General features: G+C 40.0%; 10 protein-coding genes across 36 annotated transcripts; 5 read left to right on the top strand and 5 right to left on the bottom strand.

Moving 5' to 3' along the window:
* Positions 1-96,003: 96,003 nt before the first annotated feature.
* Positions 96,004-105,970, bottom strand: LOC101162575 (cytochrome P450 4V2). The gene is made up of 11 exons (XM_004065956.5): positions 105,704-105,970; positions 105,515-105,627; positions 104,380-104,465; positions 103,840-104,030; positions 98,807-98,876; positions 98,577-98,703; positions 98,313-98,486; positions 97,865-97,967; positions 97,389-97,523; positions 96,949-97,128; positions 96,004-96,870 (listed from the first exon to the last, which is right to left on the bottom strand). The coding sequence occupies exons 1-11, from the start codon at positions 105,894-105,896 to the stop codon at positions 96,692-96,694; spliced, it is 1,551 nt and encodes a 516-aa protein (XP_004066004.2). The 5' UTR covers positions 105,897-105,970; the 3' UTR covers positions 96,004-96,691.
* Positions 105,971-108,713: 2,743 nt separating this feature from the next.
* On the bottom strand, positions 108,714-151,412 carry LOC144981247 (toll-like receptor 3). Of its 4 annotated transcripts, none has more exons than XM_078950977.1 (5): positions 151,279-151,412; positions 114,055-114,521; positions 112,720-112,914; positions 110,732-112,590; positions 108,714-109,373 (listed from the first exon to the last, which is right to left on the bottom strand). In XM_078950977.1, the coding sequence occupies exons 2-5, from the start codon at positions 114,508-114,510 to the stop codon at positions 109,142-109,144; spliced, it is 2,742 nt and encodes a 913-aa protein (XP_078807103.1). In that variant the 5' UTR covers positions 114,511-114,521; positions 151,279-151,412; the 3' UTR covers positions 108,714-109,141. The 4 variants fall into 4 exon arrangements, with proteins under 4 accessions (XP_078807103.1, XP_078807100.1, XP_078807088.1 ...); XM_078950974.1 differs by lacking the exon at positions 151,279-151,412 and adding an exon at positions 115,378-115,447; XM_078950962.1 differs by lacking the exon at positions 151,279-151,412 and adding an exon at positions 114,944-115,105.
* On the top strand, positions 126,770-175,157 carry sorbs2a (sorbin and SH3 domain containing 2a). 22 transcript variants are annotated; one of them, XM_078950881.1, is made up of 29 exons: positions 126,774-127,278; positions 131,870-132,032; positions 143,699-143,754; positions 145,054-145,143; positions 145,992-146,018; positions 146,144-146,268; positions 148,121-148,537; positions 150,335-150,461; positions 151,316-151,491; positions 152,386-152,452; positions 152,944-152,994; positions 153,087-153,300; positions 154,103-154,217; positions 155,597-155,668; positions 156,996-157,052; positions 158,274-158,323; positions 159,964-160,139; positions 160,447-162,276; positions 164,009-164,088; positions 164,238-164,335; positions 164,700-164,814; positions 164,954-165,082; positions 165,694-165,888; positions 166,059-167,081; positions 167,709-168,182; positions 168,440-168,520; positions 168,765-168,802; positions 168,959-169,065; positions 173,427-175,157. In XM_078950881.1, exons 3-29 carry the CDS (start codon positions 143,745-143,747, stop codon positions 173,486-173,488), a joined length of 6,006 nt encoding a protein of 2,001 aa, XP_078807007.1. In that variant the 5' UTR covers positions 126,774-127,278; positions 131,870-132,032; positions 143,699-143,744; the 3' UTR covers positions 173,489-175,157. The 22 variants fall into 22 exon arrangements, with proteins under 22 accessions (XP_078807082.1, XP_078807007.1, XP_078807034.1 ...); XM_078950900.1 differs by having other exon boundaries at positions 126,783-127,278; positions 148,351-148,537; XM_078950908.1 differs by lacking the exon at positions 148,121-148,537.
* Positions 175,158-178,862: 3,705 nt separating this feature from the next.
* On the top strand, positions 178,863-199,084 carry LOC144990980 (PDZ and LIM domain protein 3-like). Its single transcript, XM_078944517.1, has 7 exons — positions 178,863-179,069; positions 192,794-192,945; positions 194,019-194,103; positions 194,194-194,381; positions 196,411-196,538; positions 197,048-197,159; positions 198,722-199,084. Exons 1-7 carry the CDS (start codon positions 178,878-178,880, stop codon positions 198,909-198,911), a joined length of 1,047 nt encoding a protein of 348 aa, XP_078800643.1. The 5' UTR covers positions 178,863-178,877; the 3' UTR covers positions 198,912-199,084.
* Positions 199,085-206,486: 7,402 nt separating this feature from the next.
* On the bottom strand, positions 206,487-208,526 carry LOC144990979 (neuropeptide Y receptor type 2-like). The gene is made up of 2 exons (XM_078944515.1): positions 208,324-208,526; positions 206,487-207,730 (listed from the first exon to the last, which is right to left on the bottom strand). The coding sequence occupies exon 2, from the start codon at positions 207,701-207,703 to the stop codon at positions 206,618-206,620; it is 1,086 nt and encodes a 361-aa protein (XP_078800641.1). The 5' UTR covers positions 207,704-207,730; positions 208,324-208,526; the 3' UTR covers positions 206,487-206,617.
* A 13,683-nt stretch (positions 208,527-222,209) lies between these two features.
* On the bottom strand, positions 222,210-223,642 carry LOC144990978 (lecithin retinol acyltransferase-like). The gene is made up of 2 exons (XM_078944508.1): positions 223,033-223,642; positions 222,210-222,482 (listed from the first exon to the last, which is right to left on the bottom strand). The coding sequence occupies exons 1-2, from the start codon at positions 223,516-223,518 to the stop codon at positions 222,327-222,329; spliced, it is 642 nt and encodes a 213-aa protein (XP_078800634.1). The 5' UTR covers positions 223,519-223,642; the 3' UTR covers positions 222,210-222,326.
* A 199-nt stretch (positions 223,643-223,841) lies between these two features.
* LOC144990977 (lecithin retinol acyltransferase-like) lies at positions 223,842-225,729 on the bottom strand. Its single transcript, XM_078944504.1, has 2 exons — positions 225,087-225,729; positions 223,842-224,339 (listed from the first exon to the last, which is right to left on the bottom strand). Exons 1-2 carry the CDS (start codon positions 225,618-225,620, stop codon positions 224,187-224,189), a joined length of 687 nt encoding a protein of 228 aa, XP_078800630.1. The 5' UTR covers positions 225,621-225,729; the 3' UTR covers positions 223,842-224,186.
* Positions 225,730-235,581: 9,852 nt separating this feature from the next.
* LOC144990974 (fibrinogen gamma chain-like) lies at positions 235,582-239,018 on the top strand. The gene is made up of 9 exons (XM_078944483.1): positions 235,582-235,742; positions 235,818-235,865; positions 235,947-236,133; positions 236,270-236,354; positions 236,822-236,952; positions 237,216-237,349; positions 237,436-237,620; positions 237,779-238,056; positions 238,149-239,018. Exons 1-9 carry the CDS (start codon positions 235,680-235,682, stop codon positions 238,325-238,327), a joined length of 1,290 nt encoding a protein of 429 aa, XP_078800609.1. The 5' UTR covers positions 235,582-235,679; the 3' UTR covers positions 238,328-239,018.
* An 859-nt stretch (positions 239,019-239,877) lies between these two features.
* Positions 239,878-246,148, top strand: LOC144990971 (pleiotropic regulator 1-like). 2 transcript variants are annotated; one of them, XM_078944474.1, is made up of 15 exons: positions 239,878-240,092; positions 240,275-240,381; positions 240,681-240,817; positions 240,913-240,966; positions 241,054-241,147; positions 241,243-241,324; positions 241,409-241,507; positions 241,614-241,706; positions 241,897-242,046; positions 242,195-242,296; positions 244,507-244,609; positions 244,721-244,829; positions 244,915-245,054; positions 245,410-245,603; positions 245,691-246,148. In XM_078944474.1, the coding sequence occupies exons 1-15, from the start codon at positions 240,084-240,086 to the stop codon at positions 245,748-245,750; spliced, it is 1,533 nt and encodes a 510-aa protein (XP_078800600.1). In that variant the 5' UTR covers positions 239,878-240,083; the 3' UTR covers positions 245,751-246,148. The 2 variants fall into 2 exon arrangements, with proteins under 2 accessions (XP_078800600.1, XP_078800602.1); XM_078944476.1 differs by having other exon boundaries at positions 239,939-240,092; positions 240,916-240,966.
* A 1,052-nt stretch (positions 246,149-247,200) lies between these two features.
* LOC144990969 (protocadherin-23-like) lies at positions 247,201-283,812 on the top strand. Of its 2 annotated transcripts, none has more exons than XM_078944464.1 (20): positions 247,201-249,041; positions 254,705-254,896; positions 254,998-255,229; positions 256,186-256,422; positions 260,926-261,951; positions 262,019-262,206; positions 264,020-264,113; positions 264,207-264,367; positions 264,443-265,280; positions 265,751-265,990; positions 269,937-270,071; positions 271,029-271,238; positions 271,401-272,261; positions 272,354-272,467; positions 273,404-273,615; positions 273,702-273,853; positions 276,826-276,956; positions 277,021-277,307; positions 277,501-277,642; positions 280,994-283,812. In XM_078944464.1, exons 1-20 carry the CDS (start codon positions 247,332-247,334, stop codon positions 283,582-283,584), a joined length of 9,753 nt encoding a protein of 3,250 aa, XP_078800590.1. In that variant the 5' UTR covers positions 247,201-247,331; the 3' UTR covers positions 283,585-283,812. The 2 variants fall into 2 exon arrangements, with proteins under 2 accessions (XP_078800590.1, XP_078800582.1); XM_078944456.1 differs by having other exon boundaries at positions 264,014-264,113.
* The last annotated feature ends 4,546 nt before the right edge of the window (positions 283,813-288,358 follow it).

Raw genomic sequence — 288,358 nt, 5'->3', positions numbered from 1 at the left:
AAGAGAGACTGATAGTAACACTACGTAAATCAGAACTTAGTGCAAAACTTGGCTGTAAATTGAGATGCTCATAATGGCCAAAAGTACTGTTAAAGGTAGACTCCACTCAACACCCTCCCATGTGTGACTGAAATGCCAAGAGTTTCTGAGATCAAACTTAGAGAGCATGGTTGCACCCTGCAACAGTTCAAAGGCAGAGACAATGAGTGCCAGGGGATAACGATTACGGACCATGATTTGATTATGGTCTCTTTAAATCAATATAAAGCTTAAGTCCTCCATCTTTTTTCTTTACAAAAATAATACAGCTCCAGGTGTTTTTGCTGCATTGCCTAATGCTCAGGTCCTGACAAAGAGTACAGATGGCCAAACAAATGTTAGTTAACAGATCTATTGCAAAACTGAAAGGTCTATGAAAGGGTCAAGAAGTTGCTTTAGACCACCTTAGAGATTTTAGATTATTGGTATGCCTCCTCCACTTTTATATTTGAGGTGTCTTTATAGCATTTAAAAAGCATAAAAATCTTTAATAATTCAAGGGATCCCAACATTGAATCTTTTAAGTGAGCAAATTAATCTGTATGTTGTGTTTACAGAGCATGGGTAGACCAAATGTCACCCAAAGATGCATGAAGAGGATTTGGCTACAGAAAGCATGGTTCTTCTTTTTGTACCACAAAAGAAAGTGGTTAGAAACTCCACATACAGTAACTTTTGAAGGTCTTCTTCACACCTTTAGAGACCCTAAAGGAGCCAACCAGTCCTCTCTCCATACGATCCAAAACATGATTCAGCCACCTCCTTGCTGACATCACAGCCATGGTGAGAATCGACCAACCGCCCACTACTCCATCCATCTGGACCATCCAGGGTTTCATGACACGCACCAGTGAAGAACACTATTTGAAAATGAATCTTCATGTATGTCTGGACCCACTGCAGCCATTTCTGCTTGTGAGTATTGTGGCCGAATTGGTTGTTTACATATTACTGCAAGCCTCTGGAGGATCCTGCACCTTAATATTTGTGGGACCCCAGAGACACCAGCAGCTTCAAACACTGCATGTGCTTGCTGCTTTGTAATGGTATTTTACCAGCTGCTCTCTTAATCCAATGTAGTTGTCTGGCAGAAACTTTCCTCGTTGTGCCTATATCTGCATCAACCCGTCTGTGCTCTGAATCCGCTGCAAATGTCTTGCTAGTACGATGACCATGCTTAAGTGTTTGGGAAATATCCAAGGTTTTCATACGTTGTCCAAGGCATTTAACTCATTTAACCACGCTATACTTTTAAGCAGTAGAGATCCTTTTTCTTTCCCATAATGCTTAAAAGGTTTATCTGCTTAATACAGTGCATTCCAAATTATTGTGCAAATTGCATGTAAGTGTCAAAAAGATCAAATTATTTGTTTTTTTTCAATGTTCAACGTGGATGACATTGTGTCTTTGGGCTCTTTGGATCACTGAAAACCAATCTCAGACACCTGTGATGATTAGTGTGCCAGATGAGCTCAATTAAAAGGGATGGCACCTGTTAGAGGTTTTGGAGATAAAGTCAGAAAGGCCAGACTGAGATGGTTCAGACATGTCCAGAGGAGAGACAGTGAATATACTGGTAAAAGGATGCTGAGTCTGGAACTGCCAGGCAAGAGGTCTAGATGAAGACCAAAGAGAAAGTTCATGGATGCAGTGAACAAAGACATGGAGGTAGCTGGTGTTAGAGTAGTGGTTGCAGAAGACACGATTAGATGGAGGAAGCTGATTTGCTGTGGCGACTTGGAAAGGAAAAACTGAAAGGAAAAGATGAAGATTATTTTTTATGGGTGATAAATTGAATGTAATGATCTTTTACATGATTGGTGCATGTGCAGCAAAAACAACTAAGAAAAACTATTTGGCCCTGCAGTCTTGCTGCTCACTTCTCGTCTAAACAACCTTTTAAGCTATGATTTCTCCAAAGCAGGGGTGCTCATTACATCGAAGGCGATCGACCAATAGATCTTCAAGGACATGAGGGTAGATCGCAGGCCAGGATAAATTACCAAAAAAAATGAAAATGTACTTCTAAAAAATCCACCAGCCAATCAAAATCCTCACCGAAAGGTACTGGGCTTGATTGACATGCAGAACGGCCAATCGAACATCCTCTGATACATACGTCACTGTGCATGCGTGTTTAAATTCACTGAGCGCAAAATCTGTCTGTCATCAGTAAGTCGCTTTCTGCCTAGCGGCACGTCAAGTCCAGGGCAGAAGACCACTCCGGACAACTGGAGTGTTTATTGAAGCCCGGGCTACTCCGCGTGTCTCTTCCTGCTATCAGCTCTGCAGTTCCCGCCCGATAAATACGAGCTCATTAAGAAACCTGTGTTTTCCGTGGTACGCGCTTCGTACGGAGCCACCAGTGCCTTTGAAATGCCATGCTCCCCGCATTGCACGGTTTACAACAGAGCATGAAATATAATAGCCGCTGCTTTCTGTCTTTGTAATAAAACGCCTCATATGTTAATAAAAAAGTATCTTTGTGTAATCTTACTGTGAAGTTTTTAATAATCAATCACATAAACAACAATGTGCAAATAAACATGTAACTAATAAACATAACTAACAAACATGTACTAATAGTATAAATATTAAAAAAAATAAAAAAAAGCCCCTCTCACCCTTCCACGGGTGGTTTCTCACCCAAGCTCGGGTCCTCTACCATGGCCTGGCAGCTTGAGGTTCCTGCGCGGTATCTTGGATGTACCTAGCACAGCGCTTTTCTGGACTGAGAGGTCTGAAGTCTTTCCAGGTATCTGTTGTAGCCACTCCTCCAGCTTGGGGGTTATTCCCCCAAGTGCTCCAATTACCACAGGCACCACTGTCACCTTCACTTTCCGGGCTTTCTCCAGTTCTTCTCTGAGTCCCTGGTGTTTCTCCAGTTTCTCATGTTCCTTCTTCCTGATGATCCCATCCCTTGGCACTGCCACATCCACCACAACGGCTTTCCTCTGTTCTTTATCCACCACTACAATGACTGGTTGATTTGCCATTACCATCCTATCAGTCTGGATCTGAAAGTCCCACAGGATCTTTGCCCTTTCATTCTCTACGACATTCGGGGGTGTTTCCCTTTTTGACCTTGGGGTTTCCAGTCCATATTCTGCACACATGTTCCTGTGTATTATTCCAGCCACTTGATTGTGGCGCTCCATGTATGCTTTCCCTGCCAGCATCTTACACCCTGCAGTTATGTGCTGGATTGTTTCAAGCGCCTCTTTGCACAGCCTACACCTTGGGTCTTGTCTGGTGTGGTAGATCTGAGCCTCTGCTTCAGTGCTTTCCTGTAGGCCAGCCCTTTCTAGCCATTGGTAGGACTTCTTGATACCAGCCACTTCAGTTATGGTCCGGTGGTACATCCCATGCAGGGGTTTGTCCTCCCATGAGGATCTGTCCTCCAGCACTGCATCCTCTGCTCTCCATTGCTTGAGACATTCACTGAGCACATTGTCAGTAGGGGCCTTGAGCTTGATGTATTCATGGATCTCAGCTGTTTCATCCTGGATAGTGGCTTCTACGCTCACTAGTCCTCGGCCTCCTTCCTTACGGCTAGCATACAGTGTCAGGGTGCTGGATTTGGGATGGAACTCTCCATGCATGGTGAGGAGCTTTCGTGTTTTCACATCCCTGGTCTGTATGTCTTCCTTTGGCCATCTTATTATTTCTGCAGGGTATCTGATAACTGGCAGTGCATAGCTGTTTATAGCACAGGTGTTATTTTTGCCATTGAGCTGGCTTCTCAGTGCTTGCCTTACTTGCTGGAGGTATTTAGCTGTTACAGCTTTCCTTGTTGCCTGCTCCAAGTTGCCATTTGCCTGCGGAATTCCAAGGTACTTGTAACTGTCCTCAATGTCTGCTATTGTTCCTTCTGGGAGTGAGACCCCTCCTGTATGGACTACCTTGCCTCTCCCTTGCCTCTCTTTGTCACCATCCGGCTGCATTTCTCGAGCCCGAATGACATCCCAATGTCAGGACTGTAGATCCTGGTGGTGTGGATCAGGGACTCAATGTGACGCTCGCTCTTAGCATGTCGCTTGATGTCATCCATGAAGAGGAGGTGACTGATGTTGGCCCCATTTCTGAGTCGGTATCCATAGCCAGTCTTGTTGATTATTTGGCTAAGGGGGTTCAGACCTATGCAGAACAGCAGTGGGGACAGAGCATCACCTTGGTATATCCCACATTTGATGGACACTTGTGCAAGTGGCTTGCCATTGAGTTTAAGGGTGGTTTTTCACAGCTTCATTGAGTTTCCCATGCAGGCTCTTAGAGTCCTGTTGATGTTGTACAGCTCCAAGCATTCAGTAATCCACGTGTGAGGCATTGAGTCATAGGCTTTCTTGTAATCAATCCAGGCTGTGCACAGGTTGGTGTGTCGTGACCTGTAGTCTTGAGTGACTGTTCTGTCAACCAGGAGTTTGAATTTGGCTCCTCTGGAGTCTCTACCAATGCCCTTCTGTGTGTTGCTCATGTAATGATCCATGTGCCTATTTATCTTGGTTGCAATGATGCCTGACATGACCTTCCATGTTGTGGAGAGACAGGTTATTGGCCGATAGTTGGATGGGACTGCACCCTTTGAGGGATCCTTTTGGATCAGGATCATTCGCCCTTCCGTTAACCATTCGGGGTGAGTCCCATCTCTTAGCAGCTGGTTCATTTGTGCTGCCAGGCGCTCGTGGAGTGCGGTGAGTTTCTTTAGCCAGTAGGCATGTATCATGTCAGGGCCCAGTGCTGTCCAGTTATTCATACCTAAGGCTCTTTCTTGGATTTCTGCCACCGTGATGGATACTGGATTCTGTTCAGGGAGGTTTCTATGTTCTTTTCTCAGAGAGACCAGCCACTGGGCATTGCTGTCATGTGCTGTCTCTTTCTCCCATATACTTTTCCAGTACTGTTCAGTTTCTAGCCCTAGTGGGTCTGCTCGGCTGTTTTGACCCTGCCACTGAGCGTACACTTTCGCAGGTTGAGTTGCGAACAGCCTGTTTATCCGTCTGGCTTCATTGTCTCTTGTGTGCCTCTTTAGGCGGCTGCTCAAGGCTAAGTGCCTTTGTTTGGCAGTTTCCAGCACTTCCAGATGCTTCAGGTATGGGCATTTGGGTGTATCTCTTAGGTACTTGCTTTCTCATTGTACCTCTTTGAGCCTCTGTCAGCTTACTCACATCCTTCCAAGTTGCCTCGATTTTGGCCTCTAACTGTTGCTTCCATGGTGGTTATTGTTTTCTCCCATGGTGGCTCTTATAGCCAATCATCTCAAAGATCACTGCTGCTGAAGTGTAAACCAGTTCATTGGTTAATGTGATTGTTGTGGTAGGAATTTCCCTTAATGCTTCATTCACAGTTTCCATAAGACTTTCAGGCGGTACATAACTTAACCATTGTAGCTGGGGTCGGGGTTGCCTAGTGTTCATTCTAGACATGGTCTTGTCTTTCAGGTCAGTTTCTGCCTCACTCAACAAATCTGTGGTTGTTGGGGCTGTGTAAGCTAAGGGTAGGAGTGTGATATAGCCTCCTCTCTGACCTGCTGTTCTGGCTCTCCCGTGGTATTGCAATTGTATTGTACCGCTTCAATCTCAAGTTGTGATAGTAGTTGCCGTTTGAGGATGTTTGAGCATTGGGCTACCCGTTGTTTGACAGTTAGCCTTGATTGTGGGTTTCGAAGCATCCATTCATTCCACAATCTCTGCATGTAACCCCTCTGAGTGGGATCACTTGAGTAGTAGCATTCTAACAGAACCTTGTTCTCACATCTAGTCCATTTCCGTCTTGTTCCAGTAGCCCACTTTCCATCAGGTTGCTTTGGTCCCCCAGCACCTGACGCAGACCTTGTTTGGCCGGGCGACATCTGAGCCGGCATGACATGTGGTTCATTGTCTCTCTCTCATGTTGTGAGGTAGGCAGTAGCATTAAGGGTGTTGCCCAAGGATCCTCACTGGGTGATGTTAATTGCTCACAATTGTTATGGTAATTGCCCATTTCCATTGTTATGGTAATTGCCCCATTTCCATTGCCATTAATTGTTCATTCCACCCTGGTTTCCTGGTTTCCTGTATGACAGTCCTGCACCTTACCAATATATATATATACACACACACACACGTCGCACACACAGGTAGATCTTTAAAACATTGTCGACTCAAAAGTAGCTCACATGCCAAAAAAGTGTGAGCACCCCTGCTCCAAAGTATCAAGTGGTCTTCTCAAACAAAATGCAGCATGGTAAAAATCAGGACTGAAGTTTGAATAAAGCTATATAGTGCACTTCAGCATGTTAAGCAAGACTTTCTTTGAGCAGGACAAGGATGGGTGGGGCAGAAGATAGAGGTGGTTGGAAGCAGCACTCAGGTTTGCTTCTACTGGAGCAGCACCCAGGTTTGCTTCGACAGCAATACACCCCTGGGAAGTACTGCAGCACCCTTTCTTTGCAATGATGACAGCCTGGTTATGCTCCAGTCCACCCGTGCCCCTTACCATAATGAAGTAGGAATAAATGGATATTTCCGGAAGAGATTCCTTTGACCTATAAGACAATGGACTTAAAATGTGACATTATATTTCCTTAGGTTTGAAAGTATCTCATTTCTACTTTAGAAAAATATGTAATCTGTTAAGCAAAGTTCATCCTGAGTCCTTTATTGTAAAGATTGTGATTGCGAATGATGTTAGCATTCTTTGCCTTTTTACCTTTTTTTTTTAAAAGCACATTTAAACTTTTAAAATTTTGTGTAGAAACTGCGATTCCTTTTCTGTTTTGCAAGTTGAACAACAGTAGTGAATACAGTGAATACAGCTCTGGATGAGTACAGACCAGGACAAGCCCATTTTACATGTGTAAAGGGATCTGGGCACATAAACTTACTTGCAAATACTTTGATGTTTACAGAAACCAGTCATAATAATAAAATTACATTCATAGAAGAACAAGTTCTAAAAAGGATAATCTAGACTTTTTTATCAAGTAAATTTTGAAATTCAGCCTCATGGATGAGAGAAAAATGTCTTCAGCTAAAAAGTCTGTGTCCACGTGACCCTTTTTAAAGCCTTTTCTGTTGTGGAACTATCCCCAATGAATGATTCTTTACAGATATTCACACTAGATCCAAAATCATCACTGCAACTTTTACCTCTTACAAATACAGCATTTTGTTTGTCCCCTCTATAAATAGGTGTAACTATTACTTTTTTTTACCCAGCCATGCTTCTTACATGCTTCTGTCTTACATGTGATGCATGGTAATAATGCTGTTGACAAAAAAAAAAAAAAAAAAGTCCAACCGATGTTATTATAGTCACGTTTAAATTATCTTGGGTTTTTGTTCCAAAAATAAAGTGAAAAGCCGCTTTATGTTGTTGTTTTTATCTTTCTTGCACGAGCCAGAAAAATAAAAACAGTAAACGGTGGGTTAGATAGGAAATAAGAATAGAAGTGGAGGGATGGTTAGAGGCTGAGGGAAATTATTCTGAAACGTGCACGGGAAACACCTCTATTTTTAGCTCATCTCCTCAGAGAGCAAAACAGTGGCATGAGCTGAATGATTCTGGTTGAGGAGAGTGTGTGTGTGGGGGGTGTAAATAAATAAATAAAACTGACATTATTTTTAGATCTGCTGCATTCAGACTTTCGTGATTCTATATAAAAAATGTGCCGCTCGTTGCCTTCAGCAAATCGCATCCACGCTTTTGTTGTCGCTTGCCGTATTTGACCATGTCACACAAAGCATCTTGATGTGAGAAAATCCTATCAGTTGTGGCAGGTTAAGAATTCACGTGTAAAGACTCACATGAAAACAAGTCTGTGTGTGCATGAGTATGTGTGGGGATGCAAAAATGTGGGCACGAATCCGTGCGTGCTGGCTTATGTGCCCACATCTGTAAGAGTGACAGAGTTGGTGTGTTGCTCCACTGTGAAATATCCTGAAATGGCTTGCCTTCGGGGGGTTTGTCAAAGTATGAAGCAAAACGTGACTGTGTAGCCAGTGTTTCATGACTGAATGGAGAGTAGCAGAGCAGGAAAGAAAAAATTGAATGAGAGGACAGGTAAAGGAAGAATGGGGGGATGAAATGAATGAGACGTGATGTTAGGGAGGCAGAGGCGAGAAACAAAATCCTCAATGAGAAAGCTGAGGATGGACTGATGGAAGATAGATGTAAGAAGTTGGATTCACTGAACTGTGGAGGCAAAGCCTGTCACGTGCAGCGCTTCTCACTTTGTCAGTTTCTGTGGCACCAGTGAAGCTAAAAATAGAGGCTCTATTAATAGAACACGTTTTTCTTTTTCTTTTTTTTTCTGAGAAAAGCACAACACTGCTGCAGAGTATTACTTTAAACAGCTCCTCTAATGCTGCAGATGTAATTTATCAAAACAATCTATTAGATAAATATGATTTTTGGTGTATATTTTACTGATCATTTAACATAATGGATGGAAGGCCAAATAGACCATCTCATTAGTTGTGGGTTTTTGTTTCAGAAATCTCATTAAAATATAACTTTGTGAAACATAATACTCGTGCTGTTTACCCCTTCTTCAATCACTATGAGGAATGTATTAGGTTGAGCGATAACAGAATGCAATGTTATAGTCCTGCTTTGCCATGAAGGGTAGAAACTACAACATACCCTTCTTCATCCCCAGTAACATGGTAGGGATGACACAGGGGAATCTTGTTCTTCATGCGGGACAAGTCATCTGTAAAAACCGATTAGTCAATTCCCAGGTGCAGCTTCACCCTTGTCCTCCCAAATGAAGAATATGTCTTCCATCTGGCCCACAACAGTTAAGGCTTGGAAGGTATAACGAGGAGGTGTCACTATTTAGTGGAATAAACAAATGTCTAGTGTACACAAAATGACATGTGACTACAAAGTCTGTAAGGAGGCAACATTGATTCCAATAACTAAGAAAGTAAATCAATTCAAACATTCATATTGGAATACAGAGAACAGATGGCTTCAGTTACTTTCCTCAACACTCTATTGTTTCCATTCTTCACAACTCTTTTCACACACTCTGCTTCTCTTTTTGGTCTACTTTGGTGTCATGTATTGGCACAACCCAGTGACAGAGTTCACATAAGGTGAGTGTTGGGAATCCTAAAGCCAGTTTAACAATGATTTTGTCATGGCGCTCAAGGCGTGAGAACCCAGATGCTGGAACCCAGAGGAAAGACAGGTGAGTATTTGGTGAGAAAGGATTTATTGATTCTCCAAAGCTGGTAGTAGTTGTGGATGAATGAGGTCCGGTCTTGACGGCGGCTGATGGCGTGGCTGGAGGGCTTAAAGCGGTGAGTGTGATCCGGGAGGTCTTCAGATGATCCCAAGAGCCACAGAGTGGAAGGCAGTGCTGACGTCACTCGTGAGATGTGGGTATCCTGAGACAAAGGAGCAAGAGTTAGTGCAAGGCTGGGAGCAAGGCATGAGCATGAGCGCTTAGACTGTGAACCAGGCTTAGTCACCATAATGGGCAACGAACTGGCGTCGAACTGATGAGTGAGGTCTCCTTTTAAGCAGCATGGCAGATGAGGTGAGTGAAGTCAGCTGGTGGCAATCAGGGAGCAGAGCAGGCAGGGCTGGAGGGGGAGAAGTCTGCCAGGCACCATGACAGTACCCCCCCCTCAACGACCGCCTCCAGGCGGTCCGGGGCGCCGATCCGGGTGCGAACGGAAAAAGTCAGAGATGAGGGTAGGGTCCAGAATCAAAGAACGGGAGACCCATGAGCGTTCTTCCGGACCATAACCCTCCCAGTCCACGAGGTATTGATGGCCACGACCCCGGCGACGGATGTCCAAAATCCGGCTGACGGTATAAGCCGGGGCGCCGTCAATGAGCCGGGCGGGCGGAGGGGAAGCGGACGGCGGGCACAGAGCGCTGTCCATCACAGGCTTTATTTGCGAGACATGGAACGAAGGATGAATTTTGAGGGCAGCTGGGAGTCGGAGGCGAACACAGGCGGGATTGATGATTTTGTCGATGGTGTATGGACCTATGAAACGGGGGGCAAGCTTGCGAGAAGTGGCATGAATGGGAATATTGCGAGAGGAGAGCCAGACCTTTTGCCCAGGATGATAGGTGGGTCCCTCCACCCGGTGACGGTTAGCTGAACGACAGTTGCTCTCCCTGGTACGTTGCAGTGCTGCCCTGGTACGATGCCATGTGTCCTGGCAGCGGCTGAGGTGTTCTTGCACCGAGGGAACAGCGAGATCCAGCTCGTGTGAAGGGAACAGAGGTGGTGCGTAGCCTAGAGCAGCCTCGAACGGGGACAATCCTGTAGCAGAGGATGGGTGAGTGTTGTGGGCGTATTCTGCCCAAACGAGGTACCTGGACCAGTCGGATGAGTTCTGGTCGGCGACACAACGGAGCATGGTTTCAAGTTCTTGATTTGCCCTCTCTGCTTGGCCATTCGATTGAGGATGGTACCCAGATGTGAGGCTTATGGTGGCTCCAAGAGCACCACAGAAGGTCTTCCACACCTGGGAGATAAACTGAGGGCCCCGGTCAGAGATGATATCAGCCGGGATCCCGTGGTGACGGAACACGTGCTGGGTGAGGATCTCTGTGGTTTCTGTGGCTGAGGGTAACTGTGGGAGCGGAATGAAGTGGACAAATTTAGAGAATCGATCGATGACTGTGAGAATGACAGTGTTACCCAGTGAAGGTGGGAGACCAGTGACAAAGTCCAGAGCAATGTGGGACCAAGGGCGGCAGGGAATGGACGGAGGATGCAGAAGGCCAGAAGGAGGTGAGTTCGAGGACTTTGAGCGTGCGCAGGTGGTGCAGGCGGCAACGTACTCCTTCACGTCCTTCCTCATAGTAGGCCAAAAGAACCGCCGACGGAGGAGGTTGATGGTCCTGGTGACTCCTCCGTGGCAGGCAATGCGTGAGGCATGGGCCCATGTGATAGCGTCGGACCTGAGAGACCGGGGAACATAAAGAGTGCCGTCAGGGGGAACCGGGTGACCAGGATCCTCACCTTGTGCCTGGAGGACTTTATTTTCGATATCCCAGGTGAGGCTTCCAATGATGCAGGTGGGAGGTATGATGGTGGCCATAGTGTTATCCTGGTCGTCAGAAGAGCTGTATTTCCGGGAAAGGGCGTCCGGCTTGCTATTGCGGCTTCCAGGTCTGTATGTTATAGTGAAGTTGAACCGGTCAAAAAATAGACACCAGCGGGCCTGACGAGAATTTAAACGCTTGGCGGAACGGAGGTATGAGAGGTTCTTGTGATCAGTCCAGACAATGAATGGGTGGACCGCACCCTCCAGCCAATGACGCCACTCTTCGAGTGCTAACTTAATAGCCAGGAGTTCACGGTTGCCCACGTCGTAGTTGCGCTCCGCGGGAGTAAGTTTCTTGGAGTAGTAGGCGCAGGGCTTGAGCTTGCCAGATGTCTCCTCACGTTGGGACAGGACGGCCCCTACGCCAGAGTCGGAGGCGTCAACTTCGACTACAAATTGTCTGGTGGGATCGGGCTGAATCAGGATGGGAGCGGAGACAAAGAGACTTTTGAGGGTGTCGAAGGCTTTTTGAGCAGAGGAATCCCAATGATAAGCCCGAGCAATGGAGGTGAGTTTAGTCAGGGGGGCGGCAATGGCACTGTAATTACGGATGAACCGCCTGTAAAAATTGGCGAACCCCAAAAACTGTTGGAGTTTCTTTCGGGAGTTAGGGGGTTCCCATTTGGAGACAGCTTCGATCTTTACCGGGTCAGGACGGATGCTGCCTGCCTCAAATATATAACCCAAGAAGGGGATTACTGTGGCATGGAATTGACATTTCTCTGCTTTGACGAAGAGATGATTCTCAGATAAACGTAGAACCTGCCGAACATGTTCAGGATGTTGCTCAGGGTTTTTGGAGTAGATAAGGATATCGTCGAGGTATACAAAAACAAACCGGTTGATGAAGTCCCGAAGAACGTCATTAACGAGACGTTGAAAGACGGCAGGAGCGTTGGTCAACCCAAATGGCATAACCAGATATTCATAGTGGCCAAGAGGGGTATTGAAGGCAGTTTTCCACTCGTCACCTTCCTTAACTCGAACGAGGTGGTAAGCGTTGCGCAGATCAAGTTTAGAGAAGATGCGAGCTTCCTGAATGGAATCAAAAACAGAACTAATCAGAGGGAGAGAGTATTTATCCTTAACAGTGATCTGATTAAGTTCTCTATAGTCAATGCAGGGTCTGAGGGTTTTATCCTTCTTCTCGACGAAGAAAAACCCCGCCCCGACTGGTGAGGACGAGGGACGGATGTGTCCAGAAGAAAGCGCCTCCTGGATGTAACTCTCCATAGCTACTTTCTCAGGACCGGAAAGATTAAACAGTCTGCCTTTAGGGAGAGGTGCACCATCGAGTAGCGTGATGGAACAATCGTAAGGCCGGTGCGGGGGTAAGGTGCCGGCCTTAGTTTTGCTAAAGACAGCGCGGAGGTCGTGATAACAACTAGGTACTTTAGAGAGATCAATTTCTTCCGGGGAGCTAGACGGGGAAGAGCTGACAGGCGGAATAGCAGATTGCAGGCAGTTAGCGAGACAAAACTCGCTCCAACCAGTGATACGACGACGCACGTACGTTGGAGCCAGGAAAACCCCAGCACCACAGGATTTTGGGGGGTACGAGTAACGAAGAACCGGGTGAATTCCCTATGATTTCCGGAAGAAACCAGTAGAATAGGTTTGGTGCTATGCGTAATGATAGAAAGCTGCTGACCTCCCAACCCAGCCGCTTTAACCGGCGAAGGAAGAAGTTCAGTGGGCAAAAACAGACGAGAAACAATACTATGGTCAATAAGGTTTTGTTCTGCACCAGAGTCAATTAAGGCGTGGAGGTCCAAAGTTTCAGAGGCATGACATAGCTTGACAGGGATTTGAAGAAAGTCTTTAGGGCATGACCTGAAGGTACCTGCCCGTGGCCTGTCTTCTAGCGGGGGGGTTTGTGAGTTTAAACGTAAACTGCACTGGTGTACCTGGTGTCCTGACTGTCCACAGTAAAAACACGCCCCCTCGGCCCGTCGGCGCCGTCTTTCCTCTGCAGAGAGCTTAGAATGGCCGATTTGCATTGGTTCGTCCAATTGGCTGTGGGGGGGTTCAGCTGGAATCACTGGTGGAACGTGTGATGTAGTACCTTGAACAGGAGTAGATGAGTTCTTGCGAGTAGGCGGAGGTCTCTCGTGTTGGGCAGCAGTGACGAGTTCCTCAAATGAATGGGTTTCCGGTTGTGAGCACAGGTGGTCTTTTATGGCTTCATTCAAAGATTGGTAGAAGACCCCTCGTAATGCTGGGTCTGTCCAGCCTGCCTCCACCGCCAGTATCCTAAAATCAATGACATGATCGCTGACTGATCGGTTATGCTGTTTGAGGGCGAGGAGCTTACGTGCGGCTTCCTCCTGTTTGCGAGGTTGGTCAAACACCAGCTTGAATTCCTCCAGGAAACGATCATAGGTTAGATGTGCGACAGGATGTATGGCCAGAAACGCCTGGGCCCACTGCAGAGCTTTGTTACGGAGAGCATTAATGATCAAGGTGATTTTGCCAAGATCGGAGTTATAATACCTTGGGGCTTGCTGAAACAGCAGGCGACACTGGAGAAGGAAACCCCCACAGGCTTCGACGTCACCGTAATATGGTTCGGGCTGTGGGCGGAAGTTTTCAGGCGAGGGAGCGGAGGCGGAATCAGCGACGACACCGGAAGCAGAGGGAGCTGCTGCGGGGGGAGCCATCTGACCTGAGAGATCCATTAGTGATTGCGTTAAGCCATCCAAACGCCGAAAAAGTTCCTGCTGGGCAGAAGCAACTTGCGACAAGGCGTCGGTTTGGCAGCCCAGGGCGATACCCTGCTGATTGATGGCGTAGCGAAGTTCTTCTGGGTCAGCTGGGTCCGGAGTTTGGCCAGTTCGTTCTGTCATGGCGCTCAAGGCGTGAGAACCCAGATGCTGGAACCCAGAGGAAAGACAGGTGAGTATTTGGTGAGAAAGGATTTATTGATTCTCCAAAGCTGGTAGTAGTTGTGGATGAATGAGGTCCGGTCTTGACGGCGGCTGATGGCGTGGCTGGAGGGCTTAAAGCGGTGAGTGTGATCCGGGAGGTTTTCAGATGATCCCAAGAGCCACAGAGTGGAAGGCAGTGCTGACGTCACTCGTGAGATGTGGGTATCCTGAGACAAAGGAGCAAGAGTTAGTGCAAGGCTGGGAGCAAGGCATGAGCATGAGCATGAGCGCTTAGACTGTGAACCAGGCTTAGTCACCATAATGGGCAACGAACTGGCGTCGAACTGATGAGTGAGGTCTCCTTTTAAGCAGCATGGCAGATGAGGTGAGTGAAGTCAGCTGGTGGCAATCAGGGAGCAGAGCAGGCAGGGCTGGAGGGGGAGGAGTCTGCCAGGCACCATGACAGATTTTCTGACATCCGTGAGTCAGTTCTTGATTCCTCTACTTCATTTTTTTCCCCACTTATATACAGCTCAGGTTTAGCAGTGGCCTTTAAGGTGTTTTAGCTTCCCAGCCATGTCTTACTGAAATGTAACTTTTGTATAGTTTAAATGCCTTTCTTTTAAGGTGTGCCTGTCCATGCTAGAAGGTGTGTGCTTTGTGAACACATATTATTCCCCAGTAAAGGAATGTCTCAAAGATCTGTTAATCATCTGCAGCCATTGTTTACAGGTAGGGACCATTAATGTTTGTGCAGTCATCTTCCTGGTTAGCAGAGCCATTGCTTCCTCATGGGTCTTCCATTAGATTTAAGATCTAGATGTGGAAACTGCCTCAGTGCTTTTGATAGGAGGTACACATTTATGGAGTCGTTGCAACCCTGAATAGCTAGATAACAATAGTGGCCCAGAGCTAATTTTGACAGTGCATTATGGTGTTATTTAGTGCGAACATAAGCCTTTGTCAAGACAACATTTCTTTAAAAACAGATTTTAGTACAAAAACACTTTTATCAGTCAGAGTGGTCACACAAGCTTTTACTCAACCACAGCAACACAATGATAAGTTCAAATCAAACAACTTATAAGAGGATATGTTCAAAGTCTGGCCGACAAGACAAATCTGGCTGAGATTAAAGGGTTAAATAAGAATTTTATCAATCCTGTGCATTCCTTATGGAGTAATAAGAAATTACACTTCAATAAACTGGGGGGAAAAAACAACCAGTCCAACAATGTTTACATCCACCTACAGTCCTAGATGGCCTATATTATGCTTTTCTTAAGCCTTTCATTGTAAATCCATGTATATGATAATACTTTACCTTTGGCACACAAAAGAACACATTTTTGATTAAAAATTAGTTGAATTATTTTCCTACCCGGAAGTAAGACGATCGATCTCTGAGGCACCGCCTTTCACTGCATGTGGGTGGCGCCCATTTCATGATGCCAACCTAGAGTTGGTCTTGATAGTGTGTCTGCATTTTACCCATTGAAAACAAACAACATCTAAACTTTTGCAAAGTTGGATGTGCATATTGTGCATATAAAAGAAAGTGTTTTAGTCGATCACCGCTAGCTCTGCAGGGAAAGTGGGTGTGTCTGTTAGCCTGGGGGCGGTGCTGGCAGCGCATCTTCCTTGTGGCGTCACAATGTGAGAACCCACTCATTTCGTGGATTGGGAGGGGCTGGTGATCAGAGAGCAGGCTTTTTTAGAGGAATACTCAGATCAGTGAATGGATCAAAATACCGCCTTGGGTTGTTTTTCGTGAGGAATTATCATTATGAAAAACTGAAAAGCTCAAAAAGTTGATTTTGAATGATCTAGGTCCGTTAAGTTGAAACTTGTTTATAAAACTTTAGAAACTCTTTAGAAAAACTGGCACAAACTCTGAGTTCTGTGTTGCAACAATAGTAAAAAAAAAAAGGCCCACAAGATCCTTGAGCCTTAACACCAAATCTATTGTAGTTTAAGTGGCATTTTCTATGTTTTGCAGATTTGCTCTTTAGATCCTTTGTAAAAATGGATGAACTATTGCGGTATGCAACTACATTAAATGTTAATTGGTAAATGGCGTATACTTACATAGCGCCTTTCTTCCTACAAGGACAAAGCGCTTTACAGTCACGGACCCATACACCCAGTCACACATTCACTCACACATTCAGACACTGGTGGCCGCTCCGCTGCCAAACACCAGAGGCAAGGTGGGGTTCAGTGTCTTGCCCAAGGACACTTCGGCTCATGGGTGTGCAAGGCGGGAATCGAACCTGCAATATTGCAATCATGGGTCGACCGCCCTACCGCTGCACCACGGCTGCCCCATAATTCTGCATATGTATTGTATCACTCTCCATCAAGACGAAATGTGACATAGTTACATTGTTCATCTCAATCAACTGATAAGTCTAATGTAAAGAGGCCTCTTTCATTTAAAATCACAATCACAGTTATTCACATTTTAAAATTGATTCCATAGTTTTAATAATTTATTGTAACTTTTTCACAGACCCTCTGCGCATGTCTCACAGGCCACCCTAGTTTCAGAACTGTGGATTTACTGGACCTCGGCCCATATTAGTCCAGACACTACTGCAAAGAGAAAAGCCCACAAATCGCCACTTGGAAACAAGGGAGAAGTATTCACACGGTGTGAAAACAGTCATTGTACCTCTGGGAAACTTGGAAATAAAAATTCACCGCCCCACCATATGCTTTATGCAGGTGGCATCCCAGTGTCTGTTTGCATCTGCTGGTAAGGGTAGCAAGATGGGGGCGAATCATCCATTTAGGGATGAAGAATACAATTAGCAAAATGGCAGATGACACTTGGGATGGAAAAGGCAGATTTAGCATAAACTCAATACGGCAAATGTTTTATTTTAGAGGGCAAACCAACAGACACTTCCTAAACAAATTAATATGTTATGAAGACAGCACAATTATTTTTAATCTGAAAGCCTCTTAGGCTTACTATATCATTGTTGTTGGCAATATTTCATCCTTGAAGAAACCTCTTAGACACCTAACGCCCTTCACTCAGTGCTGCAACTGGTTTCAGTCCAGGGAGATTTTTTTCTGGCACTGAACCATGCCATAGGCTTTCCTCTGTGCAGCCAAGGTGTGTGATTTCCTCATAATTGTGATGCTCCTTGTAGTTCCTTTCTAAAATTGGGAATCACCAGTCAAGTCAGCCATTCTGTTTGCACCAGTTTGACCTCTAACATTTTGTCAGCTCTATAATCTTCAAAGCGTTTGCAATTTCACGCTGAATCTGCACACACCTGGTGACTTTCTGCTGAGGTTTTCAGTTATCTCTATTGTTAAAATGACACTGCTGAACCTTCCGGCGGGTCCTGTTCTCCACAAAGAACTTTGTGGGGTTCAGGAGTTACACATAGTATTCTTTTGATCACTTGACAATAACACTCCACAGGGGTTTGTTCTCCTTTATCCAGTAAGAATAAAAAATAGTTTTGTTCAGGTTTACAGTTATAGAATATAAAAAAGAAAAAAAATTCTTCAATTGCTCATTAGTGGAAATATTTGAACATCCAAGGTTGGTCATGTGGCAGACTTTTGTCAAAATTGTCTTCCAATAAATAAAAATAATTTAAGTTTATTTGTGCTGCAAAAATAGTTTCTAAATGTCTATTTAAAGCTATGGTTAGAATCTGATTAGTTCCTTTAATATTTAATAATCGTTTTTTCTGATATATTTTTTTGTTATGAAATGCAGCAAAGTCTAATAATATATAGTTATGTTTTTCATTCGCAAACCAGGTTGTCCAGTCCAGCACGCCTCTGTCTGTCGATGTCAACAGGCTTGAGGCTGCTACACCAGACGCTTCTGCAAAGTGTTGAGGGGCATTGTGCTGCTGCCAACAAGAAGCAGACCACTGCACCTTCATATCAGGTGGGCCATATGTCTGGCTGTCCACTGCCAACCTGCTGCTTCTTGTAGAATGCAGGAAACTGGCACCACCGCTTTATTGGTCCCTTACCTGGGACCAAGGGGGTCAACCTAGTAGCAGTGTGGCTCCGGTTACCCCGACCTCTCCGTGTGCACCCCACATTTCATGTCTCATGTCATGACATGTATGACGTAGCAGACCCAGATGCTGGAATCCAGAAGAAAACTTCAGACGAAGTAGGGATAAACAAAAGGATTTATTTTTCTAGATGGAAAAGGTCATGGAGTCTTTAGAGTTCGGAATTTGGATGATGGCTACCAATGACAACAGTCTTGCCGTAGCTGCAGTTTCTTCGTGGTTGGATATAAAACGAGGCGAGAGTCTTGGTGTGGCTGGAGCATGGATTAATTTTATTCTCTACCTCCCTCTGGAGATTCTCCTCCTTTTCTGGCTGTGACTCTTGTTTACTCACATCCAGACAAGAGATTAGTCACTACTCCATCTTCATGACAGTAAGCCACAGTCGGGGTTAAACTCTTCAAAAAGAACTCTCCTTCTTGTTGGCCATTGCTCACCTGTTCCCGATCCAGAGTTCTGCACCTCCTAAAAGCTAGTGGAGGTTACTACACTGACTTACCTGATCATGCTTGCCTCCTCCAGTTAAAATAAAAAATTGTCACCTACTCCTGGATCTGCTCTCTTCCTGCTTGTCCTCCAATTCACCAACCCTGACATTTGTGTGCTGGAACTAATAGGTGAAACAGGGGAGGGGAACTCAAGGCCTTGAAAGCCGGTGCGTCTGCACGTTTTCCAGGTTTCTTTGCAAAACGCATGGCTGATTACCTGGATCAGGTGTGTCCAGCCAATTAGAACGTGGCAGAGGAGGGTATGTTGGAAAACCAGCAGGAAAGCTGCCCCTCAGTCCCTACCTCTGAGTAAACAACCAGCACTAAAGCTTTTTGCATTAAACTCCTACCCATGACATGAATAATGTGAGAGGCCATCATACTGTTGAGGCTACATTGAACTGTTCAAAGAAAACAACACTTTCCATGTAGAAATGCTTTTTGAGAAAGAATGAAACTGCTGTTAAATTTCTTGATGTTCCACCACATTTGGAGAAAATAAACTAGCCATTGCCATGAGATGCTCTGGCTAAAGATTGGTTCCACTCCCACTAAATTGGAGTGGCTTCCTTTGGCTACAGCTCAAGTGTTGGATATTTGACACCACTAGGAGAGATGGCAATGAAGTCAGTGACCCAGTTTTAAAAAATCATTTAGAAGAATATGTCAAGAAAAAAATGCTTATCCAAAGGGACAGACAATTTCACAGAGAGAAGAGAGAGGGAATGTGAAAGACACATTTAAAAGTTTGATTATTTTTTTTTAATTAGAATTTTACCGTCTGGTTTTCTGAGTGACTGTTTAATATATGAGCTCTTGGAAAAGTCAACAAATACTGATACAATCAGAATTATAAGTTTACTCATGCCTATTTCTGTCATCTTTAATTTTATACAATAACTGCAATACGTTATTTTAATACTTTAAAAATACAGGTCTCATGATACATGACATCCATTATGACTAGGAATATCACTTATCTGTAAAAAAAAGAAAAGAAAATCTAATGATTTTGGGAGAAGTTTTTTAAAATCAATGGTAGTAGTCACATTGCAAGGAGAGTAAGCATTTGAATTCATCGTAAAAACCAGATTGCTTGAGAGCAATGAGGAAATCGACCCAATCTAAAACACACTTTTCGACAGTAAGAAGAAAGTGTGTATGTGTGCATGTTTGTTCTCACATTTGTTATCCAACTAGGACTCACGTGGTATATTGCCCACAAGGATCAGTGGGCTTTATAAGGACTTTTGGTCATACCCAATGCAGAGTGGTGGATTTTTCAGAGATCTGATTATTATAAATGCTATACTGTGAAAAGAGGTTAAGACATTGTTAGACTAAATTTAATAACATTCAGGGCTTTACAATAGAATGTCAGTTCTACAGTGGAGGAAATAGGTATTTGATCCCTTAACAGTCAGTGATCCTAATGGCAGGTTCATATGAACAGTGAGAGATAGACAATCACAAAGAAAATCAACCAATAATCAACCTGTCAATTGAATTGAATACACCCATTTGAAGTAATGACCAGTATAAACTTGTCAGTGTCACTTGTCCAGTGAATCAGTTTGCCAATAAACACGTTCATGATTTGGAGAGAAGGTGCTGTGGTCAGATGACACCAATATGTAGCTCTTTGGAACTAAGAGCTACATTAGAGGAAGAGAAATGCTGCATATGACCCAAGAATACCATCCCCACTACCAAGCACATAGAGCACATTATGCTTTGGGGTGTTTTTCTGCACAGTGTTGATGGGAGGATGGACGCAGCCATGTGCCATCGAATTCTGAGTGAGACCCTCCAGAGAAGCTGTGTACAATCATTAGAAGTTCACAACCATCGCAAAACCCCCTTTTCTGTCGCTAACACAAAGCTGCACTGCTCCTAGCATGTGTCTCTTAGCAGCCGGACACACGGAGAAAGCACTGACATCATCGCCCTGCCTCCCCGCTGGAAATGCTTATTCGAATTGAATAATGCGACAATGTTCTCAGGGTGAATGTTAAAATGAAAATGCAATCCCCTCTTTGCATTTTCCTTTTAATTATGACACAGAATAAGCGGTTTTTAAGTAGATAATGAAAAAGCATTTTGAAGTATTGATTTTTCATTTTAATTTGAGTCAATTGATTCAGTTACATTTTGAAAATTAAAAAGCATTTCTGTTAATCCATTTTAATAGTCAAATTAGACATTTCCAAATGAATTTTGCTACACATTTACCAGAGAATTTTTTGAAAATGAAATGTCAAATACCATTTTCATTATCATTTTAAGTAAGTGACAGAGTAAGCGGTGTTGAAGTAGAAATTGTAAAAGCATTACGGCGGATTGCTTTTTCATTTCAATTTTGAGTCAAAAAATGCGGCTTCATTTTGAAAATGAAAAAGCATTTCTGGTTTTGAATTTTATTTTTAATTATGCTACAGAATCGCTTCCATAGATTTCCCACACTAAGCCAACTGAGCTGTCCAACTGCTATAACTCAGAAGGAAAAAAAATGCCTAGAGCAAGATTTGCGAAATTTGCACGAAAACTCTTCCAACTGTTGGTGGCGGATATACACAAGTTAACAGTTGCAAGAAAAAGCAACAGGACACTGCTTCTTGCTTGTATATTATGAACACCATATGCTAAAAGCAGATTCAAGAATGCGTGTCGCATGCCCATCTTCAACGTAGCATGAGAGCTGTGAAAAAGATGTACATCCTTTATGTGTCTATTTTTTCTCAGACACATCTGCACAAAAAGTGGTTGGAGCATCAGTGCCCTAATCTGTAATAAAACCAAGTAACTTAACCCAAGTCAAACTGTTCAGCATTCACAGAGGCCAGTAAGTTTTTTCCAAGTGCCAAATTAATGGAGCTGTCAATCACACATTAAAGATAAAGCCCATGGGAAGTGGAAATATGGGAGTCTTTCTTATTTTAACTGTTGGGATTCATTTGCATTCAAGGCACTTCTAAAGGATCTAAAAAAATGGCATGGTGGCTCTGCTGCTCTGACAGCCGGCAAACTTTCTATTGTTTGAACATCTATAGTTTGAAAAATGTGAATAAGAATTAAGAAATCCTTAAGAATTGACAAGACTCCAGATGTGAGCGTCTATGCCTTGAATTTGAAATTGATTTGTCTGTTTTTTTATCTGGTTAATTGTTTCTACATAATTTTAATAAACTCACACCAACTCTATCAATTAGTTCTATGTACAATTATAGTTAAAGTATTATTCTTAGAATTATTTTTTATAAAAGTAAGATTGTGTAGGCTGAAAGTGTAATTTCAGTTTTGAAAAAAAAAAAACTCAGCATCAAAGCCGATGCTCATCAAAGACAACCACCTATAACTTGTTAACTTTTTGGGTATAAGGGGCTGTAGAGATTTTATACCGCACTTTAAAGTTTGCCATATTATTCTGTAAAGTAAATGCTTTCAAAATATTTGTCCTAAAATGCAGCACAACTGTGTTCGTTCAAAAGATAAAGGAAATCACATGGGAAATCAGCACAAAAACTGTTAGGAGAAAAGCACGGAAATGCCATCTGACCCCGTTTTTTCAATCACAATGCTGTTTAAATTTTGGCAGCACTGGCTGGTGGGGGTCTGTGTTCAAACATAGACCTTCATGCAAAGCCACATCTGAGCATTGAATGCTGCTGGCTCTGTTCTATTTGTACACAAAACTAAATGTTTATGTGTGCGGAAGGTTATTAATTGAGGTTAGTAGGAGGCAACGATTTAATACATAGATATGATTACTTATGAGCTAGATCATTTTATATTTGAAAGGATTAATATGTTCCTCATTCTTTGTTTTAAGGTGGAAGTAGAAGAACAAATAACAGCTATCGTTATTTTTTATTTTCCTGCCTTGGAACACCTCATTCTTACCCTGATGCCGTCAACTGCGTCAAGACATTTTTTGACCTGGCTTGTGTCACTAATTATAAAACAGAAATAGCTCTAGTGCTGACGTTAATAAGTAAGTGTGGCCAGAACTGTACACATATCTGAACACTGACACACTACGTATTTCCATAATGGTTGCCTTTATTTCTGCCTTCCTGTGTTGCTTAAGAATTTGAATTCTCTGTTCTATTTTTAATAAACCTTTGAAGTAAATGTTTAAATGAGGAAAAGAAAATTTTAACTTCCAACTATGCATTTCATATTCCTGCTTTGTCCCATGTAGGGTCATGGGAGGTGCTGGAGCCTATTCTAACTACTTTAGGGCAAAGGGGCCCTACTGTAGGGCACGGGCAATGGACTGCAGAGTTCGCCAGGATTAAGAAAATGTTTAGCAGTTTTACGTTTTTCCAGCATTTTTGATTGTTTTTGACAAGATTTTTGCACGAAGAAAAAACTTCTTGGTCATTGTTTCCCGAGGCAAATTAATCTCATTTAGTATTACTAAGTAGGGGCGTAGGAAAAAGTAGACCCCCGACTGCTAGTTAGCTGCACTGAGCCTCTTTGAGCAGCTCTATACCCCACTAAACAAGATCACGCGAGAATCAGCTTGTGTTCAATGTTAAATGTTCAGTCAGCTTTGCAGTTTTGTAATGTTATGAGACATGTCCAACTTAGATTTTGCTTGGGATGGATACCGAACCGAAACTCTGTGCCACGTTGCTGCCATTACTATATAAAACACAGATTGTGGTGCTTTGTAGTGGGCTCCAGACGAGAACCAGGGACAGTTGATGTATTGCGATACATATTGAATCATATATATATATATATATATATATATATATATATATATATATATATATATATATATATATATATAATTGTGATAGTTATTTGTAAGGAAAAAATACCATTGCGACTTTAAACAACGGCAGTTCCAGTTGTTTTTAAGCCTTGAAAATAGAGCAAAAACTAGACTATGTTCAAGGTTTTTTCCATACAATATGTATCCTGAAGTTCTGACCTTTTTCACTGTCATTTCAATTGAAATAGTTAGGGAAATGGGAAAAAATGAAGCCTTATAATACGTCATTGAATTATGGAATTGAAGGTACCGGTAGTCAAGTCTATGTAAAAACTGCCAGACACTGCAACATTTCCCACAAAGTGTCAGTTTAAAATGTGTTAAATATATAGAATAAAAGAAACAATTACACTATGTCTCTATTTACCATTTTCAACAAAATAAAAAGCCAAAATGCTGCACTTTGCAGCCTTCCTGTACGATCGCATTCAATCATCAATTCCGTGGATAAAAAAAATCTATCATCGTTTTTTGCACACTTAAAAAAAGTTAAACAGCTTTAAAAAACATAAATTAGAAAACAGCAAAACACTACTTAATGTAATTATAGCACACACATCACTAACCTTCAAACTTAGATCTTATAGTGAAAAAACACAAACATGACTCCATGTTTGTGCCAGCTGTTGCCATGTTCAAGTCTGTGAACTCTGCACAGCTTCATTCTGCACCTGATTTCAGCTCAAATAATGCATTTTTATAGTTAGGTCACAAGTTAGAGAGGGCGCAATAACCACTTCTCTTCATTTACAGACTTCACTCTCACAAGTGTTAAAAAAACAACACTACACTTAAAAAACTAAACAAAAGCTGTTGTTCAATTTAGCTTTTACAGAGATACTCCTCTTACATGTGCATGTTACCTGGCAACCAATATAGTTTCCATCAAACTGCGCTTTGCAAACAAATAATACTGAAATTTCTCAAAGAAATTCAATTTTAACTTGCATTCCAACTTAACTTCTTATTAGGGTGTTAAAACAGCTCTGTAAAACTTGACTGTTAAAGTCCTGAATGATACCAACACACCCCCAATTTGCCACAAAACAGAAAGTTTAAAAATGGGCTAAGACCTTTTGTATAAAAGAACACATTTTTTGGTAAAGTCAGCGTGAAATAATTGAAATAAAGTGTTGAAGTTGGAACATTTTCTTTTCATTCGTATTAATGTAATGAAACATAGCATTCGTGTCAATAGTACTGAGGAAATTAAGTGTATTTGATTTAAAAATTTTTACACTGAAATCTTTCCTTACATTCCTGAAATCTTTCAGATCAGGAGTGGGCAAACTGTGGCTCGAGGGCCATATGTCACCCGTTAAACTATTTACCAACCAAAAATAAAATCCAAAATGTTCTCTTTCTGTAAGTTTTTAATGTTGTTTTGTTAAATATATATATTCATTTTTAATCAAAATTAAAGCATGTTTTCATCCAAATTTCATATTAGTTTTGTCTCTTATGAGATGGATTACCAAATAACTCCATGCATCTGCTCCTGGTCCCGCCCTTTTGTCAAATTTTAGAACTCTTTGAGGCCCACAAGGAAAAACCCTGTTCTAAATTTCCATTTCCACGTTTTGTCAAATCCAAGAATTCTACTAGTGCCACCATTGTCTTCTAATGTTGGTCTCTTCAAATAATGCTTTTACGCAAAAGTGCTTTCTGATGAAATTGAATCAGCCCAATAGCCTATGATTTTGTTATCACTGGATGTCTCAGCTGCAGACTTTAAATAGAAAAAAGATTTTGGTTCCTTATTGCAAGGAGCATACAAAAACTGTTTTTAAAAGTGTGCCTTTTGATATATATTCCCTCTATTCTGTTCTTGTGATTCAGTATTTAAATAAAAATGGTTTCAACAATGAATTTACATTTTTACCCTTCTGCTCTCGTGGCTTTTCTCTTATTACTTGGTCCAGCTCTTCTTGTGGAAGCAAGGATGTTCTCCAAGGAGAATAGATAATCCCTTTAAGCATGTTCAACCTCAGAACTTTACTCCTAGTTGAATATGCTTTAACATCTTAAGGCATGAAGGAGACTTCTGAGGCCCCAAATCACAACATGCCCTTTTTTAAAACAACAAAGAAGTCCTTTGATATAAAGCCCTCTTTATGTCAGAGCTTTTTTACCCATTCTTAATAATAAATTAAATAATAAAGTAATTGTTTCCTGAATAATTATATTCTTGTGACAGGATTCAGTTTTTAACAGGAAATGAAAGAACAGTATACTGTGATAACATCACCTGGATGACTGAGAACCTTCGTAGATACATTTTTATGAAAACAGTGGTAAAACGCTAAATGTATAGAGTTTGAATGATTTAAAAAAATAATGTATTGCATAAATGTTGGACACACGATAGCAGTTTTCATTTCAGACACCATGAATTTTAATTAAAAATCTAAAAAAAATCTGCTAATAACTGCTTTCCGGCGGGCAAAAATGTCATGTATCTGTATCTTTATAGTGCATGTGGTTAGATATTTTACATTTTTTACATGAGTTTTTAATTTGGGCCACCTAATAGTCGTGCTGCTCTGCTGTTTAATCTAGTACCTATTGCATAACCTTTGGAGGAGTGAAGGAAATGAGGGGAATGGACGTTTTTAGAATTTAATCAGCTGTGCAGAGAGGTGGTCGTTACACACAGAGAGAAAGCCCTGATTCAAATTCTGACTGGGTCCTTTCTGTGTGGAGTTTGCATGGAAGGGTTTTCTCCGGGCACCCCTGCTTCCTCTCAGTGTCCAAAAATATTTTTCATAGGTTAATTGGTGACTTTAGAGTTTCCCCTTAGGAGTGAGTGTGTAGCGAATGTGTGGTTGTCTATGTGATCCTGTAATGAACTGACAACTTCACCAGGGTGCACCCGGCCTTTGCTCTAGGATAGGCCCCAGCAATCCCCATGATCCTAATCAAGATGAAACCCCTATAGATAATGAACGAATGGATGTGTAATCAATTACCATGGGGAAGGGTATATTTTTAGACATTTTGAGGAAAATTCACTTTACTTTAATTACAAATAATTATCAAGTTGTTCCATAAAAATCCGATTTTCAAAACCTTGTGAGATCCATAGCCAGACAGAAAGAAATACAAAAAGAACATGAAAGTTCAGTATCAAAATAACTAAAATTATGTTGGGTCAATTAATGGTGCAGATGTGTTTCTTTGCTGACACAGATCCTCATTGGAAACAGCTGCTGATGATAAAAAAAAAATGCCCATCTTGCCATCGTTCCATTCATCTACTCATGTCAGCTCTCTCTCTGCCCATGTGTGGTTGGCTCAACATCAAAGTCATAACCAGACATAACCAAAGCATAAAGATAACCTTGTTTTGATACTCCATACAGTTATGTCAACAAAAATAGTAAGACGCTAATTCAGTGAAACATATTAATATTATTTGTGTTTGATGAATTTCTTATTTAGTAATCAATCAATAAATATAAAAATCACAAAATATAAAATGCATGTATCAGGATTGCGAATGTAACTTTTGGACCTCAAACTAAAAAAGTCAGAAAAGCGTGAAAGTCCCACTCCAATTGTATTTTAATTTATTGTAAAAGTGTTCCCAGTGGTCTTTTAATTATGATTATGCCATTTTTAGCCAAAATCAAAAAACCTGTGCCGTTTTCTAGGACACCGTTTCTGCAGAGCGGTAGGAGTTCATTTGTCATTCTGAGTTGTGGGCGTGACTGTTGGCGCGGAGTAAAGGTGCACTCATTTCCCATCATTTGTTTGTACACACTGTCACCCTAGTTTACAACCCCTTACAACCCCAACCTAACACTACAAGTGCAACAATAATGGCGAGTAATGATCCAGCTTTACAATTTTTAGTGAGGTACCAGCTAGTGCGAAGAAAACAAAGACGTTCATTGATCATGGTAGGTGGATGCATCCAAATGGAGCGGAGCAAGGAGCTTGTAGGTCAATTGTTGCACCAACATCACAGCTAAAAGTTTTTTTTAACTGCAGGATTTGTTTTTTTCCGTTCCTGATTCACAACGATTTGAAAAATAAATTATCAGAAATACACTTTGTAATGTTAATTGTCTTTATATGTGTCCACCATCATCAGAAAACGCAACAAGAACATGTCTATGAAGACTCTCATTCATTTCCGGATTATAAGCCACTACTTTTATCACACACTTTCAATCCTGCCGCATATTCAATGATGCAACTAATTTATGCATTTTTTCTGGAGGTGCTCGATCAGAAATGGTAAGCATTAGACAGGGAGAATACGGTATGTGTGTGGAAATACTCCTCCCTTTAGGCTCTTGTTCCTTTTTGTCTTGTTTTCTTGTATGTTGATATTTGGTGAATGCCCAGTTGGGATATCTACAGGTTCGGAGGGCTAGATGTTGCGCTTCTTTCTTCTTTTCGTCAGAGCTTTTGGGCACCTCTTGGGCTCTGTGTTGTAAAGTCCTGATAACGCCTAGGTTGTGCTGTAAAGGGTGGTTTGAATCAAATAACAGGTACTGATCAGTGTGAGTAGGCTTCCTGTACACTTCAACTTGGAGCTGTCTCTCATCTCCAATGATCACTGCACAGTCTGGAAAGGCTAGGCTGTTGTCCTTTGCGTCTTCCCTGGTGAACTTGATGTTCTTGTCGACCGCGTTGATATGATCTGTGAACGCCTCCACTTCCTGGATTGATCTTGACCCAAGAGTCCACGTATCTGAACCAGTGACTTGGAGTAGTACCTGGGATTGTGTCCAGGGCTTTTCTCTCGACTTCTTCCATGTACCAGTTGGCCACAATGGGCGAGATAGGCAAGCCCATAGCACAGACGTGCCTTTTCCTGTAGAAGTTTCCCCTGAATTGGAAATATGTGGAGTTGAGGCACACTTCCAGCAGTTCGCAGATGTGGTCTGGTGTCAAATTGGTTCTTTCTTGTACCTTAGAGTCCTGCAGTAATTTCTTCCTTACTGCAATCACTGCCTCGGTGATGGGAATTCAGGTGAAGAGGAAAGTTACATCATAAGAATCCAGCTGAAGATGTTTGACTTTGTTCGTAAAATCTTGTGAATTCCTGACATGAAACTGTGTGTTTCCAACCAGAGGGGCCAGGATAGTAGCCAGGTGTTTAGCCATGTTGTAAGTGATGGAGTCGGTGCTGCTGTCTAAGTGGTATTCCTTCCTTGTGGATTTTTGGGATGCCGTTGATGCAGGGAATAGTATTACCCGGGTACATTCTGTAATGTAGTGGCTTGTCGATGACTTGATCTCTCTCTAGCCTTTGTAGGCAGTTTATGACCTTCTTCTTGTAGCCGCTGGTTGAGTCTTTTCTCAGTGCTTCATATTGTGGTGTCACTGAGTAGGTTGTTGATTTTGGCTTCATAGTCCACTGCATTCAAGATCACAGTGCATCTACCCTCATCTGCTGGTAAAATGTTGATACTGTGGTCCTTCTCCAGAGCTCTTAAGGCCTTTCATCTGGGGAAAGATTGGAAGGTGGTGGTTTGGCACTGGACAGAGCAGCAAAAACTTTAAGCCGTAATTCTTCAGCTTGAGATACAGTCAAATTGTTCCTCTTTATGGCCGTTTCTGTGGCTGTGATGAGGTCTACCATCCGTATCTAATTGGGTGTAACCGAGAAATTCAGCCCCTTGGATAGTACCTCTTTCTCCGTTTGAGTCAGCTCGTGGTCGGAATTATTCTCTACACAAGCGGCTACACAAGCAGCTACACAAGCGGCTTTACCAACATCGCAGAGCCAACTCGAGTGGACCTGAGTCTTTTTTATCGGTATGGTGCACTAAATTACCAACTGATAAATGGGGAGCAGACAGAAATTAGGAACAAAAGCTGATACTCCTGATTTAGAGAATAAGACCTGCATCTGGAGGTTCATGGATGTAGTCAAGGAGGACATGTGGGGTTCGGTGTGACTAAGGAGGATGCAGAAAATATTGTTTGATGGAGGTGAATTTTCAGAGTTCACAGACATTGGTGAGATGTCATCCAACAGAGACCTGTTCACTAAGCAAGCAAAAAGAATATGGTTATTTTTAAGGCGTGTCTTATGGCTTGAACTTAGGCCCATCATTTTTAGATGAGCTGTAGCATTAACAGGAAGTCATATTTTAGCATATTGTAGCTACGGAAGTCATATTTTAGAATAAAACATTCATTCAAAGGGAGAGCTTTTTTAAATTGGATTTTTAATGTTGAGAAAATGATTATTTAATGGAAAATTATTGTTTCTTCTTATGATTAGAGTACAGTTGATAAAAAGAATCAAATCTTAGAGTAATTTACCTTTACTTGTATGGCTGATAAGATTGTTTCTAACCACTAAAAAAACAAAAAGTCATTCAGTATGATAAGTTTCATATCAATGTTTTTTCAAGGTTTGATTGTTCTTATAAACTCCTCTATGGATATGTGTTTCTGGTTGTGGTTCCAGCCACAGATCTGTGCACTCTCTGCACATTTACTACAGCACTTTCTTATTTTGTCCTATTCAAGGTTCAGAGGGTTGTTCTGTTGCAACTATCATCAAGCAGGAGTAGATGCACTCCTTAGACAGGTTTCCTGTCTATTCCAGGGGTTACAAAGTGACAAATAACTGCATATTTTCAATATTTTTTCTCTTTAACTATGCACTGATGCTGCAAATGTTGTAGAGCATGCACATCATCCACTTTCAAATTCTTCCATTCACATTTATTTTACAATCCACAATCACAAAATTAAATCTTTTACCGATTTCTTCTCTAGATACACATAAATACAAACTAACAAGACAAAGTAGCTAATCAGACCAAAGCATGCTTTTACATTATAATTACATTGACATTACAGCAGGAAACGCACTGGTTTTACAAGTGCTGAGTCGGCTGCTTTTAAATGTATCCGTGCATGGTGTTTTGCAGAGCTGTTGTCATTTTTAATAAAGAAGTAATGCATCAGAACTTTATAGCAGTCTCTACTGTAGGCAAGCCAACACTATTTGTAAAGTAGCTTTTGTACACAAAATCGATCTGAGGTGCTTAAAATTATGCAAAAACTTTCAGCATACAGCAAAATAAATAAAAAAGTAAATACAAAAATATATATACTGTACATGAAATAAAACAATAAGAGTTCTTCATTTTGAATAGAAGCAACTTCTCCTAACCTTTAGTTTTAGTAAATGTTGGTGATCCAGAGTGACTTTTGAGCTCCGAGTTGATTTTATTTAGTTTATTTCAAAGATATCTGTATACTTATAATCAGCAAAAATCCAATATTGTGTATTCATAGTTCTTTTACATATGGTACCTCATACAATGTGCCCTGAAAATTAAAATAACCATGCACACACCTTACAAAAACACTTCATAGTGCAAAAAAATAAATAAAATAAAAAAACTTAACCAAGCAAACAGTGAGTTCAATCTAGTAAATGAAATGGCTACTGGGTGTGTGGAAAAAATAAGATATGCCGTGCACCAAAAAGACACAATTACTCAATAAAAGAAAAAGCTGCAGTTAATCAAAATTTGACATCCATAAGTTATAAATAAAATGAAAAATTATTGTCTGCCAGTCCAAGTTCAGCTTTAAATCTTACGGCTTAATACCGCCCCTACCATTATTCTTTCTCCACTCATCTCTTAAATTGGCACATTGCATTCAGATGAGACATTGCTTTGATTCAAATAAGTTTGGCTCTTTCAACTATAACTTCTTCAGTGCTCAGCAGCTGTCGGGATGAATGAGTTATGTTATTACAAGGACCCAATCAAAACACACAAAGACATGGGAAACACTATTTTACATCACTTGACTTCATGCAGCATCTTACTATACAGTGATTCAAATGAGAAAAGAAACACAAATTACTTTTTGTTTAAAAAAGAGAATTTTCATGTAGTTTAAGAATTATGACATCTCAGACAAAGGTCTTGTTTCTTGGTTTTGATCACTTCTAACAAAACAGTTCATCAGTTGTATCAGTGTGTATAGAACCTTCCTTCTTTAAAAACTATTTCCCCAAGACCATATGAACTCACCATCACTTGGTCCCAAAAGGTGCTCCAATGATGCTGACTTGTACTAAAAAAGTAGGATGAAATCTTCCCCTTCCAGGCTGCCTTTTATTTGCTCTCCCTTCATCTTAGAATTAAATTTAAGTCCTCACTGATTGCTCTCAAGGCTCATAATGGCCAAGCCTGGTCTGATATCAGAGACTTTACTCCCTGGCACTCTACTCCAAGTTTTCTTTGATCGGCAACAAATGTCTCTTTTTATGACCCATAGTCAGAACTACAAGGTTGCAAAGCTTTCGCAGTTGCACAGATTTTCAAGATAATAGATCCTTAGAGTCTTTTTTGTTTTTGAATTTGGGGTAAAATGCATTCTAAAACCTGAACCCTCTGTCTAATTTCTGTCTGGTTTCTTTCTTTATAACCATAATGAAATTAGGTTTGGTCAGTACATTTTATTTTATTGTTGGAAAAATCATTTTTGCAATCGGAATATTTACTAAGTCCTTACCTGTCCTTTAGTGCACTTAACTATATGTTCAACAACATCTTTTCATATTCTCAATACTTTATAAGCATGTCTGGGATGTTTGCTGCACCAATTGGCCAAATATCCTGATCTTAAAATAAACAAATGAGTCCAGTCCAATAAGAAATGCGTAGAAATAATAATCATAAACCCCCATTGTAACAGTAAATCTGTCCAACACAAGAGGCCTTCAGCTCTGATCTGCTTGGTTGGCTGCTGGAAAGGTAATAAAGGTGTATCTTTTAGAGAAGTTTGACAACGTTTTTACACCACTTATCATGCCACAATTATCAACAGCTTGAAACCTTTTTCCTATTTCTTTTGGCCAAATAAAGTTCATTTTGTGGTTTCCTTAGCATCTGCGTCATGTCCGCCCTAATATCAAGGTAGAACTTTATTTCCTCATGGCACGATGTTTGTCCACCACTCTTGGCTGTTAGTGTGACTCCCACAGCTGATCATTCTCTTAGAGGCCTGCCATGGTAGCTTGTTACTGTCACGAGGGTGGAGTTGAGGGAAGCACCCAGGTGCAGAGCAGAGAGGAGGAGGAGGCAGAAGGTTCCAGGAACATGGAATCTTTAATAACTAAAACTAAACTACCGTAAATTCTGGACTATAAGCCGCTACTTTTTTCCTGCGCTTACAGCCCTGCGGCTTATTCAGAGACGCGGCTAATTTATGGATTTATTTGGAGGCCGCCTTGAACAAACTTTTGATCTCGGAGCTGGGGTTTGATCGTGTAATCCAACTCCAAGTAGCAAGTCAATTATTTTCCAACACACCTCTAAGCTGACAAATAGCATGGACTTGACTTCAGGTCTTAGACACTTCAGTCATGGTTCAACAAAAAGAAACACGCATGCCCAGCCGCATCCCAGAATCCTTTGGTGCCATTAGACCCAACGTGCACGTGATTGCCACTACAATATGACGCAGCTTTCTAGTTAAAAGCAATCGTTAAAAGCAGCGTGAAAAAATCCACCATCACCAACGGGTTTGGAAAAGCCGGTCAGCTGCGTGACAGAGAGAACAGCGCATGCTCAGGAGTGCATTTACATCAGAGTCACAGTGACACTAGCCCATCTATTAGCAGCTCCGTAATATACGAGATGATCTTTTAAACGTGCTTTTATTATTGTTATGGTTGTCATGAAGCACCTGTTTGCTCATTTTATTTTTAATCTGTGTGGTCAGTGCTCTTTAGAGGCAGAACGAAGCCGGAAGAACGGTTAGGTGAAGGCTAAGAGGCGCTAACAACATTTAGCCTGGATGAACATGAATCGATGCGGGAAAAGCTGCAATCTGCAGCTTGGCTGAACGTAAATATGTGGAAATAACATCAGACTTTATTTAGTCGGGACACGACTGGAAACACAAATCCATGTGATTGTTTGAACTGTTTTTTAAGGATTGAGTGACATTCTGCTTTGAAAAGCTCACACCGCCCCACAGCCGCCGTGTGAACTGGAGACAAGTTCTCCTGCTGCTTGTTCACATAGAGCTGTGGGACAGATGGCAGTCTGAAGGCTCCCACACATAACAATACATCCTCTCTCGCCCTTCATCCACAAAACGTACAGTATTAAGTCCGATTGCCCTGCACAGACACGATTCGCTCCGTCCGCCAGCAGCCGCGCACAGCGACGGGGCGCCACCCAGAGGCGCGCGCTTTTCAGTCGCCGCTGCTTTATTTTATTGGTGTGTTTTTTTAACCAGCCCTGTTACTACCATAATGCTGCCGCGATACAAGCGGAAGGAGAGCAGCTCTCCCGTTCGCCCCTCCCACCACCGCTGCTCCTTGCTTATTCTTTAAACACTGACAACAGTGTGGTGACCCAGGGAATAGCCCCGCCTTAAGCCCCTAAGACTCATGGGAAATGGGGAATCGCGGATGTAAATTTCCTCATCATAACTGAGGGATGTAATGTTGATTATATGGTTACTGTTTGTAATTTTATGTATGATACCTCAATTGTCAATAAGTAAAAAAAAAACTAAACACACACACAAAAAAAAAACATAACTGAGGATCTTATGAACAGGAGTGAGTTGCATGCTGTTTGTCAGATGTGGGTATCTTCAAATACATGAGCTGACACTATGCTGACTCCTCCCGCAGTGAGGTTTAAAGTGTCATTCAGTCTTGGAGTCAGGAAATGCTTTGACAGTCGGGCCGCGTTGCTTATTGCATGCGGCTTGTACACTAATGCGGCTAATGTATGTTTGAAGCAAGCTCAACACGTGAAAATGAGTGGGTGAGGCTTGTAATCGGGTGCGCTCTATAACCAGGAATTTACGGTAAACAAAATACCAATGCAGCAGGCAGGCAAACTTGAAACTCAAAATACAAGACACAAGAACTACGGGATAGCAAAACTAACTGCAAACTACAGACAATGGAGCAGCACAGGGCGAAGGGAAGACAGGACTTAAATGCATACAGACAAACGAGACACAGGTGGAAACACTCAGGACAGATGGGGACCAAAAGCAAAACTCGAAACAACAACAAAACAGAAAACTATACAAAATAAAACAGGAACTGAACTCAAAAAATGACAGAAACAAAATAGAACCAGAACACAAAGGCAAAGAAACTGAAACCGTGACAGTTAGTTCCAAAAAGGTTGCTGACTTCTAAAATTTGGCAATATCAATATCAATCAATATCAGTTCGATACAACAATAAAATCGAATCATAGACTAACTCTTCAGACTGGTGTGATTTGTCCACAACCAATTCAGTTCACACTCGGTAATGACCAAAAACTCAGGTCCTCGATTTTTATTTGAATTTAATTTTTTTTAACCAAACTGAACATTGCACTTGTGAATACATTCATACACTAACCAAAAATATAAACGCAACACTTTTGTTATTGCTCCCATTTTTTATGGTATGAACTCAAAGATGTGAAACATTTTCCACATACAAAAAATAACCAGTTCTCTGAAATATTGTTCACAAATCTGTCTAAATCTGTGATAGTGAGCACTTCTCCTTTGCCAAGACATTCCATCCAACTTCGCAGGTGTGCCATATCAACATGCTGATTAGACAGCATGATTATTGCACAGGTGTGCCTTAGACTGGCCACAAGAAAAGGCCACTCTGAAATCTTCAGTTGTATCAAACAGCACAATGCCACAGATGTTGCAAGTTTTGAGGAAGCGTGCAATTGGCATGCTGATAGCAGGAATGTCCACCAGAGCTGTTGCTAGGGAATTGCTACGGAATTGCGGAATTCCTAGAATTTGGCAGCACATCCAACCGGCCTAACAACCGCAGACCACGTGTAAGAACACCAGCCCAAGACCTCCACATCCAGCATTTCCACCTCCAAGATCGTCTGAGACCAGCCACTCGGACAGCTGCTGAAAGAATCGGTTTGCATAACCACAGAATTTCTGCACAAACTGTCAGAAACCGTCTCAGGGAAGCTCATCTACATGCTCATCGTCCTCATCGAGGTCTCGACCTCACTCCAGTTCGTCGTCGTAACCGACTTGAGTGGGCAAATGCTCACATGCGATGGCGTCTGGCACGTTGGAGAGGTGTTCTCTTCATGGATGAATCCCGGTTTACACTGTTCAGGGCAGATGGCAGACAGCGTGTGTGGCGTCGTGTGGGTGAGCGGTTTTCTGATGTCAATGTTGTGGATCGAGTAGCCCATGGTGGTAGTGGGGTTATGGTATGGGCAGGCATATGTTATGGGCGAAGAACACAGGTGCATTTCATTGATGGCATTTTGAATGCACAGAGATACCGTGACGAGATCCTGGGGCCCATTGTTGTGCCGTACATCCAACAACATCACCTCATGTTGCAGCATGATAATGCACGGCCCCATGTTGCAAGGATCTGTACACAATTCTTGGAAGCTGAAAACATCCCAGTTCTTGCATGGCCAGCATACTCACCGGACATGTCACCCATTGAGCATGTTTGGGATGCTCTGGATCGGCGTATACGACAGCGTGTTCCAGTTCCTGCCAATATCCAGCAACTTCGCACAGCCATTGAAGAAGAGTGGACCAACATTCCACAGGCCACAATAGACAACCTGATCAACTGTATGCGAAGGAGATGTGTCACACTTCATGAGGCAAATGGTGGTCACACCAGACACTGACTGGTTGTCTGAGTCCCCTGACCCCCTCAATAAAACAAAACTGAAGATTTCTGTGTGGCTTTTTCTTGTGGCCAGTCTAAGGCACACCTGTGCAATAATCATGCTGTCTAATCAGCATCTTGATATGGCACACCTGTGAGGTGGGATGGATTATCTTGGCAAAGGAGAAGTGCTCACCATCACAGATTTAGACAGATTTGTGAACAATATTTCAGAACTGGTTTTTTTGCGCATGTGGAAAATGTTTCACATCTTTGAGTTCATACCATAAAAAATGGGAGCAATAACAAAAGTGTTGCATTTATATTTTTGGTCAGTGTAGTTATATTCATGGTAAATGGTTTATACGTATACGCTTTACTACCTTCTTAAAAGACCCAAAGTGCTTTACAGTCACAGTCCCATTCACCCATACATACATGTTCACACACTGATGGCGCCAACCTGTAGCTACCTGCAGCAATTTGGGAGCCAGTGTCTTGCCTTAAGGACACTTCGACACATCACATCATATCAACCTTTATTTATATAGCACTTTTACAACAACGCATGTCACTCAAGGTGCTGTGCATAAAAACAATAAAATTTAAAAACAAGATGACAAGATAAACAGTGCTGACAACCCCCCCCAAACACACACAGACACACATCATGATAAAAAAGTGATAAAATGATGGGTTGTAGAAACCTGGCTTCCTCCTGAAGTGGGGAAACGATATTTTGGGGACATGTCTACATCAGTGACCCCCCACCCAAGTTCACGGAGAACACTACCACAGGACCCCCCAGATCCGATCAAAAGAGTCAGACCCGGGAGATCCCATTGTACCGACCCCGTTCACTGAGAAGGGTCAGTCACCGATGTGGAGGATCCCTCAGAGGAACATACTGGAGTTACAAATAAAATGTAAAAGGAATGAAATTAAAATACATTTAAAACATGAACAAACATAAACTTTAATAGACATATAAAATAGTGTGACTAAAAAATTAAAAATAAATAAAATAAATACAAAGAAAATTAATAAATAAATGTATGTACATGCACACATAAAACTAGTAAAAAGAGAAAATAAATAATTTAAATATCAAATAAATTCCTAAAATTCAACTAAAAGCTCAATTTAAAAGGTAAGTCTTAAGCCTTCCTTTAAAAACATGAACAGTCTCTGCGGCCCTGAGGCTCTCTGGGAGGCTGTTCCTCAGGCGAGGTCCGTAAAAACTGAATGAGGCCTCGCCGTATGTTTTAGTTCTAACTTTTGGGATAACCAAAAGGCCGATATCAGAGGACGTCAGGGTCCGCGAGGGCTCATACTTTAAAATCATGTCAGATAAATATGAAGGCCCGAGACCATAAAAACATTTTATAAACCAATAACAGAACTTTAAAATCAATTCTGAATTGCACAGGGAGCCAATGCAGCCATTTTAAAATCGATGTAATGTGTTCCCGTCCCCTGGTCCTCGTCAGAACGCGTGCTGCTGAATTTTGCAGCAATTGAAGGTTTTCTAATTCTTGTTCTGGGAAGACCAGAGAGCAGGGCATTACAGTAATCTAGTCTGCTGGTAATAAAAGCATGCATTAGCACCTCTGTACTGGCAAGAGAGAGAAATGGGCGGAATCTGGCTATATTTTTTAGATGATAAAATCCTGTTTTCGTGATATTTTTAATTTGTGGGATGAAATTAATCTCAGAGTCAAAAATGACACCCAGGTTTCTCACACACTGAGAAGTTTTGTAATTGTTTAGTTTAGATAAAACTATCTCTCTCTTGTCCTCAGAACCGATCACTATAACCTCTGTTTTGTCCTGGTTTAGCTGTAGGAAGTTCTCTGCCATCCATGACTTAATGTCTAAAATGCATTTTAAGAGTGTGTTGACCGACTCTTCGTCATCAGGAGACAGCGATGTAGAGTTGTGTGTCACATGGGTGTTTAAGGCGGGGAAGCAAACCTGCAATTTTCAGAGGTCGACCGCTGTACCTCCGCACCATGGCCGCCCACTTTTTTAAGTTTCAATTTTCACAGATTTTGGTTTAGGTTTAAGAGATAAAATAACATCTTAAATTGCAGGATGCACTGAGCTTATTCTGACCACACAGTCTTTTGTTTGTTTTTCTTCTTTGTACAAAAGACATTGATTAGATCAATTACAGTCTATTAGATTACAACATGTTTGTAACCCTACAGCAAAACATATCAATACAGTTACCAGATATGATCCTGAATATTTAAAGTCATATTAAGATGCTACTACAGCTGCAGCTTGCTGATCCAGATAATTAGTGTTCAATGTAAACCCAATCACATACTTGCTGAAAAGGTGCAAATGTCAAGTTCAGAAACAAGCCTATTTCTGCATAGAAACAAACTAGCTAGAGTGAGGGGGAAAGCGAGGAAGAAATAATTAACACTCTTTTGAGACTTTTTGTTTCAGATGTAGTTATATCACACAAACTGACTAATGTATTCTAACCATACAAGACACAACATATCTCATGGCTCCAGGGCTTTGGCACAGGGCTTGGTATAGATCTACTTCTGTCAGGATGCGCTTGTGCATGTATGGCCTTGTGCATGCATGTGAGTGTGTGTGGGCATCTGTGGGTGTGTGTGTGCATCTGTGTGTGGCCAATTCAATACCCGGAACAGATAGAAAGTTGGCTCTAGTTTTTCTGCTCTGCTGTGCTGGACTCCAGAGTCTTTGAAGCCAATGCCATGGTTTTCTATCCTTTCAGGGACATTTATACCTACCATACAGTCTAGCTCTTTGATATTTACTAGCAGCGCGACGAATCTTTCATGATGGCACTTTCTATAGAAAATCTAATGTCGACATTTGTACTTTGTGTGACACAGAAGTGAGCTTTTTGATTAGTTTTGCTGGACACATTCTTTTAAAAAGAAAGTCTGTAAAACTGCACGTGGCTGACTTATATGTCATTTCAAGTCAAAAAAGCACGGTAGCCCTGAGGTACAAATCACACCAACAAGTCACTCTATGGAAAAACATGTTGAAGATCACATGTTCATCACACAGAGGGAGAAGAGGAGGGCTTTTATTTCAGGGGACAGAGAGGAGCAGAGGAGAGTTCAGCATGAACTCAAATAAAAAATTCAGATGGGCCAAGAACAGCTACAAGAGGAAGTTGGAGGAGCGGCTGGAGAACAACAACGTTCGAGGTGTGTGGAGAGGTCTGAAGACCATCACTGGTCACGGACAAAAAGCAGGCAAGGTGGCATCTGATGAAGACTAGGACTTGGCCAACGAGTTAAATCTGTTCTTCAACAGGTTTGACTCCAGCCCTCCCCCCTCCACTTCACACATCTCCAGCCCAGCAGCTAAACCAACCCCCACCCCCAAGCACTCTCATCACTGTACACCACCCCCATCCACAGCCATACCATCCCTGCCCCCCACCTCCACCCCCCTTTGCCTCACTTCTGATCAGGTGAGGAGAGAACTGAGGCGACTTAAAGACCAGGAAAGCTGCAGGTCCAGGCTGCATCGGACCCGGACTGCTCAGGGACTGTGCTGACCAGCTCTATGAGGTGGTCACTTCCATCTTCAACCTGAGCCTGAGCCTGGAGACGGTCCCAGTCCGGTGGAAGACCTCCTGTGTGGTTCCGGTTCCTAAGACGGCGTACGCTAAGGAGCTAAACCACTACAGACCAGTAGCCCTGACCTCCCACTTGATGAAGACCATGGAGAAGCTCATCTTCAGCCACCTTCGCTCAGTGGTCAGCACCATACCAGACCCGCTGCAGTTTGCCTACATGCCGAACATCGGGGTGGATGACACTAGACTGGATGTCATCTACCTGCTGCACCGGGCACTGACTCACCTGGAGGACGGCGGAACCGCTGTGAGGGTCATGTTCTTTGACTTCTCCGGCGCCTTCAACACCATCCGGCCAGCTCTGCTGAGAGAGAAGCTGGAAGGGGCAGAGTGGACGGAAGACTGGCTGCATGGACGACCGACTACCTCACCAACAGACCACAGTATGTGAGGCTACACAACTGTGTGTCGGTGGTGGTGGTTTCCAGCACTGGTGCTCCTCAGGGGACGATGCTCTCACCATTCCTCTTCACCCTTTATACATCAGACTTTACAAACATCATTGGCAGTTTCCACCTCCAGAAGTTCTCTGACGACTCTGCCATTGTTGGCTGTGTGTCGGGGGGGAACGAGCTGGAGTACAGGTCAGTCATCAAGGACTTTGTGGACTGGTGTGAGCTCAATCTCTTGTCCTTGAACACCAGTAAGACAAAGGAGATGGTGATTGATTTCCGGAGAAGAACATCACTATACACACCGGTGAGCATCCAGGGCTCGGACATTGAGGTAGTGGACAGTTTTAAGTACCTGGGTGTTCACCTCAACAAGAAACTGGACTGGACTCACAACACCGATGACCTGTATAAGAAGGGCCAAAGTCGCCTCCACCTTCTGAGGAGACTGAGGTCGTCTCGTCTCATCTCGTCTCGTCTCGTCTTATCTTATCACAATGACAATAAAAAAGCAAGAAAAACCCCAAAACTTTAATGTGATTTCTGGACATTGCTTTTATTTTCCAAAACCTTTTTTATTTTTATTTTGTTTTTTTTAATTATCGTTTTGTTTTTTTTGTTTTTTAAATTGTCGTTTTGATCTTAAGATCTTTGTGTTTAGTGAATTGTTGGTGTGATTTCAACTTTAGGGCCACCGTACAAAAGGCAACATTAAAACCTTAAGCAAAATGTACATCAGCCATACACTCATTTTTATGTGTAGTCTGTTCAAATAATTTGAATGACTTGCAGCCTGCATGGTGATGCAGTTGTTTCCTCCTGAAAAGCTCTGCCAGGAAGTCATGCATGACTGCATTTAGTTTCTTAGCATTATATTTTATATACTGCATATTTTATATTTCAGGACTGTTGTTGACGACAAATAACCTTGGGATGGGCTTAGTGTACAAAGCAGAATAAGGAACTGAAGGAAATGCTTGTGATTTTTCCAGAAGTTATATACTGCAGAGAAAATGGAATGTCAGTTGGAATACACTTAACAGTCCAGTAATACTTACTAATTCCCTTAAAAGTGCTGCTCTCTGGGGAGAAGCTGTCTCAGCTGCTCTTCAGGTATAGTGGATTAGAAATAGAATTTATGCCAGATTCTGCCATAGGAAACTGCATGATGTTATTCATGCTTGCAGCTCCATGAAAAACTGTTTTCACTAAAACTCCCTTGTATGCTGTTTGGGTCTGGGTTCGTTTTTAGTGCATAAATATAAATAGATTTGATGCACCAATAGATATGGTATTTTATTGTACAGAGAGGATGTCACTGAAACTGCATGTTTTTCATAGTTTCTCCATGTTGGGTGTTATTGGCAGGACACTCGTTATTACCAGCTTGACAATATTGTTGACAATCACAACAAAACAGCTTGGACAAAAGATTCTCTGCTTGGATGACCTTGCAGATGATTCTGGAACAGAGACACTTGGGATGACGGACTAATAGGTTTTGGAATCTGAAATTGCATTTTAGGAAATACAAAGTTGGGAAAGAAGTTGTTTCCTGAAATTATTATCATAGTTTAAATGTATTTTTAAACAATAACTCAGATTGACCTTTTTAGAAACAGTTCTGTTTTTTCATTTGCTTCTTTCCCCAGCTAGGATCAGGGTGTTTTACGACACACTGTCCTTAGCTGATAAGGAATGCTTTTGAACTGAAAACCCTCCCAAATAGTTCATTATACGACACCCCTAATTAACTTTTCAGTTTGTTTCTTTGTTTGGAAATTGTAACCTCCTACTTGGATTCTTAATGAAAGGAACACGAAAGCAGTCCTTTGAAAAAGAGAAGGGTGCTGGAAGACCTTCTTCACACTTGCTTTTTCTCCCTTGTGCACAAGATACTTACTTGTTGTTGTGGTTTGTGGTTTCTTATTGTGTTTTTCTTTATTGTCTAGATGCATTTATCTGAAAAAAGTACAACCTAATTTTTTTTTTAAAGAGGTGCAATGTATTGAGAGCTATTTATTTTTGAATGAAAAGAATATCTGTCAACAGCCTGCCCGTCTCCAGTTAGCAAGTGAAGAAATATGGATGTCACAAAAAAAGGGTAATTGAATGGTTTTCTTGCAGAAAGGTTCTGGCCAATCTGCATGGCTGCCAATTTGCAAAGGATGCAACCAAAGCAGACATGAATAGCAATTACAATGTGCAGGACATCATACCTTCTTCTAAAATGTATTTAAAAAGTAGACTAAAAACCCTTTTAGATGTCTATCTTTGATTTAGATTGTAATGACTGTATTTTCTGGTCCAAACTGTGAATAGATTGAGGTTTTAAGGAAACCAGGGTTTGATTTCCAGGGAGTGCAATGACCTTAATCTAGTGTGGTACCTTGGGGCAAGACTTATTGCGTTACTGCCTAAGTATGTTTAAGAAAGGTTTTATCAAATAAAAATATCTGGAATTTTTTTTACATTTAAACGTTTCCACCAAAATTTTATTTTTTCTTGTTCTGTTGAGTTTTAAGAGAATATAAAGTAGAGAGCAAATAATAAACAATGTAAACAAATTTTAATATTTATTTCATATTTTATCCATTATTGAGATTGCCTGAAATATTTGTTTTTTAACATTGCCCTCATTCTTTACGTCATTTTTAAATAATTCTCACCACTAGTTGCCACTCTGGACTATGCGGTTTTACCACCAGAAAGCCAGCTGTAATAAATGGAACCAAACTGTGACTTTGACAAAATTATTGATGCAACTATTTGGTTCCACCTGCATCCTCGTAAAGGGAGTGGACAGCCAGTACAATGAAAAAGATACAAAGAAAAGTGGAAAATGTTCTTAATAAAAAGGGAAGTCAATTGGGAACCAATTTTTGTTTATGATGATAATCTTACACTACGAATCATAGAATTAGTAAATTTCAGAGTTTAGAAGAAAAAAATGGTGAAAATACTGGAGTCCTAATTTAGGAAGAATGGTAACTGTCCCTGTGAGGCAGTTTGATACCAGCAGATCCCACTTCTGACACCACATGTCACGCTGGTTTCCACCAGGTAAAGTTTTTAACCCTTGTGCTATCTTAGATGACCCCACCCTTACATTGACATGGTCTCCCTACCATGACAAAGGTGGATAAAGATGGAAAGATTTCATGCAATCCATGGACAACAGTAAAGATCACAAATCATTGGAAAAAAAAAGGTTCAGCGCACTGTCTAGTGGGTCTAGATGACCCAACTCCCAATGTTAAAGTGCCTAGGATAGCACAAGGGTTTTAAACATGGCCCTGGATGACCTTACAGAGCAGGATAATGTTCCTTTGGTGAGGATTTGATTATTTGCCTTTTCTTCCGGCTACCCAAGTACACTTACATGGATAATTGATTAAACTTTATAGACACAAACCAAATGATAACAGTAGCATGATCAAACACAATAAAAATATTCAAGAAGAAAATGTTGGCCCTTTTTTCCGGGCCCGGCGGTGCTCTCTCGCGCGGGGAGAGGGTTCACATTACACCTGAGCCGGGGGTGTCCATATCCCTGTGGGGTGGGTTCTGATCCCCGCCAAATTTCCAACTGTGGGCGAGCCTGGTCGGGCCATGTTTACAACACCCCTCGTGGGCCCCCTTTTTCCCCGGGGTGCTCCCCTCCTGGGCGGGGCCGCTGGCCCCTGCCTTGCTCCTTCCTGGACCAACTGTGGGCCGGGTGGGTGGCTGCCTGGAGTGCGGAGCGGGTCTCCCTTGGAGGGTCCTGGCTCGTCTGGGGCTGTGGGCGCCCTTCTCGGGTGGGGCCCTGCATTGAGCCCCCCCGCCGCACCGGGAGGGCTGCTCTCCTGGTTGGGCTGGGGCGGCGCTCTCTTTCCCCCCATGCCTCCCTGCCTTTTGGCTCTGGGGGCCTCGCGGCGGTCCTGCTGGCCCTGGCCTGGGCAGGGGATGTGGTCGCCCGGGGGGCGGTTGTTCTCTGCCTGCTGCCATGTGCCATTGGGGGGTTCTGGCTGCCGCTGCAGTGGGGGTCTTGGTGTGGGGATGGCTGGGCAGTCTCCCTCCTTCTTTTCACATTCCACCATCCATTTTAGAAGAACATAAACACTCATCTGAAAACAGGTGTTAGCTCACCTTTGCACTAATAGTTTGCATGATTGAATGAATGAAATATTTCACACTACTTGGTTTGAAGGCATAAGTATGCGTGTGTGAACACTATCTGTTTTGTGTACATGTTGACATGTGAACATTTTTGCAGCTAGCAGGTGTGTGTATGGACAGGCCCCGTCCTTTGAGATTTGTACTACATTTGAACCTTACCGTGATGATAAACAACCAGTAAACTTGTTGCTTTATGCTGCTTCATGGTCTTATCCTCCCTCCCCTCCTATTATCACCCTCCCCCCCCAACATCCCTCTCTCTTCTTCTCTTCTTTCCTTTCCGTCCGGTCCAACACCAAAGATTTTCAAACATGATTGAAATTAATAAAGTTTAGTCTCAATTACAAAAGGGGTTTATTCAGACATACTTCTGGTTTGTCTGAAGATTAATAATCCCTCTTGTTAAAGTCAAATATGTCCAACACAAGAGGCCCTCAGTCCTCATCTGCCTGCCCAGCTGTTGGACAGGACAAGTAAAAAAAAAAGAAAAAAAGAAAATGTTGGCATTTTTAAATTTTGTTCTTTTTTTATTGCCAAAAGTCAATCAAATCCACATGTGAAACAACAGACAAGATCCACTCTAAAGCAATCTGTGAGTCTGGATTATAGGCTGTGCAAACTCATATGACTTAAACACGTATTACCTTTCAAATCATGTCTTAGCAATCCAAAGGTGCCATGTGTCCTTGCATCTCACAACCTAGTGTGCAGCATGTCTTTTTGTCTGTACACCCAGATGCTTTCATTTCACATTGTATCCTACATGTTGCCTCCAACTTGTCATGAGGAAAACTCACTTAAAGATACGGAGAAATCAAGTGTCCATCCTGCAGCAACCATTTCCACCAAAAAGGGGTTTGATGGATCTCATCAAAAACTGACAACTCTGGCAGCTGTTTTTGCATTATAGAATGACTTTGAGAAGGCAATTTTTTCAAAATCCACGGATCTTTCCTTCAAAACACAATTAAGCGGGTGATCTCCATCACGTTTTCACATTTCCTCAGGGGATCCATCTGCATCTGCAGCCGAGTTTGCTTATAAATTATCAGATTTAGCAAAGAATTTGATCATTAAAAATCTGATTGTTAAAAATCTGCAAAGACAGAACTTATTGGCAATCGCAAAGAAGGAACATATACGGAACGTAATTTAAGTCGGTTTTTGCTGCAGGCTTCAGAATGTTTTCAAAAAATTCAAGCGAAAAACGCTGAGCATAAATGCATGCAATCCTCTCTTTTGATGCCCAAGCTGCTGCTTCACCAACCTTTAACAAGGAGGGGAAATGAGCTCTCCCTTTCAAAGATGAGTCTGAAACAGCTCAGCTTGTTGGTAAATGTGGATGCATGCGGATGCAGGTTCACTTCACACTCAGATGACGGAAGCTGTCAGCTCCAAACACCAAATCTGGAATGCATTTTGCATCAAATCATGCTATTGTTGTGAGTCTTTATAAAAAGTCAAGTTTACAGCCTTATCTTAAATTTTCAAACTTGCTCTCAGGGTTTTGAGTTGAAAACATTTTTCAGTTTTTTATATTTTTTCAAAGTTTCTAACTTTTCAAATTTACCATCTGCATCATTATTCTCTTTAAGAGGATCTTGATTTTATCCCAGTGCTGCGTAAAAACATTAGTGTGATCAAATCTTAGTGTGTAAATTAGTTGTATATCTGGTTACATTTTATTTGTTTGTTTCGTTTGCTTTAGGGACCCTGAAAAAACACTGAAGTCATCTTCAAATAATGCCAGATATTAAAAAAAAAAAATCATTCCAATCTAGATGCTATCAGTTCCCAGGAGACCGAACACAAGGCATTTTGGATAACTCACCAGGCTGCAGCAGACAGTGAAGAACATTTAATTTAATGTTTCAAAACTTCAATCGTTGTCTCCATTTAATCCAATTTTTGATGTATAGGTGACTGACTTCCATTCAACCCACATTAAATGGTGACAGCGAGTTGGCAATGGATGTGCTGTCAACCATCAATGCTGACTGAACAGAAGAGAATCTGGAGTGTTCTGTTGCCTGGATACAACAGGAACTCTTCCTCTCTTTATCCCTGAGGAGGATGACAGAACAGAATGGGTTACTGCTGGAACGGCAAGAGCTATTTATCCAAGTGTCTCACTTACATATGCTGTACTGAAATAACAGACAGCCCTGGTAAAAAGTTCAAACACCTAAAAAGTTCTTCCTAAACTCATGACTAAGACTGTATCATGTAGCAGGCTTTGACTTTTCCTGACAGCAGTTCAACTTTGTAATTCTTGCATCAGCGATATCTGCAGCTTTTTGTTCAAATCAAGTCAAAATGTATTTAGACTTTACTTGAAGATGATATACAAAAGGATGACCTTATTAAACTCCACTCACATTTATAAAATCATTGTTAAAAACCACAAAATAATGCTGTTGTTCCAATGTTTTACTGTAATCCCATCTTTGTTTTTTTTCTATCCTTTATCTGGGTAATTGCCTTCCTCCCTTTGAGTCTATTTTTAGGGTAAAAGCTTTATGCACAGGGCCGAAAAATGAACGCCGATTATAAGGGTCACAAAGTAATTTGATAAACTAATGAATAGCGTCGATGACCTTTGCTCAAGCTACTTCAGCAGAAAGTTCCCTGTCCTGCTAGGATCACACACCCTGCAAATACTGGATGAAAGTAAAAAAAATAAAAAAATCCTGCATCAGCCAATCTGTCGCTGTTTCTTCCAGACTGGCATGACTCAGTTCATTCTTGCTTATACGAGCCAGCTCTTCAAATCGTGCCTTCCAGGAAGATTACTGACTTTTTCATGCATTTTGTTCGTAAATTAAGGAGAAAAGTAGTAGCATGTAAATTGAAAACAAAGAAAACTAAATAAAAGTGGTCTTAAATATAAGAATTATTCATTTACATGTTTCACTCTATATGCAGAGTCTGTGTTTTCTGTTTGAAGAAGAACTTTTCATAAAAAACATACATTGTCGTGGTTGCATTGAATTCCTCTCTCAAAGTTAAAACGTTTGTACTTGATCAAATATGCAGCTCTATTCCGGTGTATGAAAGACTTGATTTCATATATTTCCAGCTGGCCACACACAGCAAATACTAATTTCTCCTTCATGATCAGTTTATAAACGGTTGGCTCTTCGTGAATTAATAGGGACGCCATCCATATGCCTCTCCCAAATCTTGATTTGTCAGAGTTCAGCCGGTTTAACTTTTAACGCAAATTCACTGGGTGTGTGTTTTGTAGGTAGAGCCTGAAAACGAACATAAAACTTGCGCACTGTAGCATGAACGTGAGAGTTTTGATCACGGTAGCTCGAAACGCGCATATGCACGCATTTATATAGAATTTTTATTGGAAGTGGTCACTTGAACGCATGATTCCAAACCCAGCTTGAATGTAGCAGTAGGTTGCAGACCTGCTGTAATAATTTTGTCCACCATTTAGAGCCAAACACATCCGTCATCAAGTACTAAACCACACAAACATCTTGGACTTCATACAATTTGCTTATTTTTATGAGCGAACTTACTTTTGTTTATAATTTTGATGATTTGATACAACTCAATCTTTCCAGTTACTCTGCAGCGCTTACCTAGCTGGTCCCAACACTGTGTCACCTGAAAAACCATTTCCTCATCTTCATCAGTGCAGTGGCCGGCAAAAGAGCTGCCATGATCTCCACTCATTCTCACTATTTCACTCTGATTTTTTTTTTTTTTTTCAATATTAAGCCAACTTTTAAGGAAATATAACTGAACTGCCAAAATGTGAAAACCTCAAAAGATTTTCATCAATAATGAAAGTTAATTTCTCATTCAGGCTTAACCAAAAATTAAAAAGCAAGAAAGAGATTTGAAAACTTTCATACTATCCATTCATCTACTATCTATACCCGCTTCAATCTGAATAGGGATAGAGAATCTTACCTTAGCATATAATACTCAATTGTAACACAACATATAGTGGTCGATAATGATATGGTTGAAAGTGCAGAACTGCACTAAAAAAATGTTTTTTTGAATAAAAATGGATGGAAATGGCTCATCAGACCAACATCTTCCCTCCTCACAACAAGCAGATGCAGGGTCCTGATTCCAACATGCTAAAATGCAACGCTGGTCTACACTTCAGTATGCAAACTGTTTTGCAAACTGGCGCTATTTTTTAAAACCATGATAATGTATGTCCATATTTATGGCTAGTTTTCCAAGGCAAGGTAGGCTCAACATAAATTCACTTCTGTCCTTCATGTGTGGATGCTCCCCTGTTTATCCGGATTCATTCTTCTTTGGTGTTCTCAAAAATATGTTGTTGTTTTTTAAAGAGTGTGATATTTGATTCAGTTGGAGTTATGCTTACTGAGGCACTCGCAGATCTGGATCCGAGCCGGGTCTGAACACTGGTTCCGCGACTGCCTTTTAAAAGTTCACATTGGGACAGGAAACGTTCGGCCTTGAGGCCCCTTGTATGAATCGATATCAGGAGCAGGTAGAACAAAGATTAACCCCGAGAGCATCTTAGTTGTGCAGCAACTGTAAAAAACCTGCTTATTTGCAAGATTTATTATTAAAGAAAAAACATTCCCGGCCACTTGTACATCAAGCACTCTAGCCTGAAAACAACTTTGCCTACATTGAAGCAGATTTCAAATAAAAGAGAGCAAATAATAACAGTTTTGAATCGCCCAAGGTCCTTCTGATGAATACAAAAAGGCCAAAATGCTATTTCAGGGTTGATTATCCTTTTTACTACCAGCCTTCAGCATCCTACAAAATACAAAACATCAAAACAAAAGACCTGGTATCTCGTTTTTAAAAGTGAGGCAATCTGATTAAACTGTGAATCAGTGATGATTTATTCGAGGCTTTTGCACCAAACGATGTTGCAAAAATGATAAAATATCTCACTGTCACATTGCATATGTTAGCTCAAGTCTTCTTTGTGAACAAAATACATTATCCTGTAATAAAAAGAGCAACTCTTATGACTGATGGACTAGATTTTCATGCCAAAGCCTAATCAGGAAGCTTTTTCCAATGCGCTCATCTGAGTTAAGCTCCCATTTACTTTCTGCGATGAATGGAGAAGCATCCAAGCAGAACTCGATGGGATTTCCAGTGATGGGTGCGGCAGGAGGAAAAATTTAATTCAGTGAACAGTAAGTCCAAATGTCTGCATGCTAAGCAATTACACCTAAAACGATAGATTTAATCCTCCATCAAAGAACTGATCACTAATGATAATGTTGTGTGATTCTTTTAGAAATCGGAATTTGCTGATAAAGTCTAAATTAACTGATAAGTAAACTAATTAACTTGTCAACAAAGTATAACATGTCAAGTGTGTATTTATGTTTTACATATTTTACCGTCAACCAAAATCAATCAGTCATATAAGCTGCTGGCTTTAAATTTCCACTTAGTCCATTCTTGTTGAGCCCCTGTGGAAGATCAAAGTGTTCTGACAGCTGGTCATTATAGTGCTGAAATGTTTCTGTCATGTGTGCTCGCATGTTTTGATGCATGAGGTCATTGGATCATCCACCGCACGTGAGCTTTGGGGCCCAAGCCTACTAATACCCGCGCCGTGTAAACATGAAATCACGTGTCCCTGCTCTGATTCTCACTCCTCATGCACTCCTCTGTTTCCCAAATAGGCTCCTGCTCAGCGTGGCCTCACTGTATGGAGCCAGCTTTGATTTCATGAAGGGCAGTCTTAATTAAGTGGGGAGTATGGAAGCAGGTACATTTATCAGTCGCAATGGATACTTAGATGCTGCCCCCCCCCCCCCCCCCCCCCCACCTGTTGACTTTAATTCCTTAAATCTCACACAGTCTACTGTGACTCCTCATGATGAGTTTATGTTTCTACAACAGCTGAACAGCCTTAGATCAATCATCTCCGAGTACATTCATTCTGAAAGGAAGGCAACAAAAAAACACCACAGACAAAAAAAGTCCCAGAAGATTTCCGAGTAAAACACAGTGCATCCCTTACATCGCAATCAAGCGGAGTAAACAAAAAAAGAAGAATGTGTTGCAATGCAAGATGTTGCTCTCTTTAGTGAATGTAAACAGCTGTTCTCCCATTCAGCCACGACTAACGATTTTTTTTTAATTTTTTTTTTTTTTTATAGCAACTGATTAGGCTGTGAACTTGCTGGATTTCATTGCTAAGCTTGATTCGCTTTTGCAGTGTTTACATTTACTTGCAACTTGAGACAAACGTCACTGCCTTCCAAAACAAGGCTCAGAAATGCTACCTGGTTTGGATCAACTAGTTACAAATGCAAGCTAAATGTATGGGGAGAAACAAGGCCTCCTCAAATGGACTTTAAAACCTGTTGTAATCATTGTTTATTCTCAAAATTTAGCTTTTACTTAAAATCTTAGTCACATGTACTTATAAATGGAGTTAACCTGTAAAGGTGCTTTGGGGGGTTGTAGAGAGTAGCAGCTGCATCACTGGCGGAGCACAGGTGTGTGCTGCAGTTCCCTTGAAGCTCATTTGCCACCTGAAGGGATTTCGTGAGAATGGAAAGTATAATTGTGGTATGATTATTGTGTGTGTGTGTTTCATGAAGTATCTTAGGCAAATGTAAGTTGCACCAGTTTAAGACGTACAAGTAGCACTGTCGTACAGCGCCTTTTAAGGACGGGTACCGAGCCTGGTATTGAACGAGCCCCGGGGCAACATTCTTCAAGACCGCAGTATCGTTAAAATCTGACCTCATTTTTTCATATTGTTAAACCTAAAAAATTCAGTCCAAACAAGCTGGGCCATGGGCATCTTCTAAAACAGTAGTCGCCAACTTTTACAACATTACAACATTAAATATTTTTTAACATCCGTTTTTTCGTAAAAACCTATTTTTCACATTAAAATGCTACTACAAGTAATTCAGTTTAAAAAAATCTGAAAACAATAGTTTTTTTTTGTATTTTTAATTTGTGCAGATGACAAGGATTCGGTGAAGAAAAATAGTTGATTTGTCGAAGTTGTTTCTGATTTGTAAACATTCAATAAAAGCGACATTACAGCTTTGTATTTATTTATTTATTTTCCCATAGAATGCGATTATAACACTGACAACTCAGCCCATGCTCAGATCATCTTTCAGAGCAAAAAGATTCTGATTCTTTGTGTATTTATTTTTAAGTTTCTTAGCTTTCCACCTAATTCACCCTTAATCTCCCTTTTACTAGTTTCTTCAGATCAGAAACTTTTCAGCAGGTCAGCAACTTTATTTGATTGAATCTTCATTCTCTGTTTATATGTTTGCGGCTAGTTTGAAACTTTTTGATGAAGATGAAGATGTCAAAGTGGATGCTAAAAACCAGATGCTAACTTTAGTTGTAACCGACTTTCAAGGTGTGATGGGTTCATTGCGCTAAATAAAACAACACAACTGTTGTAAAACTGGCATTTTCTAAATATAATAATAAACACAAATTGATCCTGTCTGCAACTTTATTGTCTGCGAGTGTGAAACGATCAAGAATCAGTCGCCGCATATTAAGCAGAGCAGCTTCTGGTACGTGCGAACAACTGTGTCACTAAATACGTATTTGGAGGAAAACTCCTGGTTTTGTCTGTAAATAGCAGCTTTCTTTTTCTTTGAAGTGGACGGCTCTTCTTCAGTTTCCTTACTGGCTCTTTTCTCCCCAAAGAAAATTCCCAAAAATGTTTAATTGTAAGGGTTTTATTCGCTTTGGGCAGAATCGTTTTCCAAAATAAAACTTCCTTCAGTATCAGAAAAAAACCAGAATGGAAATAATCAAAGTGTCTTTTCTGTCTGCGGACCGGTACCAAGTGGGCCCCAGGTTTAAGACCAAGGTCCTAAAGGACCAAAAAGTTTGACAAAAGCTCTTCTGTAAATAAAAACGTTTTTATCTTTGCCTTTGGCCACAAATTTGCTAAAGCAGCTTTCCTCATATAGATATGTAGTTTTGCAAACTCTAGCATTTTACTTAATCAAAAGTAATTCATTATATTGCTTTATTACAGCCTATCAAAATCTTCACTTCATTTTTTTTTCAATATCTGAAGGAGCCTGACCTGATACATTTATTCTGTCTTACATTTTTATGACTCATTTTTTGGCATCATTTAACTCTTGAGGTGGAAAGTTGTGTTTCCGTTGTTAATCAAACGCTTTGGTTTTCATTGTGTTTGGGCCCAGATGACTTGCTGCTGTTCCTGCTCAGCCTTTGCTCTGAAATGGTCTTGGAGTGCGCTCAGACACACTCTGCTGCCTTGCTTGGGCAAATGCCACGCTCTTCAGTTTTAGCTTCACTCAGCCCTCTTTTTCCCTTGCAATGGGCCTGTGTCACAAAACAGATTCCCAGATATGACACTGACAGTACTGCCGCCTTGTGGGAGCGCTCTCCTTCCTTCACACGCAGCCCTTAACTGGTTTCAGCCAATCTTTCAAAACAGTAATTTCATTTTAAAGTCAGCTTAGTTCAGCTTTATTTATCCAGCTCTGAATCCTAACAAACCTCGCTCCACGGTAATTGGAAAAAAGATCAATTTAAGAGCAACAGCATGCAGTCTAATTCATTTTCATTCAATTAATTTAATCCAATTAATCCTGTTGTTCTATTTTTTATCTCCAAGTCAGTGCTTATAAATAAATAGAAATGGAAAAGTTATTACAATATAGTGCGATAACATTACTTTTAATGTTTGTCCTTTGTGGTAAATTTGGTTAAAAAAGGAAAAACAAGTGTGCAAGTTTGTTGATTTGGAACCATGATGTTTGTAACTAAAAGGTATTGGGGACATGAAAGAAAATGCAAAAAAGCTTAGAAATACAAAAGCTTGAATATGCTAAACAGTATTTTGGAAAAATGGAAATTGCATGCATTTAATAGCGCTACAAACTATTAGACACTAGCAAAGTTTTAAAACCTTGTTTCTCTGGACATTTAGGATATTTTACTGGGTTTGAAGTTGTTTGTGCGAATATTTACTTTACACCTTTCAAAGCTTTTCACAAAATCAGCAGAATTTTGGATCTCATTAAAAGATAGGATCTATAATTATTGTTAAAATGAATCAAAATCTTTCTACAACAGAAAAACTTTATTTAGGATTCAAAAAGCTTAAATAACACTACAATTTTTGGTTTAATGTAAAGAATAATGTTTTAAAATTCAGTAAATGTTGATAATTGAACTGTTTTTCATTATTTTGGATGCAAACATTTTGATTTCTGTTCAAAGAATGAGTGCTAGTTTTCGATTTTATGAGGATTTATTAAGATGGAACTTGTACTAAGATCAAATTCTTAATTTGTTCTCATTTTGTTCTTAAATGAGTCATTTCTACTTACTTCACCAGTTTTTGTCACTGTAACTAAAAGTAACTACAAATAGATATATTAAAAACTAAGAAATAATTGTTTGCTTTGAACTAGAATAATACTTATTATTCAGCTATATAACATTCAATTTGAAATACTTCAAGCAGGTTTTTTTAAGCTTAATTTTATCTTTCAATGTCTGTGTGGAACTCCTTGTCTCTAGATTTTTACATCTTATTTTCTTCTTAAGAATGTTGTTTTTTGGGGTTTTCTTATTACTATTTTTAGGCTACCCATTTTTGCAGTGCACTTGTTTCTTGACATGGTGGAAATAAACGAATTTTAAAAAATGTAACTGCACTGACTGTTTTGTTGTTCAGACTTTTATAACTGTATTTTGTAAACTGGGGTTTCACCTTCATGGGAAACTGAACAGAGAATTCAACATTTGTGGGAAGTTGTTCCAATTCTGACTGACAGCTCTCACACAAACTAAAATTAACTTACTGGAAATGAAAACTTGAGTTTGTTTTAGGCTGAACCAAACAACTGAGATCCAGTTTAATCACTTTCCCACTTTCTGTACCCACTTCATCTAATTCAGGGTCATGTGGGTCCTTTGGATTGGCTCCAGCCTGTCCGTCACAGGGCCACCCAGAGACAAACAGCCACCAACACTTATTCCTAAGGGCAGTTTAGAACCAAAAGCGAGCTGACATGTATGTTGTTGAACCTTGGGAATAAGCCAAAGGAACGCACAGAGGCTAAATGAAATCAAGCAAAGTCCCACACATGAAGAGTCCACATGGGATTTTACCCAAAACCTCAATGTAAAGACAAAACACCCATCATGCCCAACAATTACTGTGCAGTCATCAGTTTGATTTAACTTTCAAAATGTTCTGATGCTAAACGAGTTGTGATTTTCTGAACCAGATAATTGCCGCAGCCAAAAGTAACGGTACTTCTAAATATGTTATAATTATATTTCTTGTGTTTGAATGAAAGGGCCAACATAGTGGAAAGACTTTTGCAAGGATGCGTGAAATGTGAATGGAGCAATAATTTAGTGTGGCAAGGCCAAGTCAAGGAGACTGCAAAAGAAGGAGAGCTGAGACAGAAGTGAATAGCAAATCCTGTGCTAGCATCTCGCCATCTGGGTAGTTTGTGTTCCATGAGCATTTTTAGCACTGCATCTTTGTTCCCATTGCCACCAGTCTCATCCCCTTTGCTCCAAATCTTAGCTCAGATGTTAAAATTAAAGAGAGCAGGAAAAGCGGTGATGTGTGTGTTTCTAGTCCGTCATCCTATTTGTGACCTCTGCTTTTCCACCACTGCGTTCAACCAGATTCACTGTGTTCATGCTGATTCACCTGTGTTTGCCTCGGTCTGTTACTGCAGCTTTGCCAGTTTGCAGTCCGTTCTAGCCTTCTGTTTGGTGTTCCTTGCCAGCCCGTTCCGGTTGACCCTGTCTTAAAATAGGACCAAGAGTTTTTGCCTGCTGCCTTTTACTTTACATTGGAAAACTGTGAATTTTGGCTTTTTTTTTTTTACAAAACAAATGGATCAATACATGTACTGCCTGTCATCTTGTCATCGGAGAAAAAGAGACAAACATCTGAGATGGAAAATGTATTGTACAGGCAGGAAAACCTAAAACCCTCACTGTCAAAACCAAATAAGTGTCATCCATCGTAAGTGCTCTTACGATGCTGCCTTCATCTTTTGTTCCCAGACAGACATCGCTATTCGTTTAAGAACGTTTACTGAAATAAGGAAATGTAAGCAAAACAGTGGAACGAATATTTCTATTCGGCTGCAGGATTTTGGGTTGTCAGGGTGGGGCGTCATAGATGAGTGCAGCAGCATCTTAACCCTTGTGCTATCCTATGGGGTCCACTATAGGGTTACATTGACGTGTTATGCCTACCATGACACAGGTGGATAAAGGTGAAGATCACAAATCATTGAAGAAAAAAGGTTCAGCGCACTGTCTTGTGGGTCTAGATCAGTGTTTTTCAACCTTTTTTGAGCCACGGCACACTTTAACCTTGACAAAAATCCCGCGGCACACCAGCATCCAAAAAAAAAAACCAAACAGAAATTCATGGTCTGTATTGATCGACAGCCCCGCCCGCAATCTCACGTCCATTTTTGTGATAATTGTGGCCGGAAAAGCAGGAAGTTGCGGCTGTTTTTTTCTAAGAGATGAAATGAAAGTTAAATTAGAAAATTTAGAAACTGTTTGTTCGGGTTTCAAGGCGTTTCGCAAGGACAACTCATTGTGCACTGGCCCTTTAAGCCAATGCATCATGGGAGATGTAGTGTGAAAACTGCCGAAAACTTGCAGAAAGACTCGCGTCAATGAGCTTCATTGTATTGTCCACTTGTTTCACGGTCTGACACCGGACTCTGTGGAAAGCTACACCGCTAAAGAAGAGCTTTAGCTGGTATTTTTGTTAGAACTGAGCGACTTTATCAGCAGAATTAAAAACAAGGAAGTGAAGACTTTAAGCACTTCTGATTGGTCAGACTGATGACATGTGATTAAGCCTTCAAGAATGATTGGTGGAGACAGTTAAAGGGACGGGACTTTTCCGCAAACTGTCATAGCTGCAGCTAACTCGCAGTACCGTCATTCTTATCAAAATTTCTTTAATAGAATTAAATAAACACAAAGAAAAAGTAATTTTAAGATCTTTTATATTCCTAACTACTCAGTGTTTTATCAGGGCCTGTTTGGATGATCAAAGAGCTGATATCCTGGAGATGGAAAATGTTTTTAGATCAGTGAATGATTAATGAGGGCAATTTCTCCACGGCACACTTGACCATCTCCCACGGCACACTAGTGTGCCGCGGCACACTGGTTGAAAAACACTGGTCTAGATGACCCAATTCCCAATGTTAAAGTGCCTAGAATAGCAAAAGGGTTAAGGGGGACCAAGGTGTGTCATGAGGCTCGTGTGCCATTCTTAAGGGATGTCATGAAATTGTTGTGCATGTGGTAAGTGTATCGTAAAGTATTTGTAAGGATATTGTAAGTTACATGCACTTATGACATATAGGTGATGCTTTTTACATGGGGTGCACAGCGCCTGTTAGATATTTGTAGGGCACCCGCACAAACTCTGTTCCTGTTGTCTAATTTCCTAAATTTTAACAGTCAGACTGCAAGCACAGGACGCACAAGGAGAACACACTCATCATTTGAACAGTACTAACAGTCCAGATGGGCAGTGAACAGGTTTCAGGCGGTTTGAAAAAAGAAAAATGCCTATGACATGCCTGGGTATCACCTACTTCACGATCTTGATCTGCGTGCCTCGCAGTTTGCCCATGCATTTTTCACCCACAGACAGCCTGTTTGCATCAGGTGTGACTAAGGCTTAACTTTTCAACTTCTTTTGTCCTTTGGTGAGGATAGGTTGCTGGTTTCCCCTGTTGAATTGAACCAGCTGTCCAAGAGGGACCTGTCAGACAGGATGTCGCCGGACATTATCAGCCAGAAGGGAAAATTATACAACTTACCCCAATCCTAACCCAAAAGTGTTGATAACTGTAGAAAAAACGTTAACTAAAGCTTTAAATGGGAAAAACCATAACTGTTAGGGTTGCCAGGTAAAATTAAAGCTTTTTTTGAGCAATATGCATTTACCTGATTCTTAATAAAACGTTAAACTGTTACCTCTGGGGGCTTTGAAATCTGTACCCTCCACTGACATTCAGGAACAGGTAGAACGTAGGTTTAATTTAAACTCCAGCATAAACTTACAGTTATTGTGGACTTCTTCCATTTATTTTAGTCTTCTTTGTGAAAATAATTTGACATTAATGTAAAGTTTCTTGGAAAACGCTAAAAGCAAACCGCAACATTATTTTTCCGCCCAAAACGCCTATTAGCAGTAATGAATGTGTACGATTAAAACAAGTGTAAATTACTGCTTTTGTGTGACGCAGAAACAGAGCGGAAATAATAACACATTCATTAGAAAATGAATTTCAGAAATCTCATTAGTTTTCACCATTTGAGAATTAGACAGGGGGGTTTATTATTAATCAGGCCATTAAGCAAGGAAACCCTCAGTCTTGTTCTGTTCCTCTCCCTACTCTTTAAGCCAATTCCTGTTTCCATGTGCTTGATTGACATTACCAACGGGTGTGACTGCATGAAAATGGAGGCTCAAGTGCGTGACCTTGGCACAAACGGAATACTAAAACAAAAAGAAATTCTTTTAGAAGGAGAAAGGTTGGATTAGCGATAGGATATTTAATTTAATGGCCTGCCTTTTCTTGGATGAACTGCTGTCATTTCAGTCACGCTAACGATAATTCCAACACTTACTGAAGCTCACATTAGCCAGTAGTTTTTGGCACTCTGCCCCTTTAACTTTTGTTTCAGGTCGTTACCCAGAGGCCTTCACTCTTATCCAGTCACACTACATTATGAATTAAGCCTCCTCAGTTGTCTGACCTGGAGCTTTTCTGCTGTTGTCACAAAGTAGTTTAGTGGTGCATGAGAAGTGAAACACCAGAACATGGAGGTTGACTGGAGGAGAACAAGCAGCTGAAGGGGGAAAAATGTTTCACAGGACAAACGAAAACTTATTAAGAGTAATCATAAACCAGACTTTCAAATAGAAAAAGGAGAGGAAGAAGAAGAAAGAGAAGAAAGAACAATCAGGGAAGAGTATTTAATCCAAATTTGCAATAGTAAGAATCTCATTTTTCAAACTAAGTGTCCAAAAACATGTCAAAAGGTAAATACTACCTATGAAAAAAAAAAAGAATTCTGGAGGCAAGAAAACCACAACATTGCAACTAAATGTTTATAATCAATCATTATTATGTTTAAAATCATACTAATGATTTTAATATGATACGAATTAGGTAACCTTGCAGAAAAACATTGTAAAAACTAAAAGCAGACAGATATTCTTACTCCAGATGGTCTTTTAGATGAACTCAAGGGATGTAACTCCATGTACAACTCCACGTAACTTTAAAACACTTTTAAAAACTAGTCAGTGGTAAACATGAGTGTGAAAAGTGAGATTTTGTTAAATGTTGTTTGCTTTATTTTTAGTGTGAATATTTTCGTTTTGGAAAACAAAGATAATAGTAATTAATTTGACTGAGGTTTTTCTTTTGCAAGTGAATATTTGTTGCAGATTATTGATGGTCTTTGTTGGAATTTGTCTCAAAGAACTATTTTCTTGTTGACAGAAATGTAGTAAGGATAGACTCAATAACCAATGTCTTTAGCCTACAGGGTTCAGTTGTAGTGAATGAATGTGCTTTGCAGTGTTGTTAAAGAGGTGGTGTATGCAAAGTGTTTCAACAATATAAATGTACATATCTATAATGAGACACATATCAACATTTCTGATGCACTTAGAGCAGTTTATAGGGTGATTAATTCCAATTTTGGTTGTATACATGGAACATTGCTTGGTCAAAATGTATTTAAGTAATATGACTGCACTGAAATGGGCATATATCTATTTAAAGAATCGGTTTTCAGAGTAGTCATCCCATAAAACCCTCTAAATTATTCTTCTATGAAAAGCGTTGGTTGGAAATGTTCATTCCACCATGTCAGATCACCTTAACAAGCTCTCCAAACATATATATTTGTTTCATCTTTTCAGTCAAACAGAATGATAAAGATGTGCTTACCTTGACATGTATAACCTCTTGTCTGCAGTCCCAACTGTAGGGATGCAACAATAAGATTCGTCTCAAACCTCAAATTTTAGGTCATATATATATATGACCAAGAAACCAAGAAATGCAGTGATAAATAATAAATCCTTCCCAAATTTAGCACAATACACGTTTAAAACTTAAAACCTAGACCCAATGGAATGCAGTAGCGAATAATAACAATACCCTTTCCCCACAATTTGGTGTAACAAACGGTTCAGCTTTTCACTGAGAATTGAGGCCTTCCTAGTCCGTACTGCGTGAAAGTTTCGGATAAGTATGTGCGACATCCTTTGCCACCTGGAAAAGTTGGATAAGAATATGGCACAAAAAGCATCTTAGATTCCATCTGGAATGCAGAGATATATGTGAGAATGAGACAACAGAGACTCATAAGATCAACAAAAGAAGCAGAGCAACAAAGCAGCCTGAAATGTCAAAAAAAAAGCAAACAACCACATCATGGACGGGGACAACACAAAAGTAACAGGAACAGAAGCAAATTACTTTCAAAGTTGGATCAAAGAAGCCATAGTAACCAAGAAATGCAGAAATAAACCACCAAGACCAGAGATAAGGGGGCATTCACGCTGTTACCCAAATGAGAGGCTTTTGTCTGAAGACCAAACAGAGGGGGCGTGGCCTCTCAAATAGACCAGACAGGTTTGTCCAACAGGCCACACCCATCTCAGACAGCTCCTTGTCACAGTAAACTAAGTCTTTATCTTTTTACTTGTCTGACAAAAAGTAAAAAGAAATCCCACACAAGTGGAAGGCAGACAAATAGATTTCTCTTCAACAAGCCCTCCCTTAGGGCAGGAGAACAAAGACTATGAGCGCCTGCATGATAGCTGCACTCTTGACCCGGTAAAAACCCTCAAGACTAAATGTCTGTAAATATGTTATTCAATTGTTCTGATCACTTATTTTCCTCGTAAACAAAAATGAGGGCTAATTTCTGTTAACTCACGGCTTTGATGTTTTTTACTTAGCTCTCAGCAGCTCCCAGTTTTCTTCTCCACCTACTCCTGAGGAAGACTCTAAGATGCTTAAACTCCTACGTACACCAAAAACTCCAACTCATTCCTAAACCAAAGCCAGAAGCACACTCTTTTTGACCGGTTTATTTTTTCCCACTGATGTGTTGTTGTTGTTTTTTCCATTTTGAAAGCAGTTCTTTTTACTCAAATGATAAACTCATTTTTTGCAGCTGCTAAAGAAAAACTTTGCTGGCAGCTTTTCAAGATGGCAGACTGTTGGCAGGCTCTCAACTTCTCACTGTGTGTGAAGTTTTCAGCAAAGGCTGAAGAGATTTGGTGTTACTTACTCACTGAGCTTTAGTGCTAGCAGGTGTATTTCACATGTAGCGTTCAAGTTAATGAGTATAGCTTGAGTTTGGATGCTGGTATGGACGATCATTTGCCACACATGGAAAGCAGGTGTGCACATGCAAAAATGATGTTCATGCAATGTGACTTTAAACCCTTCAAAAAACTGCATACCAAAACACAAAGCACAAGAACAGAGGTCTCAGTGGTTCAACTCACAACAAAGTCCTTGGCTCAGATCTAGCCTTGCATTACTCAACTCATAAAAGATAATAAAAAATGCCGTACTCAAGCTAATACTCAAGGAAATGTGTATTTAAAAACAATAAGAAATTGAATCTTCTTTGGTAATTTGATTTTATTGATTTATTTCAAGCATTGTAGTCAAAAAAACAAAACAAAAATGTCACTTAAATCATATATGCTTAATTAAATTCAGTGATAATTAACTGAGGTATAAGTAGAGTTTGATTTATTGCTTGAAAAGGAGTGGGAAGAAGCAAGCTTATATAATCCCACCCCTAGTAATGAAGAGCTTATGATTCTTGCCTTTAAACGCAAATATTTTATAATATAAAGGCATATTCAGGGGTTAAGTTTGGAAGTGGAAAAACATACAAGTTTTTTGTTTTTTAAATCCCCACTCTAACTTTCTATTGATTTACTGTAAAAGCCAACATAAAAAAACTTGTCATTTTCTAAGACATCTAAGACAATTCTGCAGAGCACTAGCAGGTCATTGGAAATTTGCCTCGGAGTTGTGGGCGGGACCAGAACTTCCACTAGCTTACAGCTCCTCATAAACCCAAGCTAACATTAGTGGTGCAACAAATATGGACAGCGCAATTGAAGCTATCCAGCCGTACAGTTTAGCACTGCAAGTGGATGCATTAGAATAGAGTGGAGCGGGGAGCTTGTCACTCAACAATTGTAGTTTGTGCGTTGCAAAATGGCTTTTTTTTTGTCTGCTCCTGATTCACCATGATTTAAATAAAGAAATACTCAGAAGTACAATCTTAATCTTAGTTTTCTTCATACTGTATATGGTGTATACTTGTATAGCGCCTTTCTTCCTACAAGGACAAAGCGCTTTACAGTCACAGACCCATTCACCCAGTCACACACACATTCACTCACACATTCACACACTGATGGCGGCTCCGCTGCCAAACACAAGCGCCTGCCTACCACCAGAGGCAAGGTGGGGTTCAGTGTCTTGCCCAAGGACACTTCGACTCATGGGCGTGCAAGGCGGAAATCGAACCTGCAATCTTATGATCATGGGTCGACCGCCCTACCGCTGCAACACGGCCGCCCATCATGTCTTCTTACCAGTCTTGATGCACCTCAGTCTATTTTTTAACTCTGACCATCTGCTCTTGTGCTTTACACGACAGTGGAACATCATGCAAACATCATTACACTTTGGGAACGTTCAAGATGCTGCAGGCAGATGTTCATACATCAATAACACTTAGTGTCACAACAGATGATTATGACTTCAAATGCAGTAAAACATAAGACCCAGTAAATATCAGCAGTATTGGGTTTAACATTTAGGTCCAGAGATGCAGCTGCTTGCAGGACTGCCAGGTTCGGAGCTAAATAAAGGGATTAAAATGGCCAAGGACATTTGCAGATAATGGATACAGAACCAGTCTAATATCATGGACACCGGAGGCATGTGGTAAAGCATCTGAGCCATCACTGACCCAGGATGCTCTGTCCATCCCTGCAGTAATGTCACTACAGCAAATGACCTCAACAAATGAGCATTGCCTGTTTATAACCTGGTAGCCACTTTCCACATGGATGAGTGGAGGCTACAGAGGAGAGCAGAGCCTCCACCACAAGGTTCAACAGCATATGGGACACTGCTTTGATTGTGACCCCCCCTCCCCATTTCTTGATCCTCCCCATCTTTTTTCCCCTTCCGTGTTTCCATACTTTTATGTTCCGCAATCAGACTCAGTTTCTCTGCCCATTCTAGTTTTCTTATGATGCCTCCTTCTCATCTGCAACCTTGCTTTTGCCGTCCACCATGCTCCACCTACACAACGCTGTATGCTTTTACTCTCTAATCTTAATATATTCTGTTCATTTGTTTATTATTAATACATATTTTGTTCATTTATTCCTGGGAAAACAAGCAAGGTCAAATAGTAATCTCCTCTAATAATCAATAATGGATACTGTTAGGAACGTGTCCTCTTAAGAAGTTTTGGGGGGCCCACATTTCAAAATATTTTTGATGGACCTGCAACACCATCAACTATTTCTCTTCTTTCTAAGAATATAGACAGAGTTTTGCCCTTTCTCCATCACTGAGTGCATTTTAACATATTGCATCTGTGTGCCTCAACAGCTGTACTGCAGCTGCCTGTGGAGCGGTACAGCAGGTGGTACCAGCAGCTGAGAGAATCATTGGGGTGCAGCTCCCAGAGCTGCAGATTTACCACACACGCTGTCTCATGCAAGCATGGACAGTTGGCAAAGACCCCACACACCTACTTCACACACACTTTGTACCTTACATTTGTGCTCCAGCCTTGAACACAAAATATAGAGAAACAGCTTTCATATTTTGTGTGTTCTAAATACTGTTTCCTTTCTGTAGAAAGATATAGATTCCCATAAATATGACTATTAAATAAGACAATTAGAGAATAGATTTTATAGGTAAAAAACATTTCTTTAACAATTGCATGCTGCTGATGTTATTTATTTCATCGATATTTTATCAAGATAAATAATTCCTTTTACTTTTGTCAAGCTTAACAGTGCAAAGGAACTGAAGGACACCAAAGGAGTTATTTTTATTACGCTTAAAAAATTTTTAAAATGTGATTTACTGTAAAGTCCTACCCGAATCACCTTTGGATCGATTTTAAAAGCATTCCCAGTGGTCTTTTAATTATGATTATGCCCTTTTTAGGCCAAATCAAAAAAACTATGGTTTTGATTAGGAATTAGCTCCTGCAGAGTGGCAGTAGGAAACCAGAAATTTGCCTCTGAGCTGTGGGCAGCATTGTCGATGTGGATTAAGCCCACCTCCATTTCCCATCTATTATCTATTAACACGCTCTCCCGCTAGTTTACAGCCCCTTACACCTCCGGCCTATCATTACTGGTGCAAGAAAAGTGGCGAGCATTCTTGGAGCAATATCCAGCCATACAGTTTTGATCTAGATTTCAGCTCAGATGAGAAAACCAAAAACGTACATGGATTTATATGTGGATCTAAGTAGATGCATTAGAATGAATCGGAGCAGGGTACTTGTGGTTTGCTGTAGTAACTTGCACATCATACTAGAAGGCTTTTTCCAACAGCATTTTATCATCTGTCCAGATTCACGAGAATTTCAATTAACAAATACTCAGAATTGAATTTCAATCTTAAATTTTCTTTTACATATGTCCTCCATCATTAAAATAATACTACAAGAACATTTTACAAACACCAAAAACACAATTTTCATCAGAGTGGCTCTTTACATTTTCTCTTTTCACAGGTCTTCATTTGTGGTAATGCCTTCCTTTTGTTCTGAGAAATAACCTAATTTCAGTCAGACAAAAACTCTTGCAGTAGAATACATTTATTTCACATACTTAATTTACATCTTAGTTGGCATTAACAAACTTTGATTGGCATAAGGCTCCGTACAATTCCATGAGATAATTTCCATAAACTTTAGGGTAAGAAACCCCGAACGGAGCCCACAGGTGGAGGTCGGGGAGGAGGGTGGGGCGACGAATGCAGCGCTGCGGTAAGAAAGAGAATGAACGGCTGCAAACCCTTGACTTAAATAGAACGCTGAACAGGTAAGTAATTAACTACCGCCCTAGGAGGGGGGAAGAGACTGCAGAGTTTTTGGCTGCCTGAAAGGCGAACTCGTTCGCTGTTTTGCATTGTAAATCTTGAAAGGAAAATCTAACTTCTGAAACTAAAGCAGAACCAAAAGTCACATTTTTTATTCAAATATGTCTCGTATAGATAATTTTGTAAAGCCTACTCACTATAATTGTGTCCATAATTTAATAGACGTCATGTACATAAATTTTAGTATGTTGTGATGTTGTGCTTCCACAAAACAAAAAATGTCCCAAACCAACTTTTTAAACATATTAATACAATTAGTACACTTGAGTGGCTACTCATTATCATCAGATAACAATTAATGGTAACTGTTCAAAATTTTTGTGGTGTTGAGAAATTTAATTTGGACCAGTAATTGGGAGAATTCTTCTTTAGTTTTGTAGTTGAAGCGGGGTTTTCCTAAAGCAAATATTGATTCTGTGCCCCTTTACCTGACCGTGTACATCATCTTTTGCTCGTCTCTGCTCCTGTTCCTACACTTGGTTGTGGACCCTACCTCTGGCTCGTCTCCAGTCCCCAGCCATCCCCTAACTCCATCTGGATGAAGCCCATCCACTGGACTATTTAAACATGTAGTTGTAGAGTTAGATAAGTTAATTATTCTCTAAAAGTTCTTAGACATCGCCTGTCTGTCCTGGGGGAGGATCCCTTCTTCATGTGGACACCCCCTAAGATTTCTTCTTTTTTTCTGGAATCCCTTCTTCATTTAAGAGTTCGCGTTTTTCCTTACCGCGAAGGAGGGTTTAAGGGCAGGGATGCCCAGTTTAGTTTAGTCTGTTTAGTTAGTTCAGTTTAGAATTTTCCTATTGAATTCTATGTATTCATGATCCCCATGATTTTATGTTTACTTCAATTACCGTTACGTACCCCACTGAGACGACTATTGTTGTGATTTTGGGCTAAATAAATAAAACGGAATTGAATTTAATTGAATTCAAACTAGTGCCAAGACTGAGCAGGCTATGACCTTTCCATCAACCTTTTTCAGAGTCAAAAGTTTTTAATTCAGACAAGAAGAAAGACAAACTACCTGTGGCCTCCAGTTGCACCCACCTTTTTTTTTTGGGGTCTGTGAACCACATCATAACCCTAAATCCAAACCACATTATTATGACTAAATGAGTCACTTAACAGCCAAAATAAAGACCTGTTTGTTCATTTCTCTTCCAACACAACTGCAGCATCTTCTCTAAGCAAGCTAGGCTCGTCAGATTAATGCCTCTGATCTCCCTCCATTCTGTGCTTGCTCCCAGAGGTACCGGTCCAAATTGGCAAACACAAGCTGTGATGTATATTCCCACTAAGTTCAAGCTAGTAAGCAATCTCTAGTTTTCATGCACAGCTGACAGAAGTGCATAACATATCCTAGACTTTTTTTTTTAATGAAAATCAGATGCTTCTTTACAGATAAAATAAACTTGGGTAACAGGTTTCAGGGAATTTATGAATTAAAGAATTCCTAAAGCACTGTAACAGTGGTTTGAATCTAATCACATATTTTGAGTGTGTTTACTTTACTTTACTTGCTTCAAAATTGATTTTGGGGGTTTTCAACTTGTTCCTTCTTTGAAATTGTATTTTAATAAAGAACAAAAACCCAAAAGAAATGCTAAAGTTACACATTTCTGACCTGAATAAACAACTAGCAAGAAACTGTGGAGAGTCAAGATGTGGGAAGCTGTGCAGGGAAAAGAGAAATACATCAGACAGATTTACCAGAACAAGTTTCTTTGTCTGTTTTGAATCAGTCTAGCCATATCAAGGAGACAACAGGAAAACAGGGAAAGCCTCTCTCGAGTGTGACCTATTGCTTGTGCCTCTGGTGTGTCTCCTGGGTGTAGCTTAGGTGACCGGTTTGGGCAGAACACAGGGACAAAAAAGGGAGCTTCCAGTTGGAGACAGTGAGCATTATTGCATTTATAGTGAGAAGTAATCATAGAAGGCCAAAGTGATTAGGGCTATGGAGAGAAAACCAAGGGAATGATCATAAGACATGTATGCAACAAACCTATCCAGCATCGAAGCATTGGCAAAAAATTATTTTACCTTAAACTTTTTAAAATTAAAGCTTTAACGGGAGTTTTGTGTTGTGTAACCTTGATACACAGAGATAAACTTATAATCTTATAACAAGGTTTGTGCAGACATTTGTTTGTGCAGACACATGACAGTTCCAGAAGGGGCAGAAATATAAAAAAGAAATATAAAATAAGCAACTTGAATTTTTTTTTCCCAAGCACGTTCGGTAATATATCATTCTTTGACGATAGTTTTTTTTTTAACATGGTGTTGTTGCATTTTCTCCTTTTAGAGGACATATATAGCAAAAACGATGCTTAAAATTGAATTGCTGAGTATTTCTCTATTTACATTGTGGTGAATCAGGAGCAGAAAAAGCTTGTAGGTGTAATGTAGAAGGTACAGCGATGTGTAGCCACAGATTGTCAAAGAGAATAAATTCAATGAAGCACTACGGTCAGCACCGGGGCCTCACAATGCTTTGTTTTAATTAAACAGTCGGATTCCTCTGGTCCGCACCGGTTCTAAGTCAGTTGCTGGGTGTCAGCCAAGGCAGCTCGTTTGGAGGGGGGGGGACTGAAACAGGGGACCCCCGGCAGGAGCTGCAACTGTAGAGATCCTCGAGAAGGGCCAGGCGTACATCCAGAGTCACATCCGCGCCCAGAGACCCACTTCCACGGTGTCCCGGATATCGTCCCACCGAACACTGCCCGGACCATCCCCATGTCCGGATAAGCTGTACCGGGGTAGCTACCCAATTGGTGTAGATTGCCAAAGAGGTGAAAGATCGGCCGATTTACATACCCATCACACAATGCGACAAACTTTTTATTACTGTGAGCAAAACTCTCTACCTGCTTTGGTTATTTAGAACAGACGTTTTGTACCAAATCAATTTTTCCCCACTTTGTTCAGCCTGACCCGATGTGACTTGAAGCGGCTTTTTCAGGTATTTTATTATTCTATAGCTATCTAAAGCTTTCTAGTGTGCATGTGCAGCCGAATAAAACTTTGATGACCTGGGAAAAAAGACAGAAAGAGAATTTGTCACACAGATGAAACCAGAAAAAACTATTTCATTAAAAACTCAGGTCTTGTCCTTTTTTTTCAGGTAACAGCAAACCCGTCACCCCAAACAACACAACAAAAGCACCTGGAGGCTGGTATAAATTATTCATAGTTCTCTTCACTTTTCAAAAATTTGTTGGGATTAAACTCTATTCATAATTCACAAAAGATCACTTTGTAATTCATTACATGAAATGTTGTTTTCATGAAATCTCTTGCTTTTAGGCACAAGAAGAAAAAGCTCTGAAATGTGGCAAATTGAAGTTGACATAAAAGTACAGCTATTAATTTGATAATACTTTTAAAGGTTGTGTAAATATCCTTCTTTCACTCATTCATTTTCTCAACCAGCTGTATCCCCTTTGGGGTCACAGGGTTGCTGGAGCCTGTCTTGGCAACCGTTGGGCAAAGGCAGGGTCCCCCCTGGACAGGTCGCCAGTCTGTTGCATGGCCAAACACATTTAAGTGATTTTTAGGTCCCAGCTAGGAGTTGAACCAGAACCTTCTTACTGTGAGGCGAGAGCGCTAACAACTCAAACTAGGACATAGAAATCAGAAACATTTTTTGAAGAAAAATAACACCAAAACAATTAAGTATTTTTGGTTGTTTAGACACCTTTAATGCACATCCACAAATACAAATTCTGCTTCAGCACCTCTGCGGTATTTGTCAGCAGAATACATGTTTTCACATCAGTATAGATTAAAAATCCCATATGCCTATTAAGGGATTCCTATTAGCACAACTCACATGCAAGCATTTCCACCACAGGAATAATGGGATCTCCAATGATTCCACGGTCACCTTCCAAAGTTCCACTGCCCCTTTGCTTTCGATTTGAGGATTACAGTGGCCAGCTGTGTCTTGCACAACATCAGTACGGAATGATGATGAGGGAATGATACTGTTGCTTTGCAAATGTGTGTGCATTTCACAGTTAGCTTGTGAATTATTAGTTTAGTGAGTCAGGTGATGGTTTGATGTGTTACAGGTATTAATGTCTCCAAAGAATGTAGCCTGGTACAAATGTGATTTTATAGCATGCATCTTTCATGGCACACATCAATCATTTGTCAGAGTTTGATTGCATTAAAGATTTCTTTATGTAGATTCATGTTTGGTCAATTTCCACTGAACTTCTGGGATTTTTGCTCATCTCTTAAGGCTATCCGCATTTGCATCTAATTACACAAGTAACCTTGACTAAGCCTGTTTAATTTCAGGTACATCTGCATAGTAATGTGATTTTAAGTAAACAATTTTCTTTCCTCAACTATCCCTTAATTGACATCACAAATGGTGTAGTCGGGAGACTTTAAATTATTTTATAATTGGCCTCTGTGGTAAAATGTTTGCAAAGTGAAAAAGATGGCAGAGAAAATAGTTACAAGGATCTGGGTTCCTTCTGGCTCCAATGCTTCAACCTGCACATGGAACGAAAGTGCAGTCAGGTTAGTCCAGTGTTCTTGACTCTCAGTGCCAATGTCTCATCCTATAGTGCTAGAATCCTCTGTCCGTTCTTTGTAATTCTATTCCATTTTCAGTTTCTTCTCACCACAGATCTCCAGATTACATCAACCAGCTCTCCAACTCTTATAAATAGCAGGCCCATCCTTTGCGGGCAACACACGCTCTTTGGCATATACTATTTGACCGTTTAGATTAGCTTAAAGCTTAATGTCATTACACATGTGCTAGTTCAGGGTAACTAAATGCAGTTTGTGTCTAACCAAGATGCAACAAGCAGTAAGTGCAGGAAAACATTTTTCAGTTAAGTTTGAATATAGACTTGTGGTGCATATGGAAACAATAGGATAGTACAAGCAAAACAGTTATGTGAAGATTTACGGAATCATAGCTTGGCTGATTAGAAATGTATAGATATAAGTAGGGGTGTAAGGACAAATGGAATTCTATTCCTACAATCCAACCAGATTGATCTGTCTGAGACAAATTGTTAATCAAATCAAATCAACCTTTACCATTGAAGAATTGCTTGAAAATGGTATTTTTCAATAATTTTACTTTTACGTAAAAGTGACCAAGTTCCATCACAGTGGACAATAAACATGAGAGCCATCATCAGTCCATCATTCCAGTCCAATGTGGGGAAACACTTTGAATTTAGCAAAGACGTGACCATACAGTGAGCTAGAATGTTCTAATAATGATCCCTTTGGATTATTTTGATGTGGGAAAACAACAGTGGGCTGAACTTTAGGAAACTGAACTGTGAATGGATTTGACATCAATTCTTGTTTGCTTGTTTGTTTGTACACATATTTAATTTACACTTGATTATCTTGCAAGAAATTCAAGGAATCTGGAAAACTTCACCTCCACTGCATTTTTGGCTAAAGATGTCCTGGATCAATTTTAGGTCAGTGAATTGGATTGTTCAAAACAAACCAATATTAACTATAATTCATATCATCAAATTATGATATGAATCAAATCATTGTTAAAACAAATTGTTACACCACTTGGTATGGGGGGGCCGTGGTGCAATGGTAGGGCAGTTGACTTCTGATTGGAAGATTGCAGGCTCAATTCCCACCTTGCCCTGCCCATGTGTTGAAGTGTCCTTGGGTGAGACACTGAACCCCACCTTGCCTCTGGTGGAAGGTTGGCGCCAATGTTTGGCAGCGGAGCGGCCATCAATCAGTGTGTGAATGTGTGTGTTATTGAGTGGAACTGTAACTGTAAAGCGCTTTGGGCCTTCGAGAGAGGTAGAAAAGCGCTTTATTTTTTACCATTTGGCATAAGTACATACTTGCATATGCAGATTAATGAGTGTAATTAGTGTAGTAGTATATTAGCTATATGTGCAGTAATAAATAGTCAGATATTGGACAGACTGTATGAGTGGGGGAGAGAATTAGTTTACATGATCAAAGTGAATCAGCTGATTTTGACACAGAGAAAAGTGGATTTTCATAACAGCATGCACCATAGCGGTGGGTGGAGTGTCCCTGCCCCAGGTGGAGGAGTTTCAACAACTTGGGGTCTTGTTCACGAGTGAAGGAAGACCAGAGCATGAGATTGACAGGCGGATCGGAGCGGCGTCCGTAGTTATGCGGTCGCTGTATTGGTCCGTTGTGGTGAAGAGAGAGCTGAGCCGAAAAGCAAAGCTCTCAATTTACCGGTCGATCTTCGTTCCACCACTCACCTATGGTCATGAGCTATGGGTCATGACCGAAAGAACGAAGTCTCGAATACAAGCGGCTGAAATGAGCTTCCTTCATAGGGTGGCTGGGCGCACCCTTAGAGATAGGGTGAGAAGCTCTGTCACCCGCGGAGAGCTCGGAGTAGAACCTCTTATCCTCCACATCGAAAGGAGCCAGCTGAGGTGGCTCGGGCATCTAGTCCGGATGCCCCCTGGAAGCTTCCCTGGAGAGGTGCTCCGGGCATGTCCCACTGGGCGGAGGCCCCGGGGAAGACCCAGGACACGCTGGAGAGACTACGTCTCTCGGCTGGCCTGGGAACGCCTTGGGGTACCCCCAGAGGAGCTGGAGGAAGTGGCTGGGGCGAGGGAAGCCTGGGCATCTCTGCTCAGTCTGCTGCCACCGCGACCCGATACCGGATAAGCGGAGGAAGATGGATGGATGGATGGATGCACCATAGTGTTGCATACCGACACAAAGCCCTTTTCTTTGCAACAGAATCAGCTAATTTGTTCATAAGCACTTCACTACAAAAAGGGTTGCATATCAGTTCAAGGCTGATTTTCTCTGTTTCAGAATCTGCTGGTATAACGTTAACTGCATCAATGGTTGAAGAGTTACGGTAGTGGAAAGAATGTCAGCACTGGAGCTAAAGATCTGGTGTTAAAAGGCTTAATCTACAGCATTAACAGAACAAAAAGAAGGAGTAAAACACCAATAAGGACACATCAATGACACAAATGAATTAAGTAATTCACACTTACAATAATATTTATCATATATATCAAAAAGCTTATAAATAACATATCACATATACTGACCTACCTACTCTTTCACAAGGGGATGGCAGTTATATAAATGAATGCTTAATGTTGACAAAGGTGTGGTTAATTAATATGCCAAACGATCATTAAGTTTTCTTTTTACTGCAATAAGATCATCACATTTAAAACTAAACAGTATTATATGGTGTCAAATTAGTGTCTAAAGTATTGCGAATCAAAACAGTAAAACCGCGCATCAAAACCCCAAATCTGCGAATCAAAATGCATAAATTGAGAACCAAAACCCACGATTTGCAACCAAAAGCCATTCCCCAAAGCACAATCCTATTTCTCAGCTGCCGATTTGTTTTCTCTCCATTCTGAAATCCTGTTTTTGAGTTGCAGTTTTATTTTGAAATTATCTTTTTGAGTTGCGCTTTTATTTTTTGAGTTGCGCTTTTATTTTTTTGCGGTTTTGATTCTAAAACCTGTCGACACGTAAAAACAACAAAAAAGTCAATTTTTCCAATCCACAGGCAATTATTCCCAGGTTCGACATGACCGATCCTGACACTATGTTAAAAAATGGACTTTGTTTAACCCATAAAAGTCATGAAAAGAGCTGGAAACTCCGCTAGCATTGAGCTAGCTAGCATACTAACACAGGAGAACAATGGTGATAGTTTGTCATGCAACATCTAACTTTCTAACATCTTTTTCACTAGCAGCTACTGGTGGAGCTCCTTATCTGACTGTGCTGGCGTCCTCTGGTTAAATAAAGAACAAGTTTGATAGTTTAATATAGTAAAAGAAATGAAAAACATGAAAAACTTACCGGCACATTCTAAACTGGTCTGTTGACGTAAGACTCGGTGTTATTCGGCAGCCAATAAGCTTCTGGATATCAGGGATGTCCCGCCTCCTCTCTTTTTGACTGACATAACACTGTTTTTACGTGTCGACAGGTTTTAGAATCAAAACCGCAAAAAATAAAAGCGCAACTCAAAAAATAAAAGCGCAACTCAAAAAGATAATTTCAAAATAAAACTGCAACTCAAAAACAGGATTTCAGGATGGAGAGAAAACAAATCGGCAGCTGAGAAATAGGATTGTGCTTTGGGGAATGGCTTTTGGTTGCAAATCGTGGGTTTTGGTTCTCAATTTATGCATTTTGATTCGCAGATTTGGGGTTTTGATGCGCGGTTTTACTGTTTTGATGCGCAATACTTTAGACGCTAATTTGACACCATAGTATTACTCATAGCTGAAAGTAAACAGTTAACATTAAAGTTTTGTTTGTGTGAAAATCAAAAGAATAAATGACTTCTAAGTAACATACAAGAACCCTTCCAATAGAAAGAAGGAGAACATGATCCGAGAGTGGAAAAAAAACACTGTGCTTGTCCTAAAAGTACACAAAAAAGGTGAAAATTGTGTACAACTTAAAATCAAATAAACAAAAAACAAAAATTTGTAGTTAATAAAAAGAAGAAGGACATTGAGGGGAAAGATGTGTGGTTTATTTGAGTTGATAAATAGAACAATAACGTTTGTGTGTATTCTTTCTGCTCATCATGTCAGATTTTGGATTTCCATTTGTTTTATATTGTTGTTTTGCTCATGAAAACATACATCAAAATCTGAGAGTTGGGGAATTGTTTACCGTTTTTGGATTTAAAGAAAGTTAAAAAATGTTTGCTTCTTTGCACTCAAAACGGCAATACCTCGAGTATTGCTTAATTTTTCTTTTTTTTTTTTTTTTTTTTTTTTTTTTAACTTGTCCTGTCCAACAGCTGGGCAGACAGACGAGAGCTGAGGGCCTCTTGTGTTGGACATATTTTGCTTTAACAAGAGGGGTTATTAATCTTCTGACAAACCAAAGGTATGTCTGAATAAACCCCTTTTGTAATTGAGGCCAAACTTTATCAATTTCAATCATGTCTGAAAATCTTTGGTGTCGGACCGGACGGAAAAGGAAAGAGGGGAAGAAGAGAGAGGGACGCTAGAGAGAGGGGGGGGTAGGGGGTGATAATAGGAGGGGAAGGGGGATAAGACCATGAAGCAGCATACAGCAACAAGTTTACTGGTTGTTAATCATTATGGTAAGGTTCAAATGCAGTACAAAAAGGGCGGGGCCCGTCCACACACACACTCAAATGTTATAAACACACCTGCTAGCTGCAAAAATGTCCACCTGTCGACATGTACACAAAACAGATAGTGTTCACACACGCATACTTATGCCTTAAAACCAACTAGTGTGAAATATTTCAGTCATTCAGTCATGCAAGCTATTAGTGCAAAGGTGAGCTAACACCAGTGCTCAGGTGAGGTTTTATGTTCTTCTAAAATGGATGGTGGAACGTGAAAAGAAGGAGGGAGAGTGCCCAGCCATCCCCACCCCAAGACCCCCTCCGCAGCGGCAGCCGGAATCCCCCCAACGCCACACGGGAACCGGCAGGGAACAACCGCCGCCCGGGCGACCAAGCCCGCCACCCAGGCCAGGGCCAGCAGGGCCGCCGCAAGGCCCCCAGAGCCAGAGGCCAGGGAAGCACGGAGGGAAAGAGAGCGCCGCCCCAGCCCAACCAGGAGAGCAGCCCCCCCGCCGCGCCGGGAGAACCCAACGCAGAGCCCCACCGGAGAAGGACGCCCACAGCCCCAAACGAGCACCCCACCACCACCCAGGAGAACCGGGCATCCCCCCGCCCCAACCCCAGGTACGAGCCAGGACCCCCCAAGGGAGACCCGCTCCGCACTCCAGGCAGCCATCCGCCCGGCCCACGGTTGGTCCAGGGAGGAGCGAGGCAGGGGGCCCGCCGCCCCCGCCCAGGAGGGGGGAACCCCGGGGAAAAAAAGAGGGCCCACAAGGGGTGTTGTAAATATGGCCCGACCAGGCTCGGCCACAGTTGGAAATTTGGCGGGGCCCAGCACTCAGGAGCATGGACCAGAACCCACCCCCCAGGGACCAGACAACCCCGGCTCAGATGTAATGTGAACTCCCCCACCGCGCGGAGAGAGCACCGCCGGGCCCAGGAAGCCGGCACCCCGGGAACACGGCCGCCGTTGCAAAGGGGCCCGCACCCCCCACCAGGGAAGAGGCAGGGGACAGATGGACCCAGGTCCCACCTTCCTTGCAAAATGTGTGTGCGTGTATGTGTGTTTGAGATGGTGTGTGTGTGCATGTGTGTGTGTTTATGTTGGGATGTATATATTGAGGGGGGAGGGGTGTGTGTACTAAGGGGGGTGCAGTTAAAATTGGCGTGTAGGGCACTAAGGGGACATCTCCTGATTACTCACAGTGACGTCCCCTCACCCTCCCCACCAAGGGGCCCAAAATGTCTAAGGTGCGGTTAAAATTGGCGGGTAGGGTGCTAGGAGGACATCCGCTGCTTGCTGGCAGTGATGTCCAAGCACCCCCCCTACCAAGGGCCCTACATGTCTAAGGTGCAAATAAAACCGAAAGAGGGGGGGCCCACTCCATACGGCAACCATAGGAGGGGGGCCACTGCCTAGTAAACCCCCCCCAAGGCTCATCGCAGGCTAAGCCCCCCACCCCCTCACCCTATTATGAGGTTATATGAGGAAGGGGGTAAGTTGGGGACAGCTGATAGACTGTCCCCCGGTGGTCAAACAGCTGTCCCCCGCCCCCCCCCCCCCCCCCAGCAAGGGGGCCAGGCCCACCCAGCCCAGGGGCCCCACCCCCGGAGGCGCCGACACCCCAGGCCCAGCACCACCCCCCCCACACAGAGAGAGAGGGGCCAGAAAGCGCCGGCCCCCCCCGGAGCAAGCCCAGGCCCCCACCCCCAAACGCCGGCCCTAGAAGAGCGAGGCAGCCAACCGTGCAGCCAAGAGTGGACCCCCCCCCCTCCCCCAGAATGCCCCCCCACAGGTCAGGGCCGACAAGACCTCCCCCCCCCCCCCCCCCCATACCCCGCAGCCGAAGCGGAGGACACCCAGAGCGACCGGGGGCCCCAAGAGGGTTGTCCCGTCCCGCCCCAGAGCCAGGGAAGGGCCGATCCCAGCCCCAGGCGTAGATGGGAAGCCCATCCAGCGCCGCTGGGCCCCCCCCCCCGAGCAGCGCCCCCCGCCAACCCCCCCCAGCACAGGCAAAGGGACCACCCCCCCAAGCCAGGCCAGACCACCACCCCACCCCCCCACCACGCACCCCCACACCCAAGCCCAAAGGACCACGCAGCGCCCCAGCCCGCCCCACCCAGGCGCACGACCCGATCCCCCGACCAACGGAGCCCCCAACAACCCCCGCCAGGCACCGGAGGCCCCGACCCCCACCCCGGCCCACGGCAGAAGGGCAAAGAGCAGCGACGACCAGGCCCCCCCCACCCCCTAAGTCACGGAGTTAGCTATGGGAGACCAGAGAGACCGAATTCTTTCGAAGTTACTTGAACTTTGGGCTGACATTTTTTCCAAGCTGATATGATCAAGCAGCAGATTTCTGTGTTGACTTATATTTATATTTTTTTTGCTTTTCCAATTTATTAAAATAGTTTTTTTAGCAATGCAAAGAGTTATGAAAATGATAGAGCCTAATCCTCCTTCTACATCGATGGCACTCATGTCACCAAGCACACAAAGTGACGGTGAAGCTGTGATTGAAACCTTAAGCCAGACTGATAGATCGGCACATACCTGCCGCCAGAGAGCCTGGACAGGCGTGCAGAACCATAGTGCATGCATGTAATTGTCGGGTAGATTACTGTCACAGTGCTGACAAATGTCTGAGTTACTGAGACCCATCTTGAACATCCTCTGTCCAGTGTAGTAAATTCTGTGAAGAGTTTTGAAATGGATTAGCTGCAGATTTGGACTTTTTGTCATTTTAAAGGTGTTTAGACAAAGTTCTGACCAAAAACTTTCATCTGTGCTGATGCTCAAATCCGCATCCCATTTTGTTGTCGGAAGTGAAATATTGTTATCTAAATTGCATAAAAGTTTGTATATTTTGGAGAGAGTTTTATTCATTGAGAAATTGATCAGAGTGGTAACTACATCTGGTAGCTTTAAATCGTTGTCTCTGTATTTAAACTTTTTAGTAATAATTGATTTAAGTTGCTGATATTCCAAAAAGTTATATATTCCATGTTTGTCTTGAAGTTCCTGGGGAGTTATGAATCTTCTATCAATAATTATGTGCTCTAGTTGTTTTATGCCCCCTGCTTGCCAAGCTGGGAAGTGGATAATTTTTTTGTTTATGAGGATGTCTGGGTTGTTCCAGACGGGTCATTTTGCACGGTTGAATTGATGATTTTGATATTTTGAGAAATTCCCACCAGGCTGTTAAAGTGGCATTTATATTAATACTTTTGAAACAATCCTGTTTTTTAACTATTTGGCTAATAAATGGAAGATCTGACAGGTTGATCTTTCCACATAACGCCTGTTCCAAGTCTAACCATGAGTTAGTTTCTGGATTATTTTTTAACCATTTTAAGATATATTGTAATCTATTTGCAAGAAAGTAATTGTGGAAGTTAGGTAATTCTAATCCTCCACAGCTTTTTGCAGATTTTAAAGTTTTTAGACTAATTCTTGCAGGTTTGTTGTTCCATAGAAAGCTTGATATGGATGAGTCTAATGTTTTGAACCATTTTAATGGCGGTTGTGTGGGAATCATTGAGAAGAGATAATTAACTTTGGGTAAGATTTTCATTTTTACCGTGGCTACCTTGCCCATAAGGGACAAAGGCAGGTTGGTCCAGCGTGTTAGATCGTCCTGTATGTTTTTCAGTAATGGGGTGTAGTTTAGCTGCACCAGTTCTGAAATTTTGGGGGAAAAATAAATACCTAGATATTTTATATTGCCTGATTTGACTTGTATTGTGAGTCCTTGCTCCGCATTACTGTTCAGTGGTAATAAAACAGATTTATTCCAATTAATGGAGTAGTCTGATATAGAAGATAATTCATTAATGATTGTTGCCGTTTCATTTACAGAATGTATATTACTTAAAAACAGTAATATGTCATCTGCATAGAGACTAATTTTATGATGGCTGTGTTTGGTTTTAATTCCTTTAATACTCTCATTCTGTCTTATTGCTGCAGCTAGAGGCTCGATAAATATTGCAAAAAGAGAGGGGGAGAGTGGGCAACCCTGTCTAGTTCCTCTTCCAAGAAAAAACCTGTTGGAAGTCTGTTTATTAGTTCTAACTGATGCATTGGGGTTGTGATATAATATTTTGATCCAATTGATGAATGATTCTCCAAACCCAAACTTATGGAGGGCAGCAATGAGGAACTTCCAGTTTACTCTATCAAAGGCTTTTTCAGTATCCAGTGATAGTATAGTCATTTCCTGGTTTTTGATGGTGGCAAAGTCTATTATGTTAACGAGTCTGCGGACATTATCATCCGAGTGTCTGCCTTTGATGAATCCAGTTTGATCAAAGTCAATTATGTGAGGAGTGACTTTTTCTATTCTCTGTGCTAGTGCTTTGCAGATAATTTTTACATCTGCATTAATTAAAGAAATGGGGCGATAGCTTGAAGGACTCGTGGGGTCTTTGTCTGGTTTTAGAAGAAGGATAATGTTGGCAGAGTTCATGTTAGGTGGTAGAGATTGGCTTTCATTGATAAATTTTACCGTTTTATGAAACGTTGGTGCCAGTTGTTCCCAGAATTCCTTATAAAACTCTGCAGGAAAGCCGTCAGGCCCTGGTGCTTTACCATTAGGCATAAGTGACAGAGCTTCATGAAGCTCAGACAACGAGAGCGGAGAGTCTAAATTTGTGATTTGATCTTCGTTTAACTTGGGCAGGTTTATATTGTTGAGAAATGAGTTGATGCTTTGTTCTGATGGATTGATCTGTGGAGTGTATAAGTTTTGATAAAAGTCTTTAAACGCATTATTAATTTTTACCGGGTCATGGGTGACATTCCCTGTTTGGTCCATAATAGAAGTGATTGTTGATTTTTCTTTATTAATTTTAAGCTGATTAGCTAGAAATTTGCCAGATTTATTTGAGTTTTCGTATCTTTCCAGTCGAAGCCTTTGTATCTGGAATTGTGTTTGTTTATTGATGATGTCATTTAACTGCAGCTTTAAATTTTTCATGTCGCCCAGTATGTGTTCCTGTGCAGAAGCAGCATAAGCAGTCTCCAGGGTTTTGATTTTATTTTCTAATTCTAATAAATCTGCTTTCTCTTTGCGTTTTTTATGCTTTGAATAAGAGATGATTTTCCCTCTCATGACTGCTTTTGCTGCTTCCCAAAGAATACTTGGTGATATTTCAGAAGTATTGTTGAATTCTAAGAAGGTTGCCCACTCTTTTTTAAAGAATTCAATAAATTCCTGGTCTTTTAACAGAGATGTATTAAACCTCCAGGTTGAACCCGAGGGTCTGGGTACTTCCCTTGAAATAGTAACAGAAACTGGTGCATGGTCACTGATAATAATTGGATGAATGTTGGAACTTTTAATTTCTTTCAAAAGGGAGTTACTGACTAATAAATAATCTAAACGAGAGTGTGAATGGTGAACTGGAGAAAAAAAGGTGAACCCCTTAGTGCTTGGATGACATGAGCGCCAAGCGTCGCAGAGACCCAGATCATTCATGTACTGCTTTAGAATACTTGCAGACTGCCATGTACGCTGATTTGCTGCTGTGCTGAGTCTGTCAAGTTCAGGGTCCAAAACCAGGTTGACGTCTCCTCCTATAATGATTGTGGAGTCAGAGTGAGCTGAGAGTGAGGTGAAGAATCTGTGAAAGAAGGAAGAGTCTTCAACATTAGGGCCATAGATACTGGCGATGCAAAAGTCCTTATTCTGAATGGATATATTAATGATTACAAATCTGCCTTCTGGGTCAGTAACTGTATCCTTATGAGTAAATGTAACATTTTTATTAATCAAAACTGCAACCCCTCTTTGTTTGGAGTTGAAACTGGCAGAATACATAACTGGATACTGGGAACAGCACAGGAGTTGACCAGCTGATAAAGATAAATGGGTCTCCTGCAGCAGAGCTATATCTGCTTTAAGATCATTCAGGTGATTTAACACTTTCAATCTCTTTGGCCCAGAACCAAGTCCACGCACATTCCAGCTAACGATGTTAAGACTGTTCATAGCTGTTCTAACCGGGAGAGTGCAAGGCTAAATAGTGCGTGTGCCCGTCCGTGTGCGCGTGCACGCTGTGCGTTCCTGCTACACTGACAAGCGCTGTGCGTTGTGGGTGAACGTGTCTTGGCTATGAGCTGCATGTTACGTGCGTCCTGTGTGAGCCTAAGTGAGGTTTTTGCAGTTTATCAACGTGTGTGTGCGGGATCGCGTGTGCATGCTCTTATGCGCGCGCGCCCGTTCCGTGCATAAATAAATACTCACCGTGGTTGCGTTGACTTTACCTGATTCACATATGAGAACATGGGAAGGGGGGGGGACAAGAGAAAAGAGAGAGGGAAAGAGAAAGAACAAAAAACAAAAACAACGAAACAACAACAGAAACATGAATGTGAGAGAAAGAAAAAACACTTTTCCTGAGAGGTGTGGATTATTGATGATCCGATTATTTCCTATTCAATTAAATAAGTTTGCGGGTTTCTTCTGGGCACCGCAGATGTCAGTGCGCCTCTGAAAGCCTTCAGCACAGCCAGGGTGTTACCTCTGGGTCCCGGAACAGCTTGCCATTCACAAAAAGTTTATCAACGGCAACCACCGCACGGGCTCCAGCAGACAGGTGCTTCCTCCTCAGCGGGAAGAGGATTTTCCACCGGCGGAGGATCTCGCCTGGAAACTGATCATTCACGCTATAATGTGTGTCTTTCAGCTCTCGCCCTCTGCTTTTTACCTGCATCTTTTGTTTATAATGTTCAAATTTAGCAACAATAGGACGGGGACGCTGATTGTCCGGCCTCTTTCCTCCGAGCCGGTGAACCCTGTGGAAGGAGATCTTCTGGACTTCTTCCTTGGGGAGTTTCAGGTGGACCTCTATGAAGGACTTAACAATGTTCTCCGGGACTTCTCCTGCCTCTTCTGGAATCCCTGCGAACACTAGATTGTCCCTCATGCTCCTCGCCTGAAGATCCAGGAGGGTTTCCTTGATGGATCGGTTTTCCTCAGAGAGACGGGCGGTGTCGTGGCCCAAGATCTTCACGGTCTCTCTGAGGGCCTGGTTCTCCGCTGCGAGCTCCTGCACCTGCTGTTGGCTGAACTCCAGAGACTCTCGCAGACCTTGGAATTCCTTATGGAGGATCTCCAGCAGATTTAAACGGCAATCAAAGCTGGAGAGCCTTTTATCAATTGAATCCAGGATGTCACTCATGTTGCTGCCTGGAGAGGAGACAGCCCCCGGGGAGTCTTCGGGACGGTTGCGTTTGGTGGACGGAGTGGCGGTGTTGGATTTCTTCATGAGGCAGGTATTGAAACACTCGTCGATGTAATTCTCCAGATCCTCCAGGTCCTCCAGGTCATCCAGGCTGGCAAATGCTTGACAAACTTTTTCAGATTTTTATTTTTTAACTTTCTGGATTATTTAAATATGGCGGTGTAATAAAATAAATCAAAAATGTTTGTATTGCTTAACTTAACTTACAACTCAAGAGGGATTTTTTTTTTTTTATCTGTTGTTTATACGTTTATTAAAGTTGAATTTCTAGGGTAAGAAAAGCTGCTTGTGGGCAGAAAGCCCAGTTTAAAACGATGGAAATGTGATCATGACCTTTAAATTAATATCACATAAATAATTCATTTTAAGCTCTTTAGAGCCCCTGGAAAAATAACAAATAAATAGTGTATAAAGGGAAATTGACTCAGAGTTTTCTGTTGTTTCTAAGGCTCCTTATAAAGCCAAAAAGTGTTTCTAGTGATGTCTGCAGTGTGAAAGTGTGATGAGATTTAGAAATGTTAATTTTTCTGACAAGATGATGCTTCATTGGTGTAAAAGAACCCGCAGGGACTCATTTTGGATCTGCTGGCACAGAGCGTGGTCACAGACACAGCACTGAGTCCAGATCAGAAGAAAAGGAAGCTTTTTTTCTTGTGGAGGGCTAAAATCCAGAGCAGAGACATATCTCTTCTTCCGGCGTTGGGAAGATTAAGGCCAAGTGCCCATCTGTACCGTTTCAAAACCAACACATCCAGTTCTTGAGTCTCTCTGTCCTACCTCCCAAAAAACAGCTGAATTTTATCTAAAATATTTTCTGAAGCACTTTTCTTACCAAAAAAAACAAAAAAACGCTTTTGTTAAAAAAGATTTCGAAACATATTTGACACATTTAACCAGTGTGCATGAAACAAACAAAAAAAAATGGTTCCACTTCAAGTGAATTCAAGTGAAATGTAAGACATGGACAGGAACATGAATGAATTGATGTATACCACAAGCCTCAATTCTATATTGCAGAAGTAAATAATAAATGTTTACATAAAGCACCTATTCTTTTTTTATTATTTGTTGTCCATCTTTATTTAAGTTTCTTCAAAGAATGTAAAATGGGCAGAAAAATCTGTTTTTCCTTCTTTTTTTAAATTTTTTTATTAACCGGGTATAAGAACTTTTGTTTTTGTTGTCTTAATGAAATGAAAGGAAATAAAAATGTTTGATAAATTAACCTAGCAGACATGACTTGAAAAGAAGAAAAAAAACAGGAACTCAAACCAGACCATGTTAAAAACCTAAAAAACGATTAACCAGTAAAGTTGGGAGTAAATTATATTGCAGTGAAAAGCAGAAATAATCAAGCTTTTCAATGCACGGAGTCTTCATAAATGAACAGAGGGCAGCTGTGATAAAAACTTTTGTGACACCAAGATCATACCTGAGTATGATATATAAGTCAATGAATAAATAAGCTAACTTCTATATAAAAAAAACAACCAAAAATAAGAGCACAAAATGTCATAGTATATTTACTAGTCTTGGATAAAAAACTTAAAATTTATAGTACGTATCACACGACATTAACCAAACTCTAACCTTTTTTACTGTTTCATCTTTCAAGAAACCATGTGATTATATCTTCACAATTTGTAGTAAGTTATAAAAAACAAAAAATAAAGAGTTTTGCTCCTTCGAGTTTTAAACCTTTTTTTCCGTGCAAGAGGGCTTAAGAATTTGTTTTTTAATATTTAGAGAGCCATTGTTTTTATTTGTTTGAAAAAAGCATTCTTATTTATTTGGAGCCTTTTGCTTTACTTATGTGGGAAAGGACATTGAGGCCAAACGTAAATGCTTGTAACAATAATTTTTGCATGATATGTCAAACACAAAAACAGTACAAGTATGTTGGTCTGTACTTCATAAAGTACCCAGTTCTACAGTAATTGAGTAAATGAAGCTCCCACAGAAACTACTTTAGGTGTCTTTTAGCAATTTAGGTTAAGGAAGGGACTTTTATTTCATTAGGTTTATGTTGTGATAGCTTTGTTTTCTATCTAATCTTAGAGGATGCTGTTCTGCTAAATAAACAGTTCAATGTTGAAGAGCGCTCTTCATCCTCCCAAGTCGATTGGTGTGTTGCAGGAACCTCCAAGGACACTGCTTACAGGGTATTTAAGTGGTACCTATACGGTACAATCATTGTACCTACTGGCTACTTTCATGGTACTTGCTGTGTATTTATGTGGTACTAGTTGCACAGTTAAATCTCCATGGTTAAAATTAACCCAGGCTGGGTTGTTTTTAATCCCACCTTGGAGTTTAAAAGGGGACTGACTCAGGAAAAAAAGGGTTAAAATGAAATTGATATAACCCCTGAAAAAAGTAACCAAAAAATATACCCAAACATATAAATACCACTTAAATACCCTGTAAGTAATGTATTGTAAAAGGAAGCGTTACTTCAATATCAATGTTGCATCAATCAGTTTTAGAAAGGTGAAATTTCTTGTATTTTCATTTTTTACCAAAAATCTAGAAAGGTATTTCACATTATACACACTGGTTTCAAAGTAATATCTAAACGTTTAAGAACAGCCTTGTCTTTTAGAAAACCCACTGGGTCAAAGTTAGGTGCTGTTTTTTTCTTTCTTTCTTTTTTTTTAAAAACACACATTTCTTTTTACATTTTCTTTATACATACATATGAAAAAATACCAGCTGTGTAGCTCGGTTAGTAAGGTGCAGGACTGGGTAGCTGGAATCCAGGGTTTGATTTCTGGGGGGGGGTGAACAATCAATGGCAAGCAATGGTAGCGTTACTGCCTACCTCGTAATATGAGAGACGTCGCCTGGCCACACAAGGTCTGCAGGTGCTGGGGGACCAGAGCATCCAGAACTAGACTATATGTGAGAACAGGGTTCTATTAGGTGACCGAAGACTAGTGAGCGTGGAATCCACTATCCAGGATGAAACATCCAAGATGCATGAATACATCAAGCTCAAGGCCCCAACTGACAGTGTGCTCAGTGAATGTGGAGAGCAGATCCTCTGACCTCACGGGAGGACAAACCCCTGCATGGAATGTACCTGACCATTACTGAAGTGGCTGATATCAAGAAGTCCTACCAAGGGCTAGAAAGGGCTGGCCTACAGGTAAGCGCAGAAGCACTCATCCTGGCAGCCCACTGTCAGTTGGGGCCTTTTCGTACTTTTCACCTCTGAAGGTGGTAGAGAATGAGAGTGCAAAGATCCTGTGGGACTTCCAGATCCAGACTGATAGGATGGTAATGGCAAACCAACCAGTCAGTGGTGGATAAAGAACAGAGGAAAGCCATTGTGGTGGATCTGGCAGTGCCAAGTGATGGGAACATCAGGAAGAAGGAACATGAGAAACTGGAGAAAAACCAAGGACTCAGAGAAGAACTGGAGAAAGCATGGAAAGTGATACTGCGCAGGACCCTCATGCTCCCAGGACTCTGGTAGATGACCCGAGCTTGGGTGAGAAACCACCTGCGGAAGGGTGAGAGGTGCGTTTTTTTGTAAAAAAATATATATTTGGCCTGGTAACTGCTGCCATCGAAAATGAAGAAACAAAAAAAGTAACGTTATAGGCCCAGCAGAAAATTGGAAATTCAAACTATTCTGGTGTTCAAAAGACAATTATCATCTGAGTTTTATGCAAAACTTGTGAAATGTTAAGATTTGGAATAAAACCTAAATTAAACCAACTGACTTGTTGGTTCTTTTTTTATCAGACACTATGATTTTTATTGCACTAAACAAGTTTATTTTTTTAGCTTTCACTAAACAACCCCAAAGGAAAATTTTGATCTGGCAGTGGCTCAGGCGGCAGAGTAGGTTGGATCCCCGCTCCCCCCAGCCAGCTGTTGTTGTGTCCTTGGGCAAGACACTTCACCCTGCCTGCCTCCATTGCGGCTCCCTGGTGTGTGAATGTGTACAAATGTCCCGGTGTTGGTCAGAGGGGCCGTAGGCGCAAACTGGCAACCAACCCTCTGTCGGTCTGCCCCAGGGCAGCTGTGGCTACATCAGTGGTTACCATCAATGAATACCATGGATGAATAATGGACACATTGTAAGCACTTTGAGCACCACGAAAAATCCAATCCATTATTATTATTATTCGTTCACACATATCTAAGAACTGAGAATGAGCAGGTTCAGACTATGACGTAGATAAGAGAGGAACAGCCCCTTCCAGGAAGAGTCTCCTCTGTTAGCTCTGAATGGCTTAGGAAAAGCATGATACTGGCCCTTTAACAATTCTATGAAGCTAAAATAACAAAAATAAAAGCCCTACATACATTTTTTTTTACCTTTCTTGGTGAAACTAAGTTTAGGATAAACTCACCTGAAAATGTTGTCACCACATTCCATGAATAAACACATCTCTTTATTATATAAACAAGACCATCTTGACCTCATGGCTTGACCTTTTTAATCTGTTAAGTAGCAGCAACAACAAATGATTTAAATGTATTTATACATTTTTTTCACATCTTGGATTGTCAGGTTGAGCTGTATTCTTACTAAATTATTATGTGCTATTTTTTTAACCTTGGAGAATCCACATGGTCAAGTTATTATTATTTTTTAACAATTTCTTATTTTTCTAAGTTTTAAAATGTAATGTACGCTTCATTTTTTTATTGTTTTTATTTTTGACCACTGTTAATTACTGCTTTTCCAGAAAATTGTTTGTTGAAGCCAATTTTCTTTCTTATATAATAATTGTAATCCACATAATTTTTGAATGCACTTTTCTTTTAAAATGCAACCCTCAAACTATAGGATTAAGGTTGCAGCTGTTAAGAAACAATGAATAAAAAAATCATTGAAATGTGGAGTTAAAAGACAAAGAATGCAGTGCAACGGTCTTAAACTTTAATAATTCTAATCTTAAATAGTCCTCTTCATATCCTCCAAAAGGTTCCCAAGATTCATTTTGAACATATGCGATCAGTTTGCTTTAATTATGTTTGTCGGCATAATGTGAATAAGATGTCCTGGATTTGTTTCATAGCTGACCTTTAAGTCCAAACACACTGGAAATGTAAATATGCACATGGAGTTCTGCGGAATGTGAAATTAGGCTCAGTGGATTCATGTAGTATGCATGTCGTGTCACATGCACATCAATATTGCAACAAAATTTCACATAAACTAAGCAGCAGTTTGACATTATTTTTTAGTATCGTCTTTTTTTACCTATAAACAGACAGAGAGGAAAAGTCTCTAATTTACGAATGTGCCGGATGTGAAAAGGTAAAAACAGTTTTAATCCTTTTAATGGCTGCACATTGTGTGTGTCTAACTACCCCAAGGCAATAACAAGCAGACTTTTTTTTTCATTGATTTTGTCTTGGTTGGGTAGTTAAAGGGTTAGAAATGTTTCTTATTGTGTTTGTTTTTTATTTTAGAAATAAAAGGTGCAATCTTCTGTTTCTGTAACTACAGCTGTCACTATCCCATATCACTGGTCATAGCTCATACTTCAAGTTGTTCTAGGATTCAGTTGTTCCTGTCATGTTTGCGGTGTTTCTCACAAATCCAATCTAGAGTCAGAGTGACAGATCTGAAAAGATTCAGTCTTAAAAAGCCTATTTATTATTGTTTCCTTTTAGAGAGAAGTATCATAATTATCTATTTAACCCTTGTTCTATCTTAGATGACCCCACCCTTGCATTGACGTGTTATTCCTACCATGACAAAGGTGGATAAAGGTGGAAAGATTTCATGTAATCCATGGACACCAGTGAGGATCACAAATCAGTGAAGAAAAAAGGTTCTGTCTAGTGGGTCTAGATGACCCAACTCCCAATGTTAAAGTGCCTAGGATAACACAAGGGTTAAATATTCAAATCCACTTATCTGTCTTGCCTCATCTTAGCAAAGGATGTCACACAATCAGAAATCTTAGGGCATCACTTGCGGTTTTGACCAGAAGGATCGAATAAAGTTCTCATAGTTGGTTGCATCGTTGCCCACTCCGTTCATCTTTTGATCAATTTTAAAATTGTTCCCAGTGTTTTTTTAATTAGGATTATTCTGTTTTTAGGCTAAATAAAAAACAAACATGTCGTTTTCTCTGTCATATTTCTGCAGAGCTGCAATTGCTCATAATAATTTTGCCTCTGATTCATGGGCGAGATCATTGGTGAGGAGTAAGCCCTCCCTCATTTCCCATCATCCCTTTGTTTACACGCTCCTCCACTAGCTTACGGCCACTCACAACCCCAATCTAATATTACTGTTGCAAAAAAAAGGCGAGCAATATTGGTGCTATCCAGCCATAGAATTTTGAGCCAGATGGCAGTTCAGACGAGGAAAACATCCTCCTTCATAAAAAAAACAGCATGTTAAAAACACCAAAAACACAATTTTCGTTGGAGTGGGTTTTTAAGATTCTAAAAGATCATAACTAAAATTAATTTCTCCTCAAAGTGAGCAAGAAATGCATAAAATAGTTTTAGCCAAAAGAAGATACCCTCACACTAATTTTTGTTAGTGTCCTTTTTGTTTGTTTGCATTGATATCCAACTGAAAAACCTCCTTAAATCTGAAGCTGCGTTTTTGGGTTGAGAATAATCTCAGAGTTTTTTTTAAGAGAGATCGCCACCATCCCCTAATCTTCGGATAATCTTAGCTAGGAGACATAATGAGCCAGAACCGCACTTCTGTGTGCCTCTCTACTTATTCAAAATCGCTGAGAATCTGATCACTGGCAATTCTGTGGGCACTTTCTGGCTCAGAGTATGCAACTTGCCTGCATGTTTTTAGCAGATTTTCAGCTCTGCCTCTGGTTCAGACCTCCTTTTTCACTTCAAAAATATTTACCTTTCAAGACGGAATACCTGTTTGGTTTCGCTTACGTCTTTGTAAATTTTTGGTGTTTCATTTAAAACCCTGCACTTTGAAAAACATGAAAAACAAGCAGAACAGGAACTGGAATTCAAGCACAGGGCGCATGTAAAAGACTGAGTGTGCGGACATAATGCCTGTTAGTGTAAAACGGTCACGACAAGGGAGCATCTCAGGACTCGCAGCCAGTACACATAACAGCATTCATAAGAAGAGACATCTTCCTCGCTGTGATTCCAGATGTGGGTCATCAAGAAGGACGTCCAAAAACACTGCTTCCCTCATTCAAATCTTTCTGCTGGTTTTCAAAACAGAAAAAGAATCATTTAAAATGCCTGGAAGGGAAAAGGGGCTGTCACAACATATCAAATTCAGATAAATAAAATTGAACACAGCAAAAAGTCCCAAAACCTGACATATAAATCCATGCCAAACTTAATTCTCATAAACTGAAGAACTCTTTTAAAAAGTCTGTTTTAGCAGACATGTTGGTAATTGGCCACAATGAAGCCTTTTCATCTTTTGGTGCATCAAGAGTGGCGTTGAAGCACTGCCAGGCAATCTGTGAATGTGGTTGAAGTACTTTAGTGGCAGATTTAAGAGAAATTTGGCAGTTATTGAATTTACCTCCATAAAATGTGGAATTCTTTAGAGTACTCCATAAATGTAGTTTGTAAAACTGAACAGAGTTTGAGCAATACTGGTGTTTACATTGCAAATTACACAACAGCAAAGTTTTATTCTTTTACACATACATTTGTAAATGGCCCTTGACTCGTATGATTCAGATAAATTGGCTTAGTGACGAAGCTAAACTAAGTCTAGCAGATGCAGGCAGATCAGTCCTAATAGACTGCAGCACATTTGCTCAGCTTATGAACTGCTGTAAAATGTAAAGAGTATTTAAATTTATTTAAAGTTTGTCTTGGGTTTTCAAAGCACAGGCATTATTGGAATCTATAGGAGCAGTGATGATATAAGGAAAACATGTTTGTTCACTGTAAATCAGTGATGGGAAAGGCCATTTTCAGAATATCCATATTTGGAGAATAATGAAATCCTTTCATCAGGAGTTCAGAATTGAAAATGAGAAGAGTTTTTTGTGCCAGTGGTATCTTCAAGACATAAGTCTGAAAAAATCTGAATCTGATTCAAGCATCGAATATTGCTTCAACCTTGGTGAAGCATTAGCCTTGCCCCTTAATGTCACGCTTGGCTGGTAATTACACCACTCTGCTACTCTCCTCTGCCCTCAAAATGGTAATCACCCATTGCTTTAATTCAGGTCAATTTTCAATACTGCACCATCCCTTCCTCATGCAATTCATGTAATTTGTTAACTCATATTTTTTGCCAAGGGGCAAACCTGAGGGGTTCATAAAGAAGTCAGTTGTCCTTGTGAGGAGATCCTGGTAAGTTGCACAATCTGTTAGCATGACCTCTCAGCCTCCTTTTAGCATTGTCATGTAAAAGCATTGAAGTAAATTGGATCTTGTAGTCGGTAAATGGCCCAGTTTGGGTTTATCTTGAGCTACATTTCACTGACAGTTAATAGCTAAGGTTGCATGGCCATTTTGTTAGTAATTAGTGGTCATAATTATTAGCACAGTAGTGCTTACATTAGGCCAGACTACTAATTATCTTCAGTGTCACTATTTGCATAAAATACAACAGGTAAGTCAGTCTTTTCTCAGAAGTTGGGTTAAAAAGTGAGGCATCAATACGTTTATTTTATTTTTTTTCCTATTAATCAAAGATGTAATATAAAAAAAACTGATGTATTGGTTTCGAGAGATTTGCAGCCGAAACATGTTATGTTTAAGAAACTAACAGTAATTACCTAATTTTTTCCCCATTGTCATATACAGTCTACTTTCTGTATCATGTTATTTCGTTTTTCTAGAAAAATTCACTTCACTGTTTTTTTTAAATTTTCATTCATTCATCTTCTTAACCCGTCTTTTCCCTTTCGTGGTCACGGGGCTGCTGGAGCCTACCCCAGGCCACTTGCGAACAAAGGCAGGGGACATCCTGGACAGGTTGCCAGTCTGTCGTAGGGCCATAAACAACACACCCATGCACACTTACATTCACACCCTATGGACAATTTAGAGTGACCAATGAACCTATGAAGCATGTTTTTGGACAGTGGGAGGAAGCCGGGGCGCCCGGAGAAAACCCATGCATGCATGGGGAGAACATGCAAACTCCACACAGAGAGGTCCCCCATTGGTGTTCTGTTTAGGGTCCCCCAGCCGGGACTTGAACCAGGGCCCTTCTTGCTGTGAGGCAAGAGCACTAACCACTGCACCACCATGCAACCTGTTTTATTTATTTATTTATCTTTTTTTTATTTTATTTTATAAAATAAATATATATATTGCAAAAATAATATTCACCAGGAAGTACAAAGAGCACAAAAATGACCAAATCTGCTGGAACTCTGGTGAGCATAAATCAATTTGCACCCTCGCCTTTTCTCTGTACCAGGGTGTCCAAACATTTTTGCAAAGAGGCGCAGTTTTAGGGAGGTTAAACTGTGACCAACCAATTGGTCTGCATTCTTTAACCCTTATAAATACATTAAATGCAAATGAACTTTTAAATAAAAAACATTTTGCCACAGATTTAACATAATTCTGTGTTTTACTTTAGTTTGTACCCAAACTACAGGCTGATATGAAGTAAACCCTTTTCCTGGGAAGTGAAAACAATCTTGCTTGCAGGGTATCTTCCTCATGAGTTTCAGGGTGTTGAAGCTCATTCAAGTAACACAACTGAACATGCTGACTTGTTTTTATGTGATTGTTGCAAAATAGAGGAGCACAGAAAACCCATGCAACGCCAAATGAAAGTGAGATGTTTTGGTTCCAGAACAATCTAGGTGCTGTCCTGACCATTTGCAATAAGCAGTCAACTGCTTCCATGAAATGTTAGCAACATCACAGACACGAGACGCTGCTCTTTATCTTTCTAATCCCTTCTTTATCCGCCTCCTCCATCCTCATTTTTATTGCTGATGACTTCAGCTGCTTATTTACAACCACGATGGGAGCCATCAGCTCTCACTTCTCTGCCAGAAAAAGACAATCTGTTACCTCCAAACATCACAACATGTCCCTACTCCTGTTTGATAGAGAAAAACACATCAGGACTTGTTCACTTGACCCCTTCAGTGCAGTTTCCTCATAAAGCTCCAATTCCCAACTGAAGTTGAGTCCAGGCGCAAAAACAATACAAGAACAAATTTAAAAAAATCAAAATATAACGTCTAATATTGCTGTAATATTTAAATGTATTTAAAAAAAACTGATGATTGTCATTATCAAATTGTCTGGTTATAACAAGGCATTGGTTCATCCCTCCAAAACAATGCTAGTTGGTCCCAAAAAAACATTGACTTAACTTCCTTTCTTTGCAATTTTCACAATCGGAGCTTCATTTTTATCAAGAATCAGAAAAAAATCCAACACTTTTGGTTGCCTCTCGTGCCCTTGCAAAAAAAAAAGTTTTCGGCTGTGCACTTAGTCTCTCTTGGAGGTGATAATTTCTTCTTGTTGCACTGTAGTGGAAACAACTGAGTGGCTGCCGGTGTGTGAGCATTCTGGTACAGCTGTGCATTATGTAAGCGTTAACAGACAAACATGCCAACACATTTTAGGCCACATCACTCAGATGTGGTAGTCACCAGCACCGGTAAAAAAAAAGAAGAAAAAAAAGACTGAAAATATGCAAAAAAAACAAACTGACACGGTATTGAACTGTGATGTCAAAAATTCATTGGGCTTGTCGCACCTTACAAAAACAGTCATGGACCACTGAGATTCAATAAACATTTTCCGATGTATGTATACGTATTTAAAAAATATGTGCTGGGTTTTTCAAAATGAACTAAAAATCTGTTCTGTAGCTGCTTTTTGAAAATAAATCACACCTCATTTAAGTACAATTGGAAAAAATGGCCTACATTTCAAATGGTTGCTCTGGGAGATTAAAGATGATTTACTTCAAAGGAAGCGTAGAACACTTGTACATGACGCCTCAAGCAAAAAATCCTCAAAGTTGGTTGGCTGAGTTGGCACCCCACAAGTTATTGGGGTTTATTTTAATTGTTCAAGTTTACAGTCTTGGTTATATTGCTTTATTTGTGCATTGCTTTGCACTAATCCTCAACCTGAATTTGTCCTTCCCTCACATTGCTGCACACACAGCCTGATACCTCATGTGATTTCCCTTCAATCTATTTCTAGTCACCTCCTTTGAACCTCTGTCTTTTCTCACCCCCTCCGTCCCCACCCCATGCCTCCATCCTTACCAACATAATTGTGATTGTTTCTAAGGTTTCTAATGGGGGCATGCACCTGATGTGAAAATAAGAATGGGAGCTGATGGAGAGGAGCGTCGGACGAGTGGGTGGTTTAACTGTGAGCGCGCCAGTGGTGCCTGTGCATGCATGCATATGTGGGAGAGAGACTAAAAGCGACCAATAGAGTTAGCAGCGTGCTGTGGAGCTCCAGCACTGTGGTCGGTCAGATTGAGGGATACTGTCACATCCTATCCTCCTCAACAAATGTCTATGTGCTCCGTGGGCCAGCGAGGTCTACAAGACATCCAAGAGATTAGGATATAAATACTACTCGCTACACCTTCCTCTTGTGCCTTGAGGCAACTGTGGCTTCAGTCTGCAGAATCATATTGATTGTAAAGGATTGTTTGGCAAATGCGTACTGTTTGGAAAGAGAATCCTTTGCAACCTTTCAGTTTGCCTGACTGGCATAAGGGGGAGGCTGGTTTGGGATAAAAGCCAGAATATACATGTCCATGCAGATCTTCCACTGACACACAAAAAAAACATGACATTTTCAAAGGGAACATCTTATGTGCCTCCATCGAACAGCAGCTTTGATGGCTTGAACTCACATTTTGTGGTACTAGTCTGATATAGATTTTTATAGATCTGTTTCTATTTGCCGTTAAAATGTAATGAATGCACCATCCTAATGTGTGACAGCAACTATGCTGAAACTATTATTAACCCTTTTAGAGTTTTGCATTTGTTTCTCTGCCATATGATTCTCAGGAGAAGTAAGAAATCAAGAGATTTGCGCTAAAAAGTGCACACGTGCTGAAGAAGGCATCTGTCACTCCGAGTAAAGCTGTGGAGGACTGAGACCAAAACACCAGATAACATTCTGCCTCACTCACTGTCACTGACACACGCTGCTTACACCGGCTTTTGGAGACATTTAGCAACTAATACACTGCTGCCACTCTCTGGAAGTTGGCTTGAACTGCACTCTGGTGTAAAACAGTCTGCTCCATCAGGGGTGTCAGGCTCCAGGCCTTGAGGGCCACCATCCTGCTGGTCTCATCTGCTGCTGGTTACCTGGATCAGGTGTTTTCAGGCAGTAAGGAGCTTCACTGGCAGGTAAGTTGGAAAACACAAAGCACACCAGCCCTCGAGGCCTGGAGTTTGACACACCTGTGATCAGACTTTTTCACTGATCTGCGCAGGCTTCATGCATCTGGAAGCACATGGGGGGAGGGGCAAGGGAGGGTGCTCCGTTAAGCAGTTCACGTTGCCGACTTGCTTAATAAATGTTGTTGTGTGCATTGAAGTTAACTAAGGCTTTCAAATAGCATCTCTTACTTAAAGTTGTTGTTTTTTATTACCAAATTGGATGTACTGTCCTGTTTTTTGGTGTGCTTTGTTCAGAGGTTTGTAACCTGGACCGAAATGACATAAGGCTTCTTTATCTCTTCATTATAGAGCTAATGCAGAGATAAGGAAGATAAAGAAAATTGCTAAAAATCAGGACAAAAATTATAGGTTTGTGGTTCATTTGTTTTAGATAGTTAAGTTTTTCCATTTCTGTTTAGATGCTTAACATGTCAGATAACTGTAGAAATTTATGGCAAAAATGGTCATTATTAGAACAGAATTACAACTCAAATTTTTATCTTCTGCAGCACAACAAAGTTTAGATACTGTTCAGAGGCAAAGTTAAAAGGTAAGTTAAAAAAATAGGAGGAGATAAAGTATAAAGATTAACCAGAATTATGACAGAAAACACCATGTTTGACTTCTGTTTCTTGCGTTTTTAATTCAAGTAAATCTGTTGCAGGATGGTCCAATTTGACGCAAAGTGTATTTTAATTTGAAAGGAATTAGTATGTGCAGCTGTCAAAAGTAAAATAAGTTAAAATTGTTAAGCACAGATAAACAAAAATAAATTGTTTTTTTTTTTCTTTTTTCTATATGAGAAACTACATCAAATGGCTCTTTTAGTGTTAAAGGCTGCAAATCTCTGAATCTTTTTAAACAAACAGTTTATAATAACTTCACATAATCCCAGCTCAACAGAAAACATGAAGATTTTACTAGTTCAAGTGATTTTTTTTTATTTTTTTATTTTTTTTATAATGGTGAAACAAATTATGTGGGCCAAATTTTCTCGTTCAGTGTTGATTTGACTTCTTTTAGACAGTTAAAAACGGATGCAGTGGAGTGTCATTTTTTCAAAATATGTATGTTCTTGTTCATTTTTATTTATTCTGCAAAAGTTCTCAGCCATTGTTTTGTAGACATGTCTTATCTGTTAAAGCCCTTTGTAATATCTCTTTACCACAGAGACCTTTTAAATTTCTTCCTCAACAGATATTTTAAAGATTTTTTTTTAAACTTGAGAACTGCGACACTAACTGGAACAAACAATCTTTTGCCCTTTTACTGAAGAGTTTTTTCCCCCCAAATTCATATTTTCAAAAACTTTGTAAATGTGGTAAATTTTACCTTTCAGTTTTTCACAATAAAGTGCTGTTTGACCCATTTGACCCAGTTTGACTGTGACCTCCAGCTTTTGAACGAGTGTAACCTGAATTACACAATGACTTTGAACATGCTGCTCTGTTACTTTAGGTCACTTGTGTCTGGTCTAATATCAGAGCCAAAACTTTGTACAGATAAAGCCAAACAGCAATCTGATACCCTTGTACCTAGATAGTTATCAAATATTGCAACATGGCAAAAAGGGATTACTCAACAGCATTGCTGGAAAACATTTAGCCAGATCAGGAGGAAACTGTTTACACAAATCATTTTATCAAAATAAAGCTACTTTTTAAAAATCTTTTACTTCATTACTAATAATGTGTCCCCACGCCAGTTGTAGTTTTAGTTCATTTTTAGTTGTTTTTCTTGCAGAATGTCCTAAAAAGCTATTGTGAGTCACCTGCCGCCCCTCACTCTAAAGCCCCTTTATCTGTTCAATTTGTTTGAGCCATCGACAGCTGAGAGAAGTGGTTCAGCCTTATTTGCAGCACAGAAGCCTTGGCTCTTTGCAGCCATTGATTAGGAAAGCGTTCTATAATTCAAATCATAGTGTAGGAAAAGATCATCCAAGTCGTCATCAGTCAAGTCATTTTGGTGTTAGGCAATGACCCTTGCAGGCACGCCCTCTAAATCATTCTGTGACATAATGAATGGGTTCATTTGTAACTCTGTCACGCTCTCATTAGCTGTTCTCACAGTTGAGTCTCCTGACCTCATTGTGACTCGATGAGGAAAAACTTCTGCACTTCGCATTCTGACAGAAGATTCGCTGAAGGGCTGACCGCACAGCTGAATGTGGACAGCTGTTTAAACATAACCACAATGCTCTTGAAAAGACCTGAGCTTAAGCACCAGCGCTGTTGCATTTACCGCTGAACAAAAAGAAGGATTCTGGGAGAGTGACCAAAAAAATGAACTTCATTGGAGGTGAAGCATGACAAAGCCTGAAGTACATCTGCATTACATAAATATGCTATTCTGGGATTTGGAGGGTTAATGCACCAAAAATAGGACATCCTGAGCATTTTTATCAATCTTTCTCTAGTCCGAGTTCATCGCTAAATCCTCTACGCTGCACGGCTCTGCACGGTATTTTCAAAGCAGCAAGTCAGAACACACTATCAAAGGAGAGGATTTTGCTGTTTGTGTGTCACTGGTGGTTCCTGTGCCCCAAAGCTGTGAATTCACAGCTGTTAACAAGGTGCTACAAGAAAGGCCCCACTGTGTTATCAAAGTGAGTTTATGTGAAATGAACATTTTGGATGGATGGATGGATGGATGGATGGATGGATGGATGGATGGATGGATGGATGGATGGATGGATGGATGGATGGATGGATGGATGGATGGATGGATGGATGGATGGATGGAGGTAGGTAGGCTAAAAAGGGACAAACTATTTTTGTTTGATTATTTAACCCAGAAACTCAGGAAAAAAACAACACATTGGGTTACATTAAAAGACTATAACCCCAAAAAATTAGTCGTGCTCCAAAAAGTAACCCAAAAATATGAATATGAATAACTCAAGAACTGGATTGAAGAAAAAAAAACATGTGTTTCGTCTTTAATCGTTCATCAAAGAATTGAGTTTAGATCTTGAGTTTAGGGCATACACTTTATTCTCATGCAGTTTCAAAAATCAGTCATCAAGTTGTTTCATCAGGCATTAGATTGGACGGAGATTTTAGGAAAGGGGTAAAAGGTGAAGAGGGATTGCATAGTCTGCAAACAATTAACTAAAGTGTAATCGCTGAGATGTTAGTTTTTTGTTTTTTTTTTCATCTCAGAACACTGTGTAAAAGAGAGCTACAACAAAATCAAGAAAAACTCTGGTCTCGTCAGTAGGAAAGCTGTCTTGATATCAACATAGAGTCCACTTAATGGTTCAGAGCCATTGGCCTCTTCAGAAATGACCTCTGATGTGTAAATACCTCTAAGCGTATTGATTTGTTGCGTATTAAACTGTTGGTTTTCAGCTTCCGTCAGTGCAGGAGAGGATTAGCTTTTGTTGCCTGAAAGTGTGACTCATCATCAGGTAGAAAAACAACATTCATATAATTAGTGAACATTTTAATGATATGTCCAGCTTCCCCGCAGCTTGGTGACTAATTTGTGCAACTTTACTATTTATTTATTTTCAGGAGCAAGCTATTATTACGGTGGAGAAAAGGGTTTAAATTGGACCAAAAAGCTTACTATTGGTGCCATCTAGTGGCATTGGGCATCAAAGCACCTGCAGCTTTGTCCTTTTCTTGGGGTTTGCATTCCAAAAAAGATTTAGATCCTAGTTAGCTGAAGCGGGACACCCCCTCTTCTCCAGTTTAATTTCAATGCCCCTCTCTGGTCGCAGAATGAGCTCCCCCACTGGACGAAGGTCTTCTCGAACCTGACAAGCTTCAACATTGAACTTCCGCAGAATGGATGACAAGACAACCTTTTCTTCCATCAGCGCAAAACGCTGCCCTGAAAGGTGCAAAAACGACAAAGGAATGAATGCAGAAAGAATGTTGCAGATGCAATAATCCTCTCTTCTGTTCGCACCTATGCAGTTGCGGAGTCCTGCTGAGAAAGGGACGTATGCGTATGGAGGCCTTCCAGCTGCATTCTCCGGTAGAAACCGCTCTGGCCTGAATTCCTCAGGCTCCGGGAAGTACCGTGGGTCACGATGAAGAGTGTAGGTTATTATGATTGCATTTGCACCTTTGGGAACCATGAAACCATCTAAAAGTGAAAGCATAAATTACATAGTGTCACCAACAGGTCAGACGTTTGAAGACTGAAAAAGCAGCAAGTCATATTAACAGTGTCACCATTGTTTTTAACATTGTTAGAAAGTTCTGATAGCAGGAGTGAAATGATCCAGGCTCCTCTCAATTTCTGATTATTCGTGCTTTTGCAATTAAAAAAGGAAGAGGTCGCCAGATAGAGGTACCTCAACCACAAAAGAATTTAAGAGAAAAGCTTCCTTCACGAGAACTCACTGATGTGGCAGTCCTTGCCCAGCCGTCGGGCAAAGAAAGGCACAGAGGGAAACAGCCGTAACGCCTCTTTGATCACACATTCCAGGTATTTGAGCTTCTTCAGGTCCTCTGTCGTTGCTGGTCGGTCAGACGCACCTTAGCAACAAACAAAAAATCCCACTATTCAGTCTTGATGTTGCAGCCCAGATTATTTGAATAATTTTAAAACCCTCCAAAAATATAGAGGGTGTTTAAAGTTATTTATCACTGTTTTTGCCTTTGAATTTTATTATTTTAGATTTCTTTTCCCAGAAATGTTTTTTTTTTACTTACACATTCTAATTCTTCGTCGTTTTAAGACAAAAATTCACTAAAAATGGCCTACCAACACATATCATAAAAAATTCAAGCTCTTAAATTTTAAATGTATCCACAGTGAACAGGTAAAGTGATATAAAGAGGTGTAAACAGGAAGCAAGGACAGCTGTTTCTGTTACCGAACACCTCCTGCAGCTCCTCCTGAGCCTTTCTTTGAACCTCAGGGTGGGAGCCGAGCAGATGTAAAGCCCAGTTCATGGAGGCAGCTGTGGTGTCATGACCCTGCAAAATGGAGCCAGTTTAATGCCATATTTTCAAGATGGCAAATTTTCATCCTTGCAAAAACATTCACCTCTACGGAGCCCCTCATTGAAGAAGAAGAAAGAATAAAAAATCAAAGTAAAAAATTAAAATAATCTTTTTTTTTGTTTTGTTTTTTTTGCTTTGAATTATCTATTATTTTTTTTGCTTCTATTTTTTCTTCTACTTCAATGCCCTTTAGGGGCTCCGTTAAAAAAAAAAGAAAAAAAAAAACTATCTGGTGCGCACCGGTTAGGTTTTTTACTTTGATTTTTTTTTCTTCAATGTCTATTTAGGGGGTCCTAGTTTTTCTTTTGTTTCACCAACCTCAAACATAAAGGTATCCACCTCCTCCTGAATGTCCTGGTGGCTCAGCTTGTTGCCATTTTCATCTGTTGTGTTCAATAGCATGTCTAGAAAAGCTTTGCGTTTCCTTGAGCCCCTGTCAGACTCACCGTCAGATTCAGTGTGGGACAGGCTCTCTGACCTTTCGTAGATAACCTGAACATACCAAAAAAAAATGTGCAGAAATATTTATATGTATTAGATGCTAAAGATTTCAATTTAACAGTTTCAAAAGTTCCAACTTACTTTTTTAGTAAAGGAGTGGAGGATCTTGAGGGCTTTGTCGTGCTCTTTACCCTCGCCAAAGAAGTAGTAGAGAAAGTCAGGCCAAAACCAAGGTGCCCTTTGTCTTCGGCTGATAATGTCACTCATTCTGCGTTTGAAAAGAAATACTACTTGTTACTACTGCTACTTGTGTATTTTTCTTTTGAAATTCTGACAATGAATATTTTAAAAATCAAATGGGGAGAACTCACTTGTAGACACTCTTAACATACTCAGATTCAGAGTTACTCTGAGCATAGATTTTCTTGCCCATTGCTGTTTCTGAAACAAAAAAAAAAATACTTGATGCCTTTAAACCCCAGAAAAAAACATGAAACAGCAACAAAATCACTAACAGCACTTAATTTAAAATGTTTTTACTCTGAGTGTCCAGGCATAATCTAGCCACAGGGGTTGCAAGCCAGTAACTTCTGTGCCGGTCCCAAGCCCGGATAAATAGAGAGGGTTGCGTCAGGAAGGGCATCCGGCGTAAAAATTGCCAAAATAACCATGCGAATCATCCACAACACTTTAGACATACCGGATCGGTCGAGGCCCGGGTTAACAACGACCGCCACCGATGCTGTTAACCTACAGGGTGTCGGTGGAAATTTGACTACTGTTGGTGGAAGAAAGAGGGGAGGCAGAAGGGTCCGTTGCCAGAGAGAGAAGGGAAAAGGCAGGAACATAGGTTTGAGAATAGGGACTCTTAACGTTGGCACAATGACAGGGAAAGGCAGAGAGCTGGCAGACATGATGGAGAGAAGGAAGGTAGATGTACTGTGTGTGCAGGAGACAAGGTGGAAGGGCAGCAAGGCACGTAGTATTGGAGGAGGATACAAAGTTTTCTATCATGGTGTTGATAGGAAGAGAAACGGGGTAGGAGTGATTCTGAAGGGGGAGTTTGTAAACAGTGTTCTAGAGGTGAAAAGAGTCTCAGACAGGATGATGAGCCTAAAGTTAGAAATTGAAGGGGTGATGGTGAATGTAGTCAGTGGGTATGCGCCACAGGTTGGCTGTGAGTTAGAAGTGAAGGAGAGATTCTGGAGTGAGTTGGATGAGGTCATAGAGAGTTTTCCCAGAGGAGAGAGAGTTGTTATTGGAGCAGACTTTAATGGGCATGTTGGTGAGGGCAACAGAGGTGATGAGGAGGTGATGGGCAGGTTTGGTGTGAAGGAAAGGAATCTGGAGGGACAGATGGTGGTGGACTTTGCGAAGAGGATGGAAATGGCTGTAGTCAACACTTACTTCCAGAAGAGAGAGGAACATAGAGTGACATACAGAAGTGGAGGTAGGAGTACTCAGGTGGACTACATCCTATGTAGACGAGGTCATTTGAGAGAGGTTAATGACTGCAAAGTGGTGGTAGGAGAGAGTGTAGCCAGACAGCACCGCATGGTGGTGTGTAAGATGACTCTGGAGGTCAGGAAGAAGAAGAGAGGGAAAACAGAAAAGAAGACCAAGTGGTGGAAGCTACAGAATGAAGAAACTTGTGAGGAATTTAGGCAGAAGTTGAGGCAGGTCCTGGGTGGTCAGGATGAGCTTCCAGAGGACTGGGAAACTACAGCAGAGATTATCAGGGAAACAGGTAGGAAGGTGCTAGGTGTGTCATCTGGAAAGAGGAAAGACGGTAAAGAGACTTGGTGGTGGAATGAGGAAGTACAGGAATGCGTCCAGAGGAAGAGGTTGGCTTAAAGGAAGTGGGATGTAGAAAGGACTGAGGAAGGTAGACAGGAGTACAAGGAAGCGCAGCGTAGAGTGAAAAGAGAGGTGGCAAAGGCCAAACAGAAAGCTTACGATGAGCTATATGACAGGTTAGACACAAAGGAAGGAGAGAAGGACTTGTACAGGCTAGCCAGACAGAGAGACAGAGATGGGAAGGACGTGCAACAGATAAGGGTGATTAAGGACAGAGATGGAAAGGTGCTAACAACCCAAGAGAGTGTACAGAAAAGATGGAAGGAGTATTTTGAGGAGCTGATGAACGAGGAAAATGACAGGGAAAGAAGGGAGGAAGATGTGGTTGTTGTGGAGCAGGAAGTAGCAGAGATTGGAAAGGATGAGGTTAGGAAGGCTCTGAAAAGGATGAAGAGCGGAAAGGCCGTTGGTCCTGATGACGTACCTGTGGAGGTATGGAAGTGCTTAGGAGAGACAGCAGTGGAATTTCTAACAAGGTTGTTCAATAGGATTTTAGAGAGTGAGAAGATGCCTGAGGAATGGAGGAGAAGCGTTCTGGTTCCGATCTTTAAGAACAAGGGTGACATGCAAAACTGCAGCAACTATAGAGGAATAAAGTTGATGAGCCACACAATGAAGCTGTGGGAAAGAGTAGTGGAAGCCAGGCTTAGGAAAAAGGTGGAGATTTGTGAGCAGCAGTATGGTTTCATGCCCCGTAAGAGCACCACTGATGCCATTTTTGCTTTGAAAATGTTGATGGAAAAGTACAGAGAAGGTCAGAAGGAGCTGCATTGTGTGTTCGTAGATTTAGAGAAGGCGTATGACAGGGTGCCGAGGGAGGAGCTGTGGTACTGTATGAGGTCGTCTGGAGTGGCAGAGAAGTATGTCAGAGTAGTTCAGGACATGTATGAGAGAAGTATGACGGTGGTGAGATGTGCTGTAGGTCAGACAGAGGAGTTCAAGGTGGAGGTGGGACTACACCAAGGATCAGCTTTGAGTCCTTTTTTGTTTGCTATGCTGATGGACAGGCTGACAGACGAGGTAAGACAGGAATCTCCCTGGACAATGATGTTTGCGGATGACATTGTAATTTGCAGTGAGAGTAGAGAGCAGGTGGAGGAACAGCTAGAGAGGTGGAGGTTTGCTCTGGAAAGAAGAGGTATGAAGGTCAGTCGTAGTAAGACAGAATACATGTGTCTGAACGAGAGGGATCAAGGTAGAAGCGTTAGGTTACAGGGGGCTGAGGTGAAGAAGGTGCAGGAGTTTAAGTACTTGGGGTCAACAGTTCAGTGTGATGGGGATTGTGGAAAAGAGGTGAAGAGGCGAGTGCAGGCAGGTTGGAGCGGTTGGAGGAAAGTGTCAGGAGTGTTGTGTGACAGAAGAGTGCCAGCAAGACTCAAAGGAAAGGTGTACAAGACAGTGGTGAGACCAGCTCTGCTCTATGGGTTAGAGACGGTAGCAGTGAGACAGAGACAAGAGGCTGAGATGGAGGTAGCAGAAATGAAGATGTTGAGGTTCTCCTTAGGAGTGACCAGGTTAGACAGGATAAGGAACGAGTACATCAGAGGGACGGCTCATGTTGCCTGTGTTAGCGACAAAGTCAGAGAAGCCAGACTGAGATGGTTTGGACATGTTCAGAGGAGGGATAGTGGATATATTGGTAGAAGGATGTTGGAGATGGAGCTGCCTGGCAGGAGGGCAAGAGGACGGCCACAGAGGAGATATATGGATGTCTTAACAGAGGACATGAAGTTGGCTAACGTTAGGGTAGAAGATGTTCATGATAGAGTGAGGTGTAAAAGGATGATTCGCTGTGGCGACCCCTGATGGGAAAAGCCGAAAGAGAAAGAAGAAGACTCTGAGTGTCCAGGCATAAGCATTTTATCATATTTTCTTTCTTTTCTTTAACTTGTCTTGTTCAACATCTGAGCAAACATATAAGAGCTAAAGGGCTCTTCTTGTGTTGGACATTTTACAGTTACAATAGTGGGTTATGAGTCTTCTGACACACAAGGTGTTTAATTTGCATAAACCCCTTTTGTATTTTTTATTTATTCATTTTTTTACAAAGGGAAGAAAGGGGGAGAAAATCTGTGAAAATAAAAAAAGGAAAAGAAACAAGGACGGGGTGACAGAAACAAAAGAGAGAGAGGGAGAAAGTGGGAGGATAAAAGTGCCAACCTGCCATAAATTGACATGGTTATGGTTTTGTGCTTCACAACCTTTTAGCACCTTTTCCCGAACATCTTAGAGTTTCATTATCCAAAATAAACAGGTTTACTTCATCTGTTTTCAGATCTCTATTTTGTTCTGTTCAGACTCATTTGTGGAAATTCTTTATTGTATCAATGAATCTTGACTAGGAATCGTGAACTGTTGGAACATTTGCCAGATTTGTGAAGCATGCCTATGCAGGGAACACCTATGAAAAAAGAACCAAATCTACTGCTAAATATTGTCTTTGCTCTTCCCTCTTGCTTCAAGCTTTTTGTAGTTGCATGAGTTTGCTGAACCTGGAAGCAAGATCTGGGGTCAGCAGGTGTCTGCTACATGAATGCCATGTTTGATTGGTCTGGGTGTTCAACAGAACAACTTCAAGCTGGTGTAAATTTTTTGTGACACCTAAACGCCAATCTTGAAAAACGTGTTTGGCCCATCGTGTTGACACTGGATAGGTAGGGAAGGGCTACTTCTTCTTTTTCGACTGTATCCAAGCGCATGTCTGCCCCCTGCAGCTGCAAGAGGCTTGGTGCGAAACGTCAAAGCTGTACAAATCTGGCAAATCTGGCTTCAGGCTTTTTCTTTCAGAGCTCTGTTCTGATAAATGAAAGAACTGATGTCACATAATTCTGTCCAGGCACAAACTGAGCACTCCCCTGAATTAATGTGGACGTAATCCATTCCCCATTACAAAATCCAAGTGGCTGATTGCTCAAAGTTCGACCTGATTTTACTTTCAACACGAGTTCAATGGCTGCGCATTTTGTACATAGAGCCCGGAAACGGTCCTAAACATGTGAGCGGCAGAGCTTTGAACATAGAAGCCCGAAACGCCTATTTTCCCACGTTTACATAGACTTCCCATGGAAGGTTGTCACTTGAACCCCTGCTGTGTGAACATAGCTTAAGACTGCCAAGAATCATGTCCTTCGGATTTTTATTTTTAAATTCTGTCGCTCCACCTATTATTATTTTTACATTACTGTGACGACATCACAGCGAGAAGGCCCTGGTTCAAATCCCACAATGGGACCACGCGTGGGTTCTTCTCTGGGCACTCCGGCTTCCTCCCACTGTCCAAAACCCTGCTTCATAAGTTAATCGCTGTCTCTGAATTGCTGCTGGATGTGCATGTGTGTAGGAGTGATTGTGTGCCATTCAACAGACTGATGACCTGTACAGGCTGCTCTTGCCTAACAGTAACTACGACAGGCTTTAGCATCCCCATGACCCCAATACAGTGAGTTAAGAAAATGGATGAATAAATGTCAATGTGTATGCATGAACAGTCTTGTTTCAAGCAAATGGCACTATTACGCAACTCTAAGGTACATCTACATGTACTTACCACAGATAATATCAAGAGCACAGAGAGTGACGTGACTGAAGCAGTTAAATTGACCTTTTCCTGCCAACTTGTCCAGCTTTTCCACCAAAAGTTCTGCTTGCTCGTTCATCACCTCCAGGAAGTCCGTCAGGATGGAAAAGTGGAAGGTCGGGGTCAGTATCCTCCTGCGCTGCTTCCACTTTTTCCCTGTGCTAATCAAAGAAATTCAGAAGGCTTAGACATGGGATTCTATAGTTCAAACCGCTGTTATCTAAGCTTCAGGTCTGAGTGCACAACGTTAAGGGATTTGAAGCTTCATTTGCTGAGATTTGTCTTTTTAAAGGTAGCTTACAAATATTTTTTTAATCTAAAACAAATACTGATCCATTAATTTCTCCCTTTGTCCACTCATTTTCTCAAGTACAAAAAGAAAACAAAGAGTTCATGACTTGGCAGACTTAATATCAATGCTTACTTTCTTAATACCAAAGCAATGCTTCTTTCATAAATGCAAACTATTGCAAAAAATTAAACATTTGAGAGCATCTTCATTTAAATTACCTGGTTAGCAAACCAGTTCCAAGCCAAGGATGAAGAAACGTGTACGCAAAAGACTTGTCCAGGTGAACAGGGTTACTGAGAACCTTCTACAAAACAGAGAACACATAGTTTTACTGGCTGGTCGTGGCAAAACAAACTTTGCATTACCCACTTTATAAACATGTCCTGTTCACTTTGAATGAGGGACTAATGATGTGGTTCCAAATTGGATCTAAGGTGTTTTTCTTGATTTAACATTGACAGTCTTTTAACTTCCAATGAATACCGTCCCACATCACGGAAAAACATAATTTCGTGCACCACAAGCATCCATGTAGATTTAATAATAATAATATTGGACTGAATTTATCTGTGCTTCTCCAGATGCTCAAAGCACTTACAATGGACTGTATGTCCATGATTCATTCACTCCTCATTCATATTGGTGATGGTGAGCTACTGATGTAGCTACAGCTTCCCTAGGACAGACTGTGGCTGTGAGGCAGGCTGACGGGGGTGTGGCTGCCAGAACGCACCTACGACCCCCATCATACGCATTTGCACACCAGTGGAGCCACGCTGGAGGCAGGGAGGGTGAGGTGTCTTGCCCAAAGAGACCACAGCGGTTGACTGGGGGTCGAGCCGCCAACGCTTCAATCAATTGCCAACCTGCTCAACTGCCTGAGCTACACCTGCCCCTTATGCCTGGAGCAATGCATTAGACATGCATAAAATGTATACAAAATAATAATAAATATATAAAATGTATGCATAAACACGATTTATGTACAAATTTTATTGTAACCCTTAAAAAATAAAAATAAAACCTAAATGGTCCTGAAATAACTTGGGACGGTAAAAATCAGGCATAATAATAATTATATTGTAGTTCAAAAACAGGCTTGATAAAATCCCTGAACAAAAGTGACACTACCCATTGAAAGGACTGAACACAACTGGACCATAGGGACATGAGTTCCCTCTAATTAGCATCTGAGTTACGACATTGTGAATCATAATTTCTTCTGGGGATATAAAACCATGATAACAAACAAAGCCACTAAACATCAATCCGCACAACATCCTTTATTGTGTTATGGCAGTGACACAAATTATGTGAGAGTAAGGAACAGGTGTCAAGGCTACCAGTACATACCTCTACCGTTTCTGAATGAAAGAGAACCACAAATGGAATTGGTCCAAGCCAAATTTTAAACAGTGGTTCATCTCTGAAGGTATCGCAAAACTCCAAAATTTGATTGAAGAACTCTGGAACAGGATGCAGTAAAATGGTCAAACAGCATCAAAAATAGAATTTTGACTCACACTGAACCCGCTGCCTCACCCCCTGCGTTTGCTTTAAAATACAGAGAATTCCCAATGATCGGATAGGTTTTCTCCAATCCAGGAATGGGCTTCATCTCGAACCATTTCTGCAGGTGGTCGCTCAGCAGCTTGTAGGTGATGTATGTCAAAGCAGCAATGAAGATGCTTACTCCAACAAAGGATAAACTGTAGCCTCCAAGTAAAAGTGACATGGCTTTTGCTAGTGTGAGTGCAGAGTTACTGAGACTCCTATCAATGAGCAGGAACTTGCATGTCCACAGCAGTAAAGGCTCCTCCCCTTTTGCTGCCAAACAAGATAAAGTCCAGTAGGTTGAAGGCAAATACGATGACTTCAGAAATATAAGAAGCAAGTGTTTTAGATTACGCCAAAAGAACCAAATAGATCATGCAAAAATGATAGCCAGCACTGTTAGTTTTATTTATCAAATTTATGTAAGTTGATAATCATTAACCACCAGCCTCTGAGGCTAAACGTCTCTAATAATAACCTTTACTCTTATTGCTGTCTCTTTCTATGCAAAAACATCACTATACTGTTGCGTGTCAAACCTAGCTGGTTAATAAATGATAACCTTATCTTGGTGCCATTTATCTTTTTAGATGAAAATATCTTTGTAAGTAAGCTACAATATTTGTTGATATGGGAATAAGGTCACTATTTGTAAGACTTGATAAGCATGTTTTTATTGGTCATTACAGTATATGACCTGTTTTGCTGCAGAAGAAACAGGCATACTGCTGTTCTTTATAACTCACAACCACAAGAAAGAAAGCATGGAGAAGCATTGCATATATTTTATATGTCTGTGGAAGGAGGTGTGTATTTGCTGTGCCATCATATTTTGATATTAGGAACTATTAACTGTCTATAAACCTGTAAATTAATGGGTAAAAAATCAAAAATTAAAGTGCTGATACTAGTTTAACGTTGACTTTCTTTGCCTGAATTACAAGGGAAAGCATACAGCGGTCCACTTTTTCACCATTGTTTTTCACAAATTCAGATTCTGGCAAAAATGTCAAGTTTTTCTGAAAATGTATGACAGAAAATACACAAGTAATGGTAAAAACCCTGTTTGATCATCTGCTGGTAACTGCCACCTTAAAATTATCATAAAGTTACATTAATTTAATGTAAAACATTTGTAATGCAACTGCTTATTATTGAGAAAAAGGCCACCACACAAGATCTGACTTCACAATGCCAAATCAACATATTCTGCAACTTCTAGTCCTCCCCCCCACACACACACATGCGAGAACCCTTTAGTTTAACCCCCACTGAGACCAACATAGCACCTTCTCTGACTGTAACAACTAGTCGGGGGAGACAGCCAGAAAACATAATCACAACAGAGATTTAGATCCTGATGGCTCAGGATTTATAAAGTCTCTTGCTTCTCAGCTGTAGTGTCTTGCAATACACATTCAGTTTGTATGTGATGGAAACAAAAAGTACCGGTGCCATAGAAAACATTCTGTGCAGTACTATTACCAAACAAGGATACCCCGTCTGATTTGATCTGTAAGGCTATTGAAGGTGTTGGAGCAACTAGTTATGTAGCACCTCAAACCTCTGGTTAAATTTGCTTTGGGTGTGGCACAAGTTGCATACCTGTCTCAAATCAGAGCTGATAAAACAATCATATACCTCATGCACTCAGTTTTAGATGGATGTAATGCCAAAGGACAATATTTTTTTATATTTCCACTGCACTTAGCACGATACAAGTACTTCCACTAATTGAGAAAATCTACATGATGGGAGTGAACAAATCTGTTGTGTCTTATCAAATGGGGAGTTTACTGTCTGACATGGAGCACATCTGGGGACTGCCCCTTCTCCATATCATAAAGGAACTCATGGTGACATCAGTGTAACAGAAAAAAACACGTGAAATGTGATCTGTGGTCCACTTGGTCTGCAACTCCAAGTCCTCCCACCTACAGACATTTTGTAGTTGACGATGCAGTGTTGGGCCGCTTGAGAGACAAACAGGAGATAGAGAACAAAGGGCTTTCAAAGCACTTTGCAGGGTGAACACTATATCCATTTAAACACCATAAAAAGGCCTATGTTGTGGATTTCAGGAAGAGAAAGCCTCAAATTAAACCCATTAATGTCATAGATCTAGATTAATGGATTGTGGATGGATAAGATTGTTAACCACAACAAATACTTGGGAAAATGCTTGATTAATAGACTTAACTGGGCATCTAACACCAATGGTGTCACCAAAATAGGGCTGAGGGAGCTTCATTTCCTGAGAAAGTTCAGATCATTTGTTGTAAGCAGCAAAATGCTTGCGCTGTTCTGTCAGTCTGTGGTGGCCACTGCATTGTACAGTGCTGCAGTCTCCTGATGTACCATTAATGCCAGGAATCCAAACAAGATTATCCTTGAGACAGAACAAATAATTATACATCGGCTGGACAGACTGGAAATGGTGAAGAACAAAATAGCATTGAACAAACTCCAAACAATCATGGTAAATCCATCACATCCACTAAATGTCTCTGTACAGAAGCAGCAACTCCAGTGCCACAAAGAGATTTAGGAGATCATTGTTACGGTTTGTTATTAGACTGTACAAGACTCACCTTTAGGTATTGGTAATCTGTAGAACTATACTGAAAATGGGACTGTCACAATGAAAACATTTTACCACAAGTGTCTGTTATTACAGTTTGTGCATCTGTATTGCATGATAATAATGTGCACATACACATCTGTATTGGATTTTGATTTCTGCTGATGTGCAATACTTTGCTCTCTTTCTTTTTTTTACTGCTTTTTCTTCGTACTGTTTGTTGCTTGTCATACAAGAACTTTACTCTCAGCCAGGATTAATAAAGTCCATTCGATTGTTTTCAAAATTATTCAGGAAATTCCATTTCTCAATGAATACAAAACAATAGGGAATAGAGAAATACAATACTTTACACTGCAAAAAGTCAAATCTTTACTGGTAATGTCTTCATTTACAACCCTCCAACAATTTCTTTAATATTGTATAATTGACTTTAATGGTTTGAATTCAGGAATTACAGAAAGGGACAGAATTTCAAAGCAAAGAAACCCAGCAACATTCATTTATTACAAAATGTATCAAAATACAAAATATCCAACTGTTTATTTAGTACATGCAATCACTCACACACAGACATGCACGCAATGTTTAAATGAATAATCTGAAGATTGAGCTTGTATTTCTCAAACAAAATTATGATTTTGTTGAAATATTTATGATGCATTTTATGTCTTTCTATAAGAAACATGTAAATAAGATTCTTTTTTTTAAATAAGCTGCACATTTTTTAGGAGAGTACTCACACACAGACCAAAACACCCTCCTAGGTAACTCCATGAGAAAATCAGTTAAACAGAAGCAATGGTAATGATGTAAAATAATATGAAACCTTTCATGATGCACAGTCAGTCTTGCAGTCGATTTGTCATGCCAAGTGCAATAAGCAGCTTCTGATGAAAGGCAGGAACTCTCTCCCTCTGAACAGGCCACTCAAGAATGCAACGGGGACGCAACATGCCCCTGCGGAGGAATAGTGAGCGGGACAGTTTGTAGTCGTTGACGTCTTGCAAGAAGACCAAAACAACTGAGTCTCTGCTTGCTTCGATGACCTGGTGAAGGGCATGATGGACCTTGAATCTGAATGAGGAAAGAAAAAGATTTAGGAATAAAAAATAATGTTTGTTTTAACCCTTTGACAACGCCACCAAGAAAAAGAAATCAGTACTTTTTTCCTTACTGTCTTAGGTGAATAAGCCACATTGTCAATATTTTCAAAAATATGTTTTCACAAGTCCATCCAAATCCTGCCTGTGATAATATCAACAAGTTAAGACTCGGCCCCCGTAAGAATATCTTTTGGGGTCACAAAATCTGACTGCAGTACTTTACAAAACCTAGGGGTGGCACAGCAATGCAGTTTGACCTGACAGTGACATACTAAAAGTAAAAAAAAAAGTTAATATTGTTTACAAGCCCAAAAGTTTCAGTCTCATGGCCTACTCATAGATGTGGGTCCAGATCTACATCTCTGATATACGGGGAGGCAAAAAAAAGTATTTAGTCAGCCACTAATTATGCAAGCTGTCCCACTGAAAAAGATACAGGTACTTTCAACTGTGAGAGACAGAAAGGGGAGGGGGGGGGGGGGGTCCAAGAAATCACATTGTGTGAAATTTAATGAAATAATTGATACATTTTTGCTCACTTACAAACTGAACTTGCCATGTGTAGAGGAGAAAAAAATTGGTAGCATTCAAAGAGAATACTTAGTGTGAAAGGTGGGGTTGGTAGCATCATGCACTGGGGCTGTTTTTCTGCAAAGGGACCAGCATGATTAATCTGTGTAAAGGAAAGAATAAATGGGGGGGATTTTGAGTAAAAAGTTTCTTTCAGCAGCAAGCGCACCCAAGATGAAATATTGCTGCATTTTTCAGCATGAAAATAAACAAACACATCACTCGGGCAATAGAGGAGTGTCTTTGTAAGATGCATTTCAAGGTCCTGAAGTGACCTAGCCAGTCTCCAGATCTTCACCCCAATGAAAATATTTGGAGGGAATAGTTGTCCATGTTGCTCAGCAACAGCCCCAGAACAGCACTGCTCCAGAGAAGATCTACAAGGAAGAGTGGGCCAAAATAGAAGCTACAGAGCCTGAAAATGTTGTAAAGACTTGCAGAAAATATTAGAGCTCTGTCATTCCCAACAAAGGATGTAAAACAAAGTATTGAGATAAACTTTTGTTACTATTTAAATTTCACCATATTTGTCTCCCATAGTTGAGGTATACTTATGATGAAAAACTACAAGCCTCTTTCATCTTTTAAGTCCACAAGTGGTGGCTGACCAAATTCTTTGGTAGAGAGAATGTGTTGAATAACTTACATTCCCCCATTAAGCAATTATTTATAAAATTGTTGCTGACATCACCTTTAACCAGATCTAAGTCTGTTATTTAAAAAAAAGAAAGTGTGTGTATGTGTGTGTGGTTGACATACCTTCTACACCAAGGATCTTTGAGAAGACTTTCTGTCACCACAAACAGAATTTTTCTGGACTTTCTCATATTTTCCATAATAGATTCCAAATAGAACATTCCTGGGATTGAATCTCGCTCCTCCCAACAAAACCTGTATTTTGCAGACTCCAAAGGGGTCATTTGTTTTGTCACCCAGCCAGCATCCTCCTCAGCATGTATAATGTAGGCATCATACTCAAAGCCATTGGCCTCTTCCGCTGTGGCGTCACTAAATCCTAAAGTACGATTGATCAAAACGTTCCAGTAAAACTGAATCCTCCAGCCTTGAAAGCGAACCAGGAGTGCGCTGACCATCATGATTAAAACTGCTGTGCTGCTCAGCATGTATAGAGCCTGAAATGGGGTTTTATCTTTGCACGACATGGGGTCAAAATCCATGATGGAGCGGTTAAAATACATTAAAGGAGTGTTGCATTTGTAGTTGTCTTTCAGACCGGGCACACTGGTTCCATTAGTGTTGTTCAACCTGGTCACAAACCAAAGGATACCCTCACAGGTGCAGTCAAAGGGGTTTTTGTCCATCCAAAGCACGCTGAGGTTGCTCATGGGAGTCTGGAACACTTCCGGCCTAACATTTGTGATCAGGTTCTTTGCTAAAGTCAACACACGAAGAGACTTCAGATCATCAAAAACTGGGTTCTTGAGATTGTTTAGGAGGTTGTTACTGAGGGTTAGCACACTAAGTGACGTCAAACCTTGAAGAGCCCCCACTGGAATCTCATCCAATCCATTGTAATCCATTTGCAGGGTTTCTAACTTGTGTGTGTCCTTCAAAAACAACACAGGGCCACCTAGGTTAGCCATCTTCCACAACCGGGCTAGGTTGTTGTGTTGGAGTTTCAGCACCTTCAGGTCCGTAAGCCCCTTCAGTAAGTTCGTCCTGATGTTAGCAATGTTGTTGTTGCTGAGATCCAGGACAGTGAGGTTAGTCAGGGGCCATAATGGAGAAGGATCCTTATTTAGGGCTTCTGCTTTAAGGCTCTTACCCAAAGTCAGGACTCTGACACAAGATACATTCACAAATGACGAGGAGGTCAGGTTAATGGATTGGATGTTGTTGCTCAGGTGAATTTCCTGTATCTGAGAAAGACCTTCAAACTCCCTGCCTGTTAGAGTCTGCTTGATAAAATTGAAATCAAGGATGAGAACAACAAGACTGCTCAGAGCAGAGAAGCTCCCCGGTTGGAGCTCAGTCAGAGCGTTTCCCGCCAAGTTCAGCTTCTTGAGAGGTGAATCTTTAAGTGAGACAAAGGTCTTGTTGGTGAGTCCTCTCTGTGGGGTCTGCGTGTAGCTGCTCCAACTCAAATCTAGCTCTGTGAGACTTGTCAGGCCGGTAAAGGTTTTCTCTGTGATTTTTAAAAAGGCAGTATGATCCAACATCAAACTTTTCAGGTTGTTTAAGGATTGGAAAGCGTAATCTTCAATGACAGCAGGAGATGTATGTTTTTTCCCCAACGCGCTCGTCAGCTGCAGTTTCTTCAACGTTTTAAGTCCCTGAAATGTTCCTCTGGTCAAGCGCCTTAAGTTGTTGTCTGACAAAATTAGGGATTGGAGTTTAGGAAGCCACTGAAATGAGCCGTCTTCGATATTGGTCATTCCATTCGCAGACAGATCCAAATAGGTAAGATTTGTTTTCTGCAGTTCGGCAAATGTCAGGTTTCCGAGTGCAACCAGCTTCATCCTCTGCAGAGACAGACTGTCTATGGCAGTCGCTGACAGCGCTGACAGCAGTTTGGACATTGCCTGAGAGCTCATATCGCTCCCATCCAAGATTAAAGTACGCAGACCTGAAATTGGCTGAAAGCATCTACTCTCAACCTAAAATTAAAAAACAAAACAAAAAAACAATGAGACAAAAAGGAGAAACAAAACAACCAAAGGGCAAGATGCTGCAAGTGATATTCTTAAAACCTCTTTTCACTTCCTGTTTCCAGGCTTGAAACTTACTGTTTTCAGAGACACGTATGACAAGTTAAGAGCTTGCAGAGACGGGGATGAACTGAGGTAAGAAAAGTCCTCACTCTTCAAAGAGGTGAAAACATTCTGTCCCAGGCAGAGACTCCGCAAGCTGGGCAGCTGAGGTCGCGAGCCCAGCTTTGCCGACTGCAGCTTGTTCTTCGACACATCAAGATGTTGTAGGTTCTGCAAAATGTAGAAAGAATTATCTAAAGAATCATTTTTGCTGACTTTCCATTACTTCCTACTATGGGTTCATTCAAACACATTATGACAGATTTCAATTCTGTCTAAATATTATAATAAGTAAAAAAGAAAAGAAAAAAAAGCTAATTTTGCTTCTTGTCTTCTATGTCTTTTTGTTTATTACTAAACCGAAAATTAAAAGTTTAACCCAAAAATAAATGTAACTAAAGGAGATTTTGAATAACTTGAAGTCATTTTAGCTCACTAACCTGTCAGCATTTGTTAATTTAAATTTTACAGGTGCAATAGAACTGAATAGAATTGAAAATCTCTGTATCTGTTGAAGTAAAAACAGAAAATTGCATTCTGGAAATATCTCAGAAAATATTAAAAACACATCATAAAGATTAAAATGAAGAAAACATCCAAAACCTCAAACATGTTAGAGTACATTTTGTGTTAATCAGAACCATGAGGTTTGGTATAACTCTGCTCCTGTGACTTCGGGCGGGAAAGATCCTCTGAGCTTTGAACTCACATGAACCCACAGCTCAGCTCACTGGTCTTTACAATGTGATGCTCCATTAAGCTTTTAGAAAAAATATGAATCTGGGTGTGGACACCTGGTTCTATGTCAGGGTGTCTCATCCAGTGCTATCAGGACAGTGTCACCTGACCATAACACAGGAGGCCAAAATTATTTATTCAGACGTAAATTTGACAGTTACTCAGTTACTCAGTTACTTCAGTAGGCTTCAGTTTTACCAATTTTAAGTACATTTGCGATCCAGAAGACTCAAACAAAAGGGGTTTGTGTACTGACAGGAGGATGCAGACTGTGAAATCTGTTCAAATATCAGGTTCCTCTTTTATGGTTTCAATGGTTACATGAATAATTTGAAATACTATTTATGTCAGAGTTGCTTTGACAGAAAAAATATATTGTGAGCATTTGTACATAAGTAATTTAAATTAGACTTCATTTCTAGAAAAAATGAGATAAGAAATTTTGATTTATATGTAAAAAGTGTCAAAAAACACTTGCTATATATTTCATTTTTAATTTTTTAACTTGTACATTTGGTTTTAGTAATGTGTTATACCCCCGGAATCAAACACTTCGATGAAAGGCAGATGTACCTGCAGACCAGAGAAGGGTTCTTCCTGCAGCTTCAGCCTGTTATTAGCTATATTTAACCAAGTCAGGGTGGTGCATTGGCCCAGATCCTCTTTTTTCAACAAATGCACTTGATTGTGCTCCAGGTTCAGCGTTTGCAGCAGAGGCAGACTCTGGCATAAGCTTTCATCCACCCTGGCGATGCTGTTGTAACTCGCGTTAAGGTGGATGAGGCCTCTGTATCGGCCAAGAGAATCCCCGGGCACCTTCACCAGTTTGTTGTGAGACACATCCAGGCTGGAGATGTTTGAGGGCAGATCTGACGGGATCACCCTCAGACTGAGGTGACTGCAGTCGGCCCTGCCACCTTGGATGATGCAGGTGGATTTTTTGGCAGAGGCCATGCACGGATACGGCCCGCCGATGAAGTTGAAGATGAAAAGGCTGCATGTCAAGAGACAGGAAAGAGGGGCAGTCATGGTTTCAAACCCTAAAATGAAACAAAAAAAATTAGAATGTCAATCAAGAAACTTTTTTAAGGTCATCATTGGAATACGAATAAAGTAAGTGATGAGAGGGAAAAGCATCGGAGAAATTTGTAGTCTACTTTCTAAAGTTATTCTTTTTTTTTTTAAGGAAGGCGTTCAAATCCAAACATCAAACCTTGTCATTTAGTTTGTTGTACCAAAACGCTGTTATACTCTACAACCCTTTAGAAGTGTGGAGTGGAAGTTTCCAGATCAAAGTGGGACATTTAAACGTCTTTAGCGTGTTTCTTATTGAAAAGAATTAAACTTTCAAAACAAAAAAAAGAGGTGCGAAAAGCCGCTAAACGCTTAACATCTGCAAAAATAATCAACTGAAAAGGGGGCGCATGCGCGCTCCAACACGATAAACCAATACATGTATTACCTGCTCTGAAAAGTGCTGAAAGTTTGAAATATCAGTGGATCCGTTTTTAGTCCATCACGACTCATTCAAGAAAGAAGAAGAGAATTCAATTCGGCGTGTTTAGCGAGCTGCTGCGCAAAAAGGAGGAAATGCCACAGAGGCAGAGTCCGGTTTCACTTCTCCGTCTGTTGACGATAAGTATTTCACGCATGTTTGTCTGTAGCGACGGTAGTCAACAATAGTGCACCACAAACCGAGGACTTGTTGGAACAGGCACTGACTAAGCAGTGGACTAAAACATTTGTGCTAACTGTTTATTTTGTATTTAAATATCTAGCTTATTATATAACCACACAGAAAGAAAGTTAAACACATCTTTAAGCTGGCACAAAAAAAATATAACAAAGCATTTTAATAAAATGAAACAACAATCTTTAATAGAGCTATCCAGTTACCTTAGCACCTGGTTAAATGGAAAAATCCTCTGGGCAGAATAAAAAAAAAAGCAAGGCAGGTCTGACAGGTTAATACAAAAAGATAGGGGTGTGTTCATTGGATTTTTTTGTTTTTGTTTTGCTCTTTTGTTAACCAAAGGAAATCTCCCACACAAGATTTACCCACACATTTTATTTAATTTTCTTTTATTTTTTTATTATTATTTCAAATTTGACATGAGCATTATTTTTATTTGTTTTATAGAATAAAATACATTTTGACCATTGTTTAAACAGAAGCATCATAATTTATAAAACTTGTTTTTGGCTTACTATTTACATTGTTACTGTCAAGGAAATCTTTTTTTTTTTTCATCTTGCAGAAGAGTCCGAAAAATGAGCAAACTTCCCCCTTGATTTTTATCATCACAATTATTCATATTGGGAGTCATTGTCCTTTGCATTAAAGAGGTCATTCTTATGATTCGTATGTTTCTGTTTATTTGCTGAGTGTGACCTTAAAATGGCAGAAAATGGAAAATAAGACACACAAAAAACTACAAACAAACACAGATAATATTGAAATGGCCACTAGAGGGCAGCAATGCATGTGCCAGTGCAAGTTTCAGTCTGTCTTCTGTTTTCTGTTTGTTGGATGTTGTTGACATTTTACAGTATTGATCTTTACATCAGTATTTTAGAAAGGATATAACTTATTCTGCCTCTGGATTTGATCATCTGAAAACCCAAAATGTGGATAGATAGTTAAATAAATGTTCATTCTTTAGATTATGAACATGAATTAAGTTGATTTTTACAAGATTAGAGAGAATTTGGAATAGATTTAAGGTAAAACTTCACATAAATGTATAAAGAAAAGGAAAAAGCTCTAAATGTAATACATGTAATTAAGCAATTTTGCGTCCGCTTGTGAACCTGCCAAGGCTAAACATGCTGTTTAGTTTTATTTTCTGTTTTTATCTCTACTTTATAGTCATTCATTCATCTTCTAATCCATTTTATCCCTTTTGGGGTTACAGGGTTGCTGGAGCCTATCCTGGCCACTCGCGGGCGAAAATATATCTCCATAATTTATCTGTGTTTTTTATGATGCAGGATAAAGGTAAATGGAAACATGGATTTAAAGCACTTAGTTTGTTGGTGACATCACACTTTTTGTTGAAAGTAAGTGCATTAGTGCGTGCACAGCTCAACTAATGTGTTAATAACTCCATCGGCTGGCGTTTTAAAATGTCAACACTAATGGAAAAGCAGAAATGACCCACTGTGGTTGTTAAATGTGTTAGTGTAAATTTAAACCACAATGGCTCAGTAAAAGTGTCTCTCTTTATAGTGTTGTTTTGATCATCACTAAATTCTGTACGGTCTGTACCTAATTGAATTTCACTTGAAAGCACGCTCACTTTGTCTTTTTAATATGTCCACAGTCTTATAGCTGAGCAATTTTTGAACTGAAATATTCTTTCTGTTGTTTGAAATCGACATTAGCTGTCAGGCTGCAGAGCCCGCACTCCATCATTTCTCATTTCTCTGACCTTGTTTGTTCCTTTATTCGGGCTCTGCGGTTGAGAGAGCAAAATTCTATTTCTGCTTCTAAAAACCCTTAGGAATATAGTCTGCCACTTGTCCAGAATGAAATCAAGAATAAACTTATTGGTCCGTACCATACTGAGTCTAAAGAAATTCTCTGCTGGACCCAATCTTTCATTCTATTAAGATGGACCTTTAATGTTTTGTTGTAGTGATAAATTAAGTCAATTTTACAAAAATGTTTTTTGTCAAAACATCAAGACGATATAAATATGACACATATGGTGCAAAGGAGAAATTAACTGCTTCTTTTTAGATGATTTTTTTCAAAAAATTGGCACCTTAAGTCAAACTTTTTGATAAGAATTTCAAATTCTAAGTCAAATCTAAATGCATTCATACTTATTTCACACTTCTCTCGAAATCAATGCTGTCAGAAAGTTGTATTACCATTCCTATCTTTCTGGCACGACTTCAAATTACACATCAAATATATAAGCACAAAGTTAACAGTTAAAAGCATATTGTGTCTTGAGTTTGCAAATGATTAAGGACCCATTCCGATGAAAATCGTGACTTTACTAAGTTCTTGTAGCATTTTTCTGATGATAGAGGATAGATATATATATAAAGAAATCTAAGCTCAAAATTGGATTTTTAAGTATTTCTTTGTTCAAATTGTGGTGAAACAAGACTAGACAAAAAGCTTGTGACGTAGAAGCTACAATTGGCAGGGCACAAGCTCCTTGCTCCTCTCCATTCTGATGCATGCACATGCAGACAATAGATCCAAATATTTCTTTGTTTTCCTCGTCAGAGGTTGGACAGCGTCAGTATTGCTCACCAGTTTTTGCACCGATGGTTGGTCTGGAATGTGGAGAAGATGAGTGTGTACACACATGGGTGATTGGAAGTGGGGTTCTGCCTACAACTTATAGGTGAATGTCTAATGAACTACTGCTGAAACTGTGTCCAAGAAAATATGTATGTGTAAATACAGCATAAACATAATCAAAAGACCACTGAGAAAGCTTTTAGCATAAATCAAAGGATGATTGGAGTGGATCTTGAACAACAAAATACTAAAATTTCTCTTTTCCTCATATTTAAAAGATTACATTAAACCAAGCAACCCATTTCTCCATTTACATGAAAGTAGCTTGCATAGCTTCTCACTAGACTTCTTCCTTTGCCCTTTATCCCTTACGCAGATTAATAGGTCAGACCTCTAGGTACCTGATTGGTTTAGCCCCCAGCTAAGCTAAGGCAGCTTACCAGTAGCTGGATTGCTGAAGACGTGTTCAAAGTGGAGACAGTATTTGTGGGCAGCACTGTGGTTGTGGTTAAGCTAATAATGCTGTAACTGTCGAGTTGTTCCTGCAAGACAGGGGGTACCAGTCAAATCAAATAGTATCAAAAGCACACAAAGTAAATGATGCAGCAGGGAACTGTTGCAGCTCTTTCCTGCCAGGTTACTGGATAAATCATTCAAAGCATCGGGGGGGTGGAGCAGAAATCAGATTGAGGTCTGAGTCTCTCCAGAGGAATAACCCTGTGGTCGGAAGATGGATTGTTTGGAGTGAGAGGAAACCTATACTGTGCACAGAGCAAGTGGTATTGTAATACGGCTGCGGTGTGTGTCAGGCATGTGTGATTGAACCCACACGTGCAAAATGGACAACTGAGAGGAAGCTCCATTAATGGGAGTGTGTGTGCCAGATTCTTCATCTCACCCACTTGGATAAATCTCCTTCGCCTCATTTGCAGACCAGACTTCTGGAGTGTTGGAATGCCTGGCAACAAAAGGTGAGTTTACCCTCCCAGCTATTCAAGGCTATATATAGAGTGTATGTTAGCCTATGCTATATAATCCTTAACTCAGACAGGAACTTTATTTTCTGTGCCTTTATATTCTCACAAGATGCAGACAGGAAATCTCGCTCAGAGAGATAAAGAAAAAACAATCAAAGATGTTTTCATTGGGATCTTTGCTCATTTCCTTAAACACGTAGAAAAGCAGAATTTGTGGCTGTTTAGTCCTTGACATGGTTTGTGGGGGAACAGCAACTGGAAAGTGAGAAAAGTCAGAGGAACTGCCCCGACTTTTTTAAACCAGAGTGAGAATGGTCCGTTTGGTCGGTGATGCAGAAAGAGATGGATCTGAGATGGGGAGATGTGTTGGAGAAGAAAAAACACATAGACACACAGAGAGGTGTGGGCAGTAGTAGTGCTGTAGCATGTTTTGCCTGCCCTCTGCAGAAGAAAAGACACTGCAGTAAATCTCCCCCTCCCCAGTTTGCTGACCAATGATGTTTGGAGGACGCAATCCCAGATCTGTCACTGGTGTCAGCCTTTGACTAACCGAGCTCTTCAAGAACACCATAGTTCTTAAACCGGGGGAAGAGGGCGGGGCAGATGATTATCAGGAATCCATACGCATTTCAAACCCAATCCCACACTTTCAAGGATTCATTTATTTTTCTGTTCTAAAGCAAGTAATTTAATCTAAACATTATTCTGAAATTAAATGACTGGTATTTATTCAGAAAGGTCTTTACAAATGAATGAAATTCTCATCTGTAAGTGCTGTAAGGCAACAATAACACCCATGGTTTGGTTTCAGTTCCGACATGGCATGTGTGAACACTCCTCGGTTCTCAGTAAGAGCTGACTCCGGTCTCTTCTCACTATAAGTGGTCCCAAGGGGTGACAGAACATCAATACTGAACTGGGATCGGCTGCATGGGGCTACTACAGAGCTGCAGTGCTGTTTACTGAAATCCAAACATTGAATGAAGTCCTCGAAGCTTCAAATGTGCCACTGACAATGTAAAGATTTACTCTGAGGAAATGAAGATGTGCTTTCATTAAATAAACACAGTAGATGATCTGAATAGAAGCTGCTATTTTTGCGCTCTTATGTAGCAATAATGAACCCAAATTCTCTACAGAATAATTTTGTTTTTGACAGTTATTCTTTTGAAAACTGTTAATTGAACAAGTTAAGCCTCTTGAAATGGTCCAAAAACACGTTTGTGACCAACAACAAACCTTTTGTTATGTTTTTTAATATCTTTACTGTTCCTTCTATGCTTGATACGGAATCTGCTGGTTAGGAGGTATTAATATTTCGAATTATGGCAACTATTATTTAAGCATTGTTTATTTGTTTTAAACTTTTTTGTCCCTTTCTTTTTAAATAAGAAAGTACATTAGTAATGTTAAAAATGTTTTCCTGGGAGTTAAAGAAAAATACTTCATGTATCTACCCAATCATGTTGACAAAACAATTACTTTCAGGCTATCTCATTAAAATATCAAAAATTTTCTCAGTTTTTACATTTAAAAAAATCAATTCTTTCAAACAAAAAGGTTTTTTACCTTAGAGGGAGAAAACCTTAAAAAATCCCTGTAGAAAGAATTAACCTAAAGCCATGCTTTTATTTTTTACTAAGAGAACAATCATATATATATATAAAACTTACTTCATTTGGTTTATTTAGACTTACAAGATAAAAGACAAACATTTTTTTGTCATTGTCCACGCTTTCCCCAATTAAAAATGAAATTATTCAATCGAAGTATTTCTTTTAGGAAACAGCATTTTGTTCTACTTCTGTTACTTCTGTCATCTGGAACTTGGATTTTTAATATTTTAATGAGATCTCTGGTCAATATAATTACTTAAATGCATGTTAAAATGGACCTTTTGAAAAATAAGAACAAAAAGATATTTCTGTCAACTCAAATTGATTGAAATCCCCCTTCAGATGTCCATACTTGCAGATTGTGCAGTTTTTCTCTTAAAAGAGCCCAGCTTTAGGATGAACTGTGAGGCTATGTGCACACTGCCCTTGGCAACATGGGCTGAAGTGGCCATTTCCAATGAAAAGGCCACGTAAAAGCACACACATGCCCATTTCAGGCTTCTGCGTTCAAAAGTCTCATGCACATTTTATGAACAAAAGATGCATCAATGGAATCTCACAATGAAAGTTAAACGAGGTGGAACTTTGGCCAATCAGGGACTCGGATTTGGTAGTGACATGCGGATGGTGTCCGTTTAAATTCAAAGAAGTGCCAACCATTGTAGAATTAATCATGAAGGAGAAATTAATATGGTTTGTGTCCAGATGGAATTCTTTGGCATCAAGTCTTTCATATATTGGAATAAAGGTGGGAAAGAAGAAGCCTGGAGCGGCATTCATGACATTTGCACATTTGCTAGTAAACAGTAGAAAAAGAAGAAAAAAGAAAGCCCTCCTTGCTTGTTCATCATCACAGGCTCAATGTGTGTTCAAGAACCTGCGTTTAATGTGTTCTTGAACGTGCTTCGTATGCACAAGTGTGAATGTAGAATGAAGGCTCTAAGCACAACACACGAGTTTTTAGAGGAAGAATAACTACAAACAAGGATTTTGAGAATCTACCATAAGTCAACATTTTTACAGCATCTTTAGTGCAAGGTTTGCAGATCTATGGCATCTGCTTCAGTTTCCTTTATTGCAAATAACAACAAATCCCAACCAGAGACTGCATGGTTTTAAGTTGAAAAAAATAAAACGCAAGTTTGGATTTTGTGTGGGAACATTACTGTTGGAACACTACGTAATTGCAACATACCCAGTTGCAGCAAAGATTTATACAAGAAAAACATCATTATGGAAAAATGCACAACACTTCTTTAAAAAGCCTCAATTTGTGATTAGATCTTCAAATGACCAAAGAAGCATGGTCTGTTAAAATTTGACAAAAATGGTGTGGTCTCGTGGCTTCCTGCCCTCTGTTCTAAATGCACAAATATTTCTCAGGGTCATTCAGCAAAAAGTGATTTAAAGCACTGGTTTCCTTAATGTGCTGAACCAAAGCTGTCACTATATAAGGAAAAGGAAAGTCAGAGATTGAGACAGATTGCTGAGCCATGAAGATGACAGAGTGGAGGGCAGAGAGAGGGTCAGTGCCAAGAAAAAAGAATAAAAGAAGCAGACTTTGATTTCTGAGAGAATGTGAGAGTTTTTTTTTATCAACTGTTCTCCAAAATCTGAATTTTTTAGTTTAGTTTTAACAGATAAACAACTGTCATTAATATTAACCTAGGATATGTGAGAATGGTTTATGCTGAAAATACTAAAGCAGTTTCCCCAATGCAAAAAAAAAAAAAAAATAGCCGAAGAAGTGGAAGTTTGAAAAAGACCAATCAAAAATAGCTTGTCAATGGAAAAAATTGCCTGCAGGAATCAAGCGGAACGTTCTGATTCTAAAAAAACTTTTAGTTTCAACTGGGATCTCTAAGCTTTTCAGTAGGGATGTGACTCTTGAAGATGGACTCAGTTTCAAAAAATCTCCTAATGGAATTTGTACAATACCAGTTCACGTTTTATTGCTATTTTCAGATCATTTCTGGATTTATAATTGAAGTGAATGGAGCTGACTACTCAGAAACCTGCAGTGGTGACATCTTACTTTATCGTGTGAGGGGGGGGGGCTTTTGGAAACAGTTCCAATAAGCTTCAATAAAATGCTTTTTAAGTCCAAACCTTTCTTGACTTCATTATACCTGCCATTTGAACTGAAGATATGAAAATTTGCTTGAAGGGAGTAAAAATCTCCCAAGTCATTGGTTTGTGTGGATTCTTAGCTCAACTGAAGAAGAGCTTCATACTTACACTTTTCAGGTAAACTTTTTTTTTTTAGGTAAAAAGAATTTCAATAAATAACATAGATGTTTTTATGTTTTTCTAGATCTGTTTTTTTATAGTCATCTTAATATATAGTCATTTTACAGATGTATGCATCAACTCTCTCCTACATTTAAATGTCCAGTAAAGCATTTGCCCTATTTTGTGCTGCTGGACATTTTCATTGTATTGTTTTCCTAAAAGGAGTTGAACTGAGTGAAAACAAATCGGTGAGTGTTGTGGTGCTATCATGCTCCTTTAGCGCCCAGCCCAACAAGCAGACTGTAAGTGAATTCCTCTGCCCTCAGATAACCCAAATCATTTGACCATGGCCTGCTCCCCCGTTTTAATGGCTGCCATTCAATACTTGTTGAGACAGGTTCAGCACAAAGTGAGAGCCATTGATTAACAGTCACACTGCTGTCAACTGAAGCACGACTCAACCTTTAAAAATAAGCAGAACAAAATGTAAGAATTAAAGGTAATTTATGGAGTTTTTCCATTAAAAACGTTTTTTTAATCTAAAATTTTAGAAAATATAATAGAAATGCCACGAGAACATGTAAAATGCCCCAAAAAGACAATTTTCATTGGAGTGGGTCTTTGAAATAAATCTTATAATTTAACTTGTCATACATTTCTCTTTGATTAAGATCATTTAAAACAATTGTCAGCTCAAATGCTTGTATGTGTAATGAACTGAAAGAAGAATACCAACAAGGAGGCTTGTTGACTTGCTTTGCAACAGATTTCAAAATGCCAATTTCAAAGAACAGTCAGTTATAATTGCATCAAATGACATGAATAATGCTCCGACTGCACTAAAAGGAACTGCAAAATAATATTTTGTCCAAACGAAAAAATATCAGCATGACCTTTGACAAAAAAGTCAACTTAAAGCAAAGACAACCATTTTTGCAGCTGTTGTAGATTTCTTCTTGTCATCTTGAAAAATCAGACAATGTGATTTTTCTTGTTTTTTTTCTTGTTTTATCTCTTATAGTTGAGGTATACCTAAATGAATTTACAGGCATTTCTCATGTTTTGAATACTTCTTTGTCCTACTGTAGATGCTGAACATGAGTATCTCATGCAGTCCACACACTTATTAATTCATAATTTTTCACATTTTACATTTTACAAACAAATTACACCACATTTACAACAACGCAGTAAAACATATATAGGTTTCATAGAAACATATATGCAACATGTTTTCCTTCCTTCCCTTTCTGCTCCATAAAGCAGTCCAGCCTTAGCTGGTGTGATATCAGTTCACAGCATTGACAGATGAGTTTGGATGTCAAAGTCTGAAAGAAAGAATTTTGTCTGTGACTATTATCTCCTTACTTTCGTGCTGTCATTTGTTATTCGCTGTCATCCTTCAATGGTTTTGACGTTTTTCTTCTTTCCTCGCATCAGCTCCTCTCCCTACTCTCTGCCAGCAGAGCTAGCTTTTCCTGACAGCTTTGATGCATGCGTGGCATTGACATTTTCACAGGGCAACGTCGACTTTTTTTTATTGATGCAGCACATCAGCAGGCCAAAGGTCACAGTTGAAAAATAAAAATGCTTTAAATAGACTGAATAAGGTAGGCGTATAGCTTGTTTAAGATAAATCCATGCTTGGGTGTGTCTTTTTTTATACACTGCAAGACGTTCAAATGAAATAAAAATAATTAGACCTTATGGTTAGGAATATTACATTTCTAAAGAAGGTTTTTGATAAGCAAAGAGAAAGCTAAATCCATGCAGTCTAACAGAGCTGTGCTGTGCAGTCCAGCTTCAGCACCTCTCACAGATTTGCTTGGACTTTTCACCTGGTCAGCTCTCAGACATCAAAAGATGTCTGGAATGGATGTGGGGACCACACCATGATGTCATTGCCTGACTATGTCCTCCTGTACTCAGATGCCACCCCCTCAATCAGCACCACTGCACTACTTTAACATTGGCCAGATAAGAGCACCTCAGTATCAGCTGCTCCAAATGTGGATCTTTGGAAAGTTGTGAGAGGGCCAATGCTGAGATAAAATGGTCATTTTCTCATAAGGATCTATAAACTAGGGGGATGGGATTTTATTGAGAGCTATTCTAAGAGTGTGCTGTGATGGGGTTTGAACATTAGATAATTGCATTTATCAAATGGATGTGACCTCAAGAAGGTAACTGGAGGACAGCGCTTGGATTAAGGTTTAGCCCTGAGACTGAAACTCTGTGTGAACTGTGATGTTGTCATGTTTCAACAAAAGCCAGATTGGGTTTTTATAAATCCAAGGCGAGCTTTTTGGATTACACACATTTCAACACGTCATTCTGCTAACTGAAAAATGAAGAGTGATTAAATGCTTAAAGTTCATACTTCTGTGGGTTTGTGGTCCAGGGATTCCCAGTACCCTGGTGCTGTTTCCAATGTGGTCCTCTAATCTGCTCTTTGTATGTCCACACCTGCATCACCCACAGATTGCTACATACCAGACATAACATATCATCATCTCCCCTGCACTTTAAAAATACATAGCTGATAGTATGTCTGTGGATAACATGGCACCATAAAAAAAAAACCCTTCTTTGCAACATTCAATGACCGTCCATTCTGCACGTAAGAACTAGTGATGAAAGACCAAACACATGCATGAATGCATTCCTGCACATCCACATAAACACATACGCACACACACACACTTGCAGATGGGGTCTTGCTGGCACCTCTCAAAGGTCAGCTATCAATACCGGTCTAAATTTGTTCACCTTTAGAGTTGACAGAGGAAAGAGCTCTTTATGGTTAACTTGACCATTAAATACCACTGTTGCTTTAATAAATAGAATGATATTAATGTGCCATTTCGCAGACTGACAACCCAAATGACTCATTTAAAAAGTTCAAACATCTTGAAACTTGGTGAACTTGTGATGTATGAACTGCATAAATCCATGCTGTGTATATAGCTTCTGAGTTGAATCAAAATGTATGCTTTTTTGTTTTACGCTTTTTAACTTTTTTTTTAATCATTACATAATGTTCTGTTTTGACAATTAGCTGTACGTTTTTGAATTAAAATTCATAAATGCAAAATCATATAACAGCTTTTTCTGTGGTTTTGTATCAAGTCACCGAACCTCTAAAAGCTACATATTAATGATGAGTGATAAACAGACACAAAGATGCCTCGTTATGACATATTATGAAGATGGTGTTGTTATATTCTTAAAGTTCCACTTCAATCATCTTTCTATGTAGTAAAAGCATTCCAAGTGATGTTACACCGCATTTAGCCCCCCCCCCAAACAAAAAACCCGGTTGTTTTCCACAGCATAGTAATAGTTGTGCCACCACGTTGCACACAAAACTTTTTAAGTTTCACATAAAACTTTCTAAGTTGCAAGTGAAAATATTAAATATTTGCTTTTCAATAATTTTTTATTCTGCTTTGATTTGGGTTTTTTTTTTTTTTTGCTTTCAATTTTTGTTTTTGTTTTACTCCATACAGGAGCTCATCAGAAATTATGCTCTGGGTTGTGGGTGAGAGTGTTTGCACGCCCTGCGCTCATTTCCCATCATCCCTTTGTTTACACTCTGGCTTGCTGGCTTACAGCCCCTCACAAGCCCAACCTAACATTTGCAGTGCAACAAAAATGGTGAGCGATATTGGAGCTACCCAGCCGTACAGTTTTTAGCCAGATGGTAGCTCAAAAGAGGAAAACAAAGACGTACATGGATCTAGTCGTCTGCAAGTTGATACATCAGAATGAAGCACGGCAGGAAGCTTGTGGCCCGGCTATTGCCTCTGCTTAACAACTACAAGCATTTTTTCGTCTGCTCCTGATTCACATCAATTCGAACAAAGAAATACTCAGAACTGCAATTTTGAGCTTAATTTTAAAATGCAACAAGAACATGTTAAAAACACCAAACATTTTAATTGAAGTGGGTCTTTAAATATTTCAGTCACTTTGTCTGAGTAGAGAATAAACAAGATGTCCACATCTTGAATGGATGGTCTGTCTGTTTTTTTGTACATCATAGAAGAGCTTTAACAGACTCTCGGTCCATCATATGAGGTCATTCCTTAAAGTGTCTATGCTGCAAACAAAGGGCAAAGCACCACTTTCTATTATTTTCTGCTGTCGGCCAGCACTGATTGAAATGGCGTTTCCATGGTTACGCGGCGACCCAATGAAGAGCTCGCGCTATTCAGTTGCTGAATGAAAAAAAAAAAAACAGTGGCCATTTTGCGCCGCGGCATCATTGACTAATAGCAGACGGAAACGGAAGATTCAGCCCATATCTGGACGGACGCAGGTGCTGCAACCTCGGCGGAGTCGGGACCTCGGTACCGACTGGCGCAGGACAGCGCGGGACAAGCATGCCGCCTAGCCGCCTTCTCCGAGGCCGGTTATGCCGTGAGAAAAGAGGTTAAAGACAGCGTCAGTGCGTTGCTATTCGAGGCCCATTGACCCCCTGGAGAGGGAGCTACTGACACAGGCAGAGTCAACGCGCGAGGGGAAAAAAAAAACAAAAAAACAGGTGTACGGTTTCATCACAGGGACGCCCCCACCCGCTTCAGAGCCGCTGTCGCTCTCGCTGCTGGTGCTCCAGCCGCGCGCGTCGAACTGACAACTTTACTTCTGTCACTTGGAAGACAGCCGCATTGACGGGGAATTTTGCAGGAGGCGGTCATTTTTTTTAACGGTAAGCAGCAATATCATAGAACCGTGCGGAGAGGAATTGCATAAAAAAAAGTTCCGAAGCTGGACTGTCTGTCTGTGCGTGAAGGAAAGGCGTTCCTGTGTGGAGTCTGCAGAAAAAAACGAGGTGGCTGCATCAGCCCCGCAGCTTTTTCTGTGCATTCCTGCGGACTCACTGCTGGTCCTTTTCCATCAAAGGAAGATGGGAAACCAAACGCTGAAAACATAATTACTGTGCATTGACTGTAAAACAAAGCCTAACCAATATAAGGAAGGATGCAGATTTCAAAGCAAGCATGGAATAGTGGAAGCACCCCCATCCGTCACGCTGATCTCTATTGTTAGACTAGATTTGCTGGAACACTGCTTCTTGGGTGTCTTGGCTTCAATAAATGTATGCTTTCTCCTTTGTAGTTTTGTAGTTTAATCTCAGGAGATTTTCTATTTTTCCTCTTTTGCTGTTAAATTGAACGCTTTAATGCTGTTAGTTGAGTTTCTTTGGAGCCGATGCATCCGAAGTCCAGAAAAAAAAAGGTTAATTCCTGCTTTGAGTGCTCTGCATCTCCAAAACATTCAACTTTGAAGGGATGATGTCAGGAGGAAACGATTCAAGAACATAAAAGCTGGAGTTGATTTGATCTGGATGGCTAATTTGAATGTTGGGTGAACATGGGAGGGGAGGCCAACAGGCTTCAATGTGTAATATTATCTTTCTGGGAACCTCATACCACTCCCACCCCGGCCTGCCTGCCCTACAGGTGCACCTGAGTGGTGCTTTTCTATTTACATCGGTGAATACCTGGCTGAAGAGCGGAAACGCCACAGCTAGAGAGGCATTGATGATTAATAGCACAATCCCTGACGGAATTCAAGTAATTCCTAAATTTCTGAATCAAATGATAATTTCCCCAACTCTAATATCTCCTCCTTTTCGTTCAGTACATCCGTCGGTGCTTCCCTTCTTCATATGTCTTAGTTTCGCTGCCGCTCTTCAAACATTGATGTCATGACTCAATTGACGACGTGATAAAGCTGTCTAACACAAACGCCTACAGGCTCTGCCTGCAGGATATGCCAGCTTTCTTTCAAGAGACCTTTAGCACTCGTCTTTTCATCTACCAACATTGGTCTGACATCAAGATTTTACTCAGGGCTGCTTGCCAAGTAGTAAAAAAAAATCAAATACATTGGTTTAAATGTGATTGTTTTTATTTGAACAGCGTAGGAAAATAAAAATTGTCTTTGTAAAATGTTTAGCTCTTATGAGATCGCCAACTTATTGACCACAATCGCAGCTACAATATGAATATGAGGCAGGGTGGACCCTTTTTACACTAATCTTGAACCTAAAATTTCCTATTTTTAGAATCTTGCAACAGAAGAAGAAATCTGTGCATTGCAATCTCCATTTAAGTTTAGTTGTACCTCTTTTTTTTTTTCAACCAGCAACAAAGGCATGAGTATCGTTCTCTGAAGTTGTAGCTACTGTAGCTTCCTGTCAAACAGACTCTTTGATGAGCTATGGGTTTGTGAGGATCCTAATTCTTTAGGACTTGATGTGGACTCCACCTGTTTTCAAGAGTTCTGTTTAGGGCTGCGCAATATGAGGAAAAGTCGCGATATGTGGTATTACATACTTGTGCCAAACTCCATGCTACTGTGACAAGGAAATTTCCCATTCGTGGGATTAATGAATCTAATCTAAATCTAATCTAAATTAGTGATCAATATTGATAAATATGACGATGTAACTTGTGGTACATGAACAAAAAGCAAAACAACCAAAAGCATTTCTATTTCACTGCAACAGTTTAATTCAAATAAGAGTCAACATAACTTAAATTATGCATAAATGGATTTTTTTTTTGAATTTGTTAAATACTTCAAGCTGCTATAAGATTGTTTTAGCAAATTTAAGGTAACCGTTGATTGCAATTTTGCCGACTTTTGGGATATGCATAGTGGACAGCTTGATATTGCTATGATGATAATTTTTACGATTTTTTTTTTGGTGCAGGCATAGTTCTATGGGCTGCATGAACAGAGGAAAACTTGTGATGTGAGAATTTAGTGACCAGTATTGCTACGACAATACATGAACAAAAAGGAGAAAAAAAAAACCCAACAACTAACACATAATTTCTATTTCATTGCAACAGCTTTATTTAAATAAGTCAAAATAAATTAAATTATACTGTAAATGTAAAATGTTGGTTGTATGTTTGGAAATGCAGAGAAAAGAATAGTTATCCACCATCCTGGTAGTACTGGCCAAAACTGATATGGACAAAATTAAGAACAATGTAGATAGTGTGCGCTTAGCCTTTTTCGTTTTGAAACATCAAGGTTCCTCTGTCTATGCATGTCTGTAAACATTCAAGGTAACCATTTATTGCAGTTATTGCTGTCTTTGGCGATATGCGTATAGCACAGGCTGATGATGCGATAGCAATACTTTTGTGATTTGTTATGCAAGACTTAGTTTCATGAAGTCATCAAATAGTTTCCATTTCTGCTTTGTGCTATGGTCACTAACAAGTTGAATGTTTCAGCTCTCAATTATTAACTTTTAAAGTTGAATTTTGAAGTGTTTTATTTTTTTTTTTTAGAATATTACTTGCATTTAGTAAACAATCATACATTTGGATAATCTTCTCATTCATTTATAATCTTTTCAAATTCAAAATAGCCCCGTTTTTGCTGTTTAGTTTGTTCTTTTTGATTGACAGGACAACCGTTTGATTAGTCTCATTTCCATTTCCCACCTAAACAAGTCATGTGTGTGGCTTTCTTCTTTTTTTTAAACCTGTCAAAGTGATGTTTCATGTATTCCAATCTCCTTCTGTTTTTTTTTTTTATATCCTGCCACTTACTTAACTAGAAATAGCACAGACTTAGAGAAGCTGATAATGAATTAGGTGTTGAAACCATACGAGTGAGACCATGCCGACGTGAATACTGTAGTCTGGAGTTTCTCAGAGGTCAAAGTGTCAGTGTGTTTGAGTGCAAGTTTGTCAGTTACTGCAGAAGTTTTTAAAAAAAAGTCTGCTCTGGTACTTTAATGATGCCATTCAGGAGCTCATGTTGGAATTGTTTATTTGAAGTTAAGCCTTCGATGGCAAAACCTAGTCAGTCATGTCAATCTCTGATGGAGAACATTCACCAGCATTTCCTGGTATTTGTCAGATGTTGGATGCATGCCTCATCAGGACATGTTTTTGTTAAGGGGGCGCATTAGGCTGCAGGATACAAGCATCTCATTGATAATATTTGTAATAAGAGTGAGGACGCGGCTTTAGAGCAGGAGTTTATTGGTCCCCTGATACTGCCCTGATTTTTGGCCCCAAGGTTCCATCATTAGCACCTGTCACTTAGCAGCTTTTCACCATCTCTCTGTGATCCTTGGCACGTGATCAGCAGTTTCTGGAGGACAGCTGCTGCTTGATGGCCGGTGCAAAGCACTCCAAAAACTAGGATTGTGGGTAACTGGAATTCTTAAACTTCCGCTTCATCAACGGCAGATTGAAACAGACTCATCTAGAACAGCTCTACATATATAATATTAGAGTTGGGATCTGGCAAGTCTTGGATTTTGGTTTAGGAAATGTTTATGTGCGCAAGGATAAGTTTTGGATGAAAACCTGGTGAAAGATGTACGATTTGTGGGTCAGTGAACAAGTTTAATTGGAGTGGGTAGATGCCATCCACATAGCATTTGCCCGGTAGCTGTTCTGCTGGATTTAGGTGTCTCTGCCCTAAGTATGAAAAGCTAATTGCAGTGGTTACGTCATCATTCTGGGAATAGCTGGGAGTCTGGGGTCTGACCTCTCTCCTGTGTATCTTCGGCCTGTTTGTGCATGTGTGTGGTCACTTCCAAATATACATTCCTATTTGGATTACACAGCAGAAAGACGAACAAGGGAGTTGACGGATCCTTTATATTTTCGGACTTGACATGTAGCTAACGGGACGTTTTTTTTACCGATGTTCGTGAAATGACAGAGTTTGACGTAGAAGTCATTAGCTGAGAAGGCCCCTCCTTTTAGTCTGGAACTGACACTTAGACAAATAAAAAAAGGAGCGGAAAACCTCAGCTGAGAACATTCCTGCTGGTGTTCGTGCAGAGACGGCCACTTTTACATCCTGACACTTTGACATTAAAACCTGAGAGGATAGACTGGAGGACGAAAGCTCTCCCACATGCATCCCACGCCTGCCACTCGTGCTGTCGAAAGTCGAAAGTGGGTCCCACCTGAAGTAATGTGCACTATGCAATTACAACAAGCATATACGTATTTCTGTATGCTGTAATAATAGACGGCAGACAAAGTCTTTCCGCACATGTGCAGGTGCATATTCTAATGCGTGGTGTGCATGCATGCAAACCTAGAGATAGTGAGCCCTGTCCCATAGCCCCCACCCTTTAACACAGGGGGGGATATTTTTCCAGTCTCATAGACGAGCATGCCTCAGTCTGAAAATAACCTTATCTGATCACAGCTTCACCCAAACAGGGAACTCTCCTTCCTCGTCACTCCCTCTTTTTGGCTCCCTCTCTTAACTTTTGCCCTCTCTGTTGTCTTGTTGCTCTTCAGGCATTAGACGGCGTAACGTCTGGAAATTAAAGAAAGGGGACTCCAAGTTTAGGAAGGAAAGAGGAAGGAAAATCATTGGAGAATAAAGAAACTTGGACTCGCAGCGCCTCATCTTTATTTGACCCTTTAGCAAGCAATCCTTCAGCTTTTTGGTTTTATGAAGGTAAGTTTCCATTTTTAATATATATTTTTTTTCGCTTGATGCATTGTTTTTATAAAACTGAAGGCAAGGACCATGAGGGCACAAGCTATTTTTAATGGCAAAACAGCAAAATAATTCAAATTGTATAGTTATTTTATTTTCTGCCGCCTCATTTCTCTACCTGCCCTTTCACTATGAATTCCGTGGTACCGCCACCTGCTCAGTTATTGTGTGTCTTTATTTCCTTGCTTGGGAAATTTGATGCTTGACCAAAAATGCCAGTTAAGACATCTAAATAGATTTTAAAACCCCTTACAGCAATAGAGAATTGGGTTTACCTTTTTCTGCCAAAACCACAATTACAGAGCAAGTAGAGATTTTTTTGTTTGTTAGTGAAAGTGGACAGGGGTGCTGTTGTCATAAAAATCCGAAATAGCTTCAGGAAATGCCTCCTTTTTAAGAAAAAAGAAATCCCCTGCTTTGTTTAATACTTGTTTTGTAACAAAAATAAACACAATTCAGCTTTATATATATATAGTATATATTTACTTTAATTATATATATTGAAATAGATTATGGCTAAATGTAAATTGAACAAGTAAAAAGCGACACGACCCTTCAGAACTTCCCAGAGTCTCGTTGTAATTCAGGTATGCCCCAAAATCTCATTTTTCTCTTTTGCTGTTTATACTTCCAGTGTCTGGTTACACCTTTTTTCGTGGTTTCTCATTTCCCATTCAACAGAAGCAATCCACCATTCTCGACATTAGAGTGGTCTCAAAGGTGTTGTGGAATGTCACCTTGACTCTAGGTGAACACAAGAAGGGATGGCCCTCATTCTTAATGCATCCAGAAACTTTGTGGCCTTTGAACAATAAAAAGAGCCTCAATTATTCTATTTGTGAAATAGATTGCAAGTTTTTCTATCAATTCGTAAACCACGTTCAATGGGGGACAGGTCAGTTTCAGCTGTTTGTAACAAGTTGCACAAAAAAAGCAACTAAAGCCTTTTTATCTCTTTTCAGTCACGTGTTTTTTTTTATCTTTATTGTCTTATTTCTTCCATCTGAAACTGAACAGTGAAGCAGGCAAACTGGTTCTTATGTCAGAGCCTGTCAATCCTGTATAAACTCTTAAAAATTATCATGGAAAGTAATTGACATTGAAAGTAATGAGTAATTTCTCATTAGGACTGCCAAAGGAATATCCCTCACATACATCAACTAACGGTTGTGGAAACACTATCTGTTAATTGCCAGGCATTAAAATAAAAATGACGTCAAATGTCAAAGATCCCGGAGCTTCTTGGAAGTAGAGGGGTCCTGTCCTATGACATCAAATATGGCACCTCGGCTAATCGAGTTGCTGTTATCTTCAAGCTCAGCACTTGACACTGGTACCTGGAGAATCCAAACTATGTGTGGAGAATGTAATCTCTGCTTGTTCTGATAGCTGGTCTGCGTGTTTGTGTCGTTCGTCAAACAGATCCGAAAGGTTTATTTTTCTCTGTGACCTTAAAACTTGATCAGTACCCAATAAAAAACAGTTGTTTTTTAAATTTAATTAAAGAGCTGTAATTTGTTTTGGTTTTTTTTTCTTTATATATTTTCTATTATTTCCAATTTCTCCTGTCTTGTGTTGATGTGTGTCATTTATGACATAATGCTAGATCTCTCCTAGCTCCTGAATCAGATAGTAGATATTGTAGGTTTGAATTTGAACATTTTTACTGTTGTGAGTGTGATTAGAACGCTTACTATCCTAAAAGCTCTAAAAAAAACTTCATGTGTAGGAAGTTTGTGTCTATGGCAGGCCATTTTAACATCAAAAGGCTAAGTTTGACTATCCGGAATGAACATTGTAGATATCAGCAACGTATTTCTGACTAGTCGTAATTACATTTTGGATAGTTGGAATTGTAATTCAAGATATCTGTAACGTAATTGTGACTAGTCGAAACGACCGATAGAGATATCTATAATTCAGTTTTGCCTAGTCAAAACTGAATTACAGATATCTGCAATGACGTCATTGAAAACGACATTCAACTCGTCACACATCTTAAATGACAATTGTAGATATCTGTAATTCAGTTTTGCCTAGGCAGAATGACAGTTAAAGATATCTCAAACGTCATCATCACTGGCTCCTCCTGCAGAATGACAGTTAAAGATATCTCAAACGTCATCATCACTGGCTCCTCCTGTCTTGCACGGGCTGCAGCATTAAAAAGACGATTAAAAATCGCTTCGCCCGCTGGCTGCTCTACGACGGAGATTTAGGGCCACCAAAAACAGTAAAATTAAAAGATTTTAAGTCCTAAATTAAATTTACGATATTAAGTGGAAGTGAGCATGATGAGCAGCAGGTGAACGCCACACAGCAGCAGCAGACCGACTAAACTTTGTTGAAGAGGTGAGCTGAATGTTTATTGATAACGTTCTAAATGTTTGGAAATTCGTTAGTTTGATTTATGATTTATTCATGTTTTATTCATTGATGGGTGGTTTGCAGGATCTCTGCAGCCCGATGAAGCCGTCAGTGTCCCTGCAGATGTCCACCTGAATCCTTTCTTTCTCCATTAAAGACAAGATCTCTACGTTTCTGTGAAGCTTCCGTCTATGGAGGAGCACTTTTTGGCATTTTCAACGTTGTAATGCTAATATAACAGACTATTTTCATTCCTCTTTATTGTTTTATGTTGGATCGGGACGTTTCATCTGGAGGAGAGGTGTATGTAACACTGTTTACTTCTGCATTGGTGTTGGGATGACAGGTTCATGACATTAGGTGACAGATGAACTTCAGGATATGTGAATGAAAAGGAAAATAAAGGCAGCAGCGGTTCTCTGCACCCACACGTGTCTCTGAGCTCCTTATTAAACAGATAAAACTCAGCTTTACCGACACCGAAGCCCGGAAAGCCCGCTCCACTGACAATAATCTGATTTTGAGTCGCCAAAAGGTTCAGAATCACTTCGGTTAAAGCTATCCGGAAATAAAGCAGCTAGGCTCCGATAAACGGAAAACTTTGGTGTTTTTCTCTTTTCTTTTCTCTCTTTCCGATCGCGGTCAGAAGCGCAGGGGAGATTTCCTCCGCCGAAGGCGATTCTTCTTCGGGGTTCACTTTCCTGATCGGAACCCTAAGCCTCCAGTGCGGATTAAGAACGACTCCAAAACAGTTATTCTGGGGGGGGGGGGGGGGGGGGGGGGGCTTCTCTTTATTATGGTGCTCCGTCCTCCGAACACACAGTATCAACGCACACACCTCCGCTCCGTACTCCGTACTCACCCCCATCTCAGCACACACACACGCACGCATGCGCGCGCGCACACACACACACACACACACACTCCACAACACTTTTATCTCCTAAATTTACGAGATAAAAGTTGTAATTACAGAAAACAAAACGTTTTTTGTAAACTAGTCCTAAAACCCCGTCGTACTGCTGCAACATGGTGCTAATCAGTGCTAATTACAAGTTAGCAGGTGCAATTTGAATGATTACAACAACACGCTCTGCTCCTCCCCTAAAGTGCGATGCGGACCTAATTTGCATACAGATATCTGTGACGTCATTTCGCCTAGTCGAAACTCTAATTCAAGATATCTGTAATTACATTTTGACTATCCTGAATGAACATTACAGATATCTCAAGTTTCAGATATCTCTATTCAAATTTCATTTCAAGATATCTGTAACTTGATTATAGATATCTACAATTAAATTATGACTATCCCTAACTCCAGTTTGAGATATCTACAACGTCATTTTGACTAGTCACAATTCCAGTTACAGATATCTACAACGTCATTTCGCCTAGTCAAAACTTAATTTAAGATATCTGAAAAGGAACATGTAGATATCTTAAATTGACTTGAATTAAAGATATCTTTAACTTGAGTTTTGACTAGTAAGAATGAAATTGTAGATATCTGAAACTTGAATTACAGATATCTACAATTCAGTTACAGATATCCGTAATTCATGAAGTGGATATCTGCAACTGAATTGTAGATATCTGTAATTGTAAACCCCATACAAATGAATGGCGAAAGTGATGTCATTTGTCCTAGGAATAATATCTTTGAGGATATCTAAAATTACGATTACGGATAGGAAGAATGTAGTTGCGGATATCTGAAATGTTCTTTTTGACTAGGCAAAACTCAAATAAAGATATCTGCAACACACATCCAGTCTAGCCTTTTAATGTTAAAATGGCCTGCCATATGTGTCTACTACAGTATTCCATGAGCACTAAAAGCAGGAGAGGTTATTAGTCATTTCTGAAATGGTTTGACATCCATTTTCACAATGCAAGTATCTGTGCATTTGCTGGTTATATTGTGTCCAAGTTAGGGATGGTCGATAGATGCCAGTATCGGTATCCACAGATATTTGCATGATTGGAGTTTATTGGTATCGGGCCGGTATAACAAAAATAAAGCTGTATGCTTCTGTTTTCAAAAACACTTTATTTTTTAAATGTATACTTTTTCCTAATAATTTGGGAAGCTTGTGTTTACAGTTATTGTCAGTAATTGACTGTTTTCAAGTAAATGTTATTTTTGATAGGTGTACATGTTGTTCCTAATAGATCCCTGGCAATGGGGAGCTCATGATTTACATGAATGGTTACAGATATATTTATATGAAAGTTTTAAAGTGATACTTGTTCCTTTGAGATCATTTGCTGTATGTTAAAAAGGTCAAGTACAATGTGATTGTCTAGTAAAAGAAAATTGTGCATTTCAAATAAATAAACAAAAAGGAAATCTAAACTTTGTGTTACTGTAGACACTTAAGTATCTGTATCTGCAAATATCGACTATCGGCCACAGTTGCAGGGGAAATACCGGTTATCGGTATCGGACAGAAAAATTATATCGGCCCATCCCTAGACCAAGTAATTGCTTTTGCAATGTATGAAGCCTGGACATCTACTGTGATTTCAGTCATGTATTACAGTTGGATTTCTGTCGATAGTGCTTCCCATAAGATGCATAGACAAATGTTTGCTGTATAATAGCTACTTTTTTGTGATGAAATATCCATACACTCCAGTTGGCAAAGTGCTAAGTTTCCATGTCAATTTACATAATTTCTCTTGTACTGGTCATGAACATTAGAACTGTCCCCACTGGTTTCATTTTAAGATCTAAGCAAAGAGTAAATAACAAACTCCCCAAGTTGTCACATTGGATTCCATCTTCCTTCCCTCGAGCCCTGACACACAGCACCAGAGCTTGTGTTACATAATTGCATTAGCGCTCTCAGGCCAATGGCTCTGCTTGTTAGCGGAGTTGTGATGCAATCTGCAGAACACATGGCCCTCTGTTGTTTGCGGCATGAGCAGAGAGCGGGCATGCGGGGTCAGCATGTTGACCCGGTCTATTCATTCTTAGAGACAGAGGGGGGTCTACTAATGAGTGGCAAGGTTGAACAAACAATGCTGATAACGGACACATTGTTGGAGGTAGCTGTTGTTCAACTAGTGGCAGTAATGTGCTGGTGGAACAGTTACAAAGCCCCGATGAAGCATTTCCTCAAAACTGACCTACATCTAACAACAAGCTGCTTTGTACTTGTGCAAAATACAGGTGCAAAGGAGTGTTCTGAGTTAAGACCCGTTAAGTCCATTTGGTAACTGTATCAAAACAATTGTACCTTCAGATCGAGTACATTTTTGATATGTTTTTGAGTGGGAATGTAGAATTTTTAAACCCAGTTTAAAAATAAAAGGAAATACTTGCCTTTAATTTCCTTTTTTATTGAGAGAAACTAAAAAACCATCTGAATTTGCAACCTGGTGCATGAGTAATATCAATGAAGAGAAAAAATATCTATGAATTTTAAAACAGGAGGTTAATTGGTCTGTGTCCAGTTTTATTCAATTGCCATATGATCAGATGTTCAGAAGAATTTAAAACTCTTAAACTATATTTAAATAATCTCAAACAGTCAACCAAATAACTTTTTGAGCTAAGAAATGTTTAAAAAAGGAAGAAATGTAGTCCCATCTCTGGGGTGACTGACCACACAGATGGTATTTGACCTTAAAGGAGGTCAAATGAACCCTCGCTATGTTAAAACTTCGCTGTAATCTAATGAAAGATGGAGATTTTTTATTTTTTTATTTCCAATGGATGACAGTAGAAGAAAGTAAAAAGGAAACCCAGGTCACCTCCCTGCTGTATTGTCAGCTCAAATGACAATTTGGAAATAAAGGCAAGAAAGGAAGATGTCAACTCAGGTGTCAAATATGCATTAAAGAGAGCCAGAATGAATTTCTTTTACAGATATAAAGACTTTTATCATAAATTGATAAAAGTCAAAGGAATAAAATTGCTTTTCTACTCCTAAATATTGCAGTAAAATGAGATAAAAAAAATAAAAATAAAAACAGATCCACCATTGCATGTACTTTGATAAAAGGAAGAGCCATTATGTCATTTAGTGCTGCCTAACATGAACAAATTGCAAATGGTGCTAGTTAATATTTTTTAAAATGCCAATTTCTTCAGTTCGGCCTCTCTGCTCTCTAACCTTCTACACATTTAATCTCTGATCACCTTAAATGATTTTGGTACTTTTAGCCTCATGGCCAAACTTCATAGATGACATACAACCAGTTTTGTGCGGTACATAGAAACATAAAGATACATTTACACACATATAAGCAGCACACCATGAACTTCGCTGTAGTAAGTCTAAATAGGAAATGGGCAAAATACTTTCAGAGCATTAGCAACCCAGTAAAGTTCAGCTAAAACTTGTTGCTGGAGCCACATTATTGTTTGAATTAAAAAAGTAAATGTAATAATTATGTGACCCATTACTGTGGATGTAGTACATTCATTAAAAAATTAGATATTTTAGTCAAGTTGGTACTTTTGCAGTAAATTAACACTTCTGTGACACGTTTGGCAGTTAAATGAGGAGCCAAGTGTTACTGTACTGTTATCACAAGTGTGTTGATAATGATGATGATGATGATGATGATGATGGGCTGGAATGAACTGGAATGATAATGCAATATGCTGTGTGAGGAAGCTTAACGATTAGCTTACTATTGAAATAAGAAAGGCCTTCCTTTGAGGAACAATTAAGGTCATGCTTCTTAAGTCTAATGTGGGATCAAATGTATGGAACCAATCAAGTATCAACAGTTAGTAACTAAAGCCAAAAAAAAAATTCTTAATTAATGTGGTTCAAAAGGAATCCAGGTTCAAAACGTAACAACAAAATGTGTAAATCACTTTCTGTAGAAAGTCATAGAACATTTTTCAAATTCCTTTCATTCAAGTTATTTTGAAGATACTGACAACAAACATTATGTCAAGTATTAGGCTATTAATTTTCCTAATATCAAGCAAAATGGGCATTTCTTAACACATACAGTAACCTTCGTTCCTGCATCTTTATTTTTCTGTCTCTTTTCCCACCACAAGTCTGCACTCCCCCACATTTTTTGCCACAAAAATGCATCACTAAAATAACTTGGCTCCAGTACAGTTATTGAAGAATGAAGCAGATCTAAAGTCTGCCTTTTAAGGATGGATCTTTAGTCCTGTGAGTTTGATCTTTTTTTTTAACTGCTAAAGCTTAAGTTTATGCTGCATCTCCAGGGACATTTTTCTTCTTTCCTTTTAAAGAAAATAACCAAAAAATTGCTTTCACTAATTTCAAAAGTTAGATTTTACTGAATTGCTGAAATTAAAGTATTACAGAATATCTGAACTTATCTTGTTCCGTTGAAATTTTAGATTATTGCAACTCAAATTCCTTTCAACCAAATGCCCTACATTGTTTTTTTTGTTTTTCATTTTGTTGGACACATGGAAAAATGAAGATGTGGTGTTCTTTGACATGTTTAGATCGCTGGCCTGCAGTTTTCCTCAGAAAGCTTTTTTTTTATCGGAACAGAAGTGAAAAAAAGAAAAGAAAACATTCGTTCAAACATATAGAGTGAGGGCAATCATATAAATCAAGGAAGGCAGATACAGCACCATAAAAAGATAAGGGGGCATGTCTGTCGCCCACTTGTTGTTCCCTGAGGACCACAACCAGACTGAGGGGCCGGTGGTCACTTGTATAGAGCTATGTTTGTCCAGTGGAAAAGCCCATCACAAACAGCTGAAGGTGACGCATCATGAAGAGCAAGAAACATTTCTGGATAGACTTTATCTTTATCCTTCTGTTTGTCTAACAAAAAACTCAACATATGGAGCTGAAAGAAAAAAAAAGTACTTTCTCTGTGATGTAAAATGCCTTTGTGATGACTTCTGTGTCTTTTAAGTCCGTAAATAGATTTGCTAAGGAGCTTAATCTGTTGACAACTTGTAAGTATGTCTCATTCTCAGAGTCGCCTGTCCATGGTCAAGACCCCAGGGCCCATTATCTCTCCAGTGTCGGCTCACTTCCCACTGATGGTTTAACTATTGATCAAAATAATTTTATTTTATTATGAGCCCCAAGTACAAAATTTCCATGTGTTGTGTTTTGAAACCTACATGCACCTGCAGTACAGTCAATGAGAAACTGACATGGAAAACTATCCTAAATTCATAAAAGACAAGACACTTACCTTAGGACTTTTATTATATTTATTGACAAAGTAAAAGATTTTTTTTCTAGTTGGTGCAGAAATGTGGACTAAAAATTTATGTCCCATTGGACGATTACAATGTTTTAAGAATTCTGATTATTTTTGCAGCCTTTCAAAATAAGTCATCTATGTAGAAACATGTTCCTGTCATTAGGAGTGAAGCATGCACAAGCTGAAATAATGCATTTATAGTCATTACCCTGACAGTACAGCGCTGCAAGCGTGGGAAGAGGCTTTGTCTTGCAGGGCACAGGATGTTAGAAAAAAAGTCCAAGTAATCTGATTGAGGGTAGGTGGGATTTGTTTGCTTGTACTGTCTCTACCAAGGCAGCCTGAAGTGACTAATGGCATCCGTTCTAGCTTTTTCAGGGCATGAGTAAAGTTGTTTTTCTTTTTCATTCTGAACATTCTTTTTAGTAAAGACAGACAAATTTAGTACTTAATTTTCTTGTTAGATGTGCTTTAATCCCAGCTTTTTATGGTCCGATGTAGGTGTTCCAACTGTACCTTTACAATGCCTCCTGAATTGCACAAAGGGACAGGTTTCACTTGGACTTTTTATATGAAATTACTGACCAAACCGAGAGATCTCTATCTTCTGAGCAATAGCAACAATTAAATCTCTATTAAATTTTTTCTGGTTTTTGACAACTATCAATGTCATGAAGGGCAGCTAATCTGACAGTTTGTGGCTTTTATATTGTTTTTTTAACAGGCATTGCTACAGGTCAATCTTCCTAACCCTAAGAGTATAATCAGTCATTTTAAAAACCTTTAGGACTCATAATCCAGCCGTTCTCTGAGTTCCTCAACAGACTGAAGTGGCTTGATGGGCTTGAGGTTGGATTTAACCGGAATTTCTTGGGCTTCTTTACTCAGTTGTGTATTTTGCAGCTCCTCAACCAGACAGCCAGTGATTATAAACACTGCCAGTTTCCAAGTGGCCAACTTAAATTGTAGGCAGGAGATAAACCACAGAAAATATATATATATATTTTTTAAAGTACTCCAGAAAAACTTGACCCTTACGAAGTGCACTGGCCTTCAAAATGATCATGATATCAAAGAAGAACGAAGCGTGTTTCATTTCTGTTCTTTGAGAATCTTTCTTTTTTTAACTTTATCACATGAATGGTAAATTTCAAAGTATTTATTGACACTTATACCCGCTGCTTTCCTTGTAAATAATACAGTAAGCAATTTTCAGAAGCACTTGATGAATATTAATGGAACATTTTCCCTCCATACGGTAAATGTGCATAATAAAGTGCATGCAATCCATCCACCAACTTCAGAGGGAGTTGCTTAATTTCTCTTTAAAGGTCCCGCGGATCCAAAGCAAGTAAGCCTGAAGCCTTTTTCTTCCCGTGCCTTGCCTTAGCAGAACGCCATGGTCACAGCTGCTGTGTCGCCGCTGATCTGTCCCAAAGAAACATGATGCTGCCTATAATCTGACCATCATTTGGACGCAGACAGCTTGCGACGCCAGAGCCATGATTTACCAGTCTGTGTGTGAAGTGTGCGCCTACATGGGTGTATGCGTGTGTGTGGTCGAGTATTACTTATAATATGGGGATCTAAATCTGTTTATACTCTCTCGTTGTGGGAACTTGGCTTCCTTTTGGAGTCAGAAGCAAATCCTCAAATTGTAAATCATATCCTAAAGGATAGAAGCATTTTAAGATTAGCTAAGAAAAAAAAACTAGTTTCATTAAATCTGTAGAAGGCAAATAGTGTAACTTTCCCAGAAAGCATATCAACACACACACAGACACAGTTATGTGAGTGTCTTGTGTCTTATTGACAGATTTATGAGGGCATACCGTGAGTTGGGGGAAGATGTCTTCAGGGAAAGAGTCCATCACAGGATGTCAACTTGGTGAACAAGTTGGGATACAACTTGTTCGGCAAGAGAGCATGCCAATTAGCTGGTCAAAGTATGTGACTATATGATAATTATCTAAAAAATTAAAAACACTGAATAATGTTTTTTTCATGCTGATCCTCAATGCCCCTCATTCTGTGTTTTTGTGTTCATGTTCATTGGTTACTCTGAAATTGATGTAGAATGGATGTGAATGCGAGTGTGTAGTTTAACAAGCAATCCGTCCAGGGCAGACGTGGGCACTGAGGGCCGCATTCCTGCATGTTTTCCAGCATACCCTGCTCTGGCATGTTCTAATTGGCTGGACACACCTGAAGCAGGTAATCAGCCATGAGTAGGGCAAGATTATTGGCTGGACACACCTGAACCAGGTAATCAGGCATGAGTAGGGCAAGACTATCTGGAAATCATGCAGACACACCGGCCCTCGAGGCCTGGAATTGCCCACCCCTGGTCCAGGGTGTACCCCACCTTCAACCCGCTGTAGCTGGGATAGGCTCCAGCAGCAAACGCATGACCTCAAAAGCGATTCAGAAGATGGATAGATGGATTTGAAAAGAAACGTGCAGAAAAGTGGTGCGGTGACCGAGAACGGGACAGTAATTCCTACCATTTGCTACTAACTTCCCTTTGTAAAAGCAGTATAGATTCTTTAAAGATATTAAAACAATTGGAAAAAAATAATAGTAAAGCTAAAAAAATGCATGAACTCACCATAAAGCAGAAATAAAAGGTAAAGCAGACGGAAAAAATAAACTGTTGAATGTGAAAAAATGTTTTTTCAGGGTGGTTTCATAAAGGCTTTCTTAGATATATTTTAATTAAAAAAGGGGGCATTGAAAGCATTCATCGACTTAAATTCTGTGTAAAAGAGTGCAAGAAATTCTCCCGTTTGTCTTTAAAAAAAAGTTGAATACTCAGAATGCTTCATCATGAGGATGTGCGCTAGTTGTGAATAATTTCATACTAGCTAGCTTATTAGCTAAAGGTTGCAAGTGCCAAAAAATAAGACAAGTGCAAAATTGAACGAAACAAAATAATATTTTTGTGAAGACATACTATTACTAAATTATATTTTTCACAAAAAAAACTCCAGCTTTTTTACTCCTGTAGATAATAGAATGTTCTGACTCTAAAAACGTTTTTTTTTGTTTCTTATATTATCTTTTTTGTCTTTGTTTTGCAGGAAAGTGTGTTCCCCTGCAGTAAATCAGTGAGAAGTGCTCTTCATTATGAATACAGGTATGGATGCCATAAAAACCTCAATCTTAATCTGTTAAAGGCTTTTGTTTTCCTTTTTTTGAGGATGTTTTTCAATATTTTGGTTCACTTGGGGATTTTATTAACTTGAGTTTAAGCTGCGTTGTCTCATCTATAGTCATTGTAAGTCTGCCCTTATTTTACCAATTTGGATTTATCGTAGAGTGGTTTGCAATCTTTTTTTGTTTTGTTTTGTATTTTTAGTCTACCTTGTCTTGCGCTCACACATTTCCAGCAGGCTATTCTCAGATTTGGCAACCATGCTGGAGTGACATAAAAAGCCAGTGACGAGTCAACCAGCAGTGGCTTCTAGTACAACACGCAGCAACAGTATACCACTGACTGTAAAAACTATGGACAGCTCAACCCCTCCCGTCTCGGGTTCCCAAATAGGGAGCACCATTGCTTCCTGATATGGGCGCCGCCATGTTGAAACCGATGGACAGCAATTGATCCGAGTCGCCATAAGTCATCGTATCTACGACAACTAGTGTCGCAATTGCCATGGATGCGATGACTCAGAGCGACTCGGACCAATCACTGTCGATCAGTTTCAACATGTTGGCGCCCGTATCAGGAAGCAATGGTGAGGGATTTTGCGTCATTTCGCTAGAGCCGGAGGTAAGGCATTTTCTATGGATGACGTCGCACCTCGATTGGTCGATGTTTTTTACAGTCTGTGCAGTATAATTATGTCAGTCACTTCCTGGTTTATTTTATTCATGTGCTTATGTGTGCATTATATATGACTTTTTTGGAGAGGGTTTTTGTCATATTTCAAACCTGAAACACTTGGTTGTCTGTTTTTCTGTATTATTTATTGTAAATAGCGGAAAAAAAACCTTCATTATTTTTGTTTACCTTATGGTATTGTTATAGAATAACCCAATGAGGAAAATTTAACATAAATCCATAAAAAATTAATTTTGCTTAAGAATTACGGTAACAGTTTTTTAAAATTTAAATAAAGCATTTACTGCTTTTAGATGTTGGGTAACATAAAAAATGGTTAGTTTAGATGATTATAACTTAAGTATTCTGGCATAACTGATGTTTTCTACCTGTTTTGTTGTTATTGGTTGTGTGCTTTGCCTTTTGGGTTGCTTTCAGGCACAAACATTTTATTATTGTAAGCTGTTAAAAATGCATGTTATTTTCCCTGTAACCGCGGTGTTTCCTTTTAGATTTCATCTCTTTGTGTGTGTCATTATGGGGGTGCATGTGCATGTTTGCTTCTGCTTCTTTGGCCTTGCTGATCATAAAGTGGCTGTGATTCCTCAGATAGTGGAGGATGTGCTCGCAAAAGTGTGGCCTTGTCACTCATGCTCTCCCCCATGAAGAGGGTCCAGAGCTCACCCAATCTGGCCACAGGTACTAACACTCACAAACACGGATCAGAGCATGACGGAACATGATGAAAGCTTTGTTCAGCGCTTGAAGAGCCCTCCCAGAATTCACTTTTGGTCAGAGCATGAGGGTCACTCAAATTCTACTTTTGGCTTTACCCACATCAGTGAGCATTTTGGACTGACAAAAAAGCTGCAGCTGCCTCGTTGAGCTCAATTAATTAATGCTTTAATTATTATTATTATTTGCTGCTTTATTATTGTAATTATCATTAATTGCTTGCTTTATTTTGAAAATCAGCCCGTTAGTGATACTTAACATGGACGTTTTCATCTGGTCAAAGGTTTGAGTTGGTTATTGTTGTCTTTTTTTATTTGCTTTGGCTGTTGTGTCTAATTTATGGTTAAATTTAACAGAGTTTTCAAAGAAATCTGACAGATGCTGTAAATAATTAAAAAATCTTCATAAAGTTTTTTTTAAACTCTTTAGCATTAGAAGCAGATCAGCTAAGAAGTCTACAATGAAACATGATACCTTTGCGATTTAGTCAGGAATACCATTTAGTTTGCTTCAACATAATGTAATGTGATTGTTCCCGTCATTTTTCAGAACAGATTTTCTCGCATGTATCCATTTGAGAGACTTTGGTCAACTTTCTATTTCTTCAGTTTGCTGAATATGGATGGACGTTTTTGTTTTGCCTGTGTCCTCCTTTTGAAAATATGAAATTTTCTTCATTCAATTATAGTTTCCCTTTCTCCTAGCTGATAGTCACTGACATTATCCAAAGAGGAGTAGTTCAAGTCCTAATGGGAATGAATGCAACCCCCCATAGAATCAGTTCTTATTGTTGTGTACTTTCTGTTTCTCAGGTAGTGAGTCTCATTCGTCAGACTTGGGTAAGTGTTTGGGCTTTCTGGTTAAGATCTTCACTCTGACATGAGAAATCTGAAGTTAAATGAATAAAACCGTTCCAAGGATTCAGCAGAGAATTAATTAATTAATAGGATTAATATCTCCCCAGAGTCTTGGCGCTCTCGCAGTGCCACTGACGGTCTTAAAAATGGAGATGCCAGCAGCTCATCTCTTGCAGCCAAAGGCTTTCGAAGTGTCAAACCTAACCTGCAAGACAAAAAGTCCCCCACACAGGTAAGATACCTCTCATACTGTATGACTGAGAGCTCATGTTGTTGCTGGTAAGGAGCTATGGACACAATCATCCTACTGAGACTCTTTATTAAGAATCATTTTTTTAAATCTTTCAGTTCTGCAGAATTCCAAACAATTTTGTGACGTCTATCTCTGCTGCTGCTTATGATCTTCTTGTTTTGTTGTGTGGACTTACATGGCTGCTGCTTTTTATTGTCTAATAAGGAAATCAGTCCTGTACCACTGCCCCCCCTCAGAAGAGAGAGTTTTCACTTCTCTCCTTCTGGCACTAATCCTCCAGATTACAGTCCCATCATCACTCTGGCTAAAGATCTGAATCCTGGAACGCTATTTTTCACTAATAACGACAAAGTGATTCTGAAGGAGTCATACAACATTAAAAGTAGCTCCTCTTACTCTTACTCGGAGACCCGCACCAATCCTGTTAGACCGGATGATCAGCCCATAAACACTGCTAACCCCCAGGAGCGTAAATTCTCTTCCCTTAAACTAACCCCTGTCACTATCCCTGACCCCCCCGCTCACCTCAGCACTCACCCTGATACCCACCCCCAGAGCCAGAGCACAGGCTCCCCTTCACCAACTCCCCCACCAACAAAAAAGGAACCCCACCTTTTACAACCCATAACAATTACAGCCCCCATTCCTGTCAACTTGGGAGAGGAGAAACAGAAAAGCTCAGCGTCATTGAAGCCCGATCCAAAAGTGGAACTCAGGGTCTCAGATCGGGCCCCCACAACAGCTCCATCCCAAGTGGAGACTCAAAAGCATCCGTCTGGAACATCACCAAGACCTTCGCCTGCAGAACTGTTGGTACATAGCTGACCACGCGTTGTTGACAAGAGCGCAAAGTGCTGCTGTGAATTGTGTGCATGCCATCATAACACAAGATCTGCTTTCTTTGTGGCATCTTGAGTGACTAAAGGGTTTCATACTGGCGACATTACATCTGATCTTTTTCAAAGTTTTTGTCATTGACTGTATGTGAGAATTGGACTGAGTATCACATTCTAAGTAGGAAGTGCTTCTATAGAGAAATACACAGCTTTTATTGCTCTGCTACCTTTTAAAATGTTTTTTAAAATCCTATTTTTTTTCTGTAGTACAAATTATTCAGGTTATAAACTGACCAATCAGATGCCTCAATCAAAGTATGTGGTGCCTGCTGGACCCACATTGAACATTTGAAATGTTTGATTCTGTGTAGCCAATGGCGAGTCTGCCTTTAAGTGGTTGGGATGTGGTCCGGCAACAAGCTCCCTCCTGATTGGCGAGAGTGGTTGCCATGGAAACATTGACTCAGACTGACTCCAATCACTGCCTCCCAACGATGTCTGGCTCCAACATAGCAATGCCTGTATTGCGAAAAAATGGCAACTGAATTGACTTCATTTGGTTGGAGCCAGAAGTAAGCCATTTTCTGTGGATGATGTCACACTCACTTGGTCCAGTTCTCAAATACGGTCAGTGGTTTTTGTTAACATCAGATGCTGCCCTTTGGTTTGGTCGGCCTAAAGCTGCTATAGAACAGACAAAACTGATTCAATATTTGTGTGAAAAATCTACTGCATGAGTGCTAGCTGAATTTCCTGTTACTCATGGATTTGCATTGTGTTTGAACTAACAGAGCCTCTTCAGTTCACAGTTCTTGCTTCAGAGGATGATGCTACAGCCTCATGTCACTTTGTGGCGTCAAAGCAGCAGTTTCACCTCAGCTGGGCAAATGTGTTACTTCCACACCCTTTTGACAGTGTGGCTAATAGGTGATATAACTAAGCACTGGCCTATTTCCCTCCTTCTTCTGTCAACTCCTTGTTACCCCCAACACTAGGGCCTTCCTTCCCCTGACCCCATGGCAGGGCGCTTTACCCATCGCTGCCAGAGCTCTGAATCCCTTGACTATGCGTCTTGCCTAACGCCCAAGGCTCTGTCGCCTACCCCATACGTGGCTAGTGGAGCTGGCATGAAAGCCGGTGCGAGCAGTGAGCCAAGCCACACCGCCATGGGCGTCAGTGGTTTTGCGTCACCCTCAGCTTCCCCCGTGACGGTTTCTGCCCTCAGCCACTACTCATCGTCTACAGCGGGTCTGCTGGATGAGCTGCAGATCTGTGGCCTGGACTCACCTGGTGCTTCTCCCACGCCATCGCCCACCCTGAGCCACGTCTCGGCCTACGCATCCACTGTTGGCCCTGATGATGCTCTAACAACCTCTGTGGGCTCCACTGCTGCAGCAGGCACTGTCACTAATGTAATTATCCCAACAAGGCACCTCTATAACACACATGGTTGAATGAAAAAAAGCTGTCCCTAAACCAAACCTCTATGCAGTTTTATATACAATCAACTTTTTTGTCTTTGACTAACCACACTCTGTTCCCTTACCTGTTGCATCTGAAACTTCAATGCAGCCTGTACTTTTCCCTTGTTCATGAGTGCACACTATTGGCTTGTCTGTGTGTCTCTCCTCTTTGCACTACCCTGTCACATTTGTTCAACTTTTTTATCTATTTTTGCACTTTTTGATTAAAAAGATCTAAAGTTAAAAACGTATAAAGAGTTTGAGATAGAAAAAAGTTCAGTCTTTATCAAATTTGTGTGTGTGTGTGGATTAGGGCTAGGGTGTGGTAACGGCAGTTCAATGGGTATGTAAGGTGTATCACAACAGGTAAAAAAACACAAACAAAAATCCCCTTAAACCTTTTTTTTAAAGACAGAAAAAAGGAAATACAGTCCAGGCTTAAGTTATAGTTAAGTTATCTTTTTGTTTTCCCTACTTTCTTGAAAATGAAACATTTTGTGTTTACATTGATTTTCTTTCTTTATAAATTAATTGTATTGGTAGTTTAAAGACAAGGGTTAGTGCATTCTCATGTTTTTTGTCTGAGTTTGTGAGTCTGTGTGCAAAAACTACTGAAACGGGTCGTTTAGTGAGTTAGATGAAGCTTTGAATAAACACCAACCTTCTTTCTTCAGCTCTCATTCGGTCATTCCTGATGTAGTCACGTCGGGTGTGTGTCCACTTGCCTAAACTTCTAGCCTTGGGTCAGCAAGTGTTTGGAATTGGCTCAATATTTGTAAAGTGACTGAATTTATGGGGCAGTAAACTGTTACAACCACATCTTTGTGCAACATTTGAGGTTTTCTGGTTTTGATTTTGATCAGACAACATGAATGTGTCCAACACTGATCTCAGCTGAGTAAAGAATATGACTTTACAAGCACTTGTTCAATACTGGACTGAAGCTAAGCTTCTGTGTCGTTGTCTTGAAGAAAACATTAAGCATTTCCTTTGTAAACAAACTCTATTTCTTCTAATCGTCCTGACATTAACTTTAACTAGACGTGCTCATTTATTTATGGCTGCAGTGTTTGTTTTTTAGATTGTAATGATCATCTTTTTAGTGTTTTATATCAGTGGAACAGTGGATAAAAGTATTTAAATGAGTTTATAATATTGTATTTCACTTGTGCTGGTGCGAAATACAATCAGATTTTTTTTATTAATATAAAAATAGTTAACAAATATTGGATTAAATGAGGTGCTAACTTTTTGCCTATTGTGCATATTCATTCATTTTGAAAGACATATTTTTTTGCAATTATTCACCTTGAACTTGCATCCTTTCATGTTAAATTAAAGTAAAATGGAAAATCACACAAGTCTTTTGTCCTGGTCTTATCATGTTTTGTATTGTTTGTATAAACTAATGAAAAGATGTGATTGTTTTTCTTTTGTTTTTTTTGTATTTTTGTACTCTTGTTGTTTTAAACATGTCCTTTTCGTTTAAATTAATGTGATTAGCTAGTTTCCCTTAACCTCACTAACCGTTCTTAACTCCTAAATCAGTATTTTTGAAATAACAAGAGATGCAGATATGGTAAATGTGGAACTGTTTCTGCTTCCTGCTCTGTTTGGCTGCTTTAAGAATGTTTTAGTGGTTATAAAGTCTATCTCTCAACTGTTCGGGTACTAAATCAGCAACATTTTTTTCTGTGCATCTTATGAAACCGTTAGTTATTATTGTTGTGTACGGGTCATTCGCAGGGCCAAGTCCTCTCTCATGCCATGAATGGAAGCGCTGGCCCTCCGCAGAGACCCATGTCCCCCCCGTCATATCCTCCACCCCCCGCCTCACTCCACATTGGGCTCCAGAGGCAAAGCAGAAGTTCAGGTGAGTTATGTCATTTATTTAAGCTTAATATATATATATATTTACTTTTATCTGTTGATTTAAGGCAGGGGTCTGCAACCTTTAATGCTAAAAGAGCCATTTGGTCCAGTTTTTTACTGACCAAAACCCAACTACAGCTGCTAAGTCCCACTTTGCCGTTTGGAAAAATACACTTGTTTATGTTTGTGGCCATTAATATTACTTACAAAATAATTGAATTAAAACGGTGTTCTATTTTCCTATATGTTGAACAATCTGAATGTATTTTTCCTTTAGACACCAGCTCCCTTTATTTTTTCAAAGCATTTGCATTTTTCTTTAAAGAAAAAGAGCCAGAGTTGAGGGATAAAAGAGGCCTTGGAACCAAAGCCTGCAGACCCCTGATCTAAGGGATCTCAAGGAAGTTGCAGCACTTGACTGCTTAACTGCTTTCTTATATTTATTTTGGACTTTACAGCTGGTTTATAATAACTGCAGCTATATTTTGTCCATGATCACTAAAAAGAACAATCAAAAAGGTTTGGCCTTTGCTGAATTGCTTAGCATAAGGTGTTTTGATTTAATGTGTGTAAATCAATGAAATATTTCACACAAAAACTCTGAATAATTCTTAATTTTTTTTTCATGAATTAGTTCAGTCAAATCCTAAATCCTTATTGGTAAAATCAACCTCCAGAAAAGGAAATTTCTTAGAGTAATACAGCCATCAGTAAGAATACTAAGACGTTTTATCTTAATCTGACTGGATTAAGATAAGAACAAGCTAAATGCATTGAATACTGGACTAAGTTCTTGACTATAGCAAAGAAAAACGTACCTTCTTTGTATCTTGTTTCCCTTCTTTTTCTCTGCAGAGGGGAGTGAGTCGATCACCAGAGAGTCCGTGGTTTCAGGTCACACCAGCATCAGCAGCACTGTCCCCATTGCTCGCTTCTCAGAGGAAGAGAAGAAGGTGTCGGTCATTAAAGCCCCTCATTACGAAGGCATCGGGCCCGTGGACGACTCGGGCATCCCTATTGCCATTCGCACGGTGAAGTCTCTCTTTAGCCGCTCGGTTTGTGCCTCATGTGTGTCCTTTGTAACTTTTGTGTGGTCCTTGTATGTGATGCACTTACAGAAGAGACATCACTCTCAGCTGCCAGCAGCTTTTGACTCCAAATTAAAAGCTCTCTCTATGTATTTTTTTTTTCCAAGTATTGTCTAGTGAGCTCAGAAAGTCTCTTCCTGTCAAGAGTTTGCAGGGTTGTCTTTGTTAAGACTTTACCAGCTGTCATTTAGAAGCTTCTTGACATTTACATGCTGAACTACAAAATGGGGGGAAGAAAAAAAGAGAAACCGGAAGAATAGAAAGTCAAAATAAGAGTCGGGAAAAGACATAAACAGATGCTCCTTCTTGTAAGCTGACAAGCATTTTTGTGGCCACTGAGTTGGTTGTCATGGTGAACCAGGCAGTAATTAACCCATCTTTCGTCTGTGCCAGTGCTGCGTGCACTGTCGCACGCACTTTTGCCTTCTCTGTGTGAACATGGAAGCCCATGGTTCAGTGTTGGTGGAATAATCAAATAAAAAGCAATAAAAAACATTTCATGCAATTTTAACCCCTTCATGCCTGAATTTATTTAAAAAAATCCTTTAGTGTTCAAAGTCAACTTTATCAAAGTCAACTTTATTGTCAATTCTTCACATAGTGTTCTTTTGTTCAAGGTAATGCTAAATTAATGTGGACTAAATTGTTCGTTGCAAATTAGTGGCAAACAGCGTGAAGGAGTGAAAGTTTAAATGATTTCAAGGTTGAATCAATTCACTGTTAGATTTTGTAACCATTTCTCATTAAAAATGGTTAGTTCTTAGCTGATCTAATGGCTGTGTTTTGATTTTTGGAAACTTTGAGTTTGAAGAACTATTTTTTTTTTTTTTCCTGCAGACGGTGGACAGGCCCAAAGATTGGTACAAAACTATGTTCAAACAGATTCACAAAGTTCACAAAGCAGGTAAGGCTTAACTGCGGCTCCTTCCTGAACCTGAAACGCCGTGGACACAATGATCAATTGGGTTAGGGTCGATTGGTCTCGCATGCATGCAAGTCGCCGGCCTGGTTGTGTCTTTTGTGTCTGTGCGTGTCGGCTCTTGTAAACCCAAACAACGTTGAGCCAGAACTCATTAGAAGTAAAAGTCTGGAGCAGTAAAGTACGAGAGGGAAACCTCTAACAAACCAGGAGCTGTGGGGCTAAGCTGCTCTCATTTTTTGTTGTTTTTTGGGGGGGGGGGCTTGAATAGCTCAGACAGCAGAAGGGCTGATTGTTCTAAACTGTTCAGGCATTTTAGAAAAAACACAAAGGAAATCCAACATAATATCATTAATTATGTGTTGGTGACAATTTCTTCATTTTATGGGCTGACTATGAACACTTGTGCATGGGAGGGGGATTGCATCGCTCAACCAAACTGCTTCCACACTATCCGTGTCTGTGCTCTCCTACAGATGACGACTACTCTGACACATACAATGCAACGTTCGCTCTGATCAACAGCGGTGAGGCCTTCTCTTCCTTTAACAGAGTTTGTGCGTCAGGCATTCATTTCTTCTCAACTCACTTCTGGCCTCCTTTTTGCTGCCATCACCAGACGATATGCGCCTGTCGTCCAACACCACCATGGCCCATCCACCAGCACGGACTCACACCTACAGACCGCTGTCCAAGAGCCCCTCAGACAACAGAGGACAGCTTGGGGCTCGGGAGCCATCACCATCCCCTGTGCCTCCACCGCCTCCACCTATGCCGTCCCTCCTCCAACTGCGGGCCAGAGACAGCGACCGTGAGAAGAATGTACCAGACATGTAAGTTGAAATCACAAAGAACACTTTGGTGTATAAATCAGTCAGAAATGAAAATGCGTTGGTGGCAGCTAACTAATATAATCACAGATTATTGTAGAGTCATTAATATTAACATAATATATTTCCAAATGCCTGGTATTTCTTGCCAAATAATCAGGTGTTAAGGACATATGTGTACAAACAAACAAGTAAAGAAGAATTAATGATAAATTCATTTACATTTTAATTTCATTTTAGTTCAGCCCACTGTTTTTTTTTTCACATTAAAATAATATAAACAGAACATTAGTAGAACATTCTAGCACACTATATGGTCGGTCACATGTCTTTGCTAAACTGTTTCTACACGGACCGGAATTGATGACTTGAACATTTTTTGCTGCCATCATGTGTTTGTTATCTCCTCTGATGCACTTGATTGTTTTTACATTATAATAAAATAGATATACTTATGCCTCAATTGGTATTTTCCAATAGCGATTATAATCGATTTCTTATATTTTGAACTGATTTTATTATTGGTATAGGTTAATTCATTTAATGACTTGCCTCAGAGAGATTGATCTGGTTAAATATATTGATTCATCATATGTCACAGTGTATAATTGAGAAAAAACTGTGATACTGTTGTCAAACTGCCAGCATGCTATTTCTAAACAATAATAAACCACAGTGTGGATTTCAATTGGTAGAAATGACTGAAAAAATTCCTGCAAAGGTGTCTTCTATGTGTGTGTTATGTCTAATGTACCTATGATAAAGCCTATGTCATTTCCTGTTTTTATCATTTCCCCTGCTTCAGGAATGAATGGGGTCCTCCTGACAGAAAAGTGGACACACGGAAGTACAGAGCAGAGCCCAAGAGCATTTTTGAATATGAGCCGGGGAAATCCTCCATTTTGGAGCATGAAAGACCAGTGAGTATGGTTTGGATCCGCTCTGTGAATGGGTTAAAAAACCTATTGCTGGCTTCACATTTGGAAAAATGTTTTCTTAAAGGGATTGGGTGATTAATTTATTTTTGTGTCAGATTAGTTCCAGCTGGTGTTCATTTTGTGTCTTAAACTGCGGTTTCACATACAAAAAACTGCATAAATCAAACTAGAATAAGAAGTACGTTAAAATAATCCAAGGCAGATAGAGATCTGTCAAAAATCAGCAGTTTTTCATGGTTACGGATAATAGTTTTTCTGATGGCTCCCCATCTGTCTGAAGCATCGGGAAGAACTAAAGTAAATGTTTCCTAAGTGTATGACTGTGAACTCTTACGATGGGTGATCGGCAATGCAGAGTGCTGCAGCAAAAAATAAATAAACAGTGAAACAGCCATAAAAACAACATGATGAAGAGGAATGTGGGATGGAGAATTGGTTTAAAAGGTTTCTTCTTTTGGTTAAAGGTTCAACATTTAGTGTGATGTCTGCAAAGAGCACTCTCAGGGCAATAACCCATGAGTCAGTTCCTGACAGAGGCAGGTAAAAAGAGAAAGCCGCAGCCAGCCGGTGTCTGTCCAGTCCCTTCTTCCCCTCGTTCAGTCAAAGATAAAAGGTGTCTCTCTAATGCACCTAGGTAGGTAGTAGTAGTAGGTGAGACTTTTTTTGAACAGGTTTTTAGAGGGTTTTTTTTTATTCAGCACTTCTGTTTTTGTTGCTCCTTATCCAAGCCTCTATTTTAATAATGAGGTGACTCATGTGTATGGAAGCATAGGACTCTATTTAGCAGGATAAATCTGGAACATGTCTCCCAGTAGCCTTTGACTTGGTATCAAGATATATATTTTCATGCAAGAGTTGGAAAGAGAAACAAGGAAAAATCCCATTTAAGAACAGTAGTATAGAGTAATACAATTAAAGTCATGCCTAAAAAACAAACAAACATAAATGTCTTTGTTGCAGTTTCTAGAGAACATCATCCACTGTCATACGTATTTTTTTTTTACAGTTGTCAGTTTTTTCTTTTTATTTGGATTGTAGGTCTTTAAGAGTTAGTCAACTACTTTTGAAAGGATATCAAATATAAAAATACTCTAAAGGTAAGGTATTGCTGACACTGCTTTATCCTGTTAATCAAATGGAAACCAGCGAACAGCAGTGCTCCGTTGTCTCCACATGAAGCCAAATAGCTCTGCAGCCCCGTTTCTGTTTGAACCAGCCTAAATATCCATAATCCTAGTTCATCTCATGCACATCTCACTTTGCCCATCCTTAACCATGAGATCCATGTCTCTCTTTGTTTGTGACTCCCCTCCACACCTCCTTTTTTCTTCTTCTTCTTCTTATCTGTCATGCTTTCCCAGACCTATGATGACATAGATTTAGAGAACGAGCCTTGGTATAAGTTCTTTTCTGAGTTGGAGTTTGGGCGGCCGGTAAGTCAGGGCTTAGCTGCTTCCTGGACTACGGCTCTGCTGTAGACATAGACTCTTAGAAGGGGTGGGGGCTAGTTTTGTCCTTGTATTTTGGCATGTGGGACTTGGTGCAGTGATGCCCCCCCCTCCATCCACCCCTTACACACACAGACACACTTGCAACAGGTTGTCATATGTGTCTGTGTTGGTTTTGGCTTGGTTTGTTGTTGTTGTTGTTGTTTTTTTGTCTAGCTACTAGCAGGCTCAAAAATATTTATTAAAATAATTTTAAGGGTTTATAAGAAATGTTTACATGTCGTTTAAGGGCAATTTTATTTAAATGCCACATGTCAATGAAATCTGTACAGTCTAGATACTAAATTTGCCATGAAAGTGCATATCATTTATAAAATAACTTTTTTCATGTAAAAAACACTATATATCATTTTCTCAGCATTTTATAATATTCAAGCCTGCTAGTATTTAGGGTTGTTTTTTTCTTTCTTTCTTATTTTTTGTGTGGAGGAATGCTCTGCCTGCTCCAAAGCTAAACACTGCAGCACCCCCTACTGGATGCTGATGTTGACAATGTGCTAGTGGCCAAAGTCGGGGCTTCTGTGCAGCCTCCCATGTGGGGTCAAGTTAGCCCAAACTGGCTGACCCGTGGTGTGGTAAAGCGTCACGAGGACCTGCCTCAGTGTCTGACAGGTTTCTAGCACATGACATCAGGTTTGACCTGCTGTTCCGGGTTCTTGTGGGTGAAAATTCCCGCTGACATGACACGTTGTGAAGTCAAAGCCATGTTCAGCTGGATTGTAGCTTCTACCTGCACACTTAGAATGTGTCCAATCACAGATAAACGCTTCAGTGCAGAGGATTTTCCTGCATGCAAGTGTTTATTGAGGTGATGAGCCACCATGATAGGTGTGTGTAAGTTTAATACAGGAGGAATTCATTTCAATTCACTTTGCTTCTTCTCACATTTTGCACGAGTGTGGTCCATAACTGCATTTTTGTGTTTCTGTGTTGTTGTTTTTTTTTTTTTTGTTTTTTTTTTTCATTGCTTAATACATTCTTTAAAGATGGCAGAAATACTGCACCTCAAATGTTAAAATATCAATCTGAAGGAATATTTCTCAGTTTCCATTTGCTTTGACTGTTGTGAGATAAAAGGGTTTTCTAGATTCTAACTGGTTTCGCTTTTTCCAAATGTTTCTTATGCTTTGGTTTCTCCCCATGATGTCACCACTGCTTCTCGTCCTTCACTTCATCTTCACCCTACTATATTCCTCCTCCTCCTCCTCCTCTCTCCCCCTTCCCTGCTCACTGCTGCTGATTGGGGCTGAAGCCTCCTAAAAAACGGCTGGATTATAATCCAGACATCTCCACTCGCCAACGCATTGAGGTAATGTCACATTCATGATCAGTCACAAAGTGTTCTGAGTTTCTAACATGGAGTAACTCCTGATGTGTTAGAACCTTTCATATTTTTCATTTTAAGAAGTACCATTTCAGTCTTTATTTATTTATTTTACTTAATATACTGCTGTTGGACAAATAACTTTACAATTATATGTAAAGTGGGTGCTATTTCTGAACTATAAACGGTTTTTTTTGCTCCTAAATTTCATCTGAAATCTACGACGGAGTATTAGGGCCACCAAAAAAAAAAAAAAAAGGTCAAATTATGGGTTTTTATCTCGTTAATTTAGGAGATAAAACTCGTAAATTTAGGAGAAAAAACTCGTAAATTTACAATATTTGAAGTCGTAAATTTATGAGAAATAAACTCGTAAATTTAGGATATTAAGTGGAAGTGAGCATGCAGAGCAGCAGGTGAACGCCACGCAGCAACAGAGCAGAACGACTAAACTCAGTTGAACAGGTGATCTGAATGAGCTTGAACGTTCCAAATATCTGGAAGCTCATTTGTTTGATTTACACTTTATTAAAGTTTTATTTATTGATGGTTGGTTTGCAGGATCCCTGCAGCCCGATGAAGCCATCGGTGTCCCTGCAGCTTTCCACTTCAATCCTTTCTTCCTCCATCAAAAACAAGATCTCTACGTTTGTGTGACGCTTCCGTCTGAGGAGGAAGATCACTTTTTTGGCACTTTCAACGTTCTCATTTCTCGTAAATTTACGAGAAAAAAATGTTGTAATTTTACTTTTTTTTTTTTTTGTTGGCCCTAAAACTCCGTCGTAGAAATCTCATCTTCTGCAGTGTGTAATTGTAAGATTGCAGGCCATTGTTGGGATTCTGCAGGTTTAGAAATCTTTTTTTTTTTTACCATTCACCTCCATTCCAGTAGGTCCACGCCAGGTTTTGCAGACATTTACCCGCTCAAGCTGAGCTCATAACGTCTTTTGCAGCATCACCTTTGCCCATCATCCCTCAGAACGACCCCAAAAGAAAAGCCGGCAATATCGCTGGTGCGCCCCAGTGGACTTCGTCTTGGCAGGTGTGCCATGTGGAACCAGCGTCCACTGCACCTTTCGCTGAGGGAGCATTTAGAGTGTGGCACAGCAACAACCGCATGCAGGCTGTGCATTGTGAGCCGCTCTGCCTTCAAGCCTTTGTTCATCTGGAGCTGACTTCTCTCTCCTTTTGTCTGCCCCGTTCCAGACATCCCTCAACATCTCTCCCATTGACAAGGCTTCAGAGAGACCTGCAAGGTAACTGCTGTTTCCTTTCTTTCCCTCTGCATGCTCCCCTCCCCCCAGGCTCCCAGTAGCAGCCCCCCCCCCCCCCCCCCCCTTGTTTTGTTTCAGCACTGTGTCATTAGGTTGCTCCAGTTTACCTTGTGTGTGGTGCAAATATCCGGTGGCTCTTAATGATTATTTGCAAGGACTAGCATTACCCTTTATTTTCCCCCGATTCCTGCCTGCTTTCTCACTAACTAACTGAGCCAGAATAAATTAACCCCCACAAGCCTATTGACTCCACCACTCGGTCCTCGGCCCTCCCACCCCCCTTCTTTCTCCTCTGCTTGCTCTCCTTTTCAGCCCTGGCCTGCTCTTACAGCTGCCTTCTCTATGGTGAACAAAAAGGACCGAATAGAGATGGGATGAATAGGCCGTATAACTCATGTCAGTGACTTCAACTTCTCTGAAAATCCAAAAGCCTATCCCCCCCTTTCCCCTTTTGATCGACTTAAAGTGAAGCATTTACAGCGGCTGTCGACAAAAATTCAACGTAATGGGAGTCTAAGCTTAATTTCCCCAAAGTTGAACAAAGATTAGCAACATTAAACACATTTTTTGGCACATTGTCACAGCCTGTTTGGATTGTGGTTCTTTTTTTTTTTTGCGCATCCACTTGCAAGATAGTAACGGGGGGAAAAAGGCACACGAAACATGCCATTGTCCACAGTGGGACAGCCGACACGTCAGGGATTCCTGAAATCACGCAGTAATACTGCTCCTGCTAGAAGGGTCATCACTCCAGCACCCTCTGCCGGAGGCTGGTGTTAAGGGAATACTGAAAAACAATGTAGAGAGTTAAAGAAATGCTTTAAAAAAATGGTCAAAATCGTCCCAGACATCAACTTTTTTGCATTGTAGCTGATATAAATAAGCTTTTTTTCCATTATATTTTCCTTTTTGATTTGTTTTTAAATTGAATTTAATTAAAATGTGAGGTTGTATTTACCCTTTACTAAAACTTTCTGTGATCAAATGTACTTCTACTTGCATAGGATTTAAACAAGTAGATTAACAACTAACTTAATACTTGATAGAATAAAGTCAAATACAATATAACAAAATAGAACTTTTTTGACACCACAAAGGGGGAATTGCATTGTGACCATAACTCTATCATAAACAGTGGATAGATAATAAATAAATGTAAAAATACACTTTTAAAAAATGATTAATGATAATAATTAGTGTCCATTGTCTATGAGGCGTTGTAGAGACTAATAGCTAACGGGAAAAAGATGTGTGAAAGTGTTCCTTCACCATGAGATCTTATGGTCTCTGACTAAAGAAGTTTCTCAGTGCATCCATGGTCTCATGTGGAGTCTGATGAGGATTGTTCACGATGGATTCTAGTTTCTGTTGGATCCTCTTCCCTCCCACCACAGCCATAGACTGTAGGGGACATCCTAGCATAGCGGGATCTCCGCACAAGTTAGCCGATCCCCTCGTCTGTGCAGGAATTGGGTGCAGATGTAAATGTTTACTTTTTTTCTGGGAAGGCTGTGTGCTCCAAGTCTCTAAAGCATGTAGCCACAAATATTTCGATTCCTTCTATTACCTTGTGACGTTCAGCAGTGGATCGACTGCAGCCGTCATTGATGTTTGTTTTGCAGTGCTTCCAGCGACTACAGGAAGAGGAGGAAGTCAGAGCCATCGAGTTCGCAGGCGAATCCTCAGCCTCAGAGCAGAACTGTAACTTCCCCTAAACCAGAGGATGCATGCAAAGCTGGCAGCAGCCTAAAGAAGCCTGTAATTCGTTCTTCACCATCCTCACCCTCCAGAGCCAAAGGTAGTCTGAAGAATCGAGTTCTTTTTATTGGATCTCTTTGTGTGTTTGTGTCTTCTTCCCTGGTTGTCTCTCCAGACTCGGGTGTTTATTGTCCTTTTTCTACCAGAAATCTAAAACGATTTTCCTTTGTTCTAAGAAAAAATAATGTCTGATCTGATTGTAAGTTCTTCTTCTTTTCCACCCTTTTTTCCTCACCAGTTATTTTCCCTCCTCTCCAGCTCGTCCACCCTGTCGCTCTGTTTTGTTGCTTAACTTGCTTTCCTCCTTCTTCTCTCTCATCACGCTGCTCTTGTTGGACATCTAAAAGGTGGGGACGCATGCAACATGTTTTCCAACAGTCTGACCCCTGCAGGTCTTTATGAGAGCACCTCCCTGCCCCCCATCCCTTCTGGCCCAGATTGTTGCCAAGAGGATGCCAGCCAGGAGGGCAGCTCCTCCTCAAAACAGCCTGCCTGCTGTGCGAACAGCTGGCCGACACAAACCCAGGAAGCTGAGAAGAGGAGCGATGCGGAGAAGGGCCCACCCTCCTCTGGCAAGCTCAAGTCACGAAGCTGTGATGACTTACTAACTGATGGGCATTCTGCCTCTGGGGGGCACAACACGACCCGGTCAGAAAGCGCCGGGTCTCTGGTGTGCGATGGGAACCCTCCATCTGTATCAGCCTCCAGTCATTCACTTCCTCCACTTCACCGCCGACGCGCACATGACTCACCAGGCTTTCTCCAACTGTATCGTAAGATGCATCAGATTGACCGAGCTCAGCTCATCTCCTCCGATGTCATCCGTTCCGTCCGCACTCGTATCCTAGAACTAGAGCGCCAACCTCATCTGCATCGGCATCGCCTTTCCCCTTGGGCACCATCCTGGCGTGTGGAAGTGCCACGGGACACGGTGCCAAATCGAATTTCTGAATACGAACGTCTGATCCAGAAGTCCAAATCCTTGCCCAACTTGGGTGACGGAGAGGTGCCCTCGGGAACCACTACGCCAGGCGGCTCATCATCTCGTGCTAGCAGTGCTGGTGGTGGAACTCCCAGTTTACCAAAACGCCGCTTTTCCATAGAGTCATTACTAGAGGAAGACAACAACGACCTCAGCAGAACTGCTCCACACAGTTTAGATCACCTACATGGACCTCGAAGCCCACCTGAAGGCCAGCCTCGAGTTGGGCCAGAGCCGGGCCGAGGTCAGTCTTTTCCTGCTCCCGCCGTTCCCCAAACCCCTCAAGCCAACCAGGACTTTTCTGACAGCGAACCAGACGCCATTGCATCTGATCTCAGCGATTTCATTCAAGTAGAGGGTTCCTCTTTCTGCAGTGAAAGTGACTTTGATCATTGTTCGCTGACCTCCTCTGAGAGCCAGTACGGCCAGTCAGCCCACCACAGTCAGCACCTGCGTCATCACCACCACCACCACCATCACCACCATTCAGTTCACCAAAGTCTAGGCCAAACCCAGGGCTACCAACATCGCCACCTCATCAGCACCTGCAAAGGTCGCTGTCCGGCCTCATACACCCGTTTCACCACCATGCTTCGTCACGAGCGGGAACAAGCGCGACTGGAGCACCACCGACCCGCACAGCAAAGCCGCAGCGGCCATTCCCGAGTCCAGGACTCACAGTCCCAGCAAGCGATGTCAAAGCTGGCCTTTTTGGTCAGCCCAGTGCCTTTTCGCAGAAAAAAGGGCTCCCCACCTACCTCGAGAAGAAGCGGTGGTGCTGGAGGTCGAGGTAGCAGACCCAAGTCCAAACAGGCCATTTACGAAGCACTAGATGCAGCCTTGAGAGACATCTATGAGCACATTCAAGCAGAACGAGGCCACAGGAGCACCAGGCCGCCGGATGATAGCATCTTGAGAAGGATACTCGCTGAACTGCTGCCAAGCGTGCCTGAGAGAAGCTCCTCCCTGCGGGGAACGAGGGGCTGTTGGCACGGGGGGCACTCCTCTGCGTCCTTGTTCCCAGATGGGAGCCCCACAGGGTTTGCTCCGTGCAGAGCAGAGCCCTCCACACCGAGGCTACAGTCACCTCGGGTCCAGTCACCGATCAGTGCCTGTTATGGACGGCATTCCGAAGCCTCAAACGTGAATGAATACGCAGAGGAGCGGGGCAATGGAAATAGTTTCTGCTGTTCAGGTGGAGATGATACACGTTTCTATTAAACAGCATGCAGACGTACTTATTTATTGTCATCAGTTGTGTCTCATCAAAGACCTTTGGATGCATGTATACATGTGTACATGCATACAATAAGAGAGGAGCACAGGTTAGAGCCCAACTGGTTACGGATGTGTATTTATTCTGGGACATTTTCATTCATAAAGTAGTTGGGCATTAATGCACACTGCCTTTTCTCTTGCAGACAGGTTTACTGTTGTGCTTTCTGCTGGAAGATGAGAAAACACCGTCTTCAGATAAACTTCTTCATATTTTTCTGTCCGTACTATCAGTTTGGCTCTAACACAGCAATGAATCCTCATTTATTTATGGAGACATCATACTATTGCCACCACTTTTTCAAAATTCTGTCTGTTTTTTTAACAGACAGATCCATTACCATGTTAATTCTGTTCATATGTATCAATACTGATTTACAGTAAATTCTCAAATATCCGATTTAGAATTTAACCTGAGATGGAATTTAGTTAATAAAACCAAAACAATCTATAGATATTTCACTTTAAAGTCCCACTCCAATCATCTTTTGATCCATTTTCAAAGCTTTCCCAGTGGCTTTTAACTATGATTATGCCATTTTTAGCCATCTTCAAAAATCTTTTGTCGTTTTCTAGGAAATCGTTTTTGCAGGGATCGTTGGTGCAGAGCAACCATTTAAATTAATAAAATACTCAGAAATGCAATTTTAAGCTGAATTTCCTTTATATATGTCCTCCATCATCACCAAAATGCCACAAGAACATGTTAGAGACACCAAAAACATCATTTTCATCTGAGGGGGTTTTAAAGTGGAGCATTATCTGTCCTGACATTGTGAAAGGCTCCAGGAAAAACAAACAAACAAAAACTAGTATAAAGAGGAAAACCAAACCAGAGTACAATGAGCATATTGTTTTACCTTTAGACAATGTATAAAAAAAGAAATGGTGGAATATTTAAAGATTAATTTGGTTAAAAAAAAAAGTAGTGTGGCTACAATGCAACAGAGGTAAAACAGGAAATGGCAGCAATAATAGTAATATTTAAGAATTTACTGTAAATATTAGTCTGCTTGCAGTTCTGTCTCTTACATCTTTACTTTGCGTACATGACTTATTTTCTCAAATTTGCAGCTTAACAGTCCCTTTGGTTAAATCATTATATATAGACAAAAAGTTCTACCTCTAACTATATTGCATTTTACAGATCAATCAGGTTTCAATTTTTTTAATGGTTTTACAAAGTTCATTTTTTCTTTGCTCTATTAACTTTCAAAAGCTCTTTTTAATCTACTTGTAAAGTTTAAGAGACAGACTTGCTGGTTGGAGTCAATTTTGATGCTTTTATTGATTTTTTATTGGTTACTTTGAAAGATTATTTAGTGTTTTCTTCCAAATCCACTTCTTTCTTTCAGCCATTTGCTTGTACCTTTGTGTTTGTTTTTGTTTTGTTTTTGCCTGTATTCCCCTTGTTTCATTTACTGTTCCAATAAATCTGTGCATGTGCCTGTTTTGTGCCACGTTGTGGAAAAAAGTATCCAGTCTGTGATGGAAATAAAACATTTCTTCCGACCCAAGCTCTTACTCCCTCATTTACCAGTTGGGGTGGCATCACATTATCACTCCGTGCTTCCCAAAATCCCATTTGTGTGTTATTGTCAATAGGAGTTACCGTGGTAACACCTGTCAACTTTTGTTTCTTCTAATCACAGACCAGGATGTCTCAAGAAGTTACTCCACCCTGGATGGACGCCACACTCCTCAGAGCCGAAGGCAGACCCCAGACAGAGAGGTAGAGGGTTTCTGTTATTATCGGCACTATTATCACACCATGACATATATGTAGATAGTAAGTTACAACCATCTGTTTCTCTATTAGAAAGAGGGAATGGGTGAAAACAGTGTGATCCCTGTTTGCTCTCTCTCGTTCTGCTCCTCCAGGTCTCCCATAAACAGATGACACAACTCATTCTCTTCTCTCTCCTCCATCAGAAACAACCTGCAAGAGCCATTTATGATTTTAAGGCACAAACTGCAAAGTAAGTACGGTAAAATGACGAACGAACCCCATTGCACTGTTGCTTTTTTGCTAAATCAGATGCTGCTTCAGGGTCTTTTTTTATCTCATTCTTTGCAGTTTCCATCATTACTTTGGTTAACCCAGTAATTGCATGATAATGCCACACCTTAATGGTTGAAAATCTTTTCTCTTTTATTTTGGATGAAGTCGATTTTTGCATGGCTGGATTTTACTTATTTGCGTTTTCATTCCTGTACACGGGAAGTGCTCCAAAAGTGCCTGTGACTTTTTCCCCATTTCTTGCTCTTCCTGCTGTGTCTGCCATGTGTTACGTTTTAAGAGTGAACACAAAGCTCCCTGCGTTCCTTACATGTCTGTTACAGGGAGTTGTCATTTAAAAAGGGGGACGCAGTGAACATCATTAGGCAAATAGATAACAACTGGTATGAAGGGGAGCACCGAGGACGAGTGGGGATACTGCCTATTTCATACGTAGAGGTGGGTTTGCTTCTTTTAGAAAAACTCTGCATCTGCATTATGTTTATATTATTGGTTCTGTGTTGTTGACTTCATTCTATTTGCTCTTTTGTCACACAAAATCTTCTTTACGACAATTATTTACACACCGATCCTGCAGAAAGTGGCGTCCTCAGAGAAGCAGCAGCCAATCCGTCCGCCGCCTCCTGCACACGTGAGGGAGATCGGAGAGGCAGTGGCCCGCTACAACTTCAATGCTGACACCAATGTGGAGCTGTCATTGAGAAAGGTCAGTTCTTATGGTTTCCTGACTCATCTATTCCTATCTATTCGTGAGGTTTTAGCAAAACGACATGTTTCAAAAATAAAGACTCTCAGAAGCTTGTCCAAGTGTTCTGTTAAGACGTTTCCTAGAGGATGTTATTTGCGTTGTGAGTGCCAGAAATATCAAATCTATTTAAGATATCATTCATAAATTAATTAGAACATTGAGAAAAGAAAAGAAAAGAAAAGAAAAGGATGCTGTCCTCTTGGCGTAATAATCGCTCCTAATCACTAATAGATATATTTGCAATCTGCAGTGTGTACTGTCACAAAAAGTACACGTCATATTGATTTCAATAACTATAAATATTGTCAAATAGAGTTTGAGTCATCAAAAAGTTTGATGTATTGCTTGACAGGGAGTGGGAAGAAGCAAACTAATAAAATCCTCCCCATTTTGTTTTACCTAACTTCTTTTTATATTGTTGCCATAATCCAGTTCTTCAAATCCATATAAATGTATTTAGTGCTTTATTTAACATGAGTGAGAGTTCCTTGTACAAAAGTGCTGTGCTGCATCTAATGTGATGTGGGTGTGTGTGTGTGTGTGTGTGTGTGTGTTGGTGGTGTGTGTAGGGTGAGAGGGTGATTGTGATCAGGCAGGTGGACCAGAATTGGTACGAGGGGAAAATCCCAGACACAACCAAACAGGGTATCTTTCCCATGTCCTACGTTGACCTAGTCAAGCCCTCTCCCTCCAAGAGCTCCGCCCACCATGTGGATCCACACAGTTACCATGGCAGCAGGACACCCAGCTCAACACCTGTCAAGGTGAGGCTGTGAGGGAGTCTTTCACTTTTAACCCTACCAGATATATAACACCATCGCCATCACACTCTGTTATTTCTGACCATTGTTTTGTAAACACAATCAGGAAAATTCTGTGTTCTAGATGCTTTATTTACCATCTGTTCCTTCTTTCCCACTTTACTTTTCTGGAGCCGTTCTATCATTTACCTCCACCTTCCACCACTCATGCCCTGCTCTCCCCCCAACCCCCTTTGAGAAGGCATGACCTGCAGGCTGTCACCAGCGAGTGGCTGGCCCTCACTTTGGATCGGTCAGCTTTCCCTCCGACGCGCTCCCTGACCCCCACCCCTGCCCCCCCTACTCCACCCCCCCTCCCTGCTGATTTCATGCCCGCCATGAAAGCGCACGAGCCAAAGGCAAGCTCGCCTGCTCTGTCACAAAGAGGCTCCGCCCCTTTCTCTTCAGCACTGTCGCCCTTCGCAAACAGACATGCCACAACTATGCTGCCTTTCACCCAACCCGCCCCCCCACCTGCTCCACCACTTCCTTCTCCTGCTCCACCTGTCACTCATTCCTCGTTCACCACTCCTCTGCCAGACTCTTCGTTTCGATCTATCAGGGGCAGAGGGTTTCAAACCTGCGACACTGCCCAAACAGTTTCCATTAGTAAGCCCCAGGTTTCCTCTTCTGTCGCTACCTTGTTTGTGACGCCTCCCACACAACTTCCAGAGCACAAAGCCCCCGCCCATGCAGGCGAGCGCAGCAAAACCCCCGACATTGAGCTGAGGGTAAAAGACCCTTATGACGAGCTGCTTTCCATCATACCGGCTGATTCAAACCCTACAGATGAGGCTTTCAGAACAACCGTGGACTCCCCACTGACCAAGCTAAGCTGGGAATCTCCAAGTAAACAGGGCCAGCAAAAAGAAGCATTCCATCAGGCCGCTCTAAAGACCCAAACAGTCAATGCAACCGACAAGCTAACACCAAATGCTCCGTTAGAGGCACCGGTTTACACGCCTGTGACAGTGAAGCCGAGTCCTTATTTACTCAGAGAGCAGCAGAAAACTCAGAACAAAGACACGGGTGAATGTCCGAGGCCACCACCGGGGGCAGCAGAGGACTGCACTGAGTTGTTTATTGAGGAAGAGGAGGAGGCTAAGATGGACAAAGAGGAGGACACTCCGGTTTTGAATGAGAGGCTCTGTTTCCAGGTAGAGCATGGTGTGAGCTGTGTCAGCTGAACTCTTATAAAACTTTAAAGAGACCTGAAGGGACATTGAGGAGAAGATATTTAAAGTGATTAAAACAAAACTCAAAAAAGGACCGTATGAAAGGATGAGGATATTTGTAGAATAGGCATAACTTTGTCACATTATAAAACCTGCTCAAACCTGCTGACGATAAAAATGCCATTTTGGAAAAAGAGAATATTAGTGACGTAGAAAACACACTGGGCACAAAGTCCTTGCTCTGAGCTCTCAGCAGCAAGGAAGGGAAGGGGGGCGGGGTTTCCCAACGGCAACAGCAGAACCTTTGTCTTAGAAACAAACACAAGTTTAGTGATTTGGCCTAAAAATTGCCTAATCAGAATTACAGTAGACCTAACGATGATCAGAGTGGGTCTATAGCTATCACTATATAAGAATCAAAAATGTTATTAAAATAAGGAGATTTACACGAGTAAATAGTTTTATAAGATGTTACACAAGTGTTGGTTTGAAAGATTGTTCAAGCCGTCCTCCACGTCCTTTCTGAGGTTTATTGAACACAAACGGCGTGATGTTGTCTGATGATGTCATTCAGCTTCAGTATGTTTATGTTTGTGTTTACTCCTGTAGGCTGAAGTCTCTTCTTCCACTCTGACTCAGTTATCTCTCACTGGCCTCCACCCACCTTCCACGCCATCGCCTTTGACCTCCACCCTTCCTCCTATGTGTCCATCATCTTTTCCCCAGGCAGCCCAGCATGAAAGCGGCGTCCTCCTTCCTTCATCCTCCGTCTCCCCTCATCTCCCGCCCCTTCCCCGACTAACAACCTCCCCACTGCCTCCAGTCTGTTGTGCATCTGTCTCTACGCCTCCCCCTCTCATCTCACATTCCTCTGATGTTCTCTCCCAGCCCACACCCTCTCGCCCCTTGAGCTCCTCCTGTGTTCCTTGTCCGGCCTCGTCCTGCCCCGTTTCAGACTCGCAGTTCCTCGCCCACGCCTCATCTCCATGTAAAACTGTCTCACCCCCCCTGTCCACACCCCGCCCTTCTGCCCACACTGTCCAGCATCCAGGACGTAGGTCCCCCAAGGTGAAGGTAAAGCAGGTCTGTGGAGTTGAGGATTAAAAAAAAAAATCACCTAACGAAGAGCTTCTCTAACAGAAATTTAGCCTTATTTTAGTTTCTGAGCCAGAAAGTGAAAGTTGTTAGTGTTTGTAGTCCTGACCAGCAAAGAGTTGCACAGGCATCAGCATGTCCATTGATGTTTAGGGCATGTCAGTAGATGCTCAGCTCAGAATCAAGGATGCTGACTTCTGAAGATGATAGGTCTGTTCCCTTTGGTCTTTCTGCCCGCTAAGCAGGATCCAGTTGTTGGCGGTAAACCTCCTCGTAGCCCCATCTTGTCCCGGAGGTCCTATCTGTCACCAGTTAGAGGTCGCAGGGTAGGGGGGCATGTCTTCACTCAATCCAGCTTCAGTCGCTCTCGTGTCGCTGTGCCAGACTTTAGAAAACACTTTTATTGATGGATCATTTCAAACATCTAGTCTTGTGTTTGAATGCATTCAGTGTGATTTGAGATGGGAAATTTATAAAACTTTAAATGAGTGACAAGTTCATCAAACCTTAGAAAAAACACAAAAAGCATTTTTTTAATTAATTCTTATTGTCTCCATTCTTTTTTCACAGCGGCTAGTGCAGGATGCTCTGCATGGTGGAGGAGATCCGTAAGTAGGATTTTCTGTTTTCCGATTGTCTTCTTTATGCTTTTTGTCTTTGAAATCTTGTCCAATGAAACACGTTTTTATATATTCTGAGGCAGTAGCTCTAAGTGAAACATTTATACCAGTCCAGTGTGAGTCACATCAGCGCTGTTCTCATAGGTATCAGGCTCTGTACAATTACATACCTCACAACGAGGATGAGCTGGAGCTGAGGGAGGGGGACGTCGTCGATGTGATGGAGAAGTGCGATGATGGCTGGTTTGTTGGTAAGATCAAATAACAAATGACAAGAAACTGTGGAAACATCTCTACAGAGAGAATACTTCTGAGGATGAAAAGCAAAACTGTACCTATAAGCAGAGATTTGATTCAATAAAGGATCCTCATAGCCCTAAGATAAAGACAATAAGGATATTTTAATAGGTCAGGGCAGGGGTCGGGAGCTTTTTTGGCCATAAACACCAGATATTTTTAGATGTAATTCCGTGAGAGCCATACAATATTGTAGCGTCCCTTTCCCATACTGAGGCACAGAGATTTACCGTAATTTCCGGACTATAAGCCGCTACTTTTTTCCTGCGCTTACAGCCGTGCGGCTTATTCAGTGACGCGGCTAATTTATGGATTTTATTGGCGGCCGCCGTGTAAGTATTTTCGGACACAGTGAATGGTTTGAATTCTCTATCACCAAACACAAGTCATTTATTTTTCAACACACCTCTAAGCAGCCAAACAGCATGGAATTGACTTCAGGTCTTAGACACTTCAGTCATGGTTCAACAAAACGAAACACGCATGCCCGGCCGCATCCCAGAATCCTTTGGTGCCATTAGACCCAACGTGCACGTGATCGCCGCTACAATATGATGAAGCTTTCAAGTTAAAAGCAATCGTTAAAAGCAGCGTGAAAAAATCCACCATCACCAACGGGTTTGGAAAAGCCGGTCAGCTGCGTGACGGAGAGAACAGCGCATGCTCAGGAGTGAATTTACCTCTGAGTCATAGTGACTCGGCTGGCTGCACGTACATATGTGGGAATAATATCAGCCTTTATTTTGTCGGGACATGACTGGAAACACAAATTGACGTGATCGTTTTAACGGTTATTAAGGACTGAGCGGAGTTTTGCATTGAAACGCTCACAGCCTCCGTGTGAGCTGGAGACTGCGTGTCGTGTGAGCTGCGGGGCCGATGGCAGTCTGAAGGCTCCCACACGTAACAACGCATCCGCCCCTCAAACACAAGATTTACAGTATTAAGTCCGATTGCTCTGCACAGACACGATTTGCTCCGTTCACCGGCGCAATGGGGACGAAGCGCTCCTCCCTGGAGCCGCCCTGGCCAGAGCTGTCGGAGTAGATAGGAAGGGGAGACAAGGAGCGCGCGGGAGCGCGGAGCACAGAGGTGTCGAGCCATTCTGCAGGCTGCAGCCAGGGCTTACTCGAGGCGTCCGCGGAACAACAGTGTTTGTTGGGGAAGGAAACCTCTGACCCACGCACCGCGAGGATGCGCGCGTATCGCGCTGAGGCGCGCGCTTTTCAGTCGCCGCTGCTTTATTTTACTAGTGTGTTTTTTAACCAGCCCTGTTACTCCCATAACGCTGCCGCGACACAAGCGGAAGGAGAGCTTTACCCGTTCACCCCTCCATCTACTGCTGCTACTTGCTCATTCTTAAACACGTACAACAAAATGGCGAGCAGGGCGTTGGCCCCGCCTTTAGCCCCTAAGACTCATGGGAAATGGGGGATCGCGGATGTAAATTTCCTCATCATAACTGAGGGATGTAATGTTGATTATATGGTTACTGTTTGTAATTTTATGTATGATACCTAGATTGTCAATAAGTTAAAAAAAAAAAAAAAACATAACTGAGGAACTTGTGAACAGAATAAAGGTGCATACTGTTTGGCAGATGTAGATATGCTCAAATACATGAGCCTGAGGCAAAACTGACTCCACCCACTGTGTGTTAATAAATCACACTTGCTCTTTGAGTCAGGACGTGATCCGTCAGGATGACATTGTTGCCTAATTCATGCGGCTTGTACTCCGACGCGGCTTGTGTATGTATAAAATTAGTTAAACACGGGAAAATAGGTGGGTGCGGCTAGTAATCGGGTGCGCTTTGTAGTCCGGAATTTACGGTAACCTCTTTTAAGGTTCTTTATTCTGGTTACTGCAGGCCGTAACCAATGCTGTACAACTTGTTCAGTAACTCCTCAATCTCTCCCACCGAGAGCGCTTCTCCCAACTTTTTATTCCCTAACCCGCACCAGCTATGTGGCCCATAGCTAAACCCCATTGGTCCAAACTCCCCAACGACAGGCTGAGCGACAGAACTGAGAGCCAATCAGCATCTCTGCTTGATGCATTCGTTGAACTCTGGAACTTAGAACGCAACCAAACAGACACCCAGTCCAACTCAGTCCGCTACAACAGCGATCCCCAACCTTTTTCGCACCACAGACCACTTTCATATGCGGCAAAGTTCTCACAGCCTGGCATATTATATGTGGCGGACAAACACTGTAGCAATTTTACTATAAAGGCAGAGACACGTGATAAGACATACTCTGCGCTTTTATTTTGACAGGCAAAACCCGTGCTTAACCCTATTTTGACCAAAGCAGGCAAAGGGGATTGATTCCCATAAGTCCCTGTGCTGCCAGCTCCGACAGGAACCCCTGACTGCAGCCTGAGGAACTCCGACATCAGACCAAACGTGCACATGACCAACACTACAGTACAACAAAATAACACGACCTGCATGAAAACTGTGGTATTTTCTAAACATAACAATAAACACGAATTATGTCATGAGCAACGTCCTCTCTGCCCGTGACACTCTCTGGTCTTTATGTTAACGTTTAAACATTCCTTCAAAATAAGTGCATGAAAAGTCTGACTCACTACGATGCTGAATAGTCCGAATCTCCCGTTGGGATAAATCCATATTTTAAGTAGGACTGCTGATACTGTCTATTAAATGTGATTTCCTTTTTTGGGAGTCGAAGGCTCCTCTTCTGTCTCCTGGCTGGACGATCTCCCCTTGGCAAAGAAACTTTCCAAAGATGTTTGTTTTTTATTCATTTTGCTAGTTCCTGGGTTTTAATTTAGCGGTATCCTATCACGCGACCGCCTGCGTCAAGAGTAACATCGACGGATGGAACAGAGATTCAGGAAATAGTGGTGCAGATTGCTTTTCTCCAAGCACCGCTACTACTGCACGCCCCCCAGGCACTGCATCGCGGTCGAGAAGGACTGGTCTGATGAAAAAAGATTTTTATAATTAAAGATTTGTCTGCGAGCCAGATGTGACCATTAAAAGAACCAGATATGGCTCGCGAGCCATAGGTTCCCGACCCCTGGGTTAGGGTAACAATGACAGTTATAGTAAACAATTTTTACTTACATTTGATTTTTTGACGTGCACATTCACACAAAAGAAACAGACCTGACTACCTGGAAACATCCTGCAAAAACCACAACTGCTTGTTTGTCACATCCAACACTAAATATATGAAACAGACTAATATAAGGCATTTATTTATTTGTCTTTGTTTGTTTGCACAGCACTTATGTTGTTTTATTATTTTTAGGTTTAGTTCATTATTTTTTTGTTTCCGTCGTGAGTCTGTCTTTGCCTGATTGCTTTCACACTGTACTGAACCGCACCAGGGTTCGCTTTGTATGTCACCACCAAACAACATCCACAAGGTCAAGGGAACTTTCACTCTTCCCAGAAAGAGTAACCCAGCTTAAAATCCCCTTGACAATTTTAAAGGCAGTTTAAGAAAAGTGAAAAATTCATCTTCATCATCTCCAGCAAATTGTTCCTACAAGTTATGTTTTAATGGTTATCTATTAGAAAAACAACAACAGATATAAGATAAGATAAGATATTCTTTATTGATCCCACATTGGGGAAATCCAATTGTCACAGCAGTTCCAAAAAGCAGAGAAAAAGTGACAGCAATGTGCAAAAGTGAGGGGTGTTCCAAAATGTGCAAGTATACAAATACAAAAATGTACATGAATATATGAAATATATGAAAATAATGTAAAATGAAAATATTTATGGTTGGTAATGTTTGTATAAACACTGCACATTGATTTTTGCATCTATTCTCTCTAACTGTAACCAAGTTATTTTCAGGGTTTTTTTTATGTGCAGACTTTTTATGTCCGTCACCACTAGATGTCAGTGTTGCTCCACCTATGCTTTACCTTATGAACCAAAACACTATGAATGTTTTTATCCATTTGTACTACTGTATTTGGATTGCTTTTATGTCACATACATAACGAAGTTATTTTTCATAAACAGTACTTTTCATGTACTTTACATACTGATGAAGTTAGAAACAAAATATAAAAAATGTCACAGCTTTTACGTATGTTCAAAGACTTCAAAAATAAATTCTTTAATAGAAAAAAAATGTGTTTTTTCACAAAACCTTCACATTTTAGTATCTGATCAGAAAAAAAAAATCTGATTTATGAATTCTTGTTCTAAATGCTCAGCCTGAAAAAGTTGAAAACCTGTCCATGTGGTTGTTGGTTTTAGTCTGCAGCTCTCCTGCCTCTGACCTTTCTTTTCCTTTTTCTGTCGCATTGTTTGTTAAAGGGACCTCCCGAAGGAGCAAGTTGTTTGGTACCTTTCCAGGAAACTACGTAAAGCAGCTATAATGATGATTCCAGACTCCCTGTGGCCCCGCCCCTTTCTGTGACCCGCTCATCACCGTCAGCACAGCGTCCGTAGAGACCTACAGCACAATGTTGTGTTTGCGTATACTTGTGGCTTCCCACACAGAATCTTTAGCTCCAACTAGCCATCGTTCACAGAAGACTTCAGTTAGATAGTTTCTTTGAGGTATTTCTGCTTTCAATTTTTCTACCACAACGATCTCAAAGAAACATCCTCCAATCATTTTTTTTTCGACATATCATTTTTCACAAGCTCATTTCACTTTGAATTCAGTTGTAAAAATCCAACAGATATGTTTTACAGACAGCAGAATCTCTTCATTGAAGCATCTAGAAGAAGCTGCTCTATTGGGAGGATTATTTCAAACAAGTATCCAATGAAGAGCGCCGCTCTCACTGATGTACTTCCTGTTTGAAACAGAGTCCAGGTATCGCTACATAGAAAACAAGGACAGTTGTTCCTTCTTTTATTAAGGTTGATGCACTTTAACAAACCTGAACACTACGTTTGTTCACATAGGATGACAGATTACTTCCTGACTGCGGGGCTTCAGGGGACGAAATCGGTATTATATTTATTAGATAATGAACTGAGGGTTCATCTGTGTTATGACGTGGTTTTAAGGAGGTTTAAAACCACTGTGCTTTTTTTTTTTAATATATTTTTACATTTCCTGAATTCCATATGAAAGATTATTCCTGTTATAATCGAGCGCCCATTTAGGTTCACATCTCAAGGTGGGATGAAGAGGAAGTCCTGCTGTTTGGTGTTGAATTAATTTAAGAATGTTGCAGGAATCGATAGAAATTTCAAGAAAAACAACAGTTTTTTTTTTTTTTTTTTTAATGGAGTTTTTCTCCTTTTGACCAGTGGTGTCTTGTAACCCTGTGAGAGAATCACATGTGAGTGTTATTTGGAAAAACAAAGTTTTTCACACTAAAACCACTTTTTTTTTTTTGTCATCTCATGTATTTTACAAGTGATGAACACAGTGAAAGAAGACTGTTGTTGAAGCACCTTATGATAGGTTGTCCGTCACGCCACCCCCCTCACCCCATCATTCACTGCATCAGCTGCTGTGAGAACACGTGTGTCTTTGCTGTTTTGTAAACTTTTTTTGTATGAGAGCTATTAAATGGTCAGCATCACCTGGCTTTATAAACTCTGCTTTCTTTTACTCACCCACATCTCATTTCTTCACAAATCATTCAATTTTTTTTTCTTCAATTTTGTTTATTTTTAACCACTTTCCATCATTTTTTTTGTTATTGTTTTCCCTCCTCCTCTAACACAAGTTGCTTTAGCCAGACGGAGTAGAGTCGACCATCGCCGCCTTACACGCCACTCCCTGTAATTATAGCTATGTACGTGTGAACCTCTTGGAAAAATGAAGTTATGCCTATGAGGAGGAGTGCAGAACATGAACCTGTTTGAAAGTGCTGTCAGAACATCAGGTCCTCATACAGCAGGCCTCACATCTGACTTTTATTTAAACATTGATAGAGAATCAAATTTTCTCCTGACAAGTTTCTACATGTAGTAAAAAAAAAAAAAGTCAAAATCTACATTAAGTTTCAGTATTTCTACAATATTGTAGCACTTGTTGATGCTTTTATGCCCCTGTATTGCTAATAAAATCCAACTGGTAGATGTTTTGCTTTTTTTTTGTTGCAATTTTTTTATTTTATTCAGAATTTTAAAGCATTTACAGGAAATTAAATGTATTTTTGAGTGCTTTATGATGGACTTTTGCATTTTGTAATTAACTTTAAAACTTCAAACCTGCAGAGAGAGGCAGTCATTAGCAAACCTGTTGTAAAGGTAGTCTGACCAGAAAATGACTCATTTAGCGTAAATCCTAACATCATTTGATACGTGTTCTCGTTCATTCAGTACACATTGTGATATTTGTCAGTTTTTCTAGGATTTCCATGTCTGAAGTGCACCTGAGTTCCCTTTCTTTCTGTTTTTAATCAGACTAGGATTTAATCTCCTCACAGTTTTTGAATGAAGCAGATAAGCCGAGCACACAAACTGGTGCAGACCAAAGAACCCGTCTCTGATGAACCCTGACTGGAGGAGCTGGTGATGCAGGTCTACATCTTCAGGCGTCACTCAGTAACAATTTCAAGGCTTTAGTCGATATTTTGTTCTAAAAAAAACTTTTAAACTAAAAAGATTTTTCTTTTCTACTGCTACTTTCCATAAATAATGGCAAATTCGCAAGGGAACAAGGAGAGAAAAGATTTTAACGTGTGAAACCACAGCATAAACCATCAGTCAGGTCTGAGACTGAGTTACTTCAATTGAAAATAATTTTATTTTTGGCTGCTACTGCCATTGAGTTTTTATGAAGAGATTATTGAAACACACATCCCAGGGATGACTGCCTCTCCTGCCTGCTGTGCTGTCAGATTAGGGGCGACCCCCGGAGCTTGTTGGTACAGTCCTACTATGCACCAGCTCATGCACACGAGGCCTATTTGTTGTTTTTATGAAGACTTACACAATTCATACAGAATCCAAGCAAGCCGACAACAAATGATACAGTGATCCTAATGGATCCAATCACCTATTGGATCCTAAATTTAGGCAACGTTTTCGAGAAAATGTCTGAAAATTTGACATTTTTAAAGGAAACTATTCAAAAAAAAGTTTAAAGTTAAAAATTTAGGACAATGGGCGAAAAAAAAAAGTCCTGCTGAGGAACAAAGTTCTCCACAGGAGCTTGTCTGTGCTGAAAACACGCTTTGAATTATTTACTGACACAGTTAAGCAATTCGTATTTATTTGCACACCTCTGATCAATAGCTAACACCCAGACTGCTGTGCAGAGGTTTGCAGTCATCTGATGTTGGGGAGATAAAGGTATCAAAATAAGAGAAATGAGGACAAACTTTTTTCCCTAGATTTTATTTTGTTGGACAGGTTGTGTGTGTGAGCGCTGCAGAGGAGATGAAAATAGCGGAGCTAAACCTAATACCAGAGAGTCTTGCTGACACAACATCCAGGGCTCCTGTTGTAATCCATTTATGCATTTATTTTGATGACAGCTTTACAGTATTCGGGCGTTAGCTGTGACACCCGTTAAAGGCATCTCTTCGGCAGTTCATTTTACACTGTTTTGCTCCAACATCCCATTCAGAACTTGTTTTGTTCAGAAACAATCATATTATACCACAGAATAGGTTTTTGAGGCCAAGGAGGCAGTAATATCCTGTCTAATCAAACAGAACGCTTGAATATGAAGTTCTAAAAAGCTGAACTTCGATTAGTCTGCGAAAAATCTACATTCTGTCATGGCCAAATTACCAAACAAACAACCAAAATAGTCTAAAACTCCTAATTAACTATTAGCTTAGGCAGGCCCAGATGTTACGGACCATGCATGTTCAAAGTCCGGCCCTTCGGCCAAATTTCTACTGGCCCTCAGGCTCCTTCCAAAAACTCAAAAATATGTGGCCCTGAGCATTTTCTCATAACTATGTATACAATTTCTTGTTTGTGATTGGCTAAATTACATCTTGAAGGGCTTATGCTATGCTAAGTCTTTTTTTTAAATTTTAAGTGTATTATAATGCATGACCCTGGGAGAATTTCAGGCAGGCAGCTCAGCAGTGCATTTATAACCACCCTGCGGGCAGTTCAGCCCAATTAACTCACCTGCGCCTACGCCCTATTCATCCATTTCTGCGAGCGTTGCGTTTGTCGCTCCGTTAGGGGTAGTTTTAGACCCGTAGTTTTCTATGGAGATCTTGTTTTATTGTATCTGAATGGAGCCTCATGCCAAACTAAAAGAAAATATAGAAAATAAAGCATTCTCTATTGCATGAGTTTTCTGACTGACATGTTCATTCCTCACGAACAGAAACCCCAAAGCGGTGTTTTGATCAGCATTTCTAAGTGTTCCTCTAAAATCCTGCGCTCTGAGCACCAGCCCCTCCCAACCCACAAAAACGAGCGGGTTCTCACGAGCTGACGTAGACCAGTGAGAAGAGCCCCTTCCATAAAGAGTCTGCACTGCCCGCACCGCCCCCCCAGGCTACAAAACATACCCATTTTTTCTGCCAAAACGCTTTCATTTTATATGCACAAGATGCACATCCATCTTTGAAAACGTTTGGATGTCGTGGATTTCGTGGACAAGACGCTGACACACTCCTGAGACTGACCCTAGGATGACGTCATGAAGTGGGCGGCACCCACATGGAGCGAAAGCTGGAGCCTCAGGGATCAAGTCGTCTTACTTCTGGGTAGAAAAATGGCTTATGGAAATAACTCATATTTAATTATCTTGTGTGCTAAATATAATACGTTATCATAGACATGGATACGGTTTAATATAAAAGGCTTAAGAATAGCATGGTATAGGCCCTTTAAGCCGTTGTATAACAGTGTTTTGCAACCGGTTTGTGACCCTTTCTAGCTCAGTTCTAAAATGTCAACTGTAAATGATAAAATAATTGACACGAAGGATTTCGCTTCCAGAATAAGCAGAAAATGGAAATTTTGTTTTATGAGAACTGTGTCTGCCAAATACGTCAAGAGATTTCTGATGTTTTCAAGAAGTTCAATGTCTAGGCAAGACATGCTAACTTTGACGAGCTAATTGAGAGTTTACGAGGTGAAAAATGGAAAAATTGACAAGAATTTAGTTAAAACCTAATTAGATGGGGTTTATTTCTGTGAACAAATGAAAAGTGTATCACTGCACTGAAATGTTCATTAAAAAGTTCATTTGCATTTAATGTGATAAAAACAGTTCAAAGAATGTCAGGCTGAAACCTTTTTACCTCACCAAATTTGTCCGCCTTTGCAAAACGTTTGCGCCCCCCCATCATAGACCATGTCCAGACACATGACTAAGGAAAAATGATCATAAGAGGTGTTCTTTAAGCAGTGAGGGAAAGCTGTTTTGTATGAACACATGTGAAATGAGAATTGGACTGTCATCCCGCCTTGGATTCAGACACACAGTGCTGTATGGGATCAATAGTGGCTGGAATGCGTCTGTGAGACCTCCAGGACCTCCTAGAGGAGCCTTGTCTTCAGACCAAATAAGGACAAGAGCAGCAGGGCTTAAGCATGAGAAGAGGACAGCAGGAGCTGGAGGGCTGGGGCTGTCAGCAGATGGGAAGCTCTTCCATAAGTTATCTGTCAGATAAACATCTCCATGCAAATGTTCGCACGGGCCCAAACGTGCACTTTAGTTTGGTTTAAACATTTCCGGAGAACCAGTTGCAAAGACAAAAACTCAAAACAAGTACACCAGTTAGTTTTGATGGGACAAGCAGACAGTCTGATTCCAAAATCTGACCAATTACCTCACTGGGGTCTGCCCATTTCCCCTCCCTCTGCAACCCCCCCTGCATGGATCAAAATCACCATCATGGTGATACGTCCTTGCTGTTCGACAGCAATCGCAGCACTGAGCGGTTCCACAGACAGCTGGGAGATACCCTGCAGGTCATGCCACTTAATGTGGTGTTGGATGGGCCGGCCCCCTGGGGTTTCCGCCTGACAGGAGGAAGGGACTTTAACCAGCCCCTGACCATCTCCAGGGTGAGTGATGCGATCTCTGCCTTACAAGGTCAAAGCTGAACTGGTTTGAGCAAAAGAAAATTCATCGTTTTTTTTGGGGCCTCGATGTAAATTTTAGCCGAAATAATCATTCATTCATTCATTCATCTTCTTCCGTGTGTCCCTTTCGGGGTCACGGGGTTGCCGGAGCCTATCCCGGCTACTCATGGGCGAAGGCAGGGGAAACCCTGGACAGGTCGCTAGTCTGTCGCAGGGTCACACATATCACAACCATGCACACCTATGGACAATGTGGAGTGACCAATTAACCTATGAAGCATGTTTTTGGACGGTGGGAGGAAGCAGGAGTCCCCGGAAAAAACCCACGCATGCACGCATGCAAAATAATTATTTGACCAAAAAATAAAATGTTTTAAAAAAAAACACGGTTCATGTGAATTTTTCTCCTTCATTCCAGATGGATGACACATGGCTTTATTTTTTCACTTGGTTACACCAGCTGGGTTTATTCTAGAAACATGAAGGGGTGGTGCAGAGCCTGCACCTGTGCAACCAAACAAGCAAGAGGCTTAGACAAAAATAGAGGCTGACATGTTCTCAGACACACGCACACAAACATGTGTTACATGCTACACAAAAACTCAGAAAAAGTTTCCCTGAATCTTCTTTAACCCTGCAAACACAATCAACTAAAATTTGAAAAAACTGGGAAATGAGTGTCAAATAAACATTTTAAAAAGCAGACCTTTTCCGAGACTTTTCAGATGACATGATTATTAATATAAGAATATTTCTGAAATGTACTAAAATAACACACATAATGCAGCTTTGGAGTTTGCTCTGTTCCAGTTTCTTGTGTTTGGCAGCACTTTATCTTTAAAAGTAGAAATGGGAGGCATGACATATGGGAGCAAACTATTTCATGACTGAAAAATAATTAAATAAAACTGCACTTTTCTGCTAAATTTGCAATAGTTTCCAGCTGCAAAAAGGACATTTCCTGTTGATGAAATATGCAACAAACATCTGAATCCCCAAAGGAAACACATAGAGTCAGAAATGAGGGAAACAAGGGGAGCGTATGATGTTGAGAAGTATTTTTGGGAATATTTTTCTAATGAGAACAAAAAAAAAGCATCTGTTGCCACCGACCTCTTTGCCCAGCTTAGTATTGAAGAGTGGAAACAGAAGCTCATTATCTTGGATGAAAAAAACCAAAGCTTTGAACTTTACTTCTCTTTTAGATCAAACATAAAATGTTGATTTGCATAAAAGTCAGGCTTAGGGACAAAAACCAGAGAAGATGGAAACATTTTTCATGAATTGTGTGTGTTCAGTTTTAAAATGTATTTCCCAAAATTCCAGCTCTAAAAATCCAGCAGCCTTTTTTGCTCCTGTCTTGATTTTTGACAGAAATATTGCTGTAAGTGTTTTACAGCTAAATCCCAGAGTCAAACAAAGTTCAGGGTTAGGAGTTCACCTTTATAAAAAGAAATTAAACAGGACGATGCTAAAAGTGGAGCTCAGAGGCAGTTTTTCTCTGTCTGGCAGCCACACACCTGTCGAGGGATAAAACCGTGGATGATCGATTCAGCAGTTTGGAAAAAAGAATTATAATGATATAATAACATAATTATTTTTACTGTATTTGTGACCATAACTGAGTACAAAAACTGAAGTCAGAAAGATCCCAGCCACTCTGTTTAAGCTGAAGTGAGTCCAGTGTCCTCATCCACAGCCATGTTTGGTCAGGAACATCCTGCCCTTCATGACTCACCAGTTTAAAAGTAAACACAAATGGTTATCATCCTCATATTCAGCAAACAGCAGCCTTACAGGGGCACTTTGGAGCTCCAGCAGAGTGTCTCCCTTCAGGAGCTGCTTTGCCGATGGAAACAGTTGTTCAGGATTATGTGTCTCTGCAGGAGGTGTGTTATCACAAACACCAAGACCACCCCCACTGTAATCGTCAATCAGTCTTCATTTTAATGAATGCAGAACAAGTGTTTCTGTTGCATCACCATGATATATTTGTGAAAGGCCGACTATCAGGATCTGATTGATTCTGTGCCAGGATCCACCTGTGCAACAAGTTGGGATGTTTTCACACTTGTAACCCAGCTGGCCCCCGGTGGCTCAGCCATCCCCCAATATTTGTCTGCGTTCACGTGAAGGTGGAAATACTTTGGAACAAGGAATATGTTTTACAAGAATCCTAAAATGAGAATGAAGCAGTAGAAAAGTCATTTTAATATCAATGCTTAAGTCCTTTAGCATGTTAGCTGAAGTGACCTGAAAAGAATTTAGAGCTAAAAGCTAACTTTGCCTTTTATTGGACAGAATATGATGTGTTGGATGCTTCCAGACACTTTCCCGACATAACTTTAGTTCGACATAAATAATAACAAATGAACTCTGCAATGTCAAAAGTCCGAATAATAAAGACCCACTCTGCTGTTTTGTGTGAGCGAAGGCAGACACGGGAGCAGATGATAAATTACCATTGGAAAAATAACCTTTGCACATTTTTTTATTATCTCTTTATTTAGTTGTTTTCTATTTTGCACATTTCTTTTGCACATCTTTTTACCTGCCCTGTTCTGTAAATAGATTTTTAAATTATAATACCTTGATGTTTGTTTTTATGCTACATTTTCTTGTTCTTGCTTTTTTATTAAATTCTAAGTCTTTTTTTCCCTCTGCTGTCAGTTGCTATGGTGACAAACAAATTTCCCACGTGTGGGATCAATAAAGTATCTCTGATTCTCTGATTCTGATACCGTATTTGTGATGTAGAAATTAGCTCCCTGCCTCGGCTCAATTCTGATGCATCCACTTGCAGACAAATACATCCATGTACGTCTTTGTTGTGCTCTGATATAGCTCGCCATTTTTGTTGCACCCCTAATGTTAGGTTGGGGTTGTGAGGGGCTGTAAGCTAGCAGGTAAGAATGTTAACAGATTGATGATGGGAAGTCAGGTCAGGCTCACTCCACGCACAACTCTGATGAGAATTTCTAATAAAGTCCTGCCGCTCTGCAGAAACTATGTCCTAGAAAACAACACAGTTTTGTTTTGGTGTTTTTTATTTTGGCTAAAAAAAGGCATAATCATAATTATGACACCACTGGGAACTCTTAAAATAGATGAAAAGATGATCAGAAAGTGTTTTTTTATAACACTATTTTAACACTTTTCTGAAATGACCTAAAAATAATATGAAGCTAAAAGTTAACTATCACTTTTATTTGACAGAATTTGATTGCTTCAAGACACTTTCCACTCATAATTTGAAAAAAAAAAACTTTAAAAAGTTAGAATAGTGTTTTAAAGATGCAGAGCTGCAGAAACCAACATGCTTATTGTGTGTCAGGAGAATATTTCTGATGGGCAGATTCCTTTCTTTGCTGTGGATTTGTTGCTTTCTTGCAACTTGCACTCAACTCATTTGTTCTCTTTAGCTTCAGTTCTCCAGTAAATTTGGAATGATTCGAGAAAAGTGATCCAAAGAAAAGGAGACAAAAGGATAAAAAGCTTCATAATTTAAGGTAGAATATTTGAGTTTGAGCTGCGTCAAAACAAGAGAATGAAGAAGGTTCAGGAAAGCCGATCTGACAGCAGCACTCAGACAAACGCATCCGTGTAAATCACTCTTCCCTCTTTGGCGGCATGAGACATCCTCTCCGCACTTTCATCCACAGTTATTTATAGCCTTGTTATTTCATCTCAGTTTCAGTGCAAACTCTCTCTAGGGCTTGGTTTGTTATTTATATTATTATGGTCTGTGTGAGCATGGGTCAGGGCCTGTGTAAAGTGAGAATCAGCTCACAGAGGTTTTCTGTGTGACCCTGCAGCTTTCTTGGAAGCTTTTTCCAGAAGATTATGTTGATCTGGGCAAACAGGATACATGTTCTTTTTTATGCTCTGTTGGATGTCTACTTATGGGTACCAAGAGACAGATGTGAACCAGTGATAGACTGGGCTTCTCCCCCTGTATCTCACTGTGCTGTTTTAAATTTGTGAACTTTTGGAGACTTAAAGATTTAGGTCATGACTGAGCCCCCCCCCCCCCCCCCCCTTTTTTTGTGTCTCCTCCAACTGGGGAGCAGGTTAGACTCTAGGATTAGAGAAACAGATCAAAGGAAGGGATTTAGCCACCAAATACAGTATCAGTAGATTAAGTACCCATGATGCAAAACAGGCCAGGATTCTTTTTAAAGGCTTGCTTCATCTAAATAGAATTTACAGAACTTCTGTGTTTTAAGATGACAACAATACCGACATGCAAAACCATCAGGACAACTATTTTTAACTTTTAATTAAAAAAAAAATAAAACGTTTTAAATCATTATTTAGACCAGAAGTTTCATAGTTTGTGACTTGAGTGTTCTTCTTCTTCTTTTGCTCCTGGTTGACCCTTTTAGCACAGCTTCTCATTGGTGAAACACACCTGGTACAGACTGTCACCAGCTGGTTGGACAGGAATTTTCCAGTCATTGGAAAAAAAGCTGAACAGCAGCCATCAAAGCCGAGATTTGGCCAATTTTAACAGTTTGATCATAACTAAACTTGTTGAATTATTTTTACAATGGCCACAATACTGTAAACCTTACATGTTTTTTCAACAAAAGACAAAAAAAGCTATTGAAAGGCAAGGCCCCCCCCCCAAAAAAACAGTTTGATCAACATTTCCTTAAATTTGTGAATGAGAGGTTTAGAGTAAAACTGTTGTTTTGGTGCATGAAAATGATCAACCCAGGATTTATCCTTGATTTTCTCATACTTTAATTTTACTTTTTGCAAATTGTTTTTCAAATTTCTAGTGCTCTGTGTAACGGTACATTTGAGATGCAAACATGTTTGACTAACATCAGGGAAGTTTCTGGATTACTGAAGTGTTTCTGGAAAAAAAACTTTTGTGATTATGAAACTTGACACTTGAAGTTTATTTTATCATTTATACTTGAGTAAAAAGAGAGCAAGTGCAGTATACTAAAGAGCATGTTTGTGGAGTGTAGGAAGTATAACTTTTTCAAACTGGATTTTACAATTCAAATACAAGAAGTAAACTTCAAGTATACTGCCTCTCTTTAAGTATAGACTACTTGTAGTACACTTACAAAGACTACTTTTTGCTAAGAGGAAAGTTATTTAAAAATTGACAGGTCTGAGACTAAAACAAAAAACTTCAGAGAAACTACATACATGCGCAAAACAAACTGGTTATTTATTATTTTTTAACAATATAACTGACCAAAACAACATAACAACATAAGGAAGCTTGTAAAAGCATCCAAAGTGGAGGTTTGGTATCCGTGAGGAGCTCAGGGAAGAAAGAAGAAAGTGCTGCCAACCACCAGGAAACATTTATGAGAGTAATTTAAAAACTATTAGAGTCAGTTATTCTTCAGTGGAATAGATTATTCACATGGATCACATGACAGTTTCACTGTTTGTTTTTTTCCAGCACTTGAACAATTCAGAAAGCTCAACCCAAGGTCATGTTCTTTGATGAACAACAGAAAATAACAGCATTTCCCTCTACAGTTACCGGGTTAAAGTTAATGTCTGTTCAAAAGAAAAAAAATGAAAAAACACTTATTGCAGATTTGAAAAGCTTAATATAAGAAATATTTTCCTTTGTGGACTGAAAATAAACACATGAAAAAAAGACAGACAGACAGACATAGATAACATAATTGTGATGCGGGTGTGACAGCATGCTCTAATAAATATTTTTAAGAGTATACATTTTGATTGTTTATTTTTCTCACTTTACAAAATTCAAATTGGGCAGTCAATATATCCAATCAATATATGGGGTTACTACTTTTTGCATTTAAACAGCAATTATTCTTATAGGTTTTTTTTCACAGATAAGGGTTTTTTTAAGGATCATAGTCAGGTGTTGGACCAACCAATTATCCCAAACAGGTGCTGATGATTGTCAACGTCAGCTGTAGGTTCAAATCCAGTCATGAACTGAATTAGAAGCAGCTGTGGAGGAGGCGGCTTTAAACTGTGCTACCATGGTGAGGCTTTGAAAGACAGTTTACTTGGTGAAGACCGAGCACAGCAGAAAGACTCAAGGTAGTTCTTTTTTTTTTTTTTTTTTTTTTTTTTTTTTTTAACTTGTCCTGTCCAACAGCTGGGCAGACAGATGAGAGCTGAGGGCCTCTTGTGTTGGACATATTTTACTTTAACAAGAGGGGTTATTAATCTTCAGACAAACCAAAGGTATGTCTGAATAAACCCCTTTTGTAATTGAGGCCAAACTTTATTAATTTCAATCATGTCTGAAAATCTTTGGTGTTGGACCGGACGGAAAAGGAAAGAGGGGAAGAAGAGAGAGGGACGTTAGAGAGAGGGGGGGTAGGGGGTGATAATAGGAGGGGAAGGGGGATAAGACCATGAAGCAGCATAACAAGTTTACTGGTTGTTAATCATTATGGTAAGGTTCAAATGTAGTAAAAAACAAAACAAAAAAAAAGGGGCGGAGCCTGTCCACACACACTGAAATCTATTAAACACACCTGCTAGCTGCAAAAATGTAAAAATGTCCACCTGTCGACATGTACACAAAACAGATAGTGTTCACACGCATACTTATGCCTTAAAACCAACTAGTGTGAAATATTTCAGTCATTCAGTCATGCAAACTGTTAGTGCAAAGGTGAGCTAACACCAGTGCTCAGGTGAGTGTTTATGTTCTTCCAAAATGGGTGGTGGAACGTGAAAAGAAGGAGGGAGAGTGCCCAGCCATCCCCACCCCAAGACCCCCACCGCAGCAGCAGCGGCAGCCGGAATCCCCCCAACGCCACACGGGAACCGGCAGGGAACAACCGCCGCCCGGGCGACCAAGCCCGCCACCCAGGCCAGGGCCAGCAGGGCCGCCGCAAGGCCCCCAGAGCCAGAGGCCAAGGAGGCACGGAGGGAAAGTGAGCGCCGCCCCAGCCCAACCAGGAGAGCAGCCCCCCCGCCGCGCCGGGAGAACCCAACGCAGGGCCCCACCGGAGAAGGACGCCCACAGCCCCAAACGAGCACCCCACCACCACCCAGGAGTTCCGGGCATCCCCCCGCCCCAACCCCAGATACGAGCCAGGACCCCCCAAGGGAGACCCGCTCCGCACTCCAGGCAGCCATCCGCCCGGCCCACGGTTGGTCCAGGGAGGAGCGAGGCAGGGGACCGCCGCCCCCGCCCAGGAGGGGGGAACCCCGGGGAAAAAAAGAGGGCCCACAAGGGGTGTTGTAAATATGGCCCGACCAGGCTCGGCCACAGTTGGAAATTTGGCGGGGCCCAGCACTCAGGAGCGAGGACCAGAACCCACCCCCCAGGGACCAGACACCCCCGGCTCAGATGTAATGTGAACCCCCCCACCGCGCGGAGAGAGCACCGCCGGGCCCAGGAAGCCGGCACCCCGGGGACACGGCCGCCGTTGCAAAGGGGCCCGTACCCCCCACCAGGGAAGAGGCAGGGGACAGATGGACCCAGGTCCCACCTTCCTTGCAAAATGTGTGTGCGTGTATGTGTGTTTGAGAGGGTGTGTGTGTGCATGTGTGTGTGTTTATGTTGGGATGTATATATTGAGGGGGGAGGGGTGTGTGTACTAAGGGGGGTGCAGTTAAAATTGGCGGGTAGGGCACTAAGGGGACATCTCCTGATTACTCACAGTGACGTCCCCTCACCCTCCCCACCAAGGGGCCCTAAATGTCTAAGGTGCGGTTAAAATTGGCGGGTAGGGTGCTAGGAGGACATCCGCTGCTTGCTGGCAGTGATGTCCAAGCACCCCCCCTACCAAGGGCCCTACATGTCTAAGGTGCAAATAAAACCGAAAGAGGGGGGGCCCACTCCATACGGCAACCATAGGAGGGGGGCTACTGCCTAGTAAACCCCCCCCCCTCAAGGTAGTTCTGCTGTTCGGCAAGGTTTCTCCCAGACAAATATTTTCAAGATGTGCTGTTCAAGCTCTTTTTAAAGAAATGGGCAACCTCGAGGGTTGTAGACATGCTAGGAATTATCAATGCCCAGAAATACAGGCAGATCTTTATCCAACATGCAAACCTACCAGGTAGGTTTTTGATTATCTCAAAATGTTTTCTACAGCAATACAACAACTCCAAACATACTAACTAATGCCGTAGTCACAACTGCCCTTACAAGTGGATACAGGCTATCTGCGGGTAAAAAGTTAATGCATATTTGAATGCAAAAAATGTTTTGCACACATGCATGTTGTGAGCCCAGGTTGTAAGGAACACTTAAATCACTCATTTTTCAACCAATTTGCGCAGGGAGCCCATTAGTGCAGTTACAGTTGTAAGTGTGCGGTCCTTGATTGTCTTCTTCCATGCTGTCTGACTGTTAGAAATGAGGAATTAAGACAATCAGGGTGTAGTTTGCGTGGACATCCTACGTATGACATGCACATCCAGAATCTCATCCAGTATATTCTTTTGTATCTTCTTATGAGCTCCTACTTCTTATTACATGCATGCAGTCATTAAAGAGCCAGGGTGCACGCTTTACTGACAACTAGACTGTGGCGTAAAGGGCAATATACAACATCATCCCCCGTACTTAAGAAGCGTGTGTAACTCACATTAGCCCTACAAATACTTGACGATACACTCACAACAATGGTACGTTACATTTACAAGACGTCTGTTGAGGTGGCCGCACAAGCCTCAAGGGAACAAGACACGCCTTAGATTAGATTAGATTAGATTTGCTTCATTGTCATTGTTCGTTGGACAATGAGATCGAGGCATCACCATAACAGTGCAAGAATATCAAGGAACAACGGAATAAATATCAAACAGATCAGTATATACAAGTCTAAAAATATAAACTGTAATGAAGAATGTCCGCAAAATTGCATGCAAAATTTGTGTGTAAACATGTCAGATGTGCAATAGGTAGCAATGAGATATAGTGTTGACACTGTGGACAGAGTAAGTGGACAGAAGTATGGATTTTTATCTGGGCATTTTGGAATTGAGAATGTTATTGCCTTGGAAAGAAGCTGTTTTTGAGTCTGTTCGTTTTGCTTCTGATGCCTCTGTAGCGCCTCCCAGAGGGCAGCAGGTCGAACAGGTCTGAGCCAGGGTGTGAACTGTCCTTGATGATGTTCTGAGCCCTAGTGATGCAGCGCGCGGATTAGATGTCCGTCAGGGGTGGGGAGAGGGCACCCAATGATCTTCTTATCCGCGACCGCGCACCTGCCGAACCAAACTGTTATGCAGTATATGAGCAGGCTCTGGATGGATGACTGGTAGAAGGTCAGTAGCAGGTTGGTGCTGATGTTGTTCTTTCTGAGGACCCTCAGGAAGTGCAGACGCTGCTGAGCCTTCTTGATGGTGGCTGTGGTGTTGGTTGTCCAGTAGAGGTCGGCAGAGATGATAATGCTGAGGAACCTGAAGGTGTGGACCCTCTCCACATGCTCCCCATTAATATGGAGGGGGGTTGGGCCTGCGCCATGCTTCCTGAAGTCGACAATGATCTCTCTGTTTTGCTGGTGTTCAGGGTGAGGTTGTTCTCTGAGGACCAGGTTGTCCGCTTCAGGACCTCCTCTCTGTATGCAGAGACACCGTGGTGTCGTCAGCAAATTTGATGATGCTGTTGTTGCTGTGGGCTGGGCTGCAGTCATGCGTGTAGAGGCAGTACAGCAGGGGGCTTAGCACACAGCCCTGTGGGGCGCCGATGCTCATTGTGCGGGTGGAGGAGAGGTGGGGGCCGAGTCTCACAGTCTGTGACCGGTTTGTGAGGAAGTCGTTAATCCAATTGCATGTGGGGGGGTGGGAGGCCAAGAGTGAGCAGTTTATCGCAGAGTCTGTCCGGGATTATCGTGTTGAAAGCGGAACTGTAATCCACAAAGAGCATCCGGACGTAGCTCTGCTGCTGCTCCTGGTGGTTCAGGTGGTTCAGTGTATCAAGATGCAGCCCTCCAACCCTCCACGGGCCAGGACAACCCCAAAAACCCTGCAGCACCCGTGCAGGTCAAACCGCGTACATGTGCATGTGACTAAAGCAAAAGTCTTTAAGAACCATCCTTAGCGTAAAGAAGAACAAGAAGTTTCGGAAGGGATGGCATGGCCCCTCACAGAACCCTGATCTCCACATCGTCAAGTGTTTTTGGGAGTACAGGAAAAGACAGAAAGACACGAGAATACCTAGATTCAGAGATCAAGGTTAGTTGTCCAAGATGTTTGAGATGACCTACCAGCAGAGTTCCTTCAAAAACTGTGGAAGAGTTGATGCTGTTTCAAGGCAGAAACTGGACACACTCAGTACTCATTTAATGTCGATTTCTCTTTATGATCATTCACTGCATTTTCTTGTTTGATTAAAATAAATGGTTAATTTTTGAGGGGGCTGATGATTTGGGCTTTCTCCTGACGAGAAAAACTGAAGTGGAAAGTTGGCTTCTGATTCCCCTCTTCCAAACCACTTAGGAGTAAAGCGAAGTGAATAGCTGAAGTTTTATTGAATTTTCATCCTCCGTAGAAAATCCAGAAGACTGCAGTTGTTATTTTAACTATTCAGCATTCAGTATCTTTGTCTCTTAGAACTGAATATTTTTACTCTTTATTTATTAGTATTCATTGCAGAATCTGTCTTTTATACATAGCAGTCAATGGGAAATGTCTGCCTCTTGTAGTTGGTTGAGGAACAGCAAAATGTGGTACTTCTTGGTTTACCTGGTTGAAAGATGAAGGCCTGGGTTCAATTAGAAAAGCAGGTTTCCCCTAAACTTTCTCCTTGACTCGCAATTTATAAAGGTGAATCAAAGGCCGACTTCAGCATTGTGTTTTCTGTGTTTCTTGTGCTCCTGTGTTGTCAGAATGATGGAGCTTTTTTCATTTGCAGTTAAGCGTTGCCGCATTGCCTGTCGTGCTTTTATTTTGCAGGTCACATTGAACTCTGACCTTTCTCTGGTCGGTGCAGTTTTACAGAAGGGGGAGACACTTTTTGAAAAATTTGAACCACAGACAGAAACGATTAAATAGATATGTGGAGTTGAATGCATTTAAGTTCTGAATGTGAAGACACTGTTGTGTCTGGTCCACAACAGTGCAGCAGGTACATGCATAGAGCCCATGTTTACTTTATATACCATTATTCTTATTCATAGAGTGAGAGTCTCAGTTTAGCTTTTACATGTGTGCATTTGTCATGGACATGTTAGATTTTTTCACTGTATAAAGTCAGTCACATGTTCTTTGTTTCATTGCAGATTTAAATTAACTCTATATTTCTGCAGAAACTGTGGACGAAATTCAGAGTAATGAAAATAAGCATATTTATTTGGGGGATTTAATGTTAATTATAATTTATTGTGGTTCAACACTTTCAGCAAAGCAGCAAGTTGAACATCAATTTTACATACTTGGAATTCTATAAGGTTTTCTAAACTGTGAATGTTACAAACTGGCTCTCTGTCTTTACCTTGTAAACCCAATTACGTTTTAGCCCTCACCACCTCAGGATCTTTTAGAAACACTGCATGGAAATATATTATCCGATCAATAGAAAAGGAAAGAAAAAGCTAACCCTCTGCCTTAGCTTCATGAAGGTCATGTTTATTGAAAGTATAAAGTAGATATTACATTGAAAGCTCAGAACAAATAGGTAGGATAGCATTAGAACACTCACAAAATTTAAAAAGAATTTTTCAAAGCATTTAGTTTTCTTTTTTATAGAAATTGGTTATTTAGCTGTTTAGCTGAGTAAATTGTCAAGTAGTTTGAAATTTCCTGTTACTTTCTTTTAGAATTTATTTTTTTGACAAAGTTTAAAACAATACTTTTGTTCCACATGTTAATTGTCACAATAACAATAAGATCCACTCTGATTAAAATTGTGTGTTTGTTTTTTTTTATTATGTTCTTGTTGCATTTTTCTCATGATGGAGGACATATAAAAAGTGATGATTGGAGTGGAACTTTAAGCTGCACAATGTGGATTAAAGAAAGTATGTTCAAATGAATACAAACTGACGACCCGGAATAGTTGTAACACGGGGAAAGTTAAGGACAAAATAGAAGTTTAGTGCATGAGAGAATGACACTTCTTGGTAGAATACAACTTAAACTGGTGTCTGGCTTTGACTGATAGTCAGGGAGTCAAAAATCGAAGCTCCATCAACGCAACTGCACCTCCTCAAGCTGCACAGATGAACATCTATGTTCAATAATGTTGTTAAACTTCCCTTTACATTATTTCATTTTAAGAGAATAAGAGGAGTTGTGGTCTAAATCTAGATCAACTGTAAGATATGGATTTATGACTTTTCTTTCTAAATGAAAACACAGCCAAAGTAGCCATCACAGTTTTAGTTTACAAGAATACCCTCCCCTTCAATAAAAGAGACAGCTGTTCTTTCCTGTACTTGTTATTTAGGAATGTGCTGCCAAAAAAAGAGGGGCTTACAGACCTGAATACAGAAAGTGGAGCATCACTTTTAATCTAAACTTTTAAAAATTCAACCAAAAAAAGAAAAAATCCACACTGCAATGCTAACTTTTTAATACCATAACAGTACATTATCGGTTTACAATGAATCTTTTGTGTGTTTCAAATGAACTGAACTTGAGGAAAGAGTTTCAAAAACGAATTTTGATGGCCTTGCTTTTCAAAACCAAAGGGGAATGTGGTATTCCTGTAAAAATCCTGCTTCATTGTGTGTGTGCACATTCAACCCCATTCCAGAGTCTTCAGCTGTGAGAAAACACGATTCTGTCCTCACTGCAAAGACACGTGACTAACTAAAGAGCTGGGATTTCATTAGTGCTAAAGCAGTGCTGTAACACAAGCCTCCTGAAACAGTACCTTCATTACTCTTTTTGAAGATCTTAAAAGTTTTTTATTTGAAAATAGCTTTTAGGAAAAGCAGATTGACTCTATTTTTGTACTTTTTTTGGTGACAAAAAATCCAAACTCTTCCCTCATCTAATAAAAATACATTTTTGGCTGATTCATAAAGGAAAAACGAAGAAAATAAACAGCTTGGGTCCAATGAAAAACCTTTAGATTCATAATTATCTTTTTGATTGCAATAATTTGATGTCTTAATTTAAAAAGAATGCAAACAACCAAGTTTTTATATTTTCTGAGAAATTTTGATCTTCGGTTAAAACTGACAGAGTCCTGAAATAGACTTTGCTAGTTTTTGAGGGGGAAACGTAACAAAACATCTAAAAAGAAAAGCAAAAAAGACATTTAAAGAAATTCCGATTAAAGTAGCAAAATAAACCAAAGTGTTTGGTTTGATCACATTAAGAGAAATAACATTAAAATATTAAGTGCGTTTATCATCATTAAGCAAGCAAAGTTAGCATGAAATGAATAAAAATGCTTAAATGAATAGTTGATAAAAGATATTTGAGACTAAACCCAAATGTTACAAAACTGCATGTAAACTATTAAAACTGGCAAAAAATCTGTCATTTCAAATGGACCGTCTTCCTCAGTTTTACCCCATTTTTCTCAATGATTAGGTGATGCTGTGGCTTTAAAAACAACAAAACTAATGTATGTTAGTTTTAGAATAATAAAAAGAAAAAAGCAGATGAACTCTCTCCTTCTATATATAACACAAACATATTTGATGTGGTTTATTTTAAGTTTACCATCTTTTTGAGCAGATTTCACGAAAATCTTGTGCCACAACTTTTGTTTTGCAGAACTTTTGTAAAGTTATCCAGTTTATTTTAATATAACTCTTGTTTGGTTCCTTCTTATGCAGATCACTCCAGGCAGTAAGGCGTCCTCAGCCAACTTGTGTCCTGGGGATGTTATCCTGGCCATCGAGGGAGTCCCAGCTACAGACATGCTGCACTGTGAGGCTCAAAACAAGATAAAGGAGTCCAGCAAACAGCTGTGTCTCACTGTGGAAAGGTAACAAGATCCAGCAAGAACAGGACCACACTGTTTTACAGCGCATTTGATTTTTTACTACAAAAAGTTCCTGTTTTAAGGATTTTTTATCTACAGAAGTCTTAAATAAAAACACTCAGTGGAACTTTACTAGGCACACATGTTCAACTGTTTACAGAGAATGGTCCAAAAAGAGAAAATATTCAGTAAGGTCCGAGGAGAATGGTGAGACTGATTCCAGTTGATAGAAAGGCAGCAGTAACTCAAATAACCATTGGTTACAACCAAAGTCTGCAGAAGAGCGTCTCTGAACACACAACACATCCATCCTTGAGGCAGATAGGCTACAGCAGTAGAAGACCACACTGGGTGCCCCTCCTGTCAGCAAAGAACAGGAAACTGAGGCTACAGGTGTACCTAGATAAATAATTGTCGCTCCTCACTGTATTTTCTAATAAAGAGCAGTTCTTCAAATTCTGCCATCCTGCATCTGTCCTCTTACATATTTATTCAATCCAACAACTGGGGCTCTCAACGTGGAACAGTTTATAAAATGATCTAAAGCTCCTCTGTTTGATCTTGACCAATGAGCTCCAATGGATTTATGAAAACATGGAGAAGTTATTTGTGGTAGTTTTTCAGACTCTTTTATTGCACCTCGTTGTTTTGTCATTTTACTAAGTCTATGTGTAGTCTATCTATTTGACAGTAAATGTTGAGGTTTTGCTTTCAAGAGGGTTTTTCCCTATTGCTACAAAAATCTAAACTAAATCTGTTGGAATAAATCTTATATTATATAGAGAGGGAAGTGGTATTTATTGATTTAGTAAAAATACTTCTCAAAATAACATGTTTTTATACAGTATTACAGTATTAAAACTTTGTGGGTCCAAATTAATATAACAAAATGAAACTAATAAATGACACATTAAGCCACAGAAGTAGAGGAAGACAGGAATATGGCAGTTCAATGACACATTTCCAAACCTCATTTTTGATGTTTTGTGGGTTAGGATTATAGACTCACAAACTTGTGGCTCATGAAGATAAGCCATGCTGATTCAACCCTCCAGTCAGAATGTGTCTGTTCTCAGGAATCAATCACGACTCTGGTCGCCTCATGTTATGGAGGACGGCAGAGCTCACCCGTTTAAAGTCGACCTTGAGACCAAACAGCAGGTTTGTAGAATGATGATAAATAATTAAGAAAAAAACACTATTGTGTGTGCAGTTATTAGGAACGTTTCGTCCTATTTCCCACTTTTACAGGAGTATAAACCGATCGGCGCCACTCACAACCGCAGAGCTCAGCCGTTTATTGCTGCAGCAAACATTGATGACAAACGACAGGTGGTCAGCACGTCCTACAACACTCCCATAGGCCTGTACTCTTCAGGAAACATCCAAGATGCCATGGAGGGCCAGATCCGAGGCCTTGTTCAGCCCAAGCCTGAGAGGTACTGACTCAGGGCAGTAATAAACATTTCTCTATGAGCCAAAATTTCAAAAAGGTACATATTTTATAGCTTTTCTGAGACATTTCTGCAGAGCAGCGGGAGTTCATTAAAAATTCACCTCTGAGTTGTGGGTGGGACTGTTGGCATGGAGTAAGCCTGCCCCCATTTCCCATAATTTCTTTGCACCTTTTGCACTTTCTCCCACCAGCTTACAGCCCTTCACAATATATATATATATATATATATATATATATATATATATATATATATATATATATATATATATATGTGTGTGTGTGTGTGTATTCACAATGGAAATTGGCCAATTACCATAACAATGGTGACAGGGTGACTGGGTGATTAACATCACCCAGTGTGGGTCCTTGGGCAAGACCCTTAACGCTTTTGCCTACCTCACAACATGAGAGACAATGTTAGGAGAAACAATAGCAGACATTGAGGACAGTTACTAGTTCCTTGGAATTTCGCAGGCAAATGGCAACCTGTAGCAGGCAACAAAGAAAGCTGCAATAGCTAAATACCTCCAACGAGTAAGGCAAGTCCCGAGAAGCCGGCTCAATGGCAAAAATAAGACCCGGGCAATAAATAGCTACATGAATACATCAAGCTCAAGGACCCAACTGACAATGTGCTTAGTGAATGTCTCAGACAATGGAGAGCAGAGGATAAAGTGCTGGAGGACAGATCCTCATGGGAGGACAAACCCCTGCATGGGATGTACCAGCCCTGAGCCCTGAGCCCTGAGCACCAGAGCAATAGAGGATCAGATCTACCACACCAGACAAGACCCAAGGTGTAGGCTGTCCAAAGAGGCGCCTGAAACAATCCAGCACATATTTGCAGGGTGTAAGATGTTGGCAGGTAAAGCATACATGGAGCGGCACAATCAAGTGGCTGGAAAAATATACAGGAACGTGTGCAAAATATGAACTGGTAACCCCAAGGTCAAAATGGGAAAAAACACCCCCCAAAGGTGGTAGAGCATGAAAGGGCAAAGATCCTGTGGGACTTCCAGATCCAGACTGATAGTATGGTAATGGCGAACCAACCAGTCATTGTAGTGGTGGATAAAGAACAGGGAAAGCCGTTGTGGTGGATGTGGCAGTGCCAAGCGATGGAAACATCAGGAAGAAGGAACATGAGAAACTGGAGAAATACCAGGGACTCAGAGAAGAACTGGAGAAAGCCTGGAAAGTGAAGGTGACAGTGGTGCCTGTGGTAATTGGAACACTCGGGGCAGTAACCCCCAAGCTGGAGGAGTGGCTACAACAGATACCTGGAAAGACCTCAGACCTCTCAGTCCAGAAAAGCATGGTGCTAGAAACAGCTAAGATACTGCACAGGACCCTCAAATTCCCAGGCCTCTGGTAGAGGACTCAAGCTTGTGTGAGTAACCACCCACAGAAGGGTGAGAGGGGCGTTTTTTTTATATATATACTGTATATATAGATATATATATCTATATATACTGTATATACTGTATTTGTATGTATGTATGTCCTCCATCGTCAGAAAAATGCCACAAGAAAATTTTAAAAGCACCAAAAACCCAATTTTCATCAGAGTGTGTTTTTATAAATTAGTCATCCAAAAATGTAATGGTAGGAAACGTACGATTCTCCATTTGTTGCAGTTTGTTTGCGGATATTTTTTTCAACCTCAGTCTTTGTGCTCTCGTCATGAGTTGCCTCTTCAACGACCCCTCAATCCAGATCCAAAGATGTGCTGAACATGTCAGCCAGACTTCATCAGGCTGCTTGACTAATAGAGTGTAGCTATGTGAATGACAGGAGAGCATATAGAAGAGAATCCAAGTGGAGCTTAGCTGCAGCTGTGCCACATTAAAGTAGGACGGATAGCAGTGCAGTGTTTTCAGAAAAACAATATCTAAAAAGACATTTTATGACCGTCCAACATTTTTTCCCCTGCTTTAAATCACGTTCTGTATATTTTATCTATATTTTATGCTCTGACCTTTAAAATCTTGTGTTTCTGAAAACCGCTTCAGTCCCAGAGCTCTGAGCAGCATCGAGGAATCTGACGTGTACCGGATGCTGCAGAAAGACCAGGATATGCCCCAGGAGCCTCGGCAGTCTGGCTCCTTTAGAGCCCTCCAGGAGTTTATCGACAGCGACGGTGAGCCCTTTCTGCCTCCAAATCAATGCAAACATTTGTAAGATGGATGAGTGAAGGCTGTAAAAAAGAAAGTAAATTAGCAAATATTTTAACAAGATAAATAATCAAAAAAGATGTAACATTCATTTTTAAACTAAACTCTTTTAATGACTCTGCAATTTAATTTCAATTGTCAAACATGTTTTTCCCTTGATATAGAAATCAATGCAACCAATAATTGCCCGTATGTGACATTGTGCGTCACAGCAATTGCAATGTTAATGTCTGTTCTTTGTTATGTCAGTGCCGTGATGTCTAAGTTGTATAATATGTCAATAAAAAAAAACCTTCTCTATCTGCCTCACTGATTGAAGAGAGAAAATGCACTCTATTCTTACCATGACTAAAAAGTGTCATTCTGAATGCAAGAGGCTTTTTGTTAGTTCCTGAAGTGTTCTCGACTTGTGTCCTTCAAATGCTCTGCTTCCATTTATTCGCTTGATTGAAGCCTTCCTTTCTCCTGTGGACAGGCACTCGTCCCATTGTGACCCGGACAGTCAAAGCCCCCACCTCCAAACCAGCTCCACCTACAGGAAACTTGCAGAAACTGCCCGTCTGCGATAAGTGTGGGAATGGGATTGTGTGAGTGAAAACAGAGCAGGACATCTGTGGATCTCATTAATCTGTGGATCTCCAAAAAAGAATCGGAAAATTAAATCAACAACACAACCCTTTTCTTTCACTCTATAAATACAGTGACTCGGTTTGTTGCAGTGGTGTGTGTTTGTCTCTGTGTGGTCATGAATGAACATTAGACTAGTCCAGGTTCTCTGATTTAATAAGAGCTAGATAAGAGGAAATATGACTTTTTTATCTAGTTAGTAAACACATGTTTTATTCAAAGAGACTTAAAGGTAAATGAGCTATTTAAGACCATTTAAATAGACTCAAACTGGGAAAGATGGCAGCGGGGAATCAAATGGCAACCTCCTGAGCAAAAGAATACAACATTTTCTAATTTACAGCCACTTACGATATATGAGAACTGGACTGAGGGACTCCTCCCCTCTCATGTTCAAACAGGAAGTACCCACTGGCTCCAAAAAGCCAAATCCCATGGACTTCTCTAGAGAAATATAAACTGACCAATCAGATTACTTTTGAGGTGAGGGGGAGTTGAAGATAAATACTAACCATCACAGAAATTGATACCACTTTTGGAGGAAACACGTAATTGAATGGATGCTACATTTATAAAGATAAAAAATAATGTGTGCCAGACAAATAAAACAGTAAAATGAATTTTAATGATTTTATTTTTTACCAGATATTGCAAAGAAATCTCTCAAAAGAACACGTGACAGCAATAATTATACAGTTTATGATCTGACCCTCAAAAAATTCTCATAGAGTTAAAAATGTTTTTCCCTCTTAATGTTTAAGCAGTTTTCAAATGATCACCAATGTTCTCCCTTGTGATTCATTATACATTTTAAAGAGCATTTAAGCTACGTTCACATCAGGCATGTGACGCAAGTTCAAGAACGCTACAAACAGGCATTCTTGAACGTGCTGGACTGTTGCTACCTGATACTAGCACATGTACTCACAGTTAGAAGAGAGTTATGAAGTTCAATATGTTCCAAAAAGGACGCACTTGTAGATTTGATGTGAGAACTTGTAACATAGAATGTGAGAATTTAATCGGAGAGTTGGTGCAAAATGTCAAAGCGGTGCAATTCTGGTGAATCTTGCTTCACTTTCACAGCTCACTCTGATATCTGAAAGACTTGGTGTCATAGAATTCCAGCTGGGCACAAACCAATTATTAATTTATCTGGTTGGGACTTCTGTGAATCTAAAGGGAAGCCATCCAAACATCACTACCAAATCTGAGTCCCTGATTGGTCAAAGTTCAGGTGGTTTAACTTTCAACGCGCATTTAATTGACATACATGTTGCACGTAGAGTCCGAAAACGGACTTAAAAACCTGAGTGTCGACACATAAACAGAGGAGTTTTGTACAGGAAAACCCGAAACTTGCTTTTACATGCGTTTACATACACTTTTCATTTAAAGTGGCCATCTGAACGCACATTTCCGAGCCTGGAGTGAACGTAGCATCACACCTGAGAAAACAATTGTTTTGAAAAAACCTCTTCTGAACATTGATGTCACCTTTTTTCTGTGTTTGAAACTGCAGGGGGACAGTGATTAAAGCTCGGGACAAATACCATCACCCCGGGTGTTTCGCGTGCTCCGACTGTGATGTCAACCTAAAGCAGAAAGGCTATTTCATTGTGGAAGGGCGTCTGTACTGTGAGAGCCACGCCCGAGCCAGAATGAGACCCCCAGAGGGACACGACCTCATCACAACATTCCACTCACCTTAGAAGCTTCTCCAAGCACTTTGCCAAACATGTTCAGTGATCTGCAATGTTTGTGCAAGATAATCTTAGCAGAACGAATCATGCTAATGTGATGAATTGGAAATCACACTTCACAGCTATGTCTCATTTAAACATTTGCCACATTTTTAATGTTTCCAATAAAGAAATCTGGTCAACTTTTTGTGAATTCCTTCATATTAGCAACACTCTTCTGGAAAAAAATCTTTTTAAGCATCAGACCCTTTAATGAATGCTTTATTTTTCTTTGATTTATCTATTTAAAAAGTAGAGGCGTAGTTGTCAAACAACCAAAGTACAAACCAACATGTCTTTCCTTTTCCAAACTAGGAAAAATATATATAATTGTACTGAAAAACGTTTGTTTTTTTTCCATTAAAAACATTTTGCTGGATCCAGCAGGTATTTATTTACTGCTTTCCTTGAGTACTTGACAAATCAGTTAAAAGGTTCAGAGCCAGTAAGATTAAGATACAGTTTCAAGGCCAGTAAGGCCTAAAAAGCAACAAATTCGTTCACTAAAGAGGCAGAAGATTCCAGAAAATTATTTAATATTGATATTTTCTTTTTGAATTTACACCTTTTATAAAATGTCTTAACAAGAGCACCGCATAAGAGTGAAAACTCACTCGACACGAGTGAGTTTTCACTGCTGTCTCGCCCCACTCCCACAGAGAGTAATCCTGTCCCATCCCGCTCCCAGGCCAAAGTTTAAAAAATAATCCTGTCCCATCCCACTCCTGGTAATCTGACTCCCATCCAAAATTAACCCGCTCCTTCCTTTGAATTATCTTTTTTCTTTTATCTTAGTTGTGCCAAATAGGGTCTGTTAAGAGAAGGGCAAACAGTGGTGGCAACTCTCCCGCCTAAATTTAAGCTATCTGGTTTTAGGAATTAAACCAGAGGTCACCACTAGACCGCCATTGTATTGTTTTTTGAAAAACTGCAGATTGGAAGCTTCAGGCACAAGCTCTGAAATTATGCTCATCTGGGGATTTGTGTAAACAAAAAATTAAGATCTTGCTGCTGCGGTGTTTTACCAAAATGTTTAATACAACTAAATTATTTTTAATCATCTTAGGACAAACTTTGTTGACTGAGCACATCCCCCTGCAGCAAGCAACTCTTTCCTTCAAAGCTTTGAGTCACCTGAGACAGAGTGCCACACTTCAGTTCTTTGGTCATCACAAAAGTCAGAACCAATTATCAAGTAGCTGGTGTGGAAGGAAGGAGTTAGCTTTCCAAGGTGTGAGTCATCTCGGACAGGGAAGGAGCCCCAGCATCTTTATGTCTTTGGTCATCACAAAAGTCTGAACAGGTTCATCAGATCAAGCTCGGAGATGCTCAGAAGATTGCCGTCCATCACGGTTATTGTGCCTCGGACGATTCATCAGTGCTGCGGTCCGTCCTAGTTTTACCATGGTGTACTACAAAAGAAAGTTAAAAAAAAAACACACATCCTCAAATCAGTCATCGTCATTTGAAAAGAGGGTTGGCGCGGCTGCAGCTGCGCAGGCGACTGCAGTTCATTGCAGTTGTTCTCAATTTCATGAGTGACCAGATGAGGAGATCAGGCCGTTTACACGGTTACAGAACGATGCATGAGAGGAGTGAGCTGGAAGGACTGCGTGTCACTCTGGACTTGGTCTTTTATTGTAAGAAAAAAATAATTTTCTCGTGATAACGACAGAAAAAGGCCATTTTCACCTTCGGTACTTTTGAACAGTAATTTGTAGAAAAAATGAAAATAGCCACTTTTGTGCCACAGTTGTCAGTTTAGCTTGAAATCGGCAAATTTCATCTACAACAAAAATTCTCTAAAAAACCCACATCTAGTCATAAACATTTTAAGCTATTTAATTTCTCACTATACATTTCTACATTTGTGATTATCTTTTAAATGTTGCCCTTCTAAGTGCGAACCAAGGCCTGCCTTCTTTTGTACATGCACAAAAAATGTCCCAGCTATATCAATAGGATTGTGTCCTCTTTGTACCAACCAGCACTGATCAATACACTATTGTGTTTGGCAACTGACTCCACTTCATTATTTCACAATTTAATATATTTAGTTCAGACAAAATCAATAGTCTTCTTACAAAACACCATTAATCAAACATTAACATAGAGAAATCCAGGGAATAGAAAAACCAAAGAGCTTTTTTTTCTTTGAAGTCTTGAATACAAGATGCATTAGCAGAGAAGGGTAAACTTAATTTGCTTCTAAGCTATTGTTGGCTTTATTTCATCAGCAGACAGTGCATCCCCATCCTGGGAGGGGGGAATTTTGTGACAGGAGCAGATGCTCAATAATGTCAGCCAGCTGAAGGGACAATTATTGACCTAATGCTGAATCCACCATCAATGGCTTACTAAAAATGGAAAACTTCAGCTAATGTCCCAGTCCTTGTGCTCCTCACGCACACACAAAGTAAATCAGTGAGAACATGGTCAACAGGAAGAGCAGCACAAAACTCGAACACCAGTGTAATCATTGTGAAAGCAGCTAGCAGCAATTAGAAAGTGGAACAAAGACAGACCAAATGAGCGGGGAATGTTTTTTTCTGGTGTGTGTGATAACAAAACCTGCAACAGTTTCCTGCTGAATTCATAATGGAAACAATTTTACCTCCACAGCATCTGCAGCTTGAATCGCGCTAAATAAAAAGAAGGTATTGAGTGCATCAAAACTACAGACTCCTATTTATCCTACTCTAAAATTATTTTTTACTTTTATACATAATCATTTCATTTCTTTCTTGAGATGTTTTTGGATTAAAGTGATTTTTTTATTGTGCATTTGCCAAACAATACATGGCATTATAAATTTAAAATGATAGCATTAAAATAATTTCTAAATTATACAAATCTGCAAAGGGTTTACCCAAAACAGTTGTCAAAACATGCAAATAAATATGCAAATAAGCAGTAGTTGCCATTGCAATTTGTGAAAAATCCAAATTGTATAAATGCTTTAAAAGAAAATTTGAAGACTATGCCAAACAGCAAATGCAAACATTACAGATGGTGACACATTTGTGCAACAGTTACAAATTCTGACTGTACTACATTAAATACAAGGTTTACTCTGCTCAATTGAGCTTAAATCCATAAAAAAATGTGGCATTTTATTAACGTCATCAAAGAGATTTCGATATAAAGCTTGCTGAGAGCCAACTGCTGGTGAGACAAAAACATCCAAAAGCAGAACAAGATTACAGAAATGCTTTAATACAGAAATAAAACACAGCTCCAAGAGGATTTTCTTTGGTCATATCAAATACTAATAATAAAAGACAGATGGAGCATTTGTTTTTGGCGTGTGGAAAAACTGCTTGTGGTTTTGCACACAAACCTTTTTTTGTGCACAGCTATGCCAACATTCAAGTACCTGCAGAAGAGCTGGAATACTGGAGAGTTGACTTGCTTTCAGAGTAAGATGAACACCATTCGTGCCAAAGACCATTTGAATTTTCTAATTAGGATGTACAACATCTATATACATGAGATTTTCTGCACAAAATTCAAGGTTCTTCTTGTAAAACTATGATTTCTTTTAATCATTTTTCTGAGTTAACCCTTGTGCTATCTTAGATGACCCCACCCTTACATTGACATGTTCTCCCTACCATGACAAAGGTGGATAAAGGTGGAAAGATTTCATGTAATCCATGGATGCCAATGAAGATCACAAATCATTGAAGAAAAAAGGTTCAGAGCACTGTCTAGTGGGTCTAGATGACCCAACTCCCAATGTTACAGTCCCTAGGATAGCACAAGGGTTACAGCTGCTGCAACTACGTCTATCTGTCCTTCAAATGAGAACATAAGCAGCAGAAACAGCACTTTCTGTATATTTTTTTTTAACTTTAAGCCGCATGATTTTGAAGCTTTGACGCTTTGACCACAATCAAAGCAAATTTTTCCAATGGTTTACAGATGGCATCAAGCCTGATGCAGTCTTACCATCCGTCTGTCCTTTGCTGCCCAGCTCAGGGTGGTTTTTCTAGATCCTGCCACTCTGACTGTTTCTGTCAGAGGACACTCGTTGCAGAAGTGTCTCCACCTCCAATACTTGCAGCATTCCTGCCCCTGCAGAAAGCAGGGGAGCCAGCTGCTGGATCCTGCAGGTGTGAGACAAAGGAAGAAAGGAAAGCAAAAATGAGTGTTAATGGAAATAGGTGGGGTCAAGTTGGGCAGGTTCAGACTGGTAAAAGACCCTCCATGGGGCTGACAACAGGGATGTATAATGTGGAGGCCCCCATGAAGTCTGAAGACATCTCATCTGTTTTCTCTTCCCGGGAGGGAAGCAAGAAATCACCTAAGTTGGTGCAGCTGCATCTTCCAACAGTACTCTGTCTGCAATCACATGGCAATTTCAGAGTAGAAGTAGTTACAGATCTCCAGCAGAGCCATGTCTGTGGGCTCCGGTGGACTTTTTATCAAGGACAGCAACCGTGAGGTTGTGAAAATGCTTTTCTAATCAGCAAATCTTAAACAGATAGCACAGACACCTCATGATTAAATTCGAAATCATCTCAACTTTAAAACATCATTTTGTCTTTAATGGACACAATAACTTGGCATATTCCTTACAGCATTTTCAAGTTAAAAAAAAAGGGAATTTGATGTAACTTTTATACCCAAAGAATTGTACATTTAACAAAATGCAGAAAGTGTTTTTTTTTTTAAATGACTAAAGAATTATTCAAAAAATCAAAAAGGTTTACTTTTCTTTACTTTTCTTTGCTACTTAAAGCAGCAGAAAACAGGAACATCAAAAAAAAATTTGTCATTATGCTATCCAGCTAACAGCTTCAGAAATGTGTTACCTTCTTTTTTGAAAAATTCCATTAATAAGTTGTGATTCTTTATTGAGATAAGGTCTGTGCTCACAGATATTATTGATCATGACAAAAATGCGAAAAAGGTTTTAAAAAACAAATTTTCCTATAGATTTCTTTAGCTCTGCGCTTGACTCAAATAGCAGGGTATCTTTTATAAACTTTTGTGGCATCTGGTCAGAAACTGACAGTCAACAATTAGATAAAGCTCGTTGAGATGACTACTGTTGTAAATACTGTGCTATATAAATGAAATTGAATTGAATTGAATTAAACTGGCTTGAATTGAATGATGTTCTCTCAGTCTGGTGTTTTCAAGTATTCATAGAACTGCAGGTCACGGCTTACAAAAGTATGATAGAAGGTCTTGGGAAGCTCATGAATATGCTGCTGTACAAGGCTTATCTTAAGAGGATGTCTATTTTATTTATTTTTTAACTGCATTAAGTCTTTCTACTCTGGTTACAGAAAAAAAAAGCAAAAATAAATATATATGTATATATGTATTCGTGTATATATATATATAGATATATCTATATATATATATATCTATATAGATATATAGATATATATATATCGATATATATATCGATATATCTATATATAGATATAGATATAGATATAGATATATAAATAGATATATTTATGAGACTGGGGATAAAAGAAAATCCAAAATAAAATTCATATTTTAATAATACACGTTTCTATATTTCATCTTTTTTTTCCCTGAAAATTGCTGGTAAGAAGCAATTTGCTGATGTTAGATTTTTTAAGAGTTTTATAATTGGGGGATATGTTTGTTAATTCATTAAAATATATACTTACTTAAATAAAGCATATAATTGCTAATGTAATACACGGCTATTTTATGATTTAATGATGCAAAAATAGTCCATGATTGAAAAGATTTCCATGTGATAAAAATAACCCAGTTTCAGAACCAAATGATCAGTCCCTAGTAATGCATCCCTTTTCCATTCCATGACCAGAACAAGGGTTGCTATGGTAAAGATCAATGATTGTGACCATGTTTTCTGTCTTCAAAATGCCATTAGTATTCTTCTTTAAAAAAAAAAAAAACTCATTGCTTATTTGAGTGATTCCTGATGGTGTTTATTTACAAGGGTTCTGGCTGCTGCATCAGATAGAAAACCTTGGTAGCCAGTGAGAAAAAACTAATAAAAAATATTTTTTTTAAAAATGTATTAGTGTTTATGAGACATTTATAGTACCTGGTTTCACATAAATTGTTTGAAACTACTAAAACATAAAAATGATGTTTTTGTCTTGATCCTAAGGTCCTACCTCTCAATAATGTAGATTTTTATTTTGATGCAGACTAGTTAAAAATCAAACACAGCAGGTAAACATTTAGAAATCTGTTCTGCTGAAACGTACAAAACTGATGGTTTAAAAGTCACTTATTTCATTAATAAAATTTCACTCCAAATCAATGATTCATTTTCAGTTGTAGATTACACCCAAATGCACTATGTTTACTATACTGTATAATTCCACTAAAAAACAACACACATTCAAAATACACATATAAAATAGGTCATTCATTTATTGAATATAAAACAAGATTTTATTTTGTTTTTAATCTTAATATTCCTTCCTACTTTAAGGACCTTGGTTTAATGATTAAATTTGGAGTTCTTGGATTTCCGTAAGAATTCTTGAAGTTCTGGCAGCTTGTGGTTCATTACGCGGCTTGAGGTCACAAACCACGTGTCAATTTATGAATGATAGAAGCTTTAAGCTGACTTTCTAATATGTCAGGAAACAATCTAGACAAATTGAATAAAGCTGATATGACATCTTGTTGTGTGGTTGCTCTCTATTAACACAGGAAAATGTCTTTTTTTGGAAACTACGAATTAATGTACTTTCTTAATTTAAAGCGAATACAAATTCAAATTCATTTTTAGCAATCTTTAAGTAAGTATAACAGGCAGTGGGATATGCTTAATGCCATTGTATTTGAAAAATACTAATATTGAGGCATCAAATGATTACTTAATTATTTAAGGACAGCTGAAACATTTAAAATTTTAATTAAAATTTGGGGCCAAAGGCAGATCAATGTGTTGGTGTTTGTACGGTCAACAGAAGCTCCAATGTGTCAACATATTTTTTTTTTCTATTTTAAGGTGCATTAATTAAAATCTAAAATCTGGACGTCTGAGAACCAAATTGGAATTACTTTTATTCTTTCATTGAAGCAATCTATCACAAGTCATTTAATACTTAATCATGACAGGGGCATCTGGACACAGAGCTGCACACCATTTAAATAAAGTGTCACAGTTGCAGTCAAGTCATTCATTTGATCATCTCAGAAGATGAAAAGAATATTAAACGGTCGTCTATAAAAGTCATCTTTGAACCAAAGTTTCACTTGCTAAAAAGGGAACTTGGTTATGATTTGACTCTATGTTATACCCAGAGCTCCTCTGCACCACATGAGAAAAAAAACAAAAAAGCACTTTTGATCTGTTTTTGAAGAATTACACTTAAACTTTGTATTAATTTCTTTTTTCACAAAAAGAAAAAATCTTCTGCAAAAAAAATAAATCTAATGAAGAGGCTATACCACAATAGAATTAAAAGATAACTTGAAATGCAAAATAACTACGTATTTTCATAAAGCTAGCTCTTCTATTGTCAGTTGTGCTGTGAAATACTTTGTTCCCGGTTGCTCTGTGTTGTTCATTTAACTGCTTAAAAGGTGAAAACACTTGTCAGATATTAAATTAATTGAAGTTATTGTCCTTTTCTGCCATTTTTGAAGGTCAAAATCCAAAAATAAGCCACAATCAATTGTGAATAGACACTCTCAGACTCTTAGACGTTTGTCGATTTATCATCAGTACAAACCCTGTCTTTTTGTGCCTCTCTGCTTGTGGAGTTCACAGTGAGGGAGCCACAACATTTGCACACAGTCAAAAAAGCCGTCCTGTAGTTGTTGTTCATCCATCCATACAGGATGGGATTGACGCACGTTGAGCACATCGCCAAGATGTGGAAAACAGTGAAGACCAGCTTAAAGTCCTTCATGTGCAGAACGGTGTTATCAATGTCAATTGCCAGCTGAAAGGCGTGGAAAGGCAACCAGCAGACGGCAAAAACCACCACCATGGTCAGCATCATCTTAGTGGTCTTCCTCCTGCGCTGGTGGTCATTGCGACCACACTTCATGTGATGCTTCAGCTTCTTCCAGATGCGAATGTATGCAACAGAGTTGATGGCCAAAGGTATGGCGACTTGCACCACCAGCATTGACATGCTGTAGAGCCGTCCGTTCATGCTGCTTCCTGGCCACTTCTCTGTGCACACCTGAATGGACTCCTCTGGTGAAAAGTCAAATGACCCGTACTCCCTGAAAATGGCAAGAGGACTTGCCAGCAAAGCGCTGATCACCCAGGAGAAGACAATAACCATGGCACACATGTCTTTGGACATCTTAGTCTCCATGTGGTGCACGATGCTCCTGTGCCGGTCCAGGGCAATGATGTTTAAAGTGATGGTGGAGACCTGCACGGTCATGCCTTGAGCAAAGGGCAGCAGGTAGCACAAAACCTGCCCAAACATCCACTCATCATAGAGTGTGTAGATAAGGGTGAAGGGCAAACACAGAGTGTTAACCAGCAGGTCAGCCACAGCCAGGTTTATGATAAAGAAGTTTGTCACAGTTCGAAGATTCCTAAACTTGTAGACGACGTAAACCACCAAGGAGTTTCCGGTGACTCCAAACAGGATGATGGTGCTGTAAGCCAGGATGAGAATAACCTGAACTCCAACCAGTTTTGTACTGTCATCCAGCTTCAGAAGACTCTCGTCATTCAATGAGAGTGCAGTGGAGCAGCAGTTCAGAGTATCAAGGTAAGACTCTTCCAGTTGACTCATGTTTAGTTGATCTTCTGGATCCATGACTGAAGTCTCTCCTCAAAACTAAACCTGCAAAGGAATCAGGATTATTAGTCATTCTGTAATGAATATAATTTTTTTTTTAAAGAAAATTTGGGAAAAACTTCAAAAAATCCCTCAAATAAAATTTGATTTTGTTAACTTACTTAAACAAAAATGTCTTTTTACGTAGATTTATTCACATGTTGAGAGTTATTGGTCACCCTAAACGTTTGTAAAGCAAATTTCCATTAAAAATGTTGTCTTTTATTTATGTATATAAAAAAGCATTGTGCACACTCAGTTTTTCACTGTGTATGCATTGGAGAGTCCTGTTGCTTAAAGATGCTGCCATTGAATAAGCTATAAATGCACAAACGATATGTAAAGAGTTTAAATAAAAACCAAAAGACAAACACGTGTCAGCGCCTCGACTGGAGAGGATGGTTTGACAACCCTCCTGTCAAAGCCTGCAGGGGCTTTAAGCCTCACCGTCTTCTCTATTAGACTCTATATGATCATCATTCCAACTAAACGATTTTTCCAAATTCCAATATTGCTCTAATGACTTATTTCCTTTTTATTTTATTTTTTTTTAAGAAATGTTTTTCCAAAAAGTCGTGTTATGCCAGTTTTACGCTCACCTCAGTCCGCTGCGCGAAGCATTCAGGTTCTCTTCACTGTTTCTGTTCGCGCAAAAGTTTCCATTTTCTCCTTGACGTAAAATCCCGGCAAACAATACGGTTCAGACTTTCCTAACCACCATCAAAGAGCCTCTATGTTTAAAAAATAAAAATGGACCGCGTGCGCTGAGCGGCGGAGCGCGCAGCTGGAGCCAGTGCGCACTGCAGTTCGTTTGGCATTGAAGGTGTCTTTACTGGCCGGTGAGGCGGCTGCGTATAGGCGCTCAGAGGACGCACGTCTCCTCCACTGACGACATCTTCAAATATGAATTTGCATCACAATGAATGGGTCCCTGTTCTGTCACCGACTTCAGGATGTGTGTCAGCAACTAGAGAGGCTGGCGGAAGACTTCAAGAAAACAGTGATCGATCTCCTTCAATATCCATTTATCCTTTTTCTGAACTCACTTCATTCCCTTTCGGGGTCACGGGGATGTTGGAACCTATACTGTACCCTGGACAGTTCAGTCTATTGCAGGCCTTTCCCAAACACAAATAATAAACAACATATTAATTTATTAGTAGTAGTAGTAGTTGTAACTGACATAAACTGTAGCATGTTTGTGAATAAAATATAAGCCAGTATACTCAACAGAACATTTAAAAAGATAAGACAACAATATTTATGTTAAATAACATGAAAATATGATTTATTTATAGCACAATCCCTTGTTTATCAAGCCTGGGTTTCTCTGCACTTTTCAGTTCACAAACAGCCTCATTAGCTTGTCTTGTGACTCTAAATTGCCTGTAGAGGCAGTTGTGCATGCTTGTGATGGGAACCCCTGCCCTCCAGCAAAGAAACAACTGAAGTGTAATCAACAGTACCAAGTAACCTCATTAACTTTATAAAGAAATTTAGCTCTTTAAAATAGAATAGAATAGAATAGAATAGAATAGAATAGAATAGAATAGTGATATTTGGTATCTGTTGACTTGCAAATCAACAAGATAAATGATGTTTAAAATACATTTCCTATCAATTATTTAACAATAACCTGCCTAAACTTTAAAAACGGATTACATGAAAAAAATAATTAAAAACAAAACTACTTTACTTTTATTCTGAAAACCTATCACTCCACGATAAATAAATACGCTTTAAGGATCTCCATTAAACCAATAAATATTTCTGAAATGATAATGATGTGGTTGAATAAACACAGATTAAAAACCTCTATGAAGCAGGTTTTTAACAAACTGAACTTAATCTTAAACCTGCAAGCTTTCATTTGTCTCATGATCAGGGCTTTTTTTAACTTAGTGTTTGCTTCTTATTTTGTTACAGTCATGATTAGAGTTCTGTTTGCTATAGTTCTGCTTCCCGGTTTATTTTGAAGGTTTCCTGCTTGTCCTTATTTTTGAGTTTTACCTCCCTGGTCCCAATCTCGCTGATCGTTTTCACCTGTGTCTCGTCAGTCCTGTTTGTAGAAATGTCTTGTCTCTGCCGTCTTCTATGTTGGTCCATATTGTCCTCTTCCATGGCTACCTGTTTACAGTTGCTTTTTGTTTATGAGTATTAAACTTTTGTTGTTTTGTTTTTTTTATTCTTCTTGAAACCACCTGCCTCCCGTCTCTGTATTTTTGGTCCTTCATCAATGAAGGACCAAAAATATTTAATATATAATATATATATTATAATATATATATAATATATAATATATATACATATATATAAAATATACAATATATAATATATATAAATATATAATATATATATAATATATATAATGTAAAATATTTGGGATTTCAAACATGGATAACCCAAAATTTCTACAGTAAAAGTGTGTGGAAATATCAGTATGTGTAGTCAACATAGTCTTGAAAAGAATAATAGGAGCTGATGGCCTGGATTATGGCAAATACTTAAACTACAGTGTCTCAAACATTGCATCTTTGTCAGAAAAAGACGCTCAGCACTTGTGAAAATGTAAAATATTTGGGATTTCAAACATGAATAACTCAAACTTTCTACAGTAAAAGTGTCTGAAAATATCAGTATGTGTAGTCAACATAGTCATAAAGAGATAAAAAAGGAGATGATAGCCTGGATTATGGCAACATTTTAAACTATGGTGTCTCAAACATTGCATGAATAGAAGAAAAGACGCTTGGACTTTGTGAAGATGGAAAATATTTTGGATTTCAAACATGAATAACTCAAACTTTCTACAGTAAAAATGTCTCATAATATCCATAAATGTAGTCAACATAGTCCTTACGAGATTAAATGGAGCTGATGGCCTGGATTATGGCAAATACTTAAACTACAGTGTCTAAAACATTGCATCTTTGTCAGAAAAAGACGATTGGACTTTGTGAAAATGTAAAATATTTGGGATTTCAAACATGAATAACTCAAAATTTCTACAGTAAAAGTGTCTGGAAATATCAGTATGTGTATTCAAAATAGTCATGAATAGAATAAAAGGAGTTGATGGCCTGGATTAAGGCAAAATTTTAATCTATGGTGTCTCAAACATTGCATCTTTGTCAGAAAAAAGACGATTGGATTCGGTGAAAATGTAAAATATTTTGGATTTCAAACATGGATAACCCAAAATTTCTACAGTAAAAGTGCCTGGAAATATCAGTATGTGTAGTCAACATAGTCTTGAAGAGAATAAAAGGAGCTGATGGCCTGGATTATGGCAAATACCTAAACTACAGTGTCTCAAACATTGCGCCTCTCTCATAAGATGCTATGTTGTGACAAATCTCAGACAGTATTGACATTTAGATAACCTCTACATTTTTTTATTTCATTATGAAGTGTTTGTACTGATTCTGATAAAATTATACATCGTAACACATCCATATGTGAAAACTTAAATTATATTTACTAATAACATAAACGAATGGGCTATATGGTTGGGAGTATCCTTATAAACACCCAATCTTATCTTAGCCTTTTTATTAAATAAAAATATTTTATTATTTGATAAGAGTAGCTAGTGTATTTTTTCTCCAAACATTCATTTAACTTTTCACTGTTGTAAAATTCTTTTGAAATTTTACATTTTTTGACGTCAGCCGTGGTTGCTCTGTTACCGTAAAGCTGAGAATGCGAGAGCAGTGAAAATTAAGGAGCGGCTCATTTGACACCGCAGTTCCGAATGACGGCTGGCTTGACGGCAGTCACATCTACTGGATCACAAAAACAGATCAAACTAAGTAAGACTTAAAAGGTTTACAGGACTTGCAGGACGCTGGGTGTAGAATCAGAGCAGAAAGTGAAATTGTGTTTATTTTGGTTATTGCCAATTAAGGCATTTTTTCCTTGACCTCAAAGAGCAAACAGTGAAACTTTACAAACAGTAGAATGTGGAAAACCTTTCATGAGTATTTATTCTAACTTATTTCAAGAATGTCATCCTTTTCGAATACCAAGAAAATCTTTTTTTAATTCTCACTAGAAATGACTGTGGTGCTTGAAAATATTTTGATATGTGTACATATTTGAGAGAGAAAGACATGTCACATGACACTTTTTCCTCACTGCTGCTTTTAGTCTATAACAATTAATCCTCTCAGCTATTCCTTGAGATAAAGACATCTCTTGTATATTTATTTCTCTGGTGGCCTGAAGGAAGAAGCTGGTGCACAATCTGGATCTTTTCGTCAGGATGGTCTGCAGCCAGAAAGAAAAGACACGAAGACATCACTAAGTATACAAAAAAAGTATGTTTGTTCTTTCATAACTAACAAAAGGAAATGTGATACATGTTCAGAGAAAGATCACAGGATACAGTCCACCATTGTTTATTTAATGAAAAAAAGAATAAACCAAAAAATGCTAAAGAAAGAAGGCATGCGTGATGAAGTAAGTACACACTTATTGTAGCCATTAAATGGATAAAAAAAAACAATGCCTCAACGCTGCTGAGTTAAATGATTTGATTTCATTTAAATTCAGTTTATATCAGGTAAAAACAATAATGGGAGTGAAGGGCCACTATGGAAAAAGGAAAATTAACAAATATATGAGAATAAAGTATATTGTAGCGACCTGGGTGTTAGCCCCGCCTTCAGCCCCTAAACACTCATGAGAAATGGGGAATCTTGATGTGAAAACCATGAGTGAGAAGGCTGGGAACACAAGTGACTTCCATGCTGTTTGGCTGTTTGCGTAGTGTTCAAAATAAATGGGTGTTGACGCTGAAAAGGGGACGTTGCTTCTCTGCCTAATTCTTCCTCTCTGAGACTGTACGGAGTCGTGCGATGTAAAGGGCACGGACAGCTCTTCAAAGAAGCCACTTCATTAGCAGTTCGGCTATGGTGATGTACCAGCTGGGTCATCACATTGGTGTCAGAAGTGGGATCCGATGCCGGTGCGCCATGGAGACCTACGCCGTGGACCGAGGGATGGCTGAGATAGAGCAACACTTTCACATCCTGGAGGCAACTCAGGATAAGGGAGGAGCAAGGGCGAAATCATCTCCCTGATGGTACGAGCACCCGCCGTCATCTGCAGCCGGTCCCTGCGAGTCGGGTTTCCACGCCAGTGATGAACCGTCCAGAACAGTCTGTGATGACAGTGCGCAGCCCAGTCGAACTTTGGGGATGCAATGGCTTAACACCACTGGAACCACACCTGGCTCAGGTCAACTTGGCAACCGGCTATGAGGGCTGGAGTCCCGAGGAGACTTGTTACACACCCAGGCCTGGCGTTGGAGGGCGCTACACTCCAGGTACTGCTGGACCTCTCATGCTGCAAGACATGTCGGCACTGACAGCAGCATTAGAGTGACGCTTTGGAGGGCAGGGTTCGACAGAACGGCAACAGCAGTTTGGCTACAGTGACGTACCAGCTGGGTTGTTAAAATATATTTTTTAACAATTTACCAGAATAAAGTCGTAAATTTATCCTTAAAGAAAATCATAAGTTTGGAAGTAAAAAGTCATGTTTTTGTTTGTTTTTTTGTTAAAACGACATGTTTAGCTTTTAAAATGTTTCAACAAAAACAATTCTATAATTTATTCATAGGACGGACATTACACTGCCCAAAGGTCGTGCTGAATTGACTTTACTTTTTACAGCTTTAAGTTTATGAACTTACAACTTAAGTTTGAAGAAAGAAAAAAAAATTCTCCTTGTAAAATTAAAACTTTTTAAGTATACAATTTTAATTTTGTAAAATGTTGACTTTTGTTCATGATTATAGGATTTTTCCAAATTTTTTTTATTTTTCTTTGGTGACCCTAATACTCCTTCATGCAAAAACCTTTTCAAGCTGAGCAAATCTTAAAATTCCACACAAAAAGCTAAAGTAGCTACAAAAAGTAAACAGTTACCTTAAATTTGCTAAACGGTGTAAATCAACTGCGTTAAAGCTCATTTGGTACGGAGTCCTGGACATGACATTCAAAAAATAACAAATTTTCCTAAAAATGTGGCCACAAAAATTTTGCTTCATATTTTGTGGGTACAATGTAGCATTTTGTTGGCTCAAATCAGTAGCATTTGAGGGCACGAAACGTTAATTTGTGGCCACAAATTAACATTTTAAGAAACACTCTTTTTTTATTTTAAAGGTCCTACCCAGGGCTCCGTAATTTTAACTAAAGTGTCAGAGCTCCAATTACATTTAATCGTTCAGCAGAAACTTTATGAAAAGAGAGAAACAGAGTAGTTGCAGGAGAGCCACAGTAAAATACTGTAGAACTCAAAATTCCAATGAAGCCAGGGCAAATGAAATGTGAAAGATGAAATTCAAGGTTGAAGCAGAAGAGGAAGTATACAGTGAGATAGATGTCTCACTGTATACTACGCTGGAATAAGGATGTCCTGAAGATTTTCATTAAATTTTTTCATTAAATTTATATCAGATGACACCAGGGCTGAAAGTAAGCTGGTACGGTTCAGTACTGTGTACCGGTATAAGATCTGGCAGAGGTACCGGCTGGAAGATCAGCTGTGTGGCAGCTCTTTACTGCTTTATTCAAAAGCAGCTGCAGGCTGATGCTGCCAAAACTGTGGACAAGACAGCACTTTATCTCATCATTTTAGCGTCTCTGTGGTTTTTGTGTCTTATCACCACTACAAAATTAGATCTACGTCCCTCTCTCCCCTCATGTTATCTGCTAATTCTGTCGCTCCACTAAACAATAGTTATCGTCGGTGGCGAAAGAAACGGCTCTTTCAGAGCCGCTGGAGTTTTTTTATAAACTTTGTTTTTACCTCTGAAGGTGGTGGTGGTGGCGGGGGTTTTTATTTGGTTTTTCACATTTTAATTAGTATTTTGTGTTGTGATTGCAGTGTTTTGTGTTGTATCACTTCAAATTTGTTTTAAAAGGAAAAAGCTAAAATTTTCTTTACCAGTATTTAAAAGCTGAATTGTAAAAAAGTGGGTCCATGTTATTTATTTTGTACCTTTTATCTTTGTAATGGCATATAAGGTACATATCATACAAGTTTAATTTGTTGTCTGGGGTCACTCGATTAATTCAGTCAAGTTGGCATATTTTTATGGAAGTTGGAGGTTGGTTCGGTTGAAATGTGGCAAGAAAAACAAATTATTCCTACAGTTTTCTGAACACTATTTTGATTGGTAGTTCAAGATAAAACCTAATGCAATGGTAGAAGTAAGACATGTAGCAAAAAAATATTTATATCTAAAAAAAAAGTCATTGAGAAAAAACAATGCAAGGCAGATTGTTCACGAGGAAGATTGTGAGGATGAAGATGTACAAGCTGCAGCTAGTAGAGGAGAAGAAGAATACTTAATAAATCAGCTCTACGGTGGATTTATAAAATTTAATCAATCCATTTATCTTCACAACTCACTGAATCCCATTGGGGTCACAGGGTTGCTGGAGCCTATCCCACCTTCAGCTGGGGCACAGGTAACTCACCATCACAGGGGCCACACAAACACATACCAACATTCACACTTAGGGACAATTTAGAGACGTCATTGAATCTATGAAGCACGTTTTTGGACTGTGGGAGGAAACTGGGGAAAATCCACACATGCACGAGGAAAGCACGATTAAAATCTTAATTTTAAAAATTGATTTCCTTGTTGTACACTTCATTGACCCTCAGAATCAAATTATCCAAGGCAAATTACTGCAAATTAGGAGGCTGACTTAATGACTAATGTCACCTGGGTCCTGCTTCAGAACGTGATCTGGTTTAGTAATATTTTCAACATGGATAAAGATGTTTGAGAGTTAAAATAAAAAAAACTGCGTGGCGTTTTGGGTAACAATATCACAGGACAAGGGTTTAATGCATTCAGCTGAACTTCCTATTCATTTGAATGAAGTGTTGAAAAAGAAACAGGCAATTTTCAGACATTGGATCCAATTTTGTTTTCTAAATTGCGCACAGAAAAGGTGAAGTTGTTGTTATATAAAGATTTTTCTATTCTGTTCTGAGATGCTAATGTTTAGTAAGGAACCTGTTTACATGATTTTTTTCTACCAGCAATTGATCTTTTCAATTAATATCTAGTAAAAAAAAAAGAGGAAACAGGAAAGTATACATCAGACTTTTGCAGAAAAGCTCAGTCATTTTCATAAAAAAACACTTTCTCTTTTTAAAAAAGGAATGCAGTAGGTTATTATAAGAAATAATAATTCTGCCTTTCTTTTATTCAATGCTTAAATTAGGAAATAATTTGTCCGATTATTTCAATTCATTTCTAGTTTCTTCTGCTGCATTTAAAGATCAATTACAGGAAAGCTGCACATTCTGATTCTGTTAAAATGCGTTGCTTTACACTCAAAGTTGTGAGTCTTTTTCAGTTTTGTTCATAGCTTATTCAGTTACTGCTGTACCACTCTTCACAGAAAAGAGATGTTTAATGTATCAACTTCCACTGAAATGTGCACAGAAGCATCTCTGGAGATTACATTAAAAAAATACAAATAAATAGTTCCCTTAAGTAGACAATTTGGGGGCAGAAATTAGTATTTTGTTGGAACAATTTAGCATTTTTTACCCTCAAAATCATAATTTTTAGGAACAAATTAACATTTTGTGCACATACATTAGAATTTCAGCACAAGTTACGCATTTGTGGCCGCATTTAGTGTGCACAAGTTAGAAGTTTTTGGCACAAATTAGCATTTTTGTCACAAATGAATCATTTGTGAGCACAAATTGCTAAATTGTGGAAACAAATTGCTTATTTAAGTTAACTTTTTTTTAATGTCATGACCTTACTCAAGTTAGTATTTAATTATTACAAATTAATAGTAGGATTTGATGATACTAAAATACTAATTTCTGCACACAAAATACAAAATTGTGGGCAAAATGCTAATTTGTGTGCACAAAATGGTAGTTTCATTTCACAGGTTATGAATTTGAGGAAACTTTTTATTTGTTTGTTTATCTATTTTTTTTTTAAATATCAAGTTTAGGGTTCCATACAAAACAGCACAAACTGTGTGACTGAAACTACTATTCGAGTTGGCTTTAAGTACACTGAAAATCCAAGATTATTTTGACGTCTATCCCTAAATCATAAATTTTTAGTGTTTGAATAATTTAGACATTAATAAAAAACTCATTTTTGTCTTAGGCCCTTAAGACAACTTTTGTTGTCATTTGGCTTTTTTTTTTAACTGACCGGGACAGAATCAAGTCATTTTATGATATTTTGAATCTGGGTGTCATCAAAGAATGTAGCTTTATAAGTAACATTTAGACATTTTAACCAGTTGGAAATCATGAATGGGACAAAATTGTTAGTGTTTAACTAAAATGGATTCAAAGGTGAAATGAGTTTGACAGCAAAGGGCTTCAAAAGATGTGTTTTGTGTGTCGTCAGGAGATTTTTTTAATGTTTTAGCCCTTCTGTGACAACCATTTAGAGGTAGTGTTTTTTTTTATTTACAGTGGTGGACAAAATTGTTGGTACCCCTCAGTTAAAGAAGAAAAGTCCACAATGCTCACTGAAATGACTTGAAACGTTCAAAAATAACAATATACTAAAATTTATTGAAAATTAAATGATCAAAATCAGCCGTTACTTTTGAGTTGTTGATTAACAGAATTATTTAAAAAAAAAATAATGAAATAGTGCTGGACAAAAATGATGGTACCTCCATAAAAGACTGAGAACTAATTGCCCAGGGGGTCATGATGTACTCAGGTATGTCCTTTAATTGACATCACAGCTGTTTTCAAATCCATAATCAGTCAGTCTGCCTATTTAAAGGGAGACAAATAGTCACGTTGCTGTTTGGTGAAAAGGTGTGTACCACACTGAACATGGACAACAGAAAGCCAAGGAGAGAATTGTCCCAGGACGTTAGAAACAAAATTATAGATAAACATGGTAAAGGTAAATGCTATAAAACCATCTCTAAGCAGCTTGAAGTTCCTGTGACGACAGTGGCACATATTATTCAGAAGTTTAAGACCCACGGGACAGTAGCCAACCTCCCTGGACGTGGCCGGAAGAGGGAAATTGATGACAAATTGAGACGGATAGTTGGAACTGCATCCAAAGAGCCCAGAACAACCTCCAAAGACATTAAAGGTGAACTCCTAGATCAAGGTACATCAGTGTCAGATCGCAGCATTCATCGATGTTTGAGCCAGAGTGGACTTCATGGGAGACGACCAAGGAGGAATCCACTGTTGAAAGGAAATCATAAAAAAGCCAGACTGGAATTTGCAAAAATGCATTCTGGGAAAATGTCCTTTGGACAGATGAGACAAAACTGGAGCTTTTTGGTAAGGCACATCAGCTCTATGTTCGTAGACTCAAAAATGAAGCATACAAGGAAAAGAACACTGTCCCTACTGTGAAACATGGAGGAGGCTCAGTTCTGTTTTGGGGCTGCTTTGCTGCATCTGGCACAGGGTGTCTTGAAGTTGTGCAAGGTCAAATGAAATCTCAAGATTATCAAGGCATTCTGGGTAGAAATGTGCTGCCTAGTGTCAAAAAGCTTGGTCTCAGTCTCAGGTCATGGTTCTTCCAACAGGACAAGGATCCAAAACACACAGCCAAAAACCCCAAGAATGGCTAAGAGAAAAGTGTCGGACTATTCTGAAGTGGCCTTGAATGAGCCCAGATCTGAATCTCGTTGAACATCTGTGGAAGGAGCAGGAGCAGTTTGCTCATGAGGAGTGGGCCAAAATACCTGTGGACAGGTGCAGAAGCCTCATTGACAAATACAGAAACCATTTAATTGCATCAAAAGGTTCAGCAACAAAATATTAAGCTATGGGTACCATCATTTTTGTCCAGCCCTATTTGATTCGTTTTTTTTTTTTTTTTTAAATAATTCTATCAATCAATAACTCAAAAGTAATGGCTGATTTTGATGATTTAGTTTTCAATGAATTTTAATTTATTGCTACTTTTAAACGTTTCAAGTCATTTCAGTGAGCATTGTGGACTTTCTTTCTTTAACTGAGGGGTACCAACAATTTTGTCCACCACTGTATGGATAGTTTGGTTGAGTGACTATTCATTTCGCAATGACATGGTAACTGTGTTGTTATTTCCATTTGCAATTTTAAGAGTCAAAGGACAAAACTATCACATTTGATCCAAAACATCCATTTAGCTTTAGTGGTCTAGGACCCTGATATTTACTGTAGTATAATAGTATAAGATATCGTCTCTTTGAGTCAACTGTTTTCAGTGAATCCACCTTGTAGTCAGAGATGATCAGATTGATGTCGTCTACAGGAACTTGATAGTTATGCTGGTAACACTTAGAGCAATAGACACTTAGTTAAAAGTTTAGTAAGGCACAACCCTGGTCTGAATATACATTTCCAGGATAATATTTATTATTTAAAACTTTAGCATTTTACTCTTTGATGCATAAATGACATCAAATTGATCTTAAATTCCTGTTGTAGATTATTTTTATGTAGTCATGGACATATCTAAACTATGTTTATTAAAATGGTTCTGGCAAAAAGGTATTATATCTCTTTTTTTCAATAGAGTAAAGGTAAATCATTTAATGCCAAGAGCCTACCTGTTTTCCAAAATTTCAGTAGAGATGAACCAGCTGAATTGTCTATTTTTACAGCTGTAGTTTACTGTTTATTTTGTATAATTAATTTACCAGCTGTCTACTTAAAGACATTTTCTTACAACTGGAATTTTTAAAATGGTTTTACATCTGTTGTGTTTTTTTTTTTTTTTTTTACTTTTCTTTATCTATTAACTTCTAAAAAATGCTTGGCAAACTGGAATCTTGAAGATATTACAGTATAAAACTGCACTTAAAGCTCTTGCTTTAGGCTTTCATCAGCCACATAAATCACAGATCCAATTATGCAGAGATATGGCTTGTTTTTTTTTCCAGTGACAACAAACTAAAATCTCAGAGTGCTATAAATGCCAATGGTCCATATGTTCAACTCAGCAGCGTGGTGGAGAGTCCAAATGCAGCAGAATCGATGAAGAAGTAAAGAAAATTAATTAAGTTAATTGGAAAAACTGTTGCAGTTGCACAAAAAACCAATAAGCAAATGAGGAGAGGAACAATAAAGTAAACATATCCCATGCAGTGATGCAATCACACATGAGAAAGAATCTGACAAAGAGAACTTTGTCAATTAAAAAAGAAGAGGTTTAACAAATAAAAGCAGCTGGAGGATTTAACAGAAACCAGCATGAGAAAATGGCGAGAACGAGACTTTAAAGCGTACACCTGATCCGCCTCACTCACTGGAGTGAAGACTGGCTCGTCCTCATCCTCGCCATCAGATGAAGAGCTCCAGCTCTCCTGCTCAGCCCCTCCAGACTGACTGCTCTGTGCACCGTACTGCTGAGAGCCAGACAAACTGTGGGCTCCCCCAGAAGTATAGGGGCCACTGTAGCTGCCATAAGTGCTGGATTGTCCTGTAGGTTTCTGATGGAAATATTGCCCGAGTGAGACCCTTTCTCTCACAAGCCAGTGCTGAAATATTAATCCATGCTTTTATAACATCTAGGATAGACTATTGTAATGCTTTTCTTTCTGGTTTTAAGAGAAATACTGTCAACCGGCTGCAGCTTGTTCAAAATTCAGCTGTACACCTTTTAACCAGAACCAGAAAGAAGGAGCACATTACTCCAATTTTGAAGTCTTTGCACTGGCTCCCAGTCAGCTTCAGGATCGATTTTTAAGGTTCTTTTTTAGTTTATAAAAGTCTACATGGAACAGGACCCTCATTTTTATCCCTCAGATTTACTTTTAGTCTATGACCCTTCCAGAGCCCTCAGGTCCACAGGTGCAGGTCTGCTGGTGGTCCCAAAGGTCAGAACTAAAACCCACGGCGATGCATCCTTTCAGCACTGTGGGCCTCGCCTGTGGCACAGCCTGCCTGAGGACGTGAGGGCTTCATCCACCATGGAGGTTTTTAAGAAAAAACTTAAGAAACATCTTTTTAGTAAAGCTTTTACATGGTTTTTACTTGTCCACATGCTTTTATTTGATTTTATAAAATTTTGACAGCTAATTTTATGTGTTTTGATTTTAAAGGAGGGATGTGTATGTGTTGGGTTTTTGTGTGTTTTTATTAATTCATTAATTTTATTATTATTAGCATTTATTTTTATTCTTATTATTTTTACTATATTTATTATTTTAACTATATATATATATATATATATATATATATATATATATATATATATATATATATATATATATATATATATTATTTTTTTCTTGCTTTTTTATTCTTTCTCTGGGAAGCACTTCTAGATGCTGTATAGCATGAAAAGCGCTATATAAATAAAGTTGAATTTGAATTTGAGAATAAATTAGAGCTTAACAAAAAATGAGGCAGCACTTTTATGATGAAACAGAGACAGTCTGCATTCAGGAAGTTTTATTTCTTAAAATTGTCACTACTTTTTTCATTTTCTGAACACAACAAAAAAAATTAAAATTGAAAAGCCCAGTTTGAATTTCTGAGTATTTCTTTATTCAAATCGTATTCAAGTTGAATCATGAACGGATGAAAAAAAGCTGTTGGAAAAAGTTTGTAGCTGTTATATAGAAGCTACAGTCTGCAGGCAACAAGCTCCCTGCTCTGCTCCATTCTGATGGATCATCTTGCAGACAAATAGATCCATGTACGTCTTTGATTTCCTTGTTAGAGCTGGGATCTGGGTCAAAACTACTACACGTTTTGGGATGAGACTGGGTTTCAAAACTGTACAGCTGGATAACTCCAGTATTGCTCGCCATTTTTGTTGCACCTGTCATAATAGATTGTGAGGGGATGTAAGGTAGCAGGAGAGTGGGTGAAAAGATGGATGACAGTAAAAGGGGAAGCTTACTCCACGCCCAAATTTCAAATGAGCTACTGCAGCTCTGCAGAAACTATGTCCTGGAAAATGACACAGATTTGTTTATTTAGCCTAAAAACAGCATAATCATAATTAAAAGACCACTCTGAACACTTTTACAATAGAGCAAAAGAGGATCAGAGTGGGATGTTAATCTGACCAAAAGAGACCTGTGGTCTCTCAGTGCAATTCAAGCGAAAAGCAAAAGAGGAAACTTTTTTACACTTTGAGAAGAAAAGTTATTCATGGAACTAAGATGAGTCACAGGGTCTGTGGTTTTGTAGATTCATCTAATTTTATTCTAGATCAGCTTTGATGTGAAGGCTGTGTCACACAGACACTCTAGTCATAAGCTGCATGATTCTCAACCGACCAAAAATTTGGAACAGCTCAAAACCAAATTCACATAAAGACTTGTCAGCCAAAATCCTCGACAGACACCTGCGGACATCGATGAACGCAAGAAACACTTATGAATTACGTACATCACGCATTTATCACGACAGACCGACATTTCATATTTGGAAAATGTGCAAAATGCAGGTAGCGGCTGTGTGAAACAGTGTTAACACAGATGTCTGTTTGTGATTGAAGGCATTGTCTTTGATTACTAAATGAACTGTGTGAGGCTTAAAATCCTCTCAAAGTTTTAGCACAGTCAGCTTTTCATTTTTGCTTTCCCAACAGGTAAGAGGTTGGTTAGGACGCCATCCAGATGGTGAAAGAGATGAGAAAGGTAAGCAACGCTGCCGTCAGCGTCACACAGCCCAGGTGCAGCATGGTGCAGACGCCGCACAGAGCTGTCAAGTAGGCGCTCATTCTGCTGAACACGATCTTCCGAACCGTTGTGCAGAACTGAAAGACAGAGTTTCAGAATCAGAGTTATTTGTCCTTGAACCTACTCTAGATGGAGCTATTGGCCTCCAAAATGATGCTTTTGACCTGAGCAGCTCAGGGCTGAAAGAACATTTGTGTGACAGATTGTGAAATTGGAAAGACTCAGAAGTTTAACCCTGGTTTTCTCTACTTTTGTGCAACTTTGAAAGTACTGCACATGCTCACTGTTCCCTTTCTAATATATAGCAACCCTGCATTGTCTATTTCTGTGTAAAGAACAGAGGCACTTTCAATGTCTTGAATTAAAAGTTAGGTTCCATTTAAAGGTAAAATAGTTTGTTCTGTTGGAATAAATGGGTTTCTATACAGGAAAGAGTTGCGTGGGATTAAAATGTTTCAGTCAAACTTGCGAGAAAATTAAAAATAGACTTTTTTAAGATAACTTAAATAGCTGACATATAAATAAACTATTAGATGTATTTTTGCTTAACTCCAGGTCAACACGTGGTAAAGAATTGTAGAAAATACATTTTAAAGAGTTTTGATGTCTTGCTTCAGGACACCCTACCTGGTAAGTCTGATAACTTATGGCGACGCCGTATCTGCAATACATGACATAGTGTTCGCAGTTGTACCACAGCAAGCTGTAGGTGACCGATCCCAGTAGTTTCTCAGCCCGCTGTGCCACCTCTTCCCCATCCAAAGGGGGCCGCTTGCACATTTTATCCATGTGGTTGATCAGAATCTCTGCTCCATAAGCAAAATCCTCCACAGAGTCCACTCTTACGCTGGCCACCTTGGCAATGACCCCCATCAATAGGCGGTTGTTGGTCACCATCTTGGCAATGGCGGATTTGTCCTTGGAAATTGCCGGCAGGATGTCAGGAATGAGGTGAGCTACCCGGTCGTTGCCCAAGTAGATGCCAAAGTGGGTGAACAGCGTCCTGGGCACCTCCAACAAGTCCCCGCGTTTGTACAGCGACAGGTCATGCTTGGAAGTTTCTTCTTTTTTGAGGAGCCCAAAGAAAAAGTTGAGCAGCTGATAGAGAAACATGATGGTGTGAAGCAAAACCGTAACGCCTGACCATTTTATTGGAAGGGAGGGACGGGGGTGGTGAGTGGGATTTAAAAGCTGCTCTGCATTAATTGTTCACGCTTTAGGAGGAAATAAAGGGGCTTTTAATAATCTGTGCTGTGTGGTCAGACTTGAACACAATCCCCCCCCTCAGCTTTTTTTTGCAATGTATTGAGGTCAAGGATCCTCATTAGGAAACCTGACATGGCAACAGGCAGGTCCAATCCTAATCTAAAGGTTACAGAGACAGTCAGGTATGATAGCCAATTTAAAAAAAGAAGCCTTGTAAGACAAAGTTTACTGTATATAACTGTTTTATTCAGCTTTTCTTTATATGAATTATTGCAATGTATAAAAGTTTATCACAACATTTTACAATTTTCAGTCAGGGATAGGTCGTTCGTGGATGACAGTACTGGCAGATAAGAAAAGAAATATTAACATTTTCAGTACATAGGCTGTAAAGAAAAACATGATAGTATTATAATGGTATTTCTATACAAAGGTAACTACAATATTATTGTAGCATTTTGAACACGTTTGAGTCTTAAGTCTTTGAAGCCACATGATAAAGGCGATACAGGGAAGTTTTCGTCCAACTCATGTTTGTGTCAAGTTTTTTCCTTTTGCCGATGAAGAAAGCGTCCTCAACCTGCCATCCACAAAGAGAAGGGGATCAGAACGGTGGGTACAGTGGTTGAAGGAGCGACGCCAAAGCAAACCAATGAGATAAAGCCAAGAAGTCCTGTGATGATGACACTCCGCTGGTCTCTGATCAGAGATTTCAAACTTTCACAGAACTAGAAAAGAGAAAAAATAAGCAAAAATAAGGAATTTATGACATTATTGCTGTTTAATTGTGATTTTATTTTTTTAATAAGTTACTGATGTAAACTAGCATCTCAAATACTTCACAGTCATTGTAAGGGGGCTTTTCATTTTAATTTCACAGCAGCTCAGACTAGATTAGCAAAAAAATGTAACAACGAATGATGACGTTAAGATCCTCACACCTGATTGTGGGAAACATGTTCTTGTGCTATTTTTTTTCTATGAAGGAGAGCATATATAAAGAAAATTAAGCTTAAAATTTTATTTCTGAGTATTTCTTTATTTAAAATACCTGTGAATCGGGAGCAGACAAAAAAATGTAATTGGAAAAAGCGCTTTTTTGTAATGTAGAAAACACACTTTGGGCACCATTCCCTCTGCTCTGCTCCAATTTGATGGACCCACTTAGACAGACACACAGACAAATAGATCCATGTATGTATTGCTGCCATTTTTGTCCCACCAGTAATGTTAGGTTATGAGGGGCTGTAAGCCAGTGGGAGAGCATGTAAACAGAATGATGGATGTCAGGAAGTAGGGGCGGGCTTACTCCACGCCAACTTTTTATCTGCATTTTTTCAACAAAAATTTTTTTTAATGCATCGTCAATAATTTATTATAATTTCTTTTTTATAATCATAATAACCAAGATTGACTTTTTTTTAATGGGACAAAAAATCAAATCCTTAAATAGTAGTTTGTTCTTGCTCATGTACCTTCTCAGTCTGCCTGCTGGTGGCAGATCCGTATCTGCAGAATGTGACAAAGTGCTCGCAGTTGTTCCACAGGAGGCTGTACTGAACGTCTCCCAGCAGCCTCTCGGCCCTCTGGGCCACGCGCTCGCCGGGCAGCGGCTGCGTCTGCATCATCCTGTCCGCGCGGTTCACCAGGATGCTGGATCCGTACGCGAAGTCCTCCAGCGAGTCCACTCTCACCGATGCCCTCCTGTAGATGCAGCCCAGGATGAGTCTGTCGTTGGTGATGACGGAGCGGAGGAGCCTGCTGTTGCTTGTAAACACGGGGAGGATGTCTGGGATCAAATGCGCCACTTTGTTGTCGCCCAGATAGATGCCAAAGTGGGTGAAGAGCGTTCTCGGCACCTCCAGCAGGTCCCCCCTCTGCAGGGGTGGAGGGGGAGCGCGCGGTGCGGCGCGCCCCCGATCATCGCTCTCCCACCAGGGAGACTCGAAATACTTGAGTCTGAACAGAAGAGAAAGTTTTTCTACAAGAAAGGTCAAAAGCTGCAGCATGGTGACTGAAGGAAATCAGCAAAGACGCTCGATGAGAGCTTTTTATTCACAAGAGGAGGAGGCAGGTCAGAGGATCGTCATTGGCGCAAGCGGTTTATAGCACCTCAGAGGCTCCTGAGGCTCAGTTTCCACATTTTATTATACACATAATAGACGATTCAACATAAAATCTATTTTATTTTCCTGAAATTCTTCTAAAAACTCCATAATTTAAAATAAACTGGTCTGTTTTTAACCTAACCCAGAAGTTCAAAAGGTACTAACCTTTTTCCTGAGTTATTGTAACTCGGAAAAAAAAGAGAAAATAAAAACATAAATTGGGTTCAAATGAAACCACTGTAACCCAAGATATATTTTGCTCCAAAAAGTGTCCCTAAAAGCAAGGTGAATAACCCAAGAACTTGGTTGAAGAAATAACCAAAATGTTTAAAGAGTCTATGATTCATAGTTTATAAGAAAAGAAGTTTTTAAGCAGTCAGTCATTGGAAGGCCTTCCCTGTTCCGTCAGGTGCATCCTGGTGGTCAGAAGTTCACTTCAGTTCATCCTCTGATCACACAGAAACAAACCAGAAAATGAGTCAAACATATGAGGGTTGAGTTCATTGAGTTTCATATTAGTTTAAAACACTGGATGGGGCTCGGTGCTGTAGTGGCCCTTCAAGAATCCAACCTTAAGCCATGCATGTATATGAGTGGGTTTTCTCTGCACACTCCAGCATCTCCTCACAGCTCCAAAACATGCTTTGATTGATTTAATCTAAATGATCCTGCGTGTCTTTTTGATATGGATGCACAAACTGTCCAGCTACTTCTCCCCAAAAGTAGCTATAAGATAGGCTCCAGCATCCCAACGGCACAGCAAAAAACTAAGCAGGAATAGATAAATGGAGAAAGCAGGAGTACTGAGATTTAAAAATCTCATGAAGCCCCATGAAAATCTTCTGACTTTACTCAATTGTCTGCCCCAAGAAAAGCTTAATCATTACACAGGGTAAAATGTTTGTATCCCACTCTAGGCGGTAGAATCTCTGATGTCTGGTTCCACCAGGTTTTTTCGAGAGATCACATTTCTTTTCTTTTAGTGCTTGAATTATAATGACAGCTCCTCAGATTTGACTTTTTTAATATTGTGTCATCACATCTTATCACTCTTCTTTTTTGTCTTTATTTCCTACATGCATTAATCAGTTTCAAGAATGTACCCTCAGGTCTCATGCACGTGATTTCAACTCTCGTGTTGGTGCTTCTTAATCGTTTGTACTTTAGCACTGTGAAGATTAGGCTAAGATGCTTAGAATTTGGAAATGAAATGAAAAAAGGAAACGAGAAATGACAATGTTTAGTCCAGTTGCAGAAATTCTTATTTGTGTTTTGGCATCATTTGTTTTGGTGAAATCCAAAAAACCTTCGTCATTTTCTATGACGTAGTTTCTGCAGAGCATAAGGACATACATGGATCTATTTGTCTTTACCAAAGATGTGTCACACCTAATATCAGGGCGGATGTGATCTTTGTCTCTTTGATTTATCAAATTTAAATTAAGCTGGAATTTCCCTCTTTCTACATTCAATTAGGGTAACCTAAAACATCAAAGCTGCATCCTTCTTGTCTCATAAACATCCACCTAGTCATGGACCAGTAATCTCCCTTAAAAAAAGAGACACAAACAAACAAGAAAAGAAACGAAAGCATCATACAAACTGGCATGAATAGCAATATTGACCTGCGTTTGCATGAATTAAATGCTTCAAAAAGAGATCAATAGAACCTAATTAAATTCAATTATTCAATGTTTATTTATATAGCCCAATATTTACAACAATAGTCATCTAAATGGGCTTCATATAGGTAATTGTGTAATAAAAATGAATCAAAAAGAACATAAACTCATAGAGTGCAATAGGTATAGGCTAAACGAAACTAAACAGACTAAAATAAACTGGACATCCCTGCCCTTAGACCATCCTTTGCAAGAAGGAAAAACAGATTCAGGAAAAAAAAAAAAAGAAACCTCAGGGGTGTCCACAATAAGAAGGGATCCTCCCCAGGACGGACAGGCGATGTACCAGAACTCTTAGAGAAGAATTAGCTTATCTAACTCTACAACTACATGTTTAAATAGTCAAGCAGATAAGTTTCATCCAGATAAGTTGGGGGATGGCGCGAGACGAGGCAGAGGTAGGGTCCACAACCAAGGGTAGGAGCAGGAGCAGAGACGAGGTCCACAGCCAAGTACAGGAGCACTTCCCTCCCCCGGAGGGAAGTGGGAAAGAGAGACAATACATGAATCGCACTGCACCAAGCAGAGCATTTAGGACACCACCATGTTGTACTTTTAAGCTACATGTCTCGTTGCATGAATGCTTCTCTGTCAGCTGTTTGTTATTGCATTTTCATTATTTATCATATCAATGGTTTTTGCAACAATTCCAAGCAACATTAGTTTTATTTATTTATTTGTTTGTTTACTTTTACCATTGGAGCTATTTTTATGGTTTGATTTTGGGTAATTTTTTTTTCCTACTTAATAGATGTTTTTTACTTACCTTGACATAACTCAACATTTTAACGTCCGGATGGGCTGTGTGTAGGCCGGGGGCATGGGAAACCTTGGTTTCCCCAGGGGACACGATGACCGTAATCCAGTGTAGGTTCTCGCGCTACTACCTAACTAGCCACCAGGGGGCCCAAGTCTGTGCCCGTGCCCAGCTCAGAAAAAATACAGGGTTGTGTCAGGAAGGCATCTGGTGTAAAAATCTCAGCCAAACCACCTGTGTGAATCAGTAAAAGCTGGTTTGCTGTGATAACCTCGCAGGGGATATGCGAAAAGGTGAAGGACAGCATAACTTAATATTTTCCCATTTTAATAATCAGTTCTGAATCTTTCATGTGTGGATCACCTGCTTGTTACATCATCTTTTGTGATCCTGGCAGAACCTTGAACAGTTTGACATCCTTCCTAAATCAATTTTGCCAGAGTTTGTCAGAGTTGCCAGTTGAGCTCAGAACACAGAGTTCTGGTCCAAGGTCAACAACTAACTTCACCATCAACACACGATTTTGTTTAATCTCTGTTTCTAATGGAAAGACATCAGCAAAGTATTCTTAATATTGTTCACCTTTTGGCATAGCCCTTCATGGGTCGACACAGCTTTCCCCGCGTTGCATAATTTGTTTGGCAAACATTCATTTGCTGACACAACCCTGTATTTTATCCGGGCCGGGGACCGGCTCAGGGAAACCCAGACTTGGGGCCCCCTTGTGGCTACATAGGTAGACAGTAGAGTAAAGAGTCTTGCCCAAGGACCCACACTGGATGAAGCTCATCACGCCCCCTGGGAATCAAACCCTAATTTCTCTTGTGCCAGTCCTGCAGGCAAAGTCTTCAATAGGCCATAGAAATCAGTTAGGAGTGGCAGTGCAGGGGCGTCTCAGAGGAAATCAGCCAATCATGACACATCCAAGCAGCACAGATACATAAACACGCAGCAAGACCCGGTTTTGAAAACTGGTCAAAAAATAAACTTTTATTTCTCTGGTTACCTTTTCCCACTTGACATGTTACCTGAGACAATAATAGAAAAGACGCCTGCGAGAGTTTTTAAATTGTAAAATAAACCCATTTGTGTTCAGAAGAACAAGATCACTGACTCTGTTTTTGACTTCCAGTGCGTAGATATAAGGTAATGAACTTTATGTTTTTATAAAACTGTTAGACACAGAGAATCAACCAGGAAAAAACCCAGCATGTCTTCTCCACTGGTTTATGACTTTTGAATAGTCTTGTTCTCTTTTAACATCATCTAATGATCTTGAAATTCTTGCTTTTGTCAGAAGTCAAATATATTAAAAAACTTGATTTGCTTTTCTTCTTTTGAAAATGTTGCTTTTGCAAAGCTGAATATTTGCACAATTTTACTAACTTCGAGTTTTTTGACCATTTTGTTTTTTTTTTCTTTCTTTAAAGGACCTTGAAATGAGCTTTAGTGAATTGCTGCTACAAAATATTTTTGTAAAAGGAAAATTGTAAAAAAAATTTAGACCTTGGTAAGATTGTTACGACGGAGTTTTAGGGCCACAAAAAAAAAAAACTAAAATTACGAGATTTTATCTCGTAAATTTAGGAGATAAAAAGTCTTAAATTTACGAGTTTTTATCTCATAAATGTACGAGAAAAAAAGTCGTAGATTAAGGAGAAAACACCGAAGTTGTCCGTTTATCTGAACCTATCTTGAAGATGAAATATGTGGAGCCTTTTGTGCAGTTTTATTTCTGGATTTTTATAGGTTTAAAAAGTTTCGTAGATTGTAAACACTTTAGTAAAATCTTGAGACACAAACTCAAAAAATCTCAAAGGTTCTTTAAATGTTTATTCCATTTTAGAGCTGAAGAGAAAACGGTCAGCAATTTTCCAATATTTCAACTTTGTAAAATAATGACATTCTTTTTCATTTTTTTGAATATTATTAATATTCACAGTTCACTATCTGGACAGTTAGCTGCAAACAGATTTCATTGGTTTAGGAAGGTTTTGCATGAATCCGGATCAGCCTCGCCAGAACAACATCTTTGTCGGACGTCCTTTCCCAGAGGAATTACATGATGAGACAAAACATTCTTTGACCAGATTGGCTTAATCCTGTAAACTTCACTTTCACACTCACGCTTTAGACCAAAATGTACACAGAAAAACACAGCCATCTTTTTCATCTGTGTCTCCTGACCATTTGTTCCAGAGTGTTGACCTACATTCTTTAAAAGTTTGACCAAAGGGATTTATCCAACTAAAGGGTTTTGTCTTTTCAGTCTTTGAAGTATCAGGTTACTTTAGCAAATACAAAGGTTTTCTCCTCAGAATCAAACCTAAATAATGCCAGTAAATTAAAATGGTAGGATCTAGGTTTGATGTCACTGTTTGTTCAATAGGTGTGACAACAATGCCAGAATAAATATAACCACCAATAAGTGAAGTTAATATTAAACTTATTCTCGGAATTAGACTGGACATTTAAACCTGTTAGCACTGACTTAAGTTCTTTTTTTCCTGAGCATCAACTTTCAAAATCTATTTTATGTCGAATTTATTTTTGCAAACAAAGTAACTGAATAAACACAAACGTGTTTGAAGGCCATGATCCCAGGTTGCATATCACATCACATGAAGACTATTTTAGCTAGTAAAAGACCAAAAGAAAGTACATTAAAGAAAAAAGTTATTGAAATCAGGTCAGTTTATCAAGTTTTTGTTAACAGATTCTCCATTTTCTATCATGTAAAATTAGCCATAATGTTAGCAGAAAAACTTGGGTGGCTTTAAGTTTTAAAAATTAAATTTACACATGTATCATGTATCAGACTCAGCTCTGCTGCTGAGTCTGATATGTTTGTATTTCATTTCTGAGTCAATATTCGTATTATTCTTAAGACTTAAGGTGTCAGCACAGGTAAACGCTACCTGCATGGCGTTTCCGCCTGATGCACCTCCGATGGTGCCAGTAGGGCAGCTGCTGGGTCATCAGCCGGGAGCCACCCTTCATTGATGTTTCGCTCCATTAATCCCGGAACATCTCGTGGTGGTGGAGCAACGGCAGAGACGTCTCCCTGCCGCCCCCCGCAGCTGCCCTTAGGACCCATCTTTTCCCCACGAACTGTCCCTCCTCCTCAACTGTAGCCAGACAAAGATTTAAAAATCATCAGTAAAAGCTTTTTTAAGCATTAGAAATAGCACATCAGCCGCAATAATGAATAATAAAAATGTTGTGAAACATGTGTTTTTGATCCTTTCATTTGTACTGCCCTTCCATGTTGATGTTCTCATTTGCCCCCCTTCCACAGTTTTTTGTCCCCTTACATAAAATGCTATAGCTGCCCCAATGATCAGACATAGGCGGTGTGGGATCCCAAAAAAAGGACACCAATAAAAGGCATTTTTTAGCCAACATCTGCTTATCTATGTCATGATTCGAACGTGAGTTCAAAAATGACCCAGATGCTGGAACCCGGAAAGAGGCTTGACACAACGGTAAGATTTCAGTGGTTTAATCTGAACCAGAACTTGACAGGACTTTCTTCCAGGAAGAGAGAACGTGGGCTGGCAGGAGGAATCTAGAGCTGGAATCTCCTTGAGGGGGAACAGCGGCGGGAGCGAGGCTTGGACCAAGACGAGGCGAGACGGCTGGCTGGAGGTTACATGAGACGGCGTAGGCGAAGCTTGAACCAAGGCGAGGAGAGGCGGCTGGCTGGAGGTTTCTAGATGCGGCGTGACTGCAGCGTTGGAGGACTGCGACCAGGTGAGGATCCAGAAGGTTTACGTCCATAGGAGGAACAACGAACTGGCACCGGCTGATGATCCTGGAGGAGTTTATGAAGGCAGGTGTAGATGAGGTGAGTGGATCCAGCTGATCGCGTCCAACACAGGAAGGAGGGGGGAGGAGGGAGTAGCTGACAGGCCATGACAATCTATTTATAATTAATTTTCTTTTATCCATATAATGCCCAACAAAGTCATCACAAATTAACGGATGACCTGGAGGCCTGTTTTTGTTTGCTCCTGACTTAAAACATTTTGAATCAATTTTAACTTAATTTTCTTTATAAATAGCATTTGTCCTCCATCATCAGAAAAATGCCATAAGAACTTGTTAAAAACACCAAAAAACACATTTTTCATTGGAGTGAGTCTTTAAGAACTAGAATGTTTTTGTGTCTATGCTGGTATGAATTGACAATCTATGTTTAGTCAACCAAGTCTTAACCCTTGTGCTATCTTAGATGACCCCACCCTTACTTTGACGTGTTCTCCCTACCATGACAAAGGTGGATAAAGGTGGAAAGATTTCATGTAATCCATGGACACCAGTGAGGTTCACAAATCATTGAAGAAAAAAGGTTCAGTGCATTGTCTAGTGGGTCTAGATGACCCAACTCCCAATGTTAAAGTGCCTGGGATAGCACAAGGGTTAAAGTATACCCTGAAACCTCTAAGTTTACTCTCCTTCTGTCATAGGTGAGGATCAAAGGTGACAGAATATTTATGGCAGACCTCTTTTCCATTGTCTGGTACTTTGTCATGGACCACCAGTAGTTTCTGGTCTTTCAGCCTTTTCAGTATAAAAGAGCTCAGACTTTCTGCTTGCATGACATGTTCAGGTGCTTTGCCAGATTTAAATCTAATCTGATTTAAATATTTAAGATAGGGTTGACCCATTAGTCAGCGTTTTTTTTAGGTTCATACAAGGAAAGTTATAACAAAGAAAAAATGTATCAGTAAAAAGCAGATCATGTAAAATGTAACAATTTAAACAAAAATGAGCAAAAACTGCAGATTTCAGAATAACTCCTAAATAAGCAGACAACATAAATGATATTAAGTGCAACGCCTTTTACAGAAACAAAACAGAAAAGCAGCAGCAATATTTATGAAAAGTCATTTATGGAAGAATTGTGGACAAAGTGTCAGATACGCTGCTTTTTTTGTCTTTTTTGCACCAATCCTTTCAGCTGAATCTACTTAGCGTCTGTGGCCGCATGCTGAACCCTAACGTGGCATTAGAACAAACCTTTGCCCCTGCAGGGTCTGCAAGATTTACATGGGGGCCTAACGGCTCCAGCCACAAAGCTGCGTCTAAGGAGGGGGGGACCCTAAGAAGGTTTGTCCTGTTCAGACGACTTGTGGACCGTTCACACTTACAGCCCCAAAACACAATCTTTTTTGTTTTCCCTTGTTAAACTCCAAACTCCATGGAGTTCTTGCTCATTAGGTGATCATTTGATGGCTCTGTAGCTGCTAATCTGAAGGATTCTGCTTTCGTTTTTACCCTGTCACCATTGATGAAGTGTCATCTGTCTGGGAATTGTGAGCACAGCGTGTTAACATTTATCAGCTGAATGGATTGATTGCATCCTTCATGGCGGTTAGAGAAAGAAGGAGACACTTTCCATCTGCTGTTACAACACAAGGAGGCCAGTTCAGCAGAAGTTCAGCTCTGTTTAGGTCCATGGGCGTGGCAGTTCATTCTCAGGTCAGTGAAGTGTTCATCCTTTCCCCGCCATATTTATGTCATAAACCAGGTCTGATGAGGTAAGAATTATCATCTAATGTCAACACGGAGCCTTCGGATAAACCAGTAATAATCTTTACTTTCCCTCCTGTATCTTCACTGTTTGGTTTGAGGTGATAAAATGATATGAGCTTCAACGAATAAGTTTGGAGGAAAAACTCATAAATAATCAAATTCTCTTTTAGTCAACATGTTTTTACAAAAATAGTATGACAGGATTATAAGACTGCAGAGCTGTGGGAATCAAGTGATTAGCTTTCAGCCACAATGAACTGTTGTGTTTTATAAACATTCATTTATGGTGTGACTTGATGAACTGCTCTTTGTTCAAATATCATGACAGTCGTGGCATCTTGTTTTAATGAGAGAAAACAACGATAATTTACCACACGGCCAATACTGTTTTCTGTTTTAATAGTTACCTCCACCCAAAAAGTTACCTGTGTCTGTCAAATTTGCTTCCAAGTCATGTTCAAAAACCCCAAGGTCAAGCAGGTCACAGAGGGAAAGGTTATCGGGATGTATTACAACTTGTTGTGATAGTATTTGCCAAGTAATGCAAAATGTGCTAAAGAACATGCTAAGCACGGGTTCTTGAACGCGATTTTAGCATACAGTGTTCACACTTGACTGTTGCTACCCGATACTTGTGCAAGTAGTACTCATAGCTGAAAGAGGCTTGCAGCAAAATGTCAAAGCAGTGCAAATCTGGTGAATCTTGCTCCAAGCTTTTTCTTTCACATAACTATTCTGATATATGATAGACTTGCTGTTATAGAATTCCAGCCGGGCACAAACCACAGTTATTAATTTCTCCTCCTTCATAATTAATTTTCAAATGGTTGGCACTTCCGTGGGTTAAAAAGGACACTACCCATAATTCACTACCAAATCCGAGTCTCTGATTGGTTCAAAGTTCAACTGGTTTAGCTTTCAATGCGCGTTCAAAGGCAGAGCGTTTGTACATAGAGCCCAAAATCGGATTTAAAAACATGCAAAGCTATGCATGAACGTGATAGCTTCAAGCGTGCATTCACATAGACTTTTTATAGGAAGTGGTCGCTTGAACGAACGCACGTCGCCAAGGTCAGTGTGAGCGTAGCAAACTAGCCATGCATGAAGATCAGTTTTAAGGTGTCTCTGCTGTTTTCCTTATTACAAGCAGGACCACAATTCCTTCGAGGTGCTTTAGAAATGAGTTTCTGTTGCAAAAATTGAGCAGTAATTTTCATATTATTATCAAGTCTCGATTAATACAATAACTTTTTCTGAAGACAATCAATAGGAACTCCATTTTGATACCTGACATGTGTTGTGTAATGATTCCTGGGATAGACTAATTTAATTATTTTTAAAGCTTCCTCTTTGTTCTTATATAGCATGAATACTTGTAGAATTGCTAAACAATCTGCATATGTATTGATAAAGTATAAATAACCCAAAAAATGCTTTTGATTGACATTCATTTAAGACACCAAAATTTAAATGAAATGGCATGAAACAATATGAAGCATAAAACTTTAACAAAACGTTCCAGTTTTATGAATTTGATCTTGTTTTCATACTTTTGGCAGCACATACTGTGTGCATGTAGACCCTGCAGAATGCTTCCTCGTGTAATGACAGATGGACTCAAGCAAGTGAAAACAAATGATTTGCCTTGATGTGATGAGTCATGTTGTGATTCTTTTTCGATTTCCCGACTGCAGACGAGCCATGTTCCAGAAGATGCTGAGTCATCCTCACCTGCAGTCAGATTTGCACAAATATAGCTTGTGCCGGAAGGTTGGAGCTGTGTTCTAGTTGGTAAACTTTGAGAACGTCACAACTTTGAAGCAACCCCTGTTACACTCTGAGTCACAGATCTGTGACAACAAAGTGAGTGGAATGTTTACCCATGAACCTTTACCAAAGTCTGACCCGTGGCCACGTACAGATATATATTCCCCCAGTCCAGGCACCCCTTCACTCTCCAAAAACACAGGAAGCCAGAACAACATGCAGTCAAAACTTCTTGCCACTTTGGGAGGATTTCTATTACTCTTCTCCCTGGCATCTGCAGTGAGTTCAATGATTGCAATTTTTTTGTTGTGAGAAAAAAAAAAATCAACTCACCTAATCTGTCCTGTTTTATAGCAAGTAAGAGGAGATAATCTGGGAACATGCACCACAAATGATGGCTTTGTGAGTACCAAACTTGTGTCATGTGTTCATCAAAATACATCTTTTTTTCCTTTTTAATCAACTTGCCTTTTTTGATTCTAGGGAAAATACTGTCCCACAACATGTGGAGTTGCTGATTACTTCTTCAAGTATTTACCAGAAGTGAGTGATATTTTGGCGGAAATGCAAAAAGACCTGGACATGATAGCTAACTTGACTGAAGGAGCAGAAGAAAAAATTACATACATGCGAGATTCAGCTGCTTCAGCCCAGAAGAGCTCCCAGCCAGGTGAACACCATGTGGTTTTTTTTCCAAAAAAGATAGAAAAATGTTGTTTCTCTCTTCATTGGTTGGTTTCATAAATTCTTTCAAATGTTACATGTCGAGCTTAAAATAAATGCATACGTGGTTGTTTTCATTTCAGAGCCTCTCTATAAAAGGTCGTCAAGTATGCTGGAAGACGTTCTTCGATTTGACAAGACAATTATTGCACAAGAACAGCAAATATTGTGAGTAAAACAGAGGTTTACGTCTAACTGCAGGATTTTAGGCGTCAGTTCTGATCTCATAGACACTTTTAGTAGTCTCAGCACTTCAGTATCATTCTATTTTGTTTTAAGTTTTTTTTATTTTTGGTGTTTTTGAGGATCATATCTACAGTTATGCTAACATGAGCTGCTTATGTTGTAGAGAGTTGAATTGTTTTCCTAAGAAAAAGGCTTCCATCATCCTGTTATGGGATATCATGTAGTCAAAGCTAAAGAGGAGGAAACGCTTGTCTTTTTTACTTCCTCACAGAACGTTCAAAAATTGCACCACTTTCTATTTTTCTATTGATGTTTCAACTACTTTTTCTCCCAATCGCCACCAAACATCCCACAGACGGATTTGCAACCCAAACATTTTTCATCAATAATCTTTTTTAGCATAAGGAAATGATGACTCAGAGTCGTCTTGGGTGTCCCTGTCTCACCAGTGAACTCCAGAATGTGATCTCCTCCAATGAGAGAAGCATGGCAGACCTGAAGCAGCTGTCCATGCAGCTTCAGCAGAGATGCAGCGAGCCCTGCAAAGACTCCGTTGAAATCCAGCCTATCACAGGAGCAGGTAAACACTCCCCGTGACCCTCTGGCCGTTCCTATTTCATAAGGAGTTTCTCAATCGGGCCTGTTGTGAGCACTTTGTGTCCTTGTTCAGGGTTTAGTTTTCTGCCAAAATCAATAAGCTACATCGAAGCTTTTTTGTTTTGTCTTAGAAATAATCTTCCATTACTTCAAATTTGGGGTATTCTTTTAGGCATAGACACAAATGGTCACGTCCCACGAATGCATATTTTTTTTCATTTATGATTGTTTGTTTGTTGTTCTCAGATTGCCAGGATGTTGCAAATAAAGGTGCCACCACCAGCGGCCTCTACTATGTGAAGCCAGCCAAAGCTAAGGAGCAGTTCTTGGTTTATTGTGAGATTGACAGTGTTGGGCGGGGTTTTACGGTACTCCAAAGAGTAGGTACCCATTTTAATCCTGCTATTGTTTTTCCCACACTCAAAACAGTTTTTTTATCCCAGTCCATTTTCCTTTTTGTCCGCAGAGACGTGACGGCAGTGTGGACTTCAGGAGAGACTGGGTCCAGTACAAGGAGGGCTTTGGCTATCTGTCTCCGGATGACACCACCGAGTTTTGGCTCGGAAATGAAAAGATCCATCAACTAACTATCAGCACCACCATCCCGGTTGTCCTCAGGATAGAACTTGTTGACTGGGAGGGCAACAAAAAGTACAAACGAACACCCACGCACTATGACAGATTGTGTAACAGGAGCAGAGAGGGACATGATAAAACAAACATGACCTCTCATTGATGTGGCTGGAAAATGTAAATAACGAGATCTAAGCTGGTTCAAACGTCTCACTTCTTGCTGTCTCTTACTCCAGGCACGCTGACTACGCCATGTTTAGGGTAGGCTCAGCAGAAGACAATTACCGCTTGATGTATGGCTACTACTTTGGTGGCGACGCAGGAGATGCTTTCGATGGTGTTGACCTAGGAGAAGACCCCAGCGACAAGTTCTACACGTCACACAATGGCATGCAGTTTAGCACCTTCGACAAGGACAACGACAAATATGATGGCAACTGTGCCCAGCAGGACGGCTCCGGGTGGTGGATGAACAGATGTCACGCCGCTCATTTGACTGGAAAATACTACCAGGGTACAATGACTCTAAAAGTGGTTACTTCCATGTTTAAATGTATAAATAGGTTAAAAACATTAAAATTTGGAATCTGCGTTTCTGTCATCCAGGTGGAAGATACACGGAAAAAGATGCGGGTGAACACGGCTATGACAATGGCATCACTTGGCTGACGTGGCACGACCGCTGGTACTCGCTGAAGGAGACGACCATGAAGATCATTCCCCTCAACCGCATCATGTCAGGAGGAGAACAGCAAGCTGGCGTGAAAACGTTTGGAGGACTGTGAAACCGTTAAGTGTTCTGCACTTAGGCCTCCTCAGATCAAGTATTCAGCCACCAACTATCACGGTGTCACTGTGTTGTTGACCATTGTGGAGATTTTTGCCAAAAAGAATTTTCGGTTTCTTCAATGTTGTTTTGACCACTAAATACATGTATTTTCCTTACCAAGTCTTGTTTTTTTTTATTCTTTGAAAAGTCATCAGTTCTTTAAGTCCTTAAGGCTAAATTCAGGCTTAAACTTTTTTAAATTTTTGAGATCAAGCTGCAGGGAAAACAGGGGCCAGTCAGTGGAAGAGTTATGCCAACGAATATTCAGTTTGACACCAAAAAGAGTCAAATCAAGAGGCCCTATGAACACAGAACGCTTAAAGTTCCACTCTGATCGTCTTTTGATCTATTAGAAAAGCGTTCCCTGTGCTTTTTAATTGTGCCACTTTTTGGCACAAATTGAAAAACGTATCGTTTTCTAAGACATAGTTTCTGCAGTGCAACAGTAAGTCATTAGAAAATCACCTCTGAGTTGTGGGCAGGACTGTTGGTGTGGAGCAATCCTGCCCCCCTTCCCCAAAGCACAGAGCAGGAAGCTTCTGACCCACCTAGGGTATTTTCTGCATATCAAATGCAACCTTTTTCAAACAGTATTTTTTTATCTGCTCCTGATTTACATTTGAATAAAGAAATACTCCGAAATGCAATTTGCAGCTAAATTTTCTTTATAAATGTCCTCCATCATGAGAAAAATGGCTGAAGAACATGTTAAAAACACAGAAAACACAATTTTCAGGTCTTTGATGAAAATCAACTGTGCTGTGAACCACTGAAATCAAAGGCAGGAGGTAGAAAATGAAATTACAAGCATAGATAAGGACAGCAAGAACTGAAGAAAAACCTGAAAATGTATCTTCAGAGCACTAATAATACATTGACAACCAAGAAATAACTGGAATCCAATTATATAAGATTAGATGATTGTACTATTTTCAGGCTGCTTTGGTTGTTGCAGGAATTTATCCAAATCAAATTTTCCTTTGAAATATTTACTGTAAATTATTTCATCTCTTAATAAATGAGTTCATTGCTTTTTTTGTGAAACCTTTTTATTAAAACAATATTTAATAAATAATAAAATTGGTTTAAAAGGGAAATTTAACAGCAAAAGATTAATAAACTAAAACAAATCAAACCAACTTGTGGATAAAATCAACAATTGTGAACTTCTAAATAGAGCAGACTCAGTAGTGTCCAGCCTACATGTATGAGAGGCTGGAAGAATGGTCATTAGCAAAGGGGAATAAGTAATTCCCAGACACTAGTTCTTTTTCACATCAAAAACAAAATGTTTTATTTTTTATTATTATTTTTTTATATGAACCCTTAATTTATTTCTGCACCAAATGTGTAAACGGCACAGAACTGTTTAAATTTGCCTTTTTACTGAATAATTAAAAAAAATGTTGAAACCCCCTAAAATATGTATATGTATTTCAAAACGTCCCGGAGAAATTGCGAAAAATGGGGGCTTGATAATAGAAAAACATAATCTCCGCCACTGTGAGACGCTGGGATGAGACGTACCGCCAGAGGGCGCTCATAAAATAAATCTTTTAGCCTTTCAGGCTGTTGTACTTCCGGGTCATGCAGACTCGTTTGTCGCGGCGGTGGACTGTTTTTGTCGCTTTGCTACACCTACGGTGTTCGTGGATTATATTCACCGAAAACTACTTAACTGCAGTGTGATATCAATCTTTATTATCGCCACAATGACCGAGGTGAGACTTTATTTGAGTTATTTGATTTTCTTTGGTCCACGCTTTAGACTCACACAGCACTGGACCCGTCTAACTACTGGATGTTAACGTTCTGAATCTTCACACGTTGTAGTGTATCCCCCCTGATAAATCACATGGACTCGTCTTTCAAGTAAACTTTTTTTTCCTTCTAATTGTTACAGGAAGTCCAGAAACACTCAGTCCACACTTTGGTCTTCAGATCCTTGAAAAGGACTCATGACATGTTCGTGGCTGACCATGCTAAAGCCGTCGCTTTAGATGATGAAAGGTATACTGAGCTTTTACATTTATGACTTCTGTATTTAAAATGTGTATCATCACTTTAGTTAAAACTCACGGTCATGCTAATCGTGCGTTCATAATATGTTTATTAGTTTATTATGCAATAGTTCACATCAAAAGGGTTACTTTAACCTTTTAGGCATGCATTGGGAGAAAATATATTTTTTCATGTTTTGATTATAAACATCTTTGGCACTTGGAGATGGTTTGTCTATATGTTTCCACTTCACGTGGGCACACGGGTGGGTTTGCGTTGAAGCTCCTCTTTTTTTTTTTCGTTTTAAGCCACAAGTTGAAGTTGGCCGTGAAGCTAAAGGCAGACTACAGTCCTGTGTTACACATGCCAGTGCTAAAAGAAGGAAAGGACAGGATGTCACAGTATCCAGACGGTCTCCACGACAACGAAGCTTACATGCAGCCGGGTGAGTGGGAAGCATCACCGTTCAGTGTTTTTGGTTTTAAATTGTAAAAATCTGACTTTTTTTTCTTGTTTGTCTTTGGTTTCCGACAACTTCAGCAGATGATCCTGAATATCTGATCACGGGAACGCACGCTTATCCCTCTGGACCTGGTAAATACTTTCCTTTTAGCCAAGCTTAAAGGAACTTTATTCATTTTTTTAGCCAGCTTTTTATTATCTATGTCTTTAACCCAACAGGAGTCGCCCTGACAGCTGACACAAAAGTGCACAGAAACCCCAGTGAGTCAGGAATCCACTCCTTGGCTCTGGCTTTACCACCATCACAAGCAAGGTAATCCTGTTCAGTCAATCAATACAAATAGTACTGAATCAACTTTTCGGGATTCATTGATATATCTATTTTTTGTCTTCTGATGGCTGTTTTAGACAAGAGTCCAGCCGCACTGCAGCCACAGTTGCAGAGATCCGTCGTGGAGCAGAAAGAGCTCACGCTCAGTCCACCGCTCTGGTACATCACAAGCTTCTTAAGCGCTTTTTTTTCTCACCCAGTCTTGGTTGACAAAATTCTAACGCAACAATCTGTTCGTTGCAGCTGCTCTTGGAAGGAGGCGGCACCAGAAATTCCAACCTCTTGAGGAGAACGCCGGTCATGCCCAAACCGCAGTGGCATCCTCCCTGGAAACTCTTTAGAGTAACTGCAAATTATCCTTGAACTCCTTTTCAGTTGTGTCAAATCCGGTGACGGAGGGGAAGCAACATCTCACGTGATTACTAAAAAGGTTTTTGTCACCTGACAGGTCATCAGCGGCCACCTGGGCTGGGTCAGGTCCATCGCTGTGGAGCCTGGAAATCAGTGGTTTGTGACAGGATCTGCAGATAGAACAATAAAGGTTATCTCTTCTCTATTTTTTATTTTATTTATACAAAACGTTGTTCTGATTGTTTTTATACTGTTTTTACACTACAAAGCTTTTTTTCTTCTCCTTTTTGCATTTGTTGAGGTGGAACAGCAAAAAAAAAAAGAACCAGGAGTGTTTTGTTACAGGGAAAGGATATCATGAGACTTGCTTTTTCCTTCAGATCTGGGACCTGGCCAGTGGGAAGCTGAAACTGTCTCTGACTGGACACATCAGTACAGTGCGTGGAGTGGCGGTGAGCAGCCGCAGTCCGTACCTTTTCTCCTGCGGAGAGGATAAGCAAGTCAAATGCTGGGATCTAGAGTACAACAAGGTACAAGCTTCTCTTCACAATATCTCTAAAAAAAAACATTTTAGGGCTGTTTGAATATAAACAAAGACAAAAAGTTCAGTCATTTCTTTCTTTTTCTTCATACGTCAGAGTTTTGGTGTTTTAGTGACATGAGTATTTTGTGTTTTAGGTAATCCGGCACTATCATGGCCACCTCAGTGCTGTGTATGATTTGGACCTTCATCCAACTATTGATGTCTTGATGACGTGCAGCAGAGATGCCACAGCGAGGGTAAGATCGGAATCCACTCATTACTCTTTATATATGTCACACATGGAAGAAAAATCCTACATGACAGACAAGAAGTGACAAAGCTCAGATCTTTAAATAAATAAATACAGATGTATTAAAAATAATCCTGCTCAAATGTCTAGAGCTGCAGAAAAAAATTGTTTTTGTTTTATCATAGGAACCATAGTTGGGGTTTTTGGAGAAAGCAAAACACTTTTGAGTTCTTTTGTGTATGAACAAATGTAAACGCCCCTGTAAACAAAAGTTCAATTTAAGGACACTGATCCAAAAAAGAAAAACATTCCTCGTTTATCCAAAATACACCATGAGGGTCTGAAATCGTGGCAAAAACAAGGAAGTCAGACTATAATTGTTAGAATTAGGAATTCTACAATTAGTCCCTGGAAAGGAAATTTCTTTTTTTTAATGCCAATATTTTTAAAGAATGATATTTGCTGTGCATTTATCGAAAATGCAACTTTTTTGTTTCATTCTGAAGCTGCAGATTCATCTGGCATCAATTTAAAGCACTTTAATTGTCTTAGTTTATTCAAATATTATAGTGAAAAATCTGCCCTGCTACTCGAAGGCTGTATGGGAGAGTAGAGAAAGAAAAAACTGGACATTTACTGACACAGATAAGAAATTATAGAATCTTTTTTAGATGAGAGCGGATCAGAAAGTGTGGTATTTAGTTCAGATAGTCATTCACTTCACAATGGAGGTTTTTCTGTGTGAATATAATCAATAACGGTTTGATTAGACTCTTTTGTAATACAGACTTACTAAACAGATTTAGTGTCAGAAAACGTTTTCATGAAATAATCACAAATTTCTAAAAAAAAAACTATCAATTTGGTAAATAGAACATAAAGGTTACTTAGAAACAAAAACAGCACATCTTTGTTTGTTTGCATGAAGCCATTCATCCAGAAACCAAAAGCAAATATTTTCTAAATAATGTCACGTGACCTCAGTTGTAGAATTTCTGGTTTCAAAACTTTTTTCTCTTTTTTTCTGTAAATTGTGCTCAGACTACTTTTACCTAAATAACGTTAGGATTGACAGATTTCCCGTGGGGAAGACTGCAAGTGAGGATGACGTTGTACAAGCTAAAATCAGTAGAGACGAAGATAAGGAGAAAGGAGCTGCATTTCCTGCATTTATCAGGTTCTTTAGTACAATAATCAATTTAAATTCTTTTTTCACAAAGCCCATGTCTACATTTTTAAAAATTATTTTTTAAAAATCAATTAAAACATTAATTCAAAAATGAATTATGTGGGCAAACAAGTAAGCACCAATCAATGTTAGGTAAATTACTTTTAAAGAGTAATTGATTACTCTGTTTAATGGATGAAATAGTTAGATAAATCAGTTCACTCATTCCTCAATTTAAGAGGTAATTCACTACTCGTGACTTTTTTCCACTCAAATACAAATTCTTAAGGGAATAAAGCTACCACAAACAACATGCCCTCAAAAGAAAAACTTAGATTTTACTCAAGGGAAATCTGTTTTTCTTTATTTTTTTTTGGACCATCTCAATAATTTCACCAGGTGAAAATAAAAAAATATACATACAACCCAGATAGTATATAGACAGGTTGCTCATTGACACTAGGGCAGTGGAAAGCTCTTCATTTAAGACATAACTTGCACTTACCTGAAAATATTTTTACCTTTGTTTTCAACAAATTGGATATAATTTGAATATCTCCAGTTGCAGAATGAGCCTCAGTATTTGTCTATGGTCATATTTCCACTCTCTTCATCTTACTCTGACCAACCTCCAACTCTGTTTGGTATCGGTTTTGTTTCATTTAACCAAAAGACAAGGGTTTGGTTGGTTTGGTTTGGTTTCACTGCAGCAAACAGTAATGAATGAAGTAAAGTGTTCAGAAATTCAAGATTTCATTTTTTCTTCTTCCATTGAGAAATTGGTCATAATTTTTTCATATGCATGGTCTTAAAAGGGTCTTAAATTTAACTTGAAAAAACCCTGCATTCAAACACAAATGACAAAAATAAGTTTCCAAGTTTCAAAGTCCTGATGTTTGTTTTTTAGCAAAAGCCTCTTTTTACCTTTCGACGTTCTCAGCGCCTTACAGGACACTCATGACTGGACTTTGTAGTGTTGGTGGTTTCTGACGACATGGCTGCTGGGTTAAGGAACTGAACTGACTGGATTTCTCTGCCTGTGTTTGAAGGTGTGGGACATCAGGACCAAAGCAAATGTGCACACCCTAACGGGTCACACCAACACTGTCGCCACGGTGAGATGTCAGGCAGCAGAACCTCAAGTCATCACCGGTAAATGCGTTGTTCCAAACAAAAGCATTCACAATTTTACGTTGTTCCAGTAAAGAGGTGGCTCATTTCCTGCTTCTTAAACTTTTGGTTTGTTTTTCTTGTGTTTTTAAGGGAGCCACGATTCCACCATCAGGCTGTGGGATCTGATCGCAGGAAAAACCAGAGCAACTCTGACCAACCACAAGAAGTCCGTCCGGACGCTGGTGATGCATCCCAGACAGTGAGTGTGCAACAAAGGCACGCCGGCCCCCGACAACATGCCCTCACGTTTCTAACTGTCCCTTCTCCCACGTGCTCGGCCACAGATACACGTTTGCCTCTGGATCGGCTGATAACATCAAACAGTGGATGTTCCCCGACGGAAACTTCATCCAGAACCTGTCCGGTCACAACGCCATCATCAACACGCTGGCTGTGAACTCTGATGGAGTGTTGGTGTCTGGAGGTGAAGAAGCCGCCGTGAGCTTATTGCTTTACAAAATAGTGACCCTCAAGGGCCAAATGACACATTTCAGGAAATAAATATTTACCTTTTTTTTGTTTTTTTGTTTTTAAATGAATCTTTTGGTCAATGTACCGGAACTTTTGCAGTTTGTTGTCTTGCTCCCGCTAAGGTTCATGGGACTAGAGATTTTTTTAAATGTAAAAATGCACAAACATAAATCTGAGCTGCTATTACGTTACTTGTGTTTGGCCAACTTTGGACACCATGTCTCAACTTATTTGGTTTTAAGTGAACTTTTGGGCACAAAAGAACCCCCATTGAGCATTTTTTTGTCTTTTTCTTTTTAATCCTGAAGCTGACAACGGAACCATCCACATGTGGGATTGGAGGACGGGATACAACTTCCAGAGGATCCACGCGGCCGTGCAGCCCGGATCTCTGGACAGCGAGTCGGGAATCTTCGCCTGTGTGTTCGACCACTCGGAGAGCCGGCTGATCACCGCAGAGGCCGACAAGACCATCAAAGTGTACAAAGAGGACGAGACGGCTGTGAGTACAAGCGGGCCCAAAAAGTACGAGCTCACCTCCATGATGCAGAAAAAATTAAGCTGCTCTTCCTTCTCTTCTTTCTTACAGACGGAAGAAAGCCATCCAGTCAACTGGAAGCCAGAAATCCTCAAGAGAAAAAGATATTAAAGACTTCAGTGTTTTTCTTTATGGAACAGGGATGATGTTTTTGTTTTTTTACGTACTTTAGCTGTAGATACGCCCAAAATTATCTTTTCTTCTTGCTTCCTCATCACACAGACTGCTTGTCAACTACTAGTAGTTTCATTAAATCGGTTGCTTTCTAAGAACTTTTTGCAGTCTTGTTCATCTGTCAAATTTTGAGCTGCCGCTGTTTGCTGCTGAAGTAACGGCTCCATGGTCTTTTATCCACGACCGGACTCCCTTCAGATTGTGATCGGCGTGTAAAACCACCATTAGGTCATAAGGAACGTCCACACATAGAAACACACTCTGCTCTTTTTCCTCGTTGGCAATGTGAAGTTTATTTTTGCTTCATTTCAATAAAGATCACATTTTCTCATAAATCTTATGTCCTTTTTAGTTCAAGAGTATTCTATGCCTCTACAGTCATGACCATAAATATGTGGACAGAGACACATTTTTTTAATTTAGTTTCTGTACATTACAAAGAGTGAATTTTAAATAAAACAACTCGGATGCCATTGAAGTGCAGACTTTCAGCTTTTATTCCATGGGTTGAACAAAAAGATTGCATAATCCTGAGGTCCTGACTGTATTATCAGATGTTCTACTGGAGGGTTTTTCACTCTGCACCAAATAAAACCAAATTAATCTTCTGGATTTTTCTACACTATTGTGCCAACAGCATTGTTTAATTAAAGTTTGAATTCAATAAAAATGAAATTACAGTAGTTTGAAGCCTAAAAGTAAACTTTTCAAACTTAAGTTTAAAAAACGGAACATACCAAAATGTTGTTAAAGAAGGGGAATCAGTAAAAGATTATGGTTTATACTTTAGAAAATAATAAACAAAATTATATATATATTAGTGATATTAGGATACAAATTTAAATTGTAAATAAATAAAATGTACCAAAACAGTATCAGTTCTTCTCAGATTTACTTCAGTAAGTAGTATAGTTTAAAAAAATTAAAAATTACAACTATTGTTTTCTTTTTCCTTTTCCTTATTCGTCATCCTGAGCTAAAATCTCACAATTAAAAGTAAACACTTTTGATGTAGAATCAAAGTTTGAAAAACTGCAACTCTCCTTTTTTACCAGTAGATAGAGCTCCTCATGCATAAAAGTCTAAAAGTTTATTAGATTCGATTTTCCATCTACTGTACCCCCTGTTTCCTGCTAGTTGTGATCTTCCACAGGTCAAGCGCACGCGGCCACCTGTCTGCCAGCGCGAGGCTGTGAAGGAAATTATCTGGCACCCTAATTCCATGTTAAGCCACCCGGGCTGCAGATGGAGAAGATCAGCGAGGGAGTCGCAGTCTGCGAGGAGGAGCGTTAAGCGCACGCGCTCAGGCGGAGGAGTCCTGTAGACCGCGGAGGATTTGCGCCACAGGCTGTTTGGAGTTTCCAACATGGATGGAGAGAAAGCGCGCGCTGTCCTGTGCACTCAAATATTTCTGGGTTCGCTTTGAAAAATGTTTTTAAAAACGTGATTGTGGATTCAATTAGATCAGGGAAGATGTAGTCTCGCCTTGTCCTCTGGAAAACCGCGTCTCAGGGAGGAATGGAGCTTCTTCGCGCGCTCCTGCTGGCTCTCTTTTGCGCACAGGCGCGCGGACAGGTATACAACCTGACCCTGTCTGTCAAAGAGGGTCTGCCCGCCAGAACTATTGTCGGAGATCTGGGAGCGGGACTGAGCAGACGCAGCACTGGATTTTTCATCTCAGAGAGCAGAGACTCGTATGTGTTCAGAGACTTGGAAATCGACGCGGACTCGGGCATCATCTCCACTGCGGTGGTCCTGGACAGAGAGAACAGAGATAAGTACGACTTTGTGGCAGCCACTCTCACGGGGGAGGTGATCAGAGTGAGAATAGAGGTGGAAGATATCAATGATCATTCCCCAGTGTTTCCATCTGGGGAGGTGGAGCTGGAGGTGTCAGAGCTGAGCCCAACAGGGAGCCGCTTCCATCTTGAAGGTGCAGAGGACCAGGATGAGGGGCTTTTTGGAACTCAGGGGTACAGGATCATAGAGGGTAACCTGACAGATTATTTCTTTCTGGATTACTGGAGCTCATCAAAGCCGCCCCTCAATCTAGACCTCATCCTCAGTAAAAAACTTGACAGAGAAACTCAGGACGTTTTCTCCTTGACCATTGAGGGCTTTGATGGTGGGATTCCAGCCAGAACGGGAAGGCTGCAGTTGAAAATACGTGTGCTGGACGAAAACGACAACCCCCCTGTGTTCAACCAGACTGAATACCACACCTCAATCCATGAAGATGCCCCCGTCGGGTCCTTTGTGTGCCAGATCCACGCCACTGACCCCGACCTGGGAGACAACGGTAGAGTGACTTATGAGATCAACAGGCGACAGAGTGACCTGAATCACGTTTTTTCAATCAATGAAACCACGGGGGTGGTTTATCTCAACCAGAAGCTTGATTTCGAGACTCAACCCTTTCATGAGTTGATCATCAGGGCACGAGACAACGGCGCTCAACCCGAGTACAGCAGCACCTTTGTGGGTGTCAAGGTGCTCAACATTAACGATAACAGTCCCACTATCACGGTGCTGTTTCTCAGTGAGACGGGAGAAGCTCTGGTATCTGAGGCAGCATCAGTTGGAGACTATGTCGCCCGGATTTCACTGTCAGACCCAGACCTTGAGGAGGAGAAGATCTCTGTCACGCTTGAAGGAGGGGATGGGAAGTTCACCCTGAAGCAAACAGATGATTTTCTTTATGCGTTGTGTGTTCACTCTGAGCTCGACAGGGAGGAGGAGGACCTGTACGAGTTGAGGGTGAAAGCAACAGATTCTGGAAGTCCTCCGCTTAGCAGTGAGATGGTACTTCTTCTGAAGGTGCTGGATGCAAACGACTGCCTCCCTGTCTTCGAGAAAGAGGTATACACGATCAGCGTTGCAGAAGATCTTCCTCTGGGGAGTTCCGTCATACAGATGACAGCTCGAGATGCAGACGAAGGGCCCAACGCAGATGTGAGATTCTCCATCCTGAAGACCAACCAGGACGGCCTGATCCGCATTGACCCGCAGTCTGGCTTGGTTACCACGGCGGCAGCCCTCGACAGGGAGTCACAGGAGGAGCTGTGGTTCCTGGTGGTGGCAGCAGATGGAGGAGAGCCGACTCTTTCATCTACAGCCACAGTGTCTGTGACGCTGGAGGACGTAAACGACAACGAGCCAGTGTTCCAGCAGCAGCTGTACAGCGTGTCCATACCAGAGCACAGCGACGTCGGAAGCTGCTTTTTACAAGTATGTCAGACAATGATAAAAAACTTGGTTGCGTTAGAGCAGAGAAGAAAAAGCCCCTTAGTATCAAAGGCTAATAATTTCTTCGCGAAATCAACGTCAATAAATGACTGTTAAAAGCATTAATCCTATAAAACCATTCATATCATATACAGACATTTCTGAGACCTCTTTCTCATAAGTTTTATAAAAACTTCCCTTAAAAAGTCACTATTTGGTATCTCCTGTTTTCTGCCCTGTAGATCATCATCATTCCACTAGGGGCAGTAGAAGGGCTTTTTCGGCTCATTTCAAAATGGCTGCTTCCCTGAAATCTCAAAAAACACTTTTTTTTTAATGGAAAACACAGATAACATACAGTAAATAACAAAGAATAATACACTGTTTATCAATTCCTCAAAGTAAAAGCCATGGGGGATACATGCACAAAAATAAAATTATGTAAAGCTATAAAGCTGAGCAAAATTACATGTTTTAATTGCTTTTTTGTTTGTACTGGGGGAAATGGATTGTAAATAAAGTCTAATTTAAATGAAAAGAATTGGGAGCTTTATTGCTAAATTCAATTTTTATGAAAATAATACTTGGTTAACAAAATCAGGAGATTTATCAAATAAAATTTAGACGAAAGTTTATTGTTAAAAATAATTAAACCAAATAAGAATTTTCTAATCGTAAAGAAAAATGTGGATGAATTTGAGTGTTTAGCAGATGTATTATTCTGTCCTAAATTATTGCAGTGTACGTGCAAGCCTCCAAAAAATGTATCAACGTTTCCTCAAATTGAAAACAGGAGTTTTTAGAAATTTCCTTTTTTAACCTTTGCATATACTGATTTGTTGGATGAAACATATGATCTTGAATGTAACCTCTTTCACTTTGTTGTTTACAAAATATTTGTTTGGCAGAAGCCAAACCTTTTCCCAACAAATTTGTCCATGAAATGGAGTACAGAATGTTGTGGTTGGAGGTTCCATTCTGAGCTTCTGCTGCAACAGTCTTCGGACAGCTTTGTTTTGATTTCTCAAAGTAGAGAAGCAGAGTTTTCCAACAGCAGTGTCCGTCACGTGAACCTTTAGTTGGGGAGCAGATGGAGTAGAAGTTCTTTTAAGGAGATTGGTGAGGGAACTCAAAAACAGTTTTAGTGTGAAAAGTTTTCCTTAATTTTCCGAACTTTATCATAAGAAAAATCCTCTGTTGGTACCCTTTTTTATTTAAATAGCCCCTTCTCTACAAAAAAAAGGATGCTAAATGTATCATAATTTATTCTTTATAGTTACACCATGTTAAAAATGTGTGGATCTAGTTTGAGACAGTGGGTAAGAGGATAATATCAAATCCTCAAACTAAAATTGTTGTGACCAAATCATCCAACAGATCATAATTGATTCTATCAATATATCAATTAGGAACAATACAGTTTTGGCAAGTTGTTTTGTTTTTTTTGTTTTTTTTTTGCATGGATTTCATCAGAGACAAACATTTTGATTCTAAAAAATTTGAGTTTGCTGTCAATTCTTTGATGGAGTGGGCTTTACAGAGTTACGCTTTAATGCTGCCATCATCTGACTAACCCCGAAAATGGTCAAAAATCAGATACATTTTTCAGAATAAAGGGAAAGAAATAACTGTTTCCCCACAATTTGGTACCTATACCTCCATAATCTACCAAGGATTGCCCTGCACTTTTTCAGTATTTGCTATTTCCCTTTACTCTACTGTTATCAGTATTGCCAACTCATATTATCACAAGTTAAGCAGATTATGTATTTCCCTAATTATTATGTTTTCGGTTAAAACTGCAGTGGATTTGAGAGGTCCTGCAGCAGTCATTTAACTGAGCACAACCTCTCAGGAGAGACTGTATTTATAGATGTCGTCCAAATGTTTGGCAAATTATACACTTTAATTTAAATTTAGACTCTTTATTTAAATATGTCATTCCTTAGAAATTCCCAGATGCCGAATTCCATGCACAATACCAGGATTGCATCCAAAGTTTTTCGGTTTAATCATTTTTATTAATGTAAGTAAGACCTTTGGCCTTACTGGGATAATCTGGATCAAGTTGGACTACTACAGTCAAAAACAAATGTAGATTTTGTTTGGTACCTAGAAAACCTGGCATTTCTCATAAGCAGGAGCTGGGACCTACACATGGTTTTAGAGGGGCAGGGGCTCAAAGTCAGAAATGGAGATCAAAAACAAATTCTTTTGTCCTGTAACCCTTGTGCTATCCTAGGCACTTGAACATTGGGAGTTGGGTCATCTAGACCCACTAGACAGTGCGCTGAACCTTTTTTCTTCAATGATTTGTGATCTTCACTGGTGTCCATGGATTACATGAAATCTTTCCACTTTTATCCACCTTTGTCATGGTAGAGAGAACACGTCAATGCAAGGGTGGGGTCATCTAAGATAGCACAAGGGTTAAACAACATGGAAATTGTGTAAAATTTTAAAATAAACTACTAATAGATAACTACTCGGCTACCGTATTTGAAAGTGATATAATTGCCATTTCTTTTATGTAAACAAATTATTGTCAACATGAGTTTGTTCACTTTATCATAGACTTGGAAGACATCAAAGCAATGAAACACTGGAGGTTATTTCTGCTGGCACAAAACGCTGCAGGCATAATCAACATGAATCAAATTTAATTCAGATGGTAATATTTTAAACACAGACATGCTACAACTTTTATCCCCTGAATGCTGAAATGATTAACAATATTTAATGATATCATACTGTTGCTGTGAGGATCTGGGGGTGTAGTTCAGTTTTTCAATGGTGTTTTTGATCATGTTCTGTCCTCTATCAGTCACTCCTGTTAATCATCCACAGCTGTCTTCATTTCTGTTAATTGTCTTCAGGGAGTAGAAGTGTCTGGTTATTATGTCAGGTCAATAGTGTCAGACCTGTAGTGAGGAAGCTATGAACTCACCATAAATACTGTTCATTTATTTTGAAAATTCCCCCGGAGTTTTATTTTGAACTTAGTTCCCAATTTCCCTCAGACGTCTAGCAAAACTAAAAAAAAGTCCTTGACTAATCTAGAGCGTTTTTCTTTCCAAAATATTAACCATATTTGGTGACTAGTTGGACCAGAACTTTCAGATTTAAGTTGCTTCGCTGTCGTCTCCAGTTCTCTGTGGGGCAGCAGCTTCTCTCGCTGTCCTCAGCTGTCCCTAACCCTCTCTGACATAAGCGGCAGATGTGAACCCCCCTGTTACAAGAAAATGTTTTCAACAGAATACCGGGGGTGTTTGTTGCCACGTTTTTTTTTCTTGTATCTCCAACATAAATGTACTAATGTTAATACATAAAAAAAAAAGAGGGCACCCAAGCACTTTTTAATTATGAGGCAAAAAGGACAGGTGCTCAAGCAGGACCCTGTGAGTGCAAGTGCCTGGATAGGAGTGAGGAGTTGACTCTTATAAGTACAAACTCCAATTTTGTTTGGTTTTATAGAGAATATTATACATCTAAACTGGCCACAACCTTTTCAAATTCTTTGTACAAATTCCAGTATAAATCTGATAGCTAATGTGTCTAGTCATCAGACAGGACTGATTGCTTTTTTTTTGTCTCAATTTAAAGAGACAAAGCATTAAACCACTCCTCCAAGTTTCATATTTAGACTTTTACAAGAAAAAAAAACCCTGCACAACTGCAGATGTTCCACCACTCTGAATCACATTGCATCTGTTTGCCATGTCATCAGACAAAAGTTTCCCGCAGAGTCTTTGCACAAAGGCGTCAGTGTTCCTTGTAAACACAAACTCGAGCTCTTCTCACTTCAGTTCTGAATGACAGACATGGCGCCTGGTGCCACTCTGTGGCAGTCTCAAACTCTCACATGAGAAGCCTTAATTCAAGCATAATGTTCTTTAAAAGTTAGTGACATTAAAGGCTGATGATACGGCCCTGTAGACTCACAACTTGATAGTTATTTTACATCAGGCGTGTAATTACATCAGGCGAAAATACTTAAAGTCCCACTCTTAATGATTTTTTAAACTATTTTCAAAGTGTTCCCAGTGACCTTTTAATGATGATTACACCGTTTTTAGCAAAAATAAAAAAATAAAACTGTTATTTTCCAGGACATAATTTCTGCAGAGCGAGAGTAGTTCATTAAAAGTTCACCTCTGAGTTGTGGACCTGGATCACCCCCCCTCCTTTTTTACTGAGTGCTCTTTCTTTACACTCTTTCCCACTAGCTTACAGGCCCTCACATCTCCAACCTAACATTACCGGTGCACCATAAAGAGCGTGTAATATTGAAGCTATCTAGCCGTACAGTTTTGACCCACATTCCAACTTAGACGAGAAAAACAAAGACGTAAATGGATCCATTTGTCTGCAAGTGGATACATTGAAACGGAGCAGAGCAGGGAGCTTGTGGCCTGCCAAGTGCATTTTCTATGTCACAAATAAGCTATTTTTTCAAACTGCATTTTTTTCATCTGCTACTGATTCCCAGTGATTTGAATACTAAAAAACTCAGAAATACAAATTTAAGCGTAATTTTCTCTTTATATGTTCTCCATCATAAAAAAAATGCTAAAAGAACATGGTAAAAACACCAAAATTGCCAGAGTGGGTCTTTAACATTGATGATAAATCCTTTTTGGTGTCATTTTTATGTTGCAATGTCTTAAAGGTTGATTTGGACATGATGGGTGTGTCACAGCACACATCCATTCAGACCTTTATCCTCGTCTCTGTGGCTTACTGCGGTAAAAGTTCATTGATGCCGCAGTGATATAACTCTTTATAAGTAAACTGCAAAGACTGACTCAAACACATCCTTGTCACAGGAGAATAAAGAGCAGGCGGTTTTCCCCTGTTTGTTCTTTGAGGCTTAAGTCTTCTATTGCCTGGGAGGACGTTTTTATGCCTTTATTGTGTTGACCTTTATCTGACAGAGTGAGACTGGTTTATGATTTACAGTAGCATCAAACAGGAGAAGCTGCAGTCACAGCTGCCGAATTATGGCACAACTCTTAATTACAGTTGTAGTCACACGATGTTGATTCATATTTGCTGAGGGAATCAGAAAAAGAAGGGATTGTGATTGAGTTGGGTTCAGCTGAAGGCACAAAGAACTTGGGTACAGGAGGAATGACTGCTTTTGAGAGTTAAAAGTATGTTTCATGTTTAAATACATTCATAGGTTGACTACGAATGGGGACACTTTAAGGAATGCAACAGAGTGGCGACCTGTGCAGGGTGTACCCCGCCTTCGCCCAGCAGTAGCCTGGACAGGCTCCAGCAACCTTGTGACCCCAAAAGGGATATAGCCAGTTAAGAAAATGGATGGATTAAATTAAATTGAATGGATTAGCAGAAAAAGTAAAGTAACTTGAATTTGATAGATTATTTACATTTAGGTAATAAATGTATACAGTAAATCATAAAGTGCTTAAAAAAAGATCTTTGTTTTCTATAAATTGGGGCAACATTTGTGAAGAATACGTATATATTAATGCATACCTCCTTAAAATGAGTTGCATCAATAACAAATTTGCAAGACTAAACTAACACTTCTACCAGTATTAAACTGCTAAACTGACTATTGAAGGAGGGGAACATGTGCAGGTGATAAAGAGGTGGTTGTTATTTTGGGGTTTTCTGACTTTACTGTGTCTTTGTTTTAGGTTGTTGCCACGGATGCAGACACTCCTGAGTTTAGTGTGCTGCTCTACTCTCTGTCCGATGGCTTTGACAATGCGGACAGGCACCCCCTCTTCCAAGTCCAGCCCCACACAGGAGAGCTGTGTGTTTCTCAGGACATTGACAGAGATGTAGGTCCGAGTGTTTATGACATCCTGATCAAAGCTGAAGATCCAGTGAGTGACATCTTTCTAAGATCACCAAATAATAAGGCAAAACCTGATTCTTCTCAATCCAGTTCTGATCAATTGAAAAATATATATTTTTGCTTCTTTAGGGAGGTCAGAGTGCCCAAACCTATGTGCATATTGAAATAGAAGACCTGAACGATAACGCTCCGGTGTTTAACCCAGAAGAGTACACTGTTAGTGTCAGCAACCACGCCCCACCTGGCACCGAAATCCTCAGCGTTATAGCGACTGATCAAGACACGGGCAGGTTTGGATACATCAGCTATAGTATTATACCCAAAGACATGTCCAGCTTGTTTATGCTGGACACACAAACAGGTAAGGACACCAGGACTTTTGTTTGTCTGTATCATGTCGGGTTTCTTACAGCTGGGTAGGACTGTTTTCTTTAGTTTTTACCACATAGCCCATTTGTTGGGATGTAAGACGACTGTGTGATTGGATTAAGACATTGTGTGAGCGTGTAAGTAGCTTGTTGACTTGTGTAAACCCCCATGATATGATTGTTTATGTCACCGCTCAGCATGGTTTAAGGAGAAAATCCACTGATTTAGGCTCCAAGGGACAAGGGGAAGATATAAGCATAAATATGAAAATTAAAACGAATGAATGGGTTAATATTCTGACCTTTTTTTTAAATAAATACAAACTAGTAGAGATTTTATTGAATTTTAAAGGAAGATCTTTAATTCCTTTATCTGTCATCACATGAGGTTGGTCAAAATGTGTTTGCACATTAGCACACCTATTATTGTAGTATTGTTTTTATATTATTCCTATTTTTAAGAAAGATTTTTTTTTCACGTTTATCTTGTTTAATCATTCCAGATTTTAGATATTGACAATCCACAACTTGACTAAGAATAAACATGTTCACCTTTTTGGCATATCCCTTCAGGTCGCCACAGCTTAATCAGCTTTTACTGAGTCACACATTTGCTTTGGCAGAGATTTTTATGCTGGATGCTCTTCCTGATACAACCCTGTATTTTATCTGGGCTGTGGACTGGCACAGGGAGATCCAGACTTCGCCCCCCTTGTGGCTACATAGTTAGGCAGTAGTATAAAGGGTCTTGGCCAAGGACCCATAAGACCCTTCACGCTACTGCCTAACTCTGTGGCCACAAAGGGGCAGTAAACATAAACATACTAACATAAAGACAAATATCCTAATATAATAATATAATGAAGTTGAATAAAAGAAAACCTTTTTCTGATTGTATTATTTTACTGCATTAATTTCAAGCAGATCCAACTCAATCTGCTTTCTTCAGGGATGCTCTTCCTGAACTCCTCCCTGATCCACCTGGGTGCAGCAAGTGTGAAGCTTTTCATAACAGCCCAGGATGGGGAGGGTCTGGCTTCTGCCAGACCTGCAGAGGTCACCATCAACATCCTGCAGAGTGCTCAGATTCCTGCTGTGTTCCAGAAATCCCGCTACACTTTCACAATTCCCGAAGATGCGGCACTCGGGACATATGTGGGGAAGGTGCAGGCTGTTGTCCCGACGCGTAAGTGTGAACATTCCCAAATCCTCATAGTGAGGAGTGTTGGAGAGAAGTGAAGGGAATGGTTTGTGTTAGCATCCTGATAGATTTGGCCAATCAAAGCAGAAGCAGAATATGTATTAAATAAAAGAAAAGGAATAGTGCACATAGCCGCTGGAAAAAGAATCACATGAGTAATGTTTATAGGACAAACTTTTGGCTGTTGTATTTTTCTGATAAACTATGCGGACCGTAGCCCAACAGTGGCTAAGATGACCCTAATGACCCGTTATGGAAACCAGTGGTATAAAAAATAGATGGATGGACATTTTGTTGCATCTTTCTTGTCAGAATAGATTATTCTGCATTTTATTGTAATTTGCTTTTAAAAGCTTGCATATCCTCCTGACTACCAGAAAACAAAATGGTACAGTCAAAATTTTTAAGATCTACTACTAAAAGACCAGAATCCACCATACATGTCCTCTGTAGATAGCAAAAGGAGTTTGTTCAGTAGTATGCAGTGGTTGGGGGATATTCAGGTTTAGAATTGTCCTCTAAGGAGGACAAATTTGCATTGCTGGTAGTAATGAGGATATATTATACAGCAATCATTTTAAAGTTTTCACCTCTGTGCCTGTCAAACCCAAGCACTTTCAGGTGATGCAACACCCACGTTAAGACCAGCTCTATTCTGTTTGGTCAAACTAAACATTTTTATGCTAAAACTATGTTAAATTGGTATTCTGATGCTGTAATGGGTCATAAACTGCAGCTACTGTTACATGGATTCCCAAATTATTTTTGCTTGTCTAAAGCTAGTAAAGAATAATATTAGACTAATGCCAGTTGCTCCCCACAGCAAACTTTCACAATGCTCAAAATCAGGCTTACACTGTTTGTTGTGAATGCAGATGGTATCCACCCTGACTGTTATAGGTATACGGTAAAACATTTAGATAAAAAGCAGCCTGTAGCAAATCCAGCTTTGTGTTTTTTTTTGTTGCTTTTGTAGATGCCCAACCTCAGAACATAGCACAAACAAACAAAAGCAGTCCCAGTCTGTCCTGTTCTCTTTCTGTCTACATCTGCCCCTGCTAGTTATCACTGATGGAACCATCAGGATTCAGGTGATGACCAGTATGTGTAGCAAGGATGTCTGAAAAACAAACAGCATATCGCATCCATAGACACAGATCAAACACCCCTTTCCTTTCCCGCATCTTTCTGTCCAGGAAAAATAAACTGCTGCTTAATCTAAATTTCTATAGACAACAAAAAAGGCCAAAAATACACTTCTTTTGCATATTACTAAATGTACTCAGTTTTTCTTTTGAAGAAATTTAAAATGAGGTTGTTTTCAGTAAGGGTGGTGGTGGAGGGAGCTTTTGACCATATTTAATGTAAATATATAACAATTTAGCAAGATTTTTATCTAAAAAAAATAATCATTTTATAGTTGAGCTATTTGCAAAACTCAGATTTATTGACACACTGCTAATTGTAATCCCACTGAATTATACTTGCATTACTTTATTTTCTTAATTTATTAAAAGTCTTATCCATCCAACCATCTTCCAGACCGGCGTAATCCCCTCGGGGTCACAACTCTGCAACTGTTGGGGGAAGCCAGGGTACAGTCCAGTATCAGCCTAATGAATTTTGCCCCTTTGTCCCTCAAAAATGTTCTGATGCTCATCAGTGCTGTACCCTTTGTATTTTGTATCTCAACCATTTAAACTATTGATCAATGAGAGTCATATAGACAGCAGTGTAGTTACATTTGATGCATGTTTTAATACATTTTAAAAATGAACATTTAGTTAAAAAAATACATGTGGACTTCTCACACAATAAATGCATGACTTTTTATCTGTTTTGAACTGAGTTTATCTGCTCAGATCATCCATATTTATGTATATGAAACATCATTCCAACTTTTCAGGATCATCTCCTCATTATTGTCTGGTTACATTATGAAGTCCCTTTAACTGCTAAACTTCCTCTCCACTGTAGACAGGCATTTAAGGCTCTTTAATCCATTAAGAGATTAACACTTGAGCTTAAAGTCAAAGCAACATAGATTGGACATCCTTAAGCTCTCTGCTTGGGTTTTTTAGAAGAGAAACAAACACTTGGAGGGTACTTATGGGATTTTCCTAACTGTGCTGTAATTACTTCAAGTTCACACTGACTGCCCAATGAGCAACCATCTCCACTGAGTGTTTTAGGTCACTTGAACACAGCATATTTTTGTGCAAATAGACCTGAGAAAACAAGAAGAACAATCAACCAAGAAAAGAAATGTGGCAATCAATATTGTCTAATTCCCTAATTCAATGTATTAATATTATTTATTTTGATCCTGCTCATTCTAATGTGGCCACAGTTTGCTAAGCATAGTTTAATAGTGGCCTACATCCCGTGAGTGACCAGTTTGTCACATTGAAGACATTTTTGTGAAATCCCACTTATTCACCTGAACAACTGTGGGAAAGAAAAACTCTCTAAATGGATGTAAAGTTGGAAACATGCAGTGGGATCAGGCTCAATAAGGGCAACCATCTGCTGTGACTAACTGGGGTTAGAGAGGACAGGAAAGAAACAAACACAGAGAAGATTAAAAAAAAAGCTTGAATGCAGATGCTGTCATGGATAACAAGCACCCAAATGTCCAAACAGGTTTACGCAAAACACGACAACCCCTGAACTCTTTCCTTGCTCTGTAGTGATAAGGGTTCGGTAAGACTCCCAAAGCACCATTTGACTTTGACTCGAAAATGATTCAACATGATTTGATTAAGTATACATTTATTTTCAACAGTCTATCCAAAGCCTTCAACCTTTCAATAAACAACATTAATAAATATATACAATATATACAACATATATTAATATACACAATTATTTAATGGGGCAATTTTATGTAAAACGAAAAGTTTTGGCTATTTGGAGAGAGACCCATTCTGGTTAAAATTGTGTTTTTAAAAATATTGTAGCATTTTTCCGATGACAGAGAGCATATATTAAGAAAATCAGGCTCAAAAATTGCATTTCTGAGTATTTCTTCATTCACATTGTGTGAATCAAGAGCAAAAGGAAAAAATTCAGTTTGAAAAAGCTTGTAGTTGTGGCGTTAAAGAAACCTGCTCCTCTCCATTCTGATGCATTCACTTGTAGGCGACCAGATCCATGTACGTTTTCCTCGTCTGAGCTGGCATCTGGCTTAAAACTGTACAGCTGGATACCTCCGATGTTGTACGCCATTTTTGTTATGTTAGGTTGGGGGTTGGGTGGGTGAGGAGGTGTAAGCTAGCGTTATAGCGCATAAACAAAGAGCTCTCAGCAACAGTAAGGAGGGGTGGTGTTGCTCTAGTCTACTCCAACTGTCCCGCCCACAACTCAGTGCTCCTCTTCCTTTCATAATTTCTTCTAAAATAGCTCAAAAGTTGATCGGAGTGGGACTTTAAATGAAATAATTGTTGATATTAAGCTAAGTAAATTTTTAATTAAAAGGGTTTGGAGTACATTATTTTTTGAGGTCATTGTTGACAAAAAATAACCTGTAAACATCTTGTTGAACATATTAAAGAGAAAGTTCCAGAAGAAAATAAAGAAAATTTATAATTGCTACTTTGTTCAATGATACATCCCTGTATTATATTACGTCAAACTGTGGGGACCAAATAGTAAAACAATACGTATTGCAACTAAAAAAAGGTTATAAGTACAATAAATAAGGCTGGTTATTATGATCATACTCATCACTGTTTGTGAATCAAGGAGTGGAAAAATTAAAAAAGATTTCCTGCATAACTATTAAAAATTTAGAAACACTTATAATTTAACACTTTAATTTAACACTTCAACACTTAAATTGTTGTGAAACAAAAATAGATTTAAAAATAAGAGGCTTATTATTTACTTTTTGAAAGGGTTGTTTGTCACATCAATTACCTTAAAAATTATACAAAAATATTTTTTACTGATATTTAAAATTATATTGTTTCAGATGCTTTACTAAGATTGTGAATATAGGCTAGGATTCAAAAGTTATAGATTTAGCTGTGAATTTCCATGTTATCATGTCACGTGTTTCATATTGTTCAGGGTTTTTACTGTTGTAGATAAATGCTTTTTTAATTAACGTAACTGAAATTGAATTTAACTTTAACTCGATTTTGACTGAAAAAGGTGAAACTTTTCAATAACAACGTTTTAAATTTACATCATGTGACTAAATATCTTTTTTCTCTCAATTGTTATATTTGATGCATCAATAAAACCTTTTGATCCCAATAAATTTAAAATTTTAAACCCATCTTTAAGGAAATTGAGCACAAAATCTATATTTGCAAATATATTTTAAAGAACAGGCAAAGGTAACCACTTATTCTTGTGCTTTCATTGGTCACATGAGTTTGCTGCATATATTAAGTACAACAGCAGCCTGTCTGCTCTATAACAGCCAGAATAAAGTCCAATTAACCTTAAAAATTAAGTTATTGTGTTTTGTTTTTTTCACAGAGTCAACAAAATCTGTTTCCTACCGAATCTCGTCTGGGGATCCACACAAATGGTTCTCCATTCATCCGAAATCTGGTGCGATCAGCAGTATCAAGCCCCTGGACCATGAGAGTCAGCCGTACGTCCTGCTGGTTCTTCAGTGCTACACAGAGACCTCTGAGGTCTACAGTACAGCTCAAGTCAACATCTCTATAGCAGACATAAATGACAACGCCCCCGTCTTCCCCAAAAGCAGCGACTCCATCACAGTGTCCCAGGGGACTCTGCCGGGGACAGTGCTCTTCATCGCTCATGCTCACGATCACGACAGTGGTGCCAATGGAAGGGTGCGGTATTACCTAAAGCATACAGGTGGGCTGTTTGCCATCGAGCGCAACCTTGGAACTGTCACCCTCAACCAGAGCTTACAAGGGGGGCATCAGTCAAGCTATGGGCTGGAAATTGTAGCTGAGGATGAAGGAGATCCATCACTCAGCTCCATACTGACACTTTTGGTTGATGTGGACCAAAAAGCCGCAGAGGACAACCTGGCATTTGAGACTCTTGTTTATCAGGTAGAGATAGGTGAGGCATACCGCAAAGACTCTCGAGTCATCCAGGTGAGAGCGCACCAAACCTGGGGAGCTCGCACATCCAACACAGACCTGACTTACTCTTTAGAAACAGAGCCAGGGTTCCCTCCCGCTCCGTTTCGTGTTCACCCAAAGACTGGGTGGCTGTACCTTTCCAACAGTCTAGATTTTGAGGCTGAGTCAAGGTTTCGTTTTCAAGTGTTGGCCACGTCCACGGATGCCTCTCTGGAAAACACCACAGCAACAGCAACAGTGATCGTTCATGTGTTGGACATCAATGACAACGCACCTGTGTTTGGTAGAGAGGTTTACTACTTCACTGTGTCAGAGGGGTCCTCACCTCAGGGTCTCGTCGGAACAGTTGAGGCTGTTGATAAGGACTCTGGGAAAAACAGCCAGCTGTCCTACATCCTTCTGTCGGACGGGAAATTCTTCCGCATCAACGCTAGAACAGGTGACCCATCAGCATAGACCCCTCCGCTGCGATTGTCAGTCTGACTTTGTGATGATCTCTCCTCCAGGTGAGATCATCAACTGGGTGGCGTTGGATCGGGAGCGACACGGCCAGCACACCCTGAAGGTGATGGTGACTGACCAGGGACACCCTCGTTTAAACGCCACGGCAACCGTTCACATCCTGATCACAGACATCAACGACAACAGTCCACAGTTTAGACACATTCCTGCTAGCAAAGAGCTGAGTATCCACGTGAGTGAAATGTTCAAAAGAATATTTATATTTTTTCTCTATTTTTTTTATTGTTCATACAAGACGTTCCAAAATAAAAGAAGCTATTTTCTATGAACAGTAGAAGTTAGACAGAAAAAGAACATCTTATTGTACATGCACCTCCTTGATCAGCGTATTAACACAAGATGGCAACAGACAAAAAATAATAATAAAGATAAATAAATTAAAAGTAATTCTTTCCAAAACAATGACCCCTTCCAAAACTGATCCCCAATTCACAGTTTGAGTTAATCTAAATTGTTATCCATCATTGTAGTGTATCTATCAAAAATTTTATCCTTGAATGTTTTGTTTGTGCATGTTTAAATGTAATACCAATGAGTTCCATAATTTAACACCATGAACTGATGTGAAAAACAGAATAACTCCAAAAAAATTACTTTATTGTTAAATTTTATTTGATGCAGTGGTTGAAAATAACATGGAAACAAAGCTTTATTTTTGTTGATGAGAGCTAAAGCTACGTTTTATTAAGTAATTAAATAGTAATAAAAAATAAAAGTATTCAAATTACAAAAATCTATAAAAACATAAAAATTACTTGTTCAATGTACCCTCTTTCTAAGTCTGGTTACAATGAGCAACCTTCCTATATCATGGATAAAAAATGTATTCCTTAAAAAATATTTGTTATACACATGGAAATAAATAAAAGTTGGTTTCACCCATTAGACCATCCACCTGCCAATCAAAAACCCAAACTTCTAAAAATATACAAACAAAAGTTTGAAGAAATCATAACAACTAACAAAAAATAACAATTTCAGAGTTCATGAAAAACGCAAAAAACATATTTAAAAATATGTCAATGGAAAGTGGGAACTTGGAGAGAAGTGATAATTGCCTTGAAGTACACCCTACTTTTTTCTGCCAACAACATTGTATGTTACAGTACAGACCAAAAGTTTGGACACACTGTCCCATTCATTTGAATGAGAGGGTCGGCCAAACTATTGGTCTGTACTGTATGTTTGCTCCGTTATAGTTTTTTTTATAACAACTTGTTTGCTGTTCACTTTAAGCAGCTTAACTTCCCGTAAATAAGCTTTGTTGGTTTTTCTAAATATACTGTTTATTTTTATATAGGCAGAAAAATGTCAAACTACCTTAAATGTTCCTTTTTTTTTTATCTCCAAGCAGGCAAGGCAGTTCTTTTTATATTCCAAATGTAAAAACTTTCTTCAATCTTTTTTTAACCCTTGTGCTATCCTAGGCACTTTAACATTGGGAGTTGGGTCATCTAGACCCACTAGACAGTGCGCTGAACCTTTTTTCTTCAATGATTTGTGAACCTCACTGGTGTCCATGGATTATATGAAATCTTTCCACCTTTATCCATCTTTGTCATGGTAGGGAGAACATGCCAAAGTAAGGGTGGGGTCATCTAAGATAGCACAAGGGTTAAAGTTATCATCTTTCTCAATAGTTGATTTTTTTGCCCAATAGAAATTATTGAGCAAACCTGGGTCTGTAGTGGTTATTGGCTTTCATTTCCAAACACATTTCAGTCATTCATTTGTTCTCTTAGTGTTTCATAGGATTTTATTTTTTCAAATGTTGAGAAATAATTTATTTTTTTAGTTTTAATTTTCGCTTTAATCTTTTTGAGTCATCTGAGTAGTTCAACTACTGACCAAACATGTACATTAATCTAAAGAAGCAAGACAACATGTGGTCAAAGGAGCTCTCCATCCAGGCTTGTGAGGTTTACTCAACACTGGTTATGTGTGATGAGCATTTCATCTCCCTCCTCTCTGTTTGGCAGATGCAGGCAGATGCCCCTGCAGGATCTGTGGTGACAAACATGTTTGCAACAGACTTGGATGCAGGAGAGAATGGAACAGTTACTTATTCTCTGATGACAGGTGAGCTCTAAATGTGTGTTTTTCAGTTGGAGCCTTTGTTTTTACCTGACGAACAGAGATGGTAACTCTGCTGTTTTCTGTCTTTCGGTTTAGAAGGGGATGCGGTCGGACACTTTGAGGTGGACAGTGAAAGCGGAGAGATTAGAATGACTCAGCTTTTCACCCAAAATACCAAACAGCATTACATTCTGAAAGTAACAGCAAAGGACGGTGGAGTTTCTCCACAGGAAAATACTGCAGTGCTTCATGTGCAGGTAAGAACTACTTGTGGTGGAAATAATTTTAGTTTCCTGTTGTAACTACAAGTGTTGCATGGTTTTCTTCCACAGGTCTATGGATCTGAGAAAGCGTTCGGCATCTCCAGCCACCAGGCTTTGAGGCATTTCTTTGTGCGTGAGGACACCAAGCCTGGGGCTGTTATTGGCTCTGTGAGTGTGGGGAGTGAAGGCAGGTTTCATTACTCCATCGCCGAAGGGGATGGGAGCCTTTACTTTGGCATTGATGGCACCTCTGGTGACCTCTACGTTAACCAGCCACTGGACTACGAGTCCACGTCTCAGTTCTTCTTGCTGGTTCGCGCTGAGGATGTGGGCCCTGCTGCTGGGGTGAACGTGTCTGTTGCTGTCAGTGTCACGGTGGAAGACGTCAATGATCACACGCCTTGGTTCTTGGAGGAGCTGGTGATTTTTGGTCTACGCGAAGACGCCGCAGTTGGGTCACTGGCATTTGCCTTTCATGCCAGAGATGCAGATGGGACTTTTCCAAATGGTGCCCTCCGTTACAGTCTTACCTCTGACATCAGCGAGTCTCCATCCCATTTCCCCTTTGACATTGACCCACGCACAGGTTGCCTGACTGTCGCAGCACCACTGGACCGCGAGAGTGTACCCTCTTTTGTGTTCACTGTAACTGCAACAGACCAGGCCATCAGCAAGGAGGAGAGGAAACAGGCGTCGGTGACGGCTCAGCTCTTTCTGCTAGACGTAAACGATAACCGGCCAGTGTTTGTGTCAGGCGACACAGTCCAGGTGATGGAGGATGCAGAGGTGGGGAGTCTCCTGCATCATTTCCTGGCTATAGATGGGGACTTGGGGGCAAATGGGGTTACCACTTTCTCCCTTATCGCTGGAAACAGCAAGGGTGTCTTCTCGCTGGAGGAGAGAACAGGTAACCACTTGTATTTGTTTTATTTACACGAACAATAAAAAAGCATACAAATTTCTTTCTTTTCGAATTTTCATTGTATTAAAAACAAATTAATTCTCACAATTGTCATTCTTTGAAAAACAGAAGTCATTGAGATTAAGTTAGATTTAGTGAATAGTGACAAAAATTAAATGAAACCTTTAAATTCTTTATTTATTTGCAATAATTTTTTTCATTAATGAATTTTTTTTAACCTGTTTTGCATGGCGGAGACATCTTAACATTCACCTTACCAAAGGTTTATTATTGATATATTTATATATTTATATACAGTACGTTGTGAGGATGAAAAGTTGCGTTTTCTTTAAATAACAGATTTTATTTTGGTAATTTTACTGTAACAATTTTTACTCAATGAGATTGCCTCTTTCTCTTGAAAAACTCTGCATCTTCTAAGTTTGGACCTTTTGTTTGTATTTTTCGTCTTTAAGGTCTCCTGTTTTTGTCCTCTCCTCTGGACTATGAGACTCAGCAAGTCCACCGTATAACTGTCCGTGCTGTTGACCACGGCGCCCCCCAGCTCTCCTCCACTCAGACTCTGACGGTGAAGGTGGGGGACGTGAACGATCAGGCGCCGGTCTTCAGTGAGATCATCTATGAGGCCAGTGTGGCAGAGAACAGAGACGCTGGAGAGCCAGTGGTTAGGGTGTCTGCAACTGACATAGACTCAGGTAATGTTTAAGACCTAGTTTTCCTTTTTATCCGTTTATCTTTTTTTTAAACTGAGGTGATCATATGAAGTTTGGTTTGTATGGTTTTAACTCATAGACAAACTCTGAAAACAGAATAAAAACACAATTTTGGTTTTTAAATTTTTACTCTGATCATCTTTTGATCTATTGTAGCAGCGTTCCAGGTTTTTCTTTTAAGTATAATTATGCCGTTTTTAGCCAAAATCAATACATTTTGTGTGATTTTCTTGGACATAGTTGCTGCAGAGCAGCAGTAGTTCCTTAGAAATACACCTCTGAGTTGTGGGTAGGACTTTTGCAACAGAGTAAGCCCGCCCCCACTTCCCTTCGTCCATCCGTTTACACTCTTGGCTGCTAGCTTACAGCTTCTCACAACCCTAACCTAACATTACTGGTGTAACAAAAATGGTGAGCAGTAACAGAGCTATCCAGCCAGATGCCACCTCAGACGAGGAAAACAAGACGAACATGGATCTAGTCGCCAGTGAATGCATCAGAATGGAACGAGCAGAGAGCTTGTGGGTTGCCGACTGTAGCACCTACGTCGCAAATAAGCTCTTTTTCCAATGGCATATTTTCATCTGATCTTAATTCCCCATAAATTTAATAAATAAATACTCGAAAAGGCTATTTTGAGTTTAATCTTTTTTTCTCCATCATGAGAAAAATGCCACAAAAATGTCAAAAACATCAAAAACACCATTTTTATCTGAGTGTGTTTCTAAATCCAACCCCAAAAAAAAGCTTGAATATTCAGAACATCATATGATAGCTGATTTTTATTCTGTCAACAAAGTTTACCTTCATTTGCACCAACTATTTTCACCTTTAGGTTGTACAAGAGGACACCATGGCCGTCTCACCACAAAATGTTAGGTTGCAGATCTAACTGGTGGCTCTTAATGAGCTAAATAAACCTGATATAACTTTGCACAGATTCATAAAAGTGGGCAAATAAAATGCTCCAACATAATATTGGGACATCTATACAGTGGCTCAATCAAAACATATATGTGCCAAACTTACTCTCAGCAATAACACACACATATTCTTAAAGGGTATTTTTCTAGTAAATACCAAGGAAGTCATGATGGCAAACCAGCCTGGAAAGGAAATAGCAGTTGAAGGAAGCCTCGGGGTAATTTATGTGTGGTGCCAAAAGACAAGGAATAGAAGAGGAAACACAGTTGATAAAATAGTAGCAAGACAAGGCTTAAAAATAGATGAAAAAACATGATTTAGAATCTAATGTTCAATGCTTTTTTGAACAGCTTTTTCCCAAATGATACATTTAAAAATAAAGTTAAAAAAGCAGGACAAGATTGTTTTTTAATGTATTATCTCAATTGTAGTTTTTAGCCCAGACTTGAGTCTTTACCAGAGTAAACACCAAAGAAATAAGATGCAACCTAGTTATTATTTATTATTCAATTTGATCTGATGCCATGTAAGAAGCTCTTTTTATTTAAATAAATGCTTCTCCTTAATAGCATCAACTTACTTTTAGCAACAGTGTTACTCATTAGTCTTAATTTTAATATGCTTTGGCCTTTCATATTGCATGTAAAGAAGAACTTCTTTTAAACTCCAGATTGTTTGTTTGGGTGGCTGGTGATTTGGTTCAGCCAGAAAAATCCTCCTCAGCTGCAGTTAGTCTTCAAAACATCTAGATGGCAGCACTCGCCTGCTTTCCTGAATCCTGACTCGTACCATCAACTGCTCTCAATTCCACAGACAGACTTTGTTACAAAAACGTAACCAGAAAAACTGCAATTTAATGTAATTCAAATAAAGTGTAATTGTTGTTCACATGTTCACCAGTTTGTTGCAATTCTAACTGAAATCATCTGCTCTTAGGTCAGTTGGACTCTCCCTCTGACCTCAACTCATAAATCAACACTTAATAGCTGATTATTTTTATGCGTTGAGGCTCAGAAATTTCTATTTCATCGTGCAATAAAGTACCTGTGAGACCTTTCCGAAGTAATTGAAGTGGAGGGGAACGTGGCAGAACGGTCTGCAGGAGAACCAACATTCTTGTTAGTGGGAATTGTCCAAGAACAGCAAGCACACTACTCCTCTGGGAGAGGTGAACAGTCCTCACTCAGGATGATTGCCATAATCCAAGCCATCTGTGCCAATAAGAGCAGTGTTTTCATCTATTGCCTGGTCTTGCGGCTCAGCCCGCCCTCCCCAAAGTCTTATTTCAATGTCCTTTTTTCTGCTTTCCACCACAGATGACCATTTTTTGTGTCTCCTGTGGATCCAGCTTTCATACTTTTAGAGTGACACAGACAAATGAGCAGGGTGACAAAAACCTTTATGTTACTCAGCACATCCCGGATTCTGCTGAATCACGCGACTCTGCACACAAATACACGTCCTGTGTTCTCATCACAAGATGACTCATAGTTTTAATTTTACTGGTCCGTTTTATGGTGAAATGTGATCACCACCTCGGGCTGGTCACTTTTGTATCGTACATTATAAAGAATACCTCAGTGATTTCCTTTAAAAGACCTCAGCCGGAGGAAGAAAGAGGTTTTTATGCGATTGATTCCATTTATTGTGACAGAGCTTTTAATAAACGTAGAGCATAACAGACCAAAAAGATTATTTTTTTCATTATATGAAAAAAAAATTATTTTAACAGTAAAAATTGGTTTGCACAGTGAAAGACACGTTCTGGACAGAGCGCCAAAAAAGAACAACCATTAATAAAAAAAACTTGAGTCAATTTTAATAGAATATTTTAGTTGATGCATTGTTTTTCAACACTTTTATCATTTTTTTGGCTCTGAGAATGAAAAGAGAATGATGCAAAACCTGCTCCTATCAATGTCCAATAAGCTGAGGTTATTTAATAGGTGCAGTTGCTGACAGCCAGAGGTAATCTCCACCACATGTCCTGAGTAACGCAGTGCAGACTTGTGACTGAGATGCTCACAAGTCATTTTTCTTCGCATGCACTGGTAGCTTAAACCTGTAAATCAGTTTGCAACAATGCAGCAGTGACCAGGCTTCCACCCTTCACTATTGTATACGGACTTCATCGTTCTTTTCATCCAGCTGTCTCGTTCTTTCGAAAGTTGAGTGTTAGCGGCCTTTCTGCGGTGGAAGCCATGTTTTTAGTCTGCATCAGATTTAACACATCAGGTTTTGCAGCACTTATTTTTCTGAAGGTCTTGTGTTTGTGCAGAGCTTTTTATGCTTATAAAAACTTAGCGCAGTCACATGGTCATGAGGCATCTGTGGAAAGCAGTTTTCCCATTACTACAGGCCAGCAGACAGCCTTTGAAAAGCCTCTAAGTGCCAAAAAACGGTTTCACACCTGCATCTAGTTTGGGACAGTTTTCACACTGCACTTTTAGGAAAAGCCATGAGTGGGCTAATGTCACACAGTTAAAAAAGATGCTCATTTGGGAGCAAAATCGCCTGTATTTAGAACAGATCAAAACTTTTCATGGGCTGGACAGTCCATCTGCATCCCTCACCGCTGAAAGAAGCCAAGTTTTACAAAATAAAACTAGTTCAAGACAATTATTTAAAAGGCAAAGCAGACTTCAGTTGTTTGGTCTTCAGGTTCGCATGAGCTTTCAAACAAATGCTGCTCTCAACTAATCATTTATTGTAAAAAAAAAAACAACAACAACAACATAAGGTTAAGTCTTAAAGGGAACATGTGATTTTTCTAATTTGATCGTTCAAATTTGAAAGTTTCAAATCCCCCAGTGATAGCAAAAAATGAACTCTAGTCCCATTCAGGGTCACTGGGATGGGGTAAACCCTGGACAGTTCTCTTATGAGACCATTTTTTTTAATGTTCAAAGAGGTTTTATCTATTTATTAATCATAACAGTAGAAAAATGACTTGCATTAGAGAGTTACTTGTGTGTTGATACCAGTCGTGTGTGTCCCCCTCCAGAGGAAAACGCTGTGGTGTGGTACAGTCTGCTGCCCGGTCCTGGCTATGAGCTGTTCAGCATCAACCCGTACTCAGGTGTGATCACCACCAACTCCCGCCTGGACAGAGAACAGCATTCACACTTCATGCTTAGAGGTAAAGCCCCTCGCACAATATAAAGACTTCAAAAATCATCCTGTTGCATTTCAGTCTCAAGGGGCTGTGAACTGGATTTCATTATGGGATGTTAGGAGGCCTTAGAAGATTTAATTGAATAATCATTTGCCTTTGGGAGGCAAGCAAGTGGAATGTCTGTAAAAGAAATCATGACAGACCTAAATTTTTGGCATCTCTCATCAATATGGTTTGAAAAGACTGAATCTATCAGCTGGAGGTTTTGTGGATTTGAACTTTGATTATAGTCATCTGCATTCTCAAGCACAAACTTTCTTCACTACCCCACATCGCTCTGTTTCCCATTCTGCAAATGCTCTTTTCCTGCTTCATAGCCAAAGTCATAAAGACTTTAACGTCTGCTTCTGCAGGAGGCCAGAATTATTCAGCAGATTGATTTATGTGAAGTTTAAAGGCCTAAACTGTGTTATCCAACCTCTGCCTCCCGCACCCTCCTCGCTCTGCTGTTGTGTTTGCTTACACACAGTAATTACACGCAGCCTCGCCAGCAGTGGGTAGTGATTAAAAATGCTTTCAGATGGTTTATCACAATATTTGTGCAGTCACCAGTATGACGAACAATTAAATCCAATAATAAAAAGTAATGACAGGAAAGCCCGGGCATGCTAAAGTACTGCTAGAATCACAGAGGGCTTCTTGGAAACACTGAAATATGTGGCAACTGATTTGACACAGATGGATTCAGAATGAAAGTTGAAAATGGATGAAAAATGGATGCTGATGTTGACAGTTTATCAGTTTATTAATCTCATTTTGTTTTAGAGTAGTTTTCTTGGTGGTTTTGCATATTAAATTCAACGTCAGTGTAAATAGGCCCAGCAGTTTTTCATTCCTCACATATTCCAGGAGCATAGTCTCCTTTTCTGCTAAAAATGTCTGATTTGTTTGTTTGTTTGTTTTTCAAATTCCCATCTGCAGTTCAGGCTCGGGACAGCGGCTTGCGGCCACTTTCGGGTACAGCCACAGTTCTGTGCTCTGTCCTGGATGATAACGACAACCCTCCAGTCTTCATGCAGTCCTCCTTCACCATCCGCCTGCCAGAAAACCTTCTTCCTGGGGTCATCCACACAGCTCAGGCCTTTGACCCAGACCAGGAAGAAAACAGCACCATCTACTACTCCCTATTAGGTAGGGAATTCCTGTTGCTGCAGATTTGGGTCTCTGGATATATTTTTTTAGAATCCTACACAAGAGTTGTGTTTGTTTAACAGTTTTTATAATATTTTGGGATACAATTTATTATGAAAATAAATAAAAGTATTCTTTTTTTTCCTTATTCAACATCTGTAGGTGAGGACTACGAGGGTTTGTTCACTGTTAACAGTCAGACCGGTGCCATTAGCAGCACTCGGGTTCTTGATCGGGAGGAAACAGAAAATTATACTCTCACAATAAAGGCCCTGGACTCTGGTCCAATCCCACTGAGCTCCACTACCCAGCTTGAGCTGGTGCTGCTGGACCAGAACGACAATTCCCCCTCCTTCAGCTTTAGGAGCTACCGTGCCTCTGTCGTGGAGGGCCTCTCAGCTGGAAGCGAGGTCCTGCGTGTCAGCGCCTTTGACCCAGACGAAGGCCCCAACGGGGATGTGACCTACTCCCTGACAGAGGACGGCAACCAGGGCGCCTTTTCCATCGACGCCTTCACCGGAGTGATCCGAACTACCAAGTCTCTGGACAGAGAGAGCAGGGCTCAGTACACGCTCAGAGTGGTGGCCTCTGACAGCTGCTCTCAGGGGCCGCTGAGCTCTGTGGTGTCCGTCAGCATACAGGTCGAGGACGTCAATGATAACATCCCCATCTGTGATCAGAACCCCTTCGATGCATGGGTGTCCACAAGGACGCCACCAAATCAGATACTGACCACAGTGACTGCGACTGATGGAGATGAGGGGGAGAATGGGACAGTGGAGTTCAGGCTGTACGATGAGGAGAATCTGTTTGACATCAACAGTGAGTCTGGAGAGATCTCTCTGAGGAGGAGAGTTAGAGCAGGATTCTCAGGGAGGAGGCTGCAGGTTGTGGTTTCAGACAGAGGAAATCCTGCTCTGACCTCCAACTGCCTGGTTCTGATCCATCTGAAAGGAGAGCACGAGGGACTCCAGTTCACAAACATGGTGTACAACGTTTCTGTGAAGGAGAACAGCAGAGCAGGTATAATTTTATTCTCCTGTGGCTTTACTTTTGACTAGTATTCAAGAAACTACAACTGTGGTGATTTTTTTTTAACTTTTCATCTTCTAAAGGGACTTGGATTGCAAAAGTGGAGGCCAGGGACCAAACAATCAATTCCCAGAGGATCACATATTCCATATTCAGCGGCAATGAGAATCACATTTTCTCCATCAACCGTCACACAGGTGAAAACATGGCAAAAGAAATTCTGGCTGTTCATTCTCAGCATTTTTTTTTATAATTTTTTTGCAATATCCCATCATGTACACTAAATCTTTTTCTACAGTATCATCTTCTACCTTTAATCCTCTTAATTTCCTATGATATTCTCTGGAAAAACCACTTTATTCATTTATGGATTCATTCAGATTTATCTCAAACACCTGGAATATTTCCTCCTTCAACAGTTATCTAGAGCTGAAACCGCCGATATATATGGTATGCCTAAAATTAACTACATATGCCATAACACCTCAGAAATGCATAACACTTAAAAAACATATTTCAGAGAAAATAATAGACTTAATAAAGTGCAGCAAAACACAACAAATAAAGATAGTCTAAACTTAAAAACAAAGGCAGTAATCCATGTCTGTATAGATATAAATGTGATGTAAAATTGGGATTGCGATTAAATATGCTGCCTTGATGTTGAGGTTAGTGATTATTCTCCTTCACAAATCAGAAGGCTCTTTTCCCTAGTTTAGTTTTTTGAATGTTGTTTTAAACACCTGAAGCATTTTTTTTGATCAAGTTCTGGGCTTTAAAATTGTTTTTGGTGACACAAAAACCTAATACAGCAGTGGTTTACCTTGGGTGATGCTGGCTGGGGTTTTAGATGTTTGTATTCTAGCCTTGACTTTATCTGCATTTATTGCTGGTTTGACTGTGAACCTGACTGAACCATAGAGTGATCAGATAGTAAAAACTCTTCATTGAGAAAATAAAAAAGTGATGTGTGTTTCAGGGAGACACCCTCCCTAAGCCTTGCTGGGAATAATTATTTCTGCCCTAAAAAATAAAATATAAAAAGATGAAGAAAAGCAACTAGTATCATGGATTGCAAAAAAAAAAAAAAAAAAAAAAAAAAAACTCATCGGAAATGTTTATTTCCGCTTCAGGGGACATCCGTGTTCAGAAAGACAACTACTTGGACTTTGAGGTGGACCCTCACATGCAGCTGGTGGTTCTGGGTGACAGTGGACTGCAGACGGCTTACTGCAGGGTCTCCATCACACTGCTGGACATCAATGACAACGCACCACAGTTTGAACACAGCAGCTATAAAACCTCTGTTTGGGAGGGCCAAGTGCTCAACACCTATATCATGCAGGTAAACTATATTGAAAAGAGCATTTGACTTTTAAAAATGGACCTGTCATTGTGAGTCTGTGGTTTGTTTTCCTCACTTCTGAACAGGTGTTTGCATCAGACGCAGACAGCGGTGTGAATGGACAGATCGAATACTCCATCCTGTCCGGGAACAATAATGGCGCTTTTATTTTGGACTCTCTGGGAGGCATCCTTGCTACTAACGTTGCTCTAGATCGGGAGATCACCTCTTCTTACAAGTAAGCCTGTTTTACATGCAATGAGATTTATTTAGATTATTTGCATGGAGATCAGGTCAGGTTTTTAATCTCTGTTCAGTGAAAATGAAACCTTAAGTGGGAATGGAATGTCACCCTTTGATCAACCTACTGGGCAATCAAAAGACCATAACACAGTCTATGTGCAAGTTTGAGCTCTAGGATTAGCTTGTTTAAAAAATCAACCCTCTCAACCTACGTTCATACTGCCTTCTGTGTGCAAAACGCGCACAAAACTCAGCGTTCCTGTGTAACTATGCAAGTTTTTACTACTATTTTGGGGCTCTACATACAAAACAGGCAGCCATTGAAAGTAAAAATCAGGTCCAACTTTGACCAATCATGGACTCGAATTTAGTAGTGACCGGTAGGTAGCATCCCTTTCAATTTACAGAGGTACCAATAATTTGAAAATTTATCATAGAGGAGAAATTAATTATTGTAGTTTGTGCCCAGCTGGAATTATATGACCCCAAGTCTTTGATATATTGGAAAAGAGCTGTGAAAAAAACGCCTGGAGCATGATTAACAAGATTTGCATTGCTTCCACATTTCGCACCATTAAATCTCTTCCTACTGTAGGTGGCAGACATGAGCTAGTAAACAGTACGAAAAGAAAAGGAAGAAGAAGCCCCTCCTTGCTTGTCCAGTGTGAACACCATGGACTAAACACCAAGGTTGCATGCCCGGTGTGTACGTAGCATCAGAATGATCATAAATAATAACTAAAGCAGCAAACTTTAGAGATGCTTCGGACACCAAAACATGTTTGTTTTAGGTGTATAGTTAGACATTTTAGTATGGGAGTCACTGAAGAAAAGCTCCCTTTAGTGGCCTGCCTCTAGTGGTCTTTTGGTGAAACTGCAACAATGTGGAATTTCCTGGAATGTGGGGGCTTGGTCAAATTCTAGCAGAAATGCATGAAAGAAATGTGTGTTTTATGGTAGAAAGCCACAAAGCATCTTTGTTCCAGGGCCAACATTTAGTGTAAACCATGTTTCGCCACATTATTCTTGCTAATGGGTCAGTAGAGGGCCACTTTCTACATAAATCTGTTTCCAACTCACAGATACGTCTGAATAGATAACATAAAAGGTTAAGCAGTAGTCGTACTCCCTAGAGACCGGCTGGGCCTCACCACAACAAGTAACAGTTTGGGATGCTGACTTGAAATCCCCTTCACCCGTGAATGAGATGAATGTATTGATCCTGATGAGCGGCTGGCATTAATCTGCACTGATCCCTCTAATGTTCAGCAGATGCTGCAGATGCACAGGCGTGGAATAATTTACATTTAGTTTTGGGTGGCTACATTTCTTCTGTGAAGGCCGTTCAGCTGATGAGTGCCTCAGTTCCTTTGAGGTTCAGTGAGCCGTGGCACAGTGCAGACATGTGAGACAGATTTCCTTTTCTGGTCCTCTTTTAGCCCCAGACTGCACAAGGGATTTATGTCAGCCATCTTGAGAAATGAGCTGTGGTCAGCAAGGTCCAGAACACATTTTTGTCTTGTGTTTAAGTCTGGGGAACTAACCCAAAGAAGTTACCATATAAACTGTTACAATATTCTCTTTCCTTATGTTGTAATACAAAATTGACCAAATAGAACAGGAAAAGCGAAAATTAAAATTTTGCTACAAGGTGTCAGTTGGGTGGATGTGTCGCTGATTAAAAAAACTTCCCCCAGAAGAATTGGGATAAAAGATAAATTGATAAAATAAATTAAAAATTGAAGTTAATGTTTTCTGGCTGCTTTCAGACCAACAAAATCCAGTGAATTCAGTTCATATTTGTTTACCTTTCTTTTTTTGACTCTACACTCGTAACCCTTGTGCTATCCTAGGCACTTTAACATTGGGAGTTGGGTCATCTAGACCCACTAGACAGTGCTCTGAACCTTTTCTTCAATGATTTGTGATCTTCACTGGTGTCCATGGATTACATGAAATCTTTCCACCTTTATCCACCTTTGTCATGGTAGGGAGAACACGTCAATGTAAGGGTGGGGTCATCTAGGATAGCACAAGGGCTAAACAGACACTATTGTTCAAAACAAGCTCATACCAGAATAGAAAAAGCACAAAGGAGACAACACAGTTATTTTGCTAGTCCTCTGACTATAAGCAAAGGCTCTTTTACCTCTTCTTCATCACACTGGGATGAGAAGTCTTTCAATATTTTAGAGTCTTGCTCCAATTCATGTTTACATTTGGGCTTGTTTTTCTATCCTACGCCAGTTAGCTGCTGCTCTTTGGTTGTTGGGATAGTCCTTCTGCATTTACGCTGAAGTTAACCGAGGTTCACGTGTGAGCACATTTAGACCCTTGCTCTCAGATGGAGCAGAGTTTTCTTGTTCTTGTTCAGGTGTGGACCAAGCTGCCGTAAACTGCCAAACAAAGCAAACTGCCTAAAGAAGTAAACTCTACAGTTAAAAAAATAATAATTATGACCTACCCAAACTAAATATGCACATGCTGTATGTCCTATGCAGGGCTGCACAATGGCAAAGTGGTCTTGCCTCACCCAAGGAAGCTCTGGTTCAGATCCTGGCTGGGACCTATCTGTGTGGAGTTTGCATGTTGTCTCCGGCCAGTCTAGCTTCCTCCCACAGGCCAAAAACATGCTCCTTGGGTTAATTGGTTACTCTAAAGTGTGCACGTGTGCATGGAGTGATTATGTGGCCCTGCGACAAACCGGCAAACTTTCCAGGGTGTACCCCGCCTTCGCCAAACTCGTGACCCCAAAAGGCATACAGTAGGTTAAGAAGGTGGATGGATGGATTTTTTTATCCATCCATTTTCCAAACCCGCTGAATTCATTTTGGGGTCCACTCTGCCACAGTGCAGCCATATGACTACTAGCTAATGTTAAATAATATCGCTTCACTTTTTTAGGTAACATAAGAAAAAAAATGTGCAAAGATTTGGATTTGCATTTTTTTTATGTGTGCATTACAGGCTGGTTCTGCAGGCATCAGACAAAGGGACTCCTCCACTCAGCAGCACTGCCACTGTTAGGGTCCAAGTGGTGGATGTCAATGACAACAGCCCCGTCATCCCAGCCATGGATCCTGCAGTCATAGCTGAGAGTGAGTCTCTTGTGAAGCTTGTGTACACAAAGCGCCTGAAGTAACACACTAACTCTCTCCGTAGATCTACCTGCAGGAAGCATAGTCACACAGGTGGCTGCGAACGACGTTGACCTGAATTCGGCTATAACCTACAGCTTCTCAGAGAATAGCAGCAGCAGCGCTCCCTTTACCATCGACCGTTACACAGGGCTCATCACCCTGACCCAAGCTCTGGACCATGAGGCACAGAAAGAGTACACTCTGAAAGTGTGGGCCTCTGACTCCATCCACCACACCTCTGGAGAGGTCAAAGTTCAAGTGCTTGATGTGAATGACAATGCTCCAGTCTTCACACAAGTTTCCTACAAGGTATAAATAACATACGGATTAACACGTACCAATAGAGTTGAAGCTATACAATTTCTGTTTGTTGAAATTTTAATTTTAAGTTAATAACAGTATCGTAGATCTTAACACTTCAGGCTTCATTAGCCTGACCCTTAAAGGTCTACTAGAATGAGCTGGTATTTTTTTAAATTGACTCTTGATGTGTTTTTTAAAGGTGGAAATGTCAGAACTGGCCTCAGCAGAAACCTTAGTTCTGACAGTGTCAGCCACCGACCGAGATTCTGGACTCAACGGAAAGATCACCTATAGACTTCTATCATCCCCCTTGCAAGGCTTTTACATACAACCAGACACAGGTACTGAACTGTTTGATGGTTTACAAAGTTGTTCCAGACCTGATGAAAGAAAGTTGGTAATCGTAGAGCATATGTGCATATGGCACAAAAGTGATATTATTTTGCATTTTTAGTTTAGACAAAATTTGGGAGACTACTATGAAAAGCAAATCAAAACAGAGGAGCACAAAATACACCCAATAATTAAGACATTTAAACAGGCCTACAGTAAAAATGTACCCAAGGTTTTATCTGTTTCAAATCAAAAGTGGGGTCAACTCTATATGTCAAAGCAAAATGGGAAAAGGATTTGAGAGGAAAAATCTCAGAGGAGATGTGGGACGATATGTGGAAATTTCACCAAACCACTATGCAGTCACAAAAATGGTGAGAAAGGGCAAACTAATTAAAACAAAGCAATTTGCATGGATAGGGATTCAAATCAAACACATATTTTTTAGGAATGAGAGAAAATAAAGCTCTTCTGGGACATCATCCACTCAGCTGTATGTGAAACACTCAGGTATAAAATACCCCAAACATGTCTTGTGATGTATCTGGGTTACTTAAAGGGAACTGTACATAAAACTGACCAAAATCTAGTAAAAGCTCTTCTTGTGGCAGCAAAGAAAGCCATAACTAAGAACTGGCAGAAGGCTGAAGGACCAACACACAACCAATGGATGTATATTGTGGAAGAAATCCAAAAAAATGAGAAACTTACATACAAACTAAAAATAAAGGAAGAACAATTTCTGAAGGACTGGGAAAAATGGTATATGTACAAAACAAAAAAAGGTTATGACATGTAGTGAACTTTGTGTTCAGAATCCTGGAAAGGAAAAAAATTCAACCTGAAAAACTCTACATACCTCCTTATATTGAGTTTTTCTTTTCTTTTGTTTTTCGTTCAATATATAATGTTTCAATGCTTCAAACTTTGTTCATGTGTTTAAAAATAATAAAAAGAAATTTACAAAAAAAAGTGAAATGAGAGGGCACAGAAACATTTTTTATGAAAAGCTTTCAGCACCTGAGTACTTGGTAATTTTTTTCTGTTGTATATTTTAGGTTTTGTGAAATTAGTGGGGGTTTTAATCACGTTTTAATCATGAGTTGTGAAATAAGAAGATTTCAGAAGTGACTGAAAAAGAGCTTCAGAGGAGCCGTGGCCTCAGTCTTACCCCACACTATAAAGCCCAAAAGCTTGAAAAGAAGATAACTCCTGCTGAGCTGAAACTAAACCAGCTCTACTCAACACGTCATATTCACTCAAAATTGTCTCCTATCATCTCCGAGCTTCAAATTCAATATTAAAGAGAAAATTGTCTGCACCCTCTATTACTGGAAATTACATGAATGCTTTCGGAAAAAAAAAAAAACTTTTGTCTGAAATCCAAAAAGGTAATATTTGATTTTCTGTGAAGTGGTCTCCTCTCCTTCTCTGTGCTGAAACGCATGTGGTCATCATTTCCACCAGCTTAAGTGGCTGTGAAGTGGAATAAGTAACGGGACTGTCAAAGTCTTTGATGTCATCCAACAAGTAAATTGCTCCTACTACAGTCCACACATGGAGTCCATTCAGGAAGTATTACACAGAACATGATGATACACTGTGAGATCTAACAAGCACAGAAATTTCTACATTACTCCTGGGTACTTTATATTTATCTGTAGGATTAGGAAAATATAGTATTTAAATCTTGAATTTGAATTAGTCACTTTAGTTGTTTACAGTAAATTAAATAGAATGTGTATTTGTTCTAGGGTACTGTAAAATCATAATTATGTCTAAATAGATTAAATAAATTTACCTTAACTAATTGATATTTTACTGATCTCTATCTACGCATTGTTATTTTTACTATAGAAAACCCCAACACAACCCAATCTTATTCTGTTTTTTGTATTTTGCAATAGTGTTTGAAAGTAAAAATAGCATTTGGGACCATACTTTAGTTTAAATATGCACCAAAGTATGAGTTTTCAAGGAAATGCTGACCTAAATATACATTATAAAGTATACAGATCATATGCAAATTTTGATTTTTTTTTGTTAGATTATAATATATAAAGTATACAGATCATATGCAAATCTTGACTTTTTTTGTTAGATTATAATAGAAAAGAAAACTTGTTTGTATGAGACTGCAGCTCTGCTTCTGACCTGTATGTCATCCAAAACACTTCATTTAAAAAAGAACTGATGTCCTCACAGTTCAGCATCACGATGTATTACTATTAATTCTTTTTTTGTTGTTGTTGGAATGGACAAAAGAAGATATTATACATCATCATCAATAATAAACTACATGAACAGTAGTCTTTCCATGTTTGTTTCAAAGGGGACTCAAATACACAAATGAGATTTATAATACCCAATTCAAATTTTTAAATTAAGCTTTAATGTCCCATTTAACTGTACCTTCTCTTCTTTGCTGTTTGTAATTTGTTTACTCTTCGATGACAGGATTCATTCCAGTTTATAATCAAAAGTACTTGTTGCTAGTTTTGTACCTTTAACTGAGTCTTTCTAGATTGACACATCACTCCATTTAAAATTCCCCAGCATGACCATGAACCTACCGGTACTTTTGTTTGCCTAGATTGTCCTGATGACGTAGTCTAAAAACATTTTGTGAAAATCTTTTTACTGTAAACATGTCACAGCAGCAGAACCTTGAGTTACAGTCATAAAAGCTGTTAATTAAGTTAAGAAGTTAAGATGAAGTACATAGACCTACATCATCTGAATGAAGTTTAATGAGCCACACCTCCAATCCATCATGTCTACACTCTAGTTAAAGCTCAACTGATCCTTTTATTACCTTTTTTAACACAAGTGTAACATCATGTGCTGACCAAAAGCTTGCCATGTAGATCAGAGACGGTGCGAGAGAAAGTGAAACTATTTTACTCTTTTGCTCTGCTGCTGCCTGTAACCGTCACCACAGGAAGTTTCCACATTTGTTAATTTTGATGTGAAAGTCCCAGATCTGAAAACAAAGAGTTTAAAGCCCAGGAAGTGATGTCATCTGATCGTTATCAGATTATCGGGTTTTAATCGCCACACGAACTGGCAGCTTATGAAGGCACAGAAAATAATATAGCAGGTACAATCTTTGAAAATGTATGTTAAAGGTAGATGAATGGGACACTCTGCATCTCTCAATAGTTGTTAGACATAAGATTTATTTTAATTCATGTAATATTTGTTGTTTGTTGTTTCTGTTTGTTTAAGAATTTAGTACTAGCCAAACAAGTTAGAAAAAATAAACTGAATCTTTTTGTACAAAAGAATAATTATATGTGTACCTGGTAAGAAAACATGTTACCAGACATTTCATTAACTCTGAATATTTTATTTTTCAGGTTCTGTTTTTACAAGCAAGCCCTTAAAGGCCATTACAAATACCAATCCGATCCATCTTCTGGTTGAGGCGCGAGATGGCGGGGATCCTGTTCGCTCCACTGTGGCTTCCATTGATGTGCTGATCCTGGACTCCAATGACCATGAACCACTCTTTCCCCAGGACGTCTACACACTCACTCTGCCAGAAGACACATCCACGGACACCACCCTCCTCACTTTGTCTGCAGAGGACAAAGACTGGAGTCAGGACAATACACATTTGGACTACGCTATCACTGGGGGAAATGAAGAGACACGGTTTTGTTTGGAGGTGAACATGGCCGCAGTTGAAAATCAGATGAAAAATGTTGGAAGGCTCGTCCTGTGTAACCCCTTGGACCGTGAAACAACAGAGAGCTACGAGCTAACAGTGAGTGTTTCTGATCGAGGGATACCTCCGCTGAACAGCTCGGCGGTCGTCCGAGTAACGGTGACAGACTGCAATGACAATGCCCCAATCTTTTCCAGCACAGAGTACCACGCACAGGTGAGCGAAAACAGCCAGATAGGTACCAGTCTGCTGCAGGTTAGTGCTCAGGACCCTGACCTGGGAATCAACGGCCTGGTGCGGTACGACATCATTGCTGGAAACAATAAGGGTCACCTAAACCTTGACCCTCACACTGGCCTTTTGCTGATCAACCACTCACTTGACTATGAACAAGACCCAAAATACACTTTAACTATCAGAGCATCTGATGCCGGTGAAGCGGCTGAAAACCATAAAGTGTCTTTTGCAGTTGTTTTTATCACAGTGTCAGATGAAAATGACAATACTCCATACTTCATGTTCCCTGCGGTTAACTGTTCGGTTCTGGAAAACCTTCCAGCATTTACTCACACATGTTCTGTCCTTGCTGTTGACAATGACTTGGGTTCCTACGGCCAGCTCACATACTCTATTGTTTCTCCTTGCTTCATGGACTATAGCGGGGGCAACCCTGAGAAGAAGGAAGCCTTTGCCATTGATCCACTTACCGGCGACATCCACACCAGACAGACTTTTGATTATGAACGAGAGAGTGTGTACTGCTTTGTAGTGGAGGCCAGAGACAAAGGCGACAAAACAGCCACAACTAGAGTGCAGGTGCTCATCAAAGGAGTGGATGAGTTCAGTCCTGTCTTTGCCCAAAATAAATACCACTTCCTCCTGCCAGAACACATAAAAACTGGAGAAATTGTGGGTTTTGTGATGGCAGTGGACCAAGATGGAGGTGTGGATGGGCTGGTGGAGTATTCACTTGTTAACTCTTCACCTTTTTTCTCAATCAACAAAACGATTGGTGCTATCTATGTGTCCGGTCCAGTTTATCGTAGAAGAGGAGGCCATGGCGGTGAGGATGGGGTTGAGCTGGTGGTCTCTGCAGGTAGCCCCAGACCAGGCTCTAAGACTGCAACCTGCCTAGTGTATGTCAATATCTCCAGCTCAGCAGAGGACCTCTACGGCATGCCCCTCCATGCACATGTGCTCACTTTGAGTATCCCACTTGCCATGTTCTTCCTTGTGCTCTCCATCTTTGTCTGCTTGACTGTCAGGTACAAAGTTAAAGAAGCCAACAATCGAAAGGTGGATGGTTTGGATGCACAGCTCAGCCATGGTTCAATCAGTGAATCAGACAGCCAAACACAAAGCGTTATATCCCTGCAGGATGTGACTCAGCCTAACACCCTAGTCTCGAAGAGGGATGCTTACTGTCAGTCAGACTCGAGTGGCCGTGGATCAGCAGAGGGAGAGACAGCAGAGGACCAGGAAATCAAGTGGATCAATGAGTTCCCTTGCCGTAAAACAGATGAGGCTGCCACACAGGCCACTGGGATTCAAAAGACTTCCCCACTGGCAGATAACGTTTCCAGCCACTCCATTGATGTTGGGCCAGAACATATTTTAGCCATTAATAAATGTTTGGGTATGGCCATGCCAAGCACGGAAAGCCTCTACCATTTTAAGGAGGAAGGAGGAGGTGAGGGACTACTTCCTGTAATCCTTAAGGTGAAAGACTTAGAAGAAAACATGGGGACAAAAGGGTATGCCCCTTTTTCTCAAGCCTCAGCTTCTGCAGATTCGTTGTCTTCACTTGTGTGCCTTGAAGAGCAGCTGCAGGGCAGCTACTACTGGGACCATCTACTGGACTGGGAACCATGCTTCCGAAACCTGGCCTCAGTTTTCACAGATATAGGCATGCTTCCCGATGAGGAGCTTCAAGGGGGGCGCGAGGACGTGGCAGCAGAGTCCATCTGCCTCATGTATCCACCTCCTCTAATAACAGGAGTAGCTCAGCCTGGCATTCGAACTGTTCCCCCACGTAAGCCAGTGCGAGTCCCGAGCCTGAGCAGGAAGTCCTCTTTCCCCAAATATGCTTATTCGCCTTTGGGCAGAAACACAGGACTTACTCCGTCAGCCATGACACCAACTTTCTCACCGTCATTGTCCTCCCTTACTGTAAGGACCCCCAACACCTCTCCAGTTGTCTCAGACTCTGGGGTAGGGGGCATCAGAGTCGACTCAGGGCCTCACACTGTCAGCCTTTTAGAGTCCGAAATTCATGTTTGACGAAAAACTTTATTATTTAATAATTTTTTAATGGTTTGGTTACATTTTAAAACATGCTTGTTTCTATATTCATCAAACTGCTCGTACTTTGTTTTTCCTTTTTGTGTGGATTCAAACTCATAAATTAATTGTATTTTGAAAATGACAAATTACAAGACTGTAATACTGGAATTTATTAACCAATTAAATAACTTCTTTACATAAAATCTAAAGCAGTTTCGAAATAAACCTGAAGTCCACCTGCATTATTGTTCTACAATATAACTTTTGAGGAAACAAATGTTTTAGTTAGCTGCAGAATGCAGTTTTTTTAAACACATTTCTTTGTACTGAAAATGAAACACTTTGTTATTGCGCTTGATTCTAAAAAGGACATTTCTTTATATTGTTAGTTTAATGAAGTCACAAAAGAACAGCAATGTTGATCTCAAGTCAAGGCAGTCTTGCTGGAATTGTAATAAATAAGTTATGTTTTGAATAAATACCCTTCTAGCTTTCCTGTTATCCATATTTATTGCCAATTAAATCTGCCTATAAGGCATTTAATTGGAACTGAGGGGGATGGGGGAGAGTACTTTTTCAGTCGCTCATTTACAAAACAGTTTGAGATTCAAGCTGCAAATTTTTGTTAAAAAACGTTTTTTAGTTAAAAGTACGGTGGTGAGACCCACCATTGCAGCAAAAAAGTAACTGTGCTGACAAAAAAAGACATTGCACATAAAAAGAAACTCTGCAAATAAAAATAAATAATGTTGTAAATAAAATAAATACTACAAATAGAAAGAAATGCTAGTGCGCACAAAAAACTAAAAATATTGCAAATAAAGCCACAATGGAAGTGGAATTATTGGGGAGGGTTTTTGCCCGTCCACAGCTGCGAGAAGAAGGAGAAAAAAGAACAGGAGTACAAATTGGAAAACGAACAAGAATGTTTAACCCTTGTGCTATCCTAGGCACTTTACCATTGGGAGTTGGGTCATCTAGACCCACTAAACAGTGCGCTAAACCTTTTTTCTTCAATGATTTGTGATCTTCACTGGTGTCCATGGATTACATGAAATCTTTCCACCTTTATCCACCTTTTTCATGGTAGGGAGAACAAGTCAATGTAAGGGTGGGGTCATCTAAGATGGCACAAGGGTTAGGTGAAGATGGGCACAAGGGTTAGGTGAAGATGTTATTGTTCAATGTCAATGTGTGCTTTTTTACTGTTTTTTGGTCAGGCCATGTAGCCCAGTTTTGAAGTTACCCCACTTATCTTTTAATTTATTGCAAAAGCGTTCCCAGTGGTCCTCTTTTGATTATGATTATGCAGTTTTTAACCAAAAATCTTTTTTAAAAACTGTTGTTTTGAGGACATAGTTTCTGCAGAAGGACAGTAATTCATCTATGTATTGTGAGTGAAGTTGCTGATGCGGAGCAACCTGACCCCCCCCCCCCCCCCCCCCCCCTGCTGCTGGGAGCTGTCTGTTTACTTGTTTTCTGCTAGCTTACAGCCCCTCAAACCCCCAATCTAGCAGTAACGGTGCAACAAAGATGGCGAGCAATATTGGAGCTATCCAGCCGTACAGTTTATAGCCATATGCCTGCTCAGACAAAGAATTTGTCTGCAAGTGGATTTATCAGAATGGAGCAGGGAGCTTGCTGCCCACCCAGCGTATCTTCTGTCACAAGTACAGCCTTTTTCAAACTGCATTTTTTCATCTGCTCCTGATTTAAAACAATTTGAATAAATAAATACTCATAAATGCAATTTTAAGCTTAATTTTCTTTATCTATGTCCTCCATCATGAGAAAAATGCCACAAGAACAATTGTTAAAACACCAAAAACAGGATTAAGGCTTCCTTAATCCTTGTGCTATCTTAGATGACCCCACCCTTACATTGACCTGTTATTCCTACCATGACAAAGGTGGATAAAGGTGGAAAGATTTCATGTAATCCATGGAAACCAGTGAAGATCACAAATCATTGAAGAAAAAAGGTTCAGAGCACTGTCTAGTGGGTCTAGATGACCCAACCCCCAATGTTAAAGTGCCTAGGATAGCACAAGGGTTAAATTTTACTGAATTAATTTTTTAATCCTTAACACAGTTTGTAAAACGTTGATTTTTCAATGTTGTTAAAAACACTAAGCTGTTTTCATTACCACTGGGAGATTAAAAGCATGTTGTTTGCCCATTTAAGCCATGCATTTCAGAATACCTGGTGTGTTTGCTCAACCCAACCAAATGACAACATTTCACTATGCAACGGGTGTTTTTGCTTTTTAATTCATATGTTATGAAGGAGCTGAGTTTGCAGGCATCCCTTTCATCTGTGCTGGCATTAGTCAAAGTGCTTGATTTGGGTCTTTGTGATGGAGGAGTGGGTGAGCTGCCTCCTCAGTCTGTTCAGTGTAATGCAATCACTTCGTCTCCAATCTGGCACAAAGTGCTGCAGCAAATCAAAGATTTTGCCTTCATTTTAGAGATCAAACAATTCTGCTTGAGGGTACCTCAGTCCAAATCCCTAACCCCTCATGTGTTAAGAGATTTCAATACAAAAATAAAACAGTAATTTGATTTTACCATCAAATCGAAAGACTCAATCCTTAACTTCTGGATAATGAGCTGTAAATGCATTTTTCCATATGTGATTTAGTCTTTGTAGATTTCTCCTTTTGTTTTCCAGAACAGTATTCTGAACATCAAAGATTTCTTTTTACCCTTCCAAGGAAAGAAAAGAAATTTAAAGTGATTAAATATGGCTCCACTTGGTCTGCTGTAAGTCCAAATGTGCTGCCTTCTGGAAAACATGAGGCAGGGGAGCTAAAAAGCTGAGTCCTATATCTGATGGTTCCATAAAAGAACAGTAAACAACCCAACCTTGAAGCATATATTCCAGTAGGCTCTGTATTACGTCACTTATAGATAGGATATGGCCTCAGTTTGGTATGGGGTTTTGATAAGTTCTACAGTTTGTGGATCAGAACCACAGTGACAGAAGACATTTCTTGTTCTATCAGGGGAACTAACCAAACAGACTTTTCATCAAAAAGAACTTCAAGAATCTTAAATATAGTCTGCTTATTAATTCATTCCTGCTGTCATTCCAGTGAATTTACTCTGTTAAGCCAACATTTTTAGTATGATCCCATAGAACTTGCAAATGTGTAAATTCATTTTTTTAAATTAAATGTTTAACATGCTTTACATCATAATAAGCACTCGTATCTAAAATCTTCAACATTTCATACTCAACTACATAGGTCCTGCAACAGTGACCCTTAAATGGTACATTGATTCAAAAAGAAAAACAGTAAAAGGCTGTTTCTCTGTCCCAATAAGAAGAGCTCTAATCGTTGTCTATGAAGCATATCCATTTGAATCCGCAGCCTATTAAACATTGGACCTGCTATTCTGTATCTTTTTCTTTAAAAAAAACACATTTTTAAACATTTATATTTTATATTTATACTACATTTGAATCAAATTAAAATATAAAGACAGGGTGCATTTTTTTTGTCCAAAAAATTCCTTCATTGGTATTTCACACATCAGTGTTGAAACAACAAATGAGTGACCTTGGTCGCCTTTCAGGCAGATTACTCAGCAGTGTTTTACTTGGTTACTCTCCCCTAGGGCGGTTCAGTTAACTCACCTGTTCAGCGTCCTATTTAAGTCCAGGTTTGCAGTTGTTCACTCTCTTTCTTTACCGCAAGCGCTGCGTTCGTCGCCCCACCCTCCTCCCCGGCTTCCACCTGTGAGCTCCGTTAGGGGTAGTTATTACCCAAAAGTTTTATGGAAATCTTATCTCATTGAATTGTACGGAGCCTTATGCCAAACAAAAAGGACATGAATGCCAACTTTAAGAATGTGAACGCCTTAAAGAATGTGAATGCCAAAACTAAAAGAATTTTAAAATAAATCATTTTAATGCATGAGTTGTCTGACTGAAAGAAATATTGGCAAAAAGCATACATAAAAACGGTTTCGAATACGAGATGAGATAGCTTTTTGTGCTTCCTTTTCTTACACATGTAACTGTAACACAAGATTTTCCTTAATGGTACCAATGAAGGAACAACTATTTAGCTAAAGATAGAAAACTCTATCTTGCTTTCTCCAAAATGAATACTTTCTATTTTTTTTTGTTTGTTTGTTTGTTTTATTATTGTTATTATTATTATTATTATTTTTAAATGGCTCTTTAATCCCTGTTTGACAACCTTACGTTCCGAAAAAGGCGCCTAATAAATAGTTGTTGTTGTTGTTGTTGTTGTTGTTCTTGTTGTTTTTTTTTGTTGTTTTTGTAGTTGTAGCTGTAGTTGTAGTTGTTGTTGTTGTTGTTGTTGATAATAATTTTAAAAAATAACAAACGACAAAACGAATCACAGAAAACTTGCCTAACATCAGTAACATTTTGGTTCCAAAATCAGCCAATTCTTTTCCCATTAGGATGTTCTCGAAAAAAAGTACTCTGGTTGTTTAAGAAAGAAGAAAGACAGAAAACATAATTTTTACAAAAGTAACTACAGTGATGTGAGGTCAAATCTGTAAGTTTCTTTGCTTTTACTGTAAAAAAGAAAATAACTTTAAGACTTTTCCCTCCTGTTTTACACGGTGTGAAAAATTTGTGTATTTTGAACCCTAATTTTCTTTTAAATAAGCCCAATTTAACCACTTTTTAGAGAAATAATGCCTTTAGCCTTAATTCGTCTCAGTCTTGTACATTCACATAGGGTGCTATGCTGTCATCTTATATACTCAATAATGTGCGCAGGATGTATAA

The sequence above is a fragment of the Oryzias latipes genome, chromosome 1 (genome assembly GCF_053564925.1).
Source record: "Oryzias latipes strain Hd-rR chromosome 1, Olatipes_Hd-rR_3.1".
Classification (NCBI taxonomy): Eukaryota; Metazoa; Chordata; class Actinopteri; order Beloniformes; family Adrianichthyidae; genus Oryzias; species Oryzias latipes.
This window is presented reverse-complemented; position numbering and strand designations above follow the sequence as displayed.

Excerpts from the sequence above, each read along its gene's own strand:
- LOC144990978 (XM_078944508.1), bottom strand. The coding sequence starts at position 223,518 with ATGTTTCTCTATCAGCTGCTCAACTTTTTCTTTGGGCTCCTCAAAAAA. Across the intron at positions 222,483-223,032 it reads TAAGTTATCAGACTTACCAG|TTCTGCACAACGGTTCGGAA; the intron begins GTAGGGTGTCCT and ends TCTGTCTTTCAG.
- LOC144981247 (XM_078950977.1), bottom strand. The coding sequence starts at position 114,510 with ATGACTGCCCCTCTTTCCTGTCTCTTGACATGCAGCCTTTTCATCTTC. Across the intron at positions 112,591-112,719 it reads CATACGTGTCTCTGAAAACA|GTTGAGAGTAGATGCTTTCA; the intron begins GTAAGTTTCAAG and ends TTTTAATTTTAG. Across the intron at positions 109,374-110,731 it reads AAAGATCCTTGGTGTAGAAG|ATTCAAGGTCCATCATGCCC; the intron begins GTATGTCAACCA and ends TTCCTCATTCAG.
- LOC101162575 (XM_004065956.5), bottom strand. The coding sequence starts at position 105,896 with ATGTCACTTTTACTTGGAGGCTACAGTTTATCCTTTGTTGGAGTAAGC. Across the intron at positions 97,968-98,312 it reads TGGATACCTTTATGTTTGAG|GGTCATGACACCACAGCTGC; the intron begins GTTGGTGAAACA and ends TCCATTTTGCAG. Across the intron at positions 97,129-97,388 it reads GGGCAAGGACTGCCACATCA|ATGGTTTCATGGTTCCCAAA; the intron begins GTGAGTTCTCGT and ends TTTCACTTTTAG.
- LOC144990971 (XM_078944474.1), top strand. Across the intron at positions 241,148-241,242 it reads TTACCACCATCACAAGCAAG|ACAAGAGTCCAGCCGCACTG; the intron begins GTAATCCTGTTC and ends TGGCTGTTTTAG. Across the intron at positions 242,047-242,194 it reads GGGATCTAGAGTACAACAAG|GTAATCCGGCACTATCATGG; the intron begins GTACAAGCTTCT and ends TTTGTGTTTTAG.
- LOC144990979 (XM_078944515.1), bottom strand. The coding sequence starts at position 207,703 with ATGGATCCAGAAGATCAACTAAACATGAGTCAACTGGAAGAGTCTTAC.
- LOC144990980 (XM_078944517.1), top strand. The coding sequence starts at position 178,878 with ATGGATCAAAATCACCATCATGGTGATACGTCCTTGCTGTTCGACAGC. Across the intron at positions 194,104-194,193 it reads ACCTTGAGACCAAACAGCAG|GAGTATAAACCGATCGGCGC; the intron begins GTTTGTAGAATG and ends CCACTTTTACAG. Across the intron at positions 196,539-197,047 it reads GGAGTTTATCGACAGCGACG|GCACTCGTCCCATTGTGACC; the intron begins GTGAGCCCTTTC and ends TCCTGTGGACAG.
- LOC144990969 (XM_078944456.1), top strand. The coding sequence starts at position 247,332 with ATGGAGCTTCTTCGCGCGCTCCTGCTGGCTCTCTTTTGCGCACAGGCG. Across the intron at positions 265,281-265,750 it reads CTCGCTGGAGGAGAGAACAG|GTCTCCTGTTTTTGTCCTCT; the intron begins GTAACCACTTGT and ends TTCGTCTTTAAG. Across the intron at positions 273,854-276,825 it reads GAGATCACCTCTTCTTACAA|GCTGGTTCTGCAGGCATCAG; the intron begins GTAAGCCTGTTT and ends TGTGCATTACAG.
- sorbs2a (XM_078950881.1), top strand. Across the intron at positions 155,669-156,995 it reads AGTTGGAGTTTGGGCGGCCG|CCTCCTAAAAAACGGCTGGA; the intron begins GTAAGTCAGGGC and ends TTGGGGCTGAAG. Across the intron at positions 157,053-158,273 it reads CCACTCGCCAACGCATTGAG|ACATCCCTCAACATCTCTCC; the intron begins GTAATGTCACAT and ends GCCCCGTTCCAG.
- LOC144990977 (XM_078944504.1), bottom strand. The coding sequence starts at position 225,620 with ATGCTGCAGCTTTTGACCTTTCTTGTAGAAAAACTTTCTCTTCTGTTC. Across the intron at positions 224,340-225,086 it reads CCAGCAGGCAGACTGAGAAG|TTCTGTGAAAGTTTGAAATC; the intron begins GTACATGAGCAA and ends TCTCTTTTCTAG.
- LOC144990974 (XM_078944483.1), top strand. The coding sequence starts at position 235,680 with ATGCAGTCAAAACTTCTTGCCACTTTGGGAGGATTTCTATTACTCTTC. Across the intron at positions 236,134-236,269 it reads CCAGAAGAGCTCCCAGCCAG|AGCCTCTCTATAAAAGGTCG; the intron begins GTGAACACCATG and ends TTTTCATTTCAG. Across the intron at positions 237,350-237,435 it reads GTTTTACGGTACTCCAAAGA|AGACGTGACGGCAGTGTGGA; the intron begins GTAGGTACCCAT and ends TTTTGTCCGCAG.